The 288,080-nt window shown below is 47.2% G+C and overlaps 1 protein-coding gene across 1 annotated transcript; it reads right to left on the bottom strand.

Moving 5' to 3' along the window:
• Positions 1-65,933: 65,933 nt before the first annotated feature.
• LOC138293858 (probable endonuclease 4) lies at positions 65,934-273,688 on the bottom strand. Its single transcript, XM_069233162.1, has 10 exons — positions 273,572-273,688; positions 172,652-172,808; positions 147,459-147,566; positions 81,066-81,197; positions 70,183-70,392; positions 69,094-69,276; positions 68,402-68,533; positions 68,138-68,242; positions 66,428-66,557; positions 65,934-66,341 (listed from the first exon to the last, which is right to left on the bottom strand). The coding sequence occupies exons 1-10, from the start codon at positions 273,686-273,688 to the stop codon at positions 66,227-66,229; spliced, it is 1,389 nt and encodes a 462-aa protein (XP_069089263.1). The 3' UTR covers positions 65,934-66,226.
• Between the last annotated feature and the right edge of the window lie 14,392 nt (positions 273,689-288,080).

Genomic DNA, 288,080 nt, shown 5'->3' with positions numbered 1-288,080 from the left:
TTTAGTCATGCTAAACAGCAGCCATGTTGGTGTACAACATGGCTAAAACACACTGGCAAAGCCAATAGTTGTAGCACAGGGGAGAGCTATTGGGTTTGCCAATACTTGTTGTTAGCTGAGACTTACTTTGCTGTACAGCAAGGAGAAAAAAAGAAGGAAGGGAAAAGTGTAAGAGAAAGATGGCATAACAGTGACAAAGAGAACAAATTGCAAGTTTGAGAAAATTAGACAGATGTGTGGGGTGGATGAAAATAGAGGCACGAAGAGGAATCAAGACTTGGCAATCATGGTGTTTAGCAATCCTGCCATTCAGCATCGCTGGTGGTGGGTTTCTGCGAAAAACCTTTGATCCTTGCAATCATTAATTTATTTACAAAGTAAACACTGTTTGTGTCTCCATCTTTAGTACCAGGACTAGACCAGTATGTCCCTACAGACCTGAAGTTTTGCACCACAGCCTTTGATATGAGGTCTGGGCTAGCTTATCCTAGTATACTTATCGTTTTCAGAGCTGAGAAAATATAATCCGGTTTCTTCTTGGTAAAATAACCGAGCACAAGAGGAAACCAATCAAAAAGGATGTTGCCTGAAGTTTGTGTCAATGGATCCACTAGTCATTAGAGCCCCTCCCTATACCTGCATAATCCACTCCTAAAAACGTTTTTTAAGGGGAAAGTGCCTAAAACGGATGAAAACTTATTCTAAAAACGATCGGGACAGGGTCATAGACATGGCTTAAAAAACAAAATATCTTGCAACTATTAAGTGGGCCTTTCATTTTCAGGTAAATACGAATTAAATATACCATACACACACCTTAAATGAAAAGGAAATGTAAGTTAAAGTAATAGGTGGGAAATGAGTTGTTTACGTTATGAGAGCTTAGTTTGTTGATAGATCACCGAAGATGTCTCTGTATGGACAGTCACAGAACTGAATCCTGGTTGAGGTAGTGGGGAACAATGACATGTCTATAGAGCTACAGGCTTCCACCCTGCGACTGAAAGCGCCGTGAATACGGAAGACATTTTGCACACAGTATAATATAATCTCCTGCAAAAAACGCAACAAGGTCTAGTGTTTAAAATAAAACAAGTTCTTTACAAGTTTATATTTTCAGAAATACGCAATCGATCTATGCCCTGTACAAACCGGACACCCCCTGGAACTCATCTGATAACACCCCTATATTTCTTCTCAAAAAGTAGACTCAACTGAATCCATCAATTAAAGCTGCCCGGAAGGCCTTTGGAATTCCTGATTAACCACATGCGCACATGTACATTGTTTTGAGGTAGCAGGCACCCTGGCCAGAAAGCTCGTTTCTTCTTAGTTTGCCTCTCCCGTACCTACACAAAACGGGAGACCCGCACCCTTCCCTTTAGACCGAAGCACCTTAAGGTCCGCAATATCTGTTCTGGAACGGTTGTTTTTTTAACAAGAAGAACAAATATTTTTGTATAATTGAAAAAGATTGAAAGCGTCATTCTGAATACATCCTGCCCACTTCAACCACTGGAAGGCTCTAAGCGAAAAGAGTTAATTAAGCAAGCGACCAGGTCGTGAAAAGTCCTCGGCCTACATAATTAGATTATGGCAAGATATATTTCAGTTCCTTAAGTGAAGCTTTAGTTCCTCCTAAACTTGCACCTATATGCCCCCTTTCTGTTCCATGGCACATCTCACTAATAATAGAGGCTAACACAGCTCTTCATGATGTGTAGGATTCCTTCAGTGTGAGTGGCAATAAAGTTACTTGCCTTTAATTTCAAACCCGGCCATGAACTTGCTTCTGTCTGCATTCACCCAGTGACTGGAGGTATAGGGGGTTATTACAACTTTGGAGGAGGTGTTAATCCGTCCCAAAAGTGACGGTAAAGTGACGGATATACCACCAGCCGTATTACGAGTCCATTATATCCTATGGAACTCGTAATACGGCTGGGGGTATATCCGTCACTGATTAACACCTCCTCCAAAGTTGTAATAACCCCCATAATCTGAACATGGCTGATATGTTCTGATGAACTTTGGGCATCGGGTTAAACACATCATGAGCTATACTGTTTCCTACACTGGTAGATGCCTCAACAGATATCCAAGCCAAACAAAAAGATGTCATAACAGCCCAAAAATGTGAAAATTAAATCTGTTCACTCTGTAAAAATGCATATATTTTGGTACAATGTTAAGACAAAGTGAAAAAAAGCCAATATTCTTCTGAGGGACCACCCTACTAGGGAGGAGGACAACAATGCCACAGATGAGAAGCCCTTCAAGAAAATGTCAAAAAGTAAAATAGGGAACATGTGGGGAGCAGAAGGAATACTCACATGAGACATCTGGCCGACAATAAGTTATTTAAATACCTACAGCCGAGATATGCTCTTACCAAACACATCAGTTAAAAAAGTAGTAGGGATTTCAGCCCAACTAATAGATAGGATATTGCTTGAACCCCTCCCTCAGAAGGTAATATCCCTTATATAATTATGAACAATGAAGGGTACCCACTGACGACTATAAAGGCCCAGTGGGAAAAAGATGTGGGATGCTTCCCATAGGAGCTACGCGAGATGGCGATTAGTTCCCCAAGGGAAGTCACAATAAACGCAGGATTCCGACTAGCTCAGCTAAAACTCTAGCATAGATTTACTTAATCAGGATGCTGTTGGCTAGGATTGGGAGTGCCCTACTATCCGTCTTGGAGGGTGTGGTCAACCAGGTAGCTATCTTCACACTATCTGAGACTCTCCCACCCTGATGCCCTTTCAGAGGTGAGGGTGGAAGCGTGTCTCAGTGACATTGTTACAACTAAGGTATCATTTAGCCAAAACCTATATATTCTGGCCATCTGGAGGCGAGGGGGGAACAAAGTTGAACTGTCTGGTGGCCAAGATGGCAGAGAGAGCAGACGTGTAATTCCCTGCTCCGCTGCGGCAAACCGAGCAACAGCATTCATCCTGGACATCTCCACTTTGAAAGTGCCGCTAAACAGTCCACAAAAGCTCTCTGGGGGCCTTAACTCAGCTCGCCGATGGCCACTGCGTCGCTTCGAAGTGTCTGACCATTGAGTGGTGCGGACCTTGTGGCAAGGCCGGAAGGAGAGGCCGGAGAGAACAGCGTGACCTGAGGAGGACAGTCAGCAAGCGCCCGCACACCGAGAGGGGAGCTGCCTGAAGAGTGGCGACCCCCAGTGCCTGGACCCGGAGCATCCCCCACCCCTCAAGGCCTGGATATGGAGCATTCCCCCTCGGTCTTCTTCCCTCAGGGCACTGAGGTGCAAGAGGGGAGGCCACCTGGGAGCCAAGGTCAAGCAAGAGAGGACCAATAGCAGCGGATGGCCTCGACTAGTGGTTGCTCTAAGCTGCACTACACTGCTGTACCCGTCCTAGGACGAATGGGCCCCCCCACTGGAAGTGAAAGTGTGGGATCTGTTGCATGCTGGTGACCTGGGGGAGGGGTGGAAGACATCTTGACTGCCCAGCCGACAGAGACGAGGTGGCATCCATTACCATTGAGACGGATCGCTTGTACTCCAGCATCAACGGTGAGTTGAGAATCACATGGCAGGCAGGGGTAGCTGCCTTGTCCACCACAAAATAGTGAGAGATCGCTGAGGGGCCCCAAGGGGTGATGATAGGCCCCCCCACCCCAATCCCGAGAGGCAACTATTGGGTTGGTCTGCTAGCAGAACTGAACTTTTCACTGAGGTTCAGGTTTTCATCTGGGTGAGCCTGTCCCTGCCTGATGGCCTGAGCTTACAATAGACAATCATGGTAAAGATAAGCAAAAAAAGGGACTCTGGAGTTGATCACCTGGGGTTGCAGCGGCAGCTTTTGCTCTCTCACTGATGGACGTCCCACTCTCTGGTTCAGGGGGTCTGGCACTGCAAGATAACCTTCAAGCGGTCACAGCTTCACGAGAAGCGCTGGAGACTAAGGGACATACTTTAACTTTTGCAGCAAAACTGCCCTATTGCAATTTTACCGCAAAAAGTTTACTGACGGCTTGTGCCATTCCTGAGCGCCAGCCAGGCGCCATATTAATGGAATGGCGCAAGCCGGTGCTAAGCTTGGGCTACTGTCAACAAAAATGACGCTAGCTGGGTGGGGGTGGCCGTATGGGGTTAGGAGGTTGTGCGTCAAAAAATGACGTTAGGCTGGTTAGCGGGGGAAAAAAAGCCACTAACCAGCCTTGCGTCATTTCCAGGCGCACAACCATCCTAAAACATGACACTTGTCTTAATAAAAGACAGGAGTCATGGCCACCCCCCTAATGGCCTGTGTCCCCTGGACATGGTCATTGCACCCAGTGCCATGCAGGGATGCCCATTAGAGCCCTCCAATGGCACTTAAAAAAAAAAAAAAAAACGTACCTATACTTACCTGGGATGGGGTCCCCCATCCTCAAGTGTGCGTGTTCCTGGGGCCTGTGGTGGGCCGATTCCATGGTGTTTGACCCTAATGCCTGGTATGAGCCAGGCTCTAAATAATTGAGCTAAGCAAGCTTAGCACCAATATTTGGGGCCGCATCCCACCTGTGTGTCATTTTTGCACGGGGATAAATATGGCGCTATGGGGATAGCGCCATTTTTTGGATAGGAACTCCTAACTTGCATCTCATTGACGCAAGGTAGGTTCACGCATTCCAAAAATGGTGCAAACTCCAATATTTTGACGCTAGACATGTCTAGCATCAAAATACAAATGTGGAGGTAAGTTTGCACTGCATTTGCATTAAAAAAATGACACAAATGCGGCGCAAACAGAGTATAAATATGCCCCTAAGATCGACAACCCTGGGGGCATAGCCCAGTGTACTGAAAGAGGACCAAAGCCTGCTGACTGAAAGGGTCACCACAGTGGAGTGGGAGATCTCGGAGATCTCGGAGTTCCCGGGCAATCTGTTAGATGCACATCAAAGGCTATCCACTGTGGAAGGTAAAATCCATACCCTAGAACGCCGTGCAGAAGATGCCGCAAATCGTTCTAGAAGGAACAATATTCGCATCTTTGGGCTGCCTGATAGGGCTGAGGGCTGGGGCATGATTGCTTTCCTAGATAATTAGATAAAAGTTGAACTTGCTCCCACTGATTTATCGCCCTTTCGTGTTTTGGACCGAGCTCATAGGGTCCCTGCTCACCCGCCCTGCAGCACCGCCATGAGTGATCATAGCAAAACTACTGTATTATAAAGAAAGGGATGCTATCCTGGCTCAAGCCCGTAAAAAGGGAAACATTACACTGGGAAACAGTAAAATCATAGTTTCCCTGATTAGTCCAAGGAAGTCCAAATGCAACGGAGCACATTTGTGGCGGTGAAGTACAAGTTACTTACCTTCGGCAACGATATATATCTGGTAGAGACATATTCTAGTTGCAGATTCCTTACCTTTGAATTTCCCCAGGCGTCAGTCTGGATCCAGAGATTCTTCTTTGAGCAGTACCTCTGTGCGCCATCAGGTGGCATCAGTCGACTCCGCGGGCATCGTTGGCGTTGTGGTCGATGTGATGACATCGCAGTCGTATATAGGTGCCTCCCTGCCACGCTGATGTCAGTTTCTTTTCACGACTTTCCGTGCCAGTAGCGTGGAGCCATGAACAACACTGAGAATGGTGTGCCAAAAATAGGGCCCTGAAGGGAAGTTCCTGTCCCTAGAAATCTGTTCGCAGTGCAGGGAGGATGGGCGGGTTGGTAAGGAATCTGTAACTAGAATATGTCTCTACCAGATATATCGTTACTGAAGGTAAGTAACTTTTTCATCTGATAGAGACTACTAGTTGTAGATTTCTTACCTTTGAATAGATACCCGAGCAATACCATCCCCGGTGGTGGACTGCGAGCCAAGAAGTCCTGCAGGACCGAACGGCCAAAGTAGCCGTCCCCGCGGACCTGACTGTCCAGGCAGTAGTGTCTGGTAAAAGTGTGCAGAGATGCCCACGTTGCTGCCTGACAGATGTCCAGGACTGGAATGCCCTGTGCTAACATTGTGGTAGCAGCAGTAGCTCTGTTTGAGTGAGCACGCAAACCTTCAGGGGGTTGCTTCTTAGCCAGAGCGTAGCACATTTTGATGCATAAGAGCACCCATCTTGAAATGGTCTTCTTCTGCACCCTCTTCCCCTTCTTTGCACCCACATATCCCACAAAGAGTTGACCGTCCACCTGGAAGTTTTTAGTACAATCAAGGTAGAACGCCAATGCTCTTTTTGGATCTAGGCGGTGGAGTCTCTCCTCTTCATGTGAGGGATGTGGAGGTGCATAAAAGGTAGGTAAAGTGGTGGACTGCCTGACATGGAAGGGTCACTACTTTAGGTAGAAAAGAAGCCCTTGTGCAAAGTACCACTTTGTCAGGGTGTATTGCCAGGAATGCTGGTTTAGATCAAAGAGCTTGGAGCTCACTTACTCTGCGGGCAGAGGGGATGGCAACCAAGAAGACAGTTTTGATGGTTAAGAGCCATAAAGGGCAGTTGTGAAGCGGCTCGAATGGGGCACACATAAGGTATTTTAAGACTAGGTTCAGATTCCAATGGGGCATTATGAATGGGATAGGAGGAAAAAGATGTGTGAGGCCCTTAAGAAACCTCCCATCATTGGGAGATTTGAATAAAGAAGGTTGATCTGGTAACCTCAAGAAAGCAGAGATAGCAGAAAGATATCCGTTAAGGGTGCCCATGGTAGAGCCTTGTAGGGCAAGGGAAAGAATAAAGAGAAGAACTTAAGAAAGAGGAGCAGATAGAGAATCGACAGATTTGTCGATGTACCATGCCACAAATTTCTTCCAACGACCGGCGTATACAGTTTTGGTTGAGGGGCGCTTGGCTGCCAAGATGACGTTACAGACTTCGGACGGCATGTCAAAAGACGTCAACTGCCGCCGCTCAATCTCCACGCAAGGAGGCGGAGGGTGGACAGGTTCGGGTGGATGACCCTCCCCCGTTGCTGCAACAGAAGATTCTCCCAAAGAGGCAGTCTGATCGGAGGAGCTATGGCCATGCTCAAGAGCTTGGGATACCAGACTCTTCGTGCGCAGTCCGGAGCCACCAGGATTACGTGGGCCAGTCTTGCCTGATTTTCTTCAGAACTCTGGGCAGAAGTAGTATGGGCGGAAAGGCGCACAGGAGGCCTGAGTTCCACTTGTGACGAAAAGCGTAGCCGAGCGAGTGCCACCTTGTAAACTACAATGAGCAAAACAGCTGACATTGCCCATTCTCTACGGAGGCGAATAAGTCTAACCAAGATTCTCTCCACTGACGGAAGAGACTTTGCGCCACCTCTGGATGGAGACACCATTCGTGATTGACTACGCAATTTCAGCTGAGTTCGTCTGCATTGGCGTTCAGGGAGCCCGCCAGGTGTTGAACCACCAGGGAAACGCCCTGATGTTCCAGCCAAGTCCAGAGGCGAAGAGCCTCTTGACAAAGGGTCCACGACCCCACTCCCCCTTGTTTGTTGCAGTACCACATGGCAGTGGTGTTGTCTGTGAACACCTGCACTGCATTCCCTTTGCGAGAGAGAAGAAATGCTTTTAATGCTAGTCAAATCACTCAGAGCTCCAGAAGGTTGATATGGAGCCCGGTTTCCGCCAGAGGCCTCTGATCTCCACCTCTCCCATGTGGCCACCCCATCCCAGGAGTGACGCATCTGTCACCACTGTAAGATCTGGTTGGGGGAAAGGAGAGGGATCTGCATTTGCCCCAATCCTGATTCGTTAACCACCAATGCAGGTCTCTCGCAGTTCTTTCCGAGATCTGGACCTTGTCGGAAAGATTCCCCTGATGCAGCGCCCACTGGAACTTCAGGTCCCACTGCAGAACCTGTATATGACATCTGGTCTTTTGAACTAGCAGGATGCAGGAGGCCATGAGGCCCAGCAGCTTCAGAGTCATTCTCACCGAAATCCGGGATAGAGGCTGGAACATCAGTATCATAGCCAGAATATCCTGGACTCGCTTTTCGGAGGATATGTCCAAAACTGCACTGTATCCAGAACAGCTCCAATGAAAGTGAGCGTCTGAGAAGGAGTCAGGTGTGACGTTAACACGTTGATAGTGAACCCGAACGAATGCAAAAGGTTTGCCGTAGTCTGGTGGTGGGAGACGACTGTCTGGGGCGAGTTTGCCTTCAATAGCCAATCGTTGAGGTAGGGGAAGAATGGAACACCTAACCTGCACAGGTGAGCTGCCACCACTACCATCCCTTTCGTGAACACCCAAGGGGCACTGGTAAGGCCAAAAGGGAGCACGGTGGACTGAAGGTCCTTGTGACCTACCACGAATCGTAGGTAACGTCTGTGGGCCAGCAAGACAGGGATGTGGAAATATGCGTCTTCCAAGTCCAATGCTACCATCCAGTCTCATGGGTCCAGGGCAGATAGGACCTGAGCCAATGTCAAATTTTGAACTTCTCCTTCTTGAGGAAGAGATTGAGGGACCGAAGATCTAATATAGGACGAAGACCCTTGTCCTTTTTTGGCACCAGAAAGTAGCGGGAACAACAATCACAACCTACTTCTGGCAGAGGGACCCTCTCTATAGCTCCTTTGGCCAAAAGGGCTTGGACTTCCTCGCAGAGAAGCGCCTTGTGATCCTCCAATATGCGACTGTATGAAGGTGGCATGGCTGGAGGGGATGCATCGAGGGGGAGGGAGTAGACCCTTTGGACGATCTGGAGAACCCACCTGTCTGAGGTAATGGATTGCCATTGGGGCATGTGATGGCGAGTCCTGCCACCAACTGGTTCCTGGTGTACCCGCAGACTAGGAAGGTTTGGAGGCTGAGGAGGGGGCGGAAGTGGACTGGGCGAGCTGCTGGCTCACTGATCCCTGGGAACATGGGATCCCGCGCCTGCAGGCACGCAGGGGCTGTACAGCATGTGTGGGTTGATGGCTAGGGGGAAAAGAATGTGGTTGGGTGCCCCCACAGTAGCCACGAAAAGGGCATAAGGCAGATTGTTGGGGTCTAGGAGCAGACGCAAGGCCAAGGGACCGGGCCGTGGCTCGGGAATCCTTGAAGCGCTCGAGCGCGGAGTCCACCTTGTCTCCAAAGAGACGTGTGCCATCAAAGTGCATTTCCATCAAAGATTGCTGGACATCCCCTGAGAAGCCAGATGTTCTCAGCCAGGCATGGCGCCTCAATGCCACCATCGATGCAACCGATCTGCGCTAGACTGTTGGAAGAAAACATTTTCTTCCCCAAGTTGTACAGTCTTTTTGATTCCCTATCCGAGGGTGCGGTAGGAAATGCACCCGATGAAGATGAAGCCTGGATGACAAGGCTCTCAGGTGTGGAATGCTGAGTGAGGAATTTGGGGTCTGATGGTGCAGGTCTATGGTGGCGTGCAATCCTCCTATTCACAGGAGCCCCTGTGCTGGGTCTGGACCAGGTACCCTAGAGGACGTCCGTCAGTGCTTTATTAAACGGGAGAAGAGGTTCGGAAGAGAAAAAAAACAGTTGAAGCACCTCTGTTAGGAGATTAGCCCTAACTTCCACAGAAGGAAGCTCGAAGTCCAAGACCTCAGCTGCCCTTCTTACCACCATATAGTAAGACGCTCCCTCCTCTGTAGCCACGGAAGGGGGAGAGAGCATACCAGCATCAGGGGAGGTGTCCAGACCACTGGCATTACCTAATTCCTCTACCCAGTCCAGGGTCAAGCTGGTATTCCAAAGGGTCCAGTGGCCCCTCTCACTCACTCTGTATCCATACCCAAAAGTATCAGGGTCCGGATCAACCCTGGGCCCAGGATAGCCCATGAAGAACGCAATCGGCGCTCCGGCTCTGTGACGTCAGGTATAAGTATAGGATCGACGTAGATTCTGGGCACAATCAGTGCCGGGAGAGTCGACATCTTAGCCGGGGAAGGTTGCGCTGGTAGAACCGGCGATGGGGCGGATCCAGTAGCGGATCCCGAGAGACCCTCTGGAGTTGGGACCAAAGCCAAGACTTGGAACCCGAGGGTGGGCCAGTCTGCCCAAAAATGAGGCGCATGGCCTCATAGAATTCTGTCAGTTGGGCAGGGTTGGCATCGGCTCCCGGGAAGTCGGGGGAACGCAGAGCGGACCCAGATGCAGGCTCTGATGATGGAGGCTTGTGGAGCATCGATGCTCTTCCTGCATCGCATCATCCGATCGACAGGGTGAAGTCGAAGAACGTTTATCCTTCTTCGACTTCTTTTTCTTGTGACCCGGATGCCCCGAAGACTTTGAGGACAAGAGTGGTGGTGACTCCGCGGCCGGTCCCGAGACTTTCCTGTCAAGCGAGACCAGGAACGATGCGGAGTCCAGTGTCGGGCCACCATCAGCTTTAGGGACCACTCCCTTAAAGCTTTCGGATTCATGGCCCAACACTCGGAGCATGACTTTGGGTAATGGTCGCGCTCCAAGCAATAGAGACACACGAGGTGTGGATCCGTCACCGACATAGTTCAGGGTTTGTAGTTAGTCTTACATGACATCCCTCAATGCAACCACAATCTCGTCACAAAAATATTTTTTAAAAAAGTCATTGGTAGTCAAAAAATTACTGAGGTAGCTCTTTCTCCGGATCTGCGAAAAGGCTGGCACGGAAAAAAAACGGACGTCAGCGCACCAGGGTGACACCTATATACAGCCGCAACGTCATCACGGCGACCACGACGCCCACGTAGTCGACCGTCGCACCTTGACAGTGCACAGAGGTACTGCTCAAAGAAAAACTCTCTGGATCAAGACCACTTCTTGGGGTCCTGCAGTTGTTATTGTTATGTATCCCCTATGTCTCTAAACAACAACTGATAATAACTCTGTCAACCCCATCCTTCATTATGGTTCTCTGTTGCATATTTATACACTGGCCGTATCTGCTACTGTTACTGTTGACAGAACTCAGGGGTTGGCCAGCCCCACGGGGAGCACTATCTGGCTCCTTTGTTGAGATGGCAGGCTGTTTAGTCTGTGAGTGGGGGATATCACTATGATGGTACTAGTTAACTTAGTTTGGACGGGGAGGGCTCTCCAACCGGTCACGGGGAAGGGGAGTTGGCTTGTTTCACTGTTTTATGGTTTATTCGGGTATTGGTTGGCGCGCAAAGTGGAACATTATTTTCTTAGACAACAGATCTTAATTAGGCCCCTTTTCAATGCTGCCCAGGCTATAAAAGCCCTGCAAGGCTTGTTACCCTATCCGCAAATTGAATGGCCATCTCCACACGTTACAATGTATTCTCCTGGAACGCGAGGAGGATACACTCCATGACAAAGTGCTATAAGATCTTTTCCTGGCCCTCTAAGAAACACATATTGTACAAAAAGAGGGAATCTCCTTACAACGCAGGTGGAGGGGGCAGGTGCATTACACAGCTTATTCCGCATTCGCTAGGGGGTTATTGATTTGGATTAGGCCTGGGGTCCCCTTTCAGAATATTAACCACAGGGTTGATCCAGAAGGTCCGATTGTTGCAATAATGGGCGGGATAGATGGGAAAGACATTATGGTTATAAACATCTATGCCCCAAATTTCAATCAGACAACTTTCCTCGCAGAGTTGTCCTGATACCTCACCCCATCTCTGACAGGTGAGGTGCTCATTGGTGGGGATTTTAACTGTATAGGAGATCCGGTACTGGATAGATTGCATCCCCCATTGGATGATTCCCCAATTCAAAAATTGGCCTGCTCATACACAACCTGGTGGGAAAATTAGAATCTGGTAGTCTCCTGGCGAGCCTTACTTTCACAGAGTAGGGACTACTCCTATTGCCCACTGACCTATGATCTTCATGTACGCCTAGGCACTTTTTTTTGGCACTCCACCAATACAGCAGAAAATACATGACATAGAATACCTTGCCAGAACTATTTCTGATCATAACCCAGTCCTGCTTTGCATGAATTGGGGGATGATCTGGCCCCTATACCCATTGGGAAGCTTAAACCAGAAGCCTTAGAGGATTCTACTTTTAAAGAACAGATAGGTCTGCATATCCAACAATACTTCACTGATAATATAGAGACCACTATTACTAGAAGCACACAGTGGGCCGCTTTTGAAACGGTCCTGAGGGGCGGTTGTATGGCTGAGATGATTGAGATTAGGAAAACATTATTATGAGATGTGTTGTCTGCTTAAACGGCACGGCAACATCTTGAACGAGAAGGCCCTAGTGGATCAACCGACTCTCCTAAAAGAGAAAGTAGCCGTGCAAATGGAGCGTCTCCGTTGCCTTGAATACCAAAATTACATGATCAAGGCGCACGCAACTCGAGACAAGGCAGCTCGATTATTAGCCTGGCTAGCAAATCCTGCCAGCAGAGGCTCCTCTATAGTAGAGATACAAACCGAATCAGGACATTTGTTGCAGAGAAAGACAGACTTCAATAGAGAATTCTATAAATATTATTTATCCCTGTAAAAGTAGATCCCAGGTCACCACCAGCAAAACTGTGGCCTTCCTTACGCCACTCACATCCCCCACACTAACTCTGGAGGAGTCTGAACAACTAGGCGACAATATCTCTGGGCACCGATGGGTATCCTTATAGAGGTTTATGCCAGTTATGTTGATCAGCTATCGCCTACAATGGTGGAGATGTTAAATGAAGCAATAACTAAAAGCACTCCTGCCCACTACTAGTCCCACTGTTAAAGCCAGGAAAACAAGCACATGACAAAGGCGTATCATCCACTGTCAATCCTGAATGTTGACTATACAATAATAAGTAGAGTTCTAGCCTCCAGGCTCCTACAATCATGCCCAAACTGATTCATAAAGACCAGTCGGGATTCATTCCGGGCCGCAATATGGCGTTGCATGTCTGGCGCCTGTTGCTGCTCTAGGAAAAACTCCCCTCACAGCATCTCATGCAGTGATTTTCTCAGTAGATGTTGAAAAAGCTTTCAACAGTCTGGAATGGAATTATCTCGCAGAGGTAATTAGGCATTTCCACCTAGGGAAAGGTTTCTTACACTGGATTCAAATGCTCCAGAGTCAGGACAGGCAGATACATTTCACAGAGCTACTAGAATGTGGCACCAGACAGGGAAGTCTACTCTCGCCACTATTAGTTGCTTTGGCAATGGCGCCTACTATTGCGCTTAGAGCCCGAACGGGGTCAAGACTATGAAGGCCCACTGGTAACTGAGTGAACGTCAATATATTGCTCTTTATGCCGATGACCTACTGTTTCTCCAAGATAGCTATGAGGACCTGAGAGGGGCTCAGAATTTATTGGAAGAGTTTGGCAACCTGTCGGGCCTCAAGGTTAATTGGCTAAAATACAATTTGTTCCTGATTCACCCCCAAACGCCCTCTCCCAGCTCTGGGCACCCTGATTTGGTAACCCAACAGTATAACACATTGGTGGACGAGTATAGGGATATAGCCTGGATATCCCCACCTTTTGCCTGCCTTCAATGTGTTTTGACTGTGTTCACTGGGTTCCTGTTGACCAGGACCCCAGTGACTGTGCTCTGTCCCTCTAAATTTGGTTGCTTGGGACTTAGCACACCACAAAATTGGCATACTGGTGCCCCCATATAACTCCCTAGTATATGGTACTTAGGTACCCAGGGCATTGGGGCACCAGGGGTTCCGTATGTCAGAGTCACCAGATCCTCGGGGTCTGCACACGTTCCCAACATGTCCACCACAAGACAGCTCCAATACTCTGATTAGAATGTCACAGAGTCTAAGAGAGTCCAAGTGGGGAAAATGGGATTACGTAGGGAACAGCTGGGAAGGAGACCTGTAGGAAGCAAAAGGTTAAAACACACAATATCAAGATTATTTCATATTAATCTTTACTAGACTATGATTCTAAGCATTGTCATACAGTAACCATAGATAACTTAAGCATGGACTAAATAACTAGGCCTCAAGACGTCTGGTTACCTGGGAAGGAATCAAGAATGATTAATACAACTTCTCATCAAATCTCTTAATGAAATGTTACACATTTGACTAGAAACATAAGAACTCTCTAGAATAACGTTTTCAAAATCAAACATAGTCTTTTGCATGAGGACAAGGAAATCATCTGAACGTTTTTTCTGGAACACCATAGGAGTTGTACGAAGGGATTATTATGCACATATAATGTAACATCTAGAAATCGAACACTTAGGGGGTCATTTTGACTCTGGCGGTAGGAGACCCCAGGGCTAAAATGACGGAAGCACCGCCAACAGGCTGGTGGTGCTTTCAGGCGTATTACGACCGCGTATTCCGCCACTTTTGCCCCGGCGGTGATAATCCGCCTGGGCAGCGCTGCCCAGGGGATTACAAGTCCCCGACCGCCAGCCTTTTTCTGGCGGTTTGCACTGCCAGGAAAAGGCTGGCGGAATGGGCAGTCGAGGGGCCCCTGGGGGCCCCTGCACTGCCCATGCCACTGGCATGGGCAGTGCAGGGGCCCCCTGACAGGGCCCCATGCAGCTTTTCACTGTCTGCTACGCAGACAGTGAAAAGCATGACGGGTGCAACTGCATCCGTCGCACGGCCGCAACACCGCCGGCTCCATTTGGAGCCGGCTCCTATGTTGCGGCTGTGATCCCCGCCGGCCCAGTGGCCGCGGTGGGGTGTGGCCGCATTGGCGGCCGCCAAGGTCGTAATGATCCCCCTTAGTTTTTAAAATGCATAAACATGAATTGCGCACATTGCTGATTTCCACAAGAATATGTAAATGCCATGAAATGGTTGCGCACAATGAGCATCATGAATTAAGCACAAGAAATGAATTGTGCGTCTTGCCGATTCTAATGCCACCATGTAAATGCCATGAAATGGTAGCACACAATGAATAACATGAGTTAAGCACAAGAAATGAATCGTGCGTCTTGCCGATTCGAATGCCACCATGTGAATGCCATGAAATGGTAGCGCACAATGAATAACACGAGTTAAGCACAAGAAATAAATTGCGTGTCTTGCCGATTCGAATGCCACCTTGTAAATGCCATGAAATGGTAGCGCACAATGAATAACACGAGTTCAACACAAGCAATGAATCGCGCGTCTTGCCGATTCGAATATCAGCATGCAAATGCCAGAAAAACCAAGCCCACATTCACACGCACAAAGTAAAATTGTTTATCATGCAAATTAGGCCCAAGAACTCGAAAGCCTTCGAGAACGGGATCCCACCCGATCTCAGTCTTACCGCCCTGGTCAAGGAACACCAACAAAGTGAAAGGGCAAGGCCTGGAAGATCAAAGTATGCCGCCGGAACAGGAGCTCAGGAAGTTGCTGCTGCTCTGCACCGGACCTCTGAATAGTGAGCACGTGGAGCTGGGCTGGCTCCCTTACATAGAGTCTTGGCCCAGCCCACAAACCATACCCAGTAATGCTGCAGAAGGCCCTGGAAAGGGACCACACCCTGACACACTCTGAAAAACTGCAGCAATCCATTGCAAATGAACAGTATTTATAAGCACCTTGAATATAAGGGGGTCATTACAACATTGGCGGTAAAAGGTGCTTACCGCCGTGCAGAAGACTGCCAATACACCGCCGCCGCCGCGGCATTCCGCCACAGCTATTATGACACACATCTTGGAATCTGCCGAAATTCAGACACCCACACAAGACCGCCACACCAAAGGTCAGTGATAAACTGGCGGAAACAAATCCTCCACCTCCACGCCAACAGAAACATGCCCATGCTATTACGACACACAAATCCACGCGGCGGTCTTTCAACCGCGGTATTCCATTGGCGGTACACACCGCCACGCTCAAAATACACACACATCTCCAAAACACCGCCACATTGGACAATTCCAAATACACACACCTGATACACATACAAACACCACTCCCACACACCCAATACAATATAAAACACACCCACAAACCCCTACGACAAAAAATTAGAGACAAAGGCGACAGAGAGAGAGCACAGATTAGACAACCCCACTACACAGAGGCACACAACACCATCACCCACACAACATCCACGCACATAACACCACACACCACTACACTCACCACATACACCACCCCACACATCATCCACACCACCCTATGGCACGCCAAAGACACCCCCGCTTCTCCGAGGAGGAGCTCAGGGTCATGGTGGAGGAAATCGTACGGGCAGACCACAGCTATTTGGCTCACAGGTACAGCACACATCCATAGCCAGGAAGATGGAGTTATGGCGCAGAATAGTGGACAGGGTGAACGCCGTGGGACAGCACCCAAGAAATAGGGAGGACATCAGGAAGAGGTGGAACGACCTACGGGGGAAGGTGCATTCAACGGTCTCCAGGCACAACATCGCGGTACAGCGGACTGGCGGCGGACCCCCACCTCCTCCGCCACAACTAACAACATGGGAGGAGCAAGTCTTGACCATCTTGCATCCTGAGGGCCTCGCAGGAGTCGGTGGAGGATGGGACACTGGTAGGTCAAATCTTAACTATCATATCCCCCATCCTACCTGCATGCTATCACTCACCCCCACCCCTATCACTACAACTCCTCACTAATGTACCCATGACACCAACCACCCGTCCCAACACCAAGCCCTGCATGACACAACTAAGCATGGACACCCCTCACTAAAGCATGCCCACTGCACATACCCAGTACACCCCCCCCCCCAACCATCACCACACACGTGAATAATCCTACTCTTATGCCCCTGCAGGAACCCGAAGGACCGTCACCACACCAGAGGGTCCAGACAACACCACTCCACCCCCAGAAGATGCCCACAGTGACGAGAGCAGCTCTGCCCTACTGGATCCTGATGACCAGCCCGGACCATCGTGGGCCTCGGGACAGTCGGCTCCCCTTGCACAGGCACAGCCCAACACTGACCTTCCACCCTTTGGTAACACCAGCACAGCACCCACCCAGCGGGCCCAAACCTCCCTACCCAGGACAGATAAATCAGCGATGTGTCCACCACTACAGGGCACCCAGGGTAACCCACCACCCCAACAACAACAGGGACCTGGGGGCAGTGGTAGTGGGCACACGGTCCAGGGGACGGAGGCATAGGAACACAGGGGAACTGGAAGGGCTGCTGTGCGACAGGGGGCGGACAGGCCAAGGGAACCCACTCTCCACGAGGCCCTCTCCTCCATGGGAGCATACCACTACTCCCAGGAGACGATGGCGACGGTCCTGGACAAGTTGCAGGAGACCCTGCGCCTGCAGGGCGAACTGTATTTGGGTTTTAGGGAGGAGCTCAGGACCATCAGCTCCGCCCTGGGCACCATCGTAGGGGTGCTGAAGGACATACAGCAGACCTTGAGGGACACCATGGCACTCCAAGGGGCCCCTGAAACTAGCCAGGAAGATGAACTGCCCACCACCTCCGCTGGCACTAGTGGACAGGATGCCCCGCCACAGGACCAACACACCAGCAACCCACCCCCTGCAGACGGACATCCACCACGCAAGTGGTCCCTCAGATCCAGGAACAGGACAGGGCAAGGTGGCAAGACCCCCGCCAGGAAATGAGACCACCCTGATTGTCCTCCCACTGTCCCACTTTGTTACCCTGTCCATACTTAAACTGCCCCAGCTCCACTTCCTATGCCCAGATGAGCAGTGCACCTGTGAGACTAATAGACTGGACTCTGCCATGGACACTCCTCCGCCATCACCCATCCTCATTTTACAACCCCTCCCATTTTTTAGCACTTCAATAAACACCCTTGAAACACAAAACAATCTGGAGTCAGTCTGTGATTTAGTAAAAATGTATTATCAATGACAGTGTCATAAAGGGTGTACCATTGTAAAGCTAACATACCTATGTCACACATCACAAGCCCTTGAAGGATGCAAGCAGTTGACACGTAGGTAACCACACCTGTGAAACCGTAATGGGAGGGTACAACTCAGTTACCAAATAGTGCTTTAAATCGAAAAACAGGATAGAGGTAGACGTGTGAAAGTTAATGTAATGCTAAAAATGAAAATGTTCTCACCTGTGTCTCACTGGAAATATTGCTGTATGACTGACTCCCTGTTGTCGTTGTCTTCATCAGCTTCATCCTCATCACTGTCCACAGGCTCCACAGGCTGCACAGCTGCTACAACACCGTCATCGGGATCATCCTCCTGCAGAAAAGGCACCTGGCGTCGCAAAGCCAAATTATGGAGCAGGCGATGATGATGTCGCACACCTTCGGTGAGTAGAATAGGGATCCACCTGTCATATGGAGGCACCTGAACCTGGCCTTCAGGAGGCCGAAGGTGCGTTCGATCACCCTCCTAGTCCGCCCATGGGCCTCATTGTACCGTTCCTCTGCCCTGGTCCTGGGATTCCTCACTGGGGTCAATAGCCAGGACAGGTTGGGGTAACCAGAGTCCCCCAATAGCCATACACGGTGCCTCTGGAGTTGACCCATCATATCAGGGATGCGGCTATTCCACAGAATGTAGGCGTCATGCACTGAGCCAGGGAACATAGCATTTACCTGCGAGATGTACTGGTCTGTCAAACAGACCATCTGGACATTCATCGAATGATAACTCTTCCGGTTACTGTACACCTGTTCACTCCTGGGGGGGGGACCAGAGCTACATGGGTCCCATCAATGGCACCTATGACGTTGGAGATATGTCCAAGGGCATAGAAGTCACCTTTCACTGTAGCCAAATCCTCCACCTCAGGGAAAATGATGTATCTCCTTACGTGTTTCAGCAGGGCAGACAACACTCTGGACAACACGTTGGAAAACATAGGCTGGGACATCCCTGATGCCATGGCCACAGTTGTCTGAAAAGACCCACTTGCAAGGAAATGGAGCACTGACAGCACCTGCACGTCAGGGGGGATTCCAGTCGGATGGCGGATTGGTGACATCAGGTCTGGCTCCAAATGGGTACATAGTTCCTGGATTGTGGCACGGTCAATCCGGTAGGTTACGATGACATGTCGCTCTTCCATTGTCAACAGGTCCACCAGCGGTCGGTACACCGGAGGATTCCGCCATCTTCTCATATGTCCCAGCAGACGGTGCCTACGAAGGACAACAGCGAAGAACCAGTCATTATTCATCCAGGTATGTACCCACAGTCACACACAAGACTATACCACTCACAAAACCATTCCTGTATGTGTGTTGAGTGTAGGCCTAGCTATGTGTGACGCAGTAGTAAATGAAGCCATGTGGGCCCCTGAAATGGCGGCTGCCTGACCTCTAAAGTGGGACAATGGGATTGTGGGGTAACTGCGCTGGCGTTGCACACCATCGCGGTAGGCGGTCGTAGACCGCGGCGCAATGCTGCATTGGTTAACATTGGACCCTATGGGTCCCAGGAGCCAATGAACAGGTGCGCTGGCGGTGATGATGCGCACCGCCGCGGACGTGACCGCCATTTTCTATCTGTTCAATCACTAGATACCTGACCTTCGACAGGAGAGGACCTACACTGCAAGTGCTGCTGTGACCTCGGTCTGGAAGCGAAGATGGCTGCTGCGTCTGGGGAAAGGGCCCCTGCCTTCACTGCACAGGAGTTGGAGAAACTGGTAGACGGGGTCCTCCCCCAGTACACGCTACTCTACGGTCCTCCAGACCAACAGGTTAGTACACAGGGAGCACGTTATATCGGCTATGCCTGGGTGGAGAGGGCTGGTTGGAAGAGGGAAGGGGGCAGAGTTCATATAACATTAATGCATGGGAATGAATGGGCCACATGGCCAGAGTAGGGAGGGGGCCACTCACAACGACGGTGCAGTTGGTAATGGCTGTTCCTCTTTCCTTGTGCATGTCATGTAGGTCAGCGCCCACCAGAAGAGGGACATTTGGCGTGCCATCGCCAAGGAGGTCCGGACCCTGGGGGCCCACCAGAGACGGGGCACCCACTGCCAGAAGAGATGGGAGGACATTCGCCGTTGCAGCAAGAAGACGGCGGAGGCTCAGCTGGGGATGGCCTCCCAACGTGGGAGGGGTGCCCGTTGCACCATGACCCCCCTGATGTTCCGGATCCTGGCGGTGGCCTACCCGGAGTTGGATGGGCGCTTGAGGGCATCACAGCAGACACAAGGGGGTGAGTACACTCACATTCTGCTGACTTTGCGTGGGAGGAGTCTGGGTGGGGGAGGTGGGCTGTGGGTGTCCCTACGCCAGGGCGAGTTAGGTAGGCAAGGCCCCTCCGTAATAAAGGCCATGTGGCACTCTACCCCACCTCAGCAGAGTGCCAAGTCGAGGTATAGTTGCCCCTGTGGCATCCATGTGCGCAGATGTCCACCATTGCCATATAGGCCATAGCCCAGAAATTGCATGTGCAGAGGGCAGGAGCACGGCGTAATGCAGGGGGCAGCTGCGTTTGTCTTGTCCGCCAACGGTAGCGGTATGCCATGCACTAAAACCGTCTTTCTTCTGTCTCCCCCCCTTTTTCTGCTCTCCCTTTCCTTTTGTACATTAGCATCAACAGGCGGAGGTACAGTGGCACTGGAGCGCGAGGGAGCTGCATCCCACATGGCCATGGAGGGCCAGACCACGGACTCTGAATGCACCAGTAGGACGGAGGGCGAGGGGAGCTTCACGTCGGCCACCGGATCACCAAGCAGCGACACGGACTCGTTCGACGATATGGGCTCCCTTGTGGTGGCGGCACCATCTGTGCCCCCCACCTCTACACGTACAGCCGCCATCTCCCCTACCAGCACGGCCCTCCCAGCTTCCCATCAGCGTTCGCCCCGTGCCCGCTCACCCAGGAGGGTGGGCATCACCTTCGCCCCAGGCCCCTCAGGCCCTGCCCCAGTCACCCCTGCTGCCCTCAGTGAGGAGGCCATTGACCTCCTCAGGTCACTCACTGTTGGGCAGTCTACCATTGTGAATGCCATCCAGGGTGTAGAACGAGAGTTGCAACACGGTAATGCATTCCTGGAGGGCATTCATTCTGGTCAGGCTGTCCTTCAGCGAACCCTGCAATCTTTGGCCTCAGCACTGATGGCAGCAATTGTCCCTGTGTCTAGCCTCCCCCCTCAAACTTCCTCCACCCAGACCCAATCTCCTGTACCCCAGCCCATCCCAAGCACACCTATAGACCAGCATGCACACAAGTCAACACACACAAGTAGCTCAAGCAAACATAGGCACCACACACACCACAGGCACTCACGCAAGCCTCACCCACAACAACATCCACTGCCTCCACTGTGTCCCCCTCCTCCTCTTCTCCCTCCTCCCCCCCAGTCTCGTCTACACACACACCTGCATGCACCACATCTACAGGCAATATGAATCGCACCAGGACACCCAGGACCACAAGCCGGTCACCTGCACTCACCACCTCCACTGCCATTTACACGTCCCCTGTGTCCTCTCCCAGTGTGTCTGTGACGCCCCCTCCCAAAGTACACAAACGCCGGCAATCACTCACCCAACATCCATCCACCTCACGACAGCCTCCAGTACCTGCACCTGCACCCAAAACAGCTAAAGTGACACCTCCGACAACCACCTCCTCTTCCTCCACTCCCAGACCCCCTCCAGCTACCCATCCCAGTGTTCGTCAGAAACTGTCCCTCTGTAAGGTTGACCTTTTTGCCCCCACCCCCCCCCCCCTCCAATTCATCAGTCCCGTCGTAGCGCCTCAGCCAAAAAGCCTCCAATACCAGTGGTGCCTGTTCAAGGTTTTTGGAGTGCACCGGCCACCAGGGCAGGCAGTAGGACCCAGAGCCAAGGCACTGGCAGCCCACCCCCTGTAAAGGCTCTAAAATTGGAGAGTGGACGACGGGACCGTGTTAAGACTCCTGGTGGGAAAACAACTGACATGGGTTCCAAGGGGATTGGAGAGTCAACTGTGACTCCACCAAAGGTGGGGAAGGGCCAGAGGAAGTCTCCCCTGCCTGTTGTGAGTGTCACTGTGGAGAAGTGCGCCATCATTTCCGGCGGTCGAGACACAACTGCCAGCACCGTCGTTACTGGTCCAGAGACCACCGCCAGAGTCACAGCCCAGGAGGGCCCAAGTATCGTCACTGGTCAGGAGACCACCGCCGGAGTCACAGCCCAGGAGGGCCCAAGTATCGTCACTGGTCAGGAGACCACCGCCGGAGTCAGTGCCCTGGAGGGCCCCGGCTGCCACAGCCCCGCTGGGCAATGATGAAACGTCATGCCACACACCAATGTCCAGTGTAGAGACGTCATGCCACACACCAATGTCCAGTGTAGAGAACGTCATGCCACACACCAATGTCCTTATCAGAACCGCCATGGCAAAGCACCGCTGAACAGGGCAAAGACCGCCATGGCAAAGCACCGCTGAACAGGGCAAAGACTGCCATGGCAAAGCACCGCTGAACAGGGCAAAGACTGCCATGGCAAAGCACCGCTGAACAGGGCAAAGACCGCCATGGCAAAGCACCGATGAACAGTCCTGAACGGCCATGGCAAAGCACCGCTGAACAGGGCAAAGACCGCCATGGCAAAGCACAGCTGAACAGGGCAAAGACCGCCATGGCAAAGCACCGCTGAACAGGGCAAAGACTGCCATGGCAAAGCACCGCTGAACAGGGCAAAGACCGCCATGGCAAAGCACTGCTGAACAGGGCAAAGACCGCCATGGCAAAGCACTGCTGAACAGTCCTGAACCGCCATGGCAAAGCACCGCTGAACAGGGCAAAGACCGCCATGGCAAAGCACCGCTGAACAGGGCAAAGACCGCCATGGCAAAGCACCGCTGAACAGGGCAATGCACCGGGTAGGAATGAATGGACCGCCACATCAGGCATCCTTATCACATGTGCAGCTGGGACAGTGACAGGACACGACCTTTCACGGGGAGACTCATCCAGTCTGGGCACCAGTCCCCCCCAGTACCAGTAGAGACCTGCATCAACTTGAGAGACTGTGGCTTTGCACTCCCCAGGATGGCACAGTGGGCAAACCATCCACTGTATAGACTTGAGAGACTGTGGCTTTGCACTCCCCAGGATGGCACAGTGGGCAAACCACCCACTGTATAGACTTGAGAGACTGTGGCTTTGCACTCCCCAGGATGTTAAAGTGGGCAAACCACCCACTGTATAGACTTGAAAGACTGTGGCTTTGCACTCCCCAGGATCACATAAATGGGCATGGAGCCCCGTCGTGGATCTGGCTTTGCAGTCATCCGGCTGAGGTGCCCCTCCTTCCCTTCCCCCTGAGGTGCCTGTAGTATTTCTATCTGATGCCCCGGCAGTGTTCTCTCCGATTGTGGTCAGGTATCGTTTGTAGGCCTCGCCCATGCATTTTTGGACTGATGGTGCACGGACATTGTTATGTACATATCTGCACTACTTCTCGTATTGTATATAATTATGACTGATTTTCAAATATATATCTGTATATTTTTGTATGACATGTATATTGGCACATTACATTGTTTGACCGAATTTCGCTTTGTGTATTCATTCTTCCGGGGGGATTGTGGGTTGTTACTGTGATTTTTTGTGAATGCATTGGTGTGTATGTTGTAATATGCGAGGGTGGGGGTGGGGGTGTTTGGTGTGTGTCCCCCTAACTTTTGCCTCCTCCCTCCCCATGTCGTAGGTGCAGTACTCACCGTTGTCTGTGGCGCCTACGTAGCTGTTGGTCGTAGAGGAGCAGAAACACAAGGGCAGGGAGTATTTGTAGTTCCGGCTCCATGGATTCCTTGTTCCTCGTGGGATATGTTCAGGTGAGCGTTTTCCCATAGCAAAAGCTGTCTCCGCCGTGTTTTTATCCACGGTGAATCCAGCCCGGAAAAGGTGGCGGATTGGCGGGTTGTAATACTGTGGGCGGTACATTGTCTTCCGCCTGTCTGTTGGCGGTGACCGCCGCGCTGCTTGTCTGTACCGCTGTGGCGGGCGAAGTGTTAAAGTGGCTGTCTTTGTTGGCGGTTTCCGCCAGGGTCATAATTCCCTTTTTTTGTCCACCGGCCTGTTTGCGGTATTTCCGCTGCTTTAACACCGTCCGCCAGGGTTGTAATGACCCCCATAGTCTTTAGGATTAAACTCTGCAATTCAAAAGGTTAAACAACAGCACATTAGCACAATGCATGAATTACGTTATCTTGGAAGTGCTGGGTTTTCATATTCCAGTTGCCCGTAGAGCGCGCACTGCCCTGATGTTGACACCCTGTGGGCTGCAACATGTATTGTGCTGCCCATTGGAACCCATGCAAAATGTGTCTGCAGGCCTGCCATTGCAGCCTGGTGAAAAGGTGGATGCACCCTTTCACTACAAGTCACTGCATCAGGTCACTGTAAGTCACCCCTGGCAGGCCCTCCTAGCCCAGAGGGCAGGGTGCAGGTACCTGTGTGTGAGGGCACCTCTGCTCATATGAGGTCCAGCTCCATTTCCCTGGACTTCATAAGTGCGGGGAAGCCATTTTACCCGTGTACTGGACACAGGTGTCCAGCTATAAAATGGTAAATCCAAACTTAGGCACATTTGGTATCAAACATGTTGGAATCATACCCAATACTGTTGCCAGTATTGGTTGTATGATTCAATGCACTCTGGGGGCTCCTTAGAGGTCCCCCAGCATTGCTCCTACCAGTCTAACGGGGTTTTTTGAGCAGCCAGCGCTGCTGCCACCCCTCAGACAGGTTTCTGCCCTCCTGCTGCTTGACCAGCTCAAGCAGACAAAAGCAGAACAAAGGATTTCCTTTGGGAGAGGGAGGCAACACCCTCTCTCTTTGGAAAAAGGTGTTATATGGCTTGGGAGGGGTAGCCTCCCCAGGACACTGGTATGCTTTGAAGGGCACATTTGGTGCCCTCCTTGCATAAACTGGTTTGTACCAGTCCAGAGACCCCGATCCCTGCTCTGGCTAGAAACTGGACAATGGAAAGGGGGATGACCACTCCTCTGTCCATTACCACCCAAGGGGTGGTGACCAGAGCTCTTCCAGGTGGCCACTTGATTCTACCATCTTGAATCCAAGGTGGACAGAGACCCCTGGGAGCATCTGAGTGGCTAGGCCAGGCAGGTGACATCACAGCCCCCTCCTGATTCGTGGTCACCCTGTTAGGTGACCAATCCCCCTTCCTTGGCTATTTAGGGTCTCCCTCCCAGATGGGTCCTCAGATTCGACATGCAAGATTCCAGCAGGACTTCTCTGCATCGTTTACTTCATCTTCCGGCCACCGTTACTGCAATTGGACCCTCCAGGAACCGACAATCTGCAAGTCTAATGATGACTTCACTCTGCAACATTGTTTCTCCAGCTCCTTCCAGCAACTGCAACATTTAGCTTGCTGTGCATCCTCTGAGGGGAACGAGTCTTCAGCCTGCACAAGAAGCAAAAAGGAATCTCCCTTGGAGTGAGGAAGTCACTCCCCTGCATCCGCAGGCACCAACTGCAAAGACGACAGGCTGCGTGGATTCTCTCTCCTCCATAACTGCGTGGATCGTGCATCACAGTTGGTGGTCTGGAGTAGTCTCTTTGGTCCTCTCTACTAGCTTTCCAACTTGGGAGATGGTAAGCCTTTGTTTCTCCTTGCAGGAAAGTACCCCTGTGTAACAGACTCTTGCAGCTACCAAGGCTTGTTTGTTCCTCCTCCAAGGGATCTTCAGGCTCCATGTAGCCCCGGCCTCCAGCACTCTTTCCTGCAAAGCACAGTCTCCTGCCTGCTGCTCCAGCGACGTGGGACTCTTCGCCAGGTGTGCCTCCCTGCGATGCCTGTGCCGGCTGCCCATGGGTCGCCTGTGGGGGCTGCCTCCTCTTCTTGTGACTCCCCTACGTGGGTCGAGTCCCCTGGGCCTTACTGGTCCTCTCCAGCCTCGCAAAACCTTCTTCTCCGATGCTTGCATTTGCCAAGGCTTGTTGGTGGTTTTCCCACATCAATGACTGACTGCATCACAGCCGCCAACGTGGGACATCACTTGAATCTCCTCTGGAACTCCTCTTCGGCTCCTTTACTGCACTCCTGACTTTCTTCATCCACCCTCGACCTGGTCCTGCATCCACAGAAGGGTGGGTAGTGGCTCCTGCCACATCTAGACACTCCAACTCGAACTGGACTTAGTCCTCTTCTTTTGCAGGTCCGATTCTGTCAGGATCGACATTTGGTTTCTTCCAGTCTTGTCTGGGTCTTGCACAGTCCTTTTTCCAAAGTTCTCCTGTGGGTTTGGGGAAAATCCAGGTACTTACCTTTTCTCTCCTGGTTGCTGGGGGATCCTAGTTCCTCCAGCTCTCCTCTACTGATTCCACTTCCTTGGATTGGGGACTGCCTTTCACATTCCACTTACTTAGTGTATGGTTTGGTACCACTAGGTGCTTCACGGTTTTCTGTTGTCCTTACTATTTGGTCTTGCTTTCTATGCTAATCACTGACTTCTAATGTGTACATAATAGTATGTTTACTCAATTCCTAGTGGAGTATTGCCTATATAGTATTTTAGTATGTGTGTTACTGTAATAAAGTACCTTTATTTTTGTAACACTGTGTGGTTCTTTCGTGTGTGTAAGTGCTGTGTGACTGTAGTGGTATTGAATAAACCTTGCTTGTCTCCTAGATAAGTGATGGCTGCTTATCCACAGCTACCTCTAGAGATCCCTGGCTTCCTAGATACTGTCTACACCTCACTAATAGGGGATACCTGAACCTTGTATAAGGTGATAACACCTTTGGTGCTCACCACACACCAGGCCAGCTTCCTACAATGAGAACTTATCATGCCCTACCGATGTCTTGGAGGGCAATGTCCACTGAGAGATTAGTTCCCTGAAACGAGCATGGACTTCTGGAGCTCCCTCCCTTTCTCAGTGATGGGGAGGATTGAGCTGTTAAAAATTATTGCATTGCCCTAACTACTGTACTATTTCACGACCCTACCCACGAAAATCCCTCGGGCTGTTTTCAAAGAGCCAGCTTCACTATCCACCTCCTTCCTGTGGGATTCAGGTCGCAGACGAGTGGCACTCTCCATACTGCAAAGGTCTACGGCATGGAGGCTTAGCAGCACCAGACTTTCAAACCTATTACCTCACTGCACAATTGCAATACTTTACGAAGTGGATAAGAGGCCGCAAATGCGCCGGCAATGACAGGTGACTAGGTACTCCAGACAATCCTTCTCTGCTTTGATTGTTTTTGGGGCTGAAAAGACCACATCAAAACACTACACCTGAAAATGAGGTAATAGCATATTGTTGGCCACAGATGTTTACAGAAAAAAAGACCAAACGACCATATACCCCAGATTTCTCACTAGATTATTTAACGGTCCTTCCACACAACAACAACTGGCAGGGGCTGCTACAACTTGAAAGGCAGGGGATAACATGGCAGGGGACCTATTCTGGGATGGCACACTGTTGCATACGCGGACCTACATGCGACGTTTGACTTGCAACCATACCACTTTCTTGTCCATGGGGCACTGACAACAGCAATAAGGAAAGACTGGGCGACGGGTTGGATGGAACCACCCGCACACAATGGGTGTACATACATTACGACCACAGCTGGTACATTCAAGGCAGTCACATGCCTTTACCGCAGGATATGAATGGACACTCTCCAACCCTTAACAACTCCTCATCAGAAATGGGAACCAGACGAAGGCAGGCCTTTTGGGATTGGGTGATAGAACAAATACCTAAAATATCAAGAAAAGCAAGATTTAAACTAGTACATTTTTACATCTTACGTAGATGTACACCGAGTAGGATCAACAGAATTTTCAATTTAACTGAGGTTAAATGTCCAAGATGTGGCCTTATAGGGGCAGACTTATTTCATATGATGTTGGCTTGTCCAATGCTTACACGCTACTGGCAAGAGATTGTGGACCCCCCTCTTGGACCTAGTTGAGAGGGACGTTCCCAGAGACCTCTCTTATTGTTTGTTAAGTGATTTTTCCCACATATCGAAGAAAAAAGTGACTAGTAAATTTATGGATCTGGGCTACATTCTGGCTAAGAGGGAGATAACCCATAACTGGAAATCAGCGAGGTGTCCCAGAGAATCAGTGTGGCCGAGGGAACTTCTGCGGTGGGCTGGATATGAGGGTGAAGCTTTACTCCTGAGGGCCCGCAGGGATGGCCGTCCGGGATGGCTGCCCAATGGAGAGGCCCAGGGTATGGCTGGGGATGGTAGAGGAGATTAAGCAAGCAATCGCACCTCAAGCAAATTCCCCATAACACTCTTCATAGGAACCTTGGAATGGCGGGCGTGACATGTTGCTTGTACCTTGGGAATGTCACCCTTTAGACTGTAGTGTTTATCACCTCATTGTAATCGGAAAGTGGACACAAAGGCGGTGATTCTAACCGCGGCGGGCGGCGGTCGCCGCCCGCCATGCGGTTACCGCCAAATGACCGCACCGGCCATTCTGGCTTTCCCGCTGTGCTGGCGGGTGACCGCCAAAAGGCCGCCCGCCAGCACAGCGGGAAAGACCCAGCAACGATGAAGCCGGCTCCGAATGGAGCCGGCGGAGTTGCTGGAGTGCGACGGGTGCAGTAGCACCCGTCGCGAATTTCAGTGTCTGCTAGGCAGACACTGAAATTCTTTTTGGGGCCCTCTTACGGGGGCCCCTGCAGTGCCCATGCCATTGGCATGGGCACTGCAGGGGCCCCCAGGGGCCCCGCGGCACCCCCTACCGCCATCCTGTTCCTGGCGGGAGACCCGCCAGGAACAGGATGGCGGTAGGGGGTGTCAGAATCCCCATGGCGGCGGAGCGCGCTCCGCCGCCATGGAGGATTCTCAAGGGCAGCGGGAAGTCGGCGGTACACCGCCGACTTTACGTTTCTGGCCGCGGCTGAACCGCCGCGGTCAGAATGCCCAGCGGTGCACCGCCAGCCTGTTGGCGGTGCTACCGCGGTCATTCGCCCTGGCGGGGTTAGAATGACCACCAAATTGTGCTATTACATAGTGCGCAGAAGGGAGGGGTTGGAAAGGACGTGAGGGGGAAGGGATTGTTGGGGTTGCTTGCGGACCGCATTATTCCATGCCTTAAATTAGCTGTTCAGATAAATTATAGTGGACTCTTGTGTGAGCATGTGGTTTCCCTACTGTTTACTTGTAAACCAATAAAAATTGTCTGAAAATGGGATGTACCCAAAGTCGTTGATCTGTGCCCGGGGGAAATGAATCTGAACTGATCGGGCGGCCTTTCTGCTATGCGGAGGAGCGTCGCTCCCCTGTTGAAAGGAAGCAGTAAAATAAAATGGTAATTGTATAAAGCTGGCCTGGTGTGTGGTGGACACCTATTGTGTTTGCACCTTACACCAGGTCCAGGCAACCCCTATTAGTTAGTGAGACAGTAACTAGGAGGCCAGGGCTCGCTAGTGGTGAGCAGCCAAGTCTTATCTAGGAGGAATGTATAGCACTTGCATTACCACAGCATTCCCTCAGTAACTTACCTCACATGAAAGGAACTGCACAGTGGTTGTCAAGACTCTTTGGAGTCTTGATTAAAGTTTCTTGTTGATGCTGGTATACAGTACGTTGCCGTAGTCCAATTTGCTGGTGATAAGTGTGTGGGTGACAGTCTTCCTTGTGTCGGGGGGAATCCATTTAAAAATCTTCCACGGGAGTCAGAGAGTGTGGAAGCATAATGAAGAGACAGCATTGACTAGGCAGGTCATCAAAAAAGAGGAGTCCAGGATAATGCCCGGATTGTGCCCATGGTCAGTGGGGGTGGCGTCATCACCCAGAGGGGTGGGCCACCAGGAGTCATTCCAGGCAGAACGGGTGGAGCCGATCACGAGGATCTCCGTCTTGTCCGAGTTGAGCTTGTGGCAGCTGGCCTCCATCTATGTGGCTCTTATCCCGTTGTGGAAATTCTTCTTGGCTTGAGCAGAGTCCTCTGACAGGGAGAGGATCAGTTGGGTGTCGCCGGCATTGGAGACTATGTTTAGCTCGTGTTCTTTGGTGATCTTGGCAAGCGGTGCCATTTAGAAGTTGAAAAGCGTTGGGATGAGTGAGGATCCTTTGGGCACTCTGCAGCAAGTGTCTTTGGGTTCTGACTTGAACGGCGGTAGTCTGACCCTCTGTATTCTTCTGGAGAGGAAGGACTAATCCAGTTTAGTGCTTTGTCTAGGATGCCAACGTTGTGTAGTCTGTCGCAGAGGGTGGAGTGAGAGACTGTGTTAAATGCGGCAGAGAAGTCGAGGAGGATGAGTGCAGCTGTGCCTCTGTGGTCCAGTATGATGCGTATGTTGTCGGTGCCTGCTAAGAGTGCAGTTTCAGTGCTGCGGTTGTTTCTAAATCCATACTGGGGTGGGTCTAGGATAAGGTGTTTCTCGAGGAACTCAGTGAGTTGCTGATTGACGGCTTTCTCCGTTACCTTGGCTGGGAAAGGGAGCAGAGAGATGGGTCTGTAGTTCAGCTCCTTAGGGCCAGCAGTGGGTTTGAGTAGCAGGCTGATTTCGGCATGTTTCCAGACTGAGGGGAATGTGGCGGTCTCGAAGGATCGGTTGCAGAGCTTCAGTGCTATGGTGGCGCTGGCCAGGTTGAAAATGTGTTGAGGGTATGGATTGAGGGTGCTCCCGAGTGGATGGAGTTCATCAGTTTTTGGTGATGGGGGTCGAGGAGTTCAATATCTGGTGAGGTGCTAGGTCTGTGGTAGTGGGCGGTGCTGGCAGGAATTGGTTCCTGAAGCCTTCGTAGACATCTTGGATCTTACGGTAAAAAAAGGTGGCAAGGTCTTTGCAGAGGTCTTGGGAGGGAGGGGTGGATGAGGTGTCTGTCCCGGGGTTCATGAACTCTTTGACCCTGGTGAAGAGCTCTTTGCTGTTGTGAGCGCTGGTGTTGAGGCGTGCTTGAAAGGCGGCTTTTTTGGCAGCTCTGATGTTCTGGTGGTGCGTGGTGACTGCATTTTTGTAGGCTGTGTGGTCTTCGGTTGATTTGCTGGTCCTCCATTTACCTTCCAGTCATCTACAGGAGCACTTGGATTCCTGTAGGTCTGTCATGAACCACTTGGGTGTTTTGCTCTGTCGAATCCCTGCAGTTTTCCTTGGGGGGGAGGGCAGTATGTTGTCTGTGCAGTCTGAGAGCCAGCGGTGTAGGTTGCTTGCAGCTTCATTTGCGTCTGCTGTGTCCGGTGGGAGGGAGTGGTTGAGAGCATTGGGGAGTTGTGCTTCCATTACTTTGCCCCAGCGCCTGCTGAGGTGACAGGGGGTGTAGTGGCGTGCGGTGTTCTTACTATAGGTAAAGTGGATGCACTTGTTGTCGGTCCAGTGGTGTGGGAGATGGTGATGCTGTCCCATGCTGAGAAAACGGGGTCGAGAATGTGCCCGGCTCTGTGGGTGGGGACGTTGACGAGATGTTTTGAGGCAGAGATTTGTGAGGTTGTCCAGGAGGTTTGAGGTGTTCATCACGGGTATCAAGGTGGAAGTTGAGGTCGCCGAGTAGGATGTATTCGGAGGAGGAGGGTGACAAGGTCGGCAATGTGTTCACAGAACTGGGGTTGGGGTCTGTGTGGTCTTTAGATGAAGCTGCCACATAGGGAGGAGTTTGGGTTGGTCTGGATCTGGAAATGTAGGTGCTCAAGAGTTGACTGAGACTACGACTCAACGGTGGCAGTTAGGCAGAGGTTGTTCTTGTGGATTATGGCAATGGCTCCTCCAGGCCGGTTGGCTCTCTTCTTGTGGATTATTTTGTAGATGTCCAGGATGGCTGTGGCGATGTGTGGGGCAGAGGTGGGGGTGATCCAAGTCTCTGTGAAGAAGGTAAAGTCCAGGGCTGTAGAATCGAGGAAGTCCCAAACTTCTACTGTATGCCTGATGAGGGAGCGTGTGTTGAGGAGCATGCACTTGAAGTGCCTGTCTGAGCTTGGTGTGGGAACATGAGGTGGTCCTTGGAGGGTGCTGGAGCAGGCTCAGCAAGAAAAAGGTCCATGGGTGTTTCTGGAGTCGGCTTGGTGACAGGCTGATAATCTTCCAAGGTTGAGGGCGCGTAGAGTGCTGGCGCCAAACCGGCAGAAGTGGTGAGAACCAGGGTCTGTGGTGCTGGACGTTGTCCAGGCGCAGACGGATACAGACAGGCTTGCCTTTAGCATCAGCGGTGAACCCACTGCTCCTGGCCGCCATTAAGAAGTGGAGGGAGGCAGGAGGTCCCGTCAGCGGGGAGGCTGGAGGGTGGGAAAAGTGATTTGCAGGGGGGGGAGCGTGGCAGGGGCAGCAGCGGCACAGGGAAAAACGCAAGAAGGAGAAAAAAGGAAGAGACAGATAACAAGTGAAAATGAAAGAAGTAAAGACAGAAGAAAAAGGCAGAAGTAAAGCTAGACAGAAGATACTATCTTTTAGATGGGCACTAGGCCACCAGGGATGAGGCGCAGGAGGGGGCCAGCGGGTGCAGGTAGGCCTCGAACTGAGAGTCAGGCAGGCTCTCAGTTCCTCCGAGGCAGAGGCAGCAGCAACGGGAGGAGCTGCACTGGGGAGGGCACAAACTCCTGATCCACACCTTCAAGGCACTGCACAACATAGGACCGGCATACCTCAACCACCACCTCACCTTCTACGTACCCAACAGATGTCCCCGTTCCTCCCAGCTCGCCCTTGCAGCCGTCACCAAGATCCAGAAAAGTACAGCAGGAGGAAGATCCTTCTCCTACCTAGCAGCCTGGATATGGAACACACTACCTTTCAAGCCCAGGAAGACAGCATCACTGAAGCAGTTCAGGAAGGACCTCAAGACCTGGCTCTTCGACTGAGCAGCACGCCCACATACAGTGTCTTGAGACCCTATGGGTGATTAGCTGCGCTCTATAATAAATCCATGACTGATTGACACAGTGTTGCAAAGATAAAGGTACTTTATTACAATAGCACTGAACTAGGTTACTTATTGGCAGTTCCCCAACTGAGGATATGTACACACTATATATACTCGGTAAGTAGAAAAATAACAAGCATTGGCAAGAAATAGCATAAAATAGTAAGGGCCCTCTATGGCAAACCATATACTAAAATAGTGGAATGCAAAGTTAATCCCCCCACCCAAGGATATGGAGTAATTAGAAGGGAGCTGGGGAAACTCAGCATCCCAAGAGGCGAGTACCTAGATGACCCTCAGCGATGAGGAGAGCAGAGGTAAGTTACCTGGTCTTCCCAAAGACTAACAACAGGACTTGGAAAAGGAAGACTGCAAGACCAGGACCAGTCTAGGGGAACCCAATGTTGGATTCCGGATGAAGAGGACCTGCAACAGAAGGGAACTGAGTCCAGTCCACTCAGGAGTGTCCAGGTGGGGCAGGAGTCACTACCCACCCTTCTGTGGATGAACATCCAGGTCGACAAGGGAAGATGAAGATCAGTTGTGGAGCCCAGGAGCTGCAGGGGGTTCCTTGGAGTCGCACAGAAGATGTCCCATGCCGGACGACGGGTCGCAGATAGTCAGTGGTCAGATGGACTGCCAACAAGCCTTGGCAAAGGCAAATCTGAGCAGAAGAGGATTTGCAGAGACTCGACCCTTGGAGGGGAGTCCAGACTGACCCTCAGAAGCTGAGACAGCCAGCAGAAGCAATTGCAGCCCCCACCTGCAATGCCCTGGCAGCAGGCACAGTAAGTTGCAGTGAGGCCCGATTAGCACACCTGGAGAGGAGTCCCAAGTCGCTGGACCTGCAAAGGAGAGACTGTCCTTGCAAGGATTAAGTGCTAGAGGCTGGCGTTACTTGGAGCCTGAAGATCCATTGGAGCAGGAGTGAACAAACCTTGGTTGCTGCAGAATCGCAGTGCACAGGGGTACTGTCCTGAAGGAAAACGCAAGGGCTCACTGTCTCGCAAGTTGGAGAGCAGGAAGAGAGGACCAAGGGGACCACTCAGAACCACCACCTGTGTTGGAGGATCTATGCAGTTCCTGTGGAGAGAAGATTCAAGCAGCCGGACGTCGTTGCCTTAAGTGCCTGCGGATGCAGGGGAGTGACTCCTTCACTCCAGGGGAGATTCCCTCTTGCTTCTTTGGTGCAGCTGAAGTCTATCCGACCCCAGAGGATGCACAGCTGTGGAAATGTCGTGTCAGGAGTTGCAGGCTTGTTTGGTTCCTGTGAAGTCCAGCAGCAGTTCCGGTGGCCAAGAACAGAAGAGGTTGATGCAGAGGAGTCCTGGTGAAATCTTGCATGCCAAATCTGGGGACCCACATGCAATGGAGTCCCTGACGAGCCCTCACAGGGAGCTTGTTCACTGCAGAGTGACCACCTATCACAGGGGGTCACTGATATCAGTCACCTGTCCTGACCAACCAGATGCTCCCAGGGGCCTCTGCACATCTTGTTTTAAAGATGGCAGAATCAAGTGGCTACCTGGAGGAGCTCTAGACAACACCCCTAAGGTGGTGATGGACAGAGGAGTGGTCACTCCTCTTTCCTCTGTGTGGTTTTGCACCAGAGCAGAGACCAAGGAAAACCAGATTATGCAAGGAGGGCACCAAATGTGCTCCTCAAAACAAGCCAGTGGCATGGTGAGGCTATCCCTCCCCAGTCTTGTTACACCTATTTCCAAGGGAGAGGGTGTTGTAACCCCTCTCCCACCAGAAATCCTTTTTTCTGCCTTCCCCTGCTTGAGCTGGTCAAGCAGCAGGAGCGCAGAAACCTGTGTGAGGGGCTGCAGCTACGTGTGCTGCCCGCAAACCCTGGAAGATTGGTAGGAGCAATACTGGGGGCCCTCCAAGGAGCCCCTGAGTGCATGGAATCATGCCACCAATACTGGCATTAGTATTGGGGTATGATTTCAACATGTTTGATACCAAACATGCCTAGATTCTGTTACCATGATGTAGTTGGACCACAGGTAGTGAGTGACCTGTGTCCAGTACATGGGTAAAATGGCTTCCCCTCACTTACGGAGTCCAGTGCATTGGAACTGGAGTTCATAGGGGGTACCTCTGCTCATGCAGGGCTGCTCTCACACACAGGAACCAGCCCCCGCTCTTTGGGCTGAAAGGGCCTACCATAGGGGTAACTTACACTGACCTGGTGCAGTGACCAGCAGTGAAAGGGTGCATGCCTGCAGACAGTTTGCATGGGCTCCCATAGGTGGCATAATACATGCTGCAGCCCATAGAGGACCCCAGGTGTACCAATGCCCTGGGTACCTAAGTACCATATATTAGGGACTTACAGGGGTACAACAGTATGCCAATTGTGGGGTGGAAAGGGAACCAAAGCAACCAAATTTAGAGGAGAGAGCACAATTACTTGGTTCCTGGTTAGCAGGATCCCAGTGAAAATAGTCTAAACATGCTGATACATAGGCAAAAATTGTGGGTAATCATGACAAAAAGAGTGACTTTCCTACAATAATAAAAGCATTTTAATATAATTATATTTTCTGCTAAGGTAGGGTGGGGCACAGCTGGCATACTCCGCGTCAGTGGAGAGGGGGCGGAAGTGGGAGTGCCAGCTTCACTCCTAAGTGCGCATGTCGGTTTGGCCGGCCATCTGAGGCCAGCCAAACTGACATGTGCACTTAGAACTCTCCACCAGGCTCTGTGTCACAGGTGGGTGGAGACCAACCCCAGACTCCCACTCACTCACTGAGCAGTTTTTCAGCCCATTCAGGCCAATCCTGGCACTTCTTGAGAGAAGCATCTGGATTGGGTGGGGAGGGAAGCAAAGCAAAAGCACAGATGCGGCAGAGGCAAGGCGGCGAGGCAGCTGTCATTTTTATTTATTTTATTACTGCACCTCTTTCCCCCTACTCCGCGCACTGCCCCACCAGCCCTTCTTGCCAGCAGCTGCCCCTGGGAGTGATGTATGTTGGTAGAAGAAATAGTATGCAGGGGGATGTATAAAGAAATGGCACAAGAATGGGTGCCCTCGAAAACATACAGAGGACTGGAGACAGGGTAGTATGTTACTGCACAACAGTTTGCAATGTGTAGCTCTTGGAAGGAGCTGCGTAGCAATGAGGAGGGGAAAAAATGTGTACTACTGTAATAGTGTGACTTACTGGAATTTAGAGCATTGTACACCAAAATACACACTCAAATGTTCTGCGCTTGTTTTCTTTATCAATATTAAAAAAAAAAAAAAAAGAACTTTAACAGACGAGTTCAAGGATTAGGATCATGCAGGGCCTTATTAGTCTTGGTAAGGCCTCAACAGACTGCCTCAAAGGTGGAAATGCCAAAGCAATAAAACTGAAATGTCACTGGCCACAATGTGACCAGGTCCTAAACAGATGTGCCTTAAAGTCAAAGTGAGTGTGTCCTTATTGGTAGCACTTTTTCACTGCCCAGCTCTCCATCACCATGAGTATACAAAATTTGCAACATGCATGTACCATATTCACATGCTGTTCACTCTACTGCCATTTAGTGTTCGGTTTGAAAGAATCCAACCTCTTTTTGTTGGTCGAGCACACAAGCGATCTGACCTGTTGTAAAGTATTGTGAGCTTTTAACCACACCCATCTCACTCCCATCAATTCCACTCGTTTGTGGGCTTGCCTTTCAAAAAACATGTCATTGGTAAATGCTTTATGTTTGTCCCGCCTCGAGGCTGTTTTTGTCATACCTTGCAGACTACTGCTGTTACATGGATTATTGCACAATTGCCTGCCGATATACTTCAGCATGGTCAAACTATTTATTTTGTCTCTCCCCTTCCTGAGGAGGTGCTTCATCCCGGGGCTTACACATTTAAACCCCTATTGCCCTTTAATAAAGCCCTCACTGATGTCCTGCTGGGGACGTGGTCTAAACCCAGCACAGCGGCTCCTGTCAACAGGACAATCACCTGCTGCCATAGGCCTGCGACTAAGGACTTTAAATTCCTGACCTAGCATCCTACGCCTGTGAGCTTAGTCATTCAGGCTTCTTCCTCTTTTGGTGCCTCCCCTTCCATACACCCGTACAGGGAATCAAAAAGACTGGACCAACTTGGGAAGAAAATCTTCTCTTCCTCCAGTCTGGCATTCCGGTCCGTGAATACCGCATGCCTTTTTAGCCACAGGTTCAGGAGGCGGCCAGAGCCATTCCCTCCCAAGCTGTTGCTGATGGGAGGGAAGAAGCCAAGTTCAGGGTTTATTGTGAGCTGTACACCATGGAGTCACTGGGCAGATGGATTGTGTGAACAGTGGCCCTTTCAGCACCACGCTAGGTTGAGGATGTCTGGTTCAGGGAATGTTTATGGACATGCCCTTCTGTGGCACCCGTTTCTTTGAAGACAAAGTGGACTAAGCGCTTGAATGCTTTAAGACGTCCCTTAGCCTCCCCGCCGCTCCTCACCCGCCTCAGTCCGTAGCCACGAAATGGGCACCCACCGTGTCCATTTCTCTCCAGTCACAGTGCTGTGCATGCTGCCCAGCCTCTGCGTGGCCGAGGACGTGGGATCCAACGTCCCTTTGGATCAGGGAGCAACCGGTCATCCCAGTCCACCCCCACACACAGAGCCTCCAGACCTTCCTAGTCTGTCGCCCCATCACTGACCAGTTGGAGGCAGCATTCGCCATCACCTGCCCCACTGGGAATCCATCACAGTGAACAGGTGGGTTGTGCAAATTGTCCAAAAGGGCTACTCACTCCCATTCGAGACTACCCCTCCGGTCATGCCACCATCCTGCGATCGGATGACAGAGGATCACTTGGCACTTCTCTGCGAGGAGGTTATGGCTTTATTGGCCAAGGGAGCCATAGAGAGGTTCTTTGTGCCGGAAGTAGGTTGTGGTTGTAATTCCAGCTACTTTCTGGTGTCCAAAAAGGACAAGGGCCTTTGTCCTATCCTAGACCTCTGGGACCTTTAATCTCTTACTCAGGAAAGAGAAGCCAAAAATGCTCACTCTAGCTCAGGTCCTTTCTGCCCTAGACCTTGGAGACTGGATGGTTCTGTTGGACTTGCAGGATGCCTATTTTCATATTCCCGTCCTGCCTGCCCACAGACGTTACTTGCGATTAGTGATAGGTCACAAGCACTTTCAGTTCAACGTGCTCCCCTTCGGCTTTACCAGCGCCCCTCGGATGTTCACGAAAGTGATGGCAGTAGTCGCAGCTCATCTGCGCTGGCTATGGGTTTCAGTCTCCCATCTCGATGACTGGCTGTTGAAGGCGGGATCGCTCCGTACTGTCGTCTCCCACCTCCAGACTACGGTGAACTTCCTGCATTTGTGCCTACGTCACACCGGACTCCCTCTCAGATGCTCCCTTTCATCGGAGCTGTTCTAGACACACTGCAATTTCTGGCCTATTCTCCTGAGCTGCTAGTCTAGGATATTCAGGCTATGATATCGATCTTTCAGCCTCTTTCATGAGTTTCGGTGAAAATGACTCTGAGGCTGTTTGACTTCATGGCCTCCTGCATCCTGCTGGTCACACATGCCAGATGGCATATGCAAGCTCTGCAGTGCAAACTGAAGTTCCAGTAAGCACAGCATCAGGGGGATCTCTCCGACATGGTCCAGATCTTGGAGGGAACTGCGCAAGATCTGCAGTGGTGGCTAACGAATCGGGATTGGGTAAGAGGCAGATCCCCCCCCCCCCTTCCCCAATCAAATCAGACAGTGGTGTCACTCCTGAAATGCAGCCACATTCGAGAGGCAGAGATCAGATGCATCTGGTCTTTGGCGGAATCTGGGCTCCACTTCAACCTTCTGGAGCTCCGGGCAAACAGGCTTGCATTTAAAGCATTCCTTCCCTGTGTCCAAGGGAAAGTGGTGCAGGTGTTCACGGATGACACCACTGCCATGTGGTACTGCAACAAGCAGGGCAGAATGGGGTCGTGGGGCTTCAGTCAAGAGATTCTGCATCCCTGGACGTGGCTGGAACGTCAGGTCATATCCCTGGTGGTTCAACATCTGGCAGGCTCTCTGAGTGCCAGAGCAGACAAACTCAGCCGCCAATGCATGATCGATCATAAATGGCATCTCCATTTGGGGGGGAGGGTGTGCAAGGTCTCTATCAGCAGTGGGGAGAGCCTCAGTTAGATCTGTTCACTGCTGCAGAGAATGCACAATGTCTGCTGTTTTGCGCGTTGGAGTTTCCAAGGCAGCACTCGCTCAGCGACGCTTTTTGTCTCTAATGGAACTCGGGTCTCCTGTACGCCTTTTCACCAATACTGCTTCTGCCCAGAGTTCTCAAGAAGATCAGGAACGACTTGGTCCAAGTAATTCTTGTGGCTCCAGATTGGGCATGGACAATATGGTATCCTAAGTGTCTGAGCATGGTCATTGATCCTCCACTCACACTGCCTCTTCGGGAGGATCTTCTGTTGCAGCAGCAGGGGGAGGGATCTCCACCCGAACCTGGACAGTCTCTGCCTTCTTGCATGGAGAGTGAGCGGTGGCAATTGACAGCTTTCCACCTTCTGCCCGAAATCTGTGATGTTATCTTGGCAGCTAGTCATCCCTCCACCAAAACGGTATACACCTGTCGTTGCCATAAAATGTTGGCATAGTGTACAAACAAAACCGTTGATCCCCTTTCTGCATCTCTGTCAGAGGATCCTTTGTTCATTCTCTCTCTTGCCCAGCAGGGCTCTGCTTGGTGCACACTTAAGGATTATCGGTCTGCCATCTCGGCGTTCCTCAGACTTCCTGATCAACCCTCCTTGTTTAAATATCCCCAAGATTCCTCAAATATCTTACCACCTGTTTGCGCCTTCCCCGTTTAAAATGCCCCAATGGGATTTAAATCTAGTACTCATGTGTGCTCCTTTTGAGCCTATTCACAATTGTCCTCTTCAGCTTCTCACCTTAAAACCAGCCTTCCTTGTGGCCATCACCTCTGCACGGAGAGCGAGTGAGCTACAAGCTCTTTCTTTGAAGCCACTCTTCACCTCTATCCATCCTGACAAAGCGGTGCTTCATACTAGGGCCTTCTGCCTACCTACAGGGGTCATGCCCTTTCATGTAGGCCAATCCATCACCTTGCCTATTTTTTACGTGCCCCCACATCCTTCTCTTGAGGAGGAGAGACTCCACCGTTTGCTTCCAAAAAGAGAGTTGCTGTTCTACCTCAATCGTACCAAAGACTTCTGGGTGGATGATCAACTTTTTGTGGGTTATGTGGGTGCGAAGAAAGGGCGGGCAGAAGAGAACCATCTCTAGATGGGTTGTTTTCTGTATCAAAATGTGCTACGCTTTGGTTAAAAAGCAACCTCCTGAGGGTTTGCATGCTCATTCAACCAAAGCAAGAGCTGCAACCACTGCGTTAGCATGTGAAATTCCAGTCCTGGACATCTGTCAGGCAGTAACATGGGCGTCCCTGCAGACGTTTACCGAAAAACAACTGTCTGGACAGTCAGGTCCACAGGGGCAGCTATTTTGGCCGTTCGGTCCTGCAGGACTTTCTAGTATGATCTTGGTTCGCAGACCCACCTCTAGGGATGGTATTGCTTGCGTATGTATTCTAAGGTAAGGAATCTGCAACTAGTAGTTACTTGCCTTTGGTATCAAATTATCTGGTAGAGACCTATTCTAGATACAGATTCTCTACCTACCACCCATTCTCCCCACTCCGTGAACTGATTTCTAGGGACAGGGACTCCCTTTCAGGGCCCTAGTTCTGATGCACCAGTCTCAGTGTTCATCATGGCTCCACGCTTCTGGTGTGGAAATTCGTGAACAGAAACTGACATCAGTGGGCCGGGGTGGTGCCTATATATGACCGTGACATCATCATGGCGACCACAACGCCAACGATGGACGTGGAGTCGGCCAACGTCACCTGATGGCGCTCAAGGGTACTGTAGTAAGAGTTAGTGTGCACAGAGTCCAAAGGTTCCTCTTAGAGGTTGATAGTGGCAAAATTAGATAATACTAATGCTCTATTTTGTGGTAGTGTGGTCCAGCTGTAGGCCTATCAGAGGGTAGTGTTAAGCATTTGAGGTACACACACAGGCAATAAATGAGGAACACACACTCAAAGACGTAACTCCAGGCCAATAGGTTTTTAAATAGAAAATTATATTGTCTTCATTTATTTTAGAACCACAAGATTCACGATTTTAGGTAAGTACATAAAATGCAAGGTACTTCACACAGGTGTAGGAAAGTACCATCTTCCCTGGCATGTTACCCCCATTTTTTTACTTGTGTGTCAGTTTGTTTTTGCCTGTGTCACTGGATCCTGCTAGGCAGGACCCCAGTGCTCATAGTTTGTGGCTTATATGTGTTCCCTGTGTGGTGCCTAACTGTATCACTAAGGCTCTGCTAACCACAACCTCAGTGTTTATGCTCTCTCTGCTTTTAAAATTGTCACTGCAGGCTAGTGACTATTTTCACCAATTCTGATTGGCACACTGGAACACCTTTCTAATTCCCTAGTATAAGGTACCTAGGTACCCGGAGTATTGGGGTTCCAGGAGATCCCTATGGGCTGCAGCATTTCTTTTGCCACCCATATGGAGCTCAGGCAATTCTTGCACAGGACTGCCACTGCAGCCTGAGTGAAATAACATCCACATTATTTCACAGCCATTTTACACTGCACTTAAGTAACTTATAAGTCATCTATATGTATAACCCTCACTTAGTGAAGGTTAGGTGCAAAGTTACTAAGTGTGAGGGCACCGTGGCACTAGCCAAGGTGACCCCACATTGTTCAGGGCAATTTCCCTGGACTTTGTGAGTGTGGGGACACCATTACACGTGTGAACTACATATAGGTCAATACCTATGTGTAGCTTCACAATGGTAACTCTGAACATGGCCATGTAACATGTCTAAGATCATGGAATTGTCCCTCCAAGCCAAATATGGTATTGGGGTGCCAATCCCATGCATCCCCAGGGCTCAAGCATGGACCCCATGTACTTCCAAACTAGCTCTCTGGGATTTTCTCAGCAGCTACCGCTGGTGCCAACCAACAGACGGGTTTCTGCCAACCTGGGGTCTGGGCAGCCCAGTCCCAGGAAGGCAGAACAAAGGATTTCCTCTGAGAGAGGGTGTTACACCCTCTCCATTTGGAAATAGGTGTTAAGGGCTGGGGAGGAGTAGCCTCACCCAGCCTCTGGAAATGCTTTGAAGGGCACAGAGGGTGCCCTCCTTGCATAAGCCAGTCTACACCAGTTCAGGGATCCCTCAGCCCCTGCTCTGGCGCAAAACTGGACAAAGGAAAGGGGAGTGACCACTCCCCTGTCCATCACCACCCCAGGGGTGGTGTCCAGAGCTCCTCTAGTGTGTCCCAGACCTTTGGCATCTTGAATGCAGAGGTGTGAGGGCACAATGGAGAGCTCTGAGTGGCCAGTGCCAGCAGGTGATGTCAGAGACCCCTCCTGATAGGCTCTTACCTGGTTAGGTAGCCCATCCTCCTCTGAGGGCTATTTAGGGTCTCTCCTGTGGGTTCCTCTTCAGATAACGAATGCAAGAGCTCACCAGAGTTCCTCTGCAACTCCCTCTTCGACTTCTGCCAAGGACCGACCACTGACTGCTCCAGGACGCCTGCAAAACCGCAACAAAGTAGCAAGATGACTACCAGCAACATTGTAGCGCCTAATCCTGCCGGCTTTCTCGACTATTTCCTGGTGGTGCATGCTCTGAGGGCTGTTTGCCTTCACCCTGCACTGGAAGCCAAGAAGAAATCTCCTGTGGGTCGACGGAATCTTGACGAGCGTGGTCCCTGGAACACAGGAGCTGGATCCAAGTGACCCCGACAGTCCAGTGGTCCTTCTGTCCAAATTTGGTGGAAGTAAGTCCTTGCCTCCTCACGCCAGACAGTAATCCCGTGTACTGCGTGATCTGCAGCTGCTACGGCTTCTGTGCACTTTTGCAAGGATTCCTTTGTGCACAGCACAGCCCATGTCCCCAGCACTCCGTCTTGCATTGCTCAACTCGCTGAGTTGACCACCGGCTTCGTGGGACCCTCTTTTTGTTGTGTTGAGATGACCGCTGTGCTCAGTTTTCTTGAACGCCTGTTCAAGTTCTTCTGCAGGTGATGCCTGCTTCTGCGTGGGCTCTCTCTCTTGCTTAGCGCCCCCTCTGTCTCCTCCTCCAAGGGGCGACCGCCTGCTCCTTCCTGGGCCTGGGCAGCACCCATTATCTTCGACCGCGACTCTTGAGGCTAACAAGGCTTGCGTGGAAACAACTCTGCATCCTCCAGCACGCTGTGGGACATCTTCTCACCAAAGGAGAAGTTCCTGGCACCTTCCGTTGTTGCAGAATCTTCGGCTTCTTCCTCCCGGAGGCAGCCCTTTTGCACTTTCATCCGGGGCTTAGTGGGCTCCTGCCCCCCCTGGACACTTGCGTGACTCTTGGACTTGGCCCCCTTCCTTTGCAGGTCCTCAGGTCCAGGAATCCGTCTTCTTTGCAGTCAGTTGTTGCCTTTGCAGAATCCCCTATCTCGACTTTACTGTCTTTCTGGGGTAGTAGGGTAATTTTACTCCTACTTTTCAGGGTCTTGGGTTGGGGTATCCTGGACACCTTTAGTGATTTCTTACACTCCCAGTGACCCTCTACACACTACACTAAGTCTGGGGTCCATTAGTGGTTCGCATTCCACTTTTGGAGTATATGGTTTGAGTTGCCCCTAGGCCTATTGTCTCCTACTGCATTCTATTGTGTTCTACAGTGTTTGCAATACTTTTCTAACTGTTTACTTACCTGATTTTGGTTTGTGTGTATATTTTGTGTATTTTACTTACCTCCTAAGGAAATATATCCTCTGAGGTACGTTTGGCATGTTGTCACTAAAATAAAGTACCTTTATTTTTAGTGACTTTGAGTAATGTGTTTCTTATGATATAGTACTATATGATATAAGTGGTATAGTAGGAGCTTTGCATGTCTCCTAGTTCAGCCTAAGCTGCTCTGCTATAGCTATCTCCATCAGCCTAAGCGGCTAGAACACTACTAATAAGTGATAACTGGACCTGGCACAAGGAGTAAGCCAGGCCAGCCTCCTGCAACAGGTAATCAATCAATCAATCAATCAATCACTGCATTTGTAAATCGCGAAACATACCTGCGAGGGTCTCAAGGCGCTGGGGAGGGGGGGGGATGCTACTGGTCGAAGAGCCAGGTCTTGAGGAGTCTTCTGAAGGCCGGCAGGTCCTGGGTCTGTCGTAGGATGGTGGGGAGAGTGTTCCAGGTCTTGGCGGCGAGGTAGGAGAAGGATCTGCCGCCGGCGGTGGTTTTCCGGATGCGGGGGACTGTGGCGAGGGCGAGGTTGGCTGAGCGGAGGCTTTGGGAGTGGGGGGGGGGGGGAGCGGAGTCGGTTGTTGAGGTAGGTGGGTCCGGTGTTGTGCAGTGCTTTGTGTGCGTGGATCAGGAGCTTGAAGGTGATCCTTTTGTTGACGGGAGCCAGTGCAGGCCTCTCAGGTGGAGTGTGATGTGGCTGCGGCGGGGGACATCGAGGATGAGTCAGGCTGAGGCGTTCTGGATGCGTTGGAGTCGTCTCAGGAGCTTGTTTGTAATTCCTGAGTAGAGGGCGTTCCCGTAGTCGAGTCTGTTGGTGATGAGGGCCTGGGTAACGTTTTTTCTCGTGTCGAGGGGGATCCATTTGAAGATCCTGCGGAGCATACGGAGGGTGTTGAAGCAGGACGCGGAGACGGCGTTGACTTGCCTGGTCATGGAGAGAGTGGAGTCGAGGATGACCCCCAGGTTGCGTGCGTGGTCCGTGGGTTCCGGGGCTGTGCCTAGTGACGTGGGCCACCAAGAGTCGTCCCAGGCTTATGGGGTGGGTCCGAGAATGAGGACCTCCGTCTTGTCTGAGTTCAGCTTCAGTCTGCTGTCCTTCATCCAGTCGGCTACGGCCTTCATTCCTCGGTGGAGGTTACCTTTGGCGGTGTGGGGATCTTCGGTGAGGGATATGATCAGCTGGGTGTCGTCGACGTAGGAGATGATGTTGAGGTTGTGTTGTCGTGCGACATGGGCGAGGGGGGCCATGTAGATATTGAACAGTGTTGGGCTGAGGGAGGATCCCTGTGGGACGCCGCAGATGATCTCAGTGGTTTTGGAGCGGAAGGGTAGGAGGCGGACGCTCTGGGTTCTGCCGGAGAGGAAGGATGTGGTCCAGGCCAGGGCCTTCTCTTGGATACCGGCGTCATGGAGGCGTGCTGATAGGGTGCGGTGGCAGACCGTGTCAAAGGCTGCTGATAGGTCCAGGAGGATGAGGGCGGCTGTTTCTCCTTTGTCCATCAGGGTCCGGATGTCGTCAGTGGCGACGATGAGGGCTGTCTCGGTGCTGTGGTTACTGCGAAAACCGGATTGGGAAGGGTCCAGGATGTTGTTGACTTTGAGGTAGCAGGTCAGCTGTTTGTTGACAATCTTCTCGGTCACTTTTGCCGGGAAAGGGAGCAGGGAGATGGGCCGGAAGTTCTTGAGGTCCTTGGGGTCCGCCTTGGGCTTCTTCAGAAGGGCGTTGATCTTGGCGTGCTTCCAGCTTTCTGGGAAGGTTGCTGTCTCGAAGGAACAGTTGATTGTTTTCCGGAGGTGGGGCGCGATGGCTGCGCTGGCTTTGTTGAAGACGTGGTGAGGGCAGGGGTCCGATGGGGATCCGGAGTGGATGGAGTTCATGGTTTTGATGGTGTCTTCGTCGCTGACGCTGGACCAGACGGTCAGGCGACTGGTGCGAGTGGTAGTCGCAGGGGTGGTAGACTCGGTGGTGGGTGCGGGGGGGTCGTGGTTGAAGCTGTTGTGGATGTCGGTGATCTTGCGGTAGAAGAAGGTGGCCAGGGAGTCGCACAGGTCTTGAGATGGCAGGATGTCGTTGGTGATGGAGCTGGGGTTGGAGAGTTCTTTCATGATGCTGAAGAGCTCTTTGGTGTTGTGTGCGTTGTTGTCTAGGCGGTCCTTGAAGGCGGTCTTCTTGGTGGTCCTGATAAGTTGGTAATGTCTGTGGGTGGCGCTCTTGAGGGCTGTGTGGTTGTCTGGTGTTCGGTCGTGGAGCCATTTCTTCTCCAGCTTCCGACAGGTGTGCTTGGAGATCCGGAGGTCTTCAGTGAACCAGGCGGCTTTCTTGTTGGTGTGGTTGGTTGTAAAGGTCTTGAGAGGGGCGAGGGTGTTGGCGCAGTCATTGATCCACTGTGTGAGGTTGGTCGCGGCGGTGTCTGGGTCGGTGGGGTCGGTGGGTGGTCTCAGGGCGAGGGCGGTAGTCAGTTGGTCCTCGGTGACCTTGCCCCAGCAGCGGCGTGGTAGCTGTTGGGTGCGGTGGTGGGTTTTCTGAAGGTGAAGTGGACGCATCTGTGGTCGGTCCAGTGTGGTTCGGTGGTGTGGTTGAAGGAGACGTGGGGGCTTGCAGAGAAGATGGGGTCGAGCGTGTGTCAAGCGGCGTGAGTGGGTGTCGTTACGAGCTGTTTGAGTCCGAGGTTGGCGAGGTTGTCTATCAGGGCGGTGGAGTTGGCGTCGTTGTTGTTCTCGAGGTGGAAGTTCAGGTCCCCGAGGAGGATGTAGTCCGTAGAAGAGAGGGCGTGGGTGCTGATGAGGTCGGCAATGGTGTCACTGAACTGTGGGCAGGGTCCAGGAGGTCTGTAGATGAGAGTTCCTCTGAGGGTGGTGTTGGGGTCGGTGTGGATCTGGAAGTGCATGTGCTCGGCGGTGGTGAGGGTGTCATCGGTGTTCGTTGAGATTTTGATGGAGTCTTTGTGGATGATGGCGATTCCTCCTCCCACTCCGTTGGTGCGGTCTCTGCGGGAGATCTTGTAGCCCTGTGGGATGGCTATGGCGATGTCTGGTGCTGAGGTGGTGTTCAGCCAGGTCTCCGTCAGGAAGACGACGTCCGGGGCGGTGGAGTCTAGGAGGTCCCAAAGTTCGATGGGGTGCTTGCGAGCGGAGCGGGTGTTGAGGAGGATGCAGCAGAGGTGGTTGGGTTCTCTGGCTGGTGGTGTGGAGGGTTGGATGCTGGTGAATCTGCAGTTCCGGCAGGTGAAAGGCCCCTGGGTGCGTTTCAGGGTGGCCCAGTAGCAGGCGTGGTCTCGTCTGGTGTTGAGTGCGTGGAGGGTGCTTGCGTCGTAGTGCAGTCTGGCGTTGCGGGGGTGCGGGTTCCAGGGGTTCTGGTGCTGGGTGCGGTCCAGGCGCGTACAGGCGAAGACGGGCTTGCCTTAGGTGCGCCTTCGGAGTGCCAGCGGCGTGTCCGCTGCGTGCCCGCTTTGCGGCCTCCATATGAGGGCAGAGGGAGGGAGGAGCAGCTGGGAGATGGGAGCGGGGCGGCCAATGGGAGTAAAGAGGGGCGGGGCAGCAGGGGCTCAGCAGCAAGGGAAAAACCCGGGGAAAAAACGGCGGGAAAAGACTGCAGGAGAGGGACAACAGATCACAGGGGTACAGAAAGCAAAACACAGGGGCACAGAATGAAAAAACGAAGTGGCACAGAAACCAAGCGCAGGGGTACAGAGAAAAGGGAGCGAGTAGTCAGGCGGCAAAAGCGGCAACGGAGGTTCAACCCACAGGGGGCTACGTGGCAGATGGGGGGAGCGACCTGCCTGGTGACAGGGTCAAAGGTAAGTATAGAACTTTGATTTAAAACAGTTTTACACACAGTTATGGTTAAAATGGCTATAAGTTATTTTAAAAGTGGACACTGTGCAAAAATCAACAGTTCATGGGGAGGTAAGTTTTGGTTAGTTTGTCAGGTAAGTAAAGCACTTACACAGTCAGTCTCCTGGGCATAGGCAGCCCACCGCTGTGGGTTCAAGGCAACCCCAAAGCCACAGCACCAGCAACATAGGGCCGGTCAGGTGCTGAGGTCAAAGGAGGGCCCAAAACACATAGGTGCCTATGGAGAACAGGGGTGCTCCAGTTCCAGTCTGCTAGCAGGTACGTACCTGCGTTCTTGGGGAGCAGACCATGGGGGTTTTGTAGAGCACTGGACACACACACACACACAAGCACATAAAAACACACCCTCTGCAGCACAGGAGCGGCTGGGTGCAGTGTGCAAAGTAGGCGCCAGGTTTGCTATTGAAAGCAATGGAGGGACCCAGGGTCACTCAGGTGATGCAGGCAGGGCACAGGGGGGCTTCTCAGGCCAGACACCAACTGGGTTAGGATGAGGGCTGCCTGCTGGTCACTCCTTCACTGGTAGGTGGTTTCTCTCGGTCAAGGGGGCTGCGGGTGCAGTGCTTTGTCCAGGCGTCGGGTTCCTTTGTTACCAGGCAGTCGCGATCAGGGGGAGCCTCTGGATCCTCTATGCAGGCGTCACTGTGGGGGTGCAGGGAGGTCGACTCAGGATGTGCACGTCGTTGGAGTCGCCTGGGAGTCCTCTCTGAGGTGGTATTTGTCTTGGACTCGAGCCAGGGCGTCGGGTGCAGAGTGTGAAGACTCACGCTTCTGGCGGGAAGTGAGAGTCTCTTTAAAGTTGCTTCTTTGTTGTAAGTTTGTTGCTGAACAGTGCCACTGTTCTCGGGAGGTTCTTGGTCCTTTAGGTGCAGGACAGTCCTCTGAGTCCTCAGAGGTCGCTGGTCCCGTTGCATGCGTCACTATGCAGGTTCTTTGAGTCTGGAGGCAGGCCAGTAGGGCTGGGGCCCAGTCAGTTTTCGTATCCGTCCTCTCTGCTGGGCTTTCAGGTCAGCAGTCCTTCTTCTTGTTGTAGGTTGCAGGAATCTGATTTCCTGGGTTCAGGGTCGCCCCTAAATACTAAATTTAAGGGGGTGTTTAGGTCTGGGGGGCAGTAGCCAATGGCTGCTGTCCTTGAGGGTGGCTACACCCTCCTTGTGCCTCCTCCCTGAGGGGAGGGGGGGCACATCCCTATTCCTATTGGGGGAATCCTCCAAAACCAAGATGGAGGATTTCCAAGGCAGGGGTCACACCATCTCAGGGCACCTTAAGGGCTGTCCTGACTGGTAGGTGAGTCCTCCTTGTTTTCTCATTATTTCCTCTGGACTTGCCGCCAAAAGTGGGGGCTGTATCCAGAGGGGCGGGCATCTCCACTAGCTGGGATACCCTGGGGTGCTGTAACAACAGGCATGAGCCTTTGAGGCTTACCAGGTGTTACAGTTCCTGCACCAAGTGCAGGCTTTGTTCCTGGCCACAGAGTGACAAAGGCACTCACCCCATGTGGCCAGAAACTGTTCTGGTTGTGGCAGGCTGGCAGGAACTGGTCAGCCTAACAGTAGGAGTCGGACTGGCATGCAGGGGGCATCTCTAAGATCCCCTCTGTGTGCATTTTTCAATAAACCCCACACTGGCATCAGTGTGGATTTATTGTGCTGAGAAGTTTGTTACCAAACTTCCCAGATTTCAGTGTAGCCATTATGGAACTGTGGAGTTCGTAACTGACAGACTCCCAGACCTTATACTCTTTATGGCTACCCTGCACTTCCAATGCATAAGATTTGGCTTAAACACTGTAGGGGCATATCGCTCATGCAACTATGCCCTCACCTGTGGTATAGTGCACCCTGCCTTAGGGCTGTAAGGCCTGCTAGAGGGGTGACCTACCTATGCCACAGGCAGTGAGAGGTGGCATGGCACCCTGAGGGGAGTGCCATGTTGACTTAGTAATTTTCTCCCCACCAGCACACACAAGCTATGAGGCAGCATGCATGTGCTGAGTGAGGGGTCCCCATGGTGGCGTAATACATGCTGCAGCCCTTAGAGACCTTCCCTGGCCACAGGGCCCTTGGTACCAATGGTAACATTTACAAGTGACTTATCTCTGTCCCAGGGCTGTGCCAATTGTGGGAACAAAGCTACAGTTTAGGGAAAGAACACTGGTGCTAGGGCCTGGTTAGCAGGGTCCCAGCACACTTTCAATCATAACTGGCATCACCAAACGGCAAACAGTTAGGGGGTAACCATGCCAAGGAAGGCATTTCCTTACAGTTACTGATCGAAGAAAACTCTCCCGATCCAATCTGATGCTTGGGGAAAATTCTAGGATAAGGAATTTGCAACTAGAATAAGTCTCTACCAGATAATTTGTTACCGAAGGTAAGTAACTTGTTCAATAACACTTTCTCCAGAAGATGATGGTAGGAGGGTTGGTGAGGAATTAAAAGATAGAGTATCTACCAGAAACATTGTTACAGAAGGTATGTAACTATTTGTTGTTATGGATACTTCTATCTGCAGGTTCCTCCTCTTTGAATACATTTCCAAGCAATGTTGCGAAGGAAGAGGCTCTGGAGAAAGTTGAGACTAGGAAATCTTAGCGAACAGAATGGGCAAAGTGAACATCTCTTTTAATTTTGGAATAAAACAATGTTTTGTGAAGATGTAGTGAAAGGACCACATAGCCACCCTCCATTTGTCTGCTACAGGCATACCTCTAGCTAAAGCTGCTGTGGAAGATTTGGCTCTGGTAGAACAAGCTCCAGTTCCTTCAGGAAGTTCTTTATCAGCCAGTGTGTAACAACTTTTAATGAAAAGGATTACCCATGTATATTCTGTCCGTTTCAGAACCACTTTGCCATTTTGGAACCAGTATGACCAATGAAGGGCTGGTCATCCAATCTGATGTCTTTTGTGTGATTGATGTGAAGACTTATTGCTCTTGAAGGGTCCAGCCTGTGCAGTCTTTCCTCTTTCATTGAAAGATGTGGAGGGGGAGAGAATGTTGGTAATATGTTGGGACTGCCCCAAGTGGAATGGGACCTCACTTGTGACAGGAAGGCAGCCTTAGTTTTTGAGCCTCAATTTGCCTGGGAAGATGAGAAGAGGCATGTGAATGGGGGACAAACAGTTGACAACTGTGCAGGAACTCAAACAGAATCCCAACAAGAAATGTCAGAACCAGGTTAATATCCCGTTGGGGCATGCTGAATGGTACCTGCAGATGCATGTTTGTCAACCCCTTCAGAAATTTTAGAACCACCCAAGGTTTGAACAGGGAGGGTGGATCTGGTAAACAAAGGAATGCCAGCAAGAGAAACACCCCTTAATCCTAGTTACCTTACAGCCTCGTTGAAATAAGGACTGTGCAAACTGTAGTACATTGGATAGTGATGCTTTTAGAGGATCAACCCCTAAATCAGCTCACTAGGAATCAAATTTCTTCCACCTCTCTGAATTACCCTTGATAAAGGGTTGAGGTGATGAAAGTATTACATCGCCCTCTTCAGATGTCAGCTGAAAGGTGTTCAGATTGCCCTGCTCAATCTCCACACATGACGGTGTAGACTTAAAAGATTGAGTTGCAGGAGCTGGGCTCCCCACTGGGATAACCGATGCACTCCGATTGGTAGACAAAGAGAGGATTGTAGCGTGAGATGCCATAGTTATGTGTACCACACCCTTCTTCATCAGTCCAGGGCAATGAGAATTACTTACTTGGGCCCTGTCGTGGCAAATCTTCCTCAGAACTCGAGGAATCAAGGGAATGGGAGGAAATGCATAGCAAAGCAGATATATCAACTGAAACGTGTCCACCAAGGTTCACTGCAAAGATACTGTACGGCACGGAATTTCAGGCAACAAGTGTTGTTTTGAGGTGGGATAGATTCACCTAAGGAATATTCCAAAGGGCGCACAGACCCTGCACCAACTCCAGGTGAAGGCACCACTTGTGGTCGGCAAGATGATGTTGAGCAGGCTGTCCGCTCTGGTTTTCAAGGATACTTTTACCCCTTCGCTGCCAGGCCTTTCCCTCTCAGGTGCCAAGCCTTTTTTGGGCTATTTGGGGTAGTTTGTGCTTAGGCCCTCGTAACTTATTGTCCACATAAGCTATCCACGTCAAATTTGCGTCCTTTTTTTCCAACATCCTAGGAATTCTAGAGGTACCCAGAGTATGTGGGTTCCCCTGGAGGAGACCAAGAAATTACCCAAAATACAGAAAACATTTCTTAAAAACAAAAATGGGATCAAAGGGCTGCAGAAAAGAAAGCTTGTGTTTTTTCCCTGAAATGGCATCAACAAATGGTTTGTGGTGCTAAAATCACCATCTTCCCAGCTTTCAAAAACAGGCAGACGAATCAGAAAACCACATTTACACCACAATTTTGTCATTTTACTGGGACATAACCCATTTTTCCTATTTTTGTGCCTTCAGCTTCCTTCCAGTTAGTGACAGAAATGGGTGTGAAACCAATGCTGGATCTCGGAGAGCTGAACATTTCTGAAAATTAGACACAATTCTGAATTTAGCAAGGGGTCGTTTGTGTAGATCCTTCAAGGTATTCCTACAGAAAGTAACTGCCAAAATAAACAAAATATTGAAATTGAGGTGAAAAAAGAGCCATTTCTGTCCAAGTTTTCTTCTATAACTTTTTCCAGCTGTGGCAGATTTTTTAAAGCAATATACAGTTACGTCTGCTGGACTCTTCTGGTTACACATATATATAGGGCTTGTAGGCTCATCAAGAACCCTAGGTACCCAGAGTCAATAAAGGAGGTGCACCTTGCAAAGGGTGTTCATTGTATACCGGGTATATAGCAATTCATTTGGTGAAATATAAGGAGTGAAAAATAGGTATCAAGGAAACCTTTGTATTTCCAAAATGGACACAGATAAGGTGTTGAGAAGCAGTGGTTATCTGCACATCTCTGAATTCTGGGATCCCCATACCAGCATGTGAATTACAGGGCATTTCTCAAATAGACGTCTTTTTTACACACTGACTTACATTTGGAAGGAAAAAATGTAGAGAGAGACAAGGGGCATTAACACTTGTTCTGCTATTCTGTCTTCCCCCAAGTCTCCCAATAGAAATTGTACCTCACTTGTGTGACCAGGCCTAATGCCCGCAACAGGAAATGGAACATGGACACATCACATTTTTACACTGAAATCTGACGTATTTTTTGTAAAGTGCCTAGCGGTGGATTTTGGCCTCTAGCTCAGCCGGCACCTAGGGAAACCTACCAAACCTGTGCACTTTTCAAAACTAGACACCTAGGGAAACCCAGGATGGGGTAACTTGTGGTGCTCTCACCAGGCTCTGTTAACCAGAATCCTTTGCAAACCTCAACATTTGGCAAAAAACACTTTTTCCTCACATTTCGGTGATAGAAATTTCTGGAATCTGAGAGGAGCCACAAATTTCCTTCCTCCCAGCATTCACCTAAGTCTCCCGATAAAAATGGAACCTCACTTGTGTTAGTAGGCCTAGTGCCCATGACAGGAAACACCCCAAAACACTACATGGACACATCAAAATTATCAAATACAAAACTACCAGTTATTGCAGTGGGGGGGGGGGGGGGGGAGGTGGTATGGGGGCACCTGCGTTTTGATCCTGGGCTCAGCAGCCATCTAGGGAAACCTACCAAACCCTGACATTTCTGAAAACTGCACACCTGAGGGAGTCAAGTGAGGTGTGACTTGCATGGATCCTCAGTGTTTTCCTACCCATAATCCTCAGCAAACCTCAAATTTAGCTAAAAAAAAAGAAATCACATTTTACCCACATTTCTGTGTGGGATCACCTCACCACCCAAAGTTCCCCTCAGTCTCCTGATAAAAATGATACCTCACTTGTGTAGGTAGGTCAAATGCCTGTACAGGGAAGAGCCAAAAACATGTTGAAATTGAGGGGGAACCAAAGCGGGACAAAAAAGGGCAGTTTGGAAAAAAAAAACGTTTTTAGGATGACAAGTGGGGCAGAATTTTTATCAGTACAGATGCAACACAATGCTGGGTGTAGGAATTTTGTAGAGTCCGGAAGGGTCCAACACAAAGTGTGAGAAAATGTGTGATTTCAAGCAAAGTTGGAGGTTTGCAGGGCATTGTGGGTAAGAAAACGGTGCGGGGTGAATGTGAAGCACACCACCCTGGACTCACCCAGATGTTTAGTTTTCAGAAGTGTCTAGGTCTCGTAGATTTTTCTACATGGCAGCGTCCCAAAGTCCTAAAAGTGCAGCCCTCACCATTCCAAGTGGGACAATTTTGAGAGTTATGCAAGCTCTCATGGCCCAAATGTAAAACCAAAACCCAAAATAATAAAACGTCCTCTTGCTTGCTGTGGGATAAGATCTTTTAGTGTGAGGGGGAGAGCTGAAAGACTGTTACCCCCTTCAGTTGGGGTGGGGGCATAACCATGCCCATACTGGTTGGTAGCCACCATCCCACAATTTTTTTTTTTTTTTTATTCCCTGCCATCTAATAGGCTTTCTGCCCTCCTGGGGAGTGGATCGGGGGTAATTGCCCCACCTGTCCACCGGTGGGCAGAAAAATGTTATCCCCATTTATTTGGGGTAGAGGTATGGCCATACCCCCACCCTCTTTTTGAAAAAAGTCTTCCCTGGTGTCTGGTGGGCTGTCTGCTATCCTTGAGGGTAGATGGGCCTTACAAAAATAGGACGATCTGCCCCCAGGGGGTGGTGGCAGAAAGGGCCAACAGAAATGTGCCCCACCTGGGGAGCGACACTTGCCCAAGGGGCTGCCCCCCCTAACAAAACACACATACACCAATCCCTAGTGCCTAAGTTGTTTCTCCCCCCTGGGGGCAGATCAGCCTAATAGAAATAGGACGATCTAGCAGAAATGGCCTAAAACAAATTTGTCCCCCGAGGAGCGACCCTTGCCTAAGGGGTCACTTCCCATCTGTAAAAAAAATAAAAAATCCCTGGTGCCTAGTTGTTTCTGCCCCCCTTATTAGAATAGGCTGCTCTGCCCCCGGGGGGCAGGGGGCAGAAAATGCCTAATTAAAAAAAATGCCCCACAGGGGAGTGACCCTTGCCCAAGGGGTCGCTCCCCTTCAGTGTTTATAATAAAAACAATAAACTCCCTGGTGTCTAGTGGGAATTTCTGCAACCCAATCGCTTTACGGTCGGGCTTCAGGTATGCTCAGAAAGACATGAAAGGAAAGGAAAAGCCTTTCCTTTCATGTCTCTCTGCCCGCCCCCACCCACCCACCGATCGGAAGAGAAATTAAAGCATTTCTCTTCCGATCACACTGTAAGCTGAGCTTCCAGTGCGATGGGGGTGGCCTCTGATGAGCATGAGCATGGGGTGCTTTTCCACACCACTGACCGACTGCAACCACCTATCCGGTGTGGAATGTTGACTGCATCCTCCAGGAACTTTTCACCTGCTCCAGGGCAGCATTCCTGACCGTCTTCGTTCTACAGTCGACCAACTCCTGCATCCACAGCTGGGTGGGTAGTAGCTCCTACTCCTCCTGGACTCCACGGTGACTCTTGGACTTGGTCCCCTTACTCCACAAGTCTTTTTTCTTCAGGAATCCGCGCTGATCTTCTTGCAATCTTGTCTAAGTGTCTTCTTTTTACTTCTTTTGGGTAGTTTGGGGAAAACCCAGTGATTTACTCCTGCTTTCCTGGTAACCGCAGAGGTTACTTACCTCTGTGGTTTTCTAGTACTCCCAATTCCCCTCTACACTTTCTACTTACCTATGTTGGGCTCCTGCGTTCACATTCCATTTTTTTAATATATGGTTTGTGCTCCCCCTAGGGTCACTATTCGCTATTGCTATTTGCACTGTTTTCTAACCTTTTCTATGCCTAGTTCTAATTTTTAGTGTATATATTTAGTGTATTACTTATCTCCTATTGGAGGATTGTCCTTCTAGTAATTTGTAGTATTGTGCTCCAAAAATAAATTATCCTTGTCTTTGTACAACTGAGTGTTTTCTTTTATGTGTGTTAGTGCTGTGTGACTACAGTGGTATTGCATGAGCTTTGCATGTCTCCTAGATAAGCCTTGGCTGCTCATCCACAGCTACCTCTAGAGAGCCTGGCTTCTAGACACCTCCTACACTTCACTAAGAGGGGATATACCTGGACCTGGTACAAGGTATAAGTACCGTAGGTACCCACCACACAAAAGGCCAGTTTCCTACAAGACCTATGTATAGTACACGCGTAAAAGGGCGTCCCCACACTCACGAAGTCCATTACAACGGAACTGGAGTTCGTGGGTGCACCTTTGCTAGCGCAGGAGTGCCCTCACACACAGGTGCTCGCACCCTGCCCTCTGGGCTATGATGGCCTGCCATAGGGGTGACTTCCAGTGACCTGGTGCAGTTACCTGTAGTGAAAAAGGGTGCATGCACCCGTTCACGCAGACTGCAATGGCAAGCCTGCAGAACACTGCATGGGCTCCCCATGGGTGGCATAATACATGCTGCAGCCCATGGGGATCCCCTGGTACCCCAATGCCCTGGGTACCATATACTAGGGACGTACATGGGGGCACCAGTATGCCAAATGTGGAGTGAAAGTAACTAAGGTACCAAGTTAGAAGGGAGAGAGCATAATGACTGGTGTTCTGGTTAGCAAGATCCCAGTGAACACAGTCAAACACACTGACAACAGGCACAAAATGGGGATAGCCATGCCAAGAAAGAGGGTACTTTCCTACACTCTGACACTACCGTGGTCACTACTGAAGAATGACAGAAGTGTCTTCCTCGAATCAGGTTGTCCTCTTCTCCCCACCAGCTCAACTCCACTGCAGCGTCCCTGGAGATCATAATGGACTCTTAAGTATCCCTGATGTTGAAAAAACTGCCTGCGAAGGCACCACTAAAAAGTCTTCATAAGCCAGTGTGTACGTGACCAGTAGGATACAGAAAGCCAACAGACCAAGCAGCCATAGGATCTTCAGGAATGCTGCAAGCACTCCTGCCTGAAACACTGAAAGCATGTCTTCAAGTAGGACAGAGGGCTCGAATCTTGATGGCATCCAGTACTGCCCCAATGAACAGGAGGCATTGGGAGGGCTCTAGGTGAAATATGGGACGATTGTTCAAAATTCTACAGTCAAGCAGCAGTGAAGCTGTCAAGAGGAGATGATGGGACACCAACTCAGATGAAATGAACTTGATGAGGCAGTTATCCAGGTACGGGAATGTAGTGATCCCCGGAACAGAAGGTTAGATGCAACAAAAGCTGCCATGAGCCAAAGGGCATGAATGCCTTGTCTAAACAGACAAGCCACGTTATGGATCTGAAGGCAAGACTTCCTGTAGAGGACTTCTTTCCCATAGCTTCCAGTTTTTTTAACTCCCTATGCACAGCATAGGTGGGTAGGGTGGCCCTGCCCATTTACGTCACTCTTGCAGGTACCTGCCTTCTCCTTCCGTGATGGTATTTCTGTCTTTCTCTTCCTCAGTTGTTCCTCTTCATGTGCCTTTCCCTCACGGTAAATGTTGGATCAGGAAAAATAAGTGCTGGTCCCCATAAATGAGTGCTTGTGGCCCCCACCAGCAACAACCCGCTCAGATTAAGCACTGTCTGCAGCATACTTTAATATGGAGTGAAGAGAGGAAATGTCAGGTGGATCAGAACCTGGAGAGGGATCCATATCAATTTCAGTGAAGTATCCAGGTCACTTGGCCCCTGAGGTGCTGTGTTATTGGAAGATGAGTAGTCATCATCATCACCTTGGTAAATTTGATGACCTGAGGCCCTACTTGTGTGAAAGGGCTGGAAGAATTGTTCTCCTCTAGGAGATGAAAGGCTTCTCTCCTGGACAGGTGTCTTCTGACTCCTAATAGGGTTTTAATGGAGGCTGCAATAATGGTGTCAGCACAAAGATGCTGTCATAAGTGGTGCCAGAATAGAACGTTATTGGGCTGGAGAATTGACCACTGCTGCTTCTGGTGCAAGGTTGGTGCTGTGGTGGCTCTTGGGGGCAGTCTATATGGGACTGATATCAGTAGCAACGTCGACCAGGATATCTGGCCAAATAGGGTCCCGAACTGAGGTGGCAAAAAAAGGAACCAATGAAACACTAAATGCAGAAACAATAAAACACTAAATGCAATGTTAAATTCAGACCAAAAGGTATGCTGACCTGTCACATGGGGTCAGTTGGTGCACCAGAGGAGATGGACACCCTCCCAAAAATATCCACTCATACAAAGCCAGGCGGATCCTCTTCTGGTGCTGGGTAACTCTAGGTAGATGGGCTCTGAAGCTGGCTGTGGTTGAGGCAGAGGTGAAAGAGACCGCACCAGGGATATCTCCACCAACTCTAATTCTGGGGTAATTCGAGCAAGAAGTGTCTTACCTGCATTCTTGAAAAAACAAGGGGAAGACGAAGAAATGCTACTTATTGTGACGTTATGTCTTTTTCCTTGACAAACTGAGTAAGAGAGATGACCCAGAAGGATGCTCTGGCCTTGTTTGTGAGCTGGTTTGTTGGCTGCTCCTACAACCTGTGGAGAAGTACCCTCTTTTTGGCATGGTTACCCCTACTTTTTGCCTGCTATCAGTATGCTTTTTGCCTGCTAACCAGGACACCAGGGATTGTGCTCTCTCCCTCTAAATCTGGTTACCTAGGACTTTGCACATCCCATAATTGGCATACTGGTGCCCCCTTATAAGTACTTAATATATGGTACTTGGGTACCAGGGGTTCCCAATGGGCTGCACCATGCATTGTGCCACGCATGGGAGCCAATGCAAAACTTGTCTGCAGCCTTGCCATTGCAACCTGCGTGAAAAGGTGCATGCACCCTTTCACCACAGGTCACTGTACTAGGTCACTGTAAGTCACCCCTATGGTAGGCCCTCCTAGCCCAGAGGGCAGGGTGCAGGTCCATGTGTGAGGGCATCCCTGCAGGAGCAGAGGTGCCCCTACGAACTCCAGACCACTGCACTGGACTTTATAAGTGTGGGAAGCCATTTTATCAGTTCACTGGACAGAGGTCACTATCTGTGTCCAGCTACATAATGGTAACGCCGAACCTGGGCATGTTTGCTATCAAACATGTCGGAATCATACCCCCAATACAGTTGCCAGTATTGGTTGTATGATTTCATGCTCTTTGGGGGCTCCTTGGAGGACCCCCAGTATTGCTCCTACCAGTATTCTGGAGTTTTCCAGGCAACCCATGCTGCTGGCACCCCTCAGAGAGGTTTCTGCCCTCCTGCTGCTAGACCAGCTCAGGCAGAGGAAGGCAGAACAAAGGATTTCCTGTGGGAGAGGGAGGTTAACACCCTCTCCCTTGGATAGGTGTTACAAGGCTTGAGAAGGGTAGCCTTCCCAAGCCACGGGTATGCTTTGAAGGGCACATTTGGTGCCCTCCTTGCATAAACCAGTTTGCACCAGTCCAGGGACCCCCGGTGCCTGCTCTGGCACGAAACTGGACAAAGGAAACAGGAGTGAACACTCCCATGTCCATCACCACCCCAGGGGTGGTGCTCTGACCTCTTCAAAGTGGCCACTTGATTCTGCCATCTTGAAACTAAGATGTGCAGAGGCCCATGGGAGCATATGAGTGGCCAGGTCAGGCAGGTGACGTCAAAGACCCCTCCTGATTGGTGGTCACCTTACTAGGTGACCAGCCCCTCTTTTAGGGCTATTAAGGGACTCCCTTGAGGGTGGGCCCCCAGATTAGGCGTGCACGATTTCACCAGGGCTCCTCTGCATCGTTTACTTCATCTTCTTGCCACTGAAACTGCAACTGGACTCTTCAGGAACCGACAATGTGCAACTTCAGCGATGACTCCGATTTGTAACATTGTTGCTCTGGCTCCTTCCAGCAACTGCAACATTTCCTCAGCTGTGCATCCTCTGCGGTGAGCCTGCACCAAGACGCAAAAAGGAATCTCCCTTGAAGGAGTCACTCCACCGCATCTCCAGGCTCCTACTTCAACGACAGTCGGCTGCGTGGATCTGCTCTCCTCTGGAACTGCATGAATCCTGCATCATAGGTGATGGTCTGGAGTGGTCCCCTTGGTCCCCTCTGTCAGCTGTCCAACTTATGCGACGGTAAGTCCTTTCCTCTCCTTGTAGGACAGTACCCCTCTTGCAGCTACCAAGGCCTGTTGGGTCCTGCTCCAAGGGATCTTCAGGTTCTGTGTAGCCCCAGCCCCCAGCACTCCATACTGCCAAGCACAGTCTCCTCTGTGCTGCTCCAGCGATGTGGGACTCCTCTTCAGGTGTGCTGACTGGGACTCACTGTGACCTACTGTCCCTGCTGCGAGTGGGTTGCCTGTGGGTGCTGCAACTGCCGGGGGGGGGGGTTCACTCGGATTCCCATCCTTGGGCGAGTCCCCTGGCCTTTGCTGGTCCTCTTCAGCCTTGCAACTCTTCTTTTGCTCCTCTTGCATTTGTCAAGGCATGTTGGTGGTTCTTCTGCACCACTATCTGCGACCCGACAACGGACGCGGGACACCATCTGCACCGCTCCAAGGACTCCTCTTCAGCTCCTGGGCTCGACAGCTGGTCATCTTCTTCCCTCGTCATCCTGGTTCTGCATCCACAGAAGGGTGGGTAGTGGCTCCTGCCCCCACTGTACACTGCATTGTGGCCTGGACTCTGTCGCTTCTTGTGCAGGTCCTCTTCTACTGGAATCCACCTTTGGTGTCTTTTTGTCTGGTCATGTTCTCCTGCTAGTTCTTGGGAAAACCAGGTACTTACCTCTCCTATTCCGGTAGTTGGGGGTCACTCTGATACTCACCTCTTGGGGTTTCTATTTCTTCCAGCTCCCCTCTAACAACTCTGCATCCTTGGGTGGGGGGCTGTATCTCACCTTCCACTTTCTTAGTACATGGTTTGGCCGTCCCCTAGGGCCCTTTCTATTTTCACTACTGCCAATGCTTGTTGTTTTTATGCTATTTTGCTGATTACTATTGTGTATACAATTAGTGTGTACTTACCTCTAGTTTGGGGGGGGGGGGACTGCCTATAAGTATTCTAGTGTTGTGATACTATAATAAAGTATCTTTTTGTAACACTGTGTGATTCTTTCATGTGTGATAAGTTGCTGTGCGACTATAGTGGCATTGCTTTAGCTTTGCAGGTCTCCTAGAAAAGTCTTGGCTGCTCATCCAGCCACCTTTTGAGAGTCATGGCTTCCTAGACATTGCCTTTTCTCTAATAGGGGATACCTGGACCTGGTATAAGGTAAGAACACCATAGGTGTCCACCGCACACCAGGCCAGCTTCTTACAGAACCTTCTTTGAAAGGAGCCATAAAACGTTTGGCTTGACACACACACTCCTTGATAGCTTTAGGGTGCATATGTCGACACATCCCGAATGACAATCTGTCATCCCTCGAGCAGAGGCATCAGACATCTTGGTGGTCCGTGACAGATATCTGTCCATCACATTAGCTACAATGTTTGAAGCCCAAGGTTTTGAGTGGTAACCCTGTCCCCTTGCTGCACCAAAAAGGTGAACATTTTTTGTTAGAGAAAAAATCTGACAAGATGGAAAGCATAGTTCAAGGCCATAGTGCCATGTTGAAAGATGAGAAAGAAAAGCGGAGTCAACGCCACCTTCTGACGCTAGACATTATTGCAGAAGCTTTCCAGACCACAACTTGCATCTGGGATATTCAAAGATGAGAAATCTGTAGGTGCATGTGTCCAGCAGAAATATACTGCAAATGGATAGTGTGATGGTAATTGGAGTTTTGGTAAATGCCCAGTTAGATATTTGCAACTTTAGGTATGGAGGCATCCCGGACACTCTGGGCATGGGTAAGCAAGTAAATGCCTCAAATTTCTTAAGAGCCATGCTATGACTACACTTGATAGTTTTCATTTGATTTATACCTATGTTGTGTGGCACATGCAGTTCAATTCAGAGGACCAGGGAATACCTCAGTGACAAAATCCAAAACCTGATCACCAGGATCCTTAGAGAGGGGGCTTTAGAACTGCGCAAACTATCGTACTTCAAGCGCAGCAGTTTAGGGACATTGGTCTTCATGTTCCAGGCCCAAAGCCTAGAAGAAACGGTCTGCTGAGTTAAGAAAAGTTAAAGCCTCTGCTTGCCTGGGTGCTATAAAAATCTGCTGTTTAAAAAGCTACCTCTCTCTGTTGCTCTTTTACATGAGTCCTTTTGCACGATGCATTGCACTACAAGACATTTCAGTGAAAGTGTGCTATACAAATGTCCTTACTCAGCTATGGAAACATTCTGAATGCTGCTTTCTACCACAAATGTCTATGTCCTAACATGAAGCAGCACAAATCAGAATTTACTTCAGATCCTAAGGCATACAGTGTCTGCACAGCAATACTAAGTTGCTGGCTGAGCAACTGAATCTCACACACCTGCTGCTCCTTAGTCCTCAACCCAAGTGAAGTTAAATGAGTGGATGGCAGACCCCTTCTTTCGGAGCAGATACTTCACCTCATCCCTGAAACCTTTTGGAAGAACCACAGCCTGCCTCGAATTTCATAGAAAACTTTGAAGTCCTGTTAATGGAACTATGACCTGTACAGTTAAGCACATATTTGTCTTAGGCTCATCCCCTTCAATCTACTCCACTCTGATCTACCCCACTCCACTCTATGCTCCTCAACTCTACGCCCCTCCACTTCACTCTACTCCATTCCAATCTGCCCCACTCTACTTCAGTACAATGTAACCCAATCTACTCCAGTAGGCCCAAATTTACCACACTCCACTCCAGGCTACACCACTCCACTCAATCTACCACAATCTATTCCACTCACCTACCCCAAACCACTCTACCCCATTCCACTCCAATCTACCTGCCTCTACATCAGTTTACCACACTCCACCCCAATAACCCCACTCCAATCTACTCCACTCCAGTCTCAATCAATTAATCAATCAAATATTTATAGAGCACTCCCCTGTCCATCACAACCCCGGGGGTGGTGCCCAGAGCACCTCCAGGTGGCCACTTAATTCTGCCATCTTGAATTCTAGGTGGGCAGAGGCCCCTGTGAGCTTCTGAGTGGTCAAGTCAGGCAGATGATGTCACATCCCCCTCCTGGGCTATTTAGGGTCTCCTTCTTGGGCAGATCCTCAGATTCAACGTGCAAGATTCCAGCAGGACTCCTTTACATCGTTTACTTCATCTTCTGACCATTGGGACTGCAACTGGACCCTCCAGGAATCGGCAATCTGCAACTCCAGTGACGACTCCGCTTTGTAACATTGTTTCTCAGGCTCCTTGCAGCAACTGCAACATTTCCCTGGCTATGCATCCTCTGAGGGTGAAGAGTCCCCAGCCTGCACAAAAAGCAAGATGGAATCTCCCTGGAGTGAAGGAGTCATTCCCATGCATCCGACTGGCTGCGAGGATCTTCCCTCCTGCATAACTGCGTGGATCCTGCAACACAGGTGGTCTGGAGTGCTCCCCTTCGTCCTCTCTACCAGCTGTCCAACTTGGGAAACGTTAAGCCCATGCCTCTCCTTGCAGGACAGTACCCCTGTGCTCTTGGAGCTACCAGTTATTGTTGGCTCTTCTTCCAAGGGATCTTCAGGCTCAGTGCAGCCCCGGCCTCCAGCACTCTTCCCTGCAAAGAACAGTCTCCTACCTGCTGTTCCAGCAACGTGGGACTCCTCTCCAGGTGTGCTGAGTGGGCCTCATTGTGACTCCTGTGCCTGTGAGTTGCCTGGGGGGCTGCATCCTCGACTTCTGACTCTCCTCACTGCTGAGGTGCACCTGGGACTCCCCTCCTTGGGTTGAGTCCCCCCCGGACCAACCTGGTACCCAGCAGCTCTGCAACTCTTCTTTTACAACTCTTGCCTTTGCCAAGGCTTGTTGGTAGTTTTTCCACACCACTGACTGACTGCAACTCTTCTTCGAACGTGGGACATCGATTTCATCACTTCTGGAACTCTTCTCCTGCCCCTCTGTTGCATAGCCAACTCCTGGTCTTCACTGTTGACCTGGTCCTGCATCTCCAGAAGGGTGGGTAGTGGCTCATGCCCCCAACTGGACACTCCAACTGGAACTGGACTTGATCCCCTTCATTTGCAGGTCCTCTTCTGTCAGAATCCATTTTCTGTTTCTTCCAGTTTTTCTTTGGTCTTGCACAGTCTTTTTACTAAGCTTACCTGTGTGTTTTAGGGAAAAAACAGGATTTTTCCTCTTCTCTCCTGCTCGCTGGGGGGCACTCTGGTACTTACCTTTTGGAGTTCCTAGTTCCTCCAGCTCCCCTCTAGAGATTTCACTTCCTTGGGTGGGGGACTGACGTTGCATTCCACTTACTTAGTATATGGTTTGGTCTCCCCCTAGGGTCTCCAGTATTTACTGTTATTTCACTGTTTTCTATTGCTTTCTATGCCAATTCCTGACTTCTAATGTGTATAAAATAGTGGATCTACTCACCTGCTAGTAGACTACTACCTATACAGTATTTTAGTATTTATGTCACCATAATAAAGTTCCTTTATTTTTGTAAAACTGTGTGGTTCTTTCATGTATGATAGTGCTGTGTGACTATAGTGGTAGTACATAAGCTTTGCATGTCTCCTAGATAAGTCTTGGCTGCTTATCAGCTACCTCTAGAGAGCCATGGCTTCTTAAACACTGCCTACACCTCACTAATAAGAGATATCTGGACTAAGGTGATAACACCATACTCACCACACACCTGACCAGCTTCCTACACACTCTACCTCAATCTACCCCACTCCACGCTCCCACAATCTATCCCACTCCAATCTACCCCACTCCATTCTACAACACACCACCCTACACCAGTCTACCCCACTCCCTCCAATCTACCCTACTCCACTCCATACTACCCCAATTCAAATCACTCCAATCTCACCCATTCCACCCAATCTACCCCACTCCACTCCTATCTACCCCACCCTAATCTACCCGACTCCACTCTAATCCACCCCACTCTACCCAACTCCGCTCAACCCCAATCTACCACACGACAATCTACCCAAAGCCACTCTATGCCAATCTACCCTACTTCAATCTACCCCATTCCACTCTAATCTACTGCACTCTACTCCGATCTGACCCAATTTATTGCACTCCAGTCTACCCCACTCCATTCTAATCTACCCAACTTCACCAGAATCCAATCTACCCCACAACCCCCACTCCAATATAACTCCAACCCACCCCATCCAACTCCACCCCACTCCACTCCACCCCATACAACTCCAATCTACCCAATCTACTCCACTAGAAACTACCCTGATTGATCCCACTCCAGTCTACCCCAATCTATCCCATTCCAATCCACCCCATGTCACTAACTTTTAGCTGAACCGAACAGCCGCCATACTGCACTGGGGTACAACATGGCTAAAATACATTGCCAAAGCCAATAGCTTCTGCATGGGTGAAATGCAGAGAGTGGGTTGAAGCATTGGAGACGGGGTTAGTCTGAGAATGAAAGACGGCCTCTACACAAGTGTTTGTTTCTCCAGAAATCAAATGTAAAGGGTCTGAAAGGAAACCAGGAAACAGCTGTAGAAAAAAGATCCTCATGTCCATGAAGCCAGAATTCACAAGTCCAAGAGGCTTTACTTAGTAGAACCCAGACTAAATATTAAGGAGTTAATTTGTCATCTCCCCATTGTAGTGCAACAGAGAAGTCTAGAGGAACACACAACTGTCAAATAAAAATGACAGCCTTCCTATGTGCATCACTGCCTCAAGAGGATCGAGCTTTTCATGTTTTCTCAGTCCCAGAGCATAATACCTGTGGCAATAGTCACCCAACGAGAAACATTCTTTGGTCTCCAAATCAGAGCTGTGGTTAAAGACGCCGACTTCTACTTCATGTTGCTGAGCTATCATCTACTGCTACGCTTACCACACCGCACTGAACTGACCACAGCCTAGTGTTACTACTCCACTGTGATAACGCTGCCAATGCTCTAAACACTGCCTAATTAAATAAATCGACTTAAAACATTCAATTGTTCCCAGTGACACCAAGAATACCAGTGAGACATTACACTTTCTTCCAAAAACATGCTTAACATTATCCAAAATGCTTACAATTCTTTATTCTAAACTGTATACCAAACAGAAACCTGCGCTGAAGCAAAGCAGAGCTGATCAATCAATCAGTGTTTAGAAAGCGCAGCTACTCACCCGTTAGGAGGTGGGGGAGTGTAGCGTGTACCAGAGGTGGATTAAAAAAAGTAATGTCTTCAGTTCCTTCGTGAAGCTGGGGAGGGACCGGTTTGTCTGATGTGGATGGGCAGAGCGTGCCAGGCGTTGGCTGCAAGGGAGGAGAAGGAGCATCCTCCTGTTCTGGTGACACAGACTAGAGTTTGCTGCAAAAATCCGAAGCAGGTTAATCTAGGCATTGGGTGCAGAACAAAGGAATACCAAGACCTTAGGCATCTACCAAGTCTGTCAGGTCCCAAGAAAAATCCAAAGCTAAAGCTCTTGAAAGCAGCTTTACAACCCCATCTCGAAACAATCCTTATTAGGCCTTTTTCTAACAAAGGAGAGAGAGCTATGTTCTAGTTTGATCTTGCCAATGATGAATAATCATCATGTGATCTCCAATCCAGCATGGACACAAACCTCCCTTCAGTGGAAATTCCTTCATTAGTTATCCCAATAACTGCCTTAAATACGTTAATGTGCCTACAAACTGGCCACCTGCCACAAGGAAGAACTTTTCAAGAACAAATATCTTAATAAATGTTTGAATATAAAACCAGTTCTTTCTGAAAACCTTTATTAAACAATACAAATCAAGCTCAACAGTCAAGTAGTGAATGTCGTACAAAGAATACTTTTTCTAAAAAAATAAAAAAAAATCTGTGAACAAGTTAAGCCACTTCCTTTCAGCGTGCAGACTACATCCGTGTTAGGCACCTTCTGTTCAGCATGTGAGATTATTCATATCCACTGTGAAGACACTTCTCTTTCGGAGGCGTCTCTCCCTGCTATATGGTCTAAGGTTATTTCCTGTCACCAGCTCCTCCTCCTTTCGCCTCTTTCTGGGCTTTCTCTTCTTCCTCCTCACAGAGTGAGTACAACAACTGGATCTCCGCTGCGTGGTCGTCACCTTCGTGGCTGGAAGCAGAGACAAAAAGAGACACCAATTACTTATCTTCCATTCATTAGGCTTTGCTCATGGGTATGCTGAAGAATCAACTCACGTGGCAGGTGTCTCCAGGATCATTGGAAGCCCATCCAAGCGTGGCTCATTCAGGATGTGGCGGAAGCCATTTAGACCAATGTGACCCTGCCCAATGTTGTGGTGCCTATCCAGGTGACAGCCCAGGGCACCTGAGTGGAGAGAGACAGGCCGGGGGTCACGGCATGAGTTCAGAGAAGCAACCCCCTCCGCAGTCATCCACCACTCAAATCCTTCACCGCAATTAACAGCAGGTTGTAAACTGCCCACTGTGACATTTCAGACTCGAGTACTGAACTTTGATTTCCGCCTTGACCAAAGCATCTGACTCTGGGCACATCTCATTGCTAATCTACCTATGCCTCACTTCCATTACCTGCTCCCCTGTGGACACACTGTGACATTACCTTAATGGTACTCAAGGAAACTAAAAACCCCTCCCATCCAATGATGAATTTTAATAAGTGATACTCACTAAGAACATTTTCTAAAAGTACCTCCATATCGTTCTCAAATAAAAGTATGAGATTGGGTCAGTAAGCCCCTCAAGTGTATACGCACAAACTGTGCACACCCGATTTTTTTTACATATATTGTCCTAGTCAGTAAACTAAATGTATGTTGTGGGGTAGGACATGCTCAAACTGATTTGCCGTTTCCTCAAATAGAAGTTAGCGAAATCAGCACCCAGCCCTACTCCCAATATTCCCATTCTATGTATGAACTAATCTTTCTCTTTTCAAGTTTTCACTGTGAGCGTGTTCAGGAGCTTGTGTTACCATAAAATGTAAAAAAAATGTAAATTAGCACTTGTATAGTGCACTACTCACCCGTTAGGGTCTCAAGGCGCTGTACTCATACCGCTATGGAACCCCTCCTGGCTTTTCCCTCTGAGGTGCCCACTCCTGAGCACCCCCAGGGTGAAGCCAGGCATCCAAGCGCTGTTGGGGCCGTTGTGGAGATTAAGCAAGCTATTGCCCAGAGTTGCAGAGTGGGACCCATGAATTAGATTAGGCACCGAGGCGAGAATTATCTGGTCAAGGGGAATTGAGCCCAAGACCTGCCGAAGCGGGACTTGAACCCTGGTCTTGAGCCAGATCTCTTCTTCAGGGTCTGCCGCTCTAACCATTGAGCCACACTTCTAGTGCCGCCCCTGCCGCAGAATAATCAAGCCTGTCTTGCCCATGCATGCAGTGAAGAAGCCATTTTGATGTACCTGAAAGCATGTTCTATCAAAAGTACCCTCCCTTATAAACAGCACCTTAAGATCTCATCTTCATATGAGGTCCCACGTGTTGATTATTTCGGACCTCTAGAACTTTGTAATGGGCAGTTTCTTTTGTGTGTTCTCTGAAAATGTAGAGGCAGCATACACACCTTATACTCACATGCTTAGAATATTCCTCGCTGCTGGAGAGGTCTAAAATGGGATTCAGATAAGCAAACCATTCCAAAAATACAGTGTGAGCAGAGTCCCTTTCACAAAGCAATTTTTGAAAATACAGTACTCTCATGACAGGCTATTCATTTTGTGGCAAGGTAGGAAAGGGTCTGCAGATTAGCCATCTGAAGTTGAGGGCACCTTAAGGTGATCACTTTTACTGATGGCAGGGTCAACTAACTCACAGAACATGCGAGTGCAGAATTAGAGGAACAGAACTAGCTGGTTGTGTGGCGTCCACAATGAAATGCAGGCTGCAGATGACAAATTCCAACACCAACATGCACTCACCTTTGGAATCATTAAGGTGCAAAGCCTTCAAGTAATTCAGCCCCACTATTTGGCTGAACTCCTGGAGCATCTTATCTAGACCGTCCTTCTGTGAAAGATCATGACCTGGGGAAAATAAAGTAACCTTGAAAACAAGACTTTCCTCCCACAGCATGGCAAGGCATACACACTTTCGAACCCCATTACATGCCCCCCACAGCATCCTCCTGTAGACTGTCCATTCCACCCAACAGTAAAGGTAGCAACACACCAATATTAGCTCACCTGCCGCAAAAGCGTGGCACGTGTCAAGGCACACGCCCACTCGGGATTTATCTGCCACTCGATCAATGATCCCACGCAGCTCCTCAAACCGGCCTCCCACAGTTGTCCCTTGGCAGCTCATGTTCTCCAAAACTTTATTCACAGAAAAGAGGTGGGGAGAGAGGAGAAGAAAAGACAGAATAAAAGAGCAAGCAAAGTTTCGGATGAACGAAGAAACCTATAATCCGTGCCGAAATGTTCCGTTTGTCATTCCTAAACTGAGCTTTAGTGACTGGCACTTTGTTAGATAGTCTATGAGCTAGATGGATGGGTTCATAGGATTGTTACAGAAAAAGTCCAGGGTGACATCAAAGGTTTGGCACAGAGATACAAAGATTATGTTGGCAGATCGCACAGGGATGCATAACCTGTTGCCTCCAGGGCCAGTCTGGCTCATAGGACTGCTTAAGGACATAGACACTGTTACCTACAGAGCTTACATTTGTTTCAGGTATTAGCACCAGGATACAAAGCCCATTAGCACTTCTTCCTTATGGGCTCAGGAGACTGTAGAAGGGAAAGGGATACAAAGGTTGCCACGTTTACACCTGGGCAAAGGGACTCTTGACACCGGGTCACCTGAAGTAGGGAGGACAGTTTAGACATAGTCTCAGCTGACTTCAAGGTGTTCTGATCACTTCTAGGTCAGTTACCTGTTGTCACTCCCTCCACCTGACTGTGGGCATAGTTGAGACCCTCTGCAATGCGGTCCAAGCACTCGTCCACAGACATGGCACCCACTCTGGAGCCTGGGTGCAGATTGTAGAGTGTCAAGCCCAGCTGCTGACAGCGTTGCATCTCCTCCACCAGCATGGCTTGACTCTTCTCACACACATCTGCAAGCGGGAAGATGGCAAGAAACATATAAACCTTGTACACTGCCACATATCACAAAACTCTATATATGCAAGAATGAGTAATGCAGAGTGTCACTTCCTGTATGTCACAACAATAAAAGTAGAAGGAATAATTGATAACTAACGAAAGGTGATGTCTCAACCATCTTCTTCTGCAAAGAGTTGAGGGCTGGAAACACTGGATGTATAAGAAAGAAGATGGGATACATGATTTCCTGAAAATATGTGATATCCTCAGCAATACAGATTTTGTATATATTTGCGAGGTTTATACCATAGCTTTTAAATGATTACCAGGTTTGGTGTTTACAGGGAAGCATTTTTAAATCTTAGAAAGATGCTTCTGCTACTAAATGAATGCAAACAGACCACGGAACCCCTATCGCAGACAGTGTGCATGGACTGCTTAGAATTCCTCTCTTTGGAAACACTGTTGAGCACTAAGGGCTATTGCAAGGTTCAAAACAAATGGTTATGTTCCTCAGATTCGTATCCAGAATAGATAGGAGATTTGTCTAACGCCCAAGCTAATATTGCTTTTGTGCCACTGGCATGATTATTCAGGGTGCAATTTGCACATGCAAACATTCAAGCAGCAGAAGAGGTCTGTCAATAATGTTTGGTATGCTTAAAAGTTTCAAACGCAGTGTTCCTGCAAATGTTAGAACATTTTGAGATGTCTGGTGTGTCCTCTAATGATGCAGTGGACAAAAATCAGTACTGTTCCATATGCACACTGTCGAGAAGAATCACTGATGGAGATCTCATTCTGACTAGCCAGACACTCCCTTCAAACAACTTAGTGTACACATAAAGGCACGGGTAGATATGGTACAGGGCCCTTCATGTTGAGGAGTACCTCCTTATCTGTGCCATGTTGGATACCTGGCCTTGGAGAGCCCAAGTTCATGAGGTAGGGGCTGTGTGGGAGGATGAACTTTGGCTGGAGACTGTGCTCTATGCAAGCCAGTCGGAAACGCTCTGCCTCTGCTGCATCAAGTGGCTTACTAGACCAGGAACGTTGGGGACGCAAGAAGAGTCCCAGTGCCCTGGCACCAATCTGACCTGCATGTGCGACAGCTTTCCATAGTCCACCTGAAAGAGAGAGAAACAACAAGTCTAGGTTGGATAAAGCTAAGCATTGCTCTTACAGCGAAACCCACCAGTAAGGGTTGCTAAAATAACAAAATCCCAGTTAAAGTGATGAGGGAAGAACACAGCAAATGTACCGTTATCTGTTATTATTTATATTGTTTGAGTCATTGCTATACTCCTTATTGGTGGAGCACCATATGTAAATGCATAGTCAAAGGAGAACCAAGCATTGCTCCTTAAATTATCACCTGCTGGAGGGGCTTAAAGTGCAGAGTGCTGCCTTCGAGGACTGCAAAACTCAGCCACAAGTCCACAAACCAGCATTAATAGGTTCTGGTCATTTTTGGACCTCTCTCTGGGTTTGTGGATCATGAAATTAGTCCAGGAATCCCTTTTTTTGCCGAACGCCCAACAAGGGATCTTGACCTTGGTACGGTCATGGAACCATTGGCTCAGGGTCCCTAATCCTCCACTAGGGTCTGCAAATCCTAAACATTAAAAAAATAAAATAAAATAAAAAAAAAGGAGCCAAAGGCCAGGTGCAGCAGGGTTTGACTACCTGAGGAAGGTTGGGTGCAGGGCCTGGCTGTGGCGTGGTCCTGCACCCAACCCCTGCTGCACTTGTCTCAAGGTTGTGAGCAGCAGGACTGGGCCAACTGCGCACGGTTGGATGCAGGGCCTGGCGACTCCCGCTGTGGTCAACGGCGGTGGCCAGCTCCCGCAGCCAACACCTGATGCCCATGGTCTAATGCCATGTATAGGTGGGGTTGTCCATAAATTGAAGGTAAAGCCCAATGTTTGTTTTGGCTTATGATATATATAAAAAAGTTACTGAAAATAATAAAAATGAAAATGAAATTATCTTTACAAAACAACCAAAAATCCTCGGAAATGTACAAGTTATCGTTAGATAAACTACAACTTGACCTCTGTCATGCACTGCTAACAACATCACATACGATATTAGTATTAGCACGTTACATAACATCACTGATGACATCTCGAATGACTTAACTGATAAAGTCACTGATAAATCACTAGTGGATAGAGAAATGTGCTTCACCATTGATTTACATGATGTTTCTGAAACGTTTCAGTATGCTATAGTTTCCATCTATGCTTTTATATAGCCCCGATTTGCTCTGCCTTTCTCTTCTTTTCTTGAAAAATTTAGCTTCCTATATATTTTTATTGCTTAGTAATTCAATGACATAGGTAACAAATTTTGACTTGCAAGTTACGTTTTTTGCTACACTCCTTTTTTCTCATCTCCTGGGAAACGGTATACTATTCACTGTATTTACATGCCTTGCAGTTAACTGCATTTGTAAAATATCGGTCGTAGGTGTAGCCAGTTAGATGCAGTGTTTTCGCCAGGGAGGTAATCCCTTATCAGTTTATCTCTGACAGATGGACATTTGTGGTTTTTGACACTGGGTCTGCCACTTATTTCTCTAAACAGTTCACCCGCAAACAAAAAATGGCAGAGCTTGGTTAATGCCATTCTCATCTCGTTGGAAATATTTCTAAATGTTGTGAAGCAGCAGGAGGTTTCTACTTCAGTTTTTTCTTTGCTCTAATTTTTCATACTTTCATTGCTCCAATTTTTGTTCTTCGATCCTTCTCTCTCAGCTTTTGCAAGTGTCACACTTGAACACCTCTTGATTTAAATCTCGTAATCATGTTGCCTTCATCTCCCTGCATCTCAAAACAACAAAAACATGAATTCTGATTAGTCGGGTCTGTAGAGGTTCAGATGGACCACGCACGTGATTTGCAGCCGCAACATGAAAAAAAAAAATTTGCAGCCGCTATTTCAGGACGCGAGGACTCTGTCGCACCATCCTGAAAATATTCAAACAAATATATAGTGTGGACAATGTAGAGATGCTGTGACCCCCATAGCCCTTGTCGGGTGGGGGAGGGGAGGGGGGGGGGGGGCAGGGTGTCCCAGAGTGAGTCCTGCGGGTCCCACCGGGCAAGACCCAAGGAAAAGGAGGAAAAAAAAAAGAAGAAAATGTAGGGTGGGGGATTGAAATCTTTGGTGGTGCAAGTTATAACTAAGTAAATTAAGTGTAACTGGCGAATTTCAGTGTTTTTTTAATTTGTTTTTTAAAGGGTATTGCTTTTCTGTGAATTTCAAAGGTTATTTTTTAACCTAGGTCATAATCTTAACTACCTCACATATAACTCTACTTTAACCTTTTTCAGTGTTTATATATATATATATATATATATATTTATTCACTGAAAAAAAACAATATAGTTAGGCTCAGATTTTACACACACAAAACCATAGAAATTCAGCAGTAAAGGTTAAATGAGTTTAATTATACCTTACACCCCCGCAATGTACTGCTTATGACCTCACATATTACATCACTCATGACAAGGTCAATGACATGACTGATGACATCTCAAATGACATCCCACCCAACACCTCACATGCAGCCAACCCCCACACCACGCAGGTCCTTTGGCCATGCACCACAGGAGGATTGATTGCAAAGTAGATAGTTATAATTAGGACCTAGTTTCCATAAGAAAAGCATTTCTTGATTTGCTAATAACTTTGGCGCGGTTTGACAAATCTTTATACATTTTTCATAACTAATTTGCCATTCACTTCAACTGCTGTCTGGAAAGTTTTGGGTGATCTGTCAAGTGGGGGATCGAGGAAAAGCGGGCGGGGGGGGGACCAAAACGCATTTACCCAATGCAATTTACCTTAACAGTTTTAGATACGACTGCAGCCCGAACCGCTGGACGGCATTACACCAACTTAGGGAGAAAGCTAGATCTTGGTCCAGAAAGATCTTGTTTTGTAATCTGGTATAAATCTGTACATCTGTTCAGTAGTTTTGGAGTTATTAAAGAAAAAAATATTTATGTATATATAGAGACATGGATCCATAAGACAAAGCAATGCTGTAATTGGCTGCTTGCAACATGAGAGAAAAGTTGCGCCTGTCATTTTTTTATGAGTACTCAGTCCGTGGTAAAAAGGGGGTTGGGGGTGTGTGGGGGGAATAAAACGTAAAATTGATAAAAGGGGTCAGGGTAGAGGTACCCTGACCCCATGGGACTGATGGAAGGTTCTGTGAGGGACCCCTCATGGGTAATAAACTGCCCCAAAATGTTTTTTGGGGGGGACACAAGGATCTGTAGATCCTCCAGGGAGCTCAGTGTGCCCCCATATGAATGCGTAACAGGTCCGCGGATCTAGACCCCAATTAAAAAAAACAATACACCCACTCACAGACCCCCCACAAAATCTCTACGCCCCCAGTCACAGACCCACACACATACTCACTTACACACACAATCACACACCCTCTCACGCCCCCATACAGCCACTCATACACCCATTTACACCCACAAAACCACTCGCACACCCACTCAAAGACCCACATAGCCACTCAATACACCCACTCACAGACCCACAAAGCTACCACACCCAGTCAGACCCACAGAGCCACTCTCACTTACACAACCACTCACCCACACAACCCCTTACACTCCCACTCACAGATCCACAAAACCACTCGCACAAGTTCACAGACCCACACAACCACTCATACACACACACACACAACCTCACACCTTCTCACATACCCAATGTCACTCCCACACCCCCTCACATACCCAGAGCGTGGGGTTGGCTGAACATGGGGGGGGTGGCCGCAGGCAGTTTGATTACCGTATAGTAAGTAAATTTTACTTTATGTTTAAAAAAAAAACTAGAAATTCACTAAAAGACAAAGGCTACAGGGACGCACCCTCACCATGCACTACTTATTACCCCCACTACTTATTACCCCTCAGTGATTACATCTTCTATACATCATTGCTAATATCACTGCAACATTTGCAATACAATTATTGATGAGATTAATTATTTATAAAAAAACTGTGCATTGCGGGGGCACGAGTTATAGTTACCTTAGGGCATGAGTTATAGTTTCTTGAGATCAGCATAACTAATTGCTGAATTTCTATGGTTTCATGTGTTTCATGCACTGCTAATTACCCCACAAATTACGGCACGCATGACATCTTCAATAACATCATTGATAATATCAATGTAATATTTGGAATACAATTTTTGACGAAAAAACTGTATGGTAAGGGCGCGAGTTATAGTTACTTGAGGTAACTAACTATAACTGATGAATTTCTATGGTTTTGTAGGATTGAAATGTAAGCCTAACTATAACGTCCCTGTAACCTTTGTTTTTTCAGTGAATATATATATATATATATATATATATATATATATATATATAGAGAGAGAGAGAGAGAGAGAGAGAGAGATACATACACACAAAATCAATCCAAATTGCTCATTCCTCCACTGCAACACAGCAGACTGAGGCGGGGTAGCAGTCCCCAAATAAACAAAAATCAAGCATCTGTCCATCCCAGGTGTTATCCCTCCACTGCTGCCAGGGCAAAGAAAAATACAGCCTTGGCCACTTCTTCTAGGCCAAATGAAGCAACACCAACCCAATGCGTCTCGGAAAAAGAATTTCTTTGTTCACAGGTAAAAGACCCAGAGACACCTTCCATTTTTATTCCAAAGTGCTTTCATATTAGAAACAAACAAATGACGGACCATAAATCAAGGATTCAAAATACTAACAATGAAGTGGCAGCCAATTTAAAGTGGTTACCATAGAATGGCATTACTGAAGGCAGCACTGATTAATACCATAAACATGAAATTGCACCTTGTATTTATAAAAACCTTCTTTAGAGCTGTACATGAGTATGAATTAAACACTCAAATAGTAATTATTGAATGAGTCCCAAGGCCCTCAACATTCACATAGCTTCATGCTTCAGAGCTAATCCCAATCATTAAAGAAAGGTTTTGAACCACATTTACATAAATGAATCACACCCAAGTGGGCATATAAAAATAAAAGGATCCAATAGCTCTTTTGCTTTGCCAGTCTTCAAGAAATCTATAGTACTCATATCTCCTATTATGTCCATCTTAATAGTCCAACTGTCAAAATCTAACACAAAGAGCCACCACACTTGTGAATTAAAACATATACAAATAATTTACAAACTGTACTATTATATAAAGACATCATGAAGACACCAGGCTATATCAAGAACAGATCACAATATGCTATACCACGTCAAAACACAGGAAGTCAAAACAAAACAAAACAAATCAATTCAATCACCAACATGTACTTCCAATTTCTCGTCCATATTAAGCCTTGCTAGGCATCACAGAGCACAGTTATTGCCTCAAACTGCAAGGCATCTCTCCCAATATCCCCCACACATCACAAGGTCAGCACCAAGCACCTCCACCTTCTACCGAAAGAGGTGCCTGCACTTCAACAAAAGGGATCAATAAAGCCTGTATCCTCACAACACCAGGGACAGGGCTTTACTCACTCTACTTCCTCAACCCCACAAAGGATAAATCCCCCAGACCAATCCTCGATCTCAGGCCCCTCAACAATTGCATTCAGAACACTTCAAAATGACGATGGTGAAAAAAATCATCCTCCCTTCCTGCAACAAGGAGATTTCATGATGGCGTTCAATATCAAAGACTTTGTGGTAGGTGTATTACCTTTTGAAGTAAAGACATCTCCTGGGTGTTCACAAAATGTCTGGCAAATATAGCAGCGCACCTTTGCTGGGAAGGAATCAACATATTCCCATATCTAGACAACTGGTTGATGAATAGGAGAAGCAGGATACAGTGCTTAGCACACACACACACAAAGGGGGTCATTCTAAGTCTGGCGGGTGGCGGAGGCCGCCCGCCAGACTTCCCCCCTCCAAAATACCGCTCCGCGGTCGCAAGACCGCTGAGGGTATTTTGGCTTTTGCACTGGGCTGGCGGGCGACCGCCAAAAGGCCGCCCGCCAGCCCAGTGCAAAAACCCTTCCCACTAGGACGCCGGCTCAGAATTGAGCCGGCGGAGTGGGAAGGTGCGACGGGTGCAGTGGCACCCGTCGCGTATTTCAGTGTCTGCAATGCAGACACTGAAATACAAAGTGGGGCCCTCTTACGGGGGCCCCTGCAGTGCCCATGCCATTGACATGGGCACTGCAGGGGCCCCCAGGGGCCCCACGACAACCCATACCGCCATCCTGTTCCTGGCGGGAGAACCGCCAGGAACAGGATGGCGGTATGGGCTGTCAGAATCCTCCATGGCGGCGCAGCAAGCTGCGCCGCCATGGGGGATTCCCAGGGCAGCGGAAAACCGGCGGGAGACCGCCGGTTTTCCACTTCTGACCGCGGCAAAACCGCCGCGGTCAGAATGCCCTGCGGGGCACCGCCAGCCTGTTGGCGGTGCTCCCGCCGACCCTGGCCCCGGCGGTAAGGAACCGCCGGGGTCAGAATCACCCCCAAAGAGTCTCCTCCTTCACACACTGGGTTTTACGATATACATCACGAAATCCCATCTTGTGCCCTACCAGCTGCAGCCTTTCCTTGGCTCCATACTCAACATCCTCACTGCCAAAACGTACCCCAATCCACAAAGGTTTACAGCCCTACAATAGCAGCCTCTTTTTCAGCTAAACCTACATACTTCAGTGCACACAGTAATTTGTCTTCTGGGGAAGATGACATTTTGCATTGCAATAGTCATATACACATGTTTGTACATGAGGCCCTTGGAAGAGTGTCTGGCAGTCCAATGGTCACAAGCTCAGGGTCAAAGGGAAGATCTAGTATTGGTTCAGGCTAAACCACACTACTCTCTGCAAAAGTCGTCAGCCACAAACATGGTGCAAGACAGGCCTTTTGCAGACCTTGTCTACCATGGGCAATTACCACGGATGCCTCTCTGGGGAAGGAGTGCTCATTTCAGTTAACACGCAATACAGGAGAAGTAGCCTGCTCAATACTGGGGTTCCCACATTAGGTTTCTCAAGTTCCTGGCTATACAACTCGCTCTTAAAGCCTTTCTCCAAATCAACAGGAGGCGGGGTTGAGTGGTTCTCATCAAAACAGACAACATGATAGCAACGTATTACATACAAAAACAAGTGGGCATACATTTACTGAAGCCTTCCCATCCAGCACAGAACATCTGACATTAGGTAATTTTCCACAAATTTCACCTAACTGAGGGACTCCTCCCAGGAGTAACCAACAATATTGATGACTTACTCAGCAGTAAACATCAACAAATTCACGAGTGGGACATCCATCCCCAGGTACTTCACACATACCTCCAGCTGTGGGGAACTCAACAAATATACTTATTTGCTAGAGTCGAAAACGCGAAATGCCCAAGCTTTGACGGCAGATACCAACACACACAGCCCATGGGAAATGCACTATGGATGAACTACTCTGATATGTTTGCTTATTCTTTTCCACCTCTTCCACTGCTTCCATTTGTGATCAGAAAGTTTGAGCACTTCTTTCACCCTCATTGTAGCTGCACGACATATGGTACTGTGGAGTCATATGCCATGTCGTAGAGCAGAGTGTAGTGGCAGAGTGGAGTACAGTTTTGTAGAGCAGAGTGAGTTAGAGTACAATAGAGTGTGGTAAAGTGTGACACAATGGAGTGGCATAGAGCGTTTTAGAGTTCAGTGGCATACAGTGCAAATTAGTAGGATGATGTGTAGTGGAGTAGAGTGCAGTAGTATGTTATAGAGTAGGGTGGAGTAAATTGTGGTGGAGTGTCAGAGGGAGTTGCGCAGAGTAGATGGTGATAGAGTGGCATAGAGAAGACTACAGAGTTGTACAGTGACAAACTGGAGTAAAGTATTGTACAGTGGAATAGCTTAGAGTGGAGTAGCATTTGGGAGAGTGGAGGGGCGTAGTGTCAGTGGAGTAGAGGGTCACAGAGCGGGACAGACTCAAGTGGCATAGACTGAAGAGGCGTAGAGTGCAATGTTGTACTCTGCTTTGTCATATCAAAGAGTACAGAGGCATACAGTGTCATGGCAGAGTGGAGTGGCATGCAGTAGCACAGAGTGGAGTAGCACAGAGTGGGGCGGAGCAAAGTGGAGCTTAGCAGCACACAGGGGAGTGGCATAAAGTTGAGTAGCATACAGTGGAATAACACAGTGTGGAGTGGGATACAGTGGAGTGGCGTAGAGTAGATTACCATACAGTGGAGTGGCATACAGTGGAATATTGTAGAGTGGAGGACCGTACAGTGGTGTCACACAGTGGACTGGCCTAGATCGGAGTGGAAAACAGTGCAGAGGGGTACAGTGGAATAGCATTGAATGGATTGGTGTACAGTGGAGCGGCGTACAGTGGAATGGCATAGAGTGGGGTGGCATAGAGTAGAATGGCGTACAGTGGCGTGTGGTGGCATACAGTGGAATAGTGTAGAGTGGAATGGCAGACAGTAGAAAGCAGTAGAGTAGAGCAACTTAAAGTGGAGTTGTGTACAGTAGAACAGCATAGAATGGAGTGGCAGAGTGGAATATCATACAGTAGAGTGGCACATACTGGACTGGTGTACAGTGTAGTGCCGTACAGTGAAACAGCATGGAGTAGCATGACATACAGTGGAGTAGCGTACAGTGGAGTGGTGTAGAGCGGAGTGGTTGAGAGTGCAGTAGCGTACAGTGGAATAGTGCACACTGGCATGAGGTTCAGTGTTCTGGTATACAGTGGACCAGTCTACACTGTAGTGGTGCAAAGTGGAGTGGTGTACAGTGGAGTGGAGAAAGTGGAACAGCATACAGAGGAGTGGCATACAGGGGAGTGGTTTCAATTGGAATCCCATATAGTGGAGGGTTCTAGAGCACAGCGGGGCAGAGTGTAGTGGGGTAGACTGTAGTGGCATAGAATAAAGTTGTGTAGAGTGTACAGTTGAGTAGCGCACAGTGGAGTAACACTGATGTAGTGGCATACAGTGGACTGAAGTATAGTAGAATGCAACATAGTGGAACAGGGTACAGGAGTGGTGCAGAGTGGAGTTTTGTACAACAGAATAGTGTAGAGTGTTGCAGAGTGGAGTACATTGGAGTGGCATAGAGTGGAGTGGCATGGAGTGGTGCATACAATGGCATGTCAGAGTGTAGTGATAGTTGAGTGGCATACAGTGGAGTGGTGTAGATTATAGAGGCATAGAGTAGAATAGTGTAAAGTGTAGTGATATACAGTGGAGTTGCATACAGTGGAATAACAGAGTGAGGCAGAGTGAGTGAGGGGAGTAGAGTGGCATAGAGTGTAGTGGCATACATGAAGCAGACGTAGCATGAAAGTGGGTGCATAGATATAGATGTAATGTGGCAGGAATATATTTTATGAGTGGTAAATGTTCATTTTTGGTAGTAGGTGTAAACAGTTTAAGTGGTGTAAAAGTTATTGTGTTAAAATACTTAGTTATATCTTGTTCTGCAGTATCCAGCTGTACATGGCTATGAGAAGGCAGTGTCTGATTGGATAATGGCAGTCTTTACAAAAAATCAAACAGCAGCAAGGAAGTTTTTACAAACTTTTACTGCATTCGGATCTTAGATATAGGCGAGTATTAGGTTTTATTGTTGTTCCCTGCCTATTACTACTTTATTAAAGTGGAAATAGTTAGAGAAATGTATTTATTATTCTCTACATATTTTTACAGCACTTCACAGATAACTACACAATTTCTTAAAATCTGTTTTAAGTAGCACAGTAATTTATAGACACGCAGTACTCCATAGACCTTTTTTGTAAAGAATTAAATGTTCAAAAATAAAAATACACTATTATGGTAAAACAGTGTAGTACACTGAATTTATAATCTTTTTACTTTTTAATTTTTTTAAGTACTGCAATACCCCATAGGAGGTACTGCAATACTCCATACATTTAAAAAAAAATATATATATATACACACTTATAAATAATTGTCCCTACCTATTACCACTTTAACTAAGTGGTAATAGGTAGAGAAAAAATATAAAACTTATTACTTATATAAATCCAAGGCCCTAACCCAGAACACAGGGATAGTGGCCTTAAAACAACATGGCTGCCTTTAACTTTTGCAAAGGCAATCACCAGACAATCACAAAATGCCTTGTCATAGATGTGTACCTCTGTAGTTTCGTGAAATACCACAAGGCACCACAAAATGTTGCAAATATACTGCAACAGATATCACGAAGGTTAAATGTCTTATAACATAAGATATACTTACCCTACTTAGCTGTAATATCCAAAAGAATCATCCGCGCATCATAATCTACAAACCTGCCACACGTAATGGAAATATGACTGGGCATTTGGCCGCTACGCGAGTACAAAGTCCATGAGAAAATGTATTAGTGCCCAAACAAGTGTCGGGACCCCCCCCCTTTCTATCTTCGCACTCCCTTTACAAATCACCACAAAACCTTCCAACCTCTGCCAATGTTGTAAAAGCAACAGGTCTGGAAAGTGTAGTGGAGATTTGTCAAACGGGGGCAAAGTTAATAACGAGAAAAGATCTGAGGAATTCCTATACCTGGGAGTCCTAGCTATACCGCAAAAACATTGAAAAAACAAAATAAATGATTTGATAAGGCATAATTAATGGCAATCCAAATTGAAAACCAAGATTGGGGAGGTTGAAAAATGACCATACAGCTGTTCGTGCTAGGAATGCTGATGAAATACCACAGTATCTGGAGATGGTAAGTCACATAGTGATCTTAGAGTGACACAGGCTAGCAATTTCACATGATGTAGGATACCTTGGATAGACAGATGTGCTCCAATATATTTCTTAAAATGCTTCTTTTTAATAGATGGCAATGGGTTCTCATCCTCCGCCTTTGCACAGTCCACTGTTGGGTCTCCAGATGTTACAGTTATCCCCATAGACTCTGTGGATGCAGAAAATGAGAACAGTTAACACTGATTTCTGTGTGCCAGTATAGAAGATAAATGTCATTTAAGCATAATGGAATTCAAGATTTCTCCTCTTGGCAGAGTGGGGGTGTATTTTCGTTTTCAAGACTTGCCTGTGGAGACTGATGCTTCAGATCTCTTTCCTGTTCATAGGTGCATTGACATATTAATAACGACAGGATTGAATTAGGAAAGTGCTTGGAAGTTTAAGTTCCAAAGCAACACTATTTTTTACTTCATCAAATGCACTGTAAGGAAACACACAGTTATTGGCAATCATAGTTCTCCACCCTATGTATCATCTTTGAGATTATAATATTACAATATCACCACTGATAAAGGTGAGCCCGAACATATTTTCATTAATACAAAGTTTTTGAAAAATGATATCATAACTAAAACGTTTGTAGAGGAAACATTATCCTTCTTTAGGAGCAAAACTAAATTCAATTTTAAGACTATAAATTACACCAGGCTGTAAAATCAGCTTGTCCCTTCAAAAAACAATAGCAAGGCAAGCAATAATGCCCACAAACATCACCCCAAGACAGAGGAATTTTGACACTACTCCTTAACGGAATCCAGGACCAACCAGAATTTAAAACAGTGTCATTTATTCTGTTGATTTGGATGGAAAGGCTGAAAAAAAAGTGCCAATCAAAACCAATGACCAAATATCTATTTAGTTTCATGGGAAGGAAGGTGGGTGTTTTATGCACTGAAAGAAGATAACCAAAGTTGTTCTGAGGACCCCGTTTAGAGGGCCTCAGGGCAAGCAGGAGCTACTGGGCCCATGCGTGGGGGCTGTTGTGTCAGTTCGTATAGCACACTAATTACCCATGAGGGTATCCAGGCGTTGTGCAGGTAAATTTGTGTGTGGTCCCCTGGGTGTTTAATCAAAAAGCCAGGACTTCAGCTTCTTGCAGAACTGAGGAAGTGAGGAGGAAGCTCTGATGTGCTGAAGGAGGTCATTCCATGTTTTAGGGCACAGTGTAGTAGAAAGAGCGACATCTTGCTCTGCTTTTGCGGATGCGGGATTGTGCGCCAGTGAGGCTGAGCCTAGATGTCTGGCAAGCTAGTTAAAGTGTTTGTGGTTGTTCAGGTATGCTGATCCTGTGTTGTGAAGGGCTTTGTATGTATGCCAGAGAAGTTTAAAATGGCTGTTTTTGTGAATGGGGAGCCAGTGAAGCTTCTAGAAGTGCGGTGTGATGTGGGTGCAGTGTGGGAAGTTGAGCAGGAGTCTTGTGGCGGTATCCTGGATGGCCTGGAGTCTGTGTAGGAATTGTTTGGAGACTCCAGAGTATAGAATGTTGCCGTAGTTCAGCCTGCTGGTGATGGGTGGTTGTATGATGGCCAGTCTGGTGCACTGTGGTAACCATTGGAAGATCTTTTGCAGTATGCTTAGTATGTGAAAGCAGGAGGTGCTCACAGCGTTGACTTGTGCCCTCATGTTGACCTTGTTGTCTAGGATAATCCCCAGATCTCTTCCGTGGTCTACAGGTGTGGATTCTAGCTCCGATGTCTCGGCCTTTTACTCAAGATGTACAAGTTACTTACCTTCGGTAACTAAATATCTGGTACAGACATATTTTAGTTGCAGATTCCTTACTTTAGAATTTCCCCCCAGGCGTCAGACTGGATCCGGAGATTTTTTTCTTTGAGCAATACCTTTGGGCGTCGGTAGGTGGCGTTGGTCCACTTTGCAGGTGTCATTGGCGTCGTAGTTGCCGTGATGATGTCATGAGTAGAACACAGACGCTGTCTCTGCGCAGTGACGTCAGTTTCTTTTAACAACTTTCCACACCAAAATGCAGAGCCACTAAGAACACTGAGATTGGTGCGCCAGAGCTAAGGACCTGAAGTGGGGAATCCCTGTCCCGAGAAATCAGTTCGCAAGCGGGGAGGATGGGTGGGTCGGTAAGGAATCTGCAACTAGAATGTCTCTACCAGATATTTTGTTACCAAAAGTAAGTAACTTTTACATCTGATAGAGGGTTCTAGTTGCAGATTCCTTCCCTTAGAATAGATACCCAAGCAATGCCATCCTTGGAGGTAGGCTGCGAACCAAGATCATACTAGAAAGTCCTGCAGGACCGAACAACCAAAGTAGCCGTCCCAACGGACCTGACTGTCCAGAGAGTAATGTTTAGCAAACGTGTGCAGAGATGCCCACGTAGCTGTCTGGCAGATATCCAGGACAGGAACTCCACGTGCTAACGCAGTGGAAGCAGCAGTCGCTCTGGTGGAATGAGTGCGCAAGCCCTCAGGGAGTTGCTTCTTGGCCAAAGCGTAGCACATCTTGATGCAAAGAAGTACCCATCAAGAGATGGTGCGTTTTTGCATCGCCTTCCCTTTCTTCGCACCCACATACCCGACAAAGAGTTGATCGTCCACTTGGAAATCCTTAGCACGATTTAGACCGAACACCAACGCTCTTTTTGGGTCCAGATGGTGGAGTCTCTCCTCCTCAGAGAAGGATGTGGGGGGTGCGTAAAAGGTAGGCAAGGTGATGGACTGGCCTACAAGAAAAGGCATAACAACCTTGGGAAGGAAGGAAGCCTTAGTGCACAACACCACTTTGTCAGGGTGCATAGCCAAGAATGGAGGCTTGGAAGAAAGAGTCTGGAGCTCACTCAGTCTGCGAGCAGAAGTGATGGCAACAAGAAAGACAGTCTTGAAAGTGAGGAGCTGTAAAGGGCAATTGTGCATCGGCTCAAAGGGAGTACACATTAAGTAAGTAAAGACAAGAACTGAAGTCCCACTGAGGCATGATAAATGGAGTGGGAGGAAATAAATGGGTGAGACCTTTAGGAATCTATTAACAATAGGAGATTTAAAGAGTGAGGGCTGATCGGGTAGCCTAAGAAAGGCCAGAAAGGCAGATAAATACCCTTTAAGGGTGCCCAAAGCAGAGCCCTGCTGGGCCAAAGAAAGAATGAACAAAAGAACCCCAGATAGAGGGGCGGAGAGGGGAATCAACAGATTTGTTGGTAGACCATGACACAAATTTATGCCAATGACAGGCGTATACCGTTTTGGTGAAGGGACGCATGGCTGCCAAGATAACATCGTAGACTTTGGGTAGAAGATCAAAAGTCGTCAACTGCCGCCGCTCAATCTCCACGCTTAAAGGTGGAGATTGGACAGGTTCAGGTGGAGAACCGTCCCCTGAAGCTGCAACAGAAGATCCTCCTGAAGAGGCAGTCTGAGTGGAGGATCGGTGGCTATGCTCAATAGCTCTGAATACCAAACTCTCCGTGCCCAGTCCGCAACCACCAAGATGACTTCGGCCCGTTCGTTCCTGATCTTCTTGAGAACTCTGGGCAGAAGTGATGTAGGCAGAAAAGAGGCCGGAGTTCCACTCGAGACAAAAAGCTTCTCCGAGTTAGTGTCGCCTTGGAAACTCAAACGTGCAAAACAGCTGACATTGCGCATTCTCCACTGAGGCGAACAGATCTAACCAAGGCTCTCCCCACTGCTGAAAGACCTTGTGCCACCTCCGGATAGAGACGTTAGTCGTGATTGGCTGTGCATCGACGGCTGAGTTTGTCCACTCTGGCTTTGAGAGAACCCTCCTGACAAAGGGTCTGGGATCCTACTCCGCCCTGTTTGTTGCAGTACCACTTGGCAGTAGTACTGTCCGTGAACAACTGCACTACTTTCCCTTTGAGAGAGGGAAGAAATGCTTTCAGTGAAAGCCTGAACGCCAGGAGCTCCAGAAGATTGATATGGAGCCCAGACTCCACCGGAGACCAGAGGCCTCCGATCTCCGCCTCTCCCATGTGGCCGCCCCAACCCAGAAGTGACGCATCTCTCACTATAGATAGATCTGGCTGGGGAAGGGAGAGGGATCTGCCATGGACCTAATGCAGATTTGACAGCCACCACTGCAGGTCTTTCATAGTCTCCTCCGATATCTGAACCATGTCGGACAGATTCCCCTGATGCTGCGCCCACTGGAACTTCACGTCCCACTGCAGAGCCCGCATATGCCATCTGGCTTGAGTCATTAGCAGGAGGCCATGAGGCCCAGCAGCCTCAGAGTCAGTCTCACCGAAACCCAAGACAGAGGCTGAAAGATCGGAATCATAGCCTGAATATCTTGGACTCGCTTTTTGGGAGGATAAGCCAGAAACTGCACTGTGTCCAAAACAGCTCAGATGAAAAGAGGAGAATGGGAGGGAGTCAGGTGTGACTTTGGCATGTTGATAGTGAACCCCAGCGCGTGCAAGAGGCTCACCGTAGTTTGAAGGTGCGAGACGACTTTCTGGGGCGAGTCTGCCTTCAACAGTCAATCGTCAAGGTAGGGAACGACTGAGACCCCCTAACCTGCGCAGATGAGCTGCAACCACGGCCATCACTTTTGTGAACACCCAAGGGGTGCTGGTAAGGCCGAAGGAGAGCACGGTAAACTGATAGTGCTCGTGACCTACCACAAATCGTAGGTAACGTCTGTGGGCAGGCAGAATGGGGATGTGGAAATCCAACGCTACCATTCAGTCTCCTGGGTCTAAGACAGACAGGACCTGAGCCAGAGTGAGTATTTTGAATTTCTCCTTCTTGAGGAAGAAGTTGAGGTTCCGAAGGTCTACGTAAGCCCTTGTCCTTTTTCGGCACCAGAAACTAGCGAGAATAAAAACCACGACCTACTTCTGGCACAGGGACCTTTCTCTATGGCTTCCTTGGTCAAGAGAGCCGTGACTTACTGGTGGAGAAGTGCCAGATGATCCTCCGGGAGGTGGCTGATTGATGGAGGCATGACTGGTGGGGCAGATTCAAAAGGGAGGGAATAGCCCTTTCGAACTATCTGCAAAAGCCAGCTGTCTGTAGAGATGGAATCCCCAATGGGGCAGGTGATGGCGAATCCTGCCACCAACTGGATCAGAGTGAAGGGACGGACTAGGAGGGTTTGGAGGCTGCAGTGGGGGCACGGTTGGACTGGGCAGACCTCTGGTTCCCCGTCCCACGTAGGATTCTGCATCCGCGGCCATGCAGCAGCGGAACAGCATGGGTGGAACGAGGGCTGGATGGGGGATGCAACAGGGAGCCCCTTCAATGGCCGCAAAAGGCGCACTATTGGGGGCGAGGGGCAGCGGAAAGGCCAAGGGACCAAGCCGTAGCCCGGGAGGCCATGAATCTCTCCAAGGCCGAGTCCATCTTGTCTCCCAACAGACGGTAGCCAAAGGGCATGTCCATGAGAGACTGTTGGACATCCCCCGAAAAACCAGAAGTACGGAAGCAGGCGTTGGGTCTCAAGGCCACCGTCGTAGCAACCGATCTGCCCAGAGAATCAGTCATTTCCAGCCCACAGCACATCGTGAACTTTGCTGCATCTCTCCCATCGTTGACAGCTTGGGAGACGATAGCACGGGCCTCCTCCGGTATCTGCGGCAGAACTTGTGCAACCATATCCCACAGAGAGTGGGTTATAGTAGCCCAAAAGGCATGCAGTGGTCACGGACCACAGCGCGAGACTGGAGGAGGAAAACATCTTCTTCCCAAATTGTTCCAGCCTTTTGATTCCCTATCCAGGGGTGCGAAGGGAATGTGCCCAAGGAAGCCTGGATGACAAGACTCTCAGGTGTGGGGTGTTGGGACAGGAATTTAGGGTTGTTCAAGGCATTCTGAAGGAGGCGTGCAATAGTCCTGTTCATATGAGCCCCTGTGTTGGGTTTGGGCCAAGTACCCAAAAGGACATCGGTGAGGGCTTCATTAAATGGAAAAACGGGCACCGATGTGGAATCCCCTGGCTGAAGTCCCTCCGTCAGGAGATTGGACCTGACTTCTACAGCAGGTAGCTCAAGGCCAAGGACCTCAGCCGCCATACTGACCACCATAGCATAAGTTGCTCCCTCCGCTGTAGCCACGGTAGGAGGAGACAGCATGCCAGCGTCTGGAGAAGTGTCCAGTCCACTGGCCTAGCCCAATTCCTGTACCCAGCCAAAGATGGGTCATCCTGGTATTCATCAGGGTCCAGGGACCCCTCCAATCCTTTCCCGAATTCATACCTATAAGAAAAAGGGTCCAAATCCAACCTGGGGTGAGTAGGCCCCATCGAAGACAGAGGCGGCGTCAGCCGATGCCGATCCAACTCCAAGTCGTTGGCGATAAGGATCGGATCGAAGTTGATAGTGGCCACTACCGATGTCGGGAGCGTCGACAATCGAACTGGCACCGGAGAAGGTCTCAGTAGTACGACCGGCGTCAGTGCGTATCCGCAAGCGAATCCAGTGTGGACCTCGGTGGTGAAGGCCCCTCGTCCGAACTCCTTGGGCCCGAAGACGCCGTATCGGGGTCAGTCCGCACAAAAATGAGGCGCATGGCCTCATAGAACTCCTTTAATAGGGCGGGGGTCGCTCCGGCTTCCAGAAATTTGGGGAAGCGCGGAGCGGACCCAGAAGCAGGCTTCGAGGACGGCCTTGTTGCATCAGCCGAGCAACAGAGCGAAGTCGAAGGGCGACGGGACTGCTTCGACGACTTCTTACCTGTGCCCAAAGACTTGGAGGAGGAAGAATGGTGGTGGCTCCGCAAACTGTCTTGAGACCTTCCTCTCAAGCGAGACTGGGACCTACACGGAGTGGAGGGCCGTAATGAGCTTGAGGGGCCACTCCCTCAAGGCCTTCGGGTGCGTGGCCCAGCGCTCGGAGCATGACTTCGGGCTGTTGTCGCGCTCCAAGCACCACAAACAGACCTGATGCGGATCCGTCACCGACATCATGCGGTGACAGTCCTCGCACGTCTTGAAACCGGTCTTCAGGGTCATCCTCGATGCACCAAAAAAACTCGCCACAACTCGACAAAAGGGTCAAAGTCGGTCAAAAAGAGACCAGGGTAGCTCTCTCCGGATCAGCGCCTGGAGCAGAAGGAACAGAACTGACGTCACTGCGCTGAGGCGGCATCTATGTACTACTCCCTACGCCATCACGGCGACTACGATGCCAACCACGCCCATGGAGTCGACCGATGCCACCTACTGACGCGCATGGGTATTGCTCAAAGAAAAAAATCTCCGAATCCAGTCCGACGCCTGGGGGAAAATTCTAAGGTAAGGAACCTACAACTAATAGTCTCTGTCAGATGTCCTGGGGCCCAACCTACTATGGATCCTCAGCAACTGGGCCAAGTAGCCCTTTAGTACTTGACTTTCAGTGGTAGAGTGGATCAAGCAGTCCAAGGCTTCTAAGGGAGGAGGCAGACCCAGAGGAGGGAGGAGGGATTCTTCAACAAAGGTTTACAACTCAAAACACACTCCAGAGCAGCAATAAATGATTCCCCAGTCAAATATTTGTATGAAGTATTAAAAAAGGAGTATTTATGCATGAATACAAAGTAAAATCCAACATTCACAAACAATACACAACAACCCCTGAGATAATAGCTCTAGTGTTGTATAGGTGGGCCTTTGAGTTCTACTCCTCTCTCGCTAGCGTTGGTGGTTATTTCCCATTCACTAGAGGCGATATTCAGGTTAAGCTCCACTAGTAGTCCAAGCCTCAGAAGCCCCACTCAGACCCATTAAAGTCAAAGGTGGTCCAGCGCCAAAGAGTTATCTGGCTAGCAAATTCCCCTGGGGCCATCTGGCCAGTTAATCTGTCTTACCCACACCAGCAGGATCTGAGCGACCAGAGTCTGAGTATGCCCTCTTTGCGGGTACTGAAGCTGCAACAAATGCCTTGGGTAGTTCTTTCACATGCGACTTAGGTGGAGCTGCCGTCAGATGCGCTCTAGTTCCTCTTATGCGGCCTTGCAGCGGCACAGCCAGGGGGTTCTTGATGTTTCTACGATGTTGATAAGATCCTTGGAATCCTCACAGGTGGCGGGGGGGGGTGCAACGCTCCTGGGACTGGCCCTCATTCACGGCCTGGGTCCACTCGTGTCACTATGGTGGCCTCCTCCAATGGTCTTGACCATACCATGTTCCTTGCTTTGTCCTGGCAGCCCCCGGCACATGGGGCCCCATTCTCCTTCTGTCCATGGACTACAGACCGATCGGCACAGCAACAATCTTCATGGCTGCTCCTCCTGGCATACCAGGTTGCCGACTTAGCTCTGCATACAGGCTACAGCCCGATCAACACGGCAGCAGTCTTCTTGGCAACTCACATGCCATACTGGGCCACCATACATTTTACAAGATCATCCAGTGAAACCATTTAGGCTGGGCGCTTTGTTCATTTTACAAGGATTTGATGGCTGTTCTCGTTTTCTCATCTGCTACAGAGGTATCATTACTTGGCTTTGAAGTAGTAGTGTGGACATTGAACCTGGGTACATTAAATAAAAGCCCGGTCTATGAACTCTAGAAGTCAGGTAGTAAAGTCGGGGAATAACTGAATGACTTTTGTGGAAAATGTTTGATTTGATCACTCTGCCATTATTTGTGTGAAGTATACTAACATGATTTCTGTTGATTTATTTCTCTAGGTCTTTGTTTTGTGTATATGATATATTTTAATTTGGTTGCAGTTGATAACTTGGCACAATTGCGAGAAAAGAAATAAAACCTTTTTTCAAAGAAAATGTTAAGGTATGGTGAATGAAGTCTGCATGTCGCTAATAACTAAGAAATAACTTATGGATAATGAGGATAGTTTAAGTTGAGTTCATAAGACACATACAGAGACCCTTCACAGCTGTCTTAACAGCAATACACATTCCACACAAAGACACTTCCTCACCCTCATTAAGAACAAAATATTCATCCATGTGCTTCCCCAATTAAGCCTTGAAAAGATGGTCTTGGCAGAGCTTAGGGTGCTTTAGTATCCACAGGGCCTCTGCTGCTGTAAGCCTAAGTCTAAATCAGTCGTGACTAGGATACGATTCAATATTGATATCAACCCCATGTCGTTGGTCCCAAATACTGGTCTCAGGGTATCACTGACCAATACATAATCAAGTCAGTATGTACTACTGGCATGGGAAAAAGTATATTCCCTATCATTAGGATGTATTTCTTTCCATAAGTCTCTCAGATCTACCTCTTCCAACTTAGGGGGTTATTCTAACTTTGGAGGAGTGTTAATCCGTCCCAAAAGTGACGGTAAAGTGACGGATATACCACCAGCCGTATTACGAGTTCCATAGGATATAATGGACTCGTAATACGGCTGGTGGTAAATCCGTCACTTTCCCGTCACTTTTGGGACGGATTAACACCTCCTCCAAAGTTAGAATAACCCCCTTAATGTCTAAGTGGCTTGGATATGGCAATACATGCTCCTACCTGGTTGTCAGTCTTACCTGGTCAGCATCCACTACTGTATTAAAATCACCTGGTAGCAGGACCTTCCCTCCATAAATTCTGCCTTGCGCTACAAAAAATGCCTGAGGACACATCCTGATTATTATTTTTTGCTAAACAACTTTTTTTTTTTTTTTGTAACAATAAAACATTCACATTGAATCCACCCAGATAATATCTGTTTAGCGCACCATCAATTTCTGTCTGCCCAAATTGTACATTTTTATAAATCATACAGTTACATTATATCCTCCTGTGCATGTCTTTGTAAGGTTTCCACTTCCACAGTCCTGGTCCATTTCCCCCATATTTTGTTGCATTTGGCTGGGCACCCCCTTGCCTCATACACCGGCTTCTCGTGCTGGGCACACCCATCAACACCTCTTTTCCACTGTGTCAACGAGGGGGGTGCTGCACGCGTTCATTGGGAAACTAGGTCTCTCTTTGCCACCAGCAATGTAGTCCCCAGAAAGGCATGGTCGGCCCGGCTGCCCCCCATGCCTTCCAGGACCCCTAGTAAGATAGAAGTCGGGGCCTTTTCCACCACAGCGCCTAAGATGGCAGACAGCTCACCGACCACCCCCTCTCAGTATCTTGCTATCACAGGGCATGGCCACACCATGTGGAAAAAGTTGGCGCCCGGTTGGGTGCAACGGGGAAATCAGGAATCATCCCAGAGCCCCATCCTGTGCATCTTCTCCGGGGTGAAGAAGGCACAGTGTAAAAAATACATTTCTATGAGGCGGAGCTGTAATGACACTGTCAGTACTTTGGGCACCACCAAGGCATCCCGCCAATGTTCATCCTCCAACTGGCACAACAATCCCTCCCACCGGAGTCTCAGGCTGGCCATTGGGTCCTGCGTGTTAATGTTCATGGTACAGTAAATGATGGGGGCGTTCTTTCCTCAACGCCCATATCAGAACCTTGGCTTCCATCGAACTAAACTCAGGTATTGCCGTGTCCAATGGGATATAAGATTTCAGCGCCATGTCTTGATTGCAAGTATTTATGAAATTGAGTGTTTAAAAGGGAATATTGTTGTTGGAGGTCGGGAAATGAGAGCATATAAGATCCACCCCAGATGTCCCCTAGGAGTGTAATGCCAATGGTGGCCCATTTATAGTATCCTTCCAGGGAAGCCACCTCTCTCAACCATCGGCCGTGCCACGGTGGAGTCTGCCTAGTAAGTTTGGACCACCAGCCCGTGGAGTGTTGAGTGGCCCTCCATCCCTTAAGTATTGATCAGGTCACCTCTGGTATGCTGTTGGGTATTGAGGCGCCATACAGCATCACCAGTATGCGGGGGGGACCCTAGTGTGAGGAGTTCGATTTGATAAGCCGGGTCTGCCTATCCACCCCCCAAACCAGTCATTTATCACCAGAAGCTGGGAGGTGAGGTAGTACAGGCACAGGTTCAACATCTTCAGCTCCCTTTCATACATTCCTCTCTGACAAGTAGAAAAAGCCAACCATGCTTGCGAGCTGGGTCACAGGAATCTCTTGGCCACTGACTCCATCTCATCAAACCAGTGTCTCTGGATCATATATGGGTAGTTTTGAAGGCGGTAAAGGAATCATGGCAGTATCATTATTTTATAGAGAGCGATCCTACCTGTGACACATATGAAGATCCTCCGTGACATTACGAGTCAGGGGTGTAATATTAAGGGACCACGCCAGCTCGGGCTCTAGGGCAATAGTGATGCCCAGGTAGCAAAAACTGATCTGCTGGATAGGAATGTCTTGCTGCCTGTCAAAGATGTCCCACGCTGGATGCAGTGGGACCAGGAGTGATTTACTCAGATTTATTACCAGGCCAGACGTCTCTGCGAAGAGGTCTATAATCACTAAAGGTGTGGGGTAGTAGGGAACCGAAAGTAAGACTGGGTCAGTCTTAAATCGGTGTTGGTTAGGTCGCTTTGGATCCTAACGCGAGGGAATCATTGTTGGAGAATATCCAGACAGGGGGGGGGTTTTGTTGCTGTGTAGTCCCACAGGGGAAGGGGGAGTCTCCCTTACGGACTAGGTGGTCTCACACACATAATAGTGTCATGCTTCATCATATGGCCACCTAGCCCCACCCAAGCAAGATGATACTGCTTGGGCGGACTCAACCTCTTGGTTAAAAGAACCAGAGGGAGTACTGAAATTAAACTTACTGGATAGTTACTTAGATCCAGATGAGGTGAGTAATAAAATTACCAAGCATGTCGCTGATAGTCTCTGCGAAGAGGCCCAGGAGCTGCAGGCAGTGAGGCCCACTACTAGCTGGATTAGCTAAGTATAGGAGGACATCATGTGCATATAAAGCAATGCATTCCTCGTGTCCAGTAGGCCATCTCCATCCTTGTATCAGGGGGTCGTCTCTCAGGATCCGTGCCAGGGTTCTACTGCTGGCGCAAAAAGTAGAGGGGACGAAGGGCAGCCTTGCAGGGTCCCACATCCCATGGGGAAAATACCTGACAATACCCCATTCACCTGGACCTGTGCTGACGAGCTCGAGTAAAGTAGCTGCACTAAGCTGCAAAATCTGGAGCCTATCCCTGCTTTTCTCAACACCTGGACCAAATAGGACCAGTCTACGGTGTCAAATGCCTTCTCAAAATCTATGAGAAGCAACACCAATTGAGGGGGCAAAAAGTGGCAATACGCCAGGGACACCTGTAGGTGTCTAAGACAGTGATACGTGCTGCTCACGGGCATTAAGCCACTTTGGTCTGGGTGGTTTAATGATGAATGCTCAGCCGAAGGCCGCAGGTGTGTCCCATAAAGCTGCTCGCAGTAATCTGCAAAAGCCTGGGCGATGGCCAGGGAGGTACGATGTGTTTGGCCATATCGTCGATAATCTCTGGGATAATCCTATTGGCCAAGGATTGGGACACCAATCAGTATAGTAGCTTTCCGTTCTTGTCTCCCCACCCATATACCCGCGCCATCAAGGCCCTCTACATGTGTTTCACTGTCTCAATGGAGAGATAGCGAATATCTTCCTGAAGGGACAGGAGCTGCCTGGTAATGGCATCATGGTTAGCAGGGGAGTCGTGCCTCAAGGCGCAGGGCCTGGGCTTCTAGGTTTACGATTTGTTTGCGCCAGGCGCATTTCATCACCCAAAGGAGGTCACGGGCATGGCCTGCATCGTATCCTTACACGCAGCCCAAAGGGAGCCAGGAGATTGCACTGACCCAACATTGGTCTGAAAGTAGTGCTTTAATTCTTCTCCCAGGGCTCGAGTGAAGGATTTGCCCTGGAGGAACCATCCATTTATGAGCCACATCATGCGCCATGCGGCGCAGGACTCACTTATACGCAGCAGTAGAGGAGCATGGTCTGATATACCATGTGGAAGGATTTGGGTGTGGGCCACAGAAAGCATATCTGGTGATGGCAAAAGAGGTCTATCCTTGCATGCGTATGATGCACCGCTGAGGTATGTGTAAACTGTAGCACCCTAGGGTGCCATGTTCGCCATCCATCACAGACGCCCGGCCGGTTAGCCCAGTTACACAGCAAATTGGCCCTGTTATGTCTTACTGCGGAGGGGGTAGGGGTGGGGCAGTGGGATTGGAACAGCGTTGAAGTCTCCCACTTGGACACATCTTGATTTACATATGGGTCATATACAGATGCCAGAGTTATGCCGGGCAGCCCTCCAGTCTCACCTTCACCAGACGGTACCTACAGGCCTTCTCCCTTTCAGTAACCTTGGCCAAGAAAGGGAAACCTCTTTTCAGGAATATAGCCATCCCCTTGTTCTTTGTGTATGATGAGACATGAACTGCAACCAGGTATATTAGGTTTTGTCACTGCAGCCAAGATGTGTCTCAAGAAGGAAGACAATAGTGCGGCAAATGACTTACAGATTGACCCCCTCTTCGCTGGGGCATTAACCCCCTTCATGTTCCATGGCTTTATCATATCGCACTAGTCGGAACGAAAGCCCAGACTTAGCAGGCTTGGAGGTTACATATATCCATCCAAGATAACCCACCTCCGTGGCCTCCCTGACTCCAACCTACACCTTGCATTCCATCCCTGGGAATCGAGACACCTCTCACTCATCCCACAAGAAAGAAACCAAAAATTCCTGCCAACCATTAAGCCGGATCCCTCCAGATCCCTTGTCGCCCCTCCATTAATCCAGTCGGGTTTGCACAACAACGCCATTCTCCAAGTCGAAGACATGCATCCATAAGTGTGACCAACAGGTCACTCCTTGTGCAGTGAACTCCTCCATGATGACATAAATAGGAGCAATTGCTGCACTCGATAATACAAAGGAAAAAAAATCAAAAGCGCCAGACCAGCAGGAAAAGATATAACAGCAAGGTTATCTTTACGAATATCACTGTAACTCAGCATCAAAAACAAGAGATATCGCATTAATACACACAGAGCCATCATATTGCCAAGAGTGGTATAAAGACCTCTCTGCCCCTTGTGATCAATCAGCTTCCAGTAGATTTTGTAAAGGGAACAATGTTATTTTCCCTGGGTGCATTATTCTTCCTGTCTTCTCTACATCTGAGACATTACTTTCTGCCATTCCATCAAAGATCCGCTGGCCCCCAGATTCACCCTGTATCGATCCTCTCCAAGCGCTGCTGACTCTAGGCCTTCAGGAAGGTCTATGCCCATACTCTTGCCAGGACTTGGGTGGGGGTAATTTGCATAGCCAACCACAATTCGGGAGGGGAATGTCCACTGTCAGTGGTTCAATTCTGCACATAATTTCTCCCTTACCTGCTGCAAGGACTGTATCCTGGTAAATAGTGTAAGTGAAATTGAGAGAGTGTAGTTTAAATATTACATACATTAGATGTGAATTGCTTATACTTAACAATGCTGCATTAATAAAATATTCATTGAAACGTATTTTAAAACGTGGAGAATTATTGTACGCATATACTAATGTCATCTATAAGAAATGATTGCTTATATTATGAATTAATTGAATACATTAACATTTATGAAGATTGCATTTTATTAGAATCCATAAGCCTTAAGTTAGCGTGAGCCGAAGAATTAGCTGTGTAACTCTCATATTAAAGCATATTTTTCTGTTTCTCCAGTGTGCTGAATTGCAAAAGGGCCATGACCCAACATTTGTTCTCTTCTTCGTTTTTGCAACAATGCTAGTTTTTCTCATCCGCATGCTAGCTGCTTTAGTATAAAGTTTATACGCTTTGCAACAAAATATGGAAACTTTCAAGGACATTCAACCATGGAAAAGAGAACTTTTGACCTGAAGAACGTGCCAGAGAATGAAGTAACCCCGGATGTGCCACCTACGAAAAACTTCAATTATGAAGACCAATCAATGTGTTATGATTTATCGTGAAATGACAAGTGCATTACTTAATGTATAATTTGATAGGCTACAGATAGTTGGGTGAAATGATTATCCAATAGAATTTTGGGGGAAGGTATTGCCAAAAGGGGATAAAAACCCATGACACAGGAGACTCGAAAGAACTAGGTAGGGAATGATATTGATTGCATCCAGAAACTCTGTTTGGTGACTTGAAACTTAATAAAACCATCCTCACCCTTAGTCGCCCCATTTCACTTTCTTCCTTATGAGGGAAGTGTCCCCTGTCCTTAAACTAGATAGACTGACGACGATCCAACTGATGTCCTGAAGACTAAGTCTGAACCTCTATGCTGACTCATTCCGAGGAGGGTAATTATGACCATTGCTATTGTGACTTGTCTAAGTGCTTTTCCTTTCTAGGTACCAACTGCTGTATTTTTGATTAGAAGACCTTAGTTAGATGTTTTCCAAATCGGTGTTCTAAATTATTTTTGCATGAAGTCCAACATGCTGATGCTAATTAGTGGTTAGATTAGATATTCACCTTGACTGACAAACGGACATGACCGACATTGTACTATGCTGGACTGGGCTTATATGATGTTCTATGCATTCTGACTTGTGCATTTCTTATGTTAGTGTCTTGATGGTTCTGATCTTCACATTGTCAAAATCTTATCACAGTTGCCATATCATGACTATGCTCCTTTGCTTCTTGGTTTTGAGATTAATACATTTGCTATTAGATTGTAATCAATAGGGAATAAAATTCACAAAAACTTCAATAAGGTGTGGTTATTCATGACTGAAAGGTCATGGTTGCGCCGACAGTTTTAACCAATGTCTAAATTGAGATATAGTGTGGTGATGATATTATTGATATATTGCTCGACATATTGATCAGTTACCTCGTCTTACGGTGTCTCACCACTGGGTCAAAAGATTCATTGGCCTAAAATGAGTCCTAATGTGTATAAATTAACACAGAAGGACGCGTTAACAGTTCTGGTAGCAGAGCGACGGTTTGGCCCTTGGGGGCACTAAGACGGAGATTCATTGTTTAATTTGTTTTTCTGTGATAATGCAATTCGGAGATATGATGGGTTTCTAAGCTCGCCATGGCTTTCCTGGGATCTCGGAGCCTTCCTAAATGAGTTGGGAATGTTCTTGGCGCTATAATGTGTGTGGTTAGGGTCTTTTGCGCTTGCCTAAAGCTTATGCAATTTGCAGGTGTTTGTGAAAATCTGTAAGAATTAGGCCAAATTAAGTGTTGTTTAGCAGGAGTAGGCGTACTCCACAGTATGAGAGTAGGGAAGTCGGCGTACTTCATGTGAATGCAGCGCTTGCTGCTCAAAAATTATCCACGTGGTTGGTTGTTGTGTACGGACCTGTTGAGGTCTAAGACTCCGGAGTATGAAAATAAATGTGGCTTATGTTGTAATCTGTGCGGTTTAATAGGTCAATCAGGCGTGGTTGACAAATCGAGTTTGAGTTCTAACGTATGTATGAAACCTTCAATGGAGATTTGACAAATTCTAAAGTGCACTAGAAGGAGTCATTGACAAGTCGAGAGTAGAATTTGCGGGTCGAATTCTGCTTGCGTATGCGGGAACTGATAAGGAGAGAGTAGCGGCCGAGGCTTCAAGTGAAATCTCCGTAAAGTTCTGAAGCGAATGTGTTACCCTTCCTGTAGTAAACCGACAGATTTGTGTTGTCATTTTAAGATGCTCGCAATAAATTGCATTAGTTTGTGTGAGTTGTAAGGGTCAGTGAGGGGCGGACAAGCCGCAAGACTTTGTCAGCTGCTGTGTGTGTGAGTGTGACGTCAGTGGTGCTGCGCTGAGATAGGTCAGATGTCGAGAGGGGACGCGCACGGATTGGCTGCCGTCCGTGAGAGGCAATAGGTTGAGAAAGGGCGGGTGAAGAGTGTCCTGGGAATTAAGCCATTTCTGATTAAATACAAAATAAGAGAATTGCAAAAAATGAATTTTGTCAAAGCATTCATGAGCGCTCTAAAGGGAGATGTATATATTGTAGCAACTGATGGGGAACCTACACCACCTGCGGGTACCCCAGCTTATACGGTTATGGAAGAGAAAGGTGTTGCGCCTTGTTTATGGATGAAACAGTGGCGCAAATTAACAGAGAAAGAAGGGTGTTTAGCGTTTCCAGAACATGGGACGTTCAATCCAAAGGTACTAGAAAATCTGAGGTGGATGTTAAGTACACAAAAGCCACCTCCAAGACCGGCACAATATGAGGCTTTAGCGATTTGGGACTTAATGGCTCTTAAACATAGACAAGAAAGGTTTCAGAGAAGGCTGAGAAGGGCAGAAAAATCTTATGCAGAGGCCAGATGGGATAGTGAGAGCAAAATGTGGAGACGGGGAATTGTAGATGGGCTGAAGTTATTCCCAGCAATAACTCAGGGAGAAGAAACACAGGGAAAGAAAGCCTTCTGTAAAACTGATAAAGACTCAGGCAAATCTAAAGAAAAGAAAATATCCTAGGAAGAAGACGATGATTCAGACGATGAGGAATTTATGGATAGGTTGTTACATGATCGTCCGCCACCGTATGCGGTGAGCGACAGTGCTCCAAGCACTAGTTTGGATCCTGGGAAGCAGACGCAGGAAAAGGGAGTTACTGATACGGTACAGACTAGCGATACAGCTTTGACACAGAATGGTGTCAGTGTACCCACTGCACCCGACATGCCGATACAGTTGCAACCGCCACCACAGATAAAGAGAATCTATCCTGATGTCCCGGTGCTTGAAACTACCACGAATTTGATAGTGCCGCCAGACCCGATATACACAAAGCCAAAGTTAATACAGATTGAATCAACCCCGAAGCTAATGTCCCAACCCCCACAGTTGATACCAGGGTATAATCCTGTAGCGGGACCGCCATTAGTACCCGTTCCGGGTACATTGGAACAGACTTATGGTGTCGAAGCTCCAAGGAGTCTGGGTCCAGGTCAGACACCTGCCGCTATATCGCTACCTATTACTGTTGGTCCCCCAGTGCCGTTGTATGCACAAGGTAAATCAGGGGTGTGTGATCAGGGAGCGATTACTCAGGAAGCGATAAGAGGAGGGGCTATGGGAACTCCACAGATAATGGCCCCTGGACAGCAAGTAAATGAGCCACCGAGACCCTTAATGGACCTTAGTCCAGTGGGGGCACCTCTCGAAGCAATGCGTCAAGCAGGATTAGGAGTTTTAACTCCCCAAACCATGAGTACGAATACTTCGCATTCTCCAATGATACATGCAGGGAACATTTCACTGCAGGGATTTACGGTACAACAGTTAAACGAATGGTTAGAGAAAACCTATACTTCGCAAAAGACTGCAGTGGCCACAGTCGAACCTGAGAAAGAGAAACAAGATGAATACCTGAACCTTGTACGACTAGGGGCAGAAGCTGCTGAGTTAGTAGAAGGGACAATGGGAGTAAACAGATTGGAGTCATACACAGAGGCAGAATTGAGATATTTGTGTCCCAAAATTACTAAGGAGGTAGGCAAAGTACATCAGAGATTGGCAAACTTAGCAGACAAATACAATATCGATATCGGAAACACTAAACATTTGAAAAGGAGTTACAGATTAGATTTCGATACAAAAGATTTTGAACACATGAGATCTGCAGGCATGAAGGCACATTTGAGAGAATTGTTGCAGAGTGCACAAATTTGGGGTGCCTTGGAGAAATGGGAAGGCAGATGGGCAAAGAAAAGAGATAAGGAAAAGAGTGATAGTCCAGGGTCTAATCAAGCTAGGACCTCACCTGATTTGAATTCAGTAAAAATACTGTCTATGAGAGTGACAGCTGGCGGTGTTTTAGTACATGTGCCATGGACTAGAGGAGACATTCTATCTTTTACAAATGATTATCCTAGGCTAAGAGAAAAGCCGATCGAGTGGTATCAACAAACAGATAAGTTTGTGAAGCTTGCAAAGTGTCTCTGGGAAGACTTGAATACTTTGTTTGAGATCATTGTTCCGCCTGATTTGTGGCTCGAGTGCAAGAGAGGGGTAGATTGGCCGACAAAGGAGCCGGCGAGAGATAAGGTGACCGGAGCACCTTCAGAAGAGGTGATGAAATATTATCATAAGGTGATTGAGTTCTTGAAGCAAAAGGTGTCACCGAAGGTGACTGGCAGAAAATCGACCGGACCTCTCAAGAGGTTAAAGAGTCAATACATGCTTATTATGAGAGATTGTTGAAAGCGTTCAAGCATTACAGTGGTACTGAGACAATTGAACCGAAGGACATGAATCACCTTGTGTTCAGATTAGTTGAAGGGCTGAGACCAGAGGTTAGCCAAATGATTACGAGTCATTTGATTTGTTGGCAAGCAAAGCCGATTGATGAAGTGTTGCAGTATGCGAAATACTGTAGTGACGAGATTGAGTTGAAGCAGAAAAAGCTGAAAGTGATGGTGATGCAGATAAGGGCTGCACAGGCAGGAATACAGGGAAATGGAGTTCAACAGATGATACAGCAGCAACCACAAATTAATGGGGTGTTTCAGGCACGGCCGAGGTCGAGGGTTTGTGAACCGCGGTTCGGACATGAATAATGTTGTCATTCAAACTGACGTTCAAGGAGTGAAAAAGATGTCACCATGTCACGCGTGCGGGGGCGTGGGGCACTGGAAACGGGAGGGTCCAAATACGGTACAGGATGGTGCAGTTCAGCAAAGCACTAATGTTGGTACCTTACAAAATTCACGAGGTCCAAAGATGAGACATCAAAACCCAAATTTCCAGAATAATTTGGTACAAATGCAAGGGGTACAGCCCATGCAGCAGATGCAAATGCCACGTTTTCAGTCAATACCAATGCAACCAGTGCAGCACCAGATTCCCATGGTGCCTAGACAGCAAATGCAATTACCAATGGCTCCGATGGGACAGCAACAGGTGATGCTTCCTCAGCAGGTCAGGTAACAAATCAAAATAACACTGTACAACAGTTCCCATTACGAGGTGAAAATGTCATGACTGAGGACTGGTCAGATGATAGCTCAGACAGTGAAGAGTGCAGGCTTGCAGCATCCCTAAAGGTGGATCAGAGAGGCCCATATGTAGAAGGAAAGGTGACGGGCTATAAGGTCTCATTTTTGGTTGACACAGGAGCTACACGCTCTACAGTTCGAAGTGTAGAAGTCCCAAGATTACCTCTTTCAGGGCGAACCATACGAGTGGTTGGAGTAGCAAATCAGTACCTGACTAACCCGATTACTGATCCGGTGCAAGTTGAAACTGGCAACTTCCAAGGGCTGCATAGATTTGTCGTATGCGATTCAAGTCCAGTATCTTTACTAGGAAGGGACTTACTGTGTAAGACAAAATGTTCGATTACCTGTTCCAATGATGGAATTGAGGTACAGACAAACAGTGACGATGAAGGAGAGGAGAGTCGTTTCATAGAGGAAGAAACAGGGACAAATGAAGATTACCCTTTGATTACTTTGTTTCCAATGCATACATTGATTGACTTACCTGTTGAATTACAAGGGACAGTGACAGAGAAAGTGTGGGATTTGACTGGGAAGGAAGTCGGATTAATAAAAGGGGTAGAACCAGTCAAAGTCCAGACCAAACCAAATGCAGTGTTCCCACAAGTGTCACAGTATCACATGACCCAAGATGTCCTCATTGAGGTGTCACAAATAATTGCAGATTTTCTCAGACAGGGAGTCCTGAAAGAAGTCTTGAGCAGTCCATGTAACTCACCCACCATGGGTTTAAAGAAGCCCTGTGGAAAAGTTCGAATTGTGCAAGACTTGCGAAAAATAAATGAAATTGTGATAAAATGCTGCCCTGTGGTACCTAACCCAGCGGTAATAATGTTCGAGGTTCCCTGTGATGCTGAATGGTTTACCGTAGTAGACCTATCGCAAGCCTTCTTTTCGATACCTCTCCATGAAGATAGCCAATTTTTGTTTAGTTTCAAATTCCTGGATAAGGTGTACAGTTGGTGCAGAATTCCTCAAGGGTTCTTAGAGTCACCATCCATTTTCAATCAGATACTGAAAAAGGATTTGGAACCTCTTGTGCTACCTTTTAATTAAACTCTTGTGCAGTACATCGATGATTTTCTAATTGCGTCCAAAACCAGAGACAGTTGTAAATACGATACCATTGCATTACTGAATCATCTGGGAAAGAATGGATACAAGGTGTCGCCCAGAAAGTTACAATATTGTCAGAAAGAAGTGAAATACTTGGGACATTTGATTGAGAAAGGGTCCAGAAGAATATCAAAGGAAAGAATATCAGCAGTTTTGCAAATGAATCCTCCAACTACAAAAAGAGATGTCAGGATGTTTTGGGGAATGGTGGGCTACTGTCGCCAGTGGATACCCAACTTCTCAATCATCTCAAAGCCGTTGATAAAATTGACAGGAAAGGAAGTCAAAGATGAGCCATACACAATAACTTTGTCAAAAGAGGAGCTTGAGTCATTCGTAGAATTAAAAGAATGCATGTGCAGGGCACCAGCATTAGGAATGCCAGACTACGAAAAGCCTTTTCTGTTGCTTTGTCATGAACGTGATGCTTGTTCTTTGTCTGTCTTAACACAGGTCCACGGAGATGCAAATCACCCTGTAGCATATTTTTCAGCTACTCTGGACCCTGTCGCAGCAGCCTTACCGGGTTGTTTGCGTGCAGTCGCAGCAGTTGGTCAGAGCTTTTTACAATGTGAAGGCATAGTCATGGGATACCCTCTGACAGTAATGGTTCCACATTCAGTTGAAATTCTCTTGACATGAACTAAGACTCAACACATGACAAATGCACGTCTCACTAGGTATGAGACGATCATACTGGGGTCACCGAATGTCACTCTCAAAAGATGCACTGTGCTGAACCCGGCAACCTTGCTTCCTAATGAAAACTCTGAAATCAAAGATGGGGAAGAATTTGAACATGATTGTCGTGAGGTGACTGAGTTGTGCACCAAGCCTCGTCCCGATATTCAGGACATCCAACTGAAAGAAAATGATTGTATCATGTTTGTTGATGGGTCCTGTTTAAGAGATTCAGCAGGAACATTAAGAGCCGGTTACGCGGTATGTACCATAACTGGCATCGTTGAAGCCTCCTGGCTCGAGAAAGTGTATTCTGCACAAGTGGCTGAATTAATTGCCCTTACTAAAGCATGCCACTCAGCTGTAAATTTGAAAGTCACTATCTATACTGACAGCAGATATGGATTTGGAATTGTGCATGATTTTGGCCAACTTTGGTCACAGAGGGGTTTTATGACCTCCTCTGGTTCTCCAGTAAAAAACGGTGAACAAATAAGAGATTTGTTGCATGCGATTCAGTTACCTCAAGAAATTGCCGTGGTGAAGTGCAGTGCTCACATCAGGTCACAAGATTTTGTGTCTATGGGAAACGGCTATGCAGATCAAGTCGCAAGATTTTGTGCATTAAACTGTATATCGTTTAAAGAACAATGGGAATTGTTACCACAATCTGAAAACGACACACACTTAAATATGGCATTACGAGTGGTTGACACCTTAGATGAACTGAAAACATTACAAGGTCGTGCGAGCAAAGAGGAGAAACGCTCTTGGCAAAGAATGCAATGTATACAAAGAACTGATGACCTATGGGTTTCAGAAGAGGGAAAATTGGTTTTGCCAAATAGCCTTTTGTCACAGTTAGCGCCCGGCTATACCATGGGCAGGCACATCTAGGAAGGGATGCCATGATCAGGTCCTTTAAGATTGATTGGTTCAATCCAAAATTCAGACATGCCGCAGAAATCACTTGCCACAGGTGCGTCATCTGTCAACAGATGAACGCTGGAAAAGGAACTGTGGTAACTTTGAGCCACATTGGGAGAGCTGGAGGTCCATTCAACAAAATGCAGATGGATGTTATCGAAATGCCTGTTTGTGGAGGATTGAAGTACGTGTTGGTGATTGTGTGTGTTTTCAGTCATTGGATTGAGGCATATCCCACACGTAAGAATGACAGTCTTACAGTTGCAAAACTACTACTCAGGGAACTGATACCAAGATTCGGGTTTCCGGTTTCTATAGAATCAGATAGGGGAAGACACTTTGACAATGAGGTGATTAAACTCCTGTGTGCCGCACTCAACACTGAACAAAAGCTGCATTGTAGCTATCGCCCTGAAGCATCAGGACTAGTTGAGCAGATGAATGGTACTCTGAAATCAAGAATGGCAAAAATGTGTGCAGCAACAAACATGAAATGGCCAGATGCTTTACCTCTAGTACTGATGTCTATGAGAAATACCCCAGACAAGAAAACTGGACTGTCCCCCCATGAAATCCTCATGGGCAGAGCAATGAGATTACCAGCAGTACCTGCAAATGCACTAGTAAATATTACAGATGATATGGTGTTGGATTACTGCAAAGGCTTGGCTGACGTGATTCGCTCTTTTTCTCACCAGGTGGAAGCTAACACGTTGTCACCAACTGGCGATCCAGGCCACTCTCTGGAAGCTGGAGATTGGGTGGTTGTCAAGAAGCACGTGAGAAAGTCGTGTTTAGAGCCACGTTGGAAAGGACCGTATCAAGTAATTTTGACGACTACCACTGCTGTGAAGTGTGCCAGGGTTCCCAACTGGATACATGCCAGTCACACGAAAAAGGTAACGTGTCCTGTTGAAGAGGAACTTGAAGTTTCCGGTACAGCAACTTCAGGAAGAGAAGTCTCAGAGTCAGAGATCAGTCAAGAAGGAGCTGAGACTACTGGAGAGCCCACTGAGAGCAGCCTTGTCCCTCAAGCTATCAATGAGTTCGAGAGAGGTGACAGAGTGCCTATCTCAGTAGAGGCAGCAGGAGAACTAAGCCAAGAAGATGTTCTCCCAGAAGTAGACGAATACGGGTTAGAATCTGAACCCAACACAGAACTAGAAGGAGAAAGAGAAGGAGAAACTGTAGATACAAATCAAAACGTGTCAGAATCTCCCGAACCAGTTGCAGGTCCGTCAAGAGAAAACACCATATCACAAGAGGAGGGCGCTGTCCAACGTCCTGAAGGGAAGCGTCAAGAAAAGACACATAGAGGTGATAAATGGCCAGACAAATCGCATCTTAAAATAAGAGAGGTATCGAATGACACCATAATAGAAGAAAGTGATACCACACAAGCTGATGATCTGAGTGAAGGAGAACAACAAGGAGAACGACGAGTAAAGAGGAAAAGAATTGCGAGCAGAAGATATACAGGTCCTGAATGGGCCTATGCTACAACATCTGAATGGCAACAAGAATTCCTAGCATTCTGTTTTGATCGAGAAGTACCAGGCCAGTATTACGGTACCTGAACAAAACTCAAGGAAGACTTGGCTAAGTTTGAAAATTTTGTAAACTAAAGAAAGAAACTCTAGAAAATTACTGGGAGTGACACTAAAACCGGATTTGACTTGAAAAGAAACCTGATTACGACAAGCTGCTAACCCGAATTGACGAAAAGGGTCGTGGAGTGAGTGAAGACGCTGTAATATACACATAGAAGAAAAAAAAAGTTTTTCCTCAAGTTGATTGATCTGCTATTCTGATTCTATACAAACATGGCTTACAATAGAAGTAAGGGAAGTAAGGTGTGTGGTTGGTTAGGTCTTATAATAAGTGTTGTGTGTGCAATAATGGTTGTAGGAGTTATTGTGGGAATGCCATGGAGAGAGAAAGAAACTATTAATGCAACTTCAAAACCTGAAACTACAACTAAACTAACACTGTGGGAGAGATTTGAGCAGGATGCAAGACACATGCATGAGGGAACTAATGCAAAATGGGAGCTTTCTACTAATGTCTTCTATCGCTTACTAAATGAATATGTGGAAACAATGGATGCGAAAGATTGTTATGTATGTACTAAAATTCCTTCATCTGTGCAGGAGGGAGTTACTTATCATAGCCTCCCTCTTACCTATGGAATTAGTTGCAGTTTGCTACTAACAAGATTCTATAATCAAGAGCATGTGCAATATTTTTATTCAAATTTGGATGTTGTGTTTTCCTTTGTGCCTGTGATTGAATTTTTGAATAAATTAGCTAAAGAGCATGATATAAAAATAGTTAGAGGATTCTTTGAGCCAACGCTTACATTTGGAACTGCTTATGCACATCGCAACAATTTGACTTGCCTATTGTCGCCTGTAGAAAAGAGCAATAATGGTTGTAGGAGTTATTGTGGGAATGCCATGGAGAGAGAAAGAAACTATTAATGCAACTTCAAAACCTGAAACTACAACTAAACTAACACCGTGGGAGAGATTTGAGCAGGATGCAAGACACATGCATGAGGGAACTAATGCAAAATGGGAGCTTTCTACTAATGTCTTCTATCGCTTACTAAATGAATATGTGGAAACAATGGATGCGAAAGATTGTTATGTATGTACTAAAATTCCTTCATCTGTGCAGGAGGGAGTTACTTATCATAGCCTCCCTCTTACCTATGGAATTAGTTGCAGTTTGCTACTAACAAGATTCTATAATCAAGAGCATGTGCAATATTTTTATTCAAATTTGGATGTTGTGTTTTCCTTTGTGCCTGTGATTGAATTTTTGAATAAATTAGCTAAAGAGCATGATATAAAAATAGTTAGAGGATTCTTTGAGCCAACGCTTACATTTGGAACTGCTTATGCACATCGCAACAATTTGACTTGCCTATTGTCGCCTGTAGAAAAGAGCAATAATGGTTGTAGGAGTTATTGTGGGAATGCCATGGAGAGAGAAAGAAACTATTAATGCAACTTCAAAACCTGAAACTACAACTAAACTAACACCGTGGGAGAGATTTGAGCAGGATGCAAGACACATGCATGAGGGAACTAATGCAAAATGGGAGCTTTCTACTAATGTCTTCTATCGCTTACTAAATGAATATGTGGAAACAATGGATGCGAAAGATTGTTATGTATGTACTAAAATTCCTTCATCTGTGCAGGAGGGAGTTACTTATCATAGCCTCCCTCTTACCTATGGAATTAGTTGCAGTTTGCTACTAACAAGATTCTATAATCAAGAGCATGTGCAATATTTTTATTCAAATTTGGATGTTGTGTTTTCCTTTGTGCCTGTGATTGAATTTTTGAATAAATTAGCTAAAGAGCATGATATAAAAATAGTTAGAGGATTCTTTGAGCCAACGCTTACATTTGGAACTGCTTATGCACATCGCAACAATTTGACTTGCCTATTGTCGCCTGTAGAAAAGAGCTTTCTAGATCACACAGATGATAGACGCAAAGTACTAAAAGAAAGATTAGAAAAAGGATTAGAAATACATACCTATGCAAATGATTATGCTTATACTGTATTCAAAACACAAGACAAACTAGCTATAGATGCATTACATGTAGGTAGGCTCTGTGTATATAGACCAAAATCTGATCAGGACAATTTGTTTGTAGGTACGAGTGAGTGTAGGCATGTGTTTTTGTTTCAGAGTAAATGGACCTTTATGTTGAATGGACAAGATCCAGCGATTCCTGGAATCTATTACATTTATGGGCTAAATGCTTATTACCGTCTCCCTAAGGGATGGTATGGGACATGTTATTTGGGGATATTGTTCCCAAAGATATACCAGATTGACGACTTAAAACAAATACCTAAGACGTCTGAATTACAACATTCTAGACAAAAACGAGAATCAGTGGCGGCTGTCATTGGTGATATATTTGGAGCCATAATCTCATCAGTAGGGGTTATCTTGAACTCTATGAAAATTCAAAAGTTGTCTACTATTGTGGATAACATGCTGACAAACTTTACAGGAGCCATACTCCTGATGGATACTGAACTGGCTGCAGAAAGAGCTATGACTCTTCAAAATCAGCTTGCTTTAGACATTCTTTTAGCAAAGAGTGGAGGGGTCTGCAAAATGCTTAATGAGCGTCATTGTTGCTCATTTATTCCAGATATGCGTAAGAAAATTAGAGGCATGCTTACTAACCTTACTAGAGATAGTACAGATTTGAAGGATCTAAAAGAACTTGGTGTTTGGGAGAAATTTGGGAAAGGAATTGCCCGAGTGGGAAGCTGGTTTACCAACATTTGGAATGGGGTACTTGCAAAAATTATGATGGGTCTATTAATTGTTTTGGTTTGTCTATTAGGATTATGGGGGGTATGTAAAATCAATGACAAAGTAAAAAGAAATTGGACTAAAAGAGCCAGACGAAATGAAGAAACTGAAAGAGAGAAAATGTTCAATGAAATATGGGAAAGGTCTCATAAAGGGCAAGATGTTGAAAAATTAGATCGAAGAAAGATTTATGATGACGAGCGTCATCAGAGGAGGGACTGAGAGAGTGTAGTTTAAATATTACATACATTAGATGTGAATTGCTTATACTTAACAATGCTGCATTAATAAAATATTAATTGAAACGTATTTTAAAACGTGGAGAATTATTGTACGCATATACTGTCATCTATAAGAAATGATTGCTTATATTATGAATTAATCGAATACATTAACATTTACGAAGATTGCATTTTATTAGAATCCATAAGCCTTAAGTTAGCGTGAGCCGAAGAATTAGCTGTGTAACTCTCATATTAAAGCATATTTTTCTGTTTCTCCAGTGTGCTGACTTGCAAAAGGGCCATGACCCAACATTTGTTCTCTTCTTCGTTTTTGCAACAATGCTAGTTTTTCTCATCTGCATGCTAGCTGCTTTAGTATAAAGTTTATACGCTTTGCAACAAAATATGGAAACTTTCAAGGACATTCAACCATGGAAAAGAGAACTTTTGACCTGAAGAACGTGCCAGAGAATTAAGTAACCCCGGTTGTGCCACCTATGAAAAACGTCAATTATGAAGACCAATCAAAGTGTTATGATTTATCGTGAAATGACAAGTGCATTACTTAATGTATAATTTGATAGGCTACAGATAGTGGGGTGAAACGATTATCCAATAGAATTTTGGGGGAAGGTATTGCCAAAAGGGGATAAAAACCCATGACACAGGAGACTCGAAAGAACTAGGTAGGGAATGATATTGATTGCATCCAGAAACTGTCACTCTGTTTGGTGACTTGAGACTTAATAAAACCATCCTCACCCTTAGTCGCCCCATTTCACTTTCTTCCTTATGAGGGAAGTGTCCCCTGTCCTTAAACTAGATAGACTGACGACGATCCAACTGATGTCCTGAAGACGAAGTCTGAACTTGTATGCTGACTCATTCCGAGGAGGGTAATTATGACCATTGCTATTGTGACTTGTCTAAGTGCTTTTCCTTTCCAGGTACCAACTGCTGTATTTTTGATTAGAAGACCTTAGTTAGATGTTTTCCAAATCGGTGTTCTAAATTATTTTTGCATGAAGTCCAACATGCTGATGCTAATTAGTGGTTAGATTAGATATTCACCTTGACTGACAAACGGACATGACCGACATTGTACTATGCTGAACTGGGCTTATATGATGTTCTATGCATTCTGACTTGTGTATCTCTTATGTTAGTGTCTTGATGGTTCTGATCTTCACATTGTCAAAATCTTATCACAGTTGCCATATCGTGACTATGCTCCTTTGCTTCTTGGTTTTGAGATTAATACATTTGCTATTAGATTGTAATCAATAGGGAATAAAATTCACAAAAACTTCAATAAGGTGTGGTTATTCATGACTGAAAGGTCATGGTTGCGCCGACAGTTTTCACCAATGTCTAAATTGAGATATATTGTGGTGATATATGTTGATGATATTATTGATATATTGCTCGACATATTGATCAGTTACCTCGTCTTACGGTGTCTCACCACTGGGTCAAAAGATTAATTGGCCTAAAACGAGTCCTAATGTGTATAAATTAACATAGAAGGACGCGTTAACAAAATCTTGGTGACAACTTTTCTTCCAGAGGCTTGAAAGAAGGCTTCTCTGAAAAATAATGATATTTCATCAGAACATCCAGGGCATAACAGAAAATTTCAACTGTTGAGGGCCTTCCATTTGTGCTTTGTCCAAACAGACTTCTTGTCCAAGAAGGGATTAAAAACATTCCTCTAACAAAGGGATGACAATATGGTCCTTCTGCTCCCTCCAAGAGGTCCCTCATGTGCAGTTCCGATTTTAGGGACATATTATCTAAGACCTTAGCCTTCAGCAATGCCTTCTGCAAACTCTTGGAGGTTAATCATAAACTGCTTCGAACCATCATGCTACGCTTTCAATTTCACAACTTTACTTTCCACCTCGAGAATAGAAGATCATCAGTCCCCACCAGTCAGCTGCCTAAGCCTGTCACCGGAACAATCTGCGACCTGCTACATGGGAGAACTTTAACGCCTCCTCAATGGTCTCTCAGTCAATCTTGCAGGAAGTATAAGACATGAGTGAACCATGGGCAAATCCAATCATCCTTGCTTAGTCAGTACTTGCTCTATTCTACTACAGGTCCGTCATTTTAGGTGGGGTTGTAACTGAACACAATCAGTGTGTTCCATCCTTCAGCTCACATAGGAGGTGCCCAAAGGGCTACAGCCTTCACCCCTACGGTCCATTTTACTCCAGCTTTGAGGTCTATGCAGACCAAGACATGTTGGCAGCACACCAATGTGCTCAGTCCCATCTGAGGGAGTTCCAGGACTAATGCCTCAGCTGTCCTTAGTCTACTCCCCAATACTTCTCAGCAGCTCTGCTCGAGCTCCGCACCTCCGCCCAATATCAAGTCTCAGGGTTGTATCCAAAAAACCATCATCTGTGAGGTACACACACCACTTGGCTCGACCACCTGTTTCCCCTTGGTGGGCCAAACTTCAGATAAATGGTCAGAGACCCAGGAGTTCCGCACTTCCCCGCCTTCACGTCCACCAGAACTGGTGACAGGATGCACAATGGCATGAATGCGACTCTTAGCTTATGGCCTAGTATCTGCTACACCTGCAGCTAGATAGGTCAGCTAAAACTGCCACCGTAGTCCCACCTCCACTCACTTGCCTTTTGTAGTGTTCTTACATGCATGTAGGCTCCTTGGCAATAGACTACACATAACAGAACAATATGATGGCGCTGTGCAGAAATATTATGCACTTTTGTTTATTGACCAGCATAACGTGTCATCAGAAACATCTATAAGAATGCAATGTTGGTACAAAGCAATGGGAAAAGGATGATTGACGAAAAATCAAAATATTCAAGAGAGGTGGGAATTATATTGCCAAAGTGTGGGTATCATTGGCAAAGAAACATATATCAGAATACACATCTATATTTACTCAGACATTCTGGCAGTTTATTATATATTTCAACGTGATTTACTCTTTGAAAGAGGGTTATAAACACATTAAAAAGTAGAGGAGTTCCACTGCTGGTGGCCTAAAAGGCAAAAGACTAAAACCTTCTTTGAGCTAGCTCAAAGCAGCTTGGGTGTTACGACTAGATAAAGCCTACTGGATCTTGTTTTTTTTTGGTAGGAATGTATCAGAATAGTATCAGGACGCTGGTGTGATAGGATGTTGGTGTGTCAGTGCTAGCTTGACGGGGATATAAAAAGGTGGAACTATGCAAAGGTGCACTGTATAGGACTCTAGTAGAAATGTTAAAAATCTTTTGAGTAGAGTAAAGGAACACTGAGGAATATGCACCAGCAGACTACTAAACTTGTCCGGTATTAAACACTAGCATTAATGAATATTTAACAGTGATGAATGGGTTTAAGTATGTTCAATATTTTGTATAGTGCTGCTACTATTGTTATGAATAATCCTATTTTCAGGAATGGACAGAAAATAACTCGAAGGTTTCTAGAGGGGGAGACAAATGTCCAGTTAGCAGAGGAGCACTGGTGGTTAAGTTAGACAGAAAATGTGCTGATATGGTGAGAAAATACATCAACTGAGTTTTAGAGGAGTTTAGGCTGTGGGACAGTAAGGCTGGCAGATGCCAATGGCTTAGATACATGTATCTGTATGAGGAGTGACAGAAAAAGGAAACAAGAAAAATATTTGGACATAGGCTGCATGAAGGTATTTTGAGAACCAAAATGCAGAGATAAGACCGTAATGTAGAGATAGAAAATTATAAACATTAAATATATGTTAAATAGTTTCTGATCTAAGGGGATCTGATGAAGCACTAGAAGGATTAGAACACGTGACTGCTACCTCATCACTGTTTGCAAAGCACAAAATTCCTAAAAGAAATATGTCAGCTGACCACAATGCCCTTGAGGAATAGAGCGAGGAAGTTAGTCTGCCAGAAATGATGGAAAGGGAGCATATCGAGGTGCCAGTCAAAAAACACAACAAATATATTGTAGTGCAAATGATGCATGGCCTAGAATATTACTTGTGCAAAAAATACTAGCAATGTGGTAGCAAGGTGAAATTTAAGTGTGTTACAATTCAGCCAAGTCATTATATTCTGGACTACTCAAAAGCACTTGGGGTAACCTGGCAACAACAGTGTAAAACATAATTTGGAACAGTCCAGATGCGAGCCAACTGTGATGGAGTCAGGCTGGGAAGGGTTTCATACAGAATCTCAATGGAAAGAAACAGGCCAAAGAGATTGCAAAGATCTCAGTTCTCAGAGAGAGTTTCAGTTATGTAGATAGACATCCAAGATTTTGGCCACAAGGAATGATACAGGTAGCACCCCAAATCACCAGGCCAGGGTAGTATCACCACAGACACTTGCTGCCACTAATAACCATGATCTCCATTTTATCATCAGCATGTAAAAGCGAAAGCCCAAACAAAATTTACAATAGGTAAACCATGTGCCAGATAGATATCAAAACAAACTTGGAACAAGAGGGGAAAGTTGTGGCACTCCACATTTAGAGGGATGCAATTTACAGTGAGATGGGCAAGTGACTCTTTCTGTTTCTAATCTCTCAGGAAAGACCTAAAACCAGTCTAGGGCAGTCACTTTTACACTTCTGGTGCTCAGAAGATTTAAAAGGATGGTGTGATCAGTAGTGTTTTCTGCATTAGCCTGGTCAGTTTGGAGTGATGAGGATCATCTTTGTCCTAAGCTTTTTGGGTTTGAGACGAACATTCAGAAGAGCTCAAACAAGTGTGAATAAAATATTTTATTTTGATTTGGGAGGCGGGATTGTAAAGTGGTTCTAACAATAGTGTATTGGCCTCAAAGCACTTTAGAGTAAGGGATCACATAAAAGAGAAAGGCCAAGTTACATTATGCTACATTTGCCTAAATTGGAGGAGGACAACCAGTCGATCAGCAGCAGCAGCAAGGAAGGTGTTGTCCCATGTTTTACATCCCACACTGGCTTCCAAAGATATTGATTGATTTTTCACCACTCAACTCTCCTGCTTCTAAGCATCAACGCTCTCATCTTGCACCTCCTTCCACTTAACTCTTGGGTCATTCCATTGGTCTTTTGCCTTCACCAACCAAGGCTAAATTCAGAATTGATCATTAGAAAAAGCCCACTAGCAAGTCTACATTAAAAAGATTTGCAGGACAAATTGGAGGACTATGGAAATCGTTCCTGAACAGACAACATTAGACTATGCAGAACAAATAGCAGTGTGCTTACCTGACCTAAAAGGGCAGGTGCAGTCTCTCTTCCAACATCTGCTTCAAGTCCCTGAAGGATGCACAATTTTTCTACATCACCCCCCCCCATCTTTAGCATTACAGCAGAAAAACATCTCCCCAGACATACTCACTAAAAGCAAAATAAAAAAAAAATGCTTTTTAACCCTGGGGTGGTCCTTTTGAGACCCCATCACCAGAGCTAAGGGGTCAGTGTGTTTGTACCCTGGCCACTTTTCATTATTTTTTACTTTTTTTCCACTGGGACTCGGCTTCAGCAGAGTTCCAAGATGGCTGACAACACCTCACAGACCTCAGCATGAGATCGGAAGGGATCGCGAATCCTTCACGTCCCAATATATCGCAATTTGTTTTCCTTTTAATGTCTCAAAAACTACAGAATGTAACAACACCAAAACAAAACAAGGTCGCTTTCTGGGTCAGGGCCTACCCTTCTGCCACATTTGGTGTAATTCCATCCAATAGTTTTGGCGCTTTCGCTGTTAAAAATCCCTATGAAAAAATGAATGTGGAAAATATGTTTTGGGACCCCCCCTTTTTTCTCACCCCCCCCATCCACCCCCACAGACAGATCATCTCAAAACTTTCCAGACAGCAGCTGACGTGACTGACACATTTTTTGGGGGGAAGTTTCATGAAGATTCATCAAGCAGCACCAAAGATATAGGCAAGTAAAAAAACCTTTTTAGATAGAAACTAGGTCCTCTAAGTAACTAGTGTCGACCGCCACAACAATGACCCTCAGTACTTTCTCAAAAGTATATAGAAAATACTACAGCAGTTATTGACATTTAAAAAACAAAATAGATATGATGATGTAAAACTAGACAACATAACAACATAACAATTTTGAATGCAATTTGGGCTATTAATGTAGCACAATACTACCAAAAGCAGCAAAGAAATATAAGTTAGACTGCAGCAATGGCATTTAAAAAGTATTAGAAAAGCATTTGAAACACACATTTCTGGTTGCATGACAATGAAAATGGATAGGGAACTAGTTAAGAAATAAAATTAAGAAGTATAGCATTATGCGATAGGATGATAACACAAAGAGTGCTATAAACACAGCCCAATATTACTAAATACCACCAACAACCATAGAGACTCTTCTGACTGTTAGAAAGCAATAGAGCTCTATTTTGTCTTCGATGACAAAACAAAAAAATTGAAAATTATAGCTCATCTCCCCCATTTGTTCATTTCTACACAAACAGCTACATTTCTATATGGATTTGTATGGCTGTTCTAGGAAACAGTACTTATGAGTTGTAGTTGGATAATTCAGTAGATATGTCATTAAGTGGCTGGTAAAGGGGATGGCATTTGTAAAAACCTGCTCATTATTGTTGTCTTCCATACCTTCACATATATCAAATTACTTAGTCAGATATAGCCCCAATCTATTGGGTTTTTTTCACAATCCAATTGATTTGCTTTTTCCCAGTATTTTATGACTACTACCCTATGATCACCCTGAACAGTAAATGTTCTAAATGATGAGATAGCAATGTAACAGAAATGGTGGTTTTGTCTGAAAAAACATTAAAAACCATGATGGATTGACTTTGTGCTATGTCTATTAAATACAACCAGATAGATAAGTCTATTATTAACGCACCATCTACTACGAAGCCACCATAAGGCAAATTTTTACCTTACCTTACACAACCCCTTTATATCTATATTAAATACAATTTATAATTTCTGATACCTGAAAAATATTGTTAATATTGGTAGAATCTCTTTATCTTTTGAGACATTTGCTTAGTCCTGAGAAGAACGTATTGCTTTTATGTTTTAAGATTTTTTGTGGAAGATTTTAGTTTTTTTAAACAAGGTCAACCTGACCAATCAAAACAACACCCTCAACAGGAAGCAGGAGAACAAAAAAGAAAAACAAGCATTTGCAATGCAATAGGTCTCGCTTTTGCTTGAGTTAGAGCTACTGGCGCTGTAAATGCATAACTGGACTTTTCTTGCCACATAAATTGGTCAACCCTGCTGTATAATTTGATCCTCTCTGCCACATAATACCAGTGGTCCTACATATAGCTAAAATACTTCTATGTACCTTCTTTCTCTAACTTCAGCAAAAAATGAAAATGTTGCCATTTTCATTATTTTTTTTATATTACTATTTTGGGGTTCCCCCCCAATCTAGTGTGGGGCCCCAGAGATGACCTAGAAAGAAAGAGCACATCGTGCGGTGAGTTATGAGCAAAAATGTCTTGTAAAAGGAATGCCCTACAAAGCATTATGGGCGAGTTTCCAAGTGCAGCGAATGTTGTAGTATATCGACTCAGAATAGCTACTAGAGGGCACCACTATAAAAATAACATTTGCAAGAAACATGGTCATGTAACCATATAGTTAGCTCCTAAAGGGCATAACCACACAAAAACAGAATGGTAGAACATAATGCAGAGTAACCATATATTTAGACCCTAGAGGACGTAGTGCATTACACATTTTCAGGCCTACTAGAATAATATTACAAACAAGGCACTTAAAATACAAACTACGCCCAGCTGTAAAACAACATTTCCAGCCATGAGAGAACTTAGAAAGACACTGACTGGTGGAAGGGGAGGGGGTTATTATTTTGCAGTGTACCCAATCCCCACACCCCCATCCTAGTGTGGGGACCCAGAGATGCCCTAGACAGAGTGGAATGTGCTGAAAATGTTGGTGGTGGCCCCACTGTCCTAGGACCACCACATGGTGAGTTATGGGCAAAAATGTTTTGTAAAAGGAATGCTCAGCAAAGCATTATGGGGCAAGTTTCCGAGTGCAGCAAATATTGTTGTATCTTGACTGTAATGCTCAGAACAGCCCCTAGAGGACACCAGAATGAAAACAGAATTTGTAAGAAAACATGGACATGTAACCATATAGTTAGCCCCAAGAGGGCATAACGACATGAAAACAGAACGGCAGAAAGTAATGCAGTGTAACCATATATGTAACCCAGGGAGGATGAAGTACCTTACACATTTTCAGGTCTACTGCAATATATTTACAAGTAAACGCCCTTAAAACACAAATTACTCTCAGCTGGAAAACAAAAGTTCCAGCCAAAAAGAGCTTAAAAAGACATTGAATGGTGGGATATACATAAGCAGAAACAATTATGTGTGTGTATATATGTATACACTTATACACATACACACACACACATATATATATTTTTTCTCTCTCTCTCTCTCTCTCTCTCCCTCCCTCTCTCCCTCCCTCCCCACCCCCTCACTTATCAGAAGGAGACTTTAAGACACTGGTGAATGAGGGGCAGCAGCCAGTACTTAATTTGATCTGGTAGTTAAAAGCAGGCAGACATTTTCTGCAAGCAAGAGAGGGAAAACACACAAAGGGGGAAGTGAATGATGGAAACCCCACAGAGGAAGAAGCAGGAACCCACAAAAGAGAGCTAAAGGGGCACAGAGTGTCTGGCAGTGGATTAAAGAGGCCAGGGGTGAATTCAAGAGAACACAACCTTGCTATTCGGTGCGTTGACATTTAATAGGGCCAGAGTTTAATTATGTTGTATGGTATGGATTTATGTGGAGTGGCTTGGATTGGAACAATGTATAATGATTTTGAATTATATTTTGTGGAGTGTAATTTTGTGGTGTGGCGTGGCATTATGTGGGTTTGAGTGGATTTGTGTGGCGTGGAAATGTTTGGCTTTCAATTGTGTGTGCTTGAATTGTGTGGCGCTGAGTGGAGGTGTGTGTTTTGGAATTATGTGGATAGGAATTATGTGGTATTGTGTGTAGTGGAATTACATTGAGTGGGATTGTGCATCATGGAGTGTAATTATGTGGAGTGGTATGTGTTGTGGAGTATCGTGAAGGGGAATTACATGTCGTAGCATTGGATTATATAGCATGATGTGGAATTTTGTGGTGTGTATTGGATCTATGTGGTGTGTAGTGAACTTGTATGGAGTGGAATTATGTGGTTTGGTGTGGAACTATGTGGTGTGGAGTGGAATTTGGCAAACTGGAATTATGTTGTGGAATTGTGTGGCGTTGAATTGTGTGGTGTTGTGTTTGACAAGGGCGAGTAAAGCAGGTCAAAGTGAGTGATATGTAAGCGGGGATAGTACATCTGCTAGTTATATACTAGAATCTGATATTACTGAATGGCCAGTAAGGCACATACATTTTACAGCAGTTAAATCATATAAATCCCATGTAAAAAACAATACTATAGATGCAAGTGTGTGTTTAATACTAAAATCAATTTGGGCTTAGGAATAAAAACCAGAGCACGATGTGCACAGTGTGCCAGCGAGCAACAAAGCACCATAAATATAATTTGGAATATACTGATGCAGAATCAACTATATTAAATCTAAGTGGCGTTTTGCTAAATTTGCAACAAACGGTGCTGTAAAAGGTCGATAGAGCATCATAAAACACAAGCCCTTGGGAAGAGACGAGATGACTGCACTACCTCGCGTTGTGTGAACGTCTGAACAGAAATTAGAAAATAAGGCTGGCAAAGTATTTTCTTTCTTTTTTTTTTTTTTTAAAAGAATGAAAAGTCTTGCAAGAATTATTGTCTTGCATTTCAACCAGCAGAGCAGCCTGAGAAGATTTATGGCCCCAATAAAGGATATAAGCAATGAACCGTGTATGATGTTGTGAGTGATGGCAGGGAGGGGCCCTGGAGAGATAAGAGCCCAGATACCATGTGAAGCAAAGCTAAGCAAGTTTCACATCATTGCTTTTAGGTTTAGCTATATTCTACCAGAAATAGCATATTATTGCTGTTATGAGCAGTGAGCTAAGACAGGTTATTTCTTTTGTAAAATAAGCATATTTTAGGAGCCAGAAATAAACAAGGACAGCACTGGAATGGAGCTAAAACAAAAGTCAGTGACATGGGAGGAAAAGGGAGGAACAGAATGCTGCAATAAAATGAAGGCAACTACCTGCCTAAAACACCCGCGGTGAAAGGGGAGCACCAAAGAAATAACAAAAATAGTCAGTCATGACAACAGACAAAGAAACCAAAGTGGAATAATACAGTAGTTTGTCACTGCTCTGAAACAGAAAAAGGAGGAAGAAAAAGGCAGAACTGACCACTAGCGAGCAAAAAATTTTAAAGGACACTGCAACCAACAAATTAAATCGCTTTAAGCTATAAGAAGTATACTAAAAGTATAAACAAGGTTACACACTAACGCTCAACCCAAAAAAACTAGACTGTTGGGAAGGACATTAGTGAGCTACGACAAGCTCACAATTGACGTCATAACTTTCTCTTCTACAACAATGAGAGTATGGCAAAGGAGACAGTATGTCGCTGTACTGCCATACTGCTCTATTATCTTGCGACTCTGTCTCAAAAGATTTGTTGGCATTGCAGTACCAGGAGCAGGTACCTCTGGAGGACAGATTCAGTGGGTGTTGATGGAGGTTCAGATGGAGCACAATAAGTAGAAAGTGCTACTGAAGGAACAGATGCGATAGGTGGTAATGGAGGTGCTGATGAAGTGGAAGAAGTCAATGGTGTTGCAGATACTGCTGGAGGGACAGATGCACTGTGTATTGGTGGAGGTGCTGATGGAGCATAAGAAGCAGAAGGTGCTACTGGAGGGACAGATACAGCAGGTGGTGATGGATGTACTGATGAAGTAGAAGTCAAAGGTGTTGCAGTAACTGAAGAAGTGGACACTGCCACAGTTCCTGCTTTGGCCTCTTCTATCATCTTCTGACACCTTATTTCCACTTGAGGCAACCTGGTGGAATGAACTGCCTTCAGGTGTTTTTTCATTCCTGTGGTACCGAAAGAGTACTGCTTGATGTTACCATGGTAAAGAACTGAAAGTACTGTGGTACCAAAACAAACATTTAAAATCATTAAAACCATAAAAAACAACAATTTATGATTAGAAACAAATGTTAAAAAACAGACAAATTCAATTGAAACAAAGGTTTAGGATTAGTAATAGCTTGGAAAACGTAAATATTTATTTCGAAAGAAAACCAATTAAACAATACAAACCTTAGAAATTAAAAGTTATAACTTTAATAGTTATAAAAAAGTTATAATTTATGCCCGCCCAAAACTTAACATTGTATGGAGGTGTGCAAGTTATGGTATCAACTCACTAGCCAGACTAACTTAACTAATTAGCACCAGTATATTTTCGAATAGTGATTTTGCTGATTTACAATTTATACAACACAAAAAAAGAATGCATCTGTAGGAAAGTACCATCTTTCTTGGCATGTTACCCCCATTTTTACCTGTATGTCAGTACAGTATGTTTTTGCCTGTCTCACTGGGATCCTGCTGGTCAGGACCCCAGTGCTCATAGTTTGTGGCCTAATGTGTGTGTTGTGAATAGTGCTTAACTGTGTCACTGAGGCTCTGCTAATCAGAACCTCAGTGCTTATACTCTCTGCTTTTAAACTTGTCACTATAGGTTAGTGACTTCATTTACCAATTGCAATTGGCACATTGGACCCCCCCCCTTTATAAGTCCCTAATATATGGTACCTTGATACCCAGGGCATTGGGGTTCCAGGAGATCCTTATGGGCTGCAGAATTTCTTTTGCCACCCATAGGGAGCTCAGGCAAACCCTTTCACAGGCCTGCCATTGCAGCCTGCGTGAAATAGTGCACACATTATTTCACAGCCAATTTCACTGCACTTAAGTAACTTATAAGTCACCTATATGTCTAACCTTCATTTACTAAAGCCTTCATTTACTAAAGGCTAGGTGCAAAGTTACTAAGTGTGAGGGCACCCTTGCACTAGCAAAGGTGCCCCCACGCAGTCCATGGCCAATTCCCCATACTTTGTGAGTGCGGGGACTCCATTACACACGTGCACTACGTACAGGTCAATACCTATATGTAGCTTCACAATGGTAACCCCGAATATGGCCATGTAAGGTGTCTAAGATTATGGAATTGTCCCTCATTCCAAATCTGGTATTGAGGAGCCAATTCCATGCATCCTTGGGGCTCCGCCATGGACCCCCAGTACTGCCAAACCAGCTCTCTGAGGCTTGCACTGCAGCTACAGCTGCTGCCACCTCACAGACCGGGTTCTGCCCTCCTGGGGTCTGAGCAGCTCAGTCCCAGGAAGGCAGAACAAAGCATTTCCTTTGGAAGCAGGTTGTTACACCCTCTCCCTTTGGAAATAGGTGTTACACACTGGGAGGGGAAGCCTTCCCCAGCCTCTGGAAACGCTTGGAAGGGCACAGATCGTGCACTCCTTGCATAAGCCAGTCCAGACTGGTTCAGGGACCCCCAGTCCCTGCTCTGGCACTAAACTGGACAAAGGAAAGGGGAGTGACCACTCCCCTGTCCATCACCATCCCGGGGGTGGTGCCCAGAGCTCCTCCAGTGTGTACCAGACTTCAGCCATCTTGTTTTCCAAGGTGTGGGGACACTCTGGAGGCCTCTGAGGGGTCAGTGCCAGAAGGTGACGTCAGAGACCCCTCCCGATAGATCCATACCTGATAAGGAGCCAATCCGCCTCTCAGGGCTATTTAGGGTCTCTTCTGTGGGTTTCTCTTCAGATTCTACTAGCAAGTTTCCAGCAGTAATCCTCTGCAACAACTACTTCATCCTCTGATCTTGGATCGACCGCAGTCTGCTCCAGGAACCGCTATAACAGCAACAAAGTATTCAGCAGGGCCACTTTTCCTCTGCAACTCCCGCTCCAGCCAGCAACTGCAACAGTTTCCATTGTGTGCATGTCTGGGGACTCCTGCCTTCATCCTGCACCAGAAGGACCGAAGAAATCTCCCGTGGAGAGACGGAGTCACTTCCCTGATCTTGCAGGCACCTTCTAAGTCGACGAACGGTTCTCTTGGACTCCTCTCCTGGTGACGTGCGTGCGCCTTGGAACACAGGTGGTGGACCCCTTAGACACAGACTGTCTTAAGGTCCTGCTGTCCAAATTTGGAGGAGGTAAGAGCTTGCCTTCCCTGTTAGCGACAGTACCCCTGTGCACTGCATCCTCTTCACCTCCTGAGGCCTCTGTGATCTATTTGCAAGAATCCTTCATGCACAGCCTGGCCAAGGTCCCCAGCACTCTAGCCTGCGATGCTCAACTCACTGAGTTGTCCTCCGACGGTGTAGGACCTTTCTTTGTAGTATTGCACCAACCGCATTTTGCACCTCCCTTGTCCCCGTGTCCTGGGATTCCCGTGGGTGCTGTCTGGTCAACTGAGGGCACTGTGAAGTGCTGAGAGCCCCCTCTTCCTCCTCATGCAGAGTTGAGGCCCCCCAAGTCCCTCCTGGGTCCAGACAGCGTCACTTTGACGCAAAATGAGACTTTGCTGGAACCAAGGGCTTGTTTGACGAATCCAGCGCCGAAACTCGTCTGCTTACAACATCTCGATGTGGGACATCCATTACATCATGCAGGATCCCGCTGACATCTTCCTGGGGTGCACTTCTGTAGTCTTCGTCCAACCGGGGACTCTTCTTTTGCACCCTCTTCTAGGTTGGCAGGGGCTCCTGCCCTTGCTCGAACTTCTTCTGACTTCTGGACTTGGCCTCTTTCCTTTGCAGGTCTTCAGCTCCAGGAATCCACCATTTGTTGTTTGCAGTCTTGCTTGGTTCTTGCAATAACTCTAATCACAACCTGTAGTGTGTCCTAAGGAAACTTGCAGTACTTCACTCCTACTTTCCTGGGCTCTCGGGTGGGGTATTTTACTCACCTTTGTGATATTCTTACTCTCCCAGTGATTCTCTACACACTAGACTTTTCTAGGGGGGAAATTTGTGATTCGCATTCCACTTTCTTAGTATATGGTTTGTGTTGCCCCTAGACCTATTTTATCCTATTGCATTCTACAGCATTTCCTATTGTTTGCACTATACTATATCTAATTACTTACCTTATTTTGGTGTCTAGTGTATATATTGTGTATAATACTTACCTCCAGAAGGAGTATTGCCTCTAAGATATTTCTGGCCTTGTGTCACCCGAATAAACTACTTTTATTTGTGGTAACATTGAGTATTGTCTTTACTTGTACATGAGCACTGTGTAACTATAAGTGGTATTGCAGGAGCTTTGCATGTCTCCTAGTTCAGCCTAAGCTGCTGTGCTATAGTTACCTCCATCAGCCTAAGCTGCTAGAACACTACTACATATCACTAATACAGGATAACTGGACCTGGTGTAAGGTGAAAGTACCCAAGGTACCCACTATAGACCAGCCATCTAATTATAGTTTAATGGCTGATTGTCTTATTTCTTCACTGGCTTTAATGCTTATTGATTATACCACTTTAAATGTATCAAATTTGTTGTCTTTATGTACAACTTGTGAATATTGTTCTTGTTTACAGGTTTGGATTGCCAGCACTGCTTCCTAGATCATTAGACATATTAAAGATAAATTAAGACAAATGTCATTATCAGGTATGCCAGCAAGATAACATATACATTAAATAACAGAGGACAGAATAGATGTTGTGGGGACTTATTGCACCTCTCTCATGCAGACAAATATCTCCCAGCCCAACTGCTACACTGGAAATATATGAGGGCAGTTAGAGAATCACAAAGCAGAGAAAAAGCCCCCCAGAGAAACCCTTTTTCACAATAAGCAGACAAAAAAAGGGATTTTTATATTGTATTCTCTTACACATTTCTAAAAAGGGCTACTGCAAACCTAATTGGGAAAAAGACTTGAAACAGCAATGTCCACAAAAATGAGGTCCAATATATGGGTGGCTGCTAGGGTGTACCCAATATAAAGAAAACACCTATAAAATAATGACTTGGTGGCGTTACACTCCATTATGTTTAAAGGCAAGAAATTATGCAATGGTCCAGTATCACTGGTCATATATGGATAAGTTACTTACCTGTAAATCCTAGTTCTCTTCCAGGGGTATCCTCATCAAAGTCATAAACATTGAATATTCCCGCCCTTGTGCGGGGACCCCGGAGCATATATAAAATACATACACATTATACATGTGTAACAAACAGTCATGCAGGCTATCATGTTAAAAACAGGCTAAAATGCTTTATTTCTATGAAGTTTTTTTTTTTTTTTTTTTTTTAAATACTACAATAGAGCATAAATAAGTACCCAAGCTCCTAAAACTAGGCTTGGGGAAGTAAGCAGTAGCAAACTCTAGTGAAAAAAATAGAGAAAACTGCATTGAAAAACAATGAAGCATTCTTAGCCAATAGGCTGCATGTAGGTTAACACAGGAGAACCATAAAAACTTTGGCACTGTGCCTGTAAGACCCTGAGCACCTCCAGTATCCCACCATACCTCAGGGGTGAAGGAAAGGTGACAGTTGGTTCACAGTTAGGTCAGTTCTTTTTACGGTGACAATTTGTATAATTGAATCAAAATACTGTCTGTCCTGCACTTCCAGTAGACGTGTGTCCGGGGAGGAGGGGGGGTTGTTTATGACTTTGATGAGGATACCCCTGGAAGAGAACTAGGATTTACAGGTAAGTAACTTATCCTTCTCTTCCAGGGGATCCTCATCAATAGTCATAAACATTGAATAGATTAGCAAGCCCATCCCTAAACCCAGCGGACTGTCCGATAGAAGTGCAGGAATAGACATGTCTTACGCAAATAAATTCCTTAGAGAGGCCTGCCCCACTTGGGCATCCGCTCTCGCATCTGAGTCTAGACAATAATGTCTTGTAAAAGTATGGACAGACTTCCATGTAGCAGCCTTACAAATCTCAGATATAGGAACATTGTTAAGGAGAGCAGCAGTAGCCGCTTTTCCCCTTGTGGAATGCGCTCTAGGTCGCGCTAGCAATTGTCTATTAGCTAGCTGGTAAGTATTAACAATACAAGAGACTATCCATCTTGATATTGTTCGCTTAGATGCTGCTTCTCCTGTCCTTAAATGACCATAGTTCACAAACAAGCGGTTAGAGTGTCTAATCGATTTTGTCTTGTCCAGATAAAATTTCAGCACTCTTTTCAAGTCTAATGAGTGCAATGCTTTCTCAGCCGGAGTTTCCGGATTGGGAAAGAACGTCGGTAAAGTTATGGTCTGATTAATATGGAATTCTGACACCACCTTCGGAAGGAAAGATGGGTGAGTTCGTAGAACTACTCTATTGTCATGAAAAACCGTGTACGGTTCTTTTGCAGACAAGGCCTGGATCTCACTGACCCTCCTCGCTGAAGTAATGGCCACCAGAAAAGCCGTTTTCCACGTAAGGTGTTGTAAGGAGGCCTTATGGATAGGCTCGAAAGGAGGGCCCATAAGTTTTGCTAGGACTATGTTCAGTTCCCACGGAGGAGAAGGCCTCCGAATTGGCGGAAAAACTTTCTTCAAACCTTCTAAGAAATCCTTGACTACAGGTTTCGTAAAGAAGGATTCCTGAGAAGGTGACTTGCGATAGGCAGTAATAGCAGACAAATGTACCTTAATAGATGATACCTGCAGACCGGATTTCGCTAGGTGAAGCAAATAGGACAGTATGACGTCCTCCTGCGCCCGTATGGGATTATGGCCTTGCTGACAGCACCATATGTAGAATCTCTTCCACTTAAAAGCGTAGGAACGCCGCGTGGAAGGCCGTTTGGACTCTTTCAAGATGTTCATGCACTCCTGCGAGAGTCCTAGGTGCCCATACTGCAGGAATTCAGGAGCCATGCTGTTAAGCTCAGAGAGGGTAGGTTGGGATGCAGAATCCTGCCCTCCATTCTGCTCAGAAGATCCGGTCTACACGGCAGCCTCCTGTGAGGTTTTTCCGACAGGTTGAGGAGATCCGTGTACCAGAATTGTCGAGGCCATTGTGGCGCTATAAGAATCATTCTGGTCCTGGATCCGTAAAGTTTGCTGATCACTGCCGGAATGAGGGGAATCGGCGGAAAAGCGTAAAGAAATGTCCCTGACCAGTCGATCAACAGGGCATTCCCTCGAGATCCTGGACGGTAGAACCTGGATGCGAAGTCTGGGCATTTCCTGTTTACATCGTCTGCGAAGAGGTCCAGTTGAGGCCGACCCCATTGCGCGAAGATGTATTGTGCGACTTCGTCGTGCAGGACCCAATCGTGAACGTCCTCCAGGTGTCTGCTTAGAAAGTCTGCTTCTACGTTCTGCTGACCTGGCAGGTGAACTGCTGTGATTGACATTCCTCTGGCCAGGAGCCAATGCCATATCGCTTGGGACTCTCGTGAAAGGGGTAGGGATCTCGTTCCCCCTTGTTTGTTCAAGTAATACATCGTGGTTGTATTGTCCGTCTGTATCAATAGTTTTCCCCTGAATTAGCGGTGTGAAAGACTTGAGAGCCAGATGGACCGCTCTGAGTTCTAGCAGATTGATGTGGTACTGCTTCTCCTTGTCTGACCACAGACCCTGCGCTTGAAAAGGACCCAGATGAGCCCCCCATCCCTGAAGAGACGCATCCGTTACCAGAGTGTCGGATGGAAGTACCTGGTGAAACGGAGCGCCCACTGACAGGTGAGGTCTGTGCATCCACCATCTCAATGACTGCAGTGCTACCTCCGGTAGCCGCATTGTGTCTTCCCAGCGACCTGTTCTTTGGCTCCAATTGGCCTCCAATGCCTCTTGGAGGGGTCTCATGTGGAGTCTGGCATTTGGGACAATAAAGATGCACGATGCCATGGAGCCCAGTAGTGATGTCACCTGACGTGCCGTAGGTGCGCTGGCTCCCAACAGGTCCTGGCACTTCTTGTTTATTGAGGACAGTCGTTCCTCCGAAGGATACACTTTTTGTAGCTCTGTGTTTATGATAGCTCCTAGGTAGTGAAGACTCTGCGTTGGAGTCAAGGTTGACTTCTGGTAATTGACCTGAAGACCTAGAGCTTCGCAAACTCCTAGTACAATGTCCCGATGGCTTCTCGCCTGCTCCGGAGAAGAAGCCTTTAGTAGCCAGTCGTCTAGGTATGGATATATGTATATCCTTTGTCTTCGTAGATGCGCCGCCACCACTGCCATACATTTCGAGAAAACTCTTGGAGCAGATTTCAGGCCAAAGGGTAGAACCCTGAACTGGTAATGCTGTAACGCTACTCGAAAGCGCAGGAATTTTCGATGCTTTGGAGCTATTGGGATGTGGAAATACGCATCCTGCAGGTCGATGGAGCACATCCAGTCTCCCTGATGCAGTTGACGGAAAATTTGGTGAAGCGCTAGCATTCTGAACTTCTGCTTTCTTATGTATTTGTTCAGCAGTCTTAGATCCAGGATTGGCCTGAAAACGCCCTCTTGACCCTTCTTTGCTACTAGAAAGTAACGGGAGTAGACCCCCTTTCCTCTGTGGGCAGGTGGAACCCTTTCTATGGCATTCTTTCTTAGGAGGGCGAGGGCCTCCTTGCGTAGCAAGGTGAGATGAGCCGGATTGTGTTTGGTTGGTGGCAAGTGTGGTGGAGGCTGCTTGAAAAGGAGAGAATAGCCATGTTCGACAATATTGAGCACCCATTTGTCTCTTGTGATAGAGTGCCACTCGTGAAGATGAGCAATAATACTTCCCCCCACCGGAGTGGTGTACAGTGTCGAGGGAAGCGAGACTTCATTGCTTAGTGGGTGCTTTTGGAGTGGACTGTTGAGGTCTACTTGACCCTCGCTCCCTTGTGTTTCTTCGCTGAAACAGAGGGCGTCCCTGTCGTTGCTGAGACCTTTGCGACCAATGAGGGGTTTGAGCCCTCTGTTGGAAAGGGTGTCTATCGTACGGTCTGTACCTCCGCCTGAAATCTTTCCTTCTTTCGAGGCCTACCGCCTTCATGGTATCCACCTCGGTCTTCATGCGGGCCATCTCTCCGTCTGCATGGGCACCGAATAGAGAATTCCCGGCAAATGGGAGATTCAGGATACGTTGTTGTGCCTCCTGTTTCAAGCCAGTGAGCCTCAGCCAGGAAGATCTCCTCGCACAGATACCATGTGCGTACCCATGAGCCGCCAAATCCGCCCCATCCGCTGCCGCGCTGATAACTTGGTTAGATACCAGGCATCCTTCCTGTAGAATCTCTTGGAAATCTTGCCTGTCTTCTCTGGGCAGTTTTTCTGTAAATCTACTGAGGGAATCCCACAGAGAACGATCGTACCTGCCCAGGAGCGCAGACGCACTAGAGACCTTCATTGCTGAAGCCGCTGTCCCGCACATCTTTCTTCCCAGAGAGTCTAAATGCCTGCTCTCTTTATCCGGGGGTACTGTGGATGAAGATGCCACCGAGTGGGTCTTTCGGGCGGCAGCTATGATCACTGAGTCTGGTGGCGGATCCTTCCTCAGGAATAAAGGGTCTTGCTCTGGAGCCTTGTACTTTTTAAGAATCCGAGCCGGGGCAGACTTAAGCGAGGCTGGGGCCAGAAAAGTGTCCATGGTTGGCTGCAACAAACCAGGCACTAGAGGCAGCAACTTTTTCGACGCTGATCTCTGTTGTAGCATCTCAAAGATGATTGATGAGGAGGTAGACGGTTCTGGAACCTCTATATTGAGTTTCTGCGCTCCTCTTAGCAACACCTCGTTGAAAGTGGTTATGTCATCCACTGGCGAGACTCTAGCAGGTGGTGAATCTGTAAGAGTAGGTGAGTAACGCCCGACAGAAGAACCTGATGAAGACCAAGAGGGTGATCTTCTTGAGCGCGACCTGGATCTCCGTTGAGAGCGAGATCTGCTGCGGGACGCTGTAGCCGAGCGCCTAGGCCTCGCGGTCGGCTGTCGAGGAGCTGAACGAGCCCGTTCTGCCCCGGCTGTCGGCGATGGCGTTCTTGGCGGGGAGGCAGTGGGTGAATACATTCGCGAATATTGCGAATCTGGGGAGGCCGCTGGTCTGTTGAGGCTCTCCAGCCCTCTCGGAGATAGGTTGATGGGCGAGACATGCCCAGGAGATGCTCTTGACCGAGAAGAGTCGCTCGGTATGGAGACCACTGGAGACTGAGCCTTGTCTGGCGAGGGGCGATGTTCTGCTCCCTGTTGGACAGGTAAAACCTGCGTCGACGTCGATGGCTGTTTCGACGTCGAAGGACGCCCAGTCGCTTGGTCCTGCCTCGACGTTGATTGCCTCGACGTTGAGTGCCTTGACGTCGAACGGCGTTCCTTGGACCTCGACCTGCTCGCCGTCGTGTGCCTCGACGTGGAGCGATGGGAGGTTGACGGCGGATGTTTCTCGTGCCGTCGTGGAGATCTCGACGCCGTGTGTCCTGACGTCGGGGGGCGCACAGCCTTTGGCGGCGACCGGGCATGCCGACGATGGCTCGACGTCGATCGGCGGGCTGCCGTCGACGGAGACCTGCCCCTGCTCTGATGTTCCCTCGACGCCGTTCCCTTAGACGTCGGGTGTGTCGCCGTCGACGGCGATCTATGCCGGTGAGACGGTGGTAGCGACGACGTCGACGGTGAACAAACAGGTATTTTCCTACCTGTCGACGTCGACCGGGCCATTCTCTCCTGAGAATGGCCTTCTGGATGCCTGGGGAGTGAGGAGGACGATGTTCTTTTCCTCTCCTGAAGCCCATGAAGTCGGATCTTCTCTCTGTCTTTCAGAGTCCTCCTAGACATGTTCTTACAGTACTTACAAGTGTCAGGGCAGTGACTCTGAGGCAGGCACACTATGCACAGAGAGTGGGGATCTGACTGGGCCTTCTTCTTCCCACAAGCAGGGCATTTGACAAAAAGAGAAGGCATTTTTCTGTCAGAAAAAACCTTCCTAGCTCAGACAAAGATGTTACTTGTCGAGTGAAAAGTGAAAAAACGCTTTTTTAAAGAATTTTTCTGAGGAAAACTCAGAAAAACTGAGAGCTCAATGCTCCAGGATCCTCTCAGAAGAAGCCGGAAAAAAGAACTGACCTAACTGTGAACCAACCTTCACCTTTCCTTCACCCCTGAGGCATGGTGGGATACTGGAGGTGCTCAGGGTCTTAAAGGCACAGTGCCAAAGTTTTTATGGTTCTCCTGTGTTAACCTACATGCAGCCTATTGGCTAAGAATGCTTCATTGTTTTTCAATGCAGTTTTCTCTATTTTTTCACTAGAGTTTGCTACTGCTTACTTCCCCAAGCCTAGTTTTAGGAGCTTGGGTACTTATTTATGCTCTATTGTAGTATTTAAAAAAAAAAAAAAAAAAAAAAAAAAACTTCATAGAAATAAAGCATTTTAGCCTGTTTTTAACATGATAGCCTGCATGACTGTTTGTTACACATGTATAATGTGTATGTATTTTATATATGCTCCGGGGTCCCCGCACAAGGGCGGGAATATTCAATGTTTATGACTATTGATGAGGATCCCCTGGAAGAGAAGGTGGTCTTGGGTTCACAGCCAGTCCTACTGGGAAGAAATCCTAGCTGTCACCCACATAAAAGCCACCAGATGTTAATAAATGTTACTGTTATGTATTATATCAGCCTATCCCACAGCATACACCAAACAATGTGACAGGTTCTCCTCACACACAACCAGGTGTCATGCTTTTTCATAGGACTTGCCCTGCTTTTCAAAAACCTGGTTTGATGAAAACCAGGCCTACACCTACATTCAGGGTGGCACTTCTACTTGGCTGTGAACCTGTGACCTAGTGAAAATAAAAAATCAATGTTGTATATCCAACTGGACTCTTAATCGAGGGATACCACTTGGTATTAAAGATTCAACATGCAGATAAGGGGAACTAGGGCCCCATCGCCACTCACACCGTCAACATGTTACTGCCTGTTGGCCCAAAACGAGTCCATGGCATTCCTTAGGGCATAAACATGAGGTCTCTACAGAGCACACAGTTGAGGGTGTGCAACTTTACCACAGGTTAACTCTGTCAAGCTTCTCACTCCAATACGTCTTGGGGTACCTGTAAAATAGTGAGGAGATAGTCATTCTTCTTACTTCAACATAGGCTGACCAGGGCAGGCAAACCATAAGCATGCAGCACTCGCATGCAAAGTTATAGTGACACTGCACTTGTGTATGTACACACTACCTACAGACTGCAGGTCAACTGTGCCCCATGGAGCAAGGGTCAAGGAACCCCCATAGTCATGCACTGCATAAAAAGAAGGGAAAACGATGATTTTTCAACTACTATATCATGGTACTTACATTTCATCATCCAGACCGAGGAGCGAGAAATCTATCCCCCTTACTTCATCAAGGTGCATTTCTTTCCTTCATCCTATGTGCATCAACTCCTTCCTTCCGATGAATGAGGGAGTCTACAAACCACGGGTATATGTATGCCCAAAAGCCCACACTTTATTGGCTGGCTGCTTCCCTTAACTCATCATGCAGGAATTGTAATCAGATGTGAACCGGGGTCGGCCGTGCTTGGTTCACGCCCACCTAATTAATGGCATGCATCCTCACTTTGCCCGGCGTGTGCTTACCTGGGCCTCACGATTCGATGTCTCCTTGCGGCTGCCTTGAGTCGCTCTGACGTTTGGTCAGTGCGACCTCAGCAAAGAGCCTGGGGTTGCAGTCCCTTGGATGCATATGCTGTGTAATAGAGAGGGAACTACACCTGAATTATGGGAAATGTAGTGCTGACACTACATTACTGTCCGTGGCCCCACTTTATGTCACATAGCTCTTCAGGATTTTAAAAGTCCATACAGTTCAGACCCCTTCTGAGTCACAGCCACCTCACTTCAAGCAATAAGAATAATTACAACTGAAGCCATGATATATCATCATTGAGTCCATTCTTCCAGGTTTTCAGGCGTTAAACCCATCTGTGTTTGCGCACAAAAAGTCTGTCGGACAACTCCGGAGTGTTCATAGCCATTGTCTCTAAAACAACCCAGGATATGTCCTTGTCACTGTGACGGGCCTCTAGATAGTGATGTGTCAATATGGTGTTGTTTTTCTTGCATTGTATGGTGCTTCAATGTTCATTTATGCGCACCTTTATTTTATGGGTCGTCATCCCAATGAAGAACAGGCCACATGGGCGAGTTATGAGTTATATTACATGCTCACTGTTGCAATTCACCACAGCCTTCAATGTCCACGGCCTCCCTGTTTTAATGTCCACCTCTTTTGTTACTATTGTAAATTGGCACACCACATAATTTCCAGATAGTGCACTACTGGGGGATGGGTGTTCCAGAGGGCTGTCTGCCTCAGGGTAGCAGGTGCTACAGCCTTGGTATGTACCAGTAGGTCCCTTAAATTAGTATTGCGTTTGAATGCAAAAAAGGGAGGGGACCACTTCTTGGTTCCACCATTAGTATCCTTCGATATTTCTTAATGATGTGTTGTGCTTTGTTAGAAATAGGGGTGTACGCAGAGACAACTGGAATTCTTTCAGTATCTGCCATCTGGTGGGTTTGTAATAAAGCCTCTCTATTGTTGTTCTTAGCCCTTTTATGTGCCTTCCTCACTATTTTTCCAGGGTAATGGTGTTCCCCAAGATTTCCTCAACTGCAGTGGTTTGGGTTTCAAAAGTCGCCAGGGAGAAGAAGTTTCACCTTACCCTCAAGAAATGTCCCACTGGAAGATTATCCCATAGAGCTCTATGATGGTAGCAATCATATAACAGCTAACTGTTTCTGTCTGTCAATTTATTGTGGACCTTTGTTTTAACACCACAGGGTCAAAATGAGATTACCAGGTCCAGGAACACTACTTCTTCCTTGCAGATGGTATGCATGAATTATAAATTGACATCTAAAGAGCTTCCTCATCTTGCAAATTCGGTAGTCTGCTGTTCACTGACATGTCAAATTATTAGTACATCATCAATGTACCTACGCCACAAATTTATGCGCGCTCTATTAGGGTTCCTATGGCTAAAGATGTAATTTACCTAGAACTGATGAACATAGAGGCAGGCCATACTTGGAGCGAAAGTGCTTCCCATGGATGTCCCTCGTATCTGGTGGTATAATACCCTTTCAAAGTTAAAGAAGTTTTCTGTCAGAGCCACCTCAGCACACTCCATTACAAAATGCCTTGGAGTCAAACACCCAATCAATGTTCTGCAGGATCTCTTACACTACCTCAAGGATGCACCTCTGAGGTATGCTTGTATACAAAGCTTCTATATCCAGGGTGATCATCATATCTTATAGGACATTAATCTCACCGTTCTGGAGAAGACCTAAAACATCCTCAGTGTTGCGCAGGTATGGTGCAGATCTTTTCACAACTGGCTTCAGGAACCAGTCGCAAAACTGTGATAATGGTTCCAGAAGTGACCCAATCCCAGACATGATTGGTCTTCCCGGGGGTGTGGACCTTTGTTTATGTATTTTTGGTAAAGTGTTCTGCAATGAGAAACACTGCTTCATGGTTTGTGATCCAGTTGTAGGCTAAAGCTTCCAATACCATAGATTTGATCCTGTTGGTTAAATTCGCCGTGGGGTCAACTTTCAGGACTTCATAGCTTATTCCATCAGACAGAAGTCAGTGACACTCAGCAGTGTACATACATCTGTCCACAACCACTATCGCTCCACCTTTGTCAGCCGGTTTTATCACATGTTCGGTGTTCCTCTTCAATGTCTCCAAGACGCAAGACTCATTCCTATTCGGATTGTGGATAGTCTTAACCAGGGTCACACCCATTATCATCAATCTCCTTGAGGACCGCCTGCTCAAATGCCAGTACTTCACAGGGAAGAGTTTGTGAAGGAGGCATAAAGGTTAATTTTCTTCTCAATCCTGTGTTTTTGTCTTCAAACGTAGCGATATCCTGATTCCTATAAAAAGACTGTTACTTTGTGTGTTTGAAGAACTGTGCCACTTTGGTACATAAAGTAAACAGATAACTTTTCAGTGTTGGGAGAAATCCTAAACCCTTTGACAGAACTTCCATTTCGTCATTTGTGATGGCCACTGAACTCAGATTCACTACAATGGAGGGTCCCTGCTTGAGGTTGGGATTGTTTCTCTCCACTTGCACCTCGTGACATCTGCTGTGGCTACTGGTCCTTCCATTGCACCCTCTAGGTTTGTTTCTGGGTTTTTTGTCTGCCTCTTCCTCAGCCTCTCTATTAAAAAGGAGGGTGTCCCTGATGGATAGTGAAATCCTGTTGCATAGGTGGAAGTGGATGTGGCAAGTACCCAAAGGGCATCATCAGTTAGTTGCTCATTGCATCTGGATAAAGTGGTCCTGGTTGGCCAGTTGTGCCACCCTCATCGCTGTTACTGTGGCTCCTATCATCCCCTGAGCTGAAGGTGCAGTTCTGCAGGGTAGGTCTAAATGGTGGCTGGCGCCTCTGATACAGAGTAGTCTGAGGTCTTTCATAGTGTTCATCTGTCGCATATGGGTACACTTTCTCATGACTTGAACCTCTGTACGTCCTTCCCTAATTTTGTGAGGTTTGACTGGGTAAGGTACTCCTTATACTGCAAGTGGTCAATACTGATTTCCCCTAGTCTCTTTTTGTATGCTGTCGGTTGTACACTAGTTTTCAAATTATCTTCACTAATCTGAATGTCAATGGGGAGAAAATCACCCAGCTCTTTGCTGTATTTATAATCAACACCAGCCAGTCCCTCGTACACTTCCAGGTAATAAACGACAAGTTCCGTCTGAATTCTGTCATTCAGAGACCCATTACAATGACAAGGAGATATCCTGGGTGGTTTTGGAGAAAATGGCTATGAACACTCCTGAGTTGTCCGACAGCCTTTTTTTGCGCAAACAGAGATGGGTTTATCACCTGAAAACCTGGAAAAATTGACTTGATTATATACCATGGCTTCAGTTGTAGTTATTCCTATTGATTCGAGTGAGGTGGCTGTGACCCGGAAGGGGTCTGAACTGTATGGGATTTTGAAATCCTGAAGAGCTATGTGACATAAAGTGGGACCACTGACAGTAATGTGCCTAGATAGGGTGACTGGACATTATATAATAATGTGGACCATATTTTAAGTTTCGATTCTTAAAGTATAAGTGAGTCACACCTCCCTTGTAACTCCTTTGTCCCCAATATATATTGTTTCACACAACACCACTTCCCATTCATACAAGACTAATCCTTTGTTGGGCGAAGGAATATATGAGTGGTAATATCCCACAAAAAGTAGTTAACTGAGAAAAATAAAAAGAGTGGAGCTTAAAGGAATTTACACACTGCAGCACTCTTATTTAAACCAAAGTTAAACAGCACCAACTGGTCGGCACTATATTTCATATAATTCAGGTGTAGTCGCCTTGCTATTACACAACGTATGCACCTGAGGGATTACAAACCCCAGACACCTTGCTGAAGTCCCACTGACTATATATTAGAGTGACTACAGGCAGCCGCAAGGAGACAGAAGTACGAGACCCGGGTGAGCACATGTCGGAGAAAGTTAGGACGGTTGACACTAATTAGGTGGGTGTGAACTGAGCATGGCCAACACCGGTTCACATCTGATTTCAATTCCCACATGGCGAATGAAGGGAATTGGCCAGCCAATGAAATGAGGGCTTTTGGGCATACATATACAGGTGGTTTGCAGACTCCCTCATTCATCGGGAGGAAGGAGTTGATGCACATAGAATGAAGGAAAGGAACGCACCTTGATGAAGTAAGTGGTTACGATGGGGCGGGGGGAATTTCTCACCCCACTCCCTGGATGGTGGGATGTAAGTACCATGATATAGTACTTGATACATCACCGTTTTTCCTTCTGTTTATGCAGTGTATGAATATAGGGGTTCCCTGACCCTTCCTCCTTGGGACACAGTTGACCCGCAGTGGAGGTAAGATGTTGTGAGCTGCTCTCACATCACACGTGTAGGTAATGTGTACATACACAAGTGCAGTGTCACTATCACTTCGCATGCAAGTGCTGCAAGCTTATGGTTTGCCTGCCTTGGTCAGCCTATGTTGAAATAAGACGAATGGCTATTTCCTTTCTATTTTACAGGTACCCAGAGGCCTATTGAAGTGAGAAGGTTGACAGAGGTTAACCCGAGGTATAGTGGCACACACTAGATGGTGTGCTATGTAGAGACCAGGTGTTTCCATCCAGAAAAATGCCATGGACTCTTTTTCAGCCAACAGGCAGAAACATGTTGATAGTTTGAGTGACAATGGGGTACTAGTTCCTCTTACCTCTACGTTGAATTCTTAATACCAAGTGGTATCCCTCAATTAAGAGTCCAGTTGAGTATATCACATTGATTTTTAATTTTCACTACGTCACAGGTTCACAGCTAAGTAGAAGTGCTGTCCTGAATTAAGGGGTCGGCTCGCTCTTCATCAAACCAGGTTTTTGTAGAGCGTGGGAAGTCCTATAATGAAGCGTGACACCTGGTGGTATGTGAGGATCACCCGTCAGATTTTTTGGTGTATACTCTGGCATAATCTGATGTAAGGCACAACAAATAACAATTAGTAACTACTCAGGTGGATTCTATGTGGTTGGCATTTGTGTTTGGAGGCCAGCTTGCCCTCGTGGCCCCCGTAGCCTCTACTTCCCTACCACAGACAGTGCCCTGAGTTGGTGTATAAAAAAATTCCTAGCTAACATCAACTTTGTCATAGGATGGGAACTTCCAGTGAGACCCACTATCCTACTATGTGGCGAAGCTTGGGAGAGTAGCATTGTCACCTCAAGGCTCTAAATAATAAACAAATCACACATCAGATCCTAGCTGCTAAGCTTTCCATAACACACACTGGGAAACTACCGTGCTTTACACCATTCTCCATGCAATGGGCAAAAAGTCTGCAACATTGAGATGAACAAACTGTCGGCCATGGAAAATGACAGAATGCAAACAATTGAGAAAATGGCTTCCCTTTGAGATACAGGTGAAGAGAAAATACCTGGATGTGAGTGGTCCCCTAGAATAGAACGTTTTTAAATCTGTTTTTATTGTTGATATAGTCAACACAAACAATAACACAGGCAGAAACATGTGAGGCAGGGTAGAGGTGGAGGAAAACCCCACGCTCTTGAGAAACCATAAACAGGATACATACAACAAAAAGTGGCATGTACAGTGCACACTGACAATTCAGATAAAGCAGGTATCACAATGAGAACATATGTGGAACAGTTCACCCATGAGAGGTGCAAGGGCAAGGTTAGAGAAGCCCCAATATTTGTATATGGATTGGGTGAGATGGCAGGGACAGTACCTCCCACGGCAAGGGAGCACACTTGATAGAGGTTGTTAGAATGCAGCTGGTAATCTATCTGGTGCTGAAATCAAGTTACCAGGTTCTTGGGCCTGCAGGTGTTTAAGGTTTAGCGTAACCTATGTGTCAGCCCTGATTCGTAAAGTTTTTCTACAGTGGATGAGAGGTGTGCATTTTTGCCCGTTCAGGGTTGTCGGCTGTCATTTTTTGACTCAGTATTTATAACAAACAAATCCCATTGTTAGCATCCCCTGTGGGCTAATCACAGGGAGCGCAGCACACTTGCCTCAGCTTGCGCCCATTGCAATAACATCTGGAGCCATTTAGATGTGTCCGGCCTCACGGGCACCTTCCACCGCATGGCTCAATCAATAACTTATGTACGTTTTTGTCAGGAATCTGGGGTAGGGTATTATAAATGCCCATACAATTCTAATGTTAAAGCAGTTATCTCATGCCTGATATGTGGTAAGGGTGTGCACTCCCATACCATGTGGTAGAACCCTGCTTCTAGTAGTCCGCATAGTGGGCACTCTGGTGCCGTTGCAAGGAACCTGCGCTTAATGCGCTAAGGGGACAAGTATGTTTGGAGAAGATAATTTAATTGAGTGAATCAGAACCTAGGTTTACGAGACATATCTTTTACTTGTTGAAGGGAAATTTTTCACTTCTCTGGGTTCAGTGGGTGTGGAAGTACTGTATTCCAACAATCAAGTGCTATCACTTTATCGGTGAAAAAGGCTGCGTGCAAGGTTTCATAAAGCAGAGATATGGCACATTTCTGATTAACCCCAAACAACAGTGCACGTAGAGTATCCAATGTTGGTGGTTCTGCATCAGCTACCCAAGTGTCACATACCATCTGTCGCATGGTGAAGTACGTTAGAAAGTTACATGCCCCATGGAAAGAAGGTCCATGATATCTTCATATGTCATAAAGGACCCATCTTTATAGAAATCTCCCACCCTCACTAGTTCAGTGGGAGTCCACAGGGTCATGTCATGATGTGCAGTCAGGGAAGAACCTGCTGTCATCTGGGACACCAGTATCAAGGAAGAATACGGGAGGAAGGTGGATTTACCATGGACAAAGCGGTGCTAGCACACTCAGGCTGTAGCCATCAGGTTAGACCCTTTAAACGGAGGTCGTGTTTGATTCTTCAGCCAAGTGTATATTGCTAATGAACCTAAACTCGCACATATGGACATTTTTCCCGCATTGGGATGTCGTCCAATCCACCTTAGGGCCCACTCCGGTTGAGTTGGGTAAGCTCAATCCCCCTTCTGTGAGCGGTCGTTGTGCCACTGTAAGGGCAACTTCGCCCGATCTGTGCCCCAGAGCAATTCTAAAGGCAGTCTATTCAGCTCGCTAAAGAAAAGCTTAGGCAGCACAATCGGTAATGCTGCAAAGTAATAAAGTAAATGGGGGAGAATTATCCTCTTGGCTATCGCCACTCTCCCCAGCAGTGACAAGGATAATGAGATCCAAAATGGAATTGATCCGCGTATAGAACGTACAGCACGGCCCCAACCCCCAGAATATAACATGACATCATTCACAAATGGTACTAATCAAACTGATGAAATTTAATTTTTTGGACTCAAACTATATACCACTTTTAATGATCTCAGAAACTTATGGTATGTTATAGCCTATATTTTTTACTATTAAACCGCCTCACCCTCATCTCCTAATGTTCTCTAACACTGTGATCAACTTTGCCAACCTTGTTTCTCGTCTGCTTTCAAAAAATGTAAATGAGATTATTAAAAATAATTTAAGACATTAACTATCCAGTCTCAAATCACCTTTATTTGTGCAGCAGGTCAACAATATGCGCTGGCTGACAGACCTAATGCATCTAGTAAGTGGGTACTGGATAAACAGTTTAACAAGGTAATTTGGTGAATGGTCATTTCAGAGGTTGTTTTTTCTTTTACAGGTTGCCAGGGGATGGATTTCAGGGACGCGGTGATCTGGTCACGTTATTTGAAGCCAAACAACAAGAGAGGAGCACAGTTTTGAACTCTAGAGTTCTGGGGGGAGAAGCATGGATATCAACTTGGATAGCAACGTATAAGCAGCTGCAATAATCCAAGTGTGACATGAGCATGGCAAAGATCAGGGTAATTTACATCAAGCTATGGAAAGGCAGAAGAAACCCCTCTGCAGACACAGGTCACTGGAATGCCATTTTGGACACCACATTTTCCTGCGGTAGATCCCTACGAATGAGTACACCCAAACTGTGTGTATTATTCACAGGGACAGAGATAGTTCAGTTCCTGTGGACAGAGATGAAGAGCTGGGTTGTAAGTGCCCAGGAGCACGATTTCAAATCAGTTTCTGTTCAGGCAGAGCCAATTATTCTGCATCTACTGCGGAACCTGAGAAACACAATAAGACAAGCTGAGAAGGCTGCCAAGTTTGTCATCAAGCTTGAAGTGTAACTGCGTCTCGCCCACATATAAGTGGTAGTCTTTCTGGTACGAGTCTCGGGTATCAGCATGAAAGAAAAAGGCCGAGAGATATGTCCAACAGATAACCCTTTCGAAATCAGTCTCTATGAACCCTTGTGACTTTACGTTTTTGCAGAGGGTGCATGACGAGCCGTTGGGGACGGCACTAGCTTTTAAACACAATCACTGGGAACACGTGTTCACTTAAACACTTTACTGAGATGAATGTGCATCATTGCTACTGGCCGGTCTCGAGCCAAAAAAATGCTACCAAATCACCTAAGAGTCTTGAAAAAATGTATGCCTAAAAGAGGCTATAAAAGACCCCTTTTCCATGTGTGAGCTTCCCGTCACTATAGGGTAGATCTGCAACACCATTTATTTTCTGAACTCTAGCTAGCAGTTGAAATTGTTAGGTCCAGTTAGTCCTGGAGACATTATCTACATGGTATTATGTCCTCATGTTTGATACCCTCAAGAGGTCAGCTATATTATACATGCGAGGCTCCCATGCACCCAATATACTGTTCCCATCTTGGAACAGCAGGGCAGAGTCCTCATGAATTGCTCTGAGTGTCACCACAGTACAACTACCATGTTTGTCTTATTCACCACAGGGGCACTACAATTCTTGAGGCATTTCTTGCTCTTTAACTTACGTGTCCCCAATTATCGACAGGCTTATTAGTACTTGTGCTTCTAGGACACATATCTACATCTCTGTAAATGGGTTGTAACCAGCTTAGTTTTCTCAAGTGACTCAAGAGGGGGACTCATCTACAGAATTTAACAAACTCAGGAAGACTGTTTCTTTCCCACATGACATTGTTGGATGTTTAACTGTTGCCCTCTCATACTCTCTCCCACTAACCTTTGCTGCCTACCACCGCTGCAGCCTCAGCAGCACCACTCACCAAAACTATTTTCAGGTGTGTCCTCTAGCTCTGCCTTCTTTAAAATTTCTGAATAAGATGCTTCTCCAGCAGACGTAAAAGCTATTTACTCTCAAGTTTATGTTCATTTATTTTTAGAGCCATGAGGAGTGCTGTTTTCCATGAGAAAAAATTAAGTCTCCTTAATGAATAGGCTCAAAAGATGTTAACATCAACTGACTGAGGACTGTATTAGATTCCCAGAGAACCAGATTATTTTGAAGAGGTCGAAATGCTGTAAAGAGCCTATTCATAAACCGTTTAATGATTGTTTTGGAAAACAGGGTAGACGTTGATGTTTCAGTTCTCCTAAATCGAAGACTGTGGCAAGATGGATCCTTTCCGAAGAATGTTTGAGTCTACTCTTGGCTAAATAGAACAGATTTGGAAATATTTGAATAGGTTTTATTTGGAGTGGAATATGACCATTATTCCTGCACTAGACATGGAAAGGCTTCCATTTAGCACTGTAAGTCTTAATATTTGCTGAAGCTCGAGCCTGCACCAGAATATCTTACATTCTTGCAGTAGATCTAAATGGCCTAATTTTAGGTGATCAGGTACCATGTTGTGAAATTCAGCAACTTGGGGTCGTGGTGGAGAATCTCTCTGTAATGTCTGGAAAGTATCCTGGGATGCACCTTCAGAGGAATGGCTGAACGCAGTAGCTCACTGTACCAATATTGGCATGGCCAAGCTAGATCAATGAGTATCGGTGTACAATGGTCTATCTTTGCTTTCCTCAACACCCTGGAGATAAGGGGAAAAGCAGGAAGGGCGTAGGCAAATATTTTGGACCAACTGATCGAAAGAGTATTGCCCAAAACCTGCTTGCGAAGGAGAGACATTTCCTGTTGTTTGGAGTGGCCAACAGATTGATTGTGGGGTGACCCATTGATCAAAAATGTAATACACCTGCTTAATTCTAGTTCCCACTTGTGACAATCTGAAATTTGCCGACTGAGCGCATCCACCCGATTGTTCAGGCAGACTGGCAGATGTTCCACAGCAATTTCTACTGTGTGAAAAATGGCCCACTTCCACAACAGCTGAACCTCTCCAGAAAGGGCTTTAGGCCATGTTCCTCCTTAATTGGCTATGTATAACATAGATGTTGTGTTGTCCATTCTGACTTAGACTGGTTGACCTGCTAAGCTGGGGAGTATGGCATTCATCCAACACACTGATGAAGAGCCTCCTCTCTGCATCTGACCAGAGGCCTCTGGTTCAAAGTTTTTGTAGGTGAGCCCCTACCCATCCATGGACAGATTCGTAGTCAGTATAGTCCCTTCTGTTACAGACAGAAAAGCCCTACATTTATGTTTGCTGGGATCCTCCACCTCTTCAAAGCTTGCTTCAGGTATCTGGGACAGTGAGCCATCTATTGGTTTCCATTGCATGCCATTAGACCCAACATAGACTTGTATTGCCTCAATGTGACTGATTGTTTTCCAGCAATAGCCTTTGCCACCGTCTGCAACTTGCTCTCCCTTTCTGCTGATGGAAAAGATTACCCCAACTGTGTGTGACGAGAATTGCTCCAAGGAATTGGATATTTGTCTGGAGTTCTAACAATGCTTTCTCTCTGTTCAAAGTGAGACCCAATCTACAGAAGAGACTGATGCAAACATTTGTAGAAGCTTTTGCTCCTTCTCTTGATGGCACTTTGACAAACTACTCCTCTAAGAAAGAGAACACCTGGTGACCATATTGTCTGAGAAAAACAGCAATGGGAACAAGATATTTTGTAAATATTAGAGGTGCTGATTTGGGTCCAAAATGAAGCGCCTTGAACTGGTAGTGCTGCCTGCTACCAAGAAGCAACAGTTCTTTGTAGGTTTTTGTTGGATGGGTATGTGGAAGTAGGTGCCTCGAACGTCCATGGAGGTCAGAAAATCCCCTTGCTGCACCATCAGGATTTCTTGTATCATAATCATCTGAAATAACTGTTTCCTTAGAATCTTGTTCAGCTGCCTCAGATCTAGTATTGGTCACCACTGCCCGTCTTCTTTTTGATTAGGAAGAACCTGGAATAAAATTATTGGTTTCTTTGTTGTTGGAAATGGCCCTTTTTGCAGGGTTATCCCCCAACGTTATGCCCTTTTCCTCCTATTTCTTTCAGGTCTGTTTTTGCTGGTTTATTGTCTCTGCACACTTTACCTCTGCTAATCAGGGCTCAAGTGCAAGTGCTCCCTTGGTTAACTGTACTGTTGATTGATTTATCCATAATTGGCATATTTGATTTATTGGTAAGTCCCTGGTAAAGTGCACCAGAGGTGGGAAGGGTCTGTAAATCAAATGCTACCAGTGGGCCAACAACCCTGATTGTGCCACCCACATAAGTAGCCCTGTAAACATGGCTCAGACCTGCTACCGTAGTGTCTGTGTGTGCAGTTTTAAACTGCCAATTCGACCTGGCAAGTGTACCCACTTGCCAGGCTCAAACCCTCCCTTTTGAGACACGTAAGGCACCCCTAATGTAGGCCCTAGGTAGCCCCCATTGGGCAGGGTGCAGTGTATTTAAAAGGTAGGACATGAACTGGTGTGTTATACATGTCCTAATAGTGATACACTGCCAAACTCGCGTTTCACTGTTGCAGGGCCTATCTCCCTCATAGGTTAACTTGGGGGCTGCTGCCTTTAAATAACTTTAAAGCACAGATTCCATTTGAGGGCAGACAGAAATATGGAGTTTTGGGTCTCTGAATTCACAATTGAAAACAACATCTTTTACTGAAGTTGGTTTTCAGATTGTGAGTTCGAAAATGCCACTTTTAGAAAGTAGGCTCAACCATTGCTCAAACCATTCTGTGACTCTGCCTGCTTGTGGATTCCCCATCTGGGTTTGTTTGACAGTGGGGCTGTTGTGAATTCCCTCTAGACAGTGAGGCAAAAGGGACTGGTGTGTAGCCTGCATATCCTGATGGGTGATCTGAGTTAGAGTGGAGGGAGGAGTGGTTGCTTACACCTGAAAGGACTATGCCTGCCCTCACACAATGCAGTCTCCACCCCCTGGTGTGCGTCTGGGGCCTGGTCTGAACAAGGAAGGATCTTGAAACACTTGAGACTTTACTTTGAAGTTTGTCAACTTCAAAGGCAGAATGGGGTATAAGAAGAAGACCCAAAATCCCAGAATCTTTCTGGAATCAAGAGGAACCTCTGCCCCGGAGAAGAGCTGAAGAGCTGGAGGAGGAATACTGTCCCTTTGCTGTGCTGCTTTGATGGACTGGCCTGCAGTTGCTGCTTTTGCCTGTAAAGAGTGCAAAGGGTGAACTTTGCTGTGTATCCTGCTTGAGAAAGAGCTTGCCTCCTGTTGGAAGTCTCAGGGACACCAAAGACTTCAGTTTCCTCAACCTGCAGCACTGGGAACTGTGTGTTTTGGGCTGTTCAAGAGGGGAAACCACTGCAACACCACCAACGATGCCGATGACCTGCACCGTGACCTGCCGACGCCACACAGAGTTGCATTGCCCCGCTTTGCACCACAACCCTGGTCTCACAGAAGCAGTCATCGGACGACTTCACCGAGCTGCTGCTTGCACCGTGACCTGTGGGCCCCGCAATCCGGCATCGCCTGCTCACACCGCAGCCTGGGCATCCCCAATGATGCTCCTGCTGACAAAGGTGCTGCTGCCTGTACCGTGGCCTGTGGGCACCGCTTGTGAGGTACACAAAGCACCGTCCCGTACCGCAGTCACAGTCCACCGACGCCAGCATCATTGACTCCAGTGTCATCCCCAGGCATCCCTGCCTGCATTTTGGCCTGCGGACACCGCTCGTGAGAGTCACAAAGCACCGTCCCGTTCCGCACCGCTGGCTTGCAACATCGCTGCATGCACCGTGACCTGGTGACACTGCACGTCGCACCGCCCACTTCACACCAACGCCGTTGGATGCTGTCATCAAGGCGCTGCTTGCACCGTGACCATCACATGTCACATTGTCCCACTTTGCACCGCAGCCCCGACACCATCCACGGCAGAGCTCCTGACTTCATCAGCCTGGAATTCGTTCTGCAATGCGTGGGACCTCAAGGGCCCGACGACCCCGCACCCACACCGCGACGCCACTCTCCGGAGCTCACCGTGAGGATCACCATACTCCGCAATTTCAAAGGTACCGTTTGCGGGTCTCCCCGACACCGTAGCTGGCCCACAACACCGCAGCCAGCCTGAACTGTTCGTTTTGTTGATCACAACGCCGTGATAGCCCCAGGTGGATTATCGACTTCAAGGAACTGTATTTTTTGAGTACATCTTGCAAAATTCATATCTTTAACACTATATGTTGGATTTGTATCGTTTTGGTCTTGTTTTACACAGATAAACATTGGCTATGTTTTTTAAACTCGTGTGGTGCCCTTTTGTAGTGTTTTCACCTATTACTGTGTGTTATGTGCTAATGCTTTACACATTGCTTCTGAGATAAGCCTGACTGCTAGTGCCAAGCTACCAAGGGGGTGAGTAGGGTTTATCTGAGCGGGTATCTCCCTTATCATGACTAGAGTGAGGGTCCCTTCATGGACAAGGTGCAAACGACTGCCAACTAGAGACCCCATTTCTAACATTTGTGATTTGCAGGCAACTTCAATAGCCCCTTTGAGGAGAAGCATGAGAATTATAATTTGAAGCTCCTTAAAATGAATATGTTGTTGCTTTTGGGTGGACAAACTGGGGGTCTCTGGGTGATCTCCAACGTATGATCGAATTGTACAATTTGCTTCACCCATTTGTCTGATGTTATGATCAGCAATGCAAGAGCAGAAAGGAAAATTTTCCCCCTCTCCCAACTTCTGACAATCAAATGGAAAAGGGGACACAAGCAGAAACTCAAACTCTTACCTGACTGTCACCGTTATGTGCTTGTGAGGAAACTCTGAACCTCCCTGAGCACCTCCCATAAGACTGTCTTTGATTCCAATGGAAGGAATATCCTTGATTGCATCTAGACTGTCTTTGAGAATAATAGGTACATCCTAGACCTCCATATTGATTGAATTGAATTCCGTTATCTTCTTGAGACACAAAAACAAAATATTCCAAATCTGCGATACCGCAAAAGCCCAAATACCTTTGCAAAGTCAGTGTCAGTTTAAAGACCTTATAAAGACTTATCTACATGATTGCCCAAAAAGATAAAGGCCATCAAAAAGCTTACCCAGAATCTTAGATGGGAAGTTGGTTCGGAAAGCGGTGGACTTTAACCAGTCTTGTCTTCAGAATACTGTACTGCCTGCCAGTTGGCAAAAACCTGTGTTTGAGACATCCACTGCTGTATCAATAATGAAGGAAGAAGTAAGCTCTCCTTCCTTCAGGATAGCTATCAACGCTTCACTCTTAGCTGCAGGAATGAGCTCCATTAACGGAGCGATGTCATGCCACATCTGGCGATCACAGCAACCTAGAATATCCAGGGCATTGCCTGTCTTAATTGAGGTCAATGCCACAGACAAACTTTTTTATCCCAGGTTATCAATGTGTTTGCTATTCCTGTCTGGCAGACCAGAGAACGGCGTTAATGAGGACTTGGTTCTTCTCTGAGCTGCTGAAAAAATTACTGAATCCTGTTTAGTATGACAAGTGAAGCAAGCTGGAGGTGAATCCGGCACCTAATACTTTTTCTACAGGCGAGGCGTCACAGCAGGAACTGTAGCCGGTGTCTTCATTATTTGTAGACCTTCTGACCAGGCACAGTCAAGGATGAGTAAGGATTTTAAAAATGTCTGAGGTTGCTCTTTAAAGCATAAAGAAAACATGTTTGATCTACAGATGAAACTCAAGAGATATCTGTGGAATCCTGTGCATGTGGCCCATTTTGATTTCCACTCAGGACAATAACTTTCCTTCCATTATCATCCTGTCCTCCATCATGTTGTGGAAGTTCACTCTCCTCCTCATCCATGTCAGAATCATTGGAGTTAATATCATCAATGTCCTCTCTGTGAACAGATCTGGAAGATGCTTCCCTGGGCTGTGGAGGAGGTAGTGGTGAAGGTTGATGAGGATGCAAAACTGGTAAAGAGGCAGATGGATGAGGTAGTACAATGGGTGTAGGAGGTAACACCACTCAGGATTATTAGCTAGTTGTTATGGTAATAATTTATTGAAAGTCTCCATCATCTGTTACAATGTTGATAAAAAGGCCACCAGCACTTGGACCACATCTGGTTCAAAAGAATATCTTGGTAGTTTCTTCCTCATACCAATTTAAGAAGTTTGAGACTTACAATCTTGCTGATAAACATTTGCTGTAGTTCTCCTCATCGTCCATTTCTTTTCCAAAATCTGGAACATATCTTACATCTTAATACGCTGAGCTGTAAGCTATTAGCAAGGTCAAATTTCTAGACTCTTCTTCCTGGTCTGACTGCAATATCTGAGCTGGAGGTAAATTTGACACCTTTCATGATAAAAAACAGTCTTTTTAGTTACAGTTCACAGTGTGGGAGTTTGACAGTGTCTTCATTGATACTGATTTTATCTTCAAGGGTATAAATGGTAGTGTCAGCAGAGTTGTCATCGACGGTACTGTCGACTTTATGGTCTACCGCTAACAAAGAAGCCCTCATCATCGACAAGCGTGTTGATGTTCTTGACTGTCTTCTCGCAGACAATGCTTCCTTTAAATAGAAGTCTTTCGAAGATTTATTTATCTTTACAACCGGATGATTCCCTCAATAGTGCTTAGAGGTATATTTATCTTTCGTATTACCCGAGGAGGTGGCAACAAGCGCTGTAACAAATAAATCCTGCTCAGGAGACTGCACAAGTCTCCTCTTGCGCACTGCCTTTGTGGAAGTGCTTGGAGAAGCACTTTTCATTGAATCCTCCTGTGAAAAGGGGCATCTCCTTTAGATCGAAGAAAATTCTCTTTATCCAAAATGAATAATGCTAATCTCCTTTCTATGTCCTTAAGTGTTTTAGTTGTAAGAGTCTTACAAATATCACATTCTTATGCCTTATGAATTCGATAAAGGCAACAAATACACTGAGAATGAAAGTCACCAGTGTCAACCTTTGTGTTTCCACAATAAGAACAAGGTTTAAATAAATATTTTTTCTCTCCATCAGCCAAGGTGATAGCTGGTGATTCTCAGATCAAGTCATTTCCCTGGCCCAGAAAATATAGTAGTGTTCCCTAAAACAACTCACAGTACTTCAGTGCTGAAGAAACGGCTAGTACAAATCCAGGGCTGATCAGTAACATTTTCAGGTTTAGCGAAGGGTCAGGGCAGAGCTTTGCCAGAGGACTCCTTCACACATAATGAGTGGTAGAAATCTGAGCTATGGTGGCCAATAGGGGGAGTAGGAGAGCTTAAGCTTCCACCTCATTGGCTGAAGTTTGGGTTCTTTACAATGAGGTAGATGTGCTACTAACAATACCATGTTGTTTCAGGCCTATGGCATTTTAAACTGTATATTGTATGCTATATATTATACACTGTATACTGCCATGTTAATGTACCAGGGACTCCAAGCCTGACAAGGGGGAATGATTCAAGCATGTGCATATATAAACGATCCAATGTTGGAGAACTTGTTTACTTACTGAGCGGCTATGAGAAAAATCTAGTGTGGGATCACAGTTCCAGGAAGTTTGTTGGACATCCCTGCAATAGAATAACCCCTAAATGGAACTGCAAAAGCTTGGACACTCATGGGCTTTAGTACTATACAAGTATACAAATAAAAACTCACTTTCACCAGGCTTTCTTTTACGAGATCGGACAGGATTTGCAGCTCCAGGTTTCCTCCGTTTGGATGGGATCAATGCTTCTTTATCTCCGTAACTCTCAATCGATTCTCCTGAAGGCGATAACAGCAAAGACCAGAAATTATGATCAAACTAATCTATAATTCTTCTAAATTTTCTCAATGCTACCTTAACACAGCAAGGATTTGGGTTGGAATCAGAGGTTAAAGTGGGCAGGGAAACCGGAAATTGACGTTCTCAAGTTTATTTATTTGATGAAAACAGTTCTAAGACTTTTTATTTAAGAACAAAACAACAGCTCATGAAACCACTGCATTCCTGCAGGTTGAAATGGGAAGAAGAAGAATCTCCTCTATTGCGAAGTGAAAGAAGGTAGAAACAAGCCCTCTCTCCACGGTGCCTTCTACCGAAAAGAAATGTAAATATGTTCAATTGGTTAATCAACAAATCTAAAGGCTTCTTGGGAGCCACTACAGATGATAGATTCTGGATTTGTCCTTTTAATGGACACCTCAAAAAAGGCATACATTAGTTATGGTTATGGTCTTACAGAATTTTTGAAAGCACTGTAAACATTAAAAAAATCTTTCTATACAGTTTGCAACAGCCTATTTATGAGTGCAAACTTATACTGCGTGTACTATATTTTAAAAATATTTAAACTAATGGCATGTATTCACAAAGCTTTCTATCACAGGCTTGGACCTTTTAGCCCTATAAATACAGGTCACTATATCCGCAGGGCACCATCTAGGAATCAGTGACCATTCGGTTACACCAACATACATCTAAAGTGATAGCATTAACCGACTGTACTTTCCTGCCAGAAAAATAAATTTCCCACTGAAAATTTTAAGTTGCATTTATTTTTTTTGTAAAGTTTGTGCATTATATTTTATATATACTTATCTATAGGTGAAAGGCCAACATAAAAAAATATTTTTTAGCCACGTTTCTGACCCCACCGCACACTCACTGACACCCCTCTGGCACCCTGCCGTCCCTCACTCAGGATCACAGTTCCCGTACTTTTCTATTTACACATCGACAGCTGGGGGTAATTAAATAGCTGATAAGTGGACAAAAAAGGGCACTGAGGTAAGCAGTTACTACTGAGATCTTCGTGTGCTTTAAAAGTCAAAGTTTTAATACCTAACTGCACTTCATCCTTCCAAATCCAATAATGCAATAAAACCACCATCACTGATTTAAGCATGTATGACACGTCATTTTCAGCACCACAAATCTTCAACTAACACTTTCCCAATGCTCCCTCTCATCCACTATAAGATTCATCCCGATTCCTCTGGTTAAGGAGCTTCAGTCCTCTTAGTGAAATAATACTAGAGCGTTCATCATCTAGTCTTCTAAGCAACTTCAGTCCTGTAATATTTGCAGAACTCCCTAAACTGCTCGAACAGGTATTCCAGAAAAAGATGACAGTTAAATAAGAAAGAGCGTTGTAGGCTTGAATATTGAAAGGTGATCTTTTGCATTCACAGCACCTACCATAATTTAAAATACCAGTCCCAGATGTGAGGGAAGAGTAGGGCACCCTTTGGCCAGGAGCGACTGCTTAGTAGACCGTAATAACAAAGAGAACAAATCAGTATCTCCAGTCTTCCTCCCTCAAATACTTTTGTGTAGCCGTCCTAACAGTCCACTGTGGGGGGTTTCTGGAATTTTGAGGTCCAAAATCTTTTGTGGCGCCCACCGTTTCTTTCCAAACGTTCTGTATGGGGACAATTTCCCAAAGAATGAATGACAGACTATCAGCCCCCAACCCTCCCACTAAAAGCAGAATGGTTCTTGTCCACTGCATGAAGGTGCCGTGGAGTCCAATGCCAAGAAAACAAGATCGTACTTGCTGTCTGTAGTCACTGGACATAACAGACATCTGTAATAACTGCAGAGCACTAGCCCACTAGGGACTCCAAAGGGACATTCCAGATTTGTCTTCTCCCCTTCAAGTACTATCTTATACATTCTAGAGATTACATGGGTTTCATCCGATAACGATTGGAGCAGTTTCTCAAACCAGGTCAAGAAGATGGCTGTCACTTTCTTAACAAGACAGATTCATGACTAATGTCTTGATTAGGCACATGAAAAATGTTCAGTTTCCCCAAAAGCAAAGTTTACCTTGAGTTTTTCAAATGGCTTTATCAAACCCTTCGCAAAATGCCCCCCTGGCTTTATGTTTCATTCGCCTTAGCAGCTTTTAAAGGCCTCTGAACTTGCCCATCAACTGAGTGCAGGGAAAGGTAAAGCATTTAACCCCATCTTTCAACCCAACTCAATACCAAATTCTCAGGATAGCTCTTCTAACCGGAGTCTTTATTATGTTAGGACTATGTCACCGATTAAAAGTCACAGCATTTCCCACAAGGATCTCCCTGCCAGCAAGTGATCTTTGAAGCAACAGTGTCACTTCTGTCTCAGCCTTTGACCATTCTAGGAAGTATCTGGGATGGCATTCCTGGTAGTACATGGTGTAGTTGGGATGTCCTGACCAAACGCCACCCTAGGGGTACTGCAACTTTGGATGTCTCTCCCCTCTATATAAAGTTGGAGAAAATCCATTTTAGGAGTGTCATATACTTTTGCTCGAACCAAATCAGCATAGTCCGGAATAAAACAAAAAAGTATTTTTGTCAAAAACATCTATTTGATAGTCCCTATACAGCCTAACCAAGCAAAACAAATTACCTTTGGTAGCGCTCTTTCTGGCAGATACACTAACTGCAGATTCCTCACCAGTAGAATATTCCCAGGCATCAGACTGAATCTGGAAACTTTTACAGCAACCGCTCCTGCACGCCACTAGGTGCGCTGTGTGACTCCACAGTATCGTACTGCCCTGGAAACTAAGGGGAGGAATTACAGAGGTTTCTGTTTCTGTCCTGCTCATGTTCTCAGAAGTAGATGAACTCAAAGAAATCGTAGATAACAGTGTGCTGAAAACAAACGTGGGTCCTTTTAAAGACACGTAGATGTCCACAGCACAGGGAGTTGAGCAGGCAGTAAGAAATCTTAATTTAGATACAGTATCCACCAGAAATAGCATTACCTAAGGTAAGGAACTCATTCTCCTGTTGAATACTAGAATAGATACTACCACAGTACATCCCAGAAGGCAGGGGTTTGGGTCAGAGGAGGGGACTAAAGCCATAAAGTCCTGCAAGACCAAGCAGACAAAATGCCTCTCTCTGAGGACTTGACAGTGAAGGAAATAGTGGTTGCTGAATGTCTGCACTGACAGGCACGTTTCAGCTTGCACTTCCATTGCTCACACCACAGCAGCTGTCTTAGCCCTGATGGAATTAGCTTGTAAGCCCTCAGAAGGGCTCTTTTTGGACAAAGTCCTCTGCTGTATCATCTTTCACTTTTAATACCAGTAATCCCCGCAAAAAGCTGATCACCAACAGAATACTTATTTGGTTGACGCGGAAGCTCAGGGATCTCTTGGGATCAAGCTGATGAAGTTTCTACTCTTTTGAATGATGTGGCAGAGAGAAAATGCTGGTAGGTGGGTGGATTGTCCCACATGCTTTAGGTAGAAAAGCAGCCTTGGTCCTCAGCACAAATTTGTCAGTAAGAAGGTGGTGCACAAACGTTGCACTGACAGCATCTGCAATTCACTCATGTAGCAAAATGAAGTCATCACAATGAGAGAGATTGTCTTGATGGTAAAGAGCAGCTGTGCACAGGCTCAAATGGAGTGCACATGAGAAACCTCAGGGTCAGGGATAAGGTCTCACTATGGCATGACAAAAGGCACCATATGTTAGGCCTTATAGAAAAAGCATCACAAAAGATGATTTGAAGTGGGAAGGCTGGGCTGGCAAAACTAAAATAGCCAAAAAGGGCGACATGTAATCTTTACTGTACCCACTGTGAAGCTTCCACACCAGGCGACAACTTTCTCCCAGAGTCCTGGAAAGATAGACTTAGTTGAGGGATGCTTGGCTGTGAGAATGAAATCTACCATTTCAGAGGGGAAATCTAAACTGCTCAGCTGTCACTGTTCAAACTGCATGCATGGAGGTCTGGACTATGAAAAATAGGATGCAGTAAGTATCCTGTTGTTGAGACAGGTCCTCCCAGAAGAATCACCAGATCACAGAACAAATGCTCAGGCTTGGAAGACCTTGAGTAGACCAAACTATCTTGGCCCAATCCTGAGCTATTAAGATGGCATGGCACACTCTGTCCAGGCTTTCCTTAGAACTCAAGACCGGAAAAAGAGTGGTGGGAACACGAACAAGAGCATTCCTTGTGGATAATTCAATGTGCAGTGTTCCTGGCACTGCATTTTCAGCATGGCAAAAAGATGAGGAATGGGAATGCCCCACTGGTCGAAGATGGCCTTGATCACCTCAGAATGAAGACGCCATTCGTGGTCCACCAGAGGCTGTTCAACTCGCCTGCTCTGCATTAAGAGTCCTGCTAGGTGATCGATTACCAGGAAAATGTCTTGCTAAATCCAGCCAACTTCTTACTGCTGTGCTTCCAGCCACAGGATCCTAGAATCTGCTTGAGTTGTGTTTTACTCGACAATCTGCACCGGCCTCCCTCTGATGGTCAATAGGAAGAGTTTAAGAGTCAGCCAAACACCCCAGAGCTCCAACAGGTTGATGCTGAGCTTGAGTTCCACTGGAAATCGCAGACAAGGTACATGTGTAACAGATGTTTCCAGCCCTCCGAAGATGACATGGGACACCACTGTTGTAACTTTCATGAATACATAAGGGGCTGAAATGAGGCAGAAAAGGTAGGACGGCAAATTGAACGTTTTCAGACCCACTGTGAAGCGCAGGGAACATTTATGGAACTGCTGAACAGATAAACGAAAATATGTGTCCTGTAATTCCAAAGATACTATCCAGTCTCCCATAATTTTAAATTTATCCTTTTACAAGAAAGTAGTCAGGGGCTAAGAGTCTGGGATGTATCTGAGACCACCAGCCTTCTTGGGTTTATAGCTGTCCTCAATACCCATTTTTCTATTCATTAGATAACATATAATGAAGAGATCATTGGTGGGTACACAACGAAAACGTTTGTAAAACCTGTATTTGTATTGGTTGATGGCTCAGGGTTTAGCAGCTTTGTGGACGTTGGACAAACACTATATATTTCGGCAACCTGAAGAATGTGATGGACATAAATGCACGATATTGTTGTCGGTCAGCTTTCAATGCAAAAACTTACAGATTAAACCTAGTCACCCATTTTTTATAACTTTCCCTTTTTTTGTTTTCAAAACCCATTTTTTTGGGAAACCTCAAGCGATGTGCATAATTGCTCACTTTTTCAACTCAGAAATTTGTTTGGTTTTTAGAAACGTACAACTTTCCTGGTTCACTCACAGGTTTCATAAATTTCACCCACTCATTGCTAGTAGCCAGAAACCACAATCAACTGCAAAAAACGGATTTATTTTCTCACTGCCTGTTCCTGAAAGCTGGGAAGAGGGCCGTCTTGGAGCAGTAAATTCTTTGTTGCTGCCAATTTTAGAAATAAATCACAAACTTTTTTTTTTTTTTACAAAGCATCTTTCCCATTTTTCATTAAAAACACTTATTGTTACCGTATTTTGGCTATTTTCCCGAACCCGAGGGGAAATCAGAAACCCTGGTTACCTTTATAATCCCCAACATGCATGGGGAACAAGATACATGCCTGGCCTCGATATTGTTTGTGGAAAACGTTACTGCTTGGGTCGAACTAACTGAAATGATAAAAAAAGGGCTAGGAACTTTAAGGTGCGCCTTATGTCAGCTTACATTAAGCGCCAGGCAATAGATGTATGTATGTTGCAGGAGACTCATTTAGTGGCCGATACGCAGCGTCGACTAAAGGCTGGCTGGATTGGAGATTGCTATCGTGCGGTATTCTCGAATTACGCTCGTGGAGTGGCGATTCTGATCCATAGGGGTTTGCAGTGGCGCACTCAGAGGGTTATTACAGATCCAAATGGCTGTTATGTTTTGGTACGTGGCATGCTGCTGGATAGACTTTGTAGGCTTGTCTCGGTATATAGCCCAAAAACAGACAACCCCGAATTCTTCCGGGAGGTGTGGCGTTTGGTTGATTCGCTGGGCAGCGACGCGGTGATCTGGGGTGGCGACTTCAATGTTGTTCTGGATCCTGCGATGGACTGTGAAAGCCAGACCAGGGTGCAGCATGTGTCTGCTGCTAGGGCTCTGTCGTCCGTTATGATGGAGGGAGCCCTGGTGGACATCTGGCGGGCTAAGCATGCAACTGTTTGGGAGAGCACATGCATCCATCACGCACATAATAGTTGGTCCCGCATTGACCGCTGGCTTGGCTCCAGGGATGTGGAGCTCTGGGCGCAGTCAGTGGAGCATATGGCGAGAACCTTGTCAGATCATTCGCCGGTTAAGTTGGTGCTGGCGTTGCCTGGTGGGCCTGGGCGTGCGGGTCTGTGGCGCCTCCCCCAAGGGGCGCTGAGAGATGCTGTATTCCGTGCGGACGTCCGTAAGGACCTTATCCGTTATTTTACGGAAAATCACGGTTCCGAGAGTTCGGCGGGAATCTTGTGGGAGGCCTTTAAGGTGGTGATCCGGGGTGTCTGCCTTGCGAAGCAGCACAGTGTACTAAAGTTGTTGCGAAGGGAACTGGCTGACTTGGAGGACCGTATTGCGGCTCTTGAGCGTAGTCTGGTGACGGACCGGTCGGGGACCACTCTGGCTGCTTTGTGGGAGGCCGTGTCGCGGTACGAGGAGGCCTCGCTTCAGGAAATCTGCTTCCTGAGGAAATACGCAGGGTGCGTCGGTATGGTGAAGGCAAGAGAGCTGGGCGTACATTGGCGCATATGTTGCGTAGACCCTGGGCCAGCAATGACATTACTGAGATTGATAGTGCGAAGGGTGTGCGGGTAGTGGGCACGGAGGGCGTGGTGTGGGTGTTTACTGAATTCTTTGTGAATCTATATGCTGAGCCTTCTGGGCTGGATATTAACGCGGCTCAGGATTACTTCTCTGAGATCGCCTTACTCTGGTTTGATGATGTGCATAGGGCTTATTTTGATGCCCCCTTCTCTGTCGAGGAGGTTCTGGCGGCGATCCCTGGCTCGGATGGTCTGACCGCTGCGTTTTATAAAGGAGTATGCTGATCTTTTGGCTCCTCATCTTCTGGAGGTTTATGCGGAGTCTGTGGAGACTGGGGTTCTCCCTGCCACTCTACGCGAGGCTCTGATTGTAACGATTCTACAGTCGGGTAAGGATCCACACTGCTGTGATTCCTATCGCCCGCTCTCCATGATTAATATTGATAATAAAATCCTGGCTAAGATGATTGCGGCACGGTTGCAGCAGTTGCTGCCGAAGTTGGTACTGCCGGACCAGTCTGGGTTTGTGCCAGGAAGATCCACGTCTCACAATTTGCGCACGTATTTTGCGATTGCGAGTGCGATTGATGCTGAGGATGATACTAAGGCCTTCGACTCGCTAGCATGGGAGTATATGTTTGCGCTGCTTGCAAGAGTGGGCATGAGTGTGTGTTTTGTACAACTGATCCAGCTGCTGTATTCAGAACCCACTGCTAGATTGCGGCTCAGTGGAACGGTCTCGGACCCCTTCAGGACTGCTCGGGGGACCCGCCAGGGGTGCCCTCTTTCCCCGCTGCTCTTTGCGGTAGCGATGGAGCCACTCGAGGAGTATCTGCGGCAACATCATAATCAGAGGGGGCTGCCGTTTCGACAGCGGCCCATTTTGCTGTCCTTGTATGCTGATGATATTGCGCTGTATGTGCACGAGCCACAGAGAAATCTTGACGTGCTCCTTGATGAGATTGTAGGATTTGGTGCTTTCTCCGGTATTACAATCAATTGGTCTAAGTCGGTGGTGCTGCCCCTCTCGGTTGGGAGGGGGGCGGCGGAATTTGTCTCCCGGTATCCGATCGGATGGGCGGATGGCCAGGTGCGTTATTTGGGAGTCTGGCTCAGCCGGGACGTCGAGACACTCTGGATGGCTAACTACGGCAAGGCGATAGCATGGTTGGAGGACAGGGCGGAGGCGTGGCGCTCGTTGCCGCTCTCACTTATGGGGCGCATTGCAATTTTGAAAATGGTGGTGCTGCCTAAATTTCTATACCTGTTCGTGAATCTGCCTCTTATTCTTACTGCGAGTTTTTTGCGCCGCCTTCGGTCTGCTCTGATAGGACTGGTTTGGGCGGGCGGGCAGCCAAGGATTTCCTGGAGAGACACTGACGCTACCCTTTGAGCTGGACGGACTTGCTGCCCCTGACTTGGAGCTTTATTATTACTGCGCTCAGACCCATTCTGCATATTACTGGCTGCATCCTGTGCAGTATTTACCACAACTGGTGCCTGAAAGCGATGCGGTGTGGCCTGACTGCCTGTCCAGAGTGTTTGGGGCCCTTCCTCGTCGCAGGGTGTGCAGTGTGAGCACAGTGCAGTGCACTATCAGGGCGTGGATCGCGGTACTGCGACGGTCTGGTGTGGGTGCGCTGTTTGCTCCCTCGATGTCGGTACTGGATGTAGCGGATGAAAGGATGTTCAGGGATGTGGGAATACGCGACTTCCTCCGAGAGTCGGATCTTTCGGAGCTGGGAAACTGGTTTGTGGACGGGCGCTTGGTCTCTTCGGAGACTGTGCTGGGGGAGGGTCGTGACACTGCGTTGAATAGGCTGTATGTGCTGCGGGTTTTGTGCGATGCTTTGTGCGCACTTCGCTGGTCTTCCTGAGACTCCGCCGGTTTGTCTGGCTTTGGAGGTGCTGTGCCAGGCGCGGTCGTCGCATAAGCTCATTACTAATTTAAACAATTGTATACAGGATCAGAAGGGCGGCCCTGGTTTGGCTGCTTAGGCCCGCTAGGAGGCGGATGTGGGGGAGACTATTACAGAGGAAATGTGGCGGAAATGCTGTGCGCATATGAGGACCTTGTCTCCTAATTACAGACTACTGTTTATACATTTCAAATTTCTTCATCGCATATACTATACGCCAAAGGGCCTTTACACCATGGGCTTGCACGCAGATGCGAGCTGTGAGTGGTGCTGCGCTCCGAATGCTGATCTTATACACCTTGCGTGGATCTGTGGGGAGGTACGCAATTACTGGATGGAGGTAATGACTATGGTTGAGGAGATAACGAGGTTACGGCTGCCCTTCTCCCCTAAACTTGCTTTGCTAGGATATGTCGAAGAGGTGCCGTCGGCTCACAGGCGATTGGTGGGCCTATTGCTGTTGCATGCGAAGCGCAGGGTTGCGATGTGCATGGGCCGTGGACGGGCTCCCCGTGGATCTGATTGGCTGCATGATGTCTCATTTTGCCATGAACAATTGCTGATTTTCTGGGAGCTGACCTCTGGGGGTGCCCGGCCGCGGGATATCTGGGGGCCGCTGTGTACTTATCTGGAATCCCTGGAATAGAGGCACTTGGATATGTGCTGATGGGCCGCGTGTGGGATGGTCGGGATACTGTTGACTTCATATGCATCATGGCTGTTACGTGTGATTTGGTTACTGCCCTGCTCTTCCTTCTTTTTCCCCCCTGTTTGTATTGCTTTCTTCCTGCAGTTGGTTATGGATGTTTTTGGGCCCATGGATGCGCATTATAGTTCCCCTTACCTTTGGATTTTTGATCCTTGAATTCCTCCTCTTCTATGGAGAGGTCCTTGTCGAGCCGGCTGGATGACGTAGGGCTCGTGTCCCTGCTACAATTAACTTTTATGCAGGGGCGCGGTTTGGACTTTTCACCCGTTGATGTGGGACTTTATACTGTTTTCAAGTCTGTATGCACCCTCCTAATGGGCCTTTTTGTTGTTTGTTCTATGTTTTTTGAAAATTACAAATAAATATAATTTAAAAAAAAAAAAAAAAAAGGGCTAGGAACTTTAGGGGGATGAAAGGCCCTGCAATAATGAGGTTAAAGGAATGTTTGGATTTAAAATTTTGTTTTTTATTTGGTGAGCTCATTTGTCAAAGGAGGATTCTTACGGCTGAATGTATTACAGCACCAAGAGCCACACCTGCCAGACCAGAAGGACCTGTAAAAGTCTCCTTGTGAGTAGCAGGTAATAAAGTAGTGCTGGAATACATTGTATTAGAAGCGGAAAACTAGGGTAATGCGTTCAGCAATTAATCTTCAGATGGTGCTGTGACAAATGTCCAAGACCCGTTGTCTCAGTATGTTAATGGTTATAAGGAACATCAATGGAACACGTTCTAGAGAGGGTGTAGGTCAAAATTCTGGAGAAACTGAGAATGACAGAGGGCACTCATCTCTAATTGTAGGTCCACCTGATAAGTTATTTGGGACTTCTAATATCTGGGAAGGGTTGAAATGTGATTCATCCTCTGAATCAGGTGTTTGTTTAAGCAATAAGTATCAGAAATGATGTGTTTCAAAGAATACCTTTCTGGTCACTAAAAATGTTAACATTGTCTCTGTCTGGTTCTCTTTAGGTTTGCAAAATTTCTTGTAAATAAAAAACAAAGACTTATAAGAGGCTTAGAGCTTGTCCATTACTTACCTTTACTTACCATTGGTTGGCTCCCACGTCACTCTTGTTTACTTACTTCTAAAAAGTCGGCGCCTCCTCCTTGCTTCTGAATTCCTCCTGGAATTCTGTCTGGAGACTTCATCCATGCCGTGGAGCTTGGAAGAAATAATCCTTCCTGTGGCCAGTTGTCCTTCCACTGATCACACACTCCTGCAGGTAGAATTTCCATTGTTTGTGTTAACCCCTCCCGCCGCTTTAATGAACCCCTCCACCACTGCTGCTTTTAACACCTCCTCCTCCTGCTCTTTGTTGTTTTACCCACATCCCTGTTTCAGCCACCTCTTGTGCCCTCCCCTGTCCCCCCCCAACCCTCCTCCCTTGTGTCCTCCACTAGTTCAAATGGTGCACTAGAGTTAAGCATATCTGACTGGAAATAGTTCTGCTTCAGCGGTTAAGAGCCAAACTGTACAAAAAGCTTAAAAGTCTGTTGTTTCAGTGACTGTAGCCCATCTGCGCTCATACTCAGTTGTTGCCTAGAAAGCCCTTTTCAGTTCGAATGACGACAGCCAAGCTTCAGCGCTTTGCCCACATCTGTTAACTTTAACTGGTTTCAGCACTGGATTTGGATTGTCAAGCAGGCACCGGTGAGAAGCCCCTCCCAAGTCTCTATTCGGTTTAGTGAGGCAAGATGCATTGTAGGAGCTTTGAATAAAATGCAACTCTAGGCCTTTGGCTTAATTTCTCTAATGTATCAAACCTAGCACCAGTCTAATTACCCGTTTATCCTTAGCTTACTACTGTTGTGGGTCCATTTTAGTGCACTGCTTGGGCACATTTATTTTAGCTTCATGCCTGTGCCCTTTTATCCAGTTCATTTTCATTTATTCTTTTTATTATTTTAGCTTGGATTCATTTAAATGGCGATATTTTATTATTTTTATCAGTTCTCTTTTCATGCAGGATTGCTATTACTTCCTTCTGCACAGCATTCTCAGCTTCTGCTCTGCTCAAGGCTGTATATGATAATTTACCAAGTATTGCCTGTCCAAGTGTACGTAATACACCTTATACAGAAAAGACGTAGTATCACGTCAGGCCACTTCTTAGAAAACAACAGGTTTTATTATAAAAACACCATGTTGGCACAAATTAGGTTAGAGCGGACACTCCAGCCAGCCATCTTATGCTGTACCATGTCGTTGCAGCTCTGCTGAACTTGGCCTCATCGCTTCGGCCACTTGGTAGGACTACCAGCAGACCACAGGCAAACAACTCCTTTTTATTACTCAGGTATGGGGTCAGGACTTCGTTCCACAGACTAGTTCAGGCAAACAAGGGCTTTCACTGCTATGCTCTCAGGTAGAAGCTAGAAGTGTAGGTAGGGATTTAGGGCCATATGTACAAACACATTTTCCCATTGACACAGAATGGGAAAAACCCTTTGCTACATCTGGCCCTTAGATTCACTAGTTTGAAAGGATTCTGGAACTTTGCATTTGTTTCACACTCTTGGTCCCAATAATAATCATATTGTGTTTAATCTTCCTAATAACTGCAGCTCATGCTCTTTTACAAGGAGTGCAGCTGCTTCAAAAAATACATTGAAACCTGTCCTGTATTTCTGGGTCTTGCATGTATGAGAATGTGTGCAAGTGAGAGGAAGTGTTACAATTTGTTCTAGATCCGAGTGTCATGTCTCAGACTGCCACAAGTCCCCATTACTTTCAAGGTTTGGGTGAGGTGCTGCTAGCTAGCTGGCTGAAAGGTTTAGACCAACCGCTACCAGACCGTGTGGGTTTGACTCAGTGTAGGAGGCTGACCTGGCTTATAGTGGGTACCTTGTGGTACTTACACCGTGTGCCAGGTCCAGTTATCCCTTATTAGTAGATTAGAGATGTTCTAGCAGCTTAGGCTGATAGAGGTAGCTTTAGCAGAGCAGCTTAGGCTGACCTAGGAGACATGCAAAGCTCCAACCATACCACTTATATCACTTAGCACTATATCATAAGAAAACACAATACTCAGAGTTACTAAAAATAAAGGTACTTTATTTCAGTGATAATATGCCAAAAGTATCTCAGAGGATATACTCCCTTAGGAGGTAAGTAATATACACAAAATATACACACACAAACCAAATCAGGTAAGTAAACAGTTAGAAAAGTATTGCAAACACTGTAGAACACAATAGAATGCAATAGGGCAGAATAGGCCTAGGGGCAACACAAACCACATACTCCAAAAGTGGAATGAGAACCACGAATGGACCCCAGGCCTAGTGTAGTGTGTAGAGGGTCACTGGGAGTGTAAGAAAACACAAAGGGTGTCCAAGATACCCCACCCCAAGACCCTGAAAAGTAGGAGTAAAGTTACCCTACTACCCCAGAAAGACAGTAAAGTCGAGATAGGGGATTCTGCAAGGACAACAACTGACTGCAAAGCACTGAAGACGGATTCCTGGACCTGAGGAGCTGCAAAGGAAGGGGACCAAGTCCAAGAGTCACGCAAGTGTCCGGGGGGTAGGGGGTGGCAGGAGCCCACTAAACCCCCGATGAAGGTGCTAAAGGGCTGCCTCCGGGTGGAAGAAGCTGAAGATTCTGCAACAACAGAAGGTGCCAGGAACTTCTCCTTTGGTCAGAAGATGTCCCCCGGCGTGTTGGAGGATGCCGAGTTGTTTCCACGCAGAAAGACCACAAACAAGCCTTGCTAGCTGCAAGAGTCGTGGTTGAAGGTTTTGGGTGCTGCCAGGGCCCAGGAAGGACCAGGAGGTCGCCCCTTGGAGGAGGAGACAGGGGGGCCCTCAGCAACACGGAGAGCCCACGCAGAAGCAGGCAGCACCCGCAGAAGCACCTGAACAGGCGTTCAGAAGATCTGAGCACAACTGTCGACTCAGCACAACAAAAGGGGGTCCCACGAAGTCAGAGTCCAACTCAGCAAGTTGGGCAATACAGGACGGAGTGCTGGGGACATGGGCTAGGCTGTGCACAAAGGAAGTCTTGCAAAAGTGCACAGAAGCCCTAGCAGCTGCAGTTCATGCAGTACAGAGGATTACTGTCTGGCGTGGGGAGGCAAGGACTTACCTCCACCAAATTTTGACAGAAGGGCCACTGGACTGTCGGGGACACTTGGACCCAGCTCCTGTGTTCCAGGGACCACGCTCGTCAGGATGAGAGGGGACCCAGAGGACTGGTGATGCAGAAGTTTCGTGCCTGCAGTGGCAGGGGGAAGATTCCGTCAACTCATGGGAGATTTCTTCTTGGCTTCCAGTGCAGGGTGAAGGCAGACAGCCCTCAGAGCATGCACCACCAGGAAACAGTCGAGAAAGCCGGCAGGATGAGGCGCTACAATGTTGCTGGTAGTCTTCTTGCTACTTTGTTGCGGTTTTGCAGGCGTCCTGGAGCAGTCAGCGGTCGATCCTTGGCAGAAGTCGAAGAGGGAAGTGCAGAGGAACTCTGGTGAGCTCTTGCATTTGCTATCTGGTGAGATACCCACAGGAAAGACCCTAAGTAGCCCTCAGAGGAGGATTGGCTACAGAGAAAGGTAAGCACCTATCAGGAGAGGTCTCTGACGTCACCTGCTGGCACTGGCCACTCAGAGCTGTCCATTGTGCCCTCACACCTCTGCATCCAAGATGGCAGAGGTCTGGGACACACTGGAGGAACGCTGGGCACCTCCACTAGGAGGTGCTGGTCAGGGGAGTGGTCACTCCCCTTTCCTTTGTCAGGTTTCCTGTCAGAGCAGGGCTGGGGGGATCCCTGAACCGGTGTAGACTGGCTAATGCAAAGAGGGCACCATCTGTGCCCTTCAAAGCATTTCCAGAGGCCAGGAGAGGCCACTCCTCTCAGGCCATTCACACCTATTTCCCTCAGGCTGCAGTGGCAGTCCTGTGTAAGAATTGTCTGAGCTCCCTATAGGTGTCAAAAGAAATGCTGCAGCCCATAGGGATCTCCTGGAATCCCAATACCCTGGGTACCTAGGTATCATATACTAAGGAATTATAAGGGTGTTCCAGTGTGCCAATTAGAATTGGTAAAATTAGTCACTAGCATGCAGTGACAATTATAAAAGCAGAGAGAGCATAAACACTGAGGTTCTGGTAAGCAGAGCCTCAGTGATACAGTTAGGCACCACACAGGGAACACATATAGGCCACAAACATATGAGCACTGGGGTCCTGGCTAGCAGGACCCCAGTGAGACATATCAAACATACTGACAACATAGGGTTTTCACTATGAGCCCTGGGCCCTGGCTAGCAGGATCCCAGTGAGACAGTAAAAACACCCTGACATATACTCACAAACAGGCCAAAAGTGGGGGTAACAAGGTTTGAAAGAGGCTACCTTCCTACACTCAGTCTCAGACACACGGTGGTGCTGCTGCAGTCTCATCTCTATGGTGAGAGTCCTACGACATGGCCCCATCATCGTTGGTTAGGCAACAACTTTACGGAGCTCCTCAGTATCTCTGTCTCATTACATGCTACAAACACCATAATTACCTTATACAGAAACATCACTGGTATTAGGGCAATATCGCCCTCAGCTAAATAGGTAGTACCTATCGTAGGACGTAGGTTGTTCAAGCTAAATCATGGGCTCAGTGATGAGTGCGTGGAAGTAACATTCGTGGTTGAGACACAGGACGCATACATAACTGAAATTTTCTATTCCTGGGTCACCTTTCCAGCAGTGGATGGGAACTATTCCCCACCAGTGGAAACACGCCATAGTGAAACCACTGCTCAAGAAGCCCAATCTAAATGCTTCTGTCCTTAATAATTATAGGCCTATTTCCCTGCCGTCAGCCCTTTCTAAGATTCTCGAAAAACACCCATCTGTCTAATTTTCTTGAAGATAATGATATTCTTCATCCCTCTCAGATGGGCTTTAGACCTCTACACAGCACGGAATCGGCACTGATTGGAGTCACAGAAGAAATCATAAAGTGTCTTGGCCAAGGACTGGTGTCAGCAATCATTCTTCTCGACCTCAGCGCCGCCTATGATACCGTAGATCACAATACCTTACTTCAGAGAATGAGGGATACCAGAATCACAGGCGAGGCGTTGAGATGTCTCTCCTCGTTTTTAGAAGAAAGATAATTTCAAGTAATAGACCAATCCTTCTTCTCCAGCTGCTTTAAATGCAGTTGGTGAGTGCCACAGGGCTCTGCTCTTAGCCCCACCTTGTTTAATATATATATGTTGCCATTGGCAAAGACAGTGGAGCCTTAAGGCATCTCCCTAGTTTCATACACGGATGATACCTAGCTGGTGGTCTATTTCTCAAATGAACAGAACTCATCAGAGTTGGTACTTGCCCCCTGTCTACAGGCAGTGTCCAAATGGATGTCAGAGAGTAAATTCAAACTAAATGGAGATAAGACAGAGGTTATGATTCTGGGCCAGCAAGCTCAGCCTAATCTTACTCCCTGTGCGCTCCATTTCCTGGGAGATTTACATCAAGAGTTTAGGTGTCTGGCTCGACCCATGGTTGACCATGGACCAATCAGGTGAAGAAAATTTCTTCTATGTATTTTGGTATATTTAGACTTCTTAGACAGGTGTTCAAAATTCTTCCACCAATCGCCCAAAAACGTATTATCCAGGCACTTATCTCCCACCTGGACTATGGCAATGCCTTGTACTTTGGTGCCCAAAATATGTCCTAAAGAAATTACAGGTAGGGCAGAATATTGCAGCCCGCCTTCTTTTCAACATACCTAGGCATGAATCGGCTAAACCGTCTCTTTCTGCTCTTCATTGGCTCCCAATAGAGCAACGGATAAAGTTCAAAATGTTGGGTTATATCCACAGACCACTTCACAATAAAGGCTCTCCATTTCTGCAATCCCTCGCTTCCTTTCATTTTCCTTCAAGACAACTCACTTCCTCTTCGGCTGCGTTAGCCATACCCCCTTTAGTAAACAAGTCCAAGTGGGGTGGAAGATCTATATCCTACCTTGGTGCCAAGTTGTAGAACTCTCTACCCTTGGTACTATGACAAACTAGAACTATCATTCCGCCGTCTACTTAAAACTTGGTTGTTCTAACCCCTGCCTCTAGTCTGTTTTTCGATGGCTTCTGCTTCTGCGCTGGGAGGACTTCGGGCAGCAATGCGCTCCATAAATTCATATAAAATAACGTAACATAACTTGTGTACATTTCACAATTACACAGTAGCAAATACATCTGGGCAATACAGACCATATGCATATTTAGAAATACCAATATCCTTTCAAGAACACCATAATTGGCTTGATGGCGCCTTACTACATGAGCCACAAAACAATAGGTTCTTTAACTAATGAAGGTCCTCCATGGCCAGGATTGGCCACATATACTCTACACCCTAATGCAGGAAACTTGCCAGTAGCAGGGATAAATCTGGCAACTGTACACTATGTAATGGGCAAGGTACCCATAAAACGTGAAAAATTCTGTTTTGGTTAAGTGCACCGGAAGCAGTGTTTCCCCACACAGGACCCTAAGAAAAACATAGAATTCTCACAATGTGCTTACCCTTCGGGATGGTTCCCTCAGTGGACAACCGTGCCTCTTGGGGTGCAGTCTTTGTTGCACTCTACACTACTGCACACGGTACACCAACACTTGTGAATCTTTCGGAAGTGTTAAAGCAAACTCAATACGAATATGGAGCTGCCCCTGCCCTGGACTTGGGGATGCAGTTAATGGGCAATTTTGCCAGTGTCCTCAATTATATTAAGTAATCTTAAGGGGGATGCAATAGCATTGGCAGTATGCCAGTGGCTTCGGGACGTTCCTCAACAGGAACAAGAGCATGAGTTGCCTAAGATTATCGCCAAAATCTATACTAGTATAGGTTGGGATAGTCTGTAAGCCAGGCAAGGTATACGCCAAATACAAGGTAATTCCAATAAGAATTCTACCAAACAAGCACAAAAGGGTACTAAATAATGCTGGGATAAACAAAAGCTTAATCAAGATAATAAAAAAGAAAGAGGAGAATCTCCACATTCAGATACCTCTGAGAAACAATACAATCTTAGAAACTTTAAAAACTCCCGATAGATACCACTATATTGACACTTGCCAATCTTGCTCATTCAAAGACCCACCCAACAAACGTAGTGAGAAAGGAGGGTGGTCAGAACACCGAAACGAAGATGTGATGTTTCAATCAAAAAGGAAGAGAAACTTCCACAACAAAAACCCCAATTTAAAAAGCAAGCAATCTTGGTGAAAAATGTCACATATATTGAGAACTTTGCTGAAGAACAGGACTGGACAGTGACTCTGCTAGGCAGCGTGGCAGAGGTCACAATAGTTTGCCAGAATCTTCTACAACTTCTGGATGTGACAGCAACTAAACTTTCTTGAAGTAAAAACTTTGAACAGGCGCATGTCCCTATCCCACAGGGTTAATAAATTAAAAATTCAAATTGAGGGAGACCTAGAGCGCACTATTAAAATTATATTTTGGGGAAGATTAACACTTAGTTATGACATTCTCCTGGCAGAAAAAAAGATTAACCACCTGAATTTGTCTGCAAACTCCCACGAGGGGAAGATGTAATTTGCCTTCTTTCTCGGTCCTCGTTCCCGATGCACTAAAAGATCCCTACACCACAGATGGGCAATTGGAACAGGCTCCCGCACTGTACCGCAACCACATAGGGTAGGACAGAGCTTCCCCCTACCATGTTATAACAATTAGATCAAATCCATAGATCCAACGCCAATACCCCATTAAACATAAGGCTAAAGCACCAGTGAACAAAACACTCTCACAACTTGAGTAGAAGAGAGTAATTGAACCCTGGGTATCACCAATGAATAACCATTTGATTCCAGTAACTAAGCCAGACCATTTCTTTTAAAGTCTTAGATTACTGACACCTTAACAGTCATACATGCACATTTACAATATAAAATGCACACAGCACTTATTAACAATTTAGTGTGAAAAATATACAAAACAACCTTGGTTATTTCCCAAATTTTTTTTTTTGCCAAAATCTGGTGCCTGAAAGTAGGGATTTGAGTGCCTTTAGTGCGCTTGGCTTTCAAAGGAAATTTTGCCGCCTCCCTCAAGGGTATAAGAGCAGCCCAAGATTGTTCTCAGCCCGTGTAACATCAATATTATATGATATTGACCCGAGGCATTGTACTATGTAGATGACGTCTACCTCACAAATGACGACCTCAGAACACACTTAGCCCCGGTGGACAGCACTGTTATGGGATTTGCTGAATTGAGCTACAAGTTAAATTTCAAGAAAACAAAACTGCTTTCCTGAGTGTCCTATTTTTTGGATACAAACTATCAGATGAGGGAAAGAGCCTGGGGCTCCACTTTGTAGAAAAATGTGCACAACTACAACCTCCCAGTACCATCAAAAAGTTACAGTCATTACTGGGCTTTTTCAACATTGGCAGAACTTACATTCCAGACTATGCGCAACGCATAAAACCTCTTTATGACTTAATTTGTCCAGACTGATCAAGCCAACATTGGACACTTAAACATACACTCATTCTTAGAGCATTACAAGACATGCTTGAAGCTAAACATTTACATACATGTGACAACAAAACAAACTTGGTCATCAGGATAATTCCTGGTGCAATCGGGTTCACCTATGCAACATTCAATGAAGGTGATACCGTACCCATAGCATACAAATCACAGTTGTACTTCAACGCTGAACAGCGTTTTGCAACCACAGAAAAAATACTGACTGCTGTCCAGATGGCTATCATAAAGGAGAGACCTCTTGCCCAGAGGAAACGCATCATCGTCGTTACCCCAATATCACCCCTTGATGCTATTACCAAAGCTAGCGAACTAAACATAAAAGCATTACACTCACTTTGGATCCAATAGGCAGCGTCTCTAATGGCCACTGATATTCATTATGTTTTTGAACCAAAACTACAGACCCCAGAATTTCTCCAATAAGAACTTGCCTACCCCGGGTCCGCTGACATCTTGGCTCCTGAACAATATTGAGTCAAGATTTGAAAGTCTTCATCGGGACATATGCTGTTGCAGCATTCCACTCAGACTAAGGCACTGTTTTTTGCCACCAGGGCATTCAGGGACACCATGGCATCGTTGGGTGTATAACTGCATTTCTCGTCTCCCTATTATCCCGAGGGAAGTGCGATTGTGGAGCGGAAAAAACAAGACTTGAAGCAATCCTTAACAGCAGGAGTACAAGATACAGGTCGTAGTTGGCTGCACCACCTGTAGGGAGCCTAAGAAAACATTAAATATTCTGCCCAGAAGGTCTTTGGGAGGAGGTACCCCGTACTAATCTGTTCGGGTCACCTATGTATGTCCCGAATTTTGGTTGCTCTGGTGCGGTGGTGGCAGAAACACCTTTTGAGATAAATGAAGGTATCGCTATCTTGCAGCAATTACAACAGTTCTGTGATCAAAACAAATCTGCACACGCCTCCACCTTGGAAATGAGGATTTGCCAACAACATCCAATGGCTGGATTCCTCAAGTTGGGGATCTAGTGCGTGAAAACATTGCTGTAAAGAAGGAATTTGGCCCACCATATAGAGAACTGGTTCCAGCACTGGGAATACACAGTAACAGAACTGTCATTTTAGCACTACTGCCTGGTTCTAAAGAAAAATAATTTCAATTGACAATGTCAAGTTACACCATATGGCCAGTCCTGTACAGTAAACTGTGAGGACTCCTGGGTAGTTCCCATACCCCTCTCACTGCCCATCAGGATGTACCTTTAATAATTAAACAATGATGAAGAAACTTCCCCGAGCTTGGGAAGTGTCGAAAATGATCCTTCATTAGTTCCTGTCACCACATGATCGACAAGGAATGCCCAAAACTCTGACTTATATTATTCAAATTCACCACAAACGAATGGGCTCAATTAACCACCAAGGAATACATCTGCCAGTTCTCTTTCATCTGCACTGGCTCCAGTTTTTGCACAAACTGCTTCTGGTTACTTTGCTGACATCAACAATTCGTTTTTGTCAGGACTCCCCTGCCCCTGTCCCAGGTCTGTGTCATTTGCCAACTGCGGGGATCACGGCTCAATCATGTGCGTTTACTGCCTAGGTATACGTGATTTCCTGTGGTGTTCCTTGCTATGTCACCATAATCCTTTTGTGGAATACTTCCTGGGCTATAGTTAGCGCTTGGCACGATGTATGTTTGGAACCATCAATGCTTATTGTGGTTCTCACTGTGTATTACTTTTGCTGTTGCCAATGCTTGATTAGACTTTTGTTTAGCAGGAACACCAAGAGAAGTGGAGAAGTGTGGCTCAATGGTTAGAGCGGCAGACCCTGAAGCAGAGATCTGGCTCAAGACCAGGGTTCAAGTCCCGCTTCGGCAGGTCTTGGGCTCAATTCCCCTTGACCAGATAATTCTCGCCTCAGTGCCTAATCTAATTCATGGGTCCCACTCTGCAACTCTGGGCAATAGCTTGCTTAATCTCCACAACGGCCCCAACAGCGCTTGGATGCCTGGCTTCACCCTGGGGGTGCTCAGGAGTGGGCCCCTCACAGGGAAAAGCCAGGAGGGGTTCCATAGCGGTATGAGTACAGCGCCTTGAGACCCTAACGGGTGAGTAGTGCGCTATACAAGTGCTAATTTACATTTACAAGCATGTTGCTTGGACTGATGGCTTTTTCCATTACTAGACAGCCACCACGCCCCCATGACTGTGCAGGAGAGGCCTGCCACGTGTCTTCAAATGGCAATCCTGATTGGCAATAAAAGCCATTGCCTCGCATATGTCAGTGCTTGGCTTTGTTTCCTGTTGCAACATACGTTTCTGGTTGCCTCCCACCTTCTCTCTTCGGTCTCATCGGTCTCATCGGAGTCCTCCAGTTTGTTCTTGGCTCCAGCACTCTGCAGGTTCACCGGCAACAGTATTCTGATACAGCTAAGTGTAGTACGCCTCTGGGGGAGACGCAGCATGCGGTGAACAATGCAAGTCGCACTGTAGCGTCAGGAACAGAGAATTTGTGTGATTAAGCCGCAGGTGATAAACACTTCAAAAACAAATTCTTGAACAGACTGCAACAAGTGTTTTTGGGAGCATATATTGAAACTAATCTGTGTCACACTTGATTTGAAGCTCTTTGGCAGCACATTTCAAATAGAGAGATACTCATAGGTTTTGAACAAGCAGACAATGTTGAAAACCTCAGATATGTTTCCTATTGTTATTTTCATGTTAATGCTTTCCAGTATGCATGTTAAGTGTTTACAAACTGCATGAGAGCCAGTCCTTTTTATGTTCCTTTCCGTTACCTTTTCTTTGAGCATCACACCAACTGTGAGATTTATTTTATTTTACTCCTTATGATTATGTTATTGGTTACAGAGTGCCTTGAACTGCCTGAGATGCCAGAGTAGAACATGTTATAAGAGAGATTTAAGAACTCAAGGGATCCTCCTCATCCCTAAGGACATTAAGTAGGAGAAACTCCTTATCTGTCCAATTTATAGAAAGTGAAGAGAATAAACCGAGTGACCCGACTGGGTGCCAGGTGATTGTTTGACAGACTTTTGTTATTGTAATAAGATATTAGTCCCCTCCATAAGTATACTGCCTCACTGATTCATGTGTCCTTCCTTGTCGATCCAGAATGTGTCTCCACGATGACACTGATGACCTACAACATTCCTGAAGACACAGGAGCCTCAGCTGGACCAGGTGACAAGGTGTAGTAGTGTCTTTCCTTCTCTTCCAATCCCCCTTATCTTTTGGGACAGCTGTTGGAACTCCTGTAACATATTAATAGTGCCAAGAGGTGTCCCAGGAGGTCAGGGTGCTCATCAACCCTGAAGACATCCTGCTTTTCAGGTGAGTGGCTGCACTCTCACAGTTTTCAAACTGTTCAGCATCATCTGCAACACCTGTATCAAAAGCATGTAAGCACTACATGTGACTAGAAAATAAAATATCAGATTGATTACCTGTGGCTACTTTTGACTTTAATTGCCTTTCTGCTTTGGATTGGTTTTGTGATCATCTTTTTCTTGCTGATACGTGCTCATTACCTTCCTGAACGCTTTGCAGTTGAACTGGTGGATGAGGGTTAGAAACCTTACCTATCCTCACGTAAGGTCCGAAGAGACTTGTCCCTTGTTAACCTTTCAGCTGTTTGGGATAAAGTACCATTCAATATCTTTGGGCCTACAGTTATGATTCAAATTCCATATGTATTTAAATTTTCTAAGAATAATCTTATAACACCAGGGGTTGTTTTGGATGACTGGGATGTAAAAACTGTTCATTCTATGCTTTCTGAGCTTGAGAATTATACTGTATTTGAAAGTGAAGATGTTTATATGACAACTGCAAATTATGGGGAAATATTTTGCTACCACCATTACTGACATTATTTTCTGCATAGACCCAGTACCCCGAGAACAGTTTATAATTCCACACAATGGGAAAATTGTCCGACCCCACCAGTGGGGAGTTCAAAAACATATGTAAAAAGGTTTTCATATTTTTCGGGGCATGATGTTAAAAGTGTTGATTCTTATTATTTAAAATTGCCACCTTCAAAAGGGAACGTTTTGTTAACTGACATTAAATTGATTTATTCTGATTCCTTTGTTTCCCAGTTGACTATAGGAGGCTATGAATACTGGTTGAAGTCAATTGACTTAAAGAGTGTGTGAAGAACTAGAGATTGGCAAATACAGGGTAGGAAAGCTTTATTTAAAGCATGCCTTGTTTTGCTCCAAATTAGATTTCTCATTGAAACTGTGCAACAAACAAGTTGCTTAAGCTTGGCGATAATTTAAAAAAATTAATGCACCAGGTATTCCGTCACCAGCAAAACTTGATAAATGGCAAAAGATTTTAAATGTCACTGAAGAACAGCTCAATGGGTGGTTTCAGAACGGCATCCTTAATTCAACACTTTCAGGTCCCAACAGGTGGTTATTGTGGCTAATGGACACAAATGGCTGTCATATGCATTTTGACAACTCCACACAGGGTTTTAGAGCAAGCAGACCTGACCCTTGTTACGTCCCTACACAACACTCTGGTATTGTTACTACATATAGCATGTGTAAACTATGTCAACAATAGTTAAAAAAAAATACACATTAACAGCTGTTAAAAACACCTTAGACTCCTGTCAGAAGATGTAGACTTACAAGACTTCTTGTTAGGTACCAGGAAACCACGCACAAAACATTTCTTATATGCAATATATAATGACCTTTGGAAGCTTTCCGAAAAGGAGGCTGCTGCCCGGTTAAGGCAAATAGTTCAGGAAAATTTGCAGAAAGCTCTAGCGGTTGTCGATAATGGGACAAACACGTTGTCCAACCGCATTTACACACTAAACAACATTGTGTCATCTGCCATAGAGATCATTCAGAATGATATGTCACTTTTACATCACAGACAGAGCCAGCTTAGGTCCATCATGCAGGTGGGTTGGATGGTACACCTTCTCAGACGTGGCAGCACGTTAATTCCAAGGGGTTATTTGCTGCATTTAATTTTAAGCGGAAACAACAGATAATGGCTAAGAAAGAACCAACTAATGTCATGTTTAACATCAGAAAGTAAGAAAAGTTGCCTTTTACTGCGGTGGTAATTCCATCAGCATTGTGGTTAATACATTGAGTAATACATTTCTTCCAATGTTCCAACATTCCAGTTTACTTCATGTTTGAAACATTTTCCAGTAGGCAGATTTGAGCGGTTGGGAGGCAGCTACGTCTATCGAGTGTGGGAGCCATCCTTTTCATACAAATGTTTCTATAGTACAAAGGAGGTCTTCCTAGCGGCGAGACTTCTGTGACCCATTCAATGATTTGCAAATAGCTGTCCTTGCACAGAGCCTGTAATGTTTCAGCTGCAAACCTAGCTTGTTATCTGAAGGGTATTCCGGTCCTTTTGACTCATCCAGTGTTCCAGGTGCTCTTGAAGGGGAGTTACGTGATACTGAGTGATGAAGGCTGCTGTGGTATGATGGCTGGCGTTGCCTACAATGTTTTGGTCTCTTAAATTGTGATTTGTTGTGAAAATGTGCCCCCCCCACGCGAGACATAAATGTAGCAGACATATGGCCTCATATTGCTACTTCTAATGTAAATTTTAGCAAGCTGATCAGACAGAAGACTTTTTTGTTTAAAAAACACGAGGTGCTTACATCTGTCCATTAGACCTATGATCTTCAAGTAGCAAGGTTATCCACAGATGCAGTCCCTATTAAATAGCAAATTTCCAAAGCATTTAGTTGAATGGATTTGTCTCATCTTTAATGCATTCAACACCGCTGGAATTGTGGATTTTTTTAAGGCTGTTGTTTTTGATTTTGTTAAAACCATTCAAATCGTGTTTGGAGTTATACCTTCAGGCCGTCTCACTATATGAGTGTTTTGGGGGATTCCCAATACCTTTGGCATTAATTGGGGGTATTCTGCTTCTAGAGCAACACAAGGCATGCTGGGGCTCTTGACCCACCGTCATAGCCTCCATCATCCATTTTTGGGATACTGTTCCATCAAAAGCATGTGAGAACCTTTTGCAGTCAGAGAAGCTTGAGATAAAACATAAAATATACAGATACAGTTTGTATGAACAGCTCTTATTAATGGTCAGGCACAGATATCACAAGCCTTCAGCCCTCCTCTACACATTCAGATCAAGAACAGGTGTTCTCGCCTTACCAAAAGGGGATGGATTTCCAACAGATAAGCCCTCATTTTGCAGGCTGGACACTCTCTTTAGAGGGGCCTTTTTCTGGGTTCTGTCTCTTCCTCGTCCCTTGGTTCCACCTGTGATGCCTTCCTCTTTGGTCATTTTCCTCACCCTTGATCTTCCTCCCTGCAAAACAAAATTACAATGTTTACTACCTCTAAATAGACCTCAAACAGTGAACCTAAAATGTATCAGTTGAATTCGCATTTGCTATCAATATCCCCATGTAGGCCATAGGGTTGACACATTAAAGGGCATATCATATGGGGCAAACCAGTGTGTACAATCAGGAGGCAGGGAGGAAAGGTGGAGCAGAAAGTGGGGAACGGAGGACAGCAATAGAGATGGAACAAGACTGCAGACTGTAATAAGATGACGAGACTGACTGCATCACAATTCCAGAAACCTATTTCTTTTTACTATTCTACGTGCATGGGGCATTGATTAAACAAAGCCTTGAGAAAGTCTGAGGCCAACTTATTAGCAAGGGATGTAAGCCACTGATGTTGAACCAAACTACTTTGTGAATCATCTTTATATTCATACCGAAATTACTTGGAATCATATGGCCTCAAAATTAAAAACTTCAAGGCTACTCAAAGTCAAATTGCAATTGCTTTAATTTGCAAACCTCATTACAACTTTAATAACTGTCATTAAAATGTAAAATCTCTATTACTTAATACATCTGTGAAACATGTACTCCTTTACGTCACAACTTTTTTTAGGTGATTATGTTCCCCTACAATCGAACAGTTTACTTAACATCACTTCTTGCAGCAAGTTTGTTCACTGTATCCTTTTAAATTGACTGTTTTACTTATAAAATATCATCTGGAATTACCCTTATATCTAACATGCATATTCAAATCCTTTTAACTTCAATGGCTGACAATGATCACTGTTTTTTAACGTAAAGTTATTGTTAGACATTAACTATGCTTTATTTAAGGGGGCATGGCCAAACAGATCCAAGATGGCAGTGTTTTAATCCTGCTCCGCCGGTCAGAGAATTTATCCTGCTTGCCGCCTCGGTCAGGCCTTTGTCATCAGCCGGCTGGGGGGGCCACAAACTGTCACCAGCAGCATGGCTTGAGGCAGATGTGCTTGGGGACTGTTGAGAGGCCTGGCGTGTGGTACCCGGAGGAAGGCTGCCCATGTCGAGCCTGCGTTACTGCACTGCCCGAACCCTCTGCAACAGTGCTCGCCGCTTACGGCACCACCCCAGTACCTTCCTGTGGTGCAGTCCTGGGGGGACCATGAAGGAGCGGGTCTGACTGGGAATGGCCGGGGGTGGGGGAGGGCGCATTGGGGCTTCTACGCCATGTCATCTCAGTCGCGGCCTATCACTCAATATCACCCGGCTTGCTGAAAAGGGCCACAGCTAGGCTGGAATACAAAACCTGCAGACGTAAACGGGTGGCTGGCGGAGCTGCATTGGACACCTTCCACACCACTGCCAATAAAGTGAGTGAATATGACAGCGCTGTTTACCTTCTTATGGGGATTCTTGACTATTACATGTACTGCTGCATTTGGACAGAAATACTGGCTAAGACTGCACTCACCTTCAATTGTATGAATCTTTGCCACCATCAGACAGTACAAAGAACAATACTAGCAAACTGCAGGTGTAGTGCTTTGTAGCATGATACTGCCTGGTTGAATATTACCTGTACCACTTCAATTTAGATATAAATATTAACTAAGACTGTGTTAACTCTCTACTACATAAATCCTTGTTACCATCAGATGACGTAAAGTGCAATATCAGCAACCTACAAATTAAGTGCTTTGTAGTAGGATACTACCTGGACCTGATCTGCAGTATAATTGCTCCCATTCAGTTTGACCAATTAGCTATACATACCTGGTACGCTTGTCGGTCCAAAAATGGGCAAAACAGATGCGAAGCAGCAGTGGCTCACCTTTGAAGCCAAAAGGCAGTCACGTCAGACGGCGCCACTGGCTGACCAGTGCCCCAGCAGACAGGGGGATGCGGGTCTGACATACCCTCCAGAAGAGGACCTCAAATCAATCCTATTTGAAATGCGCTCCAGCCTCACCACCACAGATTACAGGCTTGATTCCTTGACTAGGCACATGGACAACGTGAAAGATTGTATTGATAAACACCAGGAGCACCGCAGGGGTGGTGAACTACGTATTTCTGATGTCGAGGGTGCGCATACACAGCAGGCGAAGGTTGTGGAAGAAATGAAGACTGAACTGTGTAATGTTCAGTTGAAAAATGATGATTTGGAGGCACAGTCTAGGAGACAAATGTATGCATTATGGGAATTCCTGAAACTACAGCAATGGGGCGAACTGAAGATTATATTGAACATTTGTTTCTCCAATTGTTCGGCGCTGAGAAATTCTCCCAGTCTTTTGTTAGAGAGAGGCACGTAGATTATTGGCCCCTCGACTGATTCCAGGCGCCCCTCCCAGGCCCATTATTATGAAGTTCCTAAAATTTAGGGACAGAGACCAGGTGCTTCGTCTAGCCTGGGACGCCAGGGAGGTTCACTATGAAGGGATACACAAAGTTATTTCCCGACTTCACACAACCTGTGCAAGATGCCTGCAAAAAATGGCTCCCTGTCAAGAAAGCACTCCAAGAACAGGGCATCTACTACACTATGCTGTATCCCACGTGACTTTCATTCACATGGAAGTGTAAACAGAAGAATTTCATGGATTCTGCAGCAGCCCTCTCCTTCCTGCAGAATCTTCCTGTAGGAAGTCGGCTCTGTATATACTATTTCAAAGTAAGAAATAGTGTGCACAGAGTCCAAGGGTTCCCCTTAGAGGTAAGATAGTGGCAAAAGAGATCATTCTAATGCTCTATTTTGTGGTAGTGTGGTCGAGCAGTAGGCTTACCAGAGGGTAGTGTTAAGCATTCGTTGTACATACCCAGGCAATAAATGAGGAACATACACTCAAAGACTTGCTCCAAGCCAATAGGCTTTTATATAGAAAAATATATTTTCTTAGTTTATTTTAAGAACCACAGGTTCAGGATTTACAGGTAATACTTCAAATGAAAGGTATTTCACTTAGGTACTTTAGGAACTTTGAATAATCACAATAGCATGTACAGTTTTGACAATAAGCTATTTTAAACGTGGACCCAGTGCAAAAATCAACAGTTCCTGGGGAGGTAAGTAGAGGTTAAGTTCACAGGTATGTAAAACACTTACAGGGTTCAAAGTTGGGTCCAAGGCAGCCCACCGTTGAGGGTTCAAGGCAACACCAAAGTTACCACGCCCGCAGCTCAGGGCCGGTCAGGTGCAGAGGTCAAAGAGGGGCCCAAAACACATAGGCTTCAATGGAGAACAGGGGTGCACCGGTTCCAGTCTGCCAGCAGGTAAGTACCTGCGTCTTCGGGGGGCAGACCAGGGGGGCTTTGTAGGGCACCGGGGGGGGGGGCACAAGCAGGCACAGAAAGTACACCCTCAGCGGCACTGGGGCGGTCGGATGCAGAGTGCAAACAGGTGTCGGGTTTTGTATAGAAAGCAATGGGGAGACCCAGGGGTCTCTTCAACGATGCAGGCAGGCACAGGGGGGGCTCCTCGGGGTAGCCACCACCTGGGCTAGGTAGAGCATCGCCTGGGGATTGCTCCTGCATTGGAGTTTGGTTCCTTCAGGTCCTGGGGGCTGCGGTGCAGTGTTGGTTCCAGGCGTCGGGTCCCTTGCTACAGGCAGTCGCGGTCAGGGGAGCCTCTGGATTTCCTCTGCAGGCGTAGCTGTGGGGGCCCAGGGGGGTCGTCTCTGGCTACTCACAGGCTCGCAGTCGCCAGGGAGTCCTCCCTGTAGTGTTAGTTTTCTGCAGGTCGAGCCGGGGCATCGGGTGCAGAGTGGAGAGTCTCACGCTTCCGGCGGGAATCGTTAAGTCTTTAAAGTTGTTTCTTTGTTGCAAGAAAGTTGCAGATTGTTGAACAGGGCCGCTGTTCACGGGAGTTTCTTGGTACTTGGTTGTAGGGCAGTCCTCTGAGGCTTCAGAGGTCGCTGGTCCCTGTTGGATGTGTTGCTGTTGCAGTTTTCTTCGAAGTTGGGAGACAGGCCGGTAGTGCTGGGGCCAAAGCAGTTGTCGTCTCCGTCTTCACTGCAGGGCTTCAGGTCAGCAGTCCTTCTGGTTAAGGTTGCAGGAATCTGGTTTCCTAGGTTCTGGGGGCCCCTAAATACTGAATTTAGGGGGGTGTTTAGGTCTGGGAGGGAAGTAGCCAATGGCTACTGTCCTTGAGGGTGGCTACACCCTCTTTGTGCCTCCTCCCTGTGGGGAGGGGGGCACATCCCTAATCCTATTGGGGGAATCCTCCATCCACAAGATGGAGGATTTCTAAAAGTAAGGGTCACCTCAGCTCAGGACACCTTAGGGGCTGTCCTGACTGGTGGGTGACTCCTCCTTGTTTTTCCCATTATCTCCTCCAGCCTTGCCACCAAAAGTGGGGGCAGTGGCCGGAGGGGCGGGCATCTCCACTAGCTGGGATGCCATGGGGCGCTGTAACAAAAGGGGTGAGCCTTTGAGGCTCACTGCCAGGTGTTACAGTTCCTGCAGGGGGGAGGTGAGAAGCAGTGTGAGGTTGGCATGGCACTCTGCTGAGTGAGGGGTCCCTAGGGTGGTATAAGACATGCTGAAGCCCTCAGAGACCTTCCTTGGCATCAGGGCCCTTGGTACCAGGGGTACCAGTTACAAGGGCTTACCTGAGTGCCAGGGTTGTGCCAATTGTGGAGACAAAGGTACAGTTTAGGGAAAGAACACTGGTGCTGGGGCCTGGTTAGCAGGGTCCCAGCACACTTTCACGTCATAACTTAGCATCAGCAAAGGCAAAAAGTCAGGGGGTAACCATACCAAGGAGGCATTTCCTTACTCTTCCTCTCTCAAAGTATGCCATGTTACCGCATGTGCATGTTGAGGATACATCATCCCTGGATGAGGTGGAATAACTAACCATCTGAATACTGTATGCATCTCTGCAAATGTGGAAGAGATGAGCTGGTCCCCAAGAAACATCCGTTCTACCATTGCACTGCTTGCGCTGCAGCTCTTGCACGAACTCTAAGGATCGTATCACATGCTATACAATATTGGCTTCTTCTTAATGTTTTATGATGTTATCCACTGAGAGCCTTTCCTGAGTCCTGTGATATTGTGCTACCTGTGCTGGGTGATGCTACACTGTCAGTGCTCTGACCGCCTCACGGCTTTATGTTATGTTAACTCATGGGATGAATGATGCGACACCGAGTTTGGGTTTAACTTCACATTTAGGTTCTTCAATTAGTTTGGTGATTCACTGGGAGGTTGGACCCTGGTGTGGGACGGTGGGGGTGGAGGGTGTCAGGTGGCAGAATGGTTTGCACTATTTCTAAAGGGATTACTTCTTGTAACATATGGCTGAGAACTGATGTACAAGAATACATATTAACAGCACATTTGGTTACTGATGGTGAATAAGCCTACATGTGAAGGATTGGCATAAACTTTTATAACACAGAAATGTCCTGGGTCTAAATAATCCTCGTAAATGTCAACAGGTCCTTGCCTATCTCAACAGACATGGAGCGGGCATTATTTATTTGCAAAAAAACATACCTCATGGCTGGTAGAGGGACACAATTGCCCACTTCCTGGGGCGTTTAACAATACTTTCTTTCTTATTCATCCTACTCCATGGTAGTGGCCATCATTATTTGTAAACATGAGCCCTTCCGCCATCTCCGGACCATAGCGTATTCGGACGGTCATTGTTTAATACTCCAGGGGCTCATTGGTCACACTAAGATAACGATCCTTAACACATATGGCCCAAACGTTGACTGCGCAGACGTATACCATATGATACTCAAACACTGCCTTGAAGTTGACTCTGGCCCTACCCTTAGGGAGGGGACCATAATTTAATATTGGATATGGACTTAGATTGCTCAGTCCGCCATGAGCATTGTTTGACAAGAGCTCGTGCTGCTTTTTTTTTTTTTTTTTTGGATATCATGGTACAGTTCGACCAGCTTGACATTTGGGGCGAGTTGCGGGGAATGACCCAGAAGTATACATTTAACTCCTTGGCACATAATACCTCCTCATGACTTGATTACTAAGTGAGTTCCCATGTGACGAGCTGGACAAAGACTGTACGACACTTGCCTTGCACTCTAAGTTCACTCTCCGGTGAGCTTACTGCTTACCTTACCAACAGCCTGGGTGCAGGTGCCGAATTGGAGACTCCAACCCAAGATGTTACTAGATGTTGCACTTGGAGTAGAAATTCACTCCACAATAAAGAACGATGTCACCTTAAATTAAGGCTTTTTCGATATACTGCCACGTACTCATAGGCCTTGAAGGCTGTTATCCGGGACGGATGCATCGCAAAAAGGCTGGGAATCCTCAATCAATCAGAGGGAGACATGCACAGCTCGAAAAATAATTATGGACATTGGCGCTCTGTTACAAGGACGGAGCTTGTTGGAGCCCCTGAGGACACTATTACTGGAATTTCAGGATGATGTGGAAAGAGAGGTAAAAAAAAAAGTAAATATGCGCTGGGTAGGAAATATAGGGAAAGAGATAGGTCGCCATGTTGCTAAAACCCTGGGTCACTACTGATTACGTTCATACTGTTGACACATCTGAAGGACACTCTCTGCATGACCCTCAGAAGATCATTCAGGAATTTGTTACCTTTTACCCTGAGCTATACACCCCCTACATGTAGGCTACTCCAGCAGAGGTGGATAACTATCTGCAGCAGGTCGCTCTGGCTTGGTTAGATCGGGCACGCCATGAGGTACTCTTCCGACCTTTAACTGCCAAGAAGATTGAACAAGTTATTACGCAACTGACAAATGGGACGGCACCTGGGAGTGATGGATTCCCGGCGGAGTTCTATAAAACATAAGCCGCGGTGTTAGCAACTATTTTGCATGAGGTATATACTGAGGAGTTCCAGCGAGACACGCTCCCCTTCTCTATAAGAGAATCCATCATATTCACGGTCCTCAAACCAGATAAACCCCCACATATGTGCGACTCATATCGCCCCCTCTCTCTCTCATCAATGTGGACGGTAAGATTCTGGCCAAACTATTGGCTAATCGTTTTCTGCCACTGATGCCAAAACTGGTTCGACTGGACCAGTCGGGCTTCATTCTGATCCATTTCATGGCAGATAACCCTTGAACCCCTTATTCACCCTCACACACCAGTTGGATCTGGAGATGATGGTTGTTGTGACTTTTGAGATGCCGCTAAAGCATTTGACACTGTTGAACAGCCTTTTCTATTCACAGTGTTACCTAGAATGGGACTGGGTGAGGTGTTTGTGAAGTGGGTGTAGTTGTTATACACGGGCACGTTTACGTTTGAAGGGTGGCATATCAGAACAGTTGTAGATAGGCCAGGGCAAGTGGCAGGTATGTCCCCTATTGCCCCTTCTTTTTGCCCTCATAATGGAACCGATCACTTGCGCCTCAAGAGGATTCCATCACCGACAGGGGGTAAATATGGGATTCCGTTATACAATATTGTCACTGTACGCAGATGATGCGATGCTTGAGGTTAGAGATCCAGCTGTCAACTTGAATACCATTATACAGGAAATAACTGACTGGATGGGGGTCGGGACTTAAGATTAATTGTTCTAAATCAATAATGGTCCCCTTGACTGATGCCACCACTAAATCCGACACACCCACGCCTTGAAAAATCATAAAAATGTTACTAGACCTGCAGGTCGAGTATCTTAAATAACCTACTCTACCTAACTGTAATGTACTTGACCCGTAAACGGGTCTCAAATTGTGTGATCCTAGGCAAATAGTTTACAGAGTCTCCTTTTTCTTCATTCTCACATATGATTGCACCTTCAAATATTTGAGCTCAGCATTTCTGCAGTAGAAACAAAACCTCTTTTGTTTGATTAAGTAAACTAAAGCTTGCTGCATGTATCACAATAATCTAGCCCACATATAGGGTACACATGACCCTGACTTCTTTTAGTTTACTAATAGCATTTCCATTAGGGAATGAGTGTTTCTCTGTTTGTTTAAATACTCACTTTTAAAACCTATATTACTAAACCATGATTTGTTAGCATATTGTCACCTACACACACTAAAATCTAAGAAATTCCAAAAAACCTTTCAATTAACCTGCAGCTTTACTGATAAAACTATATAGTGTATTAACAATATGTAAAATTGGGTTTCAGAAGAAATCCTTTGCACATCAACACTTAGGGGGTCATTACAACATTGGCGGTAAAAGCTGCTTACCACCGCGCAGAAGACCGCCAACACACCGCCGCCGCGGAATTCCACCACGGTCATTATGACCCACAGCTCGGAATCCGCCAAAATTTAGACACCCACACAAGTCCGCCACACCAAAGGTCAGTGATAAACTGGCGATAACAAAACCTCCACCGTCACGCCAACAGGAATACGCCCACACTATCAAGACCCATGATTCCATGCGGCGGTCTTTCGACCGCGGTATTCCATTGGCGGTACACACCGCAGCGCTCAAAATACACTCACACATATAAAACACATCCACATTGGACAATCCGAAATACACACACCTGATACACATACACACACCATTCCCACACAAATACAATATAAAACACACACCCACATCACCCACAAACCCCTACGACAACAACTGCGACTGAAGGCCACACAGAGACACCACCATCTACAAACTTGCATCCACAGGCACTCCACACCGTCACTCACACAACATCCACGCACCTTACACAATACACCACTAAATATCACCCCACACATCACAACACACACCAACCCACACATCACCCACACCACCCCATGGCACGGCAAAGACACCCCAGGTTCTCTGAGGAGGAGCTCAGGGTCATGGTGGAGGAAATCATCCGGGTAGAGCCACAGCTATTCGGATCACAGGTGCAGCACACCTCCATAGCTAGGAAGATGGAGCTATGGCGAAGAATAGTGGACAGGGTCAACGCAGTGGGACAACACACAAGAAATAGGGATGACATCAGGAAGAGGTGGAACGACCTACGGGGGAAGGTGCGTTCCGTGGTCTCAAGACACCACCTTGCAGTTCAGAGGACTGGCAGCGGACCCCCACCTCCTCCCCCAAAACTAACAACATGAGAGGAGCAAGTCTTGGCTATTCTGCATCCTGAGGGCCTCGCAGGAGTAGCTGGAGGAATGGACTCTGGTAAGTCAAATCTTTACTACTATATCACCCAGCCTACCTGCATCCCATCATATACACCCACCCTCACCCTCACCCTCACCGTCATCACTCAAACTCCTCACAAATGTCCCAATATCACAAACCACGCATCCCAACACCAAGCCCTGCATGCAACACCAAAGCATGGACACCCATCACCAAAGCATGGCCACTGTACATACCCATACACCCCCTAAAACATCATCACACAAGGTCCCACACTGGAATGCTGGCCATGGGGACACAGTCACCCACCCATTGCACACCATGGCACACACAGAAGCAATAATCATGCTTTTACACCCCTGCAGGACCCCTACCCAACGTCACCGGACAGGAGGGTCCAGACATGTCCACACCACCAACAGAAGAGGCCCACAGTGATGACAGCAGCTCTGTCCAACTGGATCTAGACGACCAGCCCGGCCCATCTGGGTCCTCGGGACAGTCGGTTCCCCTCACACTGGCACAGGCCACCACAGAGCTTGCCCCCTCTGGAAACACCAGCACAGCACCCACCCAGCGGACCCATACCTCTGTCCCCAGGACACATCAATCAGTAGTGTGTCCACCACTACAGGGAACCCAGGCGAACCCACCACCCCAACAACAACAGGGACCTGGGGGCAGTGGCAGTGGGCACACGGTTCAGGGGACAGAGGCCCAGGGTAACAGGGGAACTGGGAGGGCTGTTGTGCGACAGGGGGAGGACAGGCCCAGGGAACCCACTCTCCACGAGGCCCCCTCCAACATCATGGGAGCCTACCATCATTCCCAGGAGACGATGGCAACGGTACTGGACAAGTTTCAGGAGACCCAGCGGCTGCAGGAGGAACAGTATTTGGGCTTCAGGGAGGAACTCAAATCCATCAATTCCACCCTGGGCACCATCGTAGGGGTGGTGAAGGAAGTCCTCAACACCAGGAGGGCCACTGTGGTACAACAAGGGGCCCCGGACACAAGCCTCAATGATAAACTGCCCACCACCTCCGCCGGCGCTAGTGGACAGGAGGCACGCCACAGGTCCACCACACCAGCACCCCACCCCCTGCAGATGGAGAACCACCCCGCAAACGGTCCCTGAGATCCAGGACAAAGACAGAGAACGATGCCAAGACCCCCACCAAGAAATGAGACCACCCTGAATGTCATCCTTTTGTCCCACTTTGTCACCCTGTCCATCCTCAAACTGCCCCAGCTCCACTTCCTATGCCCCTTTGGACAATACACCTGTGAGACTAATAGCTTGGACTCTGACATGGACATTCCTCCACCATCACCCCTCACCATTTTCCAACCCCCTCCAATATTGAGCACTAAAATAAACACCCTTAAAGTACAAAACTATCTGGAGTCTGTCTGTGATTTCGAATTAGTGTATTAGCAATTACAGTGACAAAATGCTCTTTCAAATGTAATGTCAATATACCTATGTCACACAGCTCTAGTCCATGAGGAAACAAAGCAGATGTCACACAGTGGGACCCACATCTGTGAAATGGTAAGGGAAAGTGACAACTCAGTGACCAAACACTGGGTGAAAAGGACAGACAGTAGAGAGGTAGTAGTGTTAAAGTACATGTAGCAGGCAGGTTTGTCTTCTTACATGTGTCTCACTGGAAGTATTGCAGGATCACCAAGTTCCTGTTGTCGATGTCCTCTTCTTCTGCTTCCTCGTCTCCACTGTCCACAGGCTCCACAGCTGCCACAACACTTCCATCTGGACCATCCTCCTGCAGAAAAGGCACCTGTCGTCGCAAAGCCAAGTTCTGAAGCATACAGCAGGCCACGATCTGGCACACCTTCTTTGGTGAGTAGAATAGGGAACCACCCGTCATATGGAGGCACCGGACCCTGGCCTTCAGTAGGCTGAAGATTCACTCTATAATCCTCCTATTTCGCCCATGGGCCTCATTGTAGCGTTCCTCTGCCCTTGTCCTGGGATTCCTCACTGGGGCCAGTAGCCATGACAGTATGGGGTAACCAGAGTCACCTGCAAATGGCGAGGGACAACTGTTAGACACACACTAACCTGTAGGGATATCCCCAGACCCAGACAACCATTCCCACTGATTTGGTTCCAGGTGCTCACCTAATAGCCACACACGGTGCCTCTGGAGTTGCCCCATCACCTAAGGGATGCTGCTATTCCGCAGGATGTAAGTGTCATGCACTGAGCCTGGGAATTTGGCATTAACATGGGAGATGTACTGGTCTGCCAAACACACCATCTGCACATTCATCGAATGATAACTCTTCCGGTTTCGGTACACCTGTTCACTCCTGCGGGGGGGACCAAGGCCACATGGGTCCCATCAATGGCACCTATGATGTTGGGGATATGTCCCAGGGCATAGAAGTCACCTTTCACTGTAGGCAAATCCTCCACCTGAGGGAAAACGATGTAGCTCCGCATGTGTTTCAGCAGGGCAGACAACACTCTGGACAACATGTTGGAAAACATAGGCTGGGACATCCCTGATGCTATGGCCACTGTTGTTTGAAATGACCCACTTGCAAGGAAATGGAGTACTGACAGCACCTGCACTTGAGGGGGATTCCTGTGGGATGGCGGATGGCTGACATCAGGTCTGGCTCCAACTGGGTACACAGTTCCAGGATTGTGGCACGATCAAAGATTGTAGGTGATGATCACATGTCTTTCCTCCATTGTCGACAGGTCCACCAGCGGTCTGTACACCGGAGGATGCCGCCATCTCCTCACATGCCCCAGCGGACGGTGCCTATGGAGGAGAACAGCGAGCAGAGAGTCAACCAACTCTGAGATACGTACACACAGCTTACTCAGAAAACTATTCATAAACCGAAATTTGCCTGTATGAGTGTTGAGCCAAGGCCGAGGTATGTGTGACGCAGTAAAAAATAAAGCCATGTGGGCCCCTGAAATGGCGGCTGCCTGACCTGTAAAGTGGGACAATGGGATATGAGGTAACAGCGCTGGCGTTGTACACCGTCGCAGTAGGCGGTCGAAGACCGCAGCGCAATTCTGCATTGGTTAACATTGGACCCTATGGGTCCCAGGAGCCAATGACGATGTACGCCGCGGACATGACCGCCATTTTCTATCTGTTCAATCACTCGATACCTGATTTTCGACAGGAGAGGACCTACACTGCAAGTGCTGCTGTGACCTCAGTCTGGAAGAGACAATGGCTCGTGCATCTGGGGAAAGGGCTCCTGCCTTCAGCACAGAGGAGTTGGAGAAACTCGTGGATGGGGTCCTCCCCCAGTACACGCTACGGTCCTCCAGACAAGCAGGTAAGTACACTGGGAGCATGCTGTATGGGCAATGCCTGTGTGGAGTGGGGTGGATGAAAGATAGGGGGGGGGGGCAAAATGAGGCGTGCATGAAACGACTGAATACATGTGCCACATGGCAAGGGTAGGGATGCGGGCCTATGACTAACGGTACAGTTGGTAATTACTTTTCCTTTTCCCCTGTACAATTATTGTAGGTCAGCGCCCACCAGAAGAAGGATATTTGGCGTGCCATCGCCAAGGACGTCTGGACCCTGGGGGTCTACCACAGACTGAGCACCCACTGCCGGAAAAGATGGGAGGACATTCGCCACTGGAGCAAGAAGACGGCGGAGGCCCAGCTGGGGATGGCCTCGCAACGTGGGAGGGGTGCCCGTCGTACCATGAGCCCCCTGATGTTCAGGATCCTGGCGGTGGCATACCGGGAGTTGGATGGGCGCTTGAGGGCAGCACAGCAGCAACAAGGTGGTGAGTACACTCTCATTCAGCTGATTCAGCGCACATTGTAGGTGTCTGGGTGGGGGAGGTGGGCTGTAGGTTCCCCTAGGCCAGGGCGAGTTTGCTAGTGAAGTCCTCTTTTTCAGGCAGACCCTGTGTCACCCCACCCCACCTGGGTACAGTGCCAACTACACCTAGTCAGGCTCCTGGGACATCCATGTGTGCAGAAATCGGCCATAGCCTTGTAAGCCATGTCCCAGGGATTGAATACTGGACTCCAAGTGAGCGGCATAGTGCAGGGGGCTTCTGTGTCTGTCGTGTCCGCCAACTGTAGCGGTATTGCATGCACTCAACATGTCTTTCTTCTGTCTTCCCCACCCCTTTTTGTGGTCTCCCTGTACTTGTGTGCATTAGCTTCATCAGGCGGAGGAGCAGTGGCACAGGAGCAGGAGGGAGCTGCATCCCACATGGCCCTGGAGGGCGAGACTACGGACTCCGAAATCATCAGTGGGACGGAGGGCGAGGGGAGCTCCACGGTGGGGACAGGAGCCGACACCAGCGAAACGGACTCCTCCTCTGATGGGAGCTCCCCTGCGGTGGCGGGCCCATCTGTGCCCCCCCCACATCTATAGGTACAGCCACCACCCCCCCTCCAGCACCGCCCTACCAGCAGCCCCTCAGCCTTGGCCCCATGCCTGCTCACCCAGGAGGGTGGGCATCACCTTCGCCCCAGGCACCTCAGGCCCTGCCCCTGTCACCCCTGCTGCCCTCAGTGAGGAGGCCATTGACCTCCTCAGGTCCCTCACTGTTGGACAGTCTACCATTTTAAATGCCATCCAGGGTGTAGAGAGGCAGTTGCAACAAACCAATGCATTCCTGTCCTGAAGGGCATTCATTCTGGTCAGGCAGCCCTTCAGCGAGCTTTTCAGACTCTGGCCTCAGCACTGATGGCAGCCATTGCCCGTCTCTAGCCTCCCCCCTCCAACTTCGTCCACCCAGACCTACACCCCTGTACCTCAGCCTATCCCAAGCACACCATCAGACCAGCATGCACACACCTCAACACACAAAGGAAGCTCAGGCAAACATAAGCACCACACATCCCACAGGCACTCACGCAAGCATCACACACATGCAGACATACCAACATCCACTGCCACCACTGTGTCCCCCTCCTCCTCGTCTCCCTCCTCCCTCCCAGTCTCGTCTCCACTCACACCTGCATGCACTACATCTTCAGCCACAACGTCCATCACCAGCACACCCCGCTCACGTGCAGTCACCATCCCCACTACCATTCACACATCCCGTGTCCTCTCCCAGTGTGTCTGTGAGCCCACCTCCCAAGGTACACAAACGCAGCCACACACCCACCCAACAGCCATCCACCTCACAACAGCCTCCAGCCCATGCACCTTCATCCAAAGTCACCAAACGTACACCTCCTACGACCACTACCTCTTCCTCCACTCCCAAACCCCCTCCATCTACCCGTCCCAGTGTTCCTAAGAAACTTTTCCTGTCCAGCCTTGACCTCTTTCCCTCACCTCCCCCACCCCGTCAGTCTCCTAGGGCCCGACTCTCCAGGTCCCAACCTAGCACCTCAGCCACAACATTGGCAGGACCAGTGGTGCCAGTAGTCACCGGATTCTGGAGTGCACCAGGTAGCAGGGCAGCCAGTGTGGCAAGGAGCCACAGCACAGACAGTCCCCCACCTGTCAAGCATCAAAAGTTGGCCAGTGCCCGGCGGGAGATGGGGAAGACACCAGCCACCAAAGCTGCTCCCAGGGGTACAGTTGGGATTGTGGAGTCAGCTGCGACACCTTCCAAGGTGGGGAAGGGGCACAAGAAAACCGGCAAGTCTGGGAAGATCGGCACGGCGGCGAAGACCGCCATAAGCCCCGCTGCCCAGGATGCGACTGCCAGCAGCCCCACTGCCCCAGACAGGACCGCCAGCAGCAGCCCCGCTGCCCAGGAGGCGACCGCCAGCAGCCCCACTGCCACAGACAGGACCGCCAGCAGCTGCCCCGCTGCCCAGGAGGCGACCGCCAGCAGCCCCACTGCCACAGACAGGACCGCCAGCAGCAGCCCCGCTGCCCAGGAGGCGACCGCCAGCAGCCCCACTGCCACAGACAGGACCGCCAGCAGCAGCCCCGCTGCCCAGGAGGTGACCGCCAGCAGCCCCACTGCCCCAGACAGGACTGCCAGCAGCAGCCCCGTTGCCCAGCAGGTGACCGCCAGCAGCCCCACTGCCACAAACAGGACCACCAGCAGCTGAACCGCTGCCAAGGACACCGCCACCACAAGCACCGCTGCCAAGGACACCGCCGCCACAAGCACCGCTGCCAAGGACACCGCCGCCACAAGCACCGCAGGCCCATGAGTGCCAAAAGCTCTGACGCTACTGAGGCCGGCACGAGCAGGATGAAGCACTCTGGGCACAAAGCCCCCTCCAGAACCAGTGGAGACTGTTATCCACTACCTCAGTCCTTGGCAGGAAGAAGCACTCTGGGCACAAAGCCCCCTCCCGAACCAGTGGAGTATCACATCCACTACCTCAGTCCTTGGCAGGATGAAGAACTCTGGGCACAAAGCCCCCTCCAGAACCAGTGGAGTATCCCATCCACTACCTCTGTCCTTGGCAGGACGAAGCACTCTGGGCACATAGCCCCCTCCAGAACCAGTGGAGACTGTTATCCACTACCTCAGTCCTTGGCAGGATGAAGAACTCTGGGCACAAAGCCCCCTCCAGAACCAGTGGAGTATCCCATCCACTACCTCTGTCCTTGGCAGGATGAAGCACTCTGGGCACATAGCCCCCTCCAGAACCAGTGGAGACTGTTATCCACTTGAGAGACTGTGGCTTTGCACTCCCCAGGATTGAACAGTGGGCAACCCACCCACTGTAGAGACTTGAGAGACTGTGGTTTTGCACTCCCCAGGATTGAACAGTGGGCAACCCACCCACTGTAGAGACTTGAGAGACTGTGGCTTTGCACTCCCCAGGACTGAACAGTGGGCAAACCACCCACTGTAGAGACTTGAGAGACTGTGGCTTTGCACTCCCCAGGACTGAACAGTGGGCAAACCACCCACTGTAGAAACTTGAGACTGTGGCTTTGCACTCCCCAGGACTGAACAGTGGGGTATGGGGCCCCCTCGTGGATTTGGCGTTGTGCACTCAACCGGCTGAGGTGCCCCCCCTTCTGTTCTCCCTGAGGTGCCTGTTTTGTTTCTATCTGATGCCCCTGCGGTGTTCTCTCCGTCTCGTTCGGGTATCTTGTGTGGGCCTCGCCCATGCCTTTTGGGTCCAGTGATCCACGGACTATGATGGTGGAATACCTTGGACTTGTGTTCTTGGTGTATTTAATTGTATATAGTATAAATGTATATATTTGTAAATATTTTTGAATCATGTTTTTAAATATATCACAATAATTTGACTCATTTCCTTTTGTCCTTGCATTCTTCCAGGGGGGTTTGGGGGGTGTAACTGTGATGTGTCATGATGTATTAGCGTGTGTGTTGTAGTGGGTGAGGGTGGGAGTGTTGCATGTTGCGTGTGTGTGTGTCACTGTTTTCTCCCTCCCCCCCCCGTGTCGTACGTGCAGTACTCACCGTGGTCTTCGCCGATGGCGTTCGTGCTCCTGGTAGAGGAGCAGGAAGATAAAGGCTGGAAAAATCTGGAGCTCTGGTTCCATGGCATCCTGGTTCCTCGTGGGGCGTGTAGAGGGGAGCGTTTTCCCTTCGAAGTTGTTTCTGCCGTGTTTTTGTTTGCGGTGAATCCACCCCGGAAAAGATGGCAGATTGGTGGGTTGTAATTCTGTGGGCGGTACATTGTCCTCCGCCTGTCTGTTGCCGGTGACCGCCAAGCTGTTTGTTTGTACCACCGTGGCGGTTGGAGTGTTAAAGTGGCTGTCTATTTTGGCGGTTTCCGCCACAGTCGTAATTCCATTTTATTTTTACCGCCGGCCTGTTGGCGGTCTTACTGCCGCTTTAACACCAACCGCCAGGTTTGTAATGATCACCTTAATGTGTTCTGCTTTGTTTTCATCCCATGAAAATATTTTTTTCATCACACAGAAATATAAAAAATGGGATTTCACGACTACTGGAATATATTTTGGAATGTTTGCACAGTTGACTTAGTCATTTAAATATTGTGTGCTAGGAAAAACCCTAAACAGCAGGTCACACAGTTCACCGTACAAAGACCTGGAACTCTGGAGTCAGAAGGAAAATTAATTGTAAGACATACTGACTTTTGAACTCTGTCTGTGAACACAGAACAAATGTGACATAAGATCAAGAGTAAAAGGCATGTTTTATTGCCCTTCCACTTTTCAACTGAGCACAATACTTGTTCTTTGTCCAAAGGGGCCCGATGACTCCCACTCCTCTTCCGGAAGCTCCCTTTACACAACTCCCCAGACCAACTCAACAAATTCATACAGTGTGTTGCACTGTTTGGGCCTGGAATAGATTGGCTTCGTTGTGCAGTATCTCATTGCCTTTTTCTCAATACATATCCATGAGGGAGGTCCTACAAATCGCTACAAAAAAAACATTTGCTTACATTGGGGGATTTATTTAAAACACATAAATTGATAACCTATTAAGAATAAGTGGGAGACTCCCGTGCCACTCTGACAGATGTACTAACTTATGCGGGACTTGCCAAAAAAGCCTGATGTCTCCTATGTGGCTTTCCAGAGAAACCCCAGAAGTGGTTGCTTCTGACCTCCTACTTACTTACCCACAACCTTCTAAACTAGTATCATAGCTGTACTCCGTGGCTGTAAAAAGCTGGGACCCAGACCTTCATAGCACAAGCCAAGCATGGGAGGGGAAATCTGGGACAGGATATAACAGATGAGCAATAGCGCAGACAGAGAGTGAATCTCTACCCAGTAAACCTTGCACAATACTATACTGACCCTGATACAAAATGTGCTCGATGTGGTATGCTGGAAGCGATCTTTCTTCATTTAGCATGGCCATGTCTGAGGGTGGCCTCATTCTGGTCTCAAATTATGGCGACATTGCTCAACAGACTGATCATACATTCCAACTCACCCCCCTTGTAGTACTAATGGGATATGTTAATGAAATCCCCAAAACGTATTGTAAATTACTGCCCTTGCATTCCTCCTGGGGAAACGTAGGGTGGCGATGAGATGGGGAGGTAGACTCGCTCCACAGTTTTCAAGGCTGGCTGGAAGATATATCACTGTGTGAAGAATGGTCTGGGCTATATGCAGAAACACAACCACTAGCAGCCCGCTCCCATGACTTTTGGGATCCACTGAGGTCCTACTTGCCTAAACTAGACAAGATCTGAATGGTTGTGTTCCACCTGTGGGATGTGTGATGTGGGTTCCAAATATTATCAAAGTCCTGCTATTGACCATTACATACCATGCTGCTGTAACTAATCTGTGTGGGGGGGGGGGGTTCCGTGCTGTAATTGTATTAGCGATTTTAACCACTCAGCTTGTTTTAATTGGTCACTCTGTCGCACTTTGTCGTGTTGGTATCTTCCCTTTGTTACTGATGTTCACCAAAGTGAAAATTTAAATACATAATTATTTTTTTTATTTTTTATAACAATGCTCAATGTATGCAAAGTTGTGATCTGCCATCTTTACTGCAACTACATTTCCCATGAACACTATGCATTCATGATGGCGCAGACACCATGTAGACTTGTTATGTAATGACACTAAAACCACGAATTATGGCATATCACGCCATCCCCTTCTTAATGCTCACCCAATATCTCAGCCTTCTCCTCCTCAGTGATAGAGAACCTTCAAACTATCACATTAAAAAATGTTTCCTTGGCGTCTTAAAACCCATTCTAGGTGGCATGCATCTGGAACAGTATTGTCTTAGAGGTAGCAAGTCCACTGGAAGGCACTGTAGGTCCTTAGACCACCCCATCCGGAGATCCATGAAGTTATGAACTGACTTCTGGCAGTGGGTATGGTGGGCCCTGAGCCCCAGCAAGAAAGCCAGACAGCTCTCAGCCGGCGGATGGCAGTGGATATGGCGACCATCTTACAACATGCATTTCTTTCAGATAGGCTGGCCAGATTTCTTATTAGTGGAAAAAACACTTGCACTACGCTTGAAAGATCTGCCAAAATAAACTGCAAATTAGCCAGAACTGCAGGGATTCTGTGTCCTGGTTCTCTGAGAAGAGGAAATGAAGGTTAGGACTGTAATTTTAAGAGGCCAGGAAGTGATGTACAAGATCGGTGGATGACGGACTGGAATAAGATGAAAGATGAGCAAAGGAAATTCTGACAGAGAAGGACAAGGGAAAAAAGGAGTGGAAGCGTTAAAGCGAAATAAGGGCAGCCTAAGGTTAGTTAGATGAAGAAGGTGGCCCGTTTGGTGCAGGATTAGTGGAGGGGAAACCTGAAGGGCAAACATTATGGATAACAGCTAAAAGAGAAGGATGGGAGCACTGAATTTCTGTGTAGGTGAACGATGAGGGACCAGAAAGAAACTTACATTTTGAATGATATAGGAGTTTGAGGTTAATGTGCAGTGTGGTTCAAGCTTGAGGACAAAAGAAAGAGAAAGAGTAGAACAACGTGATGAGCAGATAAGTAGTAATGAAGGTCTGTTTGATGCAGATTACATATTCCCTCTCAATTTCTCTGCCAAATTAAACAATTATTGTGCGTCCTGCTGTCCTGCATAGGGCACCATGCGGTTGATGGAAGGTAAAATGAGAGGTCCAAAGGAAGAGAGAGGGGGGCAGAGAAAGACAGAAACACAAAAAGAGAGCTCCAGAGAAAAAGAGACATGCACAGAGGCACTCTAAGGCCCAGCTTGAGTGGTCAAGAGAAGCAGTAACCGAAAGAAAATCAGTATTGCTTTAATGTAAAGAAGGACTCTTGAAATGTCAGTGCAAAGCATCTTTGTCGACTTCAGCTGTTTTAAAAAGGTATGGTATGTTGATTATTTGTAAAGGTCTTTGGAGGGTAAGCTTGCACAAATGAAGCCTAGAGGGGTCTGAAAATTCATCCAACAACTTTGTTCATTCTACAACCAAAGCTCAACTCTACTTAGAAGGATAGACAAGTAGATTTGATTGCCGGCTAATGGTTAGTGACGAAGCTCATGCCAGACTCAAACTTACTAAGCAGCCAGCAAAACGGAAACAAATGGGGTTGGGTGGCAGCTGTACTTTCCAATACTAGAAGGAATAGACTTGAGAGCTACTGCTGTACTAACCCTGGCAGTTTGGAATGTGGCAGGTAGGGATGGAAGGAAAAGGATCAATAATGGGGATTAGGAGATAGAACAAGGAAACAGGAGAGGAAAAGGGGTAGATGTGTAGGGTGACAGTGAAAAGGATATGGATGACTGAAAGTTAGAACTCAGTGCACTGTTCAAAAGGTGCTAGTGTAGGCAGAAGGGACTCCCACAAAGGTGGCAAACTATCCGCCAACTCCCCAGTGCCACCAATGAGAGAGCAAATGATCCTCTCCCTACAACTTGAACAGAAACTATTGGGGTTAGAGAACTTAGGTATTTAACAATATTTTAAAAGAGTTACAGGGAAAAAGTGAAATTAGCTGGATGGAACATAAATCACTAAGCTTAGGTAATTTCTGTCTTGTAGTAACTGCTTCCCAAGAGAAGAGACAGCGCTGTAACTGTGAACAGAAAATAAGGTTGGGATAGCAACTGCTGCACCTATGTATTTTGCACCCACATCCTAGCAACACAGAAGAGCCTTGCTTATTTGCAACTTTTTTCAATAATTGTTCCTATTTTGCCCCATTACTTCTGTTAGGAGCCCTCTCTGTGTATTTTCCATTCTTTTGGCAAGAACTTTGCTATGCCACTACAGAGCATTCCTCCACCCCAGCAGTCTTATTGCATGGTCCCTTAGACTTACAGAAAAAACCCATCTGAAATACAATCACTAAGTCATTAGTCAAACATATGTAAACATTTCACAGGTTTAAATTGTAAAGTAGCTATTTTTCATGGGCTGCTGAAAAATACGTTTACAGAGAGCTACTACTCTATATTTGATGCTACCAATGTTCACTACTAGGTTACAACTAGGGGTATGGAGATATTGTAGATACTCACATGCTTTTAATGCTTCTTGTTCTTTTGCAACCAGCATTTTGATAATTATATATTATTATATATTATACTTCAGGTTTTTGGATTGCCCAAGCATGCGAAAACCAATAAAAGTTGAAGAAAGCTGGATCTTAGGTTTACCATCTACCTCAAGGGTGAACAGATCAAATCCAGCATTCTAAGTGTTATAGAGCCAGGGCTGTACACATTCTTCCCAGGACAGCAATAGAATGAACTAATCTACTAATATCCTGTCATGCAATGTAAGGTTATTGTATGCTGGTAAACAGAGTTTGAACACAAAATAACAAATGAAATGCACTTAAAAATCACCATTTACCACCAATTTTCTAAAACATCTGGGGGGACAAGTTATAACAAATATCGCGTATAAAATGTTTTAATCTCTATTCCACTCACAAAAGGTGAAGGGCTGAATGCTTACAGTTTGTCTTACCACTATCAAAATGCTTGGGTATCATATCAACCCATCGATTTTTGGACAACAATGCTACGTCCATTTGGGCCCAAACATAAAAGTAAATTATATTAAGATGTTTTTCACACAAAATCTCCTGGTATGGTTTGCTATTTCGTCATTGGAAAAAAACAACAAAAAAACTGAGGGAGAAAGAAGCTAGCATATGAGATGCACGCTGCTTCCAAAATAAACACCAAGAAAAATCAATAGGTGTGCACCCACACCAGGCCCTCAACCTCAGAGTCCTTTCTTCAAATAGAAATGAGACCCTCACTGACCACTTTCCTTTGGTGGTATGCATCATCCACTAGAGTACCAGTAGTAAGTAGCATCATCATAGGGTATCGCCTCCCTGAGGAGCTGGAATTTCTTTATTAAGAGGCAAAGTGGGATCTGTGTGGTGAGTGCAAATTAAAATTGTCTCCGGCCCCTAAAAATGTTTCCTTTATTATAACATAACGGGCTCGGGCAGATTAAAAACGTGAGAGATGTGATGCGGACGTTCTAGGCAGTCCTTCACATTCTAATAAGTGCTCATAAAAAGGCTGACATATTTCAGACTTCTTGCGCCCTTAGGTCAACGACTTTTATCAGGACCAATGCTATACCGAATCCCTAATGTGCCTGATGAGACAATTTCTCCAGGAATGGAATAAATACAATTACTCCATCAAAAAGAGGGCGTCGATTGTGGTCCTCTAAAACAGAACAAATAAACCATGAAAGTCACATATATATATATATATATACATACATATATATATATATAATAATTTCCATATTAGGACGAGGTATACTAGGATATCTGATGTTTTTAACATATTTTCTTAGAGACACATAAGGCCCACAATACATATATATATATAAATATATATAAATATATATATATATATCCATAAACTATCCTTTCAGGACCATTCAAACAACCTAGAAAATAAAAAAAAAGGAGGCATGTTCTTATAGAAAAACCACATCCAAAGATAAAAATAATAAAAAAATACAAAGGAACCTATGGGTCCTGCAACATAGTGTAGGTAACAACATCACTTTACTAAGCACAAATTCATATAAATCATCTATAGGGTATAAAGACATATCTTCCAATTGATTAATGAGGACCCTTAGGGGCCATACTTTAAGGACAAGGATCTCTTGTTGGTACTGAAACAGTAAAAAGAGTGAGGGGGTGTGGCTTCGGGCGTCAAGATGGCGGTCGCACTCTGAGAGTGCTCTGGACCCCTCCGTCATCCGCCCATAATTAGCACAGCCCAAGGGAGCTGAAAGACACCGATTCGGACACCCCTGTGACCCTGGGTCTCGCGGGGGTCGCGCACGCCGAAAAAAAACGGAGACCCTGCATTCTATGCCCGCGCGGAGATCGGGCCGATCCCGGGAGGGAAAACAAGATGGCGATCGCGACGCGCCCGGCCGGGCCCGAGGCCAGGCCGATAGCTGAGCTGATGACGTGCGTGGCAGGCTGAAAGACCGGAGAGAGTCCCTGGGGGGCCTGGACCGGGCCCCGGCGGCGGATCCCTGTTGCCGGGCGGCCGAGGAAGAAGGCACCAGGTGAGCGGCCCCACCCTGTGCACTGACCTGCGGGTGCAGGCCGGGAGGCCTGGGACCCCTCATCCATCCTGCCTGGCCGCGAGACGGAAGTGAAGCGGCCGGGCGTGGACGAGAAGACCGCCGCCGCTGCTTGTTCCCCCCGCGGCCCCCTCCTGGTACGTAATAGGGTCGGGTCTCGACTGGAGGTCGGGCGGGTCCGCCCGGGGGGACGGAGACGCTACCCGGGACCCGGGAGTGGAGGAGAAGGAAGGAGAGGGGGTCGACGAGTCGGAAGAACCCCCCCCTCCCCTGTCATTGCTACGGTGAGGGGGACAGGCGGTGGCCCACCTCCGGATCCCATTCAGATCTCCGTCAAGAGGGGATTGGCCAAGGACCACGCCAAGAGCTGGTAGCAGACCAGGTTCCGAGGAGTGGAGACACACACCCTGAAACAGCCTGAACTCCAAGGCCTCGAGTTATGGACAATTGACCCTTGTAGAGACAGATCTGAGAAGTGGAGGCCAGCGTGTGGCGAAACGGGGCCCTTTACGGAAACACCAGATCCTGGGTGTGGTGAGGCTTTGAGCCCGGAACTATAGTGAGTCCCTTTCGCCTGGGAAGAGGGTGAGAGGAGGGGAGCTACCGGATGGGAGCCAACGATTAGATCTTTCAACGATACCGGCAAAAGATGCTTCCATAGAGCCCAAGAAAGAGTAAATTAGTCCAGACAACGCCCCTGAGACAGTGACACCCCGCCATCCCTGCGCGGAGCGACGCGGCGGTACCTTCCCTGGTCCAAGACACCGGAAAACAAATTGAAAACCTGGGCTTGAAAACATAAATACAGGGAGTGGGACACACCCGGCTCCCGCCCCGGACACCACGATGGGAAAAGACAAGGCAAACAAACAGCCTCCACCCTCCCAACAAAAAATCGATCAGTTCACGACGACGGCGGGCCAGCGGGGAGGGGGAGACACAGCCACCGGGGGCCCGACCCTGGACGGAGTGAGCGCCATTCTCCAAGCTATTCAGTCATCGCAGGTAGCCGTAGAAACCAAAATCGGAGAAGTACGAGTGGATATGGGCCTCATCAGACAAGACCTTAGAAACGCAGTAAACCGAATCACTGAGGTGGAATCCCGAGTTTCCCAGAATGATACTGATTTGTCTGACCTCAAAATCAAAGTGGCCCAACTGCAGACCCGAACCAACGAGCTTCACCGCCGTGCAGAGGATGCTGAAAACCGGGCAAGACGCAACAACCTACGCTTTATCGGCTTCCCCGAGGGTATAGAAGATGACAGGGCCTCCGAGTTCCTAGAGAGATGGATCAAAACGTGGATGCCGGACCAATCCCTCTCGCCCCTGTTCGCAGTTGAACGAGCCCACAGGGCACTCGCACCTCGCCCCCCCCCGGGCGGCCCGAAGCACCCAATGATCGCACGTTTTTTTAATTTTAAAGATAGAGACAACATCCTTAAAGAAGCGAGGAGGTAGGAAGATCTTCAATGGGAAAACCACAAAATCCTAATTTTTCCGGACTACACCAGAGAGGTCCAAACCCGCCGCAGGTCGTATGAGCAAGTTAAGCAAAAACTCAGGGCAATGCAACTTTCATACATGCTCCTCTTCCCTGCTCGCCTCAAAGTTCTCATGGCTGGGAAAGCATACTTCTTCGAATCACCTGAGGAGGCGTGGGACTGGCTGACGGAGGAGGGCGTCGGGGCCCGGAGGGGTCCATCGGGGGCTGCCGGGAAAACCCCTTGTGTCATAACCCCCTCTTCAGAAGGACCTCGGAGGAGCAGGCGACGCACCAGATCTCGAAGAGGTAGACGGAAAGACCTGAACACTCCTGCGGACGGTGAGACGGCCCAAGACTCAGGCTCACAGACTGAGATCACGGCGGACGCTCTTCCGGGGCCTCAGACACCGGCCCTAGTGACAGAAGATGGTCGCCTGAGTCAATCTCCGGTGCTCGGCTGACAAGTCGTGTGCGGCCCCCTCGTTGGGCGCGGGAAGAGACTGGCCGTGCCTGATGTGCTCGGGCAGGCCCCAGTGGGACTGCTGTTGTCGACACCAGAGACCTTTTAAAATATGGTGTTGAATGCTCGTTTTGCGACCGCTAATTGCAACTGATCCGAAAGAAAGGAGGGGTCCACCACTCCACCCCAACGACAGCAATGCTGGATGTCTGGTTTTGGTTGGGTTTTTGGGCGACAGATGCTTCCGGGGTGGGAGTATGGGGAGGGGGGGAGTTTCAGGGGGGGGGGGGGGGGGAGTTTGAGTTGGGTTTAAAGGGCTACGAGTTAGTCAGCCTGGTTTGTAACTTTAAGATTTCGCCTAATTGTTTGAAATGGTCGTCCCTGGGTTTACACCCACACACTAAATCTTGCGTAACACCTACACACCTCACGCTTGGCCCTTGATGACCCAAGTCCTTTCCTGGAATGTAAATGGCCTATTGGACAAGATCAAGAGATCAGCAGTATTCCACACTCTCCGTAGATATTCCCCCTCCGTGGTCCTCCTCCAGGAGACCCACCTCCTGGGATCCAGATGCCCTATGCTCGCGCGAGGAGGATATGATAGAGTATACCACGCAGGGTTCTCCAGAGGTTCTAGAGGGGTGGCTATCCTACTGCACCGATCTTTACCCATGGTGATCACAGCCACGCAGTCCGACCCACAGTGTAGATTCGTAGTAGTCACAGGGACTCTTCAGGGACACCCGTTAAACCTTGTATGTGCCTACGCCCCTCCAGCGGGGCTTGACACCTTCCTACTTTCGCTCCACCGAGTGACCTCAGGACTTCCCCAAGGGACCACCCTACTGGGGGGCGACTTCAATGCGGTCCTTGATCCAACTCTGGACATATCTGGGGAAATCACCACCAATAGATCTCAGAGGGCTTCAGCCCTAAGCAATTGGGCGGAAAGCCTCGGCCTGTGCGAGGTGTGGCGCACCTGGCACCCCAGAGAGCGCCAGTACACGCACACGTCCGCGGCCCACCAGACGCAATCCAGAATAGACCTTGTGTTTATGCCCGCTCTGGACTTCTTAAACATCACCGGGGCAGAGATTCTCCCCCGAGGGGTCTCGGACCATGCGCCGATAAGTATCCGACTAGGCGGAGTAGACCCCACCAAACGGCCTATGTGGCGCCTGAACGCTTGGCACCTGCAGGATAAAGATTACATGCAGGAGCTCAGGAATCACCTCAGTCAATATTTTGAACTTAACGTAGGTTCGGTTCAATCCCCGGGAATAATATGGGCCGCTTGTAAGGCTACTCTTAGAGGGCACGCCAAACACATTCCTCGGCCCCGTGAGCGGGACCAGAACTCCCAGATCTCTGTAATGGAAACCGAGGCTCTAAGACTGGAACGCCAGCATGTAAACTCGGCCTCGGCCTCTACCATGAGGCGACTGACTAGGGTGAGAGAGGATATCAAACATATGATGCTGGAGTCGGCCAAACACATGTGGAGAGCCTCAGCAGCCCGAATATATGGATGGGGGGATAAAAACGGGAAACTGCTGCACTGGCTAGCCACCCGCCCCATGGCTGGCAGAATTATACCCGAGATCCTAGAGGACTCGGGCTCCCTTGTTAAACCATCTGCAGAAATTGCACAGAGCTTCGCCTCCTACTATACGCGTCTATATGCCAAGCACCCACGCCCTCCCATTGAGAGAGAGACCCCACTACTAAACGATATTACCCTTCCAAGGGTGTCCCCAGAGGCGAGAAATAGAATGGAGGAGGCCATTACCCTTGCTGAGATTGGCAGTGCAATATCTAGCCTGGCAACGGGCAAAACCCCAGGCCCGGACGGCTTCCCAGCAGAACTATATAGTAAATGCAGGGACATCCTGGGTCCCCACCTACTTAATATGTACCACGAAGCTGAAAACCAAGGCCGCTTCCCCACTGAGATTGACCAAGCGACAATTGTGGTGATCCCCAAAACCCAGCCCCCTTCACGACACTGCTCAGCGTACCGGCCCATCTCGCTCCTAAATGTCGAAATTAAGGTACTCTCCTCGATCCTTGCCTCCAGACTAAAGGAGGTAATGCCCACTCTGGTTCACCCTGACCAATGTGGCTTCATGCCTACCCGTAGTACCAGGCACTGCATCAGGCGGTTACATCTGGCTTTGGCTCACCGCCAAACTCTGTCACACAAATACTTGGCACTACTTCTACTTGATTTTGAAAAGGCCTTTGATACGGTGGATTGGTCTTACCTCGAACAGGTCCTGCATAAAAATGGGCTCGGACCGAAATTCAGAGGACTAGTGAAACTCCTATACTCTAATCCGACTGCCCGAGTCCGGGTGAACGGAGTAGTCTCCGACCCGTTCCCCATTGGCCGTGGAACGCGACGGGGATGCCCGCTATCCCCTCTACTTTTTGCGCTAGTAATAGAACCCTTGGCGATACTACTGAGAAACGACCCATTGATTGAGGGCTGGCACTGGCCCATCGGTTCGGAAGACCGAGTGGCATTATACGCAGACGATGTTCTTCTGTATATCTCCAACCCACCCAAAAGCGGCCCGCGCGTCCTAGAAATCCTGAGACTTTTCGCAGAAGCCTCAGGATTGATCCTGAACCCAGCCAAGTCCCTGCTAGTCCCCCTACACCGCTCTCGCGACTGTATAGACTGGCAACGAAACATCCCAGTTCGGAGAAACAGCTTCAAATACCTAGGAATACATATCTCACTTCTTCCCGAGTTAGCATGGGAACTTAATATCACGCCACTAACAAAGAAAATCAAGCTCGACCTCCTGCGCTGGAAGGTGCTTCCCCTGAATCTACTTGGCAGAATAGCGCTGTACAAGATGATGATCCTCCCCAGGCTCATATACCTCCTACAGAACTTCCCACTTCCCGTCCCTAGGAAATGGTTCAGAGAGATGGATTCCTTAGCGCGCCAATTCATATGGGGCGGAACTCGCGCATGATTGTCACTTAAAACATGTCAGAGAGACATATACGAGGGGGGCTTAGGCATGTCTAATATCCAATACTACTATCTAGCGATGCACACACTTGTAATTAATGACTGGGTGGTAGGTGGTTGGTCAGACCCCGCATACAAACTAGAACTACAAACAATGGGCTACCCACAGATCTTCGGCACCCTTTATGGGAATCCGATCCCTCGAGATACCCCAGATGTAACCAAAGTGGTGCTACAGGGATGGCGGACAGCTCAGAAAGTGACGGGGTGGTGGGGACGCCTTACCCAACAGACCCCGCTATGGCACGGGAGGCAGTTGGAACATGTGGCAGGCCTAGAGGGCCTTCAGACCTGGGACAACATAGGTATCTCCACTCTGGGTGATATCTGGGAAGGGTCACATATGCGGTCCTTTCAGGACCTCCAGAAACAATACGCCTTGAACAAGACACAGTTCTACCGATACCTTCAGTTGCGCCATGCCCTACTAGTCCACATACAGACTGGAGACATCATCCCCGAGCATAGCCCCATGGAAGCCAAAGCTCTGATGGGAAACCTGGGCAGAGGAGGGGTTTCCCAGATATATCGCACCCTAACTACTGTCGCGGCGGGCCCCCTGGGAGGACTTCGCAGGAGGTGGGAGGATTGGGTGGGTCCCATGGAGGACACGGATTGGACAGAAGCACTGATAGCCCCGCACTCTCTTACAATGGCCACTCGCCTCCGGTTAATACAAACCTACTTTCTGCATGACGCGTATCTCACGCCTGACAAACTACACAGAGCGGGCCTCCGCTCCTCGGCGGAATGCACACGTTGTGGGAGCCCCACAGCTGACTTCTTCCACATGGTATGGGCATGCCCGATAATAGCGGCCTACTGGGGTGCGGTTGTGCAGGAGATTTCTGGGGTCTTACAAGAGGAGGTGGAGAGGTTGCCAGTGCCCCTCCTCCTGGGGGTCATGGGTGACACTGGGCTGCGAAGATCAGACCGGACCTTTTTGGGGATGGCATGCCTGGTGGCCAAGAGGGATATAATGACAGAGTGGAAGGCAAAGAATGCGCCGACACTGATTAAATGGAGACGGGGGTGGATTGGTGTGCGCAGCGTGAGAAACTTATATATGAGGCCAGAGGTTGTTTGAATAAACATAACAAGATATGGGGGAGGTGGGAGGGCACGGCAGGCTTTTAGGTTTTAGGATTGTATATGGTATGTATCAACAAAGTGTGGGGGGGACCTAGGATTCGACCATCATTGTTTAAATGCCCGTTGGCATCATGTTGATTTGTATTTATTACTGTTTTCGTGCAAAATCAATAAAAAGTTCTTTATCAAAAAAAAAAGTGTGAGACAGATCAAATGATGAGACTGCTTTTCACTGAAATTAGTGTAAAATCTTGTGAGAAAGAAAAATCAAACTTACTCCAAGTTGCATTGGTTTATTAGTCATATGTGTCGTTAGCTGAAGATGAAGGTTGAAAATCAAATAGTATTTCTTGTTTAAAGGATACAACTTTAAAAAAACATATCAATGAACACTCTAGGACCAAAAGGCCATCCTCCTACAATCGACACATTCCTTTACCTGCTACACAGTCAAGTGGGTAAATGTTATGTAGCTGCTTTAAATCCAAAAACGGTGGGCATTACCTTAATGAATTAGAGACTGGGTACTCATGAAGAGGACCCGTTTTAAAGGCTCTGGAACAATACTCCAGGGGAAGGGGGCCAAGCATTCACTTGAGGACGCCATTGTGTTTCTTCCCCGCAGCACTTTTCTTGCGACCAGATTCTCAAAATGAGTCTGGTAGGCTTGTGTTTTAAAGAGAGACCAGTACCACTACCTTAGGTGTAGTGTATTTTACAATGTGCATAATCTAGGAGATGCACGTCCGTGCTGCTAAAAGGGGAGAAAGACTCTTAAAGGAGCCCAGGGTCATCAAGAGGAAACGCTGCTTTGTGATCAAGCATCATTTTAGTAACAATGGGAATTTGAGTTACCCAGGAACACAGACTACAAAGAAATTCTAAATTGTTTCTACGGGCCTGATTCACACCAAAAGGTGTCATTACATGAATACTATGTAGATGTTTCTAAAGAAAAAAAGCACTTGAATACATATAGGATCTAATCCTTCCAACAATTATTTTTGCACTGAAAATAATACTTATTTTCTTCTGAGCCAGTAAAATTGTGAATTTGACGAGCCTTTACACTTGGATAGTATGAACACTCACACAAAGAATGTATTAAAGATGAGTGCTATAGGGAACAGAGGTAAGGTGGGAGGGGGTAACAAGGAAAGAAAGAAGAAAAAGGGAAAAGGAAGGAAGGGAACCTAGAGGGGAAAGAAATGTCCCAAACACTTTTGTATTGCTGCAATGTTCTGGGTTGAGGAAACCTTTCCTCCATTAATCTATTTTTCTATTTTTCCTATTCCTAGACATACATGGGTGATCCCATTGTATAATTTACTACTGGACCTTACTGTTCAACCTGTGTCCAAGGAATAATATTGACCAGTCCTGTGTGAAACGTTTTCAACTGATAGATCCATTGTTGTTCTTTCTGCAGGAGGTTACGTTCTACATGTATGCCCACAAAGTCATGGGTCTCCAAAACTACCCATTGTAAGTCATCAGCATGGTGCCTGCAGTCAAAAAGTGGTTGCTCATACGTGTTGTAGTTTTTCTGCACCTAGTATTTGCTCCTATGTTGCCCGATACGTTTCTTTATTTTGCAACATGTCATAACTATGTAGCACAACTTACAGGGTAATCATGTAGATTACATATGATGTATTGCAATTAGTGGGCTTTTTTAATGTCCATACAAAATCATGGTCAAAATTGATTGTTTTAGTAGCCTTAGTGCGGTGTCTTACTGTGCATGATACACAAGGGTAATGTCTTTCAACTAGTTTGAAGCCCCAAGTTGTAGAAATTGTCTCTTTTTTCACGGTCTGGTGTGTACGAGATAATCTTTCAAATTCTGTGCCCGTTTATGTGCAAAATGTGTTTTTTCCCCAATTCAGAGAGTCCAAGTTGGGTATTCTCCAGTTCTTCTTCAATATTTTCTTAATGTAGTTGGATGTGAATTGATAAGTCATGACACAAGTCAATTTGTCATCTGTTGTTGTTGAGTTTCTTTCCTGTAAAAGGATCCCTCTATCTCGGTATCTTGCTCATTTGAACACTTTAGTGATAATATGTGTTGGATATTTTCTTATTTCCAGCTTCTTTGTGAGTTCTTTCCTTTGCTTGGCTCTTCTAATCCCGAACATCGTTACAATTCCTGCGGAGATGTAGGAATTGGATGTATGGGAATTTCTCCCAGAGAGATCGGGGATAAAAGTTATTAAACAATAACAAGCTGTTTTTGTCTGTTGGTTTACTGTGGAATCAGAGTGTATCTCATATGATAGCTCCTTTTTGATTTTGTTTGAAGTAATACAGCAGCACACAGCTATGTGAGTCTCCATCAGCATGGCAGACTATTCAGTTGCAGAAGAAACCACATATCCACTTCTTCATGTATGTTATTTTTTAACCATTGAGATCTGAATTGTTGGGTTTGAATAACATTTTTATAAGAACCAGAGAAACGATAATGGCAGAGAAATTAGGTCTTACCTATAAAGATGAGGAGATTGACTCCATACTGGCTAACCCCCCCACCCCTTTGAGTGATCTGAATGTCTCCCAGATGGGGACTCTGTCAGAATTGAAGAAGGAACAGATAAAAACAGTCATCCATGGAGTGTTGATGACAGAATACCTGCGGGCCAATGCAGTACCAAGGCGACTCTGGAGACGCACTACTCCACAAATCTTCTTGGATGATACTGTGTTCAGAAAGGACTGGGTGTCAATTTTATGGTGCTGCACCAGTTTTATGGTGCTGCACCAGTGACCAGTTAGTCCTCGTAATGAAGACTGCAAAAAGACTCTCTGAAGTTCTTACCACAAAGATTCAGATAAGTAGAAAAAACTAAAAACAACAATTCATATCAATGTCTTCATGAAGAAATTGGAAGAGATAAATAGTGAAATTAAGGACTATCTCACACAGAGCAAGATTCAAAGAGTGGAAAAAGATCTTAAGTGTTTCTCACAAGAGAAGGCCTATGTTTTTATAAGGTAAGATTACAATCGCATAAAGGACCAAGAAACTGACGATGATGATTCATCAGGAGGCAATTCTTCTGATTCATCTGGATGGAGTAGCGATGAGAGCTTTAGAGGCCTACGCATAGGAAGAAACTGACGGTGGCTACAACCTTGGCAAGCTCAACCCTTTGATGGCCTACTGATATCATTCTTTCAACTGCCACATCCACTTTATGGAGGTTGGAGAAACCCCTACATGGCAGGATCTCCACCAAGCTATTCACCAGTGTTTAGGCATCCTTTTTGAGGACGGTTCCAATACCAGCAAAGAGGAAGGAGAAAAAAAAAGGTCCAATGGGAGAACAACAACTCTGGGATAAAGACCAGGAGCAGGACAAAAGACCAGATGCCAGGAACTAGCAACAGCAGTCGCTGATATTTAACCTCACGGGCTCCACCTACACAGAAGATAAGATCTTCAGTCTTAACAAAGGGTTGGGCTTTGTGCCTGTCCCAAGTTTCGACAAGTTCCAACTCCACATAGAACTGGCTGAGTTTTGGAGAAAATTTAATTTAACAGCTTTTTCAATGGAAAAGAGACCAATACAGAAAAGGGAGATACACATTAGAGAAAAAAAGTCAATTTTCTGCCCTCCCACAACACTGCTTCCAGCTGAGATTTTGGCCTTTGAACAAGCTATTTTGAAAGGAAATGAATCATTAGATGTCTCAACATGGAGAACAGTTAATAACATCACTACAAAGGAACGAAGGGCCCTTCATGAATTGACTACTAATAAGTAATTAATCATAAAACCAGCAGACGAGATGGGTGGGATTGTCCTTTTGAAGACATCTGATTATAAGACTCCATAAAAAGACTAAATCGGATCATTAACATCATGACAGAAGAAGCAGAAATGAACGCATGGGTGTCCAAATAAGAGGTGGAGTTCTTATGCAATAATGGCCCTAGGACTCCTTATTTCTATTCCCTCCCAAAAAATGCACAACAATAGGTCTCCCCATTCGGACGACCTTCTGTGTCTGGAATAGGATATATCTTAGAACGGGATGCCGTTTCAGAGGGTAGGTCCATGGCATTGGACCATTGACTAATATTGTTAATTTGAGTCCTTGGAACGTGCCTCCCAAGGAGCCTGATCTCGACTTGGGGATGGGCGACCTGATTTTGACTTAGCCAGTTTACTTAAATGTAAGTGACTGGTTTTTCCTATCCTAAATTAAGGTTTTTTCTTTTTTGGAGAAGAGGAGATTTAATCTTTTGTTTTTGGTCCTGATGAAGCGTCAATGGATCCGGCTGGACCGCAAGACGCGAAACATGTCGACCCCAGCTTATAGGTACTATAACAGTTAGAGTCCTCTGAGGTTTATCTGTTCTTTGAAAGTAATTGAGCATTATAGCTCAATCTGTGACTTTCATTCCTGGTTTTAATCTTGGTCTTCATCCTTTTGTACTGATTAAACTATGATGTAGATTGTGCGATGAATAACCAATTTAAAGTATTTTTTTCTGTCCTCTCCTATGTCTACTGGTGCCTGAATGCAGGCATTTTGGTCTGTATAGTTTGTACTCACCAGTCACAATCAGAGTAGCACAGTTTAGAGCCCCCCTCTCGGGGAGCCCGTCAGGCATTGCAGTGCCGGCCTAGCGAGGAGTATTTCCTGATGATGATGCAAGTCATCCATTGTGATGCTTGAGGGCTCTTGCTCCTGAGATCTTTGGTCTCCTAGTTTGTCAGATAATTTTGGAACAGTGTACCTTATTCATATTCACTATAGTTGGGAGACTGTACACTGGACCATATAATCTCCCGGTCCTCCCCCCCCCCTTTGTATTTAGACTTATATCTTAGAACCCCCCTCACAATTTGCGGACCAATTTTTGAGACCACTAGTGCAAAAAACACCAACTTATCCAAACAATACAAGGGACCTCTTACACTTAATAGAGGATCTTTCATTTGATCCTTATAAAAACCTCTTGGTGGGTCTGAATAGCGAGAGCATGTATACTAGTTTGCCCCAAAAGGCCACCTTAGATACTATAGAAGATTCCCTTTTAAGGCAAGAATGGGCTCTCCTAACACTTAGACATTTCATATTAGAACGTTACAGGCTAACTCTCACAAAAAACCTTTTCAAATACAAGGGGACCCTGTATCTCCAAGTGCAAGGAAAATCAATGGGTAGCACATTCGCCCCAAGCCTAGCCGGACCCTATTTGAGCCAATCTGAGGAAAAACGTGTTCTGGCAATTGGCAATCCTCACCAAGAGAGGATTAAGTTCTGGAAACATTACATCAACAAAATTTTCATCATTTGGGAAAGTGATGAAATATCATTTCTAAATGTCTTACTTGGCTGAACATACAAGATGATTATCTCAATTTCACAAGTATATTTAGTAAAATCTTACTCCAGTTTCTTGATGTAGGTATTTACGCAAAGGATATGCTTGTTCTTGTTTATTAGCTTTCATCCTTGATCAGTCTGGGAGAGTTTAACATACAGCCAATTGCTATGTCTCCCCAGGGATTATAGCATTGAACAAGTTACTTATCTTCAGTAATGAAGTATCTGGTAGAGACAATATCTAGCCACCAATTCCTTACCTTTGAATTTCCAGGCGTCAGACTATATCCAGAAGATTTTTTGGGAGTAGTATCCCTGTGCACATGTAGGTGGCTTAGTTCAGTTTCGTGCTGCATCGTACGCACTGGAAGTGACATTGCGGCCACCTACATAGATGCCATCTTGGCATGCAGACGTCAGTTACTTTTTATGACTTTCCACGTCAAAAGCACAGAGCCATGAAGTGCACTGACACTGGAGTGTCCCTACTAGGGCTCCAAAAGGGATCATCCCTAACCCTAGAAATCTGTCCACATAGCAGGGAGGAATAGGTGGGTCGGTAAGGAATCTGTGGCTAGACATTGTCTCTACCAGATAATACGTTACTGAAGGTAAGTAACTTGTTCATCTGATAGAGACATCTAGCCACAGATTTCCTACCTTTCAATAGCTACTCAAGCAGGCAGGCTGTGGCCAAATTTTCGAAACTAGAAACCCCTACAAGACCAAACGGGTGAAATACCGGTCCATGCGGACCTTCCTGTCCAGACAGGAGTGTTTGGTAAACATGTGCAGGGATGCCCACGTTGCTGCCTGGAAGATGTCCAGGACTGGGAATCCACATGGTTATCTTACATAGCTACTGCTGCGGAGAAAGAAATTCAGCTGCCCAAACAGTATTCATCTTACAAAGATGTATTTGATGAGAAAGGAGCAGAGACTCTACCTCCTCATAGATCTTATGACTCAAATTGATCTAGCCCCAAGTGCGATACTTCCTAACTGTCGTGTATATGCCCTGTCAGAACATGAAAATCAACATTTACGAAAATACCTAGATCTATTTTTGGAGAATGGCTTCATTCGCCCCTCTAAGTCTCCTGCAGCTTCGCCTTTGTTTTTTGTTTCAAAAGCTAATGGAGAACTTCAAACTTGCATTGACTATAGGGGTTTAAACAAAGTCACCATCAAGAATAAATATCCTTTACCCCTAATTCCGGTCTTATTGGAACAAGTAAAGAGAGCAAAAATCTACACGAAGCTTGACCTTCGAGGTGCTTATCATTTGGTCAGAATGAGAGAGGGTGACGGATGGAAAACAGCGTTCAAGACAAGATATGGCATTTTTGAATACACAGTCATGCCTTTTGGTCTGTGTAATGCTCCAGCAGCATTTCAATTTTTCTTGAATGACGTTCTTAGAGAGTATCTCGACATATTTGCCATAGTCTACATCTATGACATTTTGATCTACTCAGACAATGAAAACGAACATGTACAACATGTCAAGAAGATTCTTGCAGCCCTTCGAAAACACCATTTATATTGCAAACTAACCAAGTGGAGTTTCATGTTACCACAGTTGAGTTTTTAGGGGTTATTCTTACCCCTCAAGGTATGGTGATGGTCGAAAAGAAAGTAAAAGCTGTATCTGATTGGCCCACCCCAAAGACTGTTCGTGATGTACAATGTTTCTTGGGGTTTGCAAATTTTTACCGGAGGTTCATAAATCATTTTTCCCAGACAGTGGCTCCAATCACTAAGCTACTAACAAAGAAAGAAAAGTTTGTATGGTCCCCAGAAGCTGATCAAGTCTTCTCGACTTTAAAGAAAGCTTTCTCCACTGCCCCAGTCTTAACTCATCCTGATGCGAATCAACCTTTCATAGTGGAAGCTGATGCTTCAGATGTAGCAATAGGAGCTGTCGTATCACAACGAAATAAAGACACTGGTCAACTTCATCCTGTAGCTTATATGTCTCAGAAGTTGAACGAAGCCGAACAGAACTATGTCATTGCTGAAAAAGAGCTTCTGGCGATTCGTTACGCCTTTAAAGAATGGAGACATCATTTGTTGGGTGCAAAATACACTGTTACAGTATATACTGTTCATCGTGATCTTCAATTCATGAGTTCCGCCAGACTTTTGACCCCTCAGCAATTATGCTGGATGCTTTTTTTTGCCGAATTTGATTTTGTAGTAACCTTCCGGCCTGGTAAAGATAATCGCAAGGCTGACTCCTTGTCCGGTCAAGAGTCTACCACGTTGCCTGCATTTCAAGCCTCCAGAGCTATCATTGCTCCTGACAATGTTCTATGTATCATAAAAACTGAAGATTTCTTTGAAAAAATTTGCAATTCTTTCACTGTTGAAAAATGGCAAACATGGGCCCAAGCAGATCCCAAAATGTCAATCAAGCAAGGTTTACCCTTTCATGACGTTCGTTTGTTCGTACCCACTACCAAACTTTGCAAGATAGTGTCATTTGTTGCATGTTATACCTACGGCAGGTCACCCAGGTACTCCAAAAACTCTTGAACTGATCCAACGCTATTTTTGGTGGCACCCTAACAAAAGATGTAAAAGCAATGGTACTCCAGGATATTGGCATCCACTTCCAACCCCAAGTCGTCCATGGGAGCACATTTCTTTAGACTTTATTACCCGGTCTACCAGTGGTTCAACAGCATTCAGTAATTCTGGTGGTAGTAGATAGTCTCACGAAATATGGACATTTCATTGCCTGTAAAAAATTGCCCACTTCTAGTGAATTGGCAACTATTTTACTGAATAGAGTGGTTCGTTATCATGGACTGCCAAAGGTTATCCTCTCCGATCGGGGGTCACAATTTTCCTCCAATTTCTGGAAGACATGGTGTAAAACACTCCAAGTGACATCTACGCTATCTACTAGTCACCATCCTCAAACAGATGGTCAAACGGAGAGACTAAATCAGACTTTAAAACTATACCTACGTGCCTACGCTGAAAAGGCACTTCATTCTTGGACATCTATGCTCTGGTTAGCTGAGTTAGCTTACAATAACTCATTCCACACTTCTATTGCATTTACACCCTTTTTTGGTTTATTTGGCTATCATCCTGACACCTTGCCCATCACAATTCCTCAAGAAAGTTCTCTTACTCCAGCTGTGTCAGAAACCATTCAGCATTTACATTAAACCCAGAAACTGATTCAACACCATTTAGAAAAAGCCAAACAAAAATATAAAAGGCATTATGACAAGAAACATTGTGAGGGACCGCAATATCAACCAGGTGACAAAGTGTGGCTTTCCACAAAACATATAGACTTCAAGAAGAAGCACATGTTTAACCCCAAATTCATATGTCCTTATACTGTCCTTCAGTAAATCAATCCGGTGACCTATAAACTACAATTGCCCGGATCCTTACGGATTCATCCAGTGTTCCACACTTCCCTCTTGAAAAAGGCAGTCCAAAAAGGTCCACCCTCATCCAGCTCCTGTTCTAGTACAAGGGGAAGAAGAATACGAAGTCAAGAAAGTGTTGGATTCTAAACTGAGAGGGCGTAATCTATGGTACTTAATCTCATGGAAAGGTTATGGTCCTGAAAGTAACTCATGGGTTTCCGCATCTGATGTTCATGCTCCAGTACTTGTGAGACGCTTTCATCGTCTTAATCCAAGTAAACCAGGCCCTAGAGCGCGTCTGGGAGATGGGAGTACTGTCAACACCAGAGCAGTACGCGCTCTACTGGCGACAAAAATGCAAAAACCCAGCACTCTCAAAACAACTTAATTTATGCATTGTGCTGATATGTTGTGGTTTAACCTTTTGCATTGCAGAGTTCAATCCTGAAAACTTATTTTTAATATGTTTACAAATACTGTTCCTTTGTAATGTATTGCTGCAGGTTTTCAGAGTGTGGCCCCTTTCCAGGGCCTTCCAGAGACTTTCCCTGCAACATGCCTGGGCGTGGTTCTGGGCTGGGCCAAGACTCTATAAAAGAGAGTCAGCCCAACTCCCAGTGCTCACTATTAAAAGGTCCCGGTTCAGAGCAGCAGCTTCTTCCTGAGCTCCTGTCCCGGCGGCCTATTTGGATCTTCCAGTCTTCTGCCCTCATCCTTCCTTGGTGATCATTGTTCCAGGCGGTAAGACGGTGGTTGGACATTTCCCAACACCGTTATTGAGAATTTTCATATTCTTGGTTTTAATTCTTAAATGAATAACAGATTACTTGCGCGCTGCCATTTTTTGACATTTATATGGTGGTTTGCAAATAGGCAGGACGCGCAATTTATTCCATAAAGGTTTGACTTTGTTATTCATTACGCGCTGCCATTTCTTGACATTTACGTGGTGGCTTAAGAATCGGCAAGACACGCAATTCGTTTTATGGTGTTTGGACATTGTTGTCCATTGCGCGCTAATATTTCTTGACATTTACATGATGTTTTACGAGTTGGCAAGACGTGCAATTCGTTTCATGAGCATTTAACTTTGTTGTTCATTGCGCGCTACCATTTCTTGACATTTACATGGTGGCTTAAGAATCGGCAAAAGTAGCGCGATTTGTTTCATTGTACTTTGATCTTGTTACTTATTGTGAGCTGTTAATTCTTGACATTTATATCGTGTTTTACGAATCGGCAAGACGGGAGATTCGATTAATGAGGATTTGACCTTGATATTCATTGCATGTTACCATTTTTGGGTATTTTACATGGTAACACTCGAATTGGCAAGACGCACGATTCTCTCCTCGAGTTTAATTCATGTTGTTTATTGTATGCCACTATTCTAAGATATTTATTGTGTAATATTTGAGTTGACAAGTTATGTGATTTGTTTTCTGAATCCTTGTGTTATTCATGGTGCACAATCCTTTTATGGTTTTTACTATATCAGCAATATTCGCAATTTGTGTTGAAACATTTTAAGAGTACACAGAAGGCCATAGTTTCTAGATGCAATATTGTGTGGTCCTAGTATACATTCTCAAATCAGGGTTTATATGACTGGTTTAAAATTTACATACAAAAAAGGTGTACACTGTTCCAAATGTAAAAATATAATCACTAGGGGAACATTAAAGTTCAGGAGCAAGAGCCCTCACACATCCAAGAGGATGTCATGCTTCATCATCGGGTAGCTCCTCGTCAGACCGGCGCTGCAATGTCTGACGGGCTCCCCGTAAGGAGGCTCTTTGCCGGAGATCTTTTAGGTAGCAGCCGTGGTAGCGGACACTACAAGACCTGGTGTTGCGGTCAGGCGCTAATCCTGGCAGGAAAGTGAAAGCTAAAATTGGTTCCCAGTCTTAATAGGAGCGAGTCAATTTAATTAATCAATGGAATAAGACCGGGACCAAGATTAAAAACAGAAGGAAAGTGTAAAATGAGGAATAATGCTCAACCACTTTCTGCATGGTGCTGGAGCTTAAGGAGATTATCGTCGGGCTCCTAGGACATGGTCAACATGTTTCGCGTACAGTGGTCTAACAAGATCCTATGACGCTTCTTCAGGACCAATACATAATAAGACTTCTCCTGTCTATATTACCGAAAGTTTGCAAAAATGTCAAACAAATCATATAGTCACTTACATTGAAGTTCACTAATTGTCAGAAACCTCTAATGGTCGCCCTAGAAAAATACAAACAAATCATTTTGATCAAAACACACGGAAAAATAAGGAAGGACACCCGTGACACAACAGTGTGTAGTAACCAGTTGTGTAAAAACATAATAAGACAATAAGCTTACCATCCCTTGGTACATGGGGGGCCCCTTGGGAAGTAGCATGCCGAAAGCGGTCACTAATAATAAAGTGGTAAAGCAGACACCATGAATGCAGTGTAATCAATCAGAACCAAAACAGTCACATTCACTACTAGAGGTCGGTTGGTTAAATTGATTATGAACATCAAGCACATTATTAGTCCATGTCACTTGGAAATTCATACACAGACTCGTCACTAGCATTTATGACATTTGTTGAAGGAAAACTGGGAGGAATAAAACAGTTTTACAACAGGAAATATTTCTAAAAAGGCTTGGTGAGTACTGTAGCAGAGTGTAATAGTCTGCGTGGTGATTTACAAAGGCAAAAACACACTGGCAAAGCGTGGTTATCCATAGAATATTAAGGGATTACCCCAACCTACGTCTGTTAATACTTTGAGAGATGTCATTAGTTGAGCTCAATATACGTCCCCAGAGTAAATAAGTAACCGAAAAAAGCGATAAACACACAAACGTGAGGTCACTTACTTTGTGGATGACGGCAGTCTGCAGGGGAACCTACCCTGACGTGCTCTCCCGAAAAGACAACTTCCCGACTCGGTGCGAGTCTTTTAAAAAGAAGTTTTCCCGGCAAAAATGGGAGAGGGTGGTCAAAACTGTAGAAGGACTACACTCCGGGAACAGGTTTCAGAAATAAAAGAAGGACTCAAGCAAAATATGGCGGCCATCTTTGTGAACCGAGATATAATAGACTAGAATGAGCATTACTCCAATAGCCTCGTGAGTGGTAGTCAAAACAAACAATGGACTAAAAACATCGTCGGCCATCTTGGAATGGCTGGAACTGGATAGTGAGTTATGTCAGTTAATACAATGAGTGGTTTGGAGTGGGAAGCCGGAAATAACCGCCCTAGTAGACAAAAGGTATGGGCCACAGAGTAATACATAACATGGGGCTCCCTAAAACCATAGTCTTTCACAGTCAGTTCAATTAGGATGGAAATAAAAAGTGAAAAACAGAACAAATATAGATTGAAGATACTGAATACTCGGTGGTAAATCCTTAAAAGGGGTTGATTAGGCGGACAATGTAGTCCAGGGAATGGCATCATTCAACCCATCTGTATCAGTATGAAGCTTGAAAACCCACTGTTGTTCCAGTCTGAACAAGGAGTGTGGAGAGTCAGTAGTGATTCTAGGGGCGTCAAGTACGACCCAACTTAAATCATCGGGACTGTGGGGGGCATCTAGGAAGCGTGCGCATAATTTTGTTGTAATGCGTCCACACCTGATGTTGCTCCTATGCTCGTTAATTCGTATTTTAACTGGTCTAGAAGTCATGCCCACATAACGTAGCCCGCATGGACACGTAATCATGTAAATGCAGTTTTTAGTGTTGCAATTCGTGTGTTTTGTCAGGTGCCATTGGCCTATAGGTGCCAAATCTAAAGTTTTGTTGGGGCTAGTCAATTGACAGACATTACAGTGTCCACAGGGATAATGTCCAGTTACTGGTGGAAGGTTCCAGAGTGTAGTTTGTGTCTGTGTTCGCAATGTGTCTTTTGGACGGGTATGGACTATCAGATCTTTAATATTTTTAGATCGTTTAAATGCAAATAGGGGCCTAGGAATGGTATTGCCCCCACTGTTGAGGATATGCCACCTTTGATTAATCAGTGTTTTTATCTGGTTAGATAGTGGGGTGAAAGTAGACACACAAGTCAACCGTCTATTCGTGACTCTAGTATTAGTTTGAAGTAGAGAGTCACGACTATTGTTCCTTGCTCTCTTACGAGCTCGGTTGATGACGTGTTGGGGATAATGTCGTTCAAGGAGTTTTGTTTGAAGATCATCTGCTTGGGTATTGTGTTCCTGTATTGAGGAACAGTTTTGTCGTAGTCGCAAGAATTGGCCAAATGGTAAGTTGTCACGAAGGGATTTAGGATGATGACTCTCGTACATGGGAAGTACCTTTGCTCCCAGCTTGGCATGCCTCTATATGTATAACTTTGAAAAAGAATTCATTTTACCAGCTTCTAATCCTTTCACCGATAACATAAAATTGTGGCATCGGTACATTGACGACATCTTGGTTGTATGGCAAGGCCCTTTGGCTACAGCTAGTTCACTGACTGAGTGGGTAAACACACTAAACCCATATTTGAAATTCACTTCTACGGTGTCGGATAAGGAGGTTCATTTTTTGGACTTATTGATTACAATTGAACAGGGGAAATTATTAACCTGTACTTACCAAAAACCTACAGATCGCAACAGCCTGCTAATGTACGAGAGTCATCATCCTAAATCCCTTCGTGACAACTTACCATTTGGCCAATTCTTGCGACTACGACGAAACTGTTCCTCCTACACTGGACCAACTAATCTCCCAGTTCCTCCCTTTGTTGATACAGATGGTTTAAAATTTAGTCAGAATGTTTTTTCTGATTCTCATGTAAAGGAAAGTACTTGAATAAGAAAGTTTTTATTTAATTCATCTTGATTCCCCTACAGGTATCCGGCCATCTTGAAACTTAGTCATTTTAAACTTAACTCTTAGATTGTTCATGTTTTCAGAGTGAGTAGGCTTAGAATCATAGTTTAGTATTGATTTCAGGAGATATAATTTTCATATTGTGTGTTCTAACCTTTTTCTTACTACAGGTCTCCTTCCCAGCCGTTCCCTTCCTAATCCCCTCTTCCCCTCTTGAACTCTCTCAGACTCTGTGATTTATCTATCAGAGTCTTGGAGCTGTTCAGTGGTGGACGTGTTGGGAACGTGCACAGACCCCGAGGATCTGGTGACTCTGACAGCAACACAGTGGTTGCAGCTTTTTCTCTGGTGGAATGGGCTCTCAAGCCCTCAGGCAACTGCTTTTCAGCCAAACCATAGCAGATATAAATACAAGGTATAGCGGTGCACCACATATGAAGTAACTACTCAAAAAGTCCAAATTCCATATACAAGCTGATAAAATCTTCTTTTATTTATTGTTTTTAAAATCATCTTATAAACGCTGGAGACAGCCAACGCATTTTGTCCCTAAAACAGGACTTCTGCAGGACAAACTGAAGAGAGACAGTCTCTCTAATCCAATTTATAGGGTACATCAAATGAGAATTCTCAAATGGTTCCCTTCATGACGTAATCCACACACATTCCGACTATGAACAGAAATTCCTTTCAAATTTAGTGTGTTCATAGTCACATCAGTCACCCGATTTTGGCACTACAATTGGCGCCAGAAGCCGGATGCTGACATCCTCTTTGCCTCCATGAGTGGCAAAGAGGATGGGTGCACGCGGCTTCTGGCGCCAATTGTAGTGCCAAAATAGGGTGACTGACCAGTATTCAACAAATGGAAACTTCCTGATGTGACTATGAACTCCCCTCTATTATGTGATGGAATGCCAGCATAGCAGGTGATGGTGAATCCTGCCTCCGACTGGCCCTTGGTGGGGGAATCAGACTAGGAAGGCTTAGAGGCAGATGCGTAGGTGGTGGGGTCGGGACTAGCCAGACCGCTGGCTCCCTGATCCACAAGGTTGGTAGATCCCACGCCGTTGGCCACACAGAGGTTGGGCATTATGAACAGCACAATGGCTGTCCAGGAATGGATGCAGTTGGAGGACCCTTCCATGGCCACGAAAGGGGCGAAAGACAGACTAGGGAGGCGTGGGGCCGCCGCGAGACCCAAGCACCTGGCCGTAGCTCAAGAATTCTTGAAGCTCTTAAGCAATGAGTCGGCCTCATCTCCGAAGAGATGTGTGCCATCAAAGGGCATGTCCATCAAAGTAGCTTGGACATCGCCCGAAAAGCCAGTCATCCTCAACTAGTCGTGGCACCTCAGGACCACTGTCGTCAAAACTGCTCAGTGAATCCATTGTGTCCAGTCCACAACAGACAGTGAACATTGCTGTGCCTCTCCCATTGGCAAATGCCTGAGAGAGTAAAGCCCAGGACTCCAACGGAACCTGTGGCAGCACTCGTGCAACTGTATCTCACTGAGTGTGGGAATAATGGTCCACAGGGCATGCAGTGTTCAAGGACCGCAATGCTGGACTGGAGGAAGAAAAAAATCTTCCCAAATGTATCCAACCTTTTGGAATCCCTATCCTGGATTGCCGGAAGGAACACGTCCTGGGAAGTGGAGGCTTAGATTACCTAGCTCTCAAGCGTGTGGTGTTGTGTCAGAAACCTTGGAGCCACTGGTGCAGGCGATGGTCAACTGTCCTGTTCGCAGGAGCCCCTGTGCTGGGTTTGGACCAGGTACCCAGTAGGACATCCGTGAGGGCTTCAATAAGGGGGGGCATGGGTACGGAGGAGAAAACTACAGGCAAAGGACCTCTGTCAGAAGGTTAGTCCTGACTGCCACTAAAAGCAATTCAAGGCCCAAGACCTCAGCAGCTCTTCCTACCACCACTGAGTAGGAAGTCCCCTCCCCCTTATCCACGGTAGGAGGAGAAGGCATTCCAGTTTCTGGAGAAGTATCCAGTCCGCTGGCCTCAACCAAGTCTGTACGTCAGTCCATAGGATCTTGGAGCTGGTATTCTAAAGGGTCCAGCATCCCCTCCTATTCCTCACCATAACCTGGCAGATCAGAAAGGGACTCAGGATCCAACATAGGAGTCAACGCTTCTGCCAGAGTCATATGACGCCCATCCAGCTCCTTGTCAGAGTCAGCAATGAGAATGGGCATGGCGCCGCCCATGGGCAGCGTCGGACCGGCGTCAGTCGTACCTCCCCGACCTTCCCTGACGCTGGTCCCGAAGACGGCGCTGCCCAGGGGCGGCGGCATCGCCTTTCTCATTGCCGACTCCGACAAGGAGCTGGATGGGCATCGTAAAACTCCGGCGGATCCTTTGCAGCACCCAAGCTGCCAGCGTGGAACCCGGAGGGGCTTCTTCTGACTGTGGGGTCAGAAGGCGCTCCAGCAAAGTTAGGCTGCCCAGAAATGAGGCACAGGGCCCCGCAGAACTCACAAAGTTGGGCAGGGGTCGCTTGAAATACTGGAAACTCTGAAAGGTGCAGAGTCAGCACACGTTCCTTATAAGGAGGCCTAGAGCACCGACGTTCCCTCGTCTGGTGGGCCTACAGTCCAGGAGAAATTGAAGAACACTTCAACTTCTTGCTCTTTTTGTGTCGACTAATCGGATCACCCCGAGAACTTTGAGTGGACAATGGAGGACTTTGAGACCGCTCCGAGGACCTTCCTCTCAACCAGGACCTCAACTTGCGCCGAATCAAGCATCGGGCTGTCATCAGTTCAGAGACCGCTCCCTCAAAGCCTTCAGATGCATGGCCTGACACGAGCACAAGTCTGGGTTGTGGTCGCGCTCCAGACACCAAAGACACACAAGGTGTGGATCCGTCACGGACACTGTCTGATGACAGAACCGAAGGAATCAAATATGGCATTCCTCAATGGCATCCCTTAGGCAATCTTTCTGTGAACTGAGAAAGAGTCCCAGACACGCCCTTGGAGTAGAAAAGTGGCTATAGGGTACCTCTCTTCAGATTGGCACTAGCTGGCATGGGAAAAAGAGAATTGATGTCAGTGCACCGGGGTGGCGCTTATATAGGACCCACGACGTCCTATCTAGCGCTGACGGCGACGACAGATGAGGAGCCGATCAACGCCACCTACCAGCCGCACGGGGTACTGCTCAGAAAATTCTCCGGGCCCAGTTTGACGACTGTGGGAAATTCAAAGATATGGAATCGGCAACTAGAAGTCTTTATCAGATCAAGAGATAATATTTGATCTTCCACCATCAGCTAATGGACACATATGACTAATAAGCCAATGCAACTTGGAGTTAGTTTGATTTTTCCTTTCTCGTAAGATTTTACACCAATTTCAGTAGAACATTGTCTTATTATTTGATCTGAGTCTAACTTTTTTACTGTTTCAGTACCAACAAGAAAGCCTTGTCCTTTAAGTATGGTCCCTGACGTTCCCCATTAGAAGGTATGTCCATATACACTATGGATGATTTATAGCAATTTGTGCATAGTAAAACAATATTACCCACAATATGTTGCAGGAGCCAGAGGTTCTTTTTGCATTTTTTTATTTTTATCTTTGGTTGTGGTTTCTCTATAAGAACATTACCCTTTTTTCAAATTGCCTGTTTCACAACGTATACTAGGTTGTTTGAATGGTCCCGAAAGATGATCTAGGATAGGTTACGTATATATATTCATATTATTGTCCTTATTATGCAGCTGTATGAAAAATGTTAAAAATAACATCAAATATACTAATATATCCCGTCTTAATATGGAAAGGAGGTGATATATATATATATATATATATTCTGAGGTTAAAATAAGAGACTAGTCCAGAGTGACTTTCACAGTTCATTTGTCAATATCTGGAAGACCCTCCTGTTCCCTCTAGGATGCCTGGTCAGGAAGCCTTTGGATCAACTACCTGCGGAGGGTCTGCGATGGGAGATGGAGGGATTCAGGTGCTTGGGTATGAAGGTCACACATACATCATCGCATAAATGTCTAAGTCCCTCATTACAACATTGGCGGTAAAAGCCGCTTACCGCCGTGCAGAAGACCGCCAACACACCGCCGCGGCCGCGGAATTCCGCCACAGCTATTATAACCCACATCTCGAAATCCGACAAAAATCAGACACCCACACAAGTCCGCCACACCAAAGGTCAGTGATAAACTGGCAAAAACAAAACCTCTACCGTCACGCCAACAGAAATCCGCCCACACTATCACAACACACGAATCCACGCGGCGGTCTTTCAACCGCGGTATTCCATTGGCGGCACACACCGCCGCGCTCAAAATACACACACTCTTACAAAACACAGCCACATTGGACAATTCAAAATACACACACCTGATACACATACACACACCACTCCCACACACCCAATACAATATAAAACACACACCCACATCGCCCACAAACCCCTACTACCAAAAATCAAAGAGAGACAGCCAGAGAGAGACACCAGCATCCACAAACTACCATCCACAGGCACTCAACACCATCACCCACACAACTTCCACGCACAAAACACCACACACCACTACATATCACCACACTTATCACCACACACACCACCCCACACATCAACTACACCACCCCATGGCACGGCAAGACATCCCAGGTTCTCGAAGGAGGAGCTCAGGGTCATGGTGGAGAAAATCGTCCGGGTAGAGCCACAGCTATTTGGAACACAGGTGCAGCACGCCTCAATTTCAAGGAAGATGGAGCTATGGCAAAGAATAGTCGACAGGGTCAACGCAGTGGGACAACACCCAAGAAATCGGGACGACATCAGGAAGAGGTGGAACGACGTACGGGGTAGGTGTGTTCCGTGGTATCTAGACACCACCTGGCGGTACAGCGGACTGGCGGCGGACCCCCACCTCCTCCCCCACAATTAACAACATGGGAAGAGCAGGTCTTGGCGATTCTGCATCCTGAGGGCCTCGCAGGAGTCGGTGGAGGAATGGACTCTGGTAAGTCAAACCTTTAACTACCATATCCCCCACTCTACCTGCATGCTATCACAGACCCCCACCCTCGCCCCCTCCCCTATCACTCCAACTCCTCACAAATGTACTAATATCACAAACCACACATCCCAACACCAAGCCATGCATGCAACACCAACGCATGGACACCCATCACTAAAGCATGCACACTGCACATACCCATACACCCCCCTAAACCATTATCACACAAGCCCCCACACTGGAATGCTAGCACTGGGGTACAGGGTCACCCACCCATTGCACACCATGACACACACAGATGTAATAATCATGCTTTTACACCCCTACAGGACCACTACCCAACGTCACCAGACAGGAGGGTCCAGACATCTCCACCCCACCCACAGAAGAGGCCCACAGTGATGACAGCAGCTCTGTCCAACTGGATCCAGATAACCAGCCCGGACCATTGTGGGCCTCGGGACAGTCGGTTCCCCTCACACAGGCCACCACAGACCTCCCACCCTCTGGTAACACCAGCACAGCACCCACCCAGCGGGCCCATACCTCCGTCCCCAGGACATGTCAATCAGCTGTGTGTCCACCACTACAGGGAACCCACGATAACCCACTACCCCAACAACAACAGGGACCTGGGGGCAGTGGGCACACGGTCCAGGGGACGGAGGCACAGGAACACAGGGGAACTGGGAGGGCTGCTGTGCGACAGGGGGCGGAAAGGCCAAGGGAACCCACTCTCCACGAGGCCCTCTCCTCCATCATGGGAGCATACCACCACTCCCAGGAGACGATGGCAACGGTCCTGGCCAAGTTTCAGGAGACCCAGCGCATGCAGGAGGAACAGTATTTGGGGTTCAGGGAGGAACTCAGAACCATCAGCTCCGCCCTGGGCACCATCGTGGGGGTGCTGAAGGAAATACTTAACGACCAGGAGGGACACTGTGGCACTTCAAGGGGCCCCTGACACTAGCATGGACAATGAACTGCCCACCACCTCCGCAGGCGCTAGTGGACAAGAGGCACCACCACAGGACCACCACACCAGCACCCCACCCCCTGCAGATGGAGAACCACCCCGCAAGCTGTCCCTGAGATCCAGGAACAAGACAGAGCACGATGCCAAGACCCCGCCAAGAAATGAGACCACCCTGATTGTCAAACCACTGTCCCACTTTGTCACCCTGTCTATATTGGAACTGCCCCAGCTCCACTTCCTATGCCCATATGGGCAATGTACCTGTGAGACTAATAGACTGGACTCTGCCATGGACACCCCTCCGCCATCACCATTTAACTCCCCCCACCAATATTTTGTATGTAAATAAACACACCTAAAGCACCAAAAGATCTGGAGTCTGTCTGTGATTTAGAAATAGTGTATTTGTAATTACAGTGACAACATTTCCAGGAAATAGTAATGTCAACATACCAATGTCAGACAGCTCTAGTCCATGAGGAATCTAAGCAGATGACACACGTTGGAAACCACACCTGTGAAACCGTAAGGGAAAATGATAACTCAGTGACCATACACTGGGTGAAATCGACAGACAGGATAGAGGTAGAAGTGTAAAAGTACTTGTAGTAGGCAGGAATGTATTCTCACCTGTGTGTCACTGGAAATATTGCTGGATGACTGAGTCCCTGTTGTCAATGTCTTCTTCCGCTGCTTCCTCCTCATCACTGTCCACAGGTTCCACAGCTGCCACAACACCGCCATCTGGACCATCCTCCTGCAGAAAAGGCACCTGTCGTCGCAAAGCCAAGTTGTGAAGCGTACAGCAGGCCACGATGATCTGGCACACCTTCTTTGGTGAGTAGAATAGGGATCCACCTGTCATATGTAGGCACCTGAACCTGGCCTTCAGGAGGCCGAAGGGCCGCTCATCACCCTACGAGTCCGCCCATGGGCTTCACTGTAGCGTTCCTCTGCCCTGGTCCTGGGATTCCTCACTGGGGTCAGTAGCCATGACAGGTTGGGGTAACCAGGGTCCCCTAATAGCCACACCCGGTGCCTCTGGAGTTGACCCATCACATAAGGGATACTGCTATTCCGCAGGATGTAGGCGTCATGCACAGAGCCAGAGAACACAGCATTTACCTGGGAGATGTACTGGTCTGCCAAACATACCATCTGTACATTCATGGAACGATAACTCTTCTTGTTCCTGTACACCTGTTCACTCTAGCACCTGCACTTGAGGGGGGATTCCTGTGGGATGGCGGACTGCTGACATCAGGTAAGGCTCCAACTGTGTACACAGTTCCTGGATTGTGGCACGGTCAAACCAGTAGGTAATGATCACATTTCTTTCATCCATTGTCGACAGGTCCACCAGCGGTCGGTACACAGGAGGATGCCGCCATCTCCTCACATGTCCCAGCGGACGGTGCCTATGAAGGACAACAGCGACCACAGAGTCAAACAACTCAGAGGTATGTACCCACAGTCTACACAGAACACCATTCATACACAAAATGTGGCCTGTATGTGTGTTGTGAGACTAGGCCTAGGTATGTGTGACGCAGTTGGTAATTAGGCCATGTGGGCCCCTGAAATGGCAGCTGCCTGACCTGTGAAGTGGGACCGCAGCGCAAAGCTGCATTGGTTAACATTGGACCCTATGGGTCCCAGGAGCCAATGACGATGTACGCCGGCGGTGATGGTACGCACTGCAGCGGACGTGACCGCCATTTTCTAACTGTTGAATCACTCGATACCTGATCTTCGACAGGAGAGGACCTACACTGCAAGTGCTGCTGTGACCTCGGTCTGGAAGAGACAATGGCTCGTGCGTCTGGGGAAAGGGCCCCTGCCTTCACTGCGGAGGAGTTGGAGAAGCTCGTTGACAGGGTCCTCCCCCAGTACACGCTACTCTACGGTCCTCCAGACCAACAGGTAAGTACACAGGGAGCATGTTGTATGGGCTATGCCTGTGCGGAGAGGGCTGGTTGTAAGAAGGAAGGGGGCACAGTTCTGCATGCATGAAAGACTGTGAATGCATGTGCCACATGGCAAGGGTAGGGATGTGGGCCACTCACTTTGACGGTGCAGTTGGTAATGACTTCTCTTCTTCCCCTGTACATTTTATGTAGGTTAGCGCCCACCAGAAGAAGAATATTTGCCGTGCCATCGCCAAGGACGTTCGGACCCTGGGGGTCCACCACAGACGAAGCACCCACTGCCGGAAAAGATGGGAGGACATTCGCCGCTGGAGCAAGAAGACGGCGGAGGCTCAGCTGGGGATGGCCTCCCAACGTGGGAGGGGTGCCCGTCGAACCATGACCCCCCTGATGTTCGGGATCCTGGCGGTGGTCTATCCGCAGTTGGATGGGCACTTGAGGGGATCACAGCAGACACAAGGGGGTGAGTACACTATCATTCAGCGGACTTTGCGCGCAGTGAATGTGTCTGGGGGGGGGAGGAGGGCTGTGGGTTCCCCTAGGCCAGGGCGAGTTCCGTAGGCTAAGCCCATTCGTAAGGCACGGCCCTGTGGCCCCCCACCCCACCTCTGTAGAGTGCCAAGTACAGCTAGTCATGCCCCTGTGTCATCTATGTGTGCAGATGTCGTCCATAGCCTTGTAGGCCATTTCCCAGGAATTGCACTGTAGAGCCCAACAGCACGACGTAGTGCAGGGGGCTGCTCTGTCTGTATTGTCCGCCAACAGTAGCGGTAAGCCATGCACTCAACTTGTCTTTCTTCTGTCGTCCCCCCCCCCCTTTTGTGGTCTCCCTGTTCTTTTGTGCATTAGCATCCTCAGGCGGAGGTACAGTGGCACCGGAGCACGAGGGAGCTGCATCCCACATGGGCATGGAGGCCCACACTACGGATCAGAATACACCAGTGGGACGGAGGGCGAGGGGAACACCACAGCAGTCACAGGATCTGTAACCAGCGACACGGACTCATCCTCAGATGGGAGCTCCCTTGTGGTGGCGGCAACATCTGTGCCCCCCACTTCTACAGATACAGCCACCACCCCCCCTACCAGCACCGCCCTCCCAGCAGCCCCTCTGCCTTTGCCCCGTGCCCGCTCACCCAGGAGGGTGGGCATCACCTTCGCCCCAGGCACCTCAGTCCCTGCTGCACTCAGTAAGGAGGCCATTGACCTCCTCAGGTCCCTCACTGTTGGGCAGTCTACCATTTTGAATGCCATCCAGGGTGTAGAAAGGGAGTTGCAACACACAAATGCATTCCTGGAGGGCATTCATTCTGGTCAGGCTGCCCTTCATCGAATCGTTCAGACTCTGGCCTCAGCACTGGTGGCAGCCATTGTCCCTGTGTCTAGCCTCCCCCCTCCAACTTCCTCCACCCAGACCCAATCCCCTGTACCTCTGCCTATCCCAAGCACACCATCAGACCAGCCTGCACACACCTCAACACACAAGGGAAGCTCAGGCAAACATAAGCACCACACATCCCACAGGCACTCACGCAAGCATCACACACATACAGACACACCAACATCCACTGCCTCCACTGTGTCCCCCTCCTCCTCGTCTCCATCCTCCCTGTCTCGTCTACACTCACACCTGCATGCACTACCACTACAGCCACTACGTCCAGCACCAGCACACCCACCACCACACCCCGCTGACGTGCACTCACCACCCCCACTACCATTTACACGTCCCCTGTGTCTTCTCCCAGTGTGTCTGTGACGCCCCCTCCGAAGAAACACAAACGCAGGCACAAACCCACCCAACAGCCATCCACCTCACAACAGCCTCCAGCCCATGCACCTGCACCCAAATCCACAAATGTTACACCTCCTACAACCACCACCTCTTCCTCCACTCCCAAACCCCCTCCAGCTACCCGTCCCAGTGTGTCAAAACAACTTTTCCTGTCCCCCCTTAACCTATTTCCCACCACCCCCGTCAATTCATAGGTCCCGTACTAGCACCTCAGCCAAAAAATCTCCGGGACCAGTAGTGCCTGTTGTTACAGGTATGTGGAGTGCACCGGCCACAAGGGCAGCCAGTGTGGCACGGAGCCACAGCACAGCCAGTCCCCCCCCTGTGAAGCACCAGGGACAGTGCCCGGCGGGAGAGGGGGGAAAACTCCAGCCAGCCAAGCCGCTCACAGGGGTCCCGGGGGGAGTGTGGACTCAGCTGTGACTCCTCCCAAGGTGGGGAAGGGGCAGAAGAAATCTCCAAAGTCTGGGAGGAGCAGCACGGCGGAGAAGACCGCCATCATCCCCGCTGCCCAGGAGGCCACCGCCAGCCCCATCGTAACTGCCCAGGAGGCCACCGCCAGCCCCATCGTCACTGCCCAGGAGGGCCCCGCAAGCCACAGCCCAGCTGGACAGGAGGGCCCTGCAAGCCACAGCCCAGCTGACCCACGAAGGACCGCCAGCCACAGCCCAGCTGGGCAATGACGGACTGCCATGGCAAGGACCGCTGAGCAGGTCAGACACTGGCAACTCAAGCACCGCTGAACACGCCAAAGACCGCTGAACAGGGCAAAGACCGCCATGGCAAACACCGCTGAATAGGGCAAAGACCGCCATGGAAAGCACCGCTAACCCACTTACGGCAGGGGCAGTGACGCAACTGGGACCGTCACGGGGTGAGTGCTGCACTCTGGGCACCAGTCCCCCTCCAGAACCAGTGGAGACATGCATCCACTTGTGAGACTGTGGCTTTGCACTCCCCAGGATGGTACAGTGGGCAACCCACCCACTGTAGAAATTTGTGAGACTGTGGCTTTGCACTCCCCAGGATGGTACAGTGGGCAAACCACCCACTGTAGAGACTTGTGAGACTGTGGCTTTGCACTCCCCAGGATGGAACAGTGGGCAACTCACCCACTGTAGAGACTTGTGAGACTGTGGCTTTGCACTCCCCAGGATACATCAATGGGCATGGAGGCCCCTTGTGGATCTGGCGTGGTGCACTCATCCGGCTGAGGTGCCCCCCCATCCCTTCCCCCTGAGGTGCCTGTTGTATTTCTATCTGATGCCCCTGTAGTTTTCTCTCCGTCGTGTTCGGGTATCTTGTGTGGGCCTCGCCCATGCATTTTGGGCCCAGTGGTCCACGGACTATGAATGGTGCAAAACCTGCACTACTAATCGTGGTGTATATTTTGTTTATTGTGTGTATGTGTATGTATGTATATATATATATATATATATATATATATATATATATATATATATATAATTTTGATATATTACAATGGTTACACTAATTTCCTTTTGTCTTTGCATTCTTCCGGGGGGGGGAGGGGGGCGCGCTTGGGGGGGTGTTACTGTAATGTATAGATAAGCATTGGTGTGTGTGTTGTAGTGGGTGAGGGTCGGGTGGGGGTTGGGGTGTTGAGTGTGTGTGTCCCTGTGTTTTTGCCTCCCCCCTCCCCTATGTCGTAGGTGCAGTACTCACTTTGGTCTTCGCCGCCGGCGTTAATGCTCCTCGTAGAAGAGCAGGAAGACTAGCGCTGGGAGAATATGAATTTCCGGCTCCATGGTGCCCTCCTTCCTCGTAGAGTGTGTAGAGGTGAGCGTTTTCCCTTCTAAATGGCTGTTTCCGCCATGTTTTTATCCGCGTTAAATCCACCCCGGAAAAGGTGGCGGATTGGCCTGTCATAATAGTGTGGGCGGTACATTGTCTCCCGCCAATCTGTTGGCGGTTACCGCCACAGTGTTTGTTTGTACCACCGTGGCGGACGGAGTGTTAAAGTGACTGTCTTTGTTGGCGGTTTCCGCCACGGTAGTAATTGCAAACTTTTTACTGCCGGGCTGTTAGCGGTCTTACCGCCGCTTTAACACAGTCCGCCAGGGTTGTAATGACCACCTAAATTTTGATAAGAGTTGTGAATGGCTTGGAGGGATCGATAAGTTTCTGGAACACGTTCCCCCTTGTCTGTCATAAGAAGGGCCACAGTGGCCAAAATGTTTTTTCTTTCCCGCTGTGTCTATCTTATTCAGAACACGATATTCCCCCTTGGTCCTCCATTCCTGCGCAAATTTGACAGTTTGTTGACATTGTTGGTTTGGTTGGGGAGGCGAAGTAGGGTAGTGTTCTCGGTCCTTAAGCGTGATATGGAGAACAGGGTCTTGCGTTCCCTGATATGGGCTTTTACTGTTATGCAGCTAAACTACAACACGCTGTATGCTGGTTAACTGACAGTGACAACTGGGAGAAACAATTATACGCCTATATGCTTGGTGGCAATACCCTGGTGTGTCTACTGATGCGGGGAGGGCGATCAAACCGTCCTGTTCCTTACCTGATAAGGCAGACAGCTGAACTCTGGGGAAAAAGTGGATGGGAAGGTGATGCGTAGGGCCACATTTGACAGGAAGCTCTGACTCTGGATTTTGGCATCGTTCAAGGCACTGGACGTGGACATGTCCATGGAACGCTATAGAGCAGGAGGGGTATCTAGCAGCGAGTGACTTCTATCCTGGCGAAGTCTTCATTACTTTTCAAGAGGCGCAGAAAACCTCTGGTGTGGAGCCAGGGCAATTCCTTCATTATGCTAGGCAGGAGCACACTATTAGAGAGATATGGGATGGATTTCCCGCAGCACCACAGCCCTCCAGAGTGTTAGGTGGTCTGCATCAATGGGGGAGAGGAGGCACTTGATCACTATTCTGGAAGGCTCCCTGTGAACACATGGTGAGTGCTTCCTATATAGTGCGTAGGAGCTAGGAGAGGAGCTAAAAGTATCCATCACAGATGCAGATTGGGAGCGTGATTGGGAGCTGGTGCAGACAGTGTCCTGTAATCACAGATTTAAGTTGCTGCATTTTAATTTTCTGCACTGTACCTACTTGACCCCCCAGTCATCTAAACTGGATTGGCCCTTCTAAAGAGGACAGATGTGCACAATGTAGAGAGTTGGGGGCTAACTTCTTGCATCTAACCTGGGACTATGCTGGGATCCAGAGATTTTGGAGGGAAGTGATTCCTAGGATTACAAGAGCCATCAGTATAGAGATTCCTCTGACCCCGATGGCTTGCCTCCTAGGTGTGGTTTAAAAAAAGAAAAAAAAAAAAAAAAAAAAAACTTGCTCTTTAAATGGCAAAACGGAGGGTAGCCATTAGCTGGATGGGTCCTAGGTCACCAGTGATGAATGTGTGGCTGCTGGTTCTCCTTGAATGGTGAGTGGCTAATGAAGCCCACATGTGCCTACATTGCACTGATGAAAGTGCTATGAATGTGATTATGACATGAGGACTCCTCCTCGGCAACTTTAACGATGCAAACTCTTCCAGCTCTGAAGCTGGCTCCAGTGTTGAGGGGTAAAATGTGATGGCCTCCGAGTTAATGTTTATTGACATGACAGCCAAGTGGGTAAAAGGTGTATTCTTTACCATGTGCCTGAATTAATGACTTGAATTTAGTAATGCACTGTCTCTTGGGGGACCTGTTGAGGGCCCCTGCTCTTTGTTGTATCTGCGATTGTTGCTACTTCCAATGCCACAACATGTGATTATGGTACATCTCCATGTACTTAGGATCTTGCACTACTCAAAAGTCAAAATGTATTTTATGAAACTCAATAAAATAAAGTTTAAAAAAAATCTGTTCAATGCTTTATCACTGCGATGAGACAGAATCACACCCTCTTTATGCAACAAAATTCCTTTTGTGTTGATCTGGTGGTAGTCATGAATTCCTTGTTTAATAGGCATTCGGGCCTATTTCCTGCAGGACCACTATACCCGAACAAGAACACCTGCAAACCCGTCATAGTCTCTTTTTATGGTCTGACTTCGCAGCACAGTTGTCGCCAGACAAATATGTGGGCAACACTAGAGAGGGACTTTGGCTCTGCCCACATTGGGAGACAGGAGTACATATTATTGTGCATAAGTTGTGCGCTTCCGCAAACATTTGCTTGCCCTCCACTTGCTGTGAACATTTTGTTTATCTAACTGGCTTAGGTTAAACTTCCATGGGCCCAGACAAGACATTTTATTAGCATTGCAGTGTCTTAGACAACTAAATAAGTTATAGTCCTTCTCTCTGGCAGCAGCACAGATTGGAAGAAGGCAGACATTAACCTACAGGGATGTTTGGGTCTATCTGGATAGTGCAACTTTTAACCTACACTAACATTATTCTACAGATCTCAGCTTTCACACTAATACATATCTATTCCCATGCTATTTACTGGTAATGCTTCATGTTACCATACAACATTCCTTTAAAGCCAAACCTATTTGGCAATGCCAATGCTTGTTTAACAAGTGCGTGGGTGGGAGAGGGTTAAACTAACGTAGTCGGATGACATGTTGTTTTTCACGGTTTGGAGCCACAAAAGTGGCCTTCCACATGGTCTATCCCAGCTCTAAACATGGTATATAAATGGGTCAACATGTTTCTTGCTGTGTGTAGTTGCTATCTATCAACGTCAATTCATCAGGACCGAGAGACCTAATCTACAAAGAGGTTAATAAGGATGTAAAATGTTGGTAAACAGTGCCCAATCACAGGTGGTATACGTAAATGTTATACCTTCTATTGTTAGATTAAAAACCAGTGGCACCTCCGAGGTGGCACAAACGGGGTAGGTTACAAAGCGTAGTGTGCGCTACCAAAGCTGATGACCCACAAACTCAGTACAGTCTGCTTTCACTAGAGGGAGTTAGACTATCGACCCAAATAGGGTCGGTTTTTTCTTTAACAAGAGGAGGTATAACATTTACGCATACCACCTGTGATTGGGCACTATTTACCAACATTTCACATCTTTCTCATCCGCTGTGTAGATTAGGTCTCTCAGTCCTGATGAACTGCCATTGATCAATGGCACAGACCATTTTATCCGTTTCTAGTCGCTATTATTATAGTTCTTAATCTAGAAAAGAGGACCCACATATTAAAATTGTTAAGGTATCAGAGTCTATTTTGACCCACTTACATGCATGTCAGTCTACACCTAGAGCACCTACACTTCTCACAGAGCAAAAAACAGAAGATCTTTGGCAGAGAGCCCCCCTGAGGGCCTGTTGGGCATTGCAGCACCGGCCCAATGTGGAGCATGCCTACTGATGAAGCATGACACCCATCTGGGTGTGTGTGAGGGCTCTTGCTCCTGAGCAGTCAGATGCCCCCTCCTGATCCCTCAGGTTATTACCGACCTGTTCATACAGACACTCTCCTCCGCATAGGAACTCCATACTCCTTTTTGAAACTTAGATAATTTGGGAGCACGTATGCTGGACCTTCATGCGCTCTCAGTCTCTCCTCTTAGATAGCGATGTTACCCTGTCCCCCATCTCTCCTGGGGTGTTGGGCTGTGTGTACTGCAGGCACAGAGCACTGCAGTGGACTGCCTCACTTTGCCCTTGATCACAACCACCATGCTGCACCCCATCTTACCTCACTTGGTCCCTGCAGTGGGATCTCCATAGTATCGATAACGTGACTACCAATAATTGTAGAATAGCAAGCGGCGAGTAGCTGCCAGATGGGGCAGGAAACGTGACCTAAAACATTCACAATTAAAAGTATGATATAAAAAGGTCACTGTAGGAAAGTACCATCTTGCCTGGCATGTTACCCCCATATTTCACTGTATATATGTTGTTTTAGTTGTATGTGTCACTGGGACCCTGCCAGCCAGGGCCCCAGTGCTCATAAGTGTGCCCTGTATGTATTACCTGTATTATGACTAACTGTCTCACTGAGGCTCTGCTATCCAGAACCTCAGTGGTTATGCTCTCTCATTTTCTTTCCAAATTGTCACTAACAGGCTAGTGACCAATTTCACCAATTTACATTGGCATACTGGAACACCCTTATAATTCCCTAGTATTTGGTACTGAGGTACCCAGGGTATTGGGGTTCCAGGAGATCCCTATGGGCTGCAGCATTTCTTGTGCCACCCATAGGGAGATCTGACAATTCTTACACAGGCCTGCCAGTGCAGCCTGAGTGAAATAACGTCCACGTTATTTCACAGCCATTTACCACTGCACTTAAGTAACTTATAAGTCACCTATATGTCTAACCTTTACCTGGTAAAGGTTGGGTGCTAAGTTACTTAGTGTGTGGGCACCCTGGCACTAGCCAAGGTGCTCCCACATTGTTCAGGGCAAATTTCCCAGACTTTGTGAGTGCGAGACACCATTACACGCGTGCACTATACATATGTCACGACATATGTATAGCGTCACAATGGTAATTTCGAACATGGCCATGTAACATGTCTAAGATCATGGAATTGTCACCCCAATGCCATTCTGGCATTGGGGAGACAATTCCATGATCCCCCGAGTGTCTAGCTCAGACCCGGGTACTGCCAAACTACCTTTCCCGGGGTTTCACTGTAGCTGATTGCCAACCCCTCAGACAGGTTTCTGCCCTCCTGGGGTCCAGCCAGGCTTGGCCCAGGATGGAAGAACAAAGGACTTCCTCAGAGAGAGGGTGTTACACCCTCTCCCTTTGGAAAAAGGTGTCAGGGCTGGGGAGGAGTAGCCTCACCCAGTCTCTGGAAATGCTTTGATGGGCACAGATGGTGCCCATCTCTGCATAAGCCAGTCTACACCGGTTCAGGGATCCCTCAGCCCTGCTCTGGCGCGAAACTGGACAAAGGAAAGGGGAGTGACCACTCCCCTGACCTGCACCTCCCCTGGGAGGTGCCCAGAGCTCCTCCAGTGTGCTCCAGACCTCTGCCATCTTGGAAACAGAGGTGCTGCTGGCACACTGGACTGCTCTGAGTGGCCAGTGCCAGCAGGAGACGTCAGAGACTCCTTCTGATAGGCTCCTTCAGGTGTTGCTAGCCTATCCTCTCTCCTAAGTAGCCAAACCTCCTTTTCTGGCTATTTAGGGTCTCTGCTTTGAGGAATTCCTTAGATAACTAATTCAAGAGCTCATCAGAGTTCCTCTGCATCTCTCTCTTCACCTTCTGCCAAGGAATCGACTGCTGACCGCGCTGGAAGCCTGCAAAACTGCAACAAAGTAGCAAAGATGACTACTGCGACCTTGTAACGCTGATCCTGCCGCCTTCTCGACTGTTTTCCTGGTGGTGCATGCTGTAGGGGTAGTCTGCCTCCTCTCTGCACTAGAAGCTCCGAAGAAATCTCCCGTGGGTCGACGGAATCTTCCCCCTGCAACCGCAGGCACCAAAGAACTGCATCACCGGTCCTCTGGGTCTCCTCTCAGCACGACGAGCGAGGTCCCTTGAACTCAGCAACTCTGTCCAAATGACTCCCACAGTCCAGTGACTCTTCAGTCCAAGTTTGGTGGAGGTAAGTCCTTGCCTCCCCACGCTAGACTGCATTGCTGGGAACCGCGTGTTTTGCAGCTACTCCAACTCCTGTGCACTCTTCCAGGATTTCCTTTGTGCACAGCCAAGCCTGGGTCCCGGCACTCTAACCTGCAGTGCACGACCTCCTGAGTTGTCCTCCGGCGTCGTGGGACCCTCTTTTGTGACTTCGGGTGAGCTCCGGTTCACTCCACTTCGTAGTGCCTGTTCCGGCACTTCTGCGGGTGCTGCTTGCTTCTGAGAGGGCTCCTTGTCTTGCTGGGCACCCCCTCTGTCCCCTCACGCAATTGGCGACATCTTGGTCCCTCCTGGGCCACAGCAGCATCCAAAAACCCTAACCGCGACCCTTGCAGCTAGCAATGCTTGTTTGCGGTCTTTCTGCACGGAAACACCTCTGCACGACTTCACGACGTGGGACATCCATCCTCCAAAGTGGAAGTTTCTAGCCCTTGTCGTTCTTGCAGAATCCACAGCTTCTACCATCCGGTGACAGCTTCTTTGCACCCACAGCTGGCATTTCCAGGGCATCTGCCCACTCCAGACTTGATCGTGACTCTTGGACTTGGTCCCCTTGTTCCACAGGTACTCTCGTCAGGAAATCCATTGTTGTTGCATTGCTGGTGTTGGTCTTCTTTGCAGAATTCCCCTATCACGACTTCTGTGCTCTTTGGGTAACTTAGGTGCACTTTGCACCCACTTTTCAGGGTCTTGGGGTGGGCTATTTTTCTAACCCTCACTGTTTTCTTACAGTCCCAGCGACCCTCTACAAGGTCACATAGGTTTGGGGTCCATTCGTGGTTCGCATTCCACTTCTAGAGTATATGGTTTGTGTTGCCCCTATCCCTATGTGCCCCCATTGCATTCTATTGTGACTATACATTGTTTGCACTGTTTTCTATTGTATATTTGCTATCCTCATACTGAGGGTACTCACTGAGATACTTTGGCATATTGTCATAAAAATAAAGTACCTTTATTTTTAGTATATCTGTGTATTGTGCTTTCTTATGATATTGTGCATATGACACTAGTGGTACTGTAGGAGCTTCACTCGTCTCCTAGTTCAGCCTAAGCTGCTCTGCTAAGCTACCATTATCTATCAGCCTAAGCTGCTAGACACCCCTCTACACTAATAAGGGATACCTGGGCCTGGTGCAAGGTGTAAGTACCCCTTGGTAACCACTACGAGCCAGTCCAGCCTCCTACAGTCACGCAAATAAAAAATTAAAAAAAAAGAAGTAGTACCTCAATCTAAGTGCGAGCAGCGGATGGACACTAATTAAGTGTACTCAATCTGTACTTGGTCCATGCTCCACACAAAGAGCAGGAAGTGACATGTCCAGAGTGCTGACAAATTAGAAAGCAGTAAAGAAGAGTGATTTTTATTCCAATAAATGGTAAGTAATGGGTGGTCTAAAGGCCATTTTTAGTAGAGTTTTTTTTCCCCAAACACAAGCCTGCAGGTTTGACTTAAAAAGGAAATTCATCTCCCAAAAGAATGAACATTTGCCAGGTATAAACGATTTTGTAACTATGTAAGAATTATCTCAAGACAAGTTGGAGGGAGCTGAAAGTGCCTGGCTCAGATGTCACAACGCACACTCTGGAGGCCAGGTGCGGCTAAATGAAATAAATGAACAAGTGGTTGAACGCTCGTGGCCATGCTCAGAATAACAATTACTGAGACTGATGTGTATTTGCTCCAGTACTGAGCCCCAGGCCTATGGGGCTGCAGCACTTTACACTTGCAACGAGGTGGTGTCCAGCTGCTCGTTCTCACATCTTGACTGCAGCACCACTTTCTGAAGCCCGCTTCCCAGCTCCTGGTTTGCTGCACCCACCAGGCCTTCCTGAGTACTGCAGAATGGCCCAGCATCGAGCCACCTGGGATGCTCCTCAGCATCCCTAAACACCAGCACCACAGCAGCTGAGTGACTCCCCCACCCAGCCCAACCTGCCTTTTCACAGATGCGGCTCCAGTTGCTATGGAGAGCCGCACCGCCTGTCCAACCGGCCCACCACAAGCGCTATAGTCAGTGAGTAGTGCAAATCAATAAGGCACGTCTCCCTGTGTCGGTGCCAACAGCCCCACAGCCCTGAGGCCCATCGAAGCTCAAGCCTGGAAGTTGCTCCCTTGCCTGCCGCCATCCAGCCCCACCTGGAGGTATTTTGAAGCTACGACATAAGCCTGCCTGCATTCAGGCCCCATACCTGGCCTCCTGACCACCTGGGGGCCACCTACCTTCAGTGCACACATTACCCCTCGAGCTCCAGCATTATCCTTGGACTTGCAAGCTGCAATCCAACACCATCCTTGACGGCCCTTCAACTTGGTGCGGGACACCTCTGCCACGCTGCTTTCCTGCACCATAATCTTCTGCATCCTTGTTGCAGAACAGGCACAGCAGGTGCATCACCTCTGTCCATAATCCACAGGCACTAGCATGCCATGGCAGACGATCAGCAAGCAGGGGTAGTTGGGCACTGAATACCTCCCAGCCACAGTTTGCACGCCTCACTGCCTATGTTCCAGTCACTCGGCACCCCAGCAACAGCAGCACCCAGGTGACACACATGGACCAGAAGGCTCAATAACTATTGCTGTGCCACACAAGAAATGGATGGCACAGTGAAGAGGTCACTGCTCCTACATTTTGTAGTGAAAGAAATCTCTAACCTGTAGGAGACTCAGCCGGTACAGGCGCAGACGATGATTATGATGCAGCAGTGAGGGCCTTCAGTGCATATTCTGACCCACAACTCAACCCAGACTTTGATTGATTCAAGCTGAGTCAAGCTCAACAACAGGAACATGAGAATATTGACACCTTCCATGCCCAACTGCAACACCTCACCAGAACCTTTGTGGATAGTGAACAACCCAAAGACGTGCATGCCCAACTAATTCAAGACTGCAGATCCTCCAACCTGAGGCACCTCATCCTCCACCAAATTGGCATCACGCTCAATGCCATCCTGATCCTGGCCCACTCCCATGAAGTCTCCAATAATAGACCGTAGGAGATGGAACTAGCCCTCAATAGAGAGCACCGAACCACAGGCACCCCTGAACCAGGGTCCACAAAAGTCAAAGTAGAAAGGGTCAACGCAGGCTAGTGGTGTGCAGGACGACCTCAGAAGGCAGCGTCACCTGCCCCACCTCCATTCCAGGTGTGATAATAGTGGTATGGAACAAGAGCCCAGGCAGGGACAAGACCTGCTCCAGATGCTGGAAGAGCAACCATTTTGCTTGTTTCTGCACCAGTGTGGACAGAGATCCCAGGCGAGGTAAAGGCCGCAGGCCACGCTGAAACACCTCATGCTGGACAGCAACACCTCCTTGGCAAGTGGCAGTGGGCCCCACTCTGTCAGGAGCACTCCACACAGCAAGGAGGTCGAGGTATTTAATATCTTCAAAGGCACCACTGGGAGAAGGGAACAGAAGCTGGCACCCATGTACACCATCATGGTCGGCGAAGAGGCAGCACTGGCCCTAACTGACACCGAAGAGTCCGTCAACATCATGGACTATGAGCAATTAAAGAAGCCCCAACCATGCCCATGACTAAAAGTCACCAAAGCCAAAATCTTTGTGCACGGAAGCAAGCACCCACTGTAGCAAGCAGGTGCAATCAAACTGCTCGTGAAGAATGGGACCGAAGTCTGCCCACCTGCTTACATGTAACCAAGGAAGGATCAAGTCCCCTCCTGTGCTGCCATACCATGGAAGACCTGGGGCTCATCTACTTTGCCCAGCACATCCACACCACCAGATAAGTGAAATCATGAAGGACTTTCCAAGCATCTTCCAAGGCCTTGGTTGCCTGCAAAACACGTAGGTGAAACTCCACATCAACCACATATTTCGCCCTGTGGCGACTCGCCAACACGTACCCTTCCACATGATACACCAAGTAGAAGACGAGTTGAAAAAGCTGGAACAGCTGGTCATGATAGAGAAGGTGTCGAGCTCTGCCCCTTGGGTGTCCCGGCTATTCAGTGCGCTCAACCAAGACAGCCAGGAGAGGTGCACCTCTGCGTAGACATGTGCCTCCCAAATGTGGGAATACACCGCAAACGTCATCTAACACCCATCATGGATGACATCATACTGGACCTAAATGGGGTGCAATGGTTTTCAAAGCTAGACCTCAATGAGGGGCACCAAAAGCTTGAATTAGACCCTGCATGCCACTACATCACCACCTTCTCTACCCACCTCCGCTTCAGGAGTTACAAGCACCTCAAAGTCTGCATTGCATATGCTCCCAAAGTATTCCAGAACACTATTAGGGAGTTGCTATCTGGTTTCACTGGCATCCTCAACATTGGCAACAATCTCTTAATATATTTCCACCCAGCGGAGGAGCACCACAAACACCTTCGTGCCAACCTGACAGAACACAGACTGACACTTCACAAGGCAAGGTTCTCTTTCTTTGAACAATTCATAAACCTTTTGGGTATACCTTTTCTAAGGAGGGAATGCAAGTTGGTTCAAAGAAAGCAGAAGCCATACGCAAAGCACTCACACACCAGAATGCAGGAGAAATACAGAGTTTTCTCAGGATGGCCACATACTGTGAAAGGTTCATCTCAAAACAGGACCTGACAACCTTGTCAGAACACCTGAGAGCCCTTACAAATGCAGACGCCAGGTGGTAGTGGAATGACCAGGCCGATGAGGCATTTCAACACCTGAAAGAAGCCCTCATGAGAAACGCAACATTGGCTTATTATGACCCTTACTGCAACGCAGGGCTAGCCATCGATGCCAGTCTTGTAGGGCTGGGGGCAGTACTGATCCAGGAAACTAGCTACAAGACCTGGGTCTCGATTGCATGCACTAACAGAGCCCTCACAGGAACCAAGTTCAGGTATGCCTAAACTGAAAGAGAGGCACTAGCTATCCAATGGGGATGCCGCCAATTCTATCTTTACCTATGTAGACAATGATTCAGGGTCATCACAGACCACAAACCATTGGTCCCCCTCTTCACTGGTACTTCATGGAATCCCAGCTGACTTCCTGTCACAGCACCTGCAGAAGAAGCAGACTCCTGATGAGAAGATGACTGGGCGGAAGAATTCATCAACCTGGTCATGCAAGGCGCTAGCCTGGTGGCAATGACATACAGGAAGTGACAAGCGCAGGCCCCTACCTCCAGAAGGCGATAGATGCCCTTCATGACCAGAAAGGTATCACTTCACGGATGGAGTGAGAGGGTGGAACGTTGGAGACAAAGGCAGTCTTACCTAGCTGAGGCATGTCCACTACAAGCCCAGCTACAGCACAGAGGGGGCTCCTGCGCTGTGATCCCTCAGGGGCCATGGGCTTCCATGATTGACAAGGCATACCAAGGGCAAGAAGGCAAAGCCACGAACAAGGTCAGACCTTTGAGAAACATCAGGTGGATGAGGCAGTCAGCTACTGCATACCCTATCAAGTCACAGGAGATAGTACACTGCGGGCCCCAGTTGCTACCAAGGACTGCCACCAATGCCTAGGGACTCACCTCAGCATAGACTTGGAAAGCAAGCTTCCCAAAAGGAAGGTTCTCCATTGTCATTATGGATAACCACTCACAATACCCTGTGGTTGAGATAAACTAATCTACAAGGTTTAAGGCACTTCAACCTGTGCTAGAGAAAATGTTTGTGCTGTACAGGCTGCCCGAGACCTCCATTCCATAGCCAAGAATTTGAAACCTACATTAAAATCCTCTTCATGCAGCACCAGAAAAATCACACCACCAAGCTCCAAGCCAATGGGGAGGTTGAGAGATTCATTAGGACCTTCAATAAAATATTTAGGATAGGTGTCGAACAAAGACCTTGAAGAAGGTTTACAAAGATTCCTCATGGCATATTGGCAAACGCCTAGTAGCACAATAAGTGCACCCCTGTGGACATTCTGTGGACGTGACCCGCCAAGAACAACATCCCCCATAGCAGCTGCTAGCGACCGGCCACTTTGAATGTGGAGGCCGCCCAGGAGAACCGCAGATAAACTAACACAAAAGCCAGCCAAAAAAGAGGTGCCCGGGCACCTATCTTCCAAGTGGGGGACATGGTGTTTAATCAAAGATGGCCATCCTGGCCATAAACACAGGACCCCTTTTGAGAGGGACCTGTGGAAAGTCATCTAGAGACAATGGACCAAGGTCACATCGCGCCAGAGAGAGACTGTGACCCAGAACATGTACTGGTTCATAAAGATGCACTGCACACCACACTTGGACATGACTGACTCAAATCACGCCCTTTCCAACGAGGAATGGAGCCAATGAGACAGGACACTGCCCAATTCGGGAACCCCCAACTCCATGCCAGGAAGATCTGACTGGTGAGCTGAATCCCACTCTTTTTCCTGCCAGTAGCAAACTGTGATGAAGGGAGCACGCAAGAAGTTCAGAAAACACCACATGGTGCAGAACAGGTCAATGACACCATAATGTTGACCACCCCATCTGTTATTTACTCAGACAGTTCAAAAAAAGACTCCTGTCCGTTGTCTGTGATAACTTCTTCAACCGACACGGTTTGTCCATCATTTGAACTATGCAGGGTGCCAGCCAATTATGGGACTGGATTTCACCCTTCAGTGGCTACCCAGAAAGGTGGCCAGAGTGTATAAGATTAAATAGGACTGACTTCTATGTCCCCAGCTAAATCTATGGCTCAGTACACCCCCACCATAGAAATGTTTTAAGTGGCCCCGTTACTTGGGCCTGTGGTTACTCTGAGGCATACCGAGCACACCTTTGCTCCTTCTCTTCCCTATTGCCAGTGTAGGCAAGTGATGAGTCTACTTATTATTCCTCACCTGCAGTGCCCACTTTTGAAATGCTGAAAATGTAACTAGTAACAGACTGATAACCTGCCCCTGCCCCTGAAACAGAACAGAGCACCGACTGTCCTGACCGGGTCTTGGACAATCTTAGCTTCTGCAACTGAGAAGTTAAGTTACACTGTCTGAGGCCGGTTGGAACATTATTTGTTTGGGCCAAGTTTGTTTTTGTTTTCACAAATTTTCAGATACATTTTTATTTCCCTCTCTCGTCCCTCTTTCCATCATTCTAACTAGCTTTCTCTTAATTCCCACTCCCACGACCTTCCCCTCTGTCACACTGTGCCTCGACGCACTCACCCTCCCCCGGGATTAAATGATTGTTCTACATTCCTTCCTTTGTGTCCAGTGGGGTTTTACAAATGCATTAGTGTTCTCCTGAAATATCAAGCCACTAGCTGCTTGATCAAATTGAGTCATCCTAGGCAATTATTTTAACTGAAAGAGCCTCCTTTGCATGTGTGGTATATATTAGAGGTGGCAGAGCTGAGCCAAGGTTCCAGCTTCGTTCTAAGAGCCCACGCTCGAGCCAACCCTTGAAAATGTTTGCAATGTAAATTATGCAACACTACCACTGAAAAAAATGGTAACATCTCTTCAAACATTAAACAAGACTATTTCTTTAACAATCGAAGCTTTGATCTTATTATGTCACATTCTATTACTGCATTGAGAGGTACTTATTAAAAGTGATATTTTTTAAATATGAATGTAGAACCATTTATATATTGTATGGGACCTGGAGGCAACGCCATTATCGACTGAAGAGGAAAGCTATTTTTTTATGCACAGTTAGTACGTGCCCCACATTCTTAGAGACAGAACAACACTATAATCTATTAAATCAAACATAATATGATTCTGTACAGCTGGTATTCTGAAGTCCCTTATCTGAAGGTATATTCATATGTGGTGATTAAGAAAAAGGAAGACTGGCAACATGAAATATTTGCTAAAATCACGCAGTTTAGTTAACCGGGAAGCCAGCATTAATCCCTGGATTTCTAGTTTCACTTTGTACAAATTATTCACTAAATGGGGATCTATGCAACTCTCCCTTTTAGCTCAGATGTTACTTTATTGATTTTAACTCTTTGTCCATGAGGGTACTGCAAGGGGTCCCCAGCAGACGCCACATGAAAGCTCAGTGTGTTTTGGGCTTGAGGTTAAGGTTATACAGGGATCTCTAGCTGAGCCTGGCTCAAGCTTTTCAGTGGCTTCACAGCTTTCAATGGCTCCCCCACCTCTATGGTATATGAGAGCACAGGCCTCGAAAAATCTTCTCTCCCGCTCACTATGGCAAGTCATATTGTATCAAGAGGAGCTATTTTTAGGACCTACTCACTCAAGATCTTGTTATCTTGTGACATTTGCTCTGTGTTCAGAGACAGAGGTCAAAAGTCAGTTTGCCTTCTTACAATTATTTTTCCTTCTAACTGCAGAGTTCCAGGATTCTCCAAGGTGAACTGTCTGACCTGCTGTACATAGTGTGAGAAATGAAAGGCTGAAGGTTGTCAGGCTTTTCCTAACACACAACATTTAAAAAACTAATTCAACTGTACAAACATTTCAAAATATATTTCAGTAGTTGTGAAAACTTATTTCTGAACTTCTGTGTGATGGAAAAAATATTTTAATAGGATGAATACAAATCAGAACACTTTACTTGGAGATGTGCTAATGATAAATATGCTTTCTGAAAACCAGTTTTCACAGATTATTGTTAATACACTATATAGTATTATCACTAAAGCTGCAAGTTAGTGGGAAGGTTTTTGGACATTTCTTGGAAACTTACTGTGTGTAAATGACACTGCGCTACCACATCATGCTTTAGTGATATATATTTTAAAAGTGAGTGTTTAAACATAAACTGTGAAACACTCCTGCCCTGATGGCAATGCCATTAGTAACTTAGAGGCAAGTCAGGGATCATGTGTACCATATATGTGGGCTACAATCTTATTATACATGGAGCAAACATTTAGTCTATTTAATCAAACAAAAGAGGGTTTTTTGTACAGCAGAAATGCTAAACTCAATTATTTGAAGGTGCACTCATATGAGAGTGAAGAAAAAGGTGACACTGTAAAATAAAATATTTGCCTTGGATCAAACAATCTGAGACCCGTTTATGGGTCAAGTACATTACACTTAGGTCAAGTAGATTATTCAAGTTACTCGACGTGCAGGCCTAGTAACATTTTTATTTTTCGAGGCCTGGAGCACCTTCAAATATGCCGGTCTAGCTTTTAAGGACAGCCTGCTTTTCAGCTGTGCTCCACTGGGAAATGGCTGTTCTGAAATAAAATTTCAGTGAGACAAATACATTTTCCCTTTATAGGTAAATGCCCTGTATATCTGCAGCAGTGCTTAATTTTTAACAAAATAAGTTCTGAGACCCTCGTCAGGAGGCCGCTGCAACTTGTGCCACCCATTGCCTCCGACAGTGCTGGCGATGACAGTACCAACAAAACTACTACCCAACACATTCCTTCTAGTCTGACAATTGAAACTATTCCAAACCCCTAAAGCTATAAGAATGGATTGGGCACAGGCTATAGTTATTTGTAATGTCTATTTAAATAATAAACAACAGTTGTTGTGCTCATCTCTAAATTAGGCAAACAGGGCCACCATGTGGTAGACTGTCATAAGTGCCAGTGTTGACAATTAAGTGCTGGTGCCAAGCACCAGAAACCACTGGCTCAAAATAAGTGATTGCATATACCAGTGATCTACCTTTCTTTTCCTGCTGGAAATAAAACTGCATTTTGTTACACCTCTACTGTATTACACCCTATATTTAGTGAGAACAACTCCAGGCGTCCATTATTATGGCCTGTTATGACCTACTGTTCCGATTTTACTAAAAATGGCAGTCATATTTTCTTTTCTCAAATTAGGCCTTTGATGTGCACAGAAGAGCGGAGGGGTTCCTGAAACCCTTACTGATTCCAGTGCTCATCATTTACCACAATGTTCATTTGCAAACAATATTGTTCATTTCTGGTCCTGCATCTTCAAATTGCACGCTGTCTCACAAATTGCCTCAATATCCCTAAAATTCAACACAAAAAACTGTCTTTTAATTAAAACTTCTGACTGTCGCGACTCTGTTTTTCTTTCAGATGACCGTCACCTTCCCTTCCATCCTCCACGCTCCCTTTCTCTGAGCTCAACCTCCTGTCATATGCATGTTTGGCAAAATCTACCATTATTTTGTTTTAGCTAATTGGCTAAAACGAATTTACAAGATCATACCTTCTCCTTCTTCCTCTGAAAGACAGACTCACTCCAACAAATAATACTTAATCTCCTCTAGGTCACCTGTTAATCCCACCAACTATGTGCATGACGCTCACCTACCTCCTGGCCCCCACTAATGATAACAACTAACTCCTAAATATTTAATTCACCACAGAGAAACAGGAGTAAATGCATGTGATTGTTTGGACAAACAAGAACAATCCCAGTAGCCAACAATAATGAATAATACTGGACTAACCACTAACCTTGGGTTCCGGATCAGTGTGCTGCCTGATGCAAAGCAATCCGTCTCGTCAAGAGTAGGTAGTGCTATTTAAATGCAGTTTCAATATGCGAGTCCAGGAAGAGCGCTATACAAAAACATCTTGCATTCCATTTAACAGCCCTGAATGTTGCTCTACCTGTAAGACTGTAGTCCGCATATCAGTTACACATAAGTCACAAGTTTAACAGGGACAATTTTATCATGATAGCGTGGCAGGAATGTTTGTACATTCACTTTTAATTTCGATCACTTAATACACACCCATCGATGCAGTGCAGCTTGACAGTAGACTTCTTATTATACTGTTGCTGGTGAGTTCGATCTGGTGAAAGGGGAATTAATCTATATAGGATTGCGACATTCCATGTCAAGAAAGGGTGATGGAGGTGGAAGACAGGGTTCCATCTTGAAGTGGGAAAGGTAAAAGAGATGTTCTCTAAACCAAGAATGAGTGTAAAAACCTTACTGGGAACATTCTCCTCCAGGGTCGTAGTGAACAGAAACCAGCTGTCCTTTACAGTGTTGAAAGAGAGGCATACTGGGTAAGGCAGTGTCAAAGAAGGCAAGAATGTTTCTGGGGTGTCCCCCGACATGACAGAGGGCATCTGTAAAAGAACAGCAGACCAGGTAACAGACATGAGGTGGTGCATGTTCAGTGTGGGTGTTGAAAATGGCCCTTTCTGCAAGGTTATCCTGCAAGGTTATCCCCAACATTTTGCCTTTCTCCTATTTTTCTGTTAATCTTTTTATTGGCATTAGGGTTCTGGGCACTTTACCACTGCTAATTAGTGCTAAAATGCATATGCTCTCTCCCCTAAAACATGGTATATTGGCTTACACCTGTTTGGCTTATTTCATTTACCTGTAAGTCCCTTTTAAAGCAGTATATCATATGCCCAGCACCTGTAAATGAAATGCTACTAGTGGGCCTGCAACGCTGACTGCGCCATCTACAGGAGTAGCCTTTCAAACTTGTCTCAGGCCTGCCACTGCATTGTCTGCGTGCACAGTTTACTGTCACACTGACTCAATTGATGGTCTCCAAGTACAAACTAGATTCCCTTCCAGGGGCCCCTCAGGGTACTCTACAGGCTCTGGTTCAGGGCATAGGGTACCCTGGGACGTCTCCCTCCCCCACCTCTCCTCCTCCAAGAAGGGACATGGGACCCTGCACCTATCTCCCCCCCCCCCCTTCAAGGGGACCGGTCAGGAGAAACTGAGCCACTCCCTTTAAGGTTACTCCCAAGTGCCCTACCAGACCCTCTGGTACTCACCCAGAGGTCTGCCTCCTTTGTCATTTCCTTGGGGTCAGAGAACTTACTGTACAACAGGTGTTGGCATAGCCCTGGAAAACCACAATGGAACATGTGCTGTCTGACAATCAGTTTGTACAGCCCTACACAATTGCCTGCTGTGCTACCCTTCTCCCATCCAGCAAGTGTTTCGCAAAACTCCTCCACACCAGATTCACTATTGCTGCCACCACTGGACTCCACCTGCACTTCTGGTGAGTCCATAACTCTAAAACTATGCTCAGGGCTTAGTTACCTTCCCTCAAAAGCAAGCTTTTCCCTGGCGAAGGTCCTTTCAGCCTCCGCAACCCTCTCCTGTGCTAAGACTTTTTCAGCCTCTAGCCTTCTCTCCTCTACAGCCAGCAGCGCCAGCTGCAACCTTAGGTCCCTCTCAGCCTGTCTATCCTGGAGTTCCTCAGGGTACAGGGTATAGGAGGGGACACTGCTCCTGGCACTAGACCCAGTAAGGGACTCCCTATCTATGGGATACTCCCGCTCTACTTTCATCCCTGACCATTCATCTTCTCCCTCTGCTTCAAACTATTCAGGGTCACTGTACCCCCTGGGGTGCATACTGGGAAGCCTCCCACTCCAGGTACTCACTAATCTCAAGGTCCTCCTCAGTGTCTCTCCTAAAACCACCACCCTCCTGGTCCTCTGTTGCTGTTGCCTCCCTGTGTTCCTGTTCAAAATCATACCGGGTGTTCTGAAGGTCACACTTGTCAGATTTCTCACTCACATCTAGTCCCTTCTCCCTGCATAAGCCCTTTAACTCTTCTTAAGTGTAACCCCACACCTTTCTGATGTCAAGGGTAGATTTGATTTTGCCCAGACGAGTGTAACAAAATACAAGTGCAAACAACAACAGTTCCAAGTGCAAGAATATGAATTAGGGGTGATAAATAAAAATGACCAATGTGAGAGAAGCAAGAAAATCATAAAACATGTAATGGTCTAACTACTGAGCTTGTAGGGCAACAATGAGTCACTGAGGTATCACGCAAATGAAAGTCTTATCCTCATCGCTGATCACCAGTTAGAAATTGGGTTTCTGGTTGGCTAGGATTTGCACCTAAGCCAGGCAGAATCCACCACTCTAGTTAGGGTGAGTAAGTTACACACCAAAGATAACCTGTGCTCACTCCCAGTGGCTTGGCACAGCGCAGTCAGGCTTATCCCCAGAGGTCGTGTGTAAAGCGTTCGTGCAACACACCCACACCAGTGACACAATACACCACGAAAGAGACTTCACACAGGCTTATAGAAAAAATATAATATCTATTCTGCATTAAAAAATAGACCAACACGACATAGATCATAAATACTGCGCGTTTTATGCAAATCCTGAGATAATACTCATTATCCTGGCAAGGCAAGATGATTATGTGTATGTATATATATATATATATATATATATATATATACACATAAATACCTCAACCATTTCATTGGCTTTCTACCTGCAACCGGGCCCAGATTGTGTAGCAGCCTGCTCTTGCCTCGTGGCAGCATTTTGTCAGTTCCTGAGATGCTTTCATCATGATGGGATCCAAGCGTTCCCAGTGTTTCCACACTACACTCCTCACAGTCAACCACGCTGCGGGGCCATACTTGCCTGACAGAAATGCACCAACTTCAAGAAATTACCATATATCCTTTAACAGGAGTACAGGCGGGCTATGCCCTTTGTTTGATGGGGTATTTAATGATCCATGAGTTTATGGTGACTTACAAAAAGCCGTGGTGACCTGTGTGTACTGTATGTTATTATGATTCATGTACTATTGGGAATTTATGCTGATTCCAGTAACCTTATAACTGGAGAATTTCTTGCCCTGTTAGAACATATGTCATTTTGATCCTTGCACTGTTCAGGATAATGAGTACTACTCAGGGTCTGCCTAGTATACACAGGATTTATGTTTTATGTGTTTTGGTCATAATCTGCTACATTTAATTTCCAGGTGCACAAATATATATCACCTTGCCTTGTATTGCCAGGATAATGAGTATTTTCTCAGGATTTACATAGAATGCGCAGTAGTTATGATTTATGTTGTGTTGGTCTATGTTTATGAACAATACATACTATATTTTTTCTATAACCCTGTGTGGAGAATATTTTGTGGTGTATTTATTGTGGCACTGGTGTGGGTGTGTGGCACAAATGCTTTACACATGACCTCTGAGAATAAGACTGACTGCTCTGTGCCAAGCTATCGGGGTAAGCACCGGTTGTTTTTGGTGTGTAACTTACTCGCCTTGACTAGAGTGGCAGGTTCTGTCTGGCTTATGTGCAAATCCTATCCAACCAGAAACCCATTTCTAACAGTTGGATTTAAATGGCGAGCACGACATAGTTTACTGACAGGTCTTAAAACATGGAGCTCTGTTAATGTTTTTGAAATTATTATGATTTCCAGTCTGTTGGGCATTCCAAATGAGTTGATCTGGACTAACTCTGTAGATGTTTAAAAAGCGTTTGCAAACATTGCTACCTGTGATGTCTAGCTCAGGGCTCCCATCTTTGGTGTGCATTTTCCTCCACACCAGGGAGAGCTACTTCAAGTCCACCGAGTTGTCTAGCCTCCTGTGGGTTCCTTTTTTCAGCACTGTTTTGGTTAAATAATTGTCTCTCATTATCTTTGCCATTAGCAAAGACCTTTTAGTTTTAGAAAAAATAAACACACTTGAATACAGATAGATAGATAGGTATTAAAGTCTCTTAGCCATTGGTACGTTGCAATTCACATAATACTTCCAATCTCTATAGTATGTGGAAGAGGATCAGCCCATGTCAAGCCACTGGATAACTTCACTTTAAGCGACTCCACTTTCCAATTCAAAAGGCGCACACCCATACAAAAAGTAACCCATTTCAGTGCCAAGCACTGGTGCTTTTTTGGGAGCCAAAATATTTTTGCTGTCAGACATTTTCAGGTTTCACCTGCATGCACACGCGCGCTTGTGACATTTTTTTGTGGGGGAAAAAAACAAAACATAAAAGGGGCTTAGAACCCGCCCCTTACTTACCTGAACATACAATTGGCTTAGTCCAACGCAGCTCTAATTTACGGGCTTCTGGCCAGCACGCCATCTGCTTTCACTTCCTGCTTCTGCTGCTTTGCCATCTGTGCTGCCGGGTGGATTCTGGACCAAGTACTCTTTCCGGTCAGTGGCCACTGGCTACTGAACTGTGTCCTTTCACTGTCTACTTCACTGTGGAGGTACTATTTTTGCATTTCCAAATTAGCACTCTATGCAAGTAAATCTGCAGGCCGTTTTCTCTCCTGTTCGATATTCGAGAAGCAGCCTATATGCTTGTTTATTTCTATTTCTATATAGCGTGAGCTTCACCCAAATGTACACGAACACCGGTTACATTACATAACGTTGCGCTCATCTTTTTTGTTGAGGGACAGGGAGATTGAGTGAGTTGCCCAGAATCAGAGGATGTGCAGCCAATGCAGAAACTCGAACCGGGCACCTCAGTTCTAAAGCCAGCAGCTCTGACTGCAACGCTACATCAGTTGTACCCAGAGCCTGTGCTAACAATACTTATGGCTGGCAGGTAGTATACATTGCTGAACAAATAATGGTTATTGATAGTTGAAACCAAATTAATAAAAAAATTAAAAAAAATAAGGAATGCAAAAAGGTGAACCGTACTTAAAGCTAGAAAAAAAATCTGTGTTGAAAAGAACTTTAATTAATAATTAGTTCATGTTCCTTAAAATGTTTCTAATAACTAATAGAACCTAAGGTAATAAGCAACACTTAGGCCCTCATTACAACCCTGGCGGTCGGTGTTAAAGCGGCGGCCAATCCGCCAACAGGCTGGCGGTCCAAAAAATGGAATTCCGACCCTGGCGGGAACCGCCAACACAGCCCGCCACTTTAACACTCCGACCGCCACGGCGGGACAAGCAAACAGCGCGGCGGTCACCGCCAACAGACAGGCGGCAGCCAATGTACCGCCCACACTATCACGACCCACCAATCCGACCAACTTTTCCGGGGCGGTTGCCCCACCGATAAAAGCACGGCGGAAACAGACTTTTCTAACGGAAAACGCTCACCTCTACACACTCCACGAGGAATCTTGACAGCATGGAACCGGAACTACACATCCTCCCAGCCATTGTCTTCCTGCTCCTCTACCAGGAGCACGAATGCCGGCGCAGACGACAACGGTGAGTACTGCACCTACGACACAGGGGAGGGGGGAGGCAAAGAATTACGGGGACACACATACGCCACACACCCACCCCCACCCTCACCCACTACAACACACACATCAATGCAGAGCAACAAGTCAGAGTGACACCCCCAAACCCCCCGGAAGAATGCAAAGACAAAATAAAATGATCATTAAACATGAAGTATATTATAGCATAATTGAAGTTAAGTGAAATATGAAATATATAAATAAAATATATTACATCATGAACAATATATACATAGCTCAAAAGTCCGGCCCATATTGGCTATCATCCATTGTTCATGGGCCAATGGGCCTAAACACATGGGCAAAGCCCACACACGAGACCAGATTCCATTGGAGAGAACACTGCAGAGGCATCAGATAGTAAAACTACAGGCACCTCAGGGGGAAGGGAAGGAGGGGCACCTCAGCCAGTTGAGTCCACGACGCCAGATCCACGAGGGGCCTCCATGCCCACTGTACCATCCTGGGGAGTGCAAAGCCACAGTCTCACAAGTCTCTACAGTGGGTGGGTTGACCACTGTACCATCCTGGGGAGTGCAAAGCCACAGTCTCTCAAGTCTCTACAGTGGGTGGCTTGCCCAATGATCCATCCTGGGGAGTGCAAAGCCACAGTCCATCAAGTGGATTACAGACTCCACTGGTTCTGGAGGAGGCATGGTGCCCAGAGTGCTTCGTGAAGCCCTGGCCGACACAGATCCGGCCCTGCCAATGGGCCAGCGGTGCTTGAGATGAAGGGCCCAGCGGAGCGGTGCTTGAGATGAAGGGCCCAGGGGAGCGGTGCTTGACAGGAAGGGCCCAGCGGAGCGGTGCTTGACAGGAAGGGCCCAGCGGAGCGGTGCTTGACAGGAAGGGCCCAGCGGAGCAGTTCAGAGACGGCGGTGCCCAGCGGAGCGGTGCTTGAGATGAAGGGCCCAGCGGAGCGGTGCTTGACAGGAAGGGCCCAGCGGAGCAGTTCAGAGACGGTGGTGCCCAGCGGAGCGGTGCTTGAGATGAAGGGCCCAGCGGAGCGGTGCTTGACAGGAAGGGCCCAGCGGAGCAGTTCAGAGACGGCGGTGCCCAGCGGAGCGGTGCTTGAGATGAAGGGCCCAGCGGAGCGGTGCTTGAGATGAAGGGCCCAGCGGAGCTTGACAGGAAGGGCCCAGCGGAGCGGTGCTTGACAGGAGGGGCCCTGTTCGGCAGTGCTTGACAGGAGGGGCCCTCGCCGGGGCCCAGTTCGGCGGTGCTTGTCACGGCGGGGCCCAGTTCGGCGGTGCTTGTCACGGCGGGGCCCAGTTCGGCGGTGCTTGTCACGGCGGGGCCCAGTTCGGCGGTGCTTGTCACGGCGGGGCCCTGTTCAGCGGTGCTTGTCTTGAAGGGCCCTGTTCAGCGGTGCTTGTCTTGAAGGGCCCTGTTCGGCGGTGCTTGTCACGGCGGGGCCCAGTTCGGCGGGGCCCTGTTCGGCGGTGCTTGTCACGGCGGGGCCCTGTTCGGCGGTGCTTGTCACGGCGGGGCCCTGTTCGGCGGTGCTTGTCACGGCGGGGCCCTGTTCGGCGGTGCTTGTCACGGCGGGGCCCTGTTCGGCGGTGCTTGTCACGGCGGGGCCCTGTTCGGCAGTGCTTGTCACGGCGGGGCCCTCTTCGGCAGTGCTTGTCACGGCGGGGCCCTCTTCGGCAGTGCTTGTCACGGAGGGGCCCTGTTCGGCGGTGCTTGTCACGGCGGGGCCCTGTTCGGCAGTGCTGGTCTTGAAGGGCCCTGTTCAGCAGTGCTTGTCACGGCGGGGCCCTGTTCGGCGGTGCTTGTCACGGCGGGGCCCTGTTCGGCGGTGCTTGACATGTGTTCCCAGGGAACCAGATCGGGCCAATATTTACCGCTCAGTCGCCATCCGACCTTTCGCTTGCGGGGCCCTCCTGTGCTGGAGTCCTGGGCCCATGGGTGTCCTCCTTCACACCCAAAATGGGGCTGGTGGGGCCCTCCTGGGCAGCTCGCCTGCTGCCGGACTTGTCCGCCCTGCTGCCCTTGCCCTCCTTCGCCGATTCTCTGGGGCCCTTGCCTCCCTTTGTGGATGTGCCAGGTGATGGTGCCAATGCCTTTGGGGGCTGCCGTCTCTGGCCTCTCGCGCCGGCCCTTCCCTTTTTTAGTTTTTTTCCCAGGGGGTGGGCTGGCTGTCCCCTTGCTGCTGGCCGATGTTGCTGCCCTAGAAGCTGGTGGACTCCAATAGCCCTGGACTATGGTCCTTGTAGGTGCAGGGCTTGTGGTGGCTGAGGTGCTGTTTGGACTCTTACGAGATGGAGAGGGTGGGTCAGGTGATGCAAAGAGGTTAATTTTGGAGAGGAATAACTTTTTAGGAGCAGTGGGAAGGGTAGGTGCAGTGGGTATGGGAGTGGAGGAAGAGGATGTGGTTGTAGGAGAGTCAAGTGTGGTGTCTTTGGGTGCAGGTGCTTGTGACGGAGGCTGTTGTGAGGTGGATGGCTGTTGGGTGGGTGGCTTCCTGCGTTTGTGTGGTTTGGAAGAGGGGGTGACAGACACACTGGGAGAGGACACAGGGGACGTGTAAATGGCAGTGGGGGTGGTGACTGCACGTGCGCGGAGTGTTCTGGTGGGTGTGCTGGTGATGGACGTACTGGCTGATGGTGGTGTGCATGCAGGTGTGAGTGGAGACATCACAGGGAGGGAGGAGGGAGACGAGGAGGAGGGGAACACAGAGGAGGCAGTGGCTGTTGGCATGTCTGCATGTGGATGTTGCATGTGTGAATGCTTGTGTGATCTGTGGTGCTTATGTCTGGATGAGCTGCCCTTGGGTGTTGAGGTGTGTGCAGGCTGGTCTGTAGGTGTGGCTGGGATAGGCAGAGGAACAGGGGAGTGGGACTGGGATGAGGAAATTGGAGGGGGGAGGCAGGAGACAGGGACAATGGCTGCCGTCAGTGCTGAGGCCAGAGCGTTGAACGATCGCTGATGGGCAGCCTGACCCGAATGAATGCCCTCCAGGTATGCATTGCTCCGGTGCACCTCCCTTTCTACACCCTGGATGGCATTCAAAAGGGTAGACTGCCCAACAATGAGCGTCTGGAGGAGGTCAATGATCTCCTCACTGAGGGCAGCAGGGGTAACTGGGGCAGGGCCTGAGGTGCCTGGGGCGAAGGAGATGCCCACCTTCCTCGCCGAGCGGGCACGGGGCGAACGCTGAGGGGCTGCTTGGAGGGCAGAGCTGGTGCGCTGGGTGGCGGCTGTACCTGTTGTAGCGGTGGGCACGGATGTTGCCGCCACCACAAGGGAGCTCCCTTCAGAGGACGTGTCTGTGTCGCTGACGTCTCCACGGGTCCCTGTTGTGGAGCTCCCCTCGCCCTCCGGCTCACTGGTGAACTCGGAGTCGGTTGCATGGCCCTCCGGGGCCATGTGAGATGCAGCTCCCTCGTGCTCCGATGCCACTTCTCCTCCGCCTGATGATGCTAATGCACACATGAACAGGAAGACCAAAAAAAAAGGGGGGGGGAGAGACAAAATGACATGTTGAGTGCATGCATTGGCGACACCGTTGGCGGAGAGGACAGACACAGAAGCCCCCTGCCCTTCGCCGCACACTCGGTGTACACTACTCAATTATTGTGACTTGGCCTACAAGCCTATGGACGACAACTGCACACATAGGTGACCCAGGGCCATGGATAGCTGTACTTAGCACCCTACAGAGGTGGGGGGCGGGGGCACAGGGCCATGCTTTACGGAGGGGCCTAGCCTACAGAAATCGCCCTGGCCTAGAGATACCCACAGCCCTCCTCCCCCACCCAGACACCTCCACTCTGCGCTAATATAGCAGAATGTGCTGGTACTCACCCCCTTGTGTCTGCTGTGATGTCCTCACGCGCCCATCCAAATCGGGGTAGGCCACCACCAGGATCCGGGACATCAGGGGGGTCAATTGCCGTGTGGCACCCCTCCTAGGTTGGGAGGCAATCCCCAGCAGAGCCTCCGCGGTCTTTCTGCTCCCGCGGCAGATGTCCTCCCACCTCTTTCGGCAGTGGGTGCCCTGTCTGTTGTGGACCCCCAGGGTCCGGACGTCCTTGGTGATGGCACGCCAAATGTCGATCTTCTGATGGGCGCTGACCTATGTGACATGGACAGGGTGGGAAAATAAATATCATCATTTTCTGCATGGTCGATGTGAGTGGCCCCCCTCCCCAACCTTGCCATATGGCACATGCTCTCATCTGTCGTGCGATGCATGCCTCATTCGCTCCCCTCCCCACCATCTTTCATCCACCCCACTCAACACAGGCATTGCCCACAAAGCATGTCCCCAGTGTACTTACCTGTTGGTCTGGAGGACCGTAGAGTAGCGCATACTGGGGGAGGACCCCATCCACGAGTTTGCCCAATTCTTCAGAAGTGAAGGCAGGGGCCCTTTCCCCAGTCGCAGCAGCCATTGTCTCTTCCAGACCGAGGTCACAGCAGCACTTGCAGTATAGGTCCTCTCCTGTGGATGATCAGGTATCGAGTGATTAAGCAGAAAGGAAATGGTGGTCACGCCCGCGGCGGTGCGTACCGCGACCGCCGGCGCACATCGTCATTGGCTCCTGAAACCCATAGGGTTCAATGTTAACCAATGCGGCTTTGCGCCGCGGTCTTCGACCGCCTACCGCCACGGTGTGCCACGCCAGCGCATTGACCTCACATCCCATTGTCACACTTCACAGGTCAGGCAGCCGCCATTTCAAGGGCCCACATGGCTTAATTTCTACTGCGTCACACAGGCCAAGGCCTTGCATTGCCACTCATACAAGCCATTCAATGCATAGAGAATCGTGTACTGTGCAAGATGTGTGAACGTACCTGTGGGTTGCTTGACTCTGTGCTCCATGTTGTCCTTCCTAGGCACCGTCCGCTGGGACTTGCGAGGAGATGGAGGAATGTTCCCGTGTACAGACCGCTGGTGGACCTGTCGACAATGGAAGAAAGACATGTCATACTGACATACAGACTTGACCATGCCACTGTACAGGAACTGTGTGCCCAGCTGGAGCCAGACCTGATGTCACCCATCCGCCAACCCACAGGGATCCCCCCTCTAGTGCAGGTTCTGTCAGTGCTCCATTTTTTTGCAAGTGGGTCATTTCAATCAACAGTGGCCATTTCATCAGGGATGTCCCAGCCTATGTTTTCAAAGGTGTTGTCCAGAGTGTTGTCTGCCCTGATGAAATACATGCAGAGCTACATTGTTTTCCCTGAGGTGGGGGATTTGGCTACAGTGAAGGGTGATTTCTATGCCTTTGGACATATTCCCAACATCATTGGTGCCATTGATGGGACCCATGTGGCTTTGGTTCCCCCCAGAGAAAGTGAACAGGTGTACAGGAACCGAAAAAATTATAATTCGATGAATGTCCAGGTGGTCTGTTTGGCTGACCAGTACATCTCCCATGTTAATGCCAAGTTCCCTGGGTCAGTGCATGACGCGTACATCATGCGAAATAGCAGCATCCCTTATGTGATGGAACAGCTACAGAGACACCGTGTGTGGCTAATTGGTGACTCTGATTACCCCAACCTGTCGTGGCTACTGACCCCAGTGAGGAATCCCCAGACCAGGGCAGAGGAACGGTACAATGAGGCCCATGGGTGTACTAGGAGGGTGATCGAGCGGACCTTCAGCCTCCTGAAGGCCAGTTTTAGGTGCCTGCATATGACAGGTGGATCCCTAATGTACTCACCAAAGAAGGTGTGTCATATCATTGTGGCCTGCTGTATGCTTCACAACCTGGCTTTGCGACGCCAGGTGCCTTTCCTGCAGGAGGCTGGTCCAGATGGTGGTGTTGTGGCAGCGGTGGAACCTGTGGAGAGTGAAGAGGAGGAAGACGACGGGGACGACACAGACAACAGGGACAGAGTGATACTACAGTATTTTCAATAACACACAGGTAAGATTCAGCACCGGCATTTTACAATTACTTACAGTCTCCTGCCTCTCTACTGTCTGGCCTATTCCCCCAGTGTATGTTAACTGAGTTGTGACTTTCCCTTCAATTTTCAGAGATGTGGCCCCCACTGCGTGACCTCTGCTTTGTTTACCCATGGACTACAGCTGTGTGACAGTGGTATGTTCTCATCACTGTGTAACTGGACATTTTGGCAGCGTTATGTTTAACATTTGTTCACAATACAGGCAGACTCCAGATTGTTTTTGTGCAATAAGTGTTTTTATTAAAGTGTTGAATTTCGGAACATGTTGGAAAATCGGTGATGGGTGATGGTGGAGGAATGTCCATGGCAGAGTCCAGCTTTTCAGTCTCACAGGTGCATTGTCCATATGCCTGTGGAAGGTGGAGCTGGGGCAGTTTCAGGTTGGACAGGGTGACAATGTGGGACAGTGGGATGACATCAGGGGGTATCCTTTGCTGGCGGGGGTCTTGGCATCCTACTCTGTCTTCTTACGAGATCTCAGGCCCCGCTTGCGGGGTGGTTCTTCTTCTGCAGGAGGTGGGCTTCTGGTGGCCTGTTGTTGTGTGGGGGCCTCCTGTCCACTAGCGCCGGCGGAGGTGGTAGCCTGTTCTTGGTCCATGCTAGTGACAGGGGCCCTTTGTGGTGCCACATGGTCCCACAATGTGGCGACAATCTGGTTGAGTACCCCGACGATGGTGCCCATTGCGGAACTGATGCTTCGAAGTTCTTCCCTGAACCCCATGTACTGTTGCTCCTGCATGACCTGGATCTCCTGGAACCTGGCCAGTACGGTCGCCATCGTCTCCTGGGAGTGGTGGTATGCTCCCATGATGGAGGAGAGGGCCTCGTGGAGAGTGGGTTCCCTGGGCCTGTCCCCCCCCCCCTGTCGCACAGCAGCCCTCCCAGTTCCCCTGTTTCCCTGGGCCTCTGTCACCTGGACGGTGTGCCCACTACCACTGCCCCCAGGTCCCTGTTGTTGTTGAGGTGGTGGGTTAACCTGGGTGCCCTGTAGTGGTGGACACACCGCTGATTGACGTGTCCTGGAGACAGAGGCATGGGCCCGCTGGGTGGGAGCTGTGCTGGTGTTCCCAGAGGGGGTTAGGTCTGCTGTGGCCTGTGGCTGTGTGAGGGGAACCGACTGTCCCGAGGTCCCCGATGGGCCGGGCTGGTCATCTGGGTCCAGGGAGACAGAGCTGCTATCATCACTGGTGGCCTCTTCTGGGGGTGGGATGGACATTTCTGGACCCTCCTGGGCAGTGTGGTGGCGTTCGGGTCCTGCAGGGGTATAGAGGTATGGTTATTGCTTCAGTGTGTGCCATATCGTGCAATGGGTGGGTGCCCGTGTACCCCAGGGCTGGCATTCCTGTGTGGGGGCTTTTGTGAGGGTGGCTTGTGGGGGAGATGTGTATGTGCAGTGGGCATGCTTTGGTGATGGGTGTCCATGCTTTGTGGACGCATGCAGGGCTAGGTGTTAGGATGGGTGGGTTGTGATGGTGAGACATTTGCAGGGAGTAGGTGTGATGGGGGTGGGGGTATGATTTGGGATGCAGGTGGGGTGGGGGGGGGATGAAGTAGTTAAGATTTGACTTTCCAGAGTCCATTCCTCCAGCTACTCCTGCGAGGCCTTCAGGATGCAGGATGTGCAAGACTTCCTCCTCCTATGCTGTGAATTCTGGGGGAGTAGGTGGGGGTCCGCCGCCAGTCTTCTGCACCGCAATGTTGTGCCTTGATACCATGGAACGCACCTTCCCCCGTAGGTCGTTCCACCGCTTCCTGATGTCATCTCGATTTCGTGGATGCTGTCCCACAGCGTTGACCCTGTCGACTATTCTTTGCCATAGCTCCATCTTCCTGGCAATGCTGGTGTGCTGCACCTGTGTCCCGAAGAGCTGGGGCTCTACCCGAACTATTTCCTCCACCATGACCCGGAGTTCAGCGTCTGAAAACCGGGGGTGTCTTTGGGGTGCCATGGGGTGGTGTGGATGAGGTGTGGGGTGGTGTATGTGTTGTAGAGTGTGGTGAGTGTGGTGATGTGTGGTGATGTGTGGTGTTTTGTGCGTGGATATTGTGTGGGTGATGGTGTGGTTTGCCTCTGTGTGATGGTGTTCTCTATTCTGTGATGTCTGTCTCTGGCTTTCTGTCGGATTTTTGGGTCGTGAGGGTTTGTGGGTGATGTGGGTGTGTGTTTTATATTGTATTGGGTGTGTGGGAGTGGTGTGGGTATGTGTATCAGGTGTGTGTATTTCGAATTGTCCAATGTAGTTGTGTTTTGTAAGTGTGTGTGTATTTCGACGGCGGCGGTGTGTACCGCCAATGGAATACCGCGGTTGAAAGCCCGCCGCGTGGATTCGTGGGTCGGAATGGCATGGGCGTATTTCTGTTGGCGTGACGGTGGAGGTTTGGTCATCGCCAGTTTCCCGCTGACCTTTGGTGTGGCGGACTTTTGTGGATGTCGGGTTTTTGGCGGTTTGCCAGTTGCGGGTCAGAATGACCGTGGCGGTTTACCACGCCCGCGGCGGTGTTATGGCGGTCTTCTGACCGGCAGTGAGTGCCTTTTACCGCCGAGGTCAGAATGACCCCCTTAATCTTTACCCATCATTTTGCCACGCAAGAATGCACAACAGTTATGTGAACTACTAACATCCAATCTGCCAAGGCTGGTGCCACACTCATTCTTAACAACAGCAGCATAGTACTTTGGCATTTAAACTGCAGGTCATCAGAAATGTGAGGCATAAGAAACTGAACATGACAACCTTGGACACAAATATCTGTGCCATCCTCTGTCTCCGGTTAAGTTGCCACAGCATGTGCACGAACTCGTATAGCACTTAACCTGTTTCACCACTGGAAAAAGAATTGCAATATCATTTTTTTCTTAGCAGTCAAATGGGACTGCCAAATTTGCTAGCACCACACTTAGTTTGTGGCCTTCTAATCCTTACAAAATCACACGCAGACACACTGTACAGAGCCTTCTGTTTCCCCGCAGAACCACAGCTCTCCCACTGCCCTGTGCCACAAGGTCATGTATTACCCTGCTGGCCCTTGATCAGAACACCTTGATGCTCTGGTGCCCTCTTTGCACACATTCGCAGGCTTTTCGGGATTAGATCTCTTCTCCCCCCTCCCCCATTATTGCTTTGTCTTCTTCCACTAATTCTCATGTGCAGCTTTGCTGCTGTTATTAGAAGTGAATCTGCGCAACTAATTATGCACGCTGCAAACCATCACGCATTGCCTGCACATCCCTACCCTGAAAGTCTAAACCTTTTCTTCCACATCGGCATTTCGATGCTTTCTGTCGAAGAATTATAATTTTGTTTTCCACATATATATATTTTTCCTTTATATATTTACTGAAGCGGCACAGCAAAGACAGGGGACATGCTCTGAAAAGTTTATGAAAAACTGAGAAGAAAATATTAACCAGTTTTACATGACTCACATATATCCAATACAGATTGATGTGCTGAAGCAAAGCAGCACTCCTCAGAACGATTATCATCACATTTTTATTCTCTATAGGAATAAGCGTCAAGGAAGCAGGGATTCGCTTTTGTAGGAATTTAAGGCATTGTCCGCCCTCAAATGGAATTAAGCGGGATGTCTGTGCTTCTGCGGAGAGAACAGTCTCGGCTCACAGTGCAATGTATAGGCTCCTTAAAATAAATGTATATGAGACATATCAATAATGGCTTGTATATCTAAGTGGACTTACTAAACTTATGCAGCAATTGTGTCCCCCTCCATTATCAGTGGTAATGAAGTGTATGTACACTTATGAAGTGTAAAATAAGTACCAAGCCTTCAAAAGCCGGTCTGGGTGGGCCCGCTCCACTTTGGTGGCTGCAGAGGCCTACATGATGACCTTGCACATATAATGTACATCTACAGAGGGCAGATTATCCAATAGAGAAAACAAAATCACTTCAGCATCAGGTAAGTTCAAAAGAAGATTGCATTTAAATACTCTAGGCATTCATTTTAAGAACCCCACGATATATATACTCTAGTATGAGCAGCGCAATGTGGGAACGCATCAATAAAGCTAAATAAACAAGCATTGGCAAAGCCAGCAGGTTCCACCTGTGCAAAATCTATTGGCTTTGTCATTGTCTGTGTCATAGCACTTTTTTTTTTTTTTACTTTAAGTTATATTGCACAGCAGCTCAACTGCTCTGCAATAAGTAAAAAGCATTGACAAAGTAAATAAAATTTGCATAGGCAAAACCTGTTGGCTTTGCCAATGCTTGTTGTTATTGCTGAGGGGCCAACATCTCCCCCAGCAATAAGGTCGTTACAGAAACTTTGACAAACCTATCATTGCTAGAGTCAAAAGACTGGCAGGCGTGACCTCCGTTACTGTATCTCTGTAAAAGTGACACTTTGTCCCGAATTCTGGGTCAGGACTGGAAGCTCTGATTATGCTTCTCTCTTTTTACTGTGACAAGTCAGCAGCCAATCACAATACATTAAAGAAAAAAACTATATTACCCATGTCACAATATGTCGCCCATATCACATGCCCCAATCACATAAGAGCAGTCCTTTTAAGTATTGAAGAGTCCGTTTTGTGTCCTCTTTCTTTGCTGCTGCGCAGCCAGTTAAGTCACGTATTAAGCTTGCTTCTTCATGCTTTTCTCTTTGTGCACATAATGCTATTTTATGATGCACGCTGTGCTGCTTGCAGAGCGCGATGTAAGCACTGCTGATGCAGCACTGAATATGTGAGCTTTCTGTAATTATCTGACTTTCCCTTTCAGAGGCAGCCCTACGACTGCCCGAACCTGTGTCCCTCCACAGACTCCAATTGGGAGCAGACTGCAGCCATTGTGACGGCTGTGCTCCTATTTGTAGCTCCGCAGGGGCCTTGAGCACTCACGCACATGAGCTAAGTTGCCGCACGTCGTTTGAACGCTGCAGCGAGTTGAAAAAAGAGGAGTGGTTCTGCCTCCTCACACCTCATAGCGTTTACTATATAAATTGGCAGCTCCGGTCCTCTGATGGCTGGATTCCAATTCGGATTGTGGCGTGTGCCTCCCACTGCTGTTTTTTCACTTGCTGAAGAAAGAAAAAAGTGGTATGCTCACAGTGAAGCTCCCCATACGCCATGGGGCATCTCAGTGTACACAGGCCTTTACAACTTGCATAGGCTTTGCCTAGAATGCTGCAGGCGGCTACCTCCATGCTCTATTCAAGTAATAATTTCATAGTTACCCGCCTGCTGGAATGTGCACTCCCTCTGATTGTAGAGCTTAACTACCATGATTGGAGCAGCATCTTCAGTGGCTCATTAATAAGTGGGGCATCATGGCTCAGTTCTAAACCTTTGAAGACGATGACTATTATCAAGAGGACGCTCCTTCTTTGGAAGACAGCCGTGTGGTTGCCTTGGACAATAGTGTCCAACTATCAGTTAATAAAGCCATGGCAAATGTTCTGGCTCCCCTTACCCACCACTTTAAATGTTTTGCCCACCAAAAGGGCTGGCTCCCCCCTCTTGTGCCCTCGAACACATCACAAACCTCTCAGGACAAACCTTCTAAGGGCAAGGCGAAGGCCAAAAAGTGACCCCATACAGAGGCTTTTGAAAAGCGGTCATTGACAGTCAGAGATTATGATGGTTATAGGGTCTCCCAAGCCCAGGAGTGGGATGATTCACTAGATCTTTCTGGGCCAACTGATTCAGACTCCTTGTCCGCTAACCATTCCGACAGCGATCAAGACAACAGTCCAGGCCCTTGCAAAAACAGACTGGCCGGCCAGACAGGCCGACTCCGCCGTTCCCCACCCTCCTCCAGATCCCCTACCCAAGGCATCTTCAGTGTTAACATTGAACCCTGGTGGTTTATTCATCCGCTTTTCTCCACATGGTCTCCTCAGCAGGAGGTGGCAGACTACATCGATTAAAAGGTGTGCCCCAGACTTCACGCCGAATGTCTCCGACTGGAGATAGCAGGGAAAGTCACAGACCCCAGAGGTAGACCCTACAATGGTGACCTTCCTGAAGAAATGGGCCAAAGACCCTAGGAAAGGCCTGGACAGATGCTGGCACTTGTGCCAGGACAAGCTCCTGGATATCTCCGGCTCCACTCACGAACATCTTGGAGGTGACCTTTCAGGCCAAGAAGACGAATACCCCATAGACCCAGATATTCTTGTGGGCTGGGCACAAAGAGCGGTTTGCGAGACAGAGAATGCCAATGTGGCAAGCTCCACAGAGGGCGTAATTCCTTTCTAATGAGGAGTGACCTGCAACTGAACAATTTGGCATCTTTCGAAGTTGGTTCAATTGCGCAAGAAATCCCTTTATTAAGGAACTCGCCATGTTTGCCGCAACGTTCAGTTCCATGGACAAAGCCCAACAGTCTTTGAAGAAGGTGTTCCACCACACTTTTTAGAAGGGCCAGACGACGGCGGGCCGATCGTCAGGCCGTTTCTCCCACTAGGGACCCCAGCGAGACTACTACTGCCATGGATGAGGCTATACCAATCAGCCGACAACACCTTCTATCCCTCATGACCTTGTGAAGGATGGCAACGTTTCCATAACGGGTACAGCAGAGATCAACAGGGAACCTCATAAGACTCCTCTTATGCAGGTGAGAATTATCCCGCATTCTGACTTAATTTTGGGGGGCAGGACAAGATGGTTTCTACAAAATTGGCAATTGCTGACCAAAGACCCTTGGGCTCTCAAAACTGTACAGGGCTTCAAACTGGACGTCTACCAATCCCCTGCTAAAGTGCCCGGCCTCCTATCCCCCCCGAACTACATTTTCCCCTACAAGAACAAGGGGTTATCTCAGAAGAACTTCGATCTCTCTTACAAAAAGAGGCTCCTTTTTTCCCCACATCTTGGAGCTTTCATCAGCACCATCTTTTTGGTGGACAAGAAAGGAGGCGGGTCCCGCCTAGTCTTAAATTTAAAGCACTTCAAAGTCAGGGTAGTCTACAGGCACTTCGAAATGGAGGGGATCCATCTTTTACGGGACATTCTGCAAGAGGTCGACTGGTTGGTCCGCTTGGACCTGAAGGACGCATCTTTTCTCCTCCTCAATTTCTACAATTCATTTGGCTCGGACAATGCTTCGAGTCCCGAGTCTTCCCTTTTGGGTTCTTGTCAGCCCCCCTGGTGCTTCACCAACCTAACGAGAGCCATGGTGGAGTCGCTTTGCACAAGAGGAGTGAGGTTGACCCTCAATTGGTGACCCTTCACCTGTTATAGGCAATTCAGCTGCTCCAAGAGCTGGGATTTCCCATCAATCAAAGCTGTGTCTGACCCCTTGGCAATCTATGGAGTTCCTGGGGTTCCAGACAGACTCGATTCACTCCCAGTTGATTCTTCCAGCTCAGAAGGTCTGGAATATAAAAAAGGAATTGAGGTTGACATTAAGCAGGCAGACAATCTCGCTGAGATCTCTGGCACAGGCAGTGGGCCTTTTAGCTTCATCCATCCAAGCAATAGTTCCGGGCCCTTTCCACTACAGGGCCCTTAAGAGGCTTAAGATTTTGCATCTACAGAAGGGTCTGTCCTATTGAGATCAAATTTCCCAGTCAGAGGAGGCCAGGCCTGAGATGACGTGGTGACTTGATCATGTGAATTCCTGTAACGGCAAGGCAATATTCAGCAACTCCCCAGATGTCCTGGAATCAGATGCCAGGAGATAGGGCTGGGGAGCCTGATGTGGGTCAATGACCAATGGAGATCGTTGGTCAGAGAAGGAACTTCATCTCCATATAAGCTATTAAGAACTCCTGGAGGGGTCTTTTGAAATCAAGAGTCTTTTCCATCATCGGACAGATTGTTGCATTCTGCTGCGGATGGACAATGTCTCAGCAGTCAGGTATGTCAACAGGCTGGTTGGTACGAGATCATGGTTGCTAGCAGAGATTGCCAAGGACTTTTGGCACTTCTGCCTCAAACACCGGATCTTAGTGATCGTGGAATATCTACCGGGAAAGAGGAACTCAGTAGTAGATAGGCATTCAAGATTTCTTTGGGACTTCAGCGATTGGAGACTCCATCTGAGGGTGTTTTATTTTCTAAATCACAAGTGGGGCCTTTATTCAATTCAATTCAATTGAACTTTATTGCGGCTACAGGAGCCAAAAAAGCACAAGCAGTAATAAATACAAATAAATACACAAAAATTATAATTACAATAATAAATAGAATGATAAAAGGGAGTAAAAGATAAGAAAAGATGGAATAAAAATGGAATAAAATGTGCTCGCATAGGACGATGGGACAGTCTTAGTTGGAGTATTTATACAGAAGGGTTTTCTCTCTAACAAGCCAGCTAGCTCCGAGGAATTTGGCGACGGCGATCACTAGCGTTGGCCTAGTGTCTGATCTGAGGATTCGCAGGGCTAGCTCAGAGCTGCGGACTCCCAGTAGTCTGCATGCCGGAGCCAGCCATTTCCTGCGAGGGGCGGTGTACGCGGGGCAGGCAAAAAGGACGTGAGGGAGATTCTCAACTGGGGCTTTGCAAGCTGGGCAGACGGTTGATTCATTGTGTGACCAGCTGCTGGTGAGAAGTCTTAATGGGAGTGTTCCAATGCGGAGCTGGAAGTACAGTTTCCTTTCCCTTGGGGCCGTGATTAGGTCCCAAAAAGCTTCGTACTTGCATGACTCTTTTAGGTTGGCAAAGTCACAAGATAGTGTAGTGTGGAGTGCAGCCCTTGTGTCTTCGTAATTTGCCATTTGCCAATATAGTTTCTTTAGTTCGTTTTTCGAGGGGAAGACGGACGTGGTTGGCGAGTTCCAGAGATCATCGAGCCCGAGTGAGTACAGTGAACCCTTGATGTATCGTAGACAGGGGATTCTGTGAAGATGGTCGGCTTTTAGAATGACCTGTAGTGCTTCAGTGAAGATATCGAGCTCAAGGGTGGTCCAGAGACGCCGCCAGTACAGCAGAGGACGCAGGGCCTTTATTCAGAAGACCTCTTTGCCTCACGCCTGAACCAACAACTCCCTCTATTTTTCAATTGGAGACCGGATCCGGAAGCAAAAGAAACAGGATGCCTTCCTTCAAGACTAGTCCCTCTATGGGGGTTAACGCTTTTCCCCTGTTCAGTGTGATTGCGAAAGTCCTGGCTCATGTGGATCAGAAGAAAGCTGAGATGATATTAGTGACTCCGCTCTGGAGAGCACAGCCCTAGATTCCGATAGCTGTAGAGTTGTTATTTGACATTCTGTGCCTGGTCCCTGCTCAACACAATCTGCTTCTGGACCGGGTGGGGAATCCTCATCCATTGATCACTTCCGGTCAACTGCACTTGGTAGCCTGTAGAGTTTCCGGAGTCGTTGGCAAATGCCAGACATTTCTCCATAAGATTCCTTCTAGATCAACCTGGCATGGGCATCTGGCACACACAAACGCTACACAGCAGCATGGAGATGATGGGTGCATTGGTGTACAGAACGGGATTCAGATCCATTTAGGGCAGATGTCAATTTGGTGATTAACTTCCTTGCTTCTTTGGCAGCTTCCGGCCTGGCTTGTGGGTCCAATAACAATTATCAGTCAGTCAACTCGGTGGGGCATTTCAGTTTCAGAGAATACCTTGTAGTTTATAAACTCATGATGGGCATACGTTTTTACAAACCTTCAAGACTTACTCTTCCCTTAGAAATGTTAATGTGGTTTCAGCTTTCTTAGAAAGGTGGCTGGAGAATAAATACCGTTCCTGCAAGCAATTGTCTCCCAACTAATGATGTTGCTTTGTTTGGTATCATGTAAAAGGGTCTTGAACGCCTGCGCCCTTGATTTGTGTGGCAGCATTTTTTCTTCTGAGGAAGTTTCTTTCTCAATTTCTAGATGAACTCAAACTAACATTAGGAAAGTTTCATATCTGGCATTTCCTCATAATTCTAAATTAGTTGTGGTACAGTGCCTTAAAGCATATGAGGCTGTCATGAGTGAATTTAGAAGAGATACTGGAGGTCAGGTTCTCATTGCCCTTCAGAAGCCGTTTAAACCAGAAACAACTGATATTTTGGCTAGGTGGATGCATTGGTTGCTGAACGAAGCCAGAATTGATGTATCCATTTTGGAGCTCATTCAGCCAAGAAGCTATGGCTTCAAAATCATTAACTTTGGGCCAGGGGTGTGGAATTTAATAAAATATCTACTCGTCCATGTGACAGGCTGCTTCTTAAATCTATGTGTCCAATAAAAAAAAAAATCTACTTGTCCCTTTGGTGCCATATAGTGCGGTGACAAATTATGGCAGCAATCCCACTATGAGAGAGATCTGATAATATCCTTTCCAATTATGCCTCAACTAATCCTATAGCAGGGCTTAAATATTAGGAATTTCAAGCCCTACTATACCAATTTCCTTATTTTGCCACCTTTCCACAGATCTACATACTACAGCTGGAGGAAGCAGTTAGCAATATTTTCAAGGATGGAATGCCTTTGAGTCTATAAAAACCTACTAACTTGCATGCTTTAAGGATTTTCAACAGCTCTTCTCTAATCTTTTCCCATACTGAGAAAGGTTGGAAGTTTACTCCTGAAAAGGGCAGAAGTAGAAGTTCTTCCAGGGTTGGAGAAGAAAGTGGTTGGAGGGAAAGTGAACTTGTAAACCCCCAATAGATTCTCACATGAGCAAATCTACACATGCATATTTGCTTGTGCTAAAATACAGGTCACAGATATTTTCTAGGAGTGCCACTCCCTGGTCTACTTCTGTAAATTCTTGTTCCATGAAAGTCACTAATTCAAAGACATACCATAGCTGCACATTTGTCACTTTCTTTAATAAATTAGAAACCTAATTAGGTCTGTCGTTAACCAAGACATTTTGATTTTATTAAAATTCTATTTCTCTCTCTATCTATCAACCGGCTTTACTGCGAGTGATAGCATTCTGCTCTTCCACAAGGAGCATATTGGCACACAAAGTCGTTTTGTTCAGTACCGAGAACTACTGTGGCAATGTGTGCTTTTTGAGACCAAAAAAACTATCTTTGCCTTTTGCCAATGTTTGGTACAATGGTAATGGTGAGGGTGCTGCAGCTCCCACAACAATAAAGTGTTACAAAAGCAATGTCAAAACAAGACACACCTTGACAAAAGACTGACAACCAATGTCGAATCGGTTGGCTTTGCCAGTGCTTGTTTATTTTCATGCTTCCCATAATCTTGTTGAAAACGGTTACACTGATTTTCCATTATAAATATTTTTGGGAAATACTAACAAGCATCAACACATTATACTACATGATGCCTCAAAGAAATTATACCTAAAATTTCACAGTAATTTAGCAAAACATCTTTTCCTACTTGAATTTTTGTTTCTGAACTTTTTATTTTGAAAGCAAAGAATCATCAATCTTGCCTACAGCCTACTGCAAACATTTGCATCTAATCAGAGAGCATTATACGTAGCCTCATATTGTTAAACTTTTCAAACGTCTGTACACTTTTTTTTTTCTCCTGGAACCACTGTCAGTAGTGTAGGGTGACCTTACAACATTTATTTAGAGTGCTTACCCTAATAATAAAGGCTTTGCATTAATGAACCATAAATACAATTTCAAGCAGCATTAACTTATGGACACAAATATTACCTCAACTGCAGACATTTCACTTCTCTGTAAACTGACAGGCAAAGGGTTTGTGCTGCAGGGTGTTAGGCCTACTTGACTAAATACAAAATAAACCTGAATAGTTGTTGCCTCTGACCCCAAACAATGTGTCCTGGGCGTCGGGCTATAGGAATTCCACACCCTTGTTGGGCTCAAGATTAGAGAATATTCTGAGAGCGGCGGACTGGTCAGCGGAATCGGCATTCACGTCCTTTTATTATAAACCGATTTTGGACCTAGCTTCAGTGATGGTAGCTCAGCTTCAAACAAGCATAATCTGAGCCTCCAGGCCTGATACAGAACATAACATTTTCTAACTTACGCAACAAGAATTTTCAGTTCTATTACAGACACAGAGGCGAGAATTATCCCACCCTGATGTTGCTTTAACATCTACATATGGCCTAAGTATATACCTTTTTTCTTATCATCATCAGATTTCAGATTGTACAATGTTGTACTTCTGCCCTATGTATATCTGTACTTAAGATGGAGTGTTTCTTTTGTTTGATTAGGATGTTTCAACAAAATATGGATATTATGGCTTCTTTTTTTCAGGATTTCCAGGTAACGACCAGAAACGGAGCTGAGGCGGACGAGATCTATTGATAGGTTGGCCTGGTCAGTGCTTTGGATCCTTGCAACTTTCCTCTGAGTTCTTTTGCCATCCCCATTGGATGCATATTTTGGATGACTCTGAAGTTTTCGCTGGAGTTGGTTATTCATTAAGTTTACAGTTGTGGTTATGACTTTAATCTGCAAAGAAAGAAGAAACAAAATGGACTCTGCAGTACTTATGTGATTGGGGCATGTAATATGGGCGACATATTGGGACATGGGTAATGTAGTTTTTTAGCATGCAAGCGCTGCTCTTTTTAATATGTTGTCATCTATTCTGTGGGCTTTAACCACGCTAATCTCACATCCATCACTTTTATTTGTTCCTGGGCCTCAAAAATCCCTTGATAATGTTGGTAAATGCTTTAGATTTGTCCAGCCTTGAGGCTGGTTTGTTACTAACTTGCAGACTGACCCTCTTACATGGCTTATTGCACAATTGCCGATATACTTTAGTGTGGGCACATTACTTTTTCTTTTGTTTCTCCCCTTCACGTCACACTGCATAGCGCTTTGAAGTTTCATGCAGCAGGAACTCAATCAGAGGTAATGGAGTTTATTGTTTCCTGCTGTTTGGTGTCGGGCTGCTTACTGAACAGATGGCATCTGCTTCTCCTCGTGAAAGGCCTCCACTGTCAGGTTGACGTGTCTGCATACTAATCCTATTGAGGATTGATACATGTACGATATCTGTGTATCTACATTTTACTTGGTGGGTTGTGTCACTTGCAAATTAGCATAACATTGTTTTTCAACATAATTATGTACAAGAAGTTGGCCCTGTATATACTATTTCAAAGTAAGAAATAGTGTGCACAGAGTCCAAGGGTTCCACTGAGAGGTAAGATAGTAGCACAAGTAGATAATTCTAATGCTCTATTTTGTGGTATGTGGTTGAGCAGTAGGTAGTGTTAAGCATTTGTTGTACACACACATAGGCAATAAATGAGGAACACACACTCAAAGACTTACTCCAAGCCAATAGGTTTTTATATTGAAAAATATATTTTCTTAGTTTATTTTAAGAACCACAGGTCCAAGATATACAGGTAATACTTTAAATGTGAGGTACTTCACTTAGATACTTTAGGAACTTTGAATGAAAACAATTTCATGTACAGTCTTTGTAAAAATGGCAATAAGCTATTTTCAAAGTGAACACAGTGCAAAAATCAACAGTTCCTGGGGGAGGTAAGTAAAGGTTAGATTAGGAGGTAAGTAAAACACTTACAAGTCTCAGTCCTGGGGCATAGGCAGCCTACCGTAGGGGGTTCAAGGCAACCCCAAAGTTACCACACCAGCAGCTCAGGGCCGGTCAGGTGCAGAGGTCAAAGGGGTGCCCAAAACAAATAGGCGCTAATGGAGAACAGGGGTGCTCTGGTTCCAGTCTGCCAGCAGGTAAGTACCTTCGTCCTCGGTAGGCAGACCAGGGGGGTTTTGTAGAGCACTGGAGGGGTGGAGAGGGGGAACACAAGTAGGCACACAAAACACACCCTCAGCGGCACAGGGGCGGCCGGGTGCTGTGTGCAAAGCAGGCGTCAGATAGTAACCAATGGAGGGACCCAGGGGTCACTCTAGCGGTGCAGGCAGGCACGGGGGCTTCTCGGGACAGCCACCACCTGGGCTAGGCAGAGGGTCACCTGGGGGTCACTCCTGCGTCGAAGTTCTGTTCCTTCAGGTCCTGGGGGCTGCTGGTGCAGTGTTGGTTCCAGGCATTGGTCGGGTCCCTTGTTACAGGCAGTCGCAGTAAGGGGGAGCCTCTGGATTCTCTCTGCAGGCGTCACTGTGGGGGCTCGTCTTTGGTTACTCACCGGCTCGCAGTCTCCGGGAAGTCCTCCCTGAGGTGTTTGTTCTCTGGATCTCGAGCCGGGGGCGTCGGGTGCAGAGTGTGAAGTCTCACGCTTCCGGCGGGAAACGTGCAGTCTTTGAAAGTTGCTTCTTTGTTGCAAAGAAGTAGCTGGTTTTGAACAGGGCTGCTGTTCACTGGAGTTTCTTGGTCCTTTAGTCCAGGGCAGTCCTCTGAGGCTTCAGAGGACGAGAGTACCCGTTGGATGCGTTGCTGGAGCAAGTTTTCTAAGCTGTAGACAGGCCTGTGGGGCTGGGGCCAAAGCAGTTGTCGTCTTCCTCCTCCTCCTCTGCAGGCTTGTAGGTCAGCAGTCCTTCTTGTTTCTTCAGGCTGCAGGAATCTGATTTCCTGGTGCCCCTAAATACTACATTTAGGGGTGTTTTTAGGTCTGGGAGGGCGGTAGCCAATGGCTACTGTCCTGGAGGGTGGCTACACCCTCTTTGTGCCTCCTCCCTGAAGGGAGGGGGGCACCTCCCTCTTCCTATAGTGGGAATCCTCCAAAATCAAGATGGAGGATTTCTAAAGGCAGGGGTCACCTCAGCTCAGCACACCCTAGGGGTTGTCCTGACTGGTTGTCCATATCTCATTATCTCCCCTGGACTTGCTGCCAAAAGTGGGAGCTGTGTCCAGGGGGCGGGCATCTCTACTAGCTGGAGTTCCCTGGGGCATTGTAACACAACGCTTGAGCCTTTGAGGCTCACTGCTAGGTGTTACAGTTCCTACAGGGGGAGGCGTTAAGCTTCTCCACCCAGTGCAGGCTTTGTTTCTGGCCTCAGAGAGCACAAAGGCTCTCACACCAGGGGGTCAGAAACTCGTCTCTCAGCAGCAGGCTGGCACAGACCGGTCAGTCCTGCACTGAAGGATTGGGTAAAGTACAGGGGGCATCTCTAAGATGCCCTCTGTGTGAATTTTTTAATAAATCCAACACTAGCATCAGCGTGGGTTTATTATTCTGAAAAGTTTGATACCAAACTTCCCAGATTGCAGTGTAGCCATTATGGAGCTGGGGAGTTCGTTTTTGACAAACTCCCAGACCATATACTTAATATGGCCACACTGTACTTACAATGTCTAAGAATGGACTTAGACACTGTAGGGGCATATGGCTCATGTAGCTATGCCCTCACCTGTGGTATAGTGCACCCTGCCTTAAGGCTGTAAGGCCTGCTAGAGGGGTGACTTACCTATGCCACAGGCAGTATGTTGTGTGCATGGCTCCCTGGGGGGGATGCCATGTCGACTTTGCCTTTTTCTCCCCACCAACACACACAATCTGCAATGGCAGAGTGCAAGTGTTAGGTGAGGGGTCCTTAAGGGTGGCACAACACATGCTGCAGCCCTTAAAGACCTTCCCTGGTCACAGGGCCCTTGGTACCACTGGTACCTTTTACAAGGGACTTATCTGTGTGCCAGGGGTGTGCCAATTGTGGAAACAATGGTACATTTTTAGTGAAAGAACACTGGTGCTGGGGCCTGGTTAGCAGGGTCCCAGCACACTTCTCAGTCAAGTCAGCATCACTATCAGGCAAAAAGTGGGGGGTAACTGCAACAGGGAGCCATGTTCCTACATTATGTGAAACAAAGCTTATGGAAATGGTGTTACTAGTTAAACGTTTGTTCCTTGGATCTGTTTGCAGTCTTGCTTACGGTTGCCTTTTGCTGACCCGCATGCAGCATTTTATCCCATACTCTGCAATATACTTTGGGCTTTTTTGCTGGCTAGCTATATTGCCTGTTTTGGTTCTCTTAGGATTTGCTGCTTTCCTCTCTGTTTCATGTTTTTATCGCACCTCAAGTCACAGCTACTATTGGGTTTGATAATGTCAGCCGCTTTTAAAATATCCAACGTTTCCTATACTTTTCCACATGGCTATTAGTTGTGCACCACAACGTACGCTGTTGTTAGATCACATCATAAAACACAGCAACCATCTATAGAAGACATTTTTTATGCTCACAAAGTGACGGGCCACTGGAGTGGCTAAAATAAAATAAATTACGTGCAAGAAAGGGTTCTCAATTTGGGTTCTAAGGTCTGGACATCTATTTATGAGATGTGTTTGGTTAAAAAAAATAAACAGGCACTTAGTAAAGTGCCTTGTGCACGTAGAGTTTTTGCCCTTTGTCATAAGACTATTAAAGGGACATGACTGATTAAAGACTAGAGTGTTTCATATTTGTTGTTTTGAAGGTGCCTTCAGTTGTTAATATACTGTATTATTCAGGTCCTGTGAAAGGCCTCCATTTTACACTCATGTTGGATTTGTCTTCCCTTCACCCTCGCTCCAGTTTCTATGGGTGGGCTACAGTCGCGTCATTTGAGGCTGTTGGTGCTTGATCCACCCTGTTATGCCACAAAGGTGTATCACATTCCTGAGGTTGGAAGCACATGGTACAGCAGGCCGTTCCTTCACCGCCGCACCTCCGGCCCCGGCACCAGGGGGAAAAGTGGCAGCCGTGTGCACTGCAAACATTACCACAGAGAGTGGTAAAGGTAGTGTGATGAACCAAGTCTAGGGCATAGCTTTGCCCCAAACAGTGGGGAGCTTTCGGAGATCCACCACTCTGCCCCTTTCCACAATCCTTTCAAGTTTTAACTATTTCTGGAGCCGCTGCCAAGCAGTTCTGGTAAACCTCTGTAAATGCAGCCCGTTGGGTATTTTAGGCAACTAGTGTTTAAACAGTACGCAGAGACAAAAGCTAAAACGCTTATGTTTTATAGGTGATGTAATTGTTTTGCTAATACGCGATACACATTGACACAAGTTTAAAACTCGTACGCTTCTGAGTTCAAAGACCTGCATTAAAAACAGCAGTGAAATTCGAACCTTTCCATTCCAAGGGGCTTCTCTTTTCTCTGCGAATGGTTTGTAAAGTTTATTTGTCCAAAAGCCATTACTTTATAAGGAACTATCCTCAAATGTGTGTTGAGAGGTATTAGTAAACATGCATTTTTAACTTGAAGGGGTATTTTTGTCCCCTGGATAAAGGGGATGCTAGGGTACAGGGTGTGTACGCTTTAAAACCTGGAATCTCGGCACAACACTGTTTACTCCAAGCGGCGCTGCCAACCCCCTTTTTACATACCATCGACAACAGCAAGGGCGGCTTACGCATGGTATTAACAAGGGACTCTGCTAGATATTCAGAATTATGTAGGCAAACTCCACTGAAATATTTCCTGGATTTCATACAACACGTCCCTGCCCAGAGTATAACTAGACTACTTTGCTGGTCATGGTAGGTTCTCCTCATAGAATTTGTGTTTTTCGTTCAGGCATAGCAGTGCACAAGTGCTGCTTTTCCACATGTAATCTATTCTGTGGGCTCTACCTACGCCCATCACTTTCATTCGTTCCTGGGCATGCCTTTCAAAAATCCCTTGATGATGTTGGTAATGCTTTACATTTGTCCTGCCTTGAAGCTGTGGTAGTACACCCTTTCCTTGCTTCATGCACATTAGAACAGTAAATGTGCCAAGTTTTTTTCAGCCACCATATTATAAGTGTAATAGAGTTAACGTCATGTTGTTCCTGCTTACATTTCACATGGTTTACTTAAGCTCGCATTCTCTATAAGTGTTTGTTTTTTCCAGGATGTTGTTACTTATTTTTTTTTTTCAGCCACCATATTACTCCGGTCTCCCTTGTAACCTATTTCCAATTTCCCAGTTCTCCATACGAGTCATACGAATGGCAACAGCACTATGCACATATCATCACTCCACAGCATTAAAAAAAAAAAAAACAATTTAAATGTCATTTTCAACAACAAGAGCTCTAATTTTCATAGACGAGACCGATTGCATTGTAAATGCTTGTTCTTTAATGTATTATGATTGGCTGCTGAAATTTTCACAGTAAAGATAGAGGCATAATCCTCCCCCTTCATGTCCTTTATAGAATTGAAAATTCTTGTTGCATAAACTAGAAAATGTCATATTTAGCCCCTTTCGCCTGAATTTCGATCTTTTGTCCTGAATTTGCCTCCCTGGCAGGTGGTCCCTCTATAGCCAACATACCACCCAAGGAAGAGCCCCGAGCCCAGCCGCAACCTCAAAGGCTGTGTGTGGAGTACCAGAAAACTCAGTGGAGGGGCTCGGGGTGGTGGTTCCTGCTGAGGGCGAAAGTGAGGAGGGATTTAGAGTATCCCCAGTCCCTACACACCAAATGTCACCACGCACATACCGGAGACCGACACGATCAAAGGATATAAATAAACTGGCGATGGCTTGCTCATGGCCACTCCCAGAGTAGCAAATACTATGCCTAGAGTGTGTGTTTGCTTCAGTTACCGAGCCCCAGGCCTATGTGGCGTTAGCACTTTATAGAAGCGGGTTTTATCACTTAATCTATCAAAGGCGGTCAGCAGAGTTAATCTCCCATTAAAATAACTGAAGGAAGCGAATAAAGGGCTACACTTCCACACGAACACGCTTTAGACAGATACATCATTCATCCCTCAGAAGTTTAAATGAAGGGGTCGTTTTTCTGCTACTGACAAATAATTCATTTCACAATACACGAAGCAGAGAACAGTCTGTAGGATTAAATTACATGGACAATACGAACTAGCCCCTCTCCCGCACAACTGCACACTCTCTTACCTTGATCTCTCGACACAGACTGCCAAAAAAAAGTCTACTCCCCTACTCCATCCCTATTGGCTCCCAGCAATACTGATTCACCAGCACCCCTCGTAGTACACACCTTCCTCCCAACGACAATACTACCACAGGCCCAGAAAAGAAACCCGAAACAAACCACTCCCACAGAAGGAAAGTATCAAGCAAAGGCTTGAGAGAACGCTTTGTACAAACCAACCAATAAATAGGTATTTGTGTTGGCTTATTTTCAAGCTTTGTTTTTAACCTCGTGGTGCGTTTTTCTACAGTTTTTCAAATATAGCACTAACTCGACCAGAAGGTGTTGGAACGCATCAATAACATCACAAAAGGTCATAGGCATTGTTTATAGGCATGGGGCGATTAAGAAATTTACTCTGAATCGCAGGTTATTGAGCCGACGCCGAGTCTGATTCTTCAGTTTCACAGTCAGCAGCTCTGAGTCTGACCGTAACACCACATCCTGGAGAGAGGAGGCACTCAGAAGGCACATGAAAATTCGGCTCGTTCGTTATGGACTTGAGGTTTGATCCGGCCTTCAGGCTCAAGCCGGGTTTAAATATTCAGTGGCTCGCCTACCTCTTGTTACTTAGATGGTTGGTATAGCCTGAATGAGTGCCCTCCAGTTGCTAACAGGCTCCCTTCGTGAATAATAAAACTCCCATTAAAGATGAGCGATCAGTAGTGAAATGGTATGTGGTATTACATGGTGACTCTATGGCAGGACCACAAACACGTCATATACCCCTCTTTCTTCACTGTTCAGTGCCTTTCTGCCTCTCTGCACGTCTTCCGTTTGAAGTGTGGTTTTTGGCTTTGAATAGCGCTTGCTGGCAGCATTATTGTTTTAGCAACCTCGCTGCTAGGACGCGTTACTGCGGCGCGGGAGGCCCCTTTTGAAGAAGCTTGAACACTTTTGATTAAGGTGGCACGTCAGGCCCTCTAGAGGGCGCGCATCTCATTTTTCAGTCGCTTTGTGCTCAGCGCTTCGAAATTTCGCACGTAGGGGTTTTAGTAGCCCAGGCTCTTTTTCTAACCCCTCCAACCCGCGCCCCCCTCCCCCCCCCCCCCCGCCCCATTCTACACCGCGTTTGCGGTCAGTGTGTACTCCTGAGCGGGAGGTCGCTCCTGATTTATTCCGACACGTTTTACGCGTCCCTTATATATTTTAAAAGGTGTGGTTCTAGGTTGGGCCTATTTGACAGATTTGGGGGGGCTACCCTATTATTTTGGGTGTATTCTGTCATTATCCTCGGGGTCCCAGTATGCAGCCCGTACAAGAGCATAACTCCTTCCCTATCATGTCCCCTGCTGGGGGCCCTTCACATTGCGCCCTACTCCCCGAGGTGGACGTGTTGCTGCCGCAAGCTATCGCTCAGGCTCTCGCTCCCATCAAGGAGAGCGTGGCGCAGCTTGCGGAGCAAGTTTACAAAGGGCCAGGCATGTTTGGAGTGACGGGGGTTGCACCTTGTGCTTCACCCAAGGCATCACGCAAGCGCGCCTCGGGACATCTTGGGAATTTTGAACCCCTATCTCAGATCCCCTGCAAGAGTGCGCGCACGCAGGCTACACTACCCTGCCGGGAGGGTTCCCTACCCAGAGTAATAGGTGGGAAGCTCCACCATTAATTTGACCTCCCTGTAGGGTCACAATCGGGTTTGCAGGCGACTCCGAGGGGGACTCTTCCTCGGATGAGGAGGCTGAATCTGGCCGTCCCTGGTGTCCGGGCGCCTCGCTACTGGATATACAGGATCCAGGAGAATCGGATTCTGATATGTTCGAGCCAGAGGGGATTTACCACCCTCACTCCTTCGGATGACGCCCAGATGGCAAGGTGGCGGACTACGTGGCAAGCAAGATCCGCCATCCTTTGAATAAAGAGGTTCAGGCCAGGTTGAAGGCCGAATGTCCACGCCCTACCTTGGCTGACAAGGTGGCAGCCACCCCGGAGATCGATCCCAAGATGTGCTACTTTTTACATTAGGGATCCTAAGAAGGGGATAGATCAGTCCTGGCGGGCGTGCCAGGACAAGCTCCTGGACGTTGTAGGGCCACTGACCTAGATTGTTCAGTTGGCGGAACGCGCCAAGCAGTCAAGTACACCACTTCAAACCGAGGTTGTGGCAGGATGGGTACAGAGGGCTATTTGTCTTCTAGGCAAAGCCATTTGTGCCATCTCGGCTCAGAGGTGCCGCTCCTTGCTGATTAAAATTGACCCTAAGTTAGGGGACTTATCGTCCTCAGAGGCGGGGGCGGTGGCTCAAGGCCAATTGTTTGGAGATCCGTTTATAAAGGAGCTCGTAAAATTCTTGGCCACGTTTTCAGCCCTAGATAAGGCTCAGTCCTCAATTAAAAAGATTTTTCCGGGCAAGGTTTTTGGCGGGGCCAAATGAGGCAAGGGTTGCTCTTCAGGCCGCCAGCCCCAACAAGGCCCTGCGCCCTACAGACAGTCAGGATGGCGGGACAGCCGCCAAGGAACCTTCTTCCCCAACAGGGGAAAAGGGAAAGGCAGGACGAGTAGGATCACCAGAGGAGCTTCCAACGCCTCAGGAGGCAGTTCGGGTAAGGATTACCCCTTTTTCCCCTCTAGAGTTGGGAGGGAACTTATAACCTCCAATGCATGGGTTCTGCAGACGGTATCGGGTTTCCACATAGAGTTTTGGGGAACTCCGATTCAACAGGATCTTCCCAGGTCCTTAATCTTTTCAGCAACAGACGCCACTCTTATAGACGCAGAGGTTCAGGAACTGCTGAGCAAAGAGGCCATTTGTACATCTTTTCTACACCCAAGAGGGTTTGTCAGCAACCTGTTTCTGGTGGAGAAAAAGGACAAAGGATTCCGTCCGGTGATCAACCTTCATTCATTCAATGATTGGGTTATTTACCGGCACTTCAAGATGGAGGGTATACACATGCTTTGGGATATCCTTCTGCCGGGAGATTGGATGGTTCGTCTGGACCTCAAGGATGCGTATCTGACGGTTACTATTTTTTCCCCTCATCGCAGATTTCTGCAGTTTCTTTGGAGGGGTCAAGTGTTCGAATTCACCTCTCTCCCGTTCGGACTGTCGTCAGCCCTTTGGTGTTTTACCAAGTTACTCAAACTGGTGACAGAATTCCTTCACTCTCGGGGGGTTCGCCTCATTATTTACCTGGACGATATCCTCCTGATGGATCAATCCAGGCCGCAGCTAGTATCCAACGCGAACATGACTATTGCTCTTCTGCAGGACCTGGGGTGTGTCATCAACCAACAAAAATCTGATCTGCTGCCTTCGCAGACAATGGTTTTTCTGGGGTTCCTCATAGACTCCCAGGCCGCATCCCTCAGTCTTCCGCTGCAGAAGATTTCCAAGATCAAGAAGGAGTTGATGATAGTCCTGAGACGCAACAGAATTTTGTCACGTCAGCTAGCCCGAGTGGTGGGGTTACTTTCCTCATCGATCCAGGCCATTTTTCCAGGCCCCCTTCATTACAGGGCTTTGCAGCAGCTCCAGGCACATCACCTACGTCGCAGGCTTGCATATTCAGAGCTGATTTCGCTCAATTCGGAGGCAAGGACGGAATTGCAATGATGGTTGGACCACATGGAGGCATGGAATGGCAGGGCCATCTTCGGTTCCTCCCCCGACCTAGTCATAGAGTCGGATGCCAGCCTACACGGATGGGGAGCTCACTGCGGGGATGTGTCTTTCGGGGGACGCAGGACTCCACAGGAACTCGACATGCATATCAATTGCCTAGAGCTGTTAGCGGGCTCGTTCGCAATCAAATCCTTGACCCAGGACAGGGTCTCCTGTGTGGCTCTCCTTCAGATGGACAATTTGTCGGTGGTACAATATATCAACCGTCTGGGGGGCACTCAGTCAAAGGCCCTAGTGGATCTGGTGAACAATTTTTTGCCACTTTTGCCTTGCGTACCAGATCTCGGTCACGGCGGAGTATCTGCTGGGTTCCCAAAATGCTCTTGCGGATTGGAACTCCAGATTCCTTCTGGATTCCAGTGATTGGCAGCTGGATCTGACGGTCTTCCGGTCGATCATGGCTCGGTGGGGTCCCTGCACGGTGGACCTCTTTGCGTCCAGGTGGAACACCCAACTTCCCCAGTACTTCAGCTGGCGCCCGGATCCGGGAGTGGAGGACGTGGCCACGTTCCTTCAGGATTAGAGCCCGATACGGGGATACGCCTTTCCTCCTTTCCTGCTGATTTCCAGGGTGTCAGCCCAAGTTCGTCATCAGGGAGCGACTGTCATTCTAGTGATGCCCCTGTGGTGCTCCCAAGCTTGGTTCCCCATTCTTCTGGAACTCTCGTGCGACTTCCCTCTTCGTCTTCCAGCGTCTTCTTCGGTCCTTTGGGATCCAATGGGTCATTTCCATCCTCTGGTCCTCCAGGGCCATCTGCATTTGGTGGCCTGTAAGATTTCAGGGCTTGATGGTTCGATCGCAGACTTTCGCAGGAAGCTCAAGGTTTCATCGCCCAAGCCTGGGCTCGGCAAACGATACAGATCTTCTTGGTCTTGATGGGCTCGCTGGTGTATGGACAGGAATACAGATCCCATGGGGGCCCATGTTACTGATATCCTAAATTTCCTAGCGGAATTGGCAGCTGCTGGCCTGTCTTATTGCACAGTGAATTCCTTCCGCTCGGCTATCTCGGCGGGTCATCCCCTTCTTGATAATCAACCGGTGGGAGCTCATCCCTGGGTGTGTAAAGTTCTCAAAGGTATCAGGCTTTCCCGTCCTCCAGAACCAAGGTATTCGGAGTTATGGGATGTCAATCTGGTTTTACGTTTGCTTTCATCGTGGCAGGATAACCACCTTCTATCCAGGAAGGAGTTGTCAGCTAAACTAGCGATGTTGCTGTGCCTCATTTCTTGCAAAAGGGTTTCAGACGTCAGGGCCCTGGATGTGTCAGGTAGAGTGTTTTCTCCAGAGAGCGTAACCTTTACAGTGGCCCGTAGGACAAAATGTAATACCAGGTCGGTATCTTACCCGGCGTTCCCTTTTGCTCCTAAACTGCGCATTGTACATTGCTTGAAGGCATATGAGGAAATGACTGCAGATTTACGTCTTTCGGGTGAAGATCAGTTGTTGATTGCGATAAAGATGCCCTTTAAAGCGGTTTCTTCCCCTACCATTGCGCGATGGGTCCGTTGGATCCTAGCAGAAGCTGGTATTGACATACGAGTTTTTGGTGCCCATTCAACAAGAGGTGCCATGGCCTCCAAAGTGGTCCACGTGGGCGGTAGGTTGGAGGACATCAAGAATGAAGCGGATTGGTTCTTGAGTCGTTTTTTAAAAGATTCTATTTCAAACCGATTCATGAGGCGGCTTCGCTGGTGGTGAGTAAGTTTTAACTTGCATAATCCTCGCCTCCGGTCCTGCCATAGAATGGAAAATTTCCTAGCTAACGTGAAGGAAAGTTTCAATTCTATTAAGGACACAGAGGTGAGGATTATCCCTCCCACACGTAGTCTGTGTACTGCCCACCCGGAAGCTATGGCTTGGATTTGTTACGATGGTGGTATTATTATTATTTGTATATGCATGCTCACATGAATTGAATTGCACTTCTGTGACTGATGGTATTGACAATGTTCCATTGTTGTTTTTCTTATAACCTGCAGTTTTGCTTACTGTGATTCATGACAGATTTCGTCTGTTTCATATTTCGAGTTTCCATGGCTTTCATTTGTCTGTTTCTTATATGAACGAGGGCAGCTGCCACTTAAGGAGTTGGAGGTCCCTTCGCAGTGAAGTCGAGGAGGATATGACGTGTTTGTGGACATTTACACCAATATGTTAATGGAGTCTCAGTTCTACGGTTGTTATGGCAACGGACTCATGGGACTTGTGGTTCAGTTATGTTTTTTGTTGAACTTTGAACCTGCTGTATAATAAAAAGTGAAGAAAGAACTGCATAATCCTCGCCTCCGTGTCCTTAATAGAATTGAAACTTTCCTTCACGATAGCTAAGAAATTTCGCATTCCACAGAAATTCAGTTGCTTATGCATGGAACAGGCTCCACACTAGCTGGCGACGTGTTGTCTTACAGAAAAAAATAAGGTGGAACTTTCAGTTTAACTTGATATTTTTCATATCTTAAAAGTAGAGTACCGTAGAAAAAAGCTTTTCAGAGATTGGAAGTGCCCTTCATCTTAGGCAGAATGTCTTTCTTGGAGCACACAGCACCCTCATGAAAAAATAGCACACTGCTTGTTTACTATCTGCATGCTTACAAGTCGGGTGGGAAGGCAGAGAGACACCTATGACTACTTCATTTTTGCAAGTAATGTCTACCTATTGCCCCCATTGCTGATAAAGCTGCCTGCAGTTTCTAGATTCATGTCGCTCTTCTGTCTGTCTATGTTGCTCTCTTTCTTCACTGTCTATTTCCTCTCAGTCTCTCACTTCCCAGCTATCTAGCTCCTTCATATTTAACAATTGATGCACTATGTGTCTATCTTCCAGTTTCTTCCATTCTCTGTTTATAGTGTTAGCGAGTCAGACCTTAATAAGTACATTTACAAGGAGACGCGAATAGGCCGATGGACCTTTTGACTGCGCTTCGAGTAATTCCCACCATGTAACTCCTTCCCAACACAAATCAATAGCAATAATAATCAATAATATCAACAATCAATAGGAGGCATTCATTTCCACACACCATGACCTCCCGGCCATGAATAACCACATGTAGGAAGTTGGCTCTGTATATACTATTTCAAAGTAGGAAATAGTGTGCACAGAGTCCAAGGGTTCCCCTTAGAGGTGAGATAGTGGCAAAAAGAGATAATTCTAATGCTCTATTTTGTGGTAGTGTGGTCGAGCAGTAGGCTTATCAGAGGGTAGTGTTAAGCAGTTGTTGTACACACACAGGAAATAAATGAGGAACACACACTCAAAGACAATTCCAGGCCAATAGGTTTTTATATAGAAAAATATATTTTCTTAGTTTATTTTAAGAACCACAGGTTCAAGATTCACAAACAATACTTTAAATTAAAGGTATTTCACTCAGGTATCTTAGGAACGTTGAATAATCACAATAGCATGTACAGTTTTGGCAAAAATGGCAATAAATCAGTGGCAGTGTGGTGGCTTCCACCGGCTGGGATAAAGAGCGAACCATATCAGCCAGACCTTTGCAGTAGCCCAACACCATATCATCTGTTATGTTCACAAGAGCATTTGCAGGAACTGCTGGCAACCTCTTTGCTCTGCCCATGAGTATTTCGTGCTGTTACAATCCTGTCTTCCTGTCAGGTGTGTTTCTCATTGTCATCAAAACTAAAGGCAGTGCGTTTGGCCACTTCAGATTCGTGGACGCACACATTTTTGCCGTTCTTTATTTCAAGGTACCATTCATCTGTTCCACTAGTCCTGATGCTTCAGGGCGGAAACTACAATGCAACTTCTGTTCAATGTTTAATGCTGCACATAGTTATTTGATTCATTGTTGAAGTGACTTCCCCTATTGATTCTAAAGAGATCGGAAATCCAAAACATGGTATCAGTTCCCTAAGCAGTAGTTTTGCTACTGTGAGGCTGTCATTTCTTCGTGGAGGGTATGCTTCAATCAAATGACTAAAGATGCAGACAATCACCAACACATATCTCAACCCTCCCCACGCAGGCATCTCAATAAAATCCATTTGCATTCTGCTGAATGGATCTCCTGCTCTTCCAATGTGGCTCAAATTAACCACTGTCCTTTTCCCCACGTTCATTTGTTGACAAATGACACAACAATGGCAAACTGCTTCAGTTTCCAAAACATTGGGTTAAATCAATTATGCTTAAAAAGATGAATCATGACATCCCTCCCAATATGTGCTTTACCATGATAAAACCTAGCCGTTTGAGACAACAAACTGTTTGGCAAAACCAATTGACCCTCTTCTGAAAACCACATTTCATCTTCTCGCTGTACACATTTCATTTTGCTCCATGATCGTTTTTCCTCCCTGTCAACATTATTCTGAAGTGTTCTCAATTCTTCCAATGTATCTATTACACGCAATGCAAAACTTGGACATGTTTCATCTTCTTCAGGTAACAATTCTCACTTATCTTTGAAAAATATACAGTTCACTGCGCAAAACCTTGTGACTTGATCCGCATATACATTTCCCATTGACACAAAATCTTGCGATTTCAGATGTGCACTGCATTCACCACGGCAATCTTTTCAGGCATTTGGATAGCTTGCAACAATTCTTTAATTCTCTCACCATTTCTCACTGGTGAACCAGAAGAGGTCATGAAACCTCTCTGTGACCACAACTGGCCAAAGTCATGGAACATTCTAAATCCATACTGGCTATCTGTATAGATGGTAACTTTAAGCTGAACAGTAACATGGCACGCTCTTGTAAGGGCTACCAGTTCAGCTACTTGTGCAGAGTAAACTCCTCGAAGCCAAGACGCTTCCAGTTTACCAGAAATTGTGCACACAGCATATCCTTCTCTCAGTTCTCCTGTGTTGTCTCTTAAACAGGAACCATCAACAAAGATAATTTGGTCATTTTCTTCCAATCAGATGTCTCAGATATCAGGTATCGGTTTAGTGCACAAATCAGTTACTTCAAGACAATCATGCTCAATGTCTTCCACCTTTTCAATTTCAACATTTTCATTAGGAAGTAAGGTTGTCGGGTTAAGCACTGTACATCTTTTCAATGACACATTTGGTGATCCTAAAATACTTGTTTCATAACGGGTCAATCTGGCACCTGTCAGGTACTGGGTTTTCGTTTTTGTAAGTAGGATCTCAATGGAGTGAGGGACCATAATAACCAAATGTTGTCCCATCACAATGCCTTCACACTATGTGAGGCTCTGTCTAACCCAGCAACTGCCCACAGACAGCCTGGTAAAGCTGCTGCAACTGAGTCCAAAGTAGCTGAAACATATGCTACAGGGCAGTTTACACCTCCATTGACCTGCGTCAAGACAGACAATGAACATGCATCACGCTCATAACAAAACAACGTGAAAGACTTGGTGTAGTCCGGAGCTTTGCACAGACTCTCTCAAATCAGAAAACTCTTTCATACAAGCCTGATCTAACACTAGGGGATCAGTGACCGCTTTAGGGGTCAGCTTCTGCAAGGGCTTGGAAATGACTGGAAAATTAGGAATCCACTGGCGACAGTAGCCTACCATCCCTAAAAACGTCCTGACATCTCTCTGTGTGGCTGGGGGACTCATCTGCAATATGGCTGTGACTCTTTCTCTGGATATTTTCCTAGATCCCTTCTCAATCTGGTGACCCAAGTATCTCACTTCTTTCTGACAGTATTGCAATTTAAGTGGAGACACCTTATGACCATTATTTCCCAAATGGTTCAGTAAGGCAATCGTGTCATACTTGCACTCTTCCTGGGTTTTGGAAGCAATCAGTAAGTCATCAATGTACTGTACTAATGTCGATTGGAAATGCAATTGCAACTACTCCAGATTCTTCTTCAAAATCAGATTGAATCGTGAAGGCGACTCTGAAAACCTTTAAGGAATTCTACACCAACAGTAAACATGATCCAAGAATTTGAAACAAAAGAGAAATTGGCTATCCTCATGAAGAGGCACATAAAAGAAGGCTTTTGACAAGTCTATGTCAGTGAATCATTCAGCATCATATGGAATCTGAAACATTATCACTGCTGGATTTGGCACCATGGGGCAACATTTAATCACAATGTAATTTCTTTTTCTCAAATCCTGGACAATTCGAACTTTCCCATAGGGCTTTTTCAATCCCATTATAAATGAATTACATGGGCTGCTCAACACTTCTTTCAAGACCCCTTGGTTTACAAATTCTGCAATTATTTGAGCAACCTTCATAACAATGTCATGTGTCATGTGGTACTGGGGAATCTGAGGAAAAATTGCATTTGGTTTTACAGGAACTTTAACTAGCTCAACTCTTTTTATCAGGCCAATCTCTTTCCCTGTCAAATCCCACACTCTCTTTAACCATTCCCTGTAAATCAGGAGGAAGCTCCTTCCCTGAGAATACTGGAAATACATTAATCAGGGGGTATTCCTCATTTATGGTCTCACACTCAGTCTCTGGAGCTGGGTTATCCTCATCATCACTATTCGTTTGTATCTCGATTCCATCATTTGAACAAGTAATCGTGCACCTTGTTTTACACAGCAAGTCTCTTCGCAATAGGGATACTGGACTTGAATCACAGACTGCATTTTTGTGCAATCCTTTAAAATTGCCAATTTTAACCTGAACTGGTTCTGTAATTGGGTTGGTCAGATACTGATTCGCTACTCCTACAATCTGGACTGTCTTTCCTGAAAGGGACAAGTTTGGAACTTCCGCAGTTCTCACTGTAGAGCGTGTATCTCCTGTGTCAACCAAGAATGAAACTCTGTAACCCATGACTTTTCCTTTCACATATTGGCTTTTCTGATCTACTTCTTAAGAAGCTGCAAGCACACATTCCTCTTCATCCAAACTCTCGCTCACCCAATCATTGTTTATGACAATCTTACTGTGTAACAGGAATTGGTGTACTACTGTGTTACTACTTTGATTAAACTTCTAACCTGTGACCTGTTGAGGAAGCATCACCTGCTGCTGTTCCATTGGGGCTTGAGGTATTTGAATTTGCTGTCTAGGTACCATTGGAACCTGCTGTTGCATCGGCTGCAACTATGTCATCTGTACATGTGGCATTTGCACCTGCTGCATGGGTTGAAACTTTGCATTTGTCTCGCATTGTTATGGAAATTTGGATTATGACCTCTCATTCTCGGTCCTCTCATGTTTTGGAATGAGTTGATGTCCCCTGTTTGCTGATCAACGCCTTCCTGCACCATCATCAGATGCCCCCGCTTCCAATGTCCGACTGCTCCGCAAGCGTGACAAGGCCACACTCTTTTCATTCCCTGCACATCATTCTGAACCACTACAGTACCCAAGTCGGGACTACGGTTTACATTACCTCCGCGACCTCTACCTCTCATCTGATTTTGAAATACCATACTTCCCTGCTGCTGATGGTGAACATTTCCCTGCATGCCTGTTGGTGCCGCTTTAATCTGCATCACCATCACCTTTTCTTTCAGCTGTCTCTGCTTCAACTCAATCTCGTCGCTACAGTACTTGGCATACTGCAACACCTCATCAATCGGCTTTGCTTGCCAGCAAATCAAATGTCTCTTAATCATCTGGCTAATTTTAGGTCTCAATACTTCCACAAATCTGAAACCAAAATGAATCATGCCTTTCGGCTCAATTGTCTCTGTTCCACTGTAATGCTTAACGCCTGCAACAAACTCTCATAATACACGTGTATCGACTCTTTCACTTCCTAAGCTATCCTGTCCATTCTCTGTGAGTCAATATTTTTAGGCAAAATTCTCGTTTTGAAAAATTCAATCACTTTGTAGTAATATTTCATTACCTCAGGAGACGGCGCACCTGTAGTCTGATCTCTCTATGGTTCTTTTGCCGGCCAATCTATACACCTCTTGCACTCCATCCATAAATCAGCTGGAACTACTATCTCTAACAGAGTGTTCAAGTCCACCCTCAGGCATTTTTGTAAGTTTCATGAACCTGTCTGTCTGCTGATACCATTCTACTGGCTTCTCCCTCAACCTGGGATAGTCATTTGTAAAGGACAAAATGTCACTTCTGCTCCAAGGGATATGAACAAAATTCCCTCCTGGAATCTCTCTGATTGTTAACATTTTCACTGGATCCTTACTTTGCTGAACATTTGCAGTATGCTCAGCAGAATCCCTTTTTCTTTTATCTCTTTTCTTTACCCCTGTGCCTTTCCATTTGTCTAATGCTCCCCATGTCTGGACATTTTGAAGTAACTCCCTAAGGTGTGCCTTCATTCCTGCAAATCTCGTGTTCAAAATCCTTTGTGTCAAAATCTAACCTGTAACTCCTTTTCAAATGTTTTGTTTTCTCTATTTCTATGCCGTACTTCTCTGCCAGGTCTGCTAACCTTTGATGTACGTTGCTCACTTCCCTTGTAATCTTTGGGCACAGGTATCTCAATTCTGCTTCTGTGTAGGATTCTAGCCTGTTCACACCCATAGTTCCCTCAATGATCTCACTCGCATCCATTCCTAGTCTCTCATAGTTCAAGCACTCCTCTCCCCTTGGAGCACTCTGCGTTGTATCCAGCATGGCTAACCATTCAGTCAAATGTTGGGTAGTCAAACCTTGCAGCGAAATGTTGCTAGCCAGAGCATGTGCTGTCTGTTGCACAACTGTATTTCGAGTCTGCCGTGTCAGTAATTTCAGACTCTGATTAACGTTCAACCCTATGACAGTATCCGGAGGAACTCCGAATGGGCTAAGGTCTAGCAATTCTCTCGATCTGTCAAAGGTCTGTCCCACAGGAGAGACTACTCAGATATTCTCATTAGGTCCTCCCCTCATTGCATTCTGACTCAGGACTCCCTGTTCACTTGCACTGTTATTCTCTTGTGCTAACAAAGGTACAATTGGACCAATGGTGACAGGTACAGATACAGCATCTGGGCTGGGTCTGACATTCAAGTTCTGTGGATGTATAATTCACGTATTCTGACTCATTAGTGCAGGCATCTCTGACTGTGTCCCTTTTATCAGAGTGTACTTTGGCATTGCTTGTGACTGCACTTGGGCCAATAAAAGTGGAGTTAGTTCTGTCTGAACCAATATCGGTTTCGGGAAAACCTGTCCTGTTGCCACTATCAAGTTTGTGGCAGTTTCCACAATAGGTACATCAGGTAAATTCTTGGGACATTCAATTGTGGCACCTGTGTTTGTGGTACTGGAGTAGTAGGTGCATTAAGACTGTTCTGCATTGGGCTTGCTGTCATGCTAGGCTTAATCTGCACTGGACTTGTGTTCCCGTTAACAGGTGTCGGAGCTGAAGGATTTACATTAGTGCCCAGACCATTCTCTTATGCTGCATATGATGGGGGACAATTTCTCAATAACTGTAAAATAAACTCATCATTGTCTGACTCTTCCTCAAATGTCAAAGATCTCCTAGCCTCCCTTGATCTCCGCTCCCTACTCTCGGAAGGACATCTGTTTGTCTTTCTGGTAGCTTTTCTTCCTTCTCTCTCGCTGTCCTGTGTAATCGCAGGAAACAACTTAATCCCCTGTAAATTATAGGTTATCCAAAACCGCTGATCACTGTCCTATCTAGCCTCCGCTAGTGTCTTTTGTGCCTTTCACATCCTCCTCTCAAACTTCTGCTGCTGTTGCTGTCTGGCTACTAATTCCCAGGTCACTAATGCCTCGAACTGTGCCGGTCTCAGAGGGGGTTTCAGATCATACAGCACCCTCCTCAGATTCTCTAAACTACTCAAATTAAATGTTCCTTGGCAGGAAACGCTAAACTCCCATTCTTCTCTGTCACTTTGCACCATTGTTTTAGCTAAAGACATGGCGCAGCACCCTTTTCCTCGATCACAATGTAGGCTGGTGTACCTTCTGGTGGTGCAATGCCCCCTATACTCTTTGGGATGTACATATCTCCCCTTAAAGCTCTCTTTAAAGCTTTGAAATATTTAATTTTTGCAACCTTTATGTTATTCAAAATCAAATCAGAAAGTGACTTTTAATCCCAGAATTCTCTTCACCCACCTTCTCAACCAATTGTGCTTCACGGGCATCTGCCAATCTGGGCGCGACCCGTCTCACTAACCAACCTATCCCAGCGCGGCTCCAATGACGTCACACTCACACATACTGTGGCCAACAAAGTCTTGGGCCTTGTCCTCCCAAACTCAGATTCACACTAGACCAATGCAAAATTATTGCGAGCACTAAACAAAATCAAAACCTAATTTGTCAGTTTTCTCCAGGTAAGGTAACACAATTGCTTCAGAAACTTTACGGAATTTTCACTGATGGCATTTTACTCTAGCAGCTACTACTTCTTTCTAAGCGTCCCTGATTCACAAACAAAATTCGACCTCCAAATTTCACTCTCAACCGATCAGTTGGTCTGTCCTGGTGCATGTAGACTCTCCAGATCTCAGTCCAAAAATTATTTCACTCACTTTGACTCACACTCTGATTTGTCGACCACGCCCGATCGACCTATTAAACCAGACAAATTACGACAGAAACTGAGTGTCTTACACACTTTTCAATATACTCTGGAGTCTTTTACCACACAGGGTCCGTATACCAACAACCAAGTGGACAATTGTTTTAGCACAAAGCGCCACACACGTGAAGTTTGACGACTTCCCTACACACACTTCTTCTACAACTTGATTTGGAGTATGAAACTCCCTAAACCCTCTCAAACACCACAATTCACCCGCGATTAGCATAAGCTGTGCAAGCGCAAAGCCTACTTCATTCACACCGTCACTAGAACGCCGAGAACATCCTCAAACAATCATTGTCAAGCTCCAAGATTCTAGGAAAGTCATTTTAAGTACTTAGGGGCACATTTTCTTTCTATTTTGTATCATCAAATCTAAAATGCAAAATTTCACCAATTTCACCCAATCTACGAATTACCTTGTTCTTTGTAGAAGACTAACCCTTACCCTACTATCATCTCTGGGAACACCTGTTATTCCTCTCTTACTAACTCTGGGATAAATACTCTACCACCTACCTTTGGACTGTATGATGGGCTCTTAAGGAAACAAACCGTGTACCGGTCCTCTATGATGGGCTTTTAAGGAGACTAACTAGGTACCAGGCCTCTATGATGGGCTCTTGAGACTAACCATGTACCGGGCCTCTACGATGGGCTCTTAAGGAGACTAACCATCAATCTTTGCTACCATCTCTGTTAGCGCTTGTAGGAAAATGCCACTGTTGGCATGGTCACCCCCCACTTTTTGCCTAGTGTTGATGTCAGCTTTGATTGGAAGTGTGCTG

The sequence above is a fragment of the Pleurodeles waltl genome, chromosome 4_2 (genome assembly GCF_031143425.1).
Source record: "Pleurodeles waltl isolate 20211129_DDA chromosome 4_2, aPleWal1.hap1.20221129, whole genome shotgun sequence".
In the NCBI taxonomy this organism is placed as follows: Eukaryota; Metazoa; Chordata; class Amphibia; order Caudata; family Salamandridae; genus Pleurodeles; species Pleurodeles waltl.
This window is presented reverse-complemented; position numbering and strand designations above follow the sequence as displayed.

Coding starts and splice junctions, on each gene's coding strand:
- LOC138293858 (XM_069233162.1), bottom strand. CDS start 273,688: ATGTGCCTTCTGAGTGCCTCCTCTCTCCAGGATGTGGTGTTACGGTCA. Junction 172,809..273,571: donor TCAATAACCTGCGATTCAGA/GTAAATTTCTTA, acceptor TTTGTTTTGCAG/GGAGGAAGATCAAGGGTGAG. Junction 81,198..147,458: donor TAAAAGAAAGCCTGGTGAAA/GTGAGTTTTTAT, acceptor CTGCATCCACAG/AGTCTATGGGGATAACTGTA.